The sequence below is a fragment of the Corvus cornix genome, chromosome 4 (assembly GCF_000738735.6).
Source record: "Corvus cornix cornix isolate S_Up_H32 chromosome 4, ASM73873v5, whole genome shotgun sequence".
NCBI classification, from domain to species: Eukaryota; Metazoa; Chordata; class Aves; order Passeriformes; family Corvidae; genus Corvus; species Corvus cornix.
The window spans coordinates 34,095,089-34,383,446 of NC_046334.1; the positions used below are offsets into that span (position 1 = coordinate 34,095,089).

General features: G+C 36.8%; 1 protein-coding gene across 2 annotated transcripts; it reads right to left on the reverse strand.

Moving 5' to 3' along the window:
• Nucleotides 1-29,818: 29,818 nt before the first annotated feature.
• Nucleotides 29,819-201,198, reverse strand: SPOCK3 (SPARC (osteonectin), cwcv and kazal like domains proteoglycan 3). 2 transcript variants are annotated; one of them, XM_039551261.1, is made up of 11 exons: nucleotides 201,083-201,198; nucleotides 138,145-138,153; nucleotides 138,008-138,053; nucleotides 126,017-126,131; nucleotides 102,050-102,176; nucleotides 83,946-84,060; nucleotides 50,846-50,965; nucleotides 40,445-40,666; nucleotides 34,197-34,259; nucleotides 32,899-33,036; nucleotides 29,819-31,891 (listed from the first exon to the last, which is right to left on the reverse strand). In XM_039551261.1, exons 4-11 carry the CDS (start codon nucleotides 126,097-126,099, stop codon nucleotides 31,722-31,724), a joined length of 1,038 nt encoding a protein of 345 aa, XP_039407195.1. In that variant the 5' UTR covers nucleotides 126,100-126,131; nucleotides 138,008-138,053; nucleotides 138,145-138,153; nucleotides 201,083-201,198; the 3' UTR covers nucleotides 29,819-31,721. The 2 variants fall into 2 exon arrangements, with proteins under 2 accessions (XP_039407195.1, XP_039407196.1); XM_039551262.1 differs by lacking the exon at nucleotides 138,145-138,153.
• Between the last annotated feature and the right edge of the window lie 87,160 nt (nucleotides 201,199-288,358).

A 288,358-nucleotide genomic window follows, 5' to 3' on the forward strand; every position in this document is an offset into this window, starting at 1 on the left:
CCTCAGAATATGGTCACTGAACATACAACAAGAACAGAAGGATTTTTAAAAAACCAAGAAAGCATCACAGACACCTTTCTGTTCTAATTACTGAAACTATTGTGGTTGCAATATTTATAATGCATTTTATTTATAAAATGTGTGCAAGGATGCATTATTTTAAAATGCATTCTACACAAGAATATCACTTGTGTGAGATAACCATTTTTTTTTTATTAGTATTAAATCCTTGCTCACGAAAAAAGACCTTTTTATTATATGCTTTGTGTAGGTATTGCACAGAGAAGCTGTAAAGAGACACAGCAAGCACCTTTCTAGCCTCCAAACAATCTCCACATTTCAAAGTATTTGTATCTGAGTATCAGCTCTCCTTTGAGAGAGATTTTCTCCATCACTCTTCTGAAGGCATGTGTTACTTAAATGTTGCAAAAGGGAAACATATGGAGAAGCAAGATGAGGAAGTACTTAGAAAAGCCTCGGTAGTAAAATAGAGGAAATAATAGCACAGTCTTAGCAGTAACACTGTTATTCTTGTTTTCATGAGGTATTTCTTCAAATATATATATGCATGCATTATTTCATGGAGTCTCTACCATCTGTCATTTTGCACACGTAAAACCATGCTCGGTTTTGAAAAAACAGTCACACGTAAATCTGGTTCTGTGGGAAAAAAACCCTGCACCAGTACCTATTTCAAAATAACTCCTGAGTGGAGAAACATGAATCCTCAATAACAATCAAAGCCAATTAATTTCTTGGAGCACCTCAAAGCAATGTCCCAAATTCAAGGTCTTCTTGCTACTACTTGCTGATTTTTGTCCTTAGAACAAAAGGAATTTTTTGCCCTACATCAGCTACAACTGTCTTTTAAATCTCTCCCCTGAGCAACAAGGTTTTCTTGACATTTATTTGTAAAGCTGTTTATTGTGCAAGAGAAAGCACAGAAACTTGAGTAGAGGTCAATGTCATTTCAGCTGATTAATCCATTATTTCAGAGTTCTGGAGCACCCACATGGTGACAAAGCCATGCTGCAGAGAATAATTTAAAATTGAAAAATTTTCACATACAAAAATGAATGAGGTTTGCACCTGAAACCTAATGAATAAGTATAATATTTATATTATAAAATAAAATGTCCTTGGGCTGGACTGCCCTGTGGCAGAGATATAAATATTTAAAGGCACAGAAGTAATCTGGACACTAAGCAGAGACAAAGAGTGTGTACAGATATACATGATGACATGTCTGGCATAAAATCTAGCTGAAGGTCACTTTTTTTATATAGATTCACCTTTTCTTATATCTGTTGAGATACTCAACAGATATAAGAAAATATATAAGGAAATCCTGAAGAGAAGTTCTGAATGGTGCACCTATATAGTTCATGGGAAGCAAGAAAAAGGATGGTCCAAACAACATGACACTTTATAGATTGCTTCCAAAGAGTATCTATGGTAATTCTCACCTCTTAAATCAGAAGGGCAAAAAACTTTTCCCTAACTTTGAAAAGAGCACACTCACCAATGTGAAATCTTCATTTTTACATTTATATATGATTCAGTGAAAATTTCTGCTTTATCCCTTGGTTATGCCTCTGGTTCAGGCAATAGCTCACTCTCACATTATATTATTTAAAGATTTAATTTTGTAAACTTGTTCTCTCTCTCTCTCTCTTCTCTGTCATACAGATGTGTAAGGATTAATGACAACAAGGGCACCATCAATTGCTGTGCCATGCTCCAAACACAGGAGAAAAACAGGCTGGGGGTGATGCTGTGTTTTCTGACCTGAGAACATTATCCTTTTCAACAGGTGGATAGCTAGTGAATTTTATGGGATGAATTGAATCCCAGGAATTGTGTATACATGTATGCATATATAAATATATATATATATATATATATATAGTGCCTGTATATGTCTAAGACAAGCCTTCTACTGTAAGATGGGAATGTAGCACCTCAACAGGAGAAAGGAGCAAATGCAGAGAGGCTGCCTCGCTTTGTCAAGTTGGAAAGGCAAGAGATGAAAGGCGGAGTAAACGAGTATTGACAGAGCTAGGAGAAAGAAAGACACATATAAACGAATAGCTACACAGAAGAGTATGTCAGTGCCTGACTGTACACATACAGATTTAGAAATTATTTAATTCAGTTGTCTGGCAAACAGTTACTGTGCAGAAAAAAAAATGTTCAGAAAAGGAACAGAGAAGAGATAATTCTGGCAATGTCTTGTACAAGGAAAGAATATGTTCAAGGCCTAATTTTGCTGGTTGTCTAAACTAGTAACTACTTTTCCTACATAAGAAAAGCCTTCTTTTAGGAAATTGATAAGGAATTATGTAACATTTTTGAAGGAACATGATATTATTCCTTACTGTCACTGACTTGTCACCGTTGGGCCAGATCACCAAATGCTCTACCTACTGTTAATGGAGATCTTTGATTTCCTTCTAAAATACCTGAAATGGGCATTAGCCTGCTGAGAGCCCTAGAACAGCTTTACAGAAAAGTAATTTTTCTTCAATAAAGACACATGTTATCCAGCATTAGTCACATCAACAGGTTATCAGATACTGTCATTCAGTATGTTCAGCTCCTGAGATTTGAACCTACTTGATCTGAAATTTTGGCAATGTTGGGACAGAAAACAGCTTCCTTTCAGAAAGATTTTATTTTGCTACCTGCAACAGCTTGAGAAGCTTTTAACTCAGCAAACAATCCTGGGGGCAGGACCAATTTTTTTTTTTTTTTTTTTGGTGTTTTGAACCCTGTATGTGATACTTAAACATATCAAATAAGATGTTGTCCCAAGAGCATTTATGTTGGATTTGTCACACTGAGTAATCAGGTCTTGTTGATTTTTGGAAGCTGTCTGTTGTCTCAGGAAACAAATCTGCAGGTTTATCTTACAGTGACAGATGGTTTGGTTAATAAATGTGGCAACAACTCCAATGGTGTCATAGTCCTGGCAGCTGGTACTCCAGGGCACACTACGCAGCAGTGCTGACTGAGTCAATGCACTGTTATACATCCATGTATATCTAATCACCTCTTCTTCCTTCTTTCTGGGCTGATAGAGAACAACTTGCCACAGACCATTTCAAACGTCCATGGTTTGTGAAGACTCCCTTGTCAGAGGAAAGGTTCCCCCTCTTCAGTAACACAGAAGGAGCAGTGACTTACTGAAAAGACTTCTTTTAAAAACTTGGAGGAGGAGCAGAAGGCACAAGCACCTAGCTCTTTCCCTCTCTACCCTAGTACAATTATAATGACTCTTCAGGGTCTCTTTTCCCACTCCTTACAAATGCCTTTGTCAGTCTCAATGCCATGTCATTTCCTCAGATATACAGCTTCCTCCTTGGACATATCCACACAATTAAGGAAGCACAGGAAGTAGATAAAGAGAAGAAAATGGCATGAAGTCGTTCCCAAGCAGACTAGGTTTAGCAGAAAATGTTATGGTAAAAGGCTAAAAAAGACTGAATGTGTCAAAAGATGAGTTTAGGGATAAATAGATGGGTAATTACAATGAATTAATTACCGAACATGGAGTTGAAAGGTACCACATAACAGATTATAGAGTTATCCTTAATAATTTGCAAAAGGTTCCTTTTAAATAGACTTTTCTTAATAGTAGGGAAAAGGTATCTGCAATGAAAAAAAAAAAAGGCCTTCTAGTCTACTTTCTTAAAAATCAAAATTGAAAGAATTTTTTAGAAAAGCTTAATTTCTTCTTCTATCTTTTAAAAGTAGTAATAAAGGGCTCTGTATCTTGAGTGCAGTATTTGGCACAAATTTCACTTTTTGAGACTCATGACTTTATAACCCTGCATTTTTTACACATAAAAAGGGGACACACTGTGCACATGGTTAGATAGCATGAACCAGTTTCCAGGAGACGACATCCATGAACAAATGTAGGCAGTAATTCTAAAGAGAACCTTATAAATACTTTTCCAAATATTCTAGGGACATGGTCTGTTCCTGTCACATTGAAATACGAGAAGATGAGCAAAAAAAGGAATTTCATAGAATAGGAGCTGAGCTGTGTAGCAGTAAAGAAAAGTACCAGAGACTAGCAGGCTTTAAATATTTAAATAGTCTCCCTAAACCAACAGACTGGTTTTAAAATTGAATGGTTGCATTCTCCTTTTCCTTTCCCTTCCCCTTTACCCTTTTTTTTTTAATGCCATCTTTATTTTTTTTTTTTTAAGCTATAACCTCGGTGACCAATAGGCAAAAAGACTGCAAAAGCCCTTGTAAGAATAGAAACTTAGTCACCACTGCATTTCTGTTCATCTTTCCAAAGACTGCCCCATGAGTCTGGATCTCTCACTTGATAACAAGATGGAACAAGATAACAAGACACTTGGATAACACAAAAAAACCCAACCCAAATAAGCAACACTGTCTAAATGCAGCTGTTTCTCTTCTACCCACTACCACCTCTTACTTTCAATTCCATTTTGTAATCCTGTGCATTGATAAAGTGATTGAGGGAAGGAATTTTTATTCCTTTACCTTTGCTTATGGAATATGAATAAAACTACTCTGAGCAACACAATACGCTTCTCCAGGTGTCTTCTGCCTCCATTTCTAATGACAGCTTTCTGCAAAGTGCCCCCTTTGAGGACATGGACAGGATTAGTTAAGAGGTGTTTCCTATCACTTCTAAACCAGGTTTTTCACTACATCTCGAAAAAAGGCCTGTTTTATGGAATGACACATTTCTTAGGTCTTGGACAAACTTCAGCTAAGTTACCTATCAGCACTAATGAACTAATGAAAAGAATAAGTGCCCTCATTAACATTTCAGGTTCTTTTTATATTCATCAACTCCATATTGAGAAACTATTGCCATGGAGGATAAAAAGATAATCACATATGGAATAGGCTGCTGCTTTAAGAACAGTTGCTGTCCTCACCCTATGTGTCTGAAGGAGAAATGGTTACCCAATAACCACTCCTGCAGGTGAAAGACATTACAGTTCAAAATTAGCATATGGCACCACTACAAGGAGAAATAGTTATGTTTAATGTCTTTCATCTTCCCACCAAAATGTAAAAATTTACAAATAGTATAAAGAAAAGTTTGATACACTAAGATTCACTTGAACCATTTGCTAAGGTGGATTTGGAATCCAAATGTACCATTGTTTGTGGGAAAATACAGGGAAATATGTCAGAATCTAAGTCCATACTTCAGATGTTCAAGTGATTTACCATTTCTTACCTTTTCTTTTTCAACAATCTACATTAGCACAGGTTTGTCTCATTTCGGCCAAGAAGAGATCAGCCTCTAAGTGCACTCTAACTCAATGCTACATCTAATTAAATGCCCAACACTTCATATTTCTCCTCTAGCAAATTCACAGGGACCAAATACATAACACATAGGTGCCTGGTCCGCCTCATAAAGATGTTTTCACCTCCACTTTCCAAGACCTGCTGCAAGGTCATCTGCTTTCCCTCCCCACTGCAAACAAGTTTGTCTTCTCCTTTGCCCTTCAGGATACATAAATCTCTAAGCTGAAACCTGAAATACTGTTTTAAATTACAGGAAAGCATTTACAACAGATGAAATGGAGCGAGATAAGAGTTCTATCTGAAATGAGACGTTGGTTAGCCTCATCTATTGCTCACCTCACAGATACTGCATATTTCGGTTAAAGAAATGCTAGTAATGCTGCAATCACTTTCATACAAACATACAAAAGAAACAGGAAATACCCTAACATATTTACAACTCATTTCTCCATGTAGGAGATCACAAGATATGCAGGGAGATGGCCTTTATTACTTGTTCATAAACTGCAACTCAAATCGTATTTGTTAGTTTCATTCCTAAAGCTGGTAGGCCAAACATCAAATGTCTGATGGGATGCTGACTGTCATCTTTGTTTGTTAAATGACATCATAGAATCACAGAATGGCCTGGGTTGGAAGGGACCTTAAAGACCATCTGGTTCCAACCCCCCTGCTGTGGGCAGGGACGCCTTCCACCACACCAGGTTGCAGTCCCAACATGGCCTTGACAACTTCCAGGGATTGCTAACCTGAGTCAGTGCCTCACCATCCTCACAATAAAGCCTTTCTTCCTAATACCCAATCTAAACGTACTGTCTTTCAGTTTGAAGCCATTCCCCCTTGTCCTGTCGCTATATGCTCTTGTATATAAAAACACACTAAATGATGCTTTGAAGGGTTTCATAATATTTTGCTTCCAATTACTGCCACTGCTGTAGGAATTCATTTAGTGGAGAACAACAGAGGGGCTGACACAGCCTTTGTAGTCTGTCTGGATGAAAAGGTCTGCTGTTCCTCACCCCTCCTACTCTCTCCAGCACTGAGCTGTAAGTACCAAGTTGAAGCATGGGGTTGTAAACCCTGAATTTGCAATGGCACCTTCCAAAGCATTCAGATTATAATTCTTGGAGAGAATTATTTAAAAATTACTATAAATACCCCTACCCCAGGTTCTTTAAATGTTATTATTTAATCTAGGAATATTTCCCCCCTCCCAAAGATTGGATAGCTTTAATAAACCATTCATGTTGGAGAGGTTGTCATTTTGTTCTCTTAAAAACAAAATAAATAAGGAACAGATTTCTGCCATTCATATGTCATTTCATGAACTAAGGGTCATGAAGGGGCTCTGAAATTCTGGACTGTTTCTTTCATCAAAAATAAGTGTTTCATGCTCACAGTCTCATAGTTTGGTTTCTGGTTTTTTTTTTCACTCAGAAAAGTGAGGAAAATTCTGCTTCAGAGAAAAGCTACAGTTTAAATGCAAGCACTGGCAGGTGAAATGTGTGGGCTTTTACTTTCCTGTTTGTAGTCTTGGCAAAGAAATGAAATTGCTGTCTGAGAAGGATCACAGCAGTGTATTGCACCTTTCACACTTATCAGAGCCATGAACATAGTGAGAGAAGAGAGCTGCTTTTTCTTCAAAAAACATCTGACTTACTCTGACAAAGATCATGACAGATTAGTGGCTGGAACGAGACTGAAAAAAACAAGCAACTGCTATACATTTTTTTTTTTATTTTGTAACATTCAATTCTAAATAATGCCTTCCTTTTGTTGTATACAGGTGACAGAGTTGCTCAGAGAGGGTTTTTATGACTAAATATCTGAAATAAATAGTAAATAATGTTATACCATTATGCAAAGTCATGCAAGGCAACAACATCACATTTTAAAAACCTCTTAGAGAGTTCACTTTCATCTATACCACACGAAAACAAAATCAATTCTCCTTAAAAATAACATAAGTGATCTAGTAATTGAAGCAATCTTTTCAATACAGCTTGTGCAGCGACAGAAGAAAATGCAAAATATTTTTTATTCTCTAGAAAATGGCTCAAAGGCAAAGTGAGCATAGCCCTTTGAGACCTGCAATAACCTACAATGAGGGCAATAGCCATCAAACAGAAAATATAACAGATGGCAGCATGGTTGCTTTACTCTCACATACAGGTTACTGAACAGATGCCTTTAGGGCTTAATATTAGATATTTTTTTCCCTTTCTTCTAGACCATGGCATAGCTTTGTGCACATGCCATTTATAAAACAAATGCAAAACACCACAGGGAAATGAATAAAGTTTCAAATGGCAAAATGTCAGCAGAAATACAAATTTACAGAGGATAATGTGATTATCAATGTTACTGGTATACACTGAAAGATAACCTTACCCTTTACAGTACACTGTATCTATCACACATTATTTTGAGCTATCTTACACAGTTCAAACGTACACACATAAAATCTGTTATAAACCTTCCATTTCTTTGCCAGAAAGGTCAACCACCCAATAGGCTAAAAGTCAACTCTCCTGCTTACCAGGTTTAAACACTCAAAAGCAGCAAGACTAGAATAGAGAAAAAACTGTCATACACAGTGAGCAGGGAGATTTCTACAAATATCTGAAAAGACAAAGCATACAGAGATATAGATCACACACTGCTAAAACAGATAAAGCAAGAAAGATTACTTCTAACTCCCCAGGCACTACAGAGTTCACAACTTGACCAAGTCAAAGATGTGTCTTCAAAATATGCTACTGTGCTTATGCAGATCAGCCTCCTAACATGGCCTCAGTCATGATAAATTGCTGTGATACATTACAAGCCCCCTACGGACATCCTAGGTTTTCAAGGTCCTGAGACTGCTCTCTATGTGACAAGACAAAATACCTTTTGTCTTCAATAAGACATGAATTTCATCTAACAGATGCACAAAAAAATACACTTGAGTTGTGGGTTTGAGGTTTTTTTTTTTCATTTTAGGACAAATTACTACAGTACCAAGAAAATAAAAGAATCCTCTAGAGATTAGGCCAGTCTCTCTTTCACAATGGGATATTTCAAAAATAGAAATGGTGCATTCTTCAGGGTATTTTAGTAAATATTTCTTAGAACAGTATTTGTTTTACTAAAACTGTACTCCTTAACCAAGGAAGAACAATGTTTAACAAGTAAACTGGGCTTCCTTGTTTTTTTAAAAAAGGGCACATTGTTTGCAGTAAATAAACATTCAGATGGAAAGTATAGTGACAAGTGGGCATCACTGTCACTTCCACCATTTTAGGGAAGGAAAGGAAACTGTATTTTTAATAGTCTGGAGGAAAGTTGGAGGAAATACACAGGGATAGTGAAACACCTGAAAACAGATATTGTGTGATGGAGTATTTGCTGTAGCTTATACTGCTTTGCCAGAAATGTGGGGTCAGAAACACCACAGGGAACTTTTCCCAAGTTTCACAGAAATTTTGACATGATATATTTTCCTAAGGAAAGTAGGATAACCTTAAGCTGAGGATGAATAGACAGGGTTTGGTTTCATTTTGTTATAAACTTGTTGTGACCTTATATATCCTCTTTTCTCTGCCTCAATTTTCCTTTCCAACACTTTATAAAATGGTTGGACAGTGTGGCATTGAAGGTCGGTGGAAATCCAAAAGAAAGGCAAATTTCAAAGGCTACCTCAAAAAACTTTAAGCACCCTCAAGGAAAGAAAGTAATCTAAGGTTAGGGAAATTCTATAGCCCTCCAGTCAGTTTTTCATCATGCTTGAGTCACCAATACATTAGCTACTAATCAGAAAACAATTTATTTTCCTGGATGACATTTATGGACACATTACTGTCCTTGCCATCTTATTTGAATTATAAAAACAAAATATTAAGAAAATTAATTATACAAGGAAACCCATACAACCTACCCTATAGAAAGTAGCTACAGAGTATGCTTTCTTCTTCCTTTTCTCTTTCAACATCTTGAAGTATTCTCTTTCCATAGTAAACACACTGACATTAGCAGACTGACTTGGTAATAAAAGGATTTCACATATAGAAAGTATTTTACCTGATAGATTAATTCACAGGAAAACTTACTCCACGATGGAGACATAGATACTAAATGCAAATGCTGAAAAATAACTGATACTTGTTTTAATTTAAGTTTGAAGATGCAAAAGACCTACTCAAATCAGCCAAAAGAAACAAAGGTGCCTCCGCTCTGAGAGTAGCAGGAACACTGTGCTTCATTTCCAGGCATGTAAATGCAAGACAAATACTGAGTAGGTAGAAGAGCTAAATGATCATTAAGTAAGGGTGAGAATGACAAAACTGGAAAGAAACTGGCACCCAGCTTACCAGGTTTGCACTTGGCAGTGCTCTCAAGGGTGTATAGTATTATATCCCAAGGGGTGGCAGGAGACACAGTGATATGAACAAACCCTTGTAAAAGGAGCTGAATTTATCATACAACTGGATTTACTTTGAATGAGCAAATCCCTAACTAGACTGTTCATACTTCAGACCCTGAAAGCACAGCTTTTTCCTTCCTCCTTTCCAGTACTAAATATTCTAAGAGATGTGAACCTTCCTGAGTCCCCTTTATCTTTATGCCTATATACAAAAGGTTAAAAACGTGAAACTAACATAGGAAACTCCTTGATTTGACATTCAGACACTATCCTGCATTGAGCCAGCAATATAAATAAAATTCAGGGTCTATTCACAAACAAGAAGTTCCATGGCTGGCAATACAACCCATCATCAATTACATGCCTCATCTAGTTGAAGAAAGGTAGGCTGACTTTGGGAGAGAAGTGCAGCAGCTGACTTCAGCCTGCAGGGACACTTGCTTCTACATGTAAAATATGACAGCAGGCATATTATAAACTGCAATGCAAATTTAAGATGTTTACAAATGATTCTTTTCCTTCTCTCCCCATCACTTCTTACTCAAAGCATGTACTACACTGCAGACTGCAAATAATTTTAGGGGTGGGGGTTGGGAACATCTGGGTAAAATGATTGCCCTTTTTGTATTATGTTTACATTCGCTCACTTGTGTGTTACCAGACTGTTGCAGTGCTCTGCTTCTAAGGAAAATAGCCTAGTTGTCTTCTGAATCCATTTCAGCTTTCCTGAGCTAACTGCCTTTCCCTGCTCATTATTCTGTGCTCTGCAAGTTTTAGTTTACTTCATTCCTCTGGATTTAGGTTGTGTTGACTTAGTTTCTTCACTCATACTAGCACAGAGAAGGTAACATCTTTAGTAGTCAGTCCTTTCCATAACCAATGTATTTGCTATATTATTTTGAAGGACATAAGGTGAATAAAAATATTTTAGAAAAGCCGCATATTGGACAGATGTTTTAAAAAGAGTAATAAACCAGAATTCTAAGCATACAAATTTTGTGTTCCTCCCTCCTTTATTGTCTCCCCTTTTTAGTATGAATGCTTTTACACCCCGGTAAGCAAAGACATTTAGTTTTTCTGTTTTAGATGCAGTAAAAACGCCTACTGATATGAAACAATAATCCATACCATCAGAGCATAAACTAGATTAATTTATGCATCCAGAATTCATTTGAGACTACCTTTTTTCAGTAAATCAAATAGCAAGAGATAAAGTATTCCCTTTTGAATTGGTTTCAGTAGAAATGACAATATGATCTCCAAGAAAGGATAGAAATTATTTCTATCCAAAAAAAGCACAATCCCATCATAGTCCCTCAGAGCTGTCAGGACAGAGCACCTGAACACCTCTGTGGTAGACACAAACATATCCGACAGTTTCTGTAGTACCTGGTGGTCCCAGTATTGGATGCTGTGAAGAGCACTGTGCAGAGGTCGTAGCACTCTGCTCATGGGGATTACCACACAGGATATTGCTTGGAGGCTTCATCTCCTTCCTTCTTCTTCTACTTCTCTTCAGTTTTAATTAGGAACAAGAACAACCACATTCTCCAAGAAAGCCAACCCAAGAACCACCTGTCAACCTATAAACTTCAAAAGCAGCAATCCTGGGATTTTTGGCTTATATTTTGTAGGAAAAAACATTAAATATTATAATATAGGCATGTTCATATTTCCCAAGCTTCCCAGATTATTACTATTGTTGTTGTTATTACTACTATTATTAATATATTATCATCATAATCTAAATACACTGTTCCATCTATTTTTTTGTTTGCTTGCTTTATATTTCCCAAGAGAAGGCAACTTGTCTTATATAAAAAAAAAAAAAAGAGCAGAACTCAGGTTAATAGATTTTTAAGTCCGAAGGGGTCTGTATAAACCTGCAGTCTGAGCTGAATAAAACAGAAGTTGAAGCTTCCTTGGATTTCTGCCTTGAGTCCAAATGTAGGTGATGTGACTTGCCCAAGCAGGCATCAGCCTGTCTCGACTGCACCAGCTGTGTGGAGGGACTCGGTGGCCCATGGCAACTGTTTCAGCAGATACCTCTTCTTACTACCAACATTAAGCAAGATAGAGTTTGTCTTGCTTGAGTTTGAGGTCATCAATCCACACAGTTTTATGTAATTATTTACAGAACTTAACACTGATGTTCCCCAGGGGCAAACTCGTGAAGTGTTGTCTTTCTCAAACACTGAGTCTCTGCAAGCTCTAATGGCACGTTATGGGAGAGTCAAGATTCATCATGCTACAGATTACTGTATGCTTGTGCTGACCGTACAGCAAGGTCCCACAATGTCCTAGAGTTTGTGGCTAGACACTAAAGACGTGTTGCCACACTCATCTTAATATTCCACTGTAGGTACAAAATGCTGTTAGTGAGGATCTTCTTGTTATTTTTCTAAGTCCGTGAGAGACTTTTCTCTCTCACAGAAGAGGTAGCAGGGAATGTAAACAACCAAGCCACCTGCAACCTTGGAAAGTCTTGTTTATGGTATAGTAGAAAATATTTTGATAATGGATGTTTTAGGATTTTGGCCAATCACCCCTAAGGGGTGGCTGGTCCTTGGTCCAATTAGACTATGAAGAAAAAAGTCTATGAAAGAGTTCGTAAAATAATTAAATAAATCAATCTTGCTGCACAATTCCTGCCTACTGGGTCTTCTCCTCCTCCTCCTCCCTATGGCTGCGGGACACAGTGATATACCGTAGGAACCAGGCCTGCGGTAATATTCCACTGCCTACAACCTTGTTGTACCTTGTACATCCCTATTTACATCCATGTGGTGTTCGGCCAAAACGTTGCTCTGCAACTGTGATACACTATTCTTCACAAGTCCTTTTCAGAAAAACTTCTGCCTAAGCCAGAAGAGCTCACACTCTACATGACACCCTTATTTGTTCCCCAGATAAATGGCTGAACCTTCACCTATATAAAAATTATTTCAGGGAGTTTGGCTCTAACTAACCAGGGAACTGTGGCCTGTCTTCTTCACTATTTATGACTCTGCCAGTCTTTTGTCACTTGCAGAATTTCAGTGCTCTTGGAAAAAACCCCAACAAATAAAAGAAAAAAACCACAAGCCTTAAATGGTTGATATGGGTCCCTAGTAGCAAAGAATGAATGGAAGGTAAAATAATACACACTCAGCAGTTTGAGTCTCTACCAAATGTACTTCAATAATCCCTACCAAAAAATTTCTAATCTCATCAGAAATTACAAATGCTTTATTAAAAGATTCATACCATTATCAGTCACATGATTCTGACATTCCCCTCCACAGAAATGAATATTTGACTGACCTACCTATAATAATTCTGAAATGCTGGTTCAAAACTTCTTTCTTTTAATGAGATGTTATTGTCTAAAGTTTACAAATCTATTTTCATAAACTTCTGCAAACAATTTATTATTAATTCATATAGACATTACTACAATTCTTTTTGAGCAGTGAATCTTTTTAAAATGTATACTTAGTCTCTCAGGGGTCAAGGAATACAAAATATTTAGTATCTTGTATACAAATGTCTTTCTCTGTGTCTTTGTCTGTTTCCATGTGAATATGTTACTGCTTTGGACTCTTTTTATGCCTGCTACATTATTTAAAAAAAGGATACGATGAGAAGCTGAGTTGTCTGAAGGTTAGTTCAAAAGTGTTATGGCAACTTCAGTGAAAAAAACTATCTGCTGAATAACCTCATGGATGACTTTCACTGATTTTTCTAAAGGTGAAACCATGCTGCTGAGAGAAAAAAAAAAACCAACAAAACAGTGCTACATTCTGTGGTTTTGTAAGTTCCATTACTGAAACACACTTCAGGGCAGCAGGTGTACTAATGTGACAGAGGAGAGTTTTGCTCATTAACTTCAGTGGTTTAAGTTAGAATAAGCTTTGACCCAAGAGCATTATCTTCTAATCTTTAGATGAGAGCAGGAAAAGCTACTTATGATATACCAGGACAGAGAAACAGATGTCAGCTGCTGACCACAAAACAAGTCTTTGATATGCCAAAAAAGGGAGCGCTTTCCAGAAATTCCTATTAACTCTCACTTTTAAGCACATCTCTTACTTTCAAAACATCCACTTACTTGCATGAGCCCAAATATAAGTTTTTTTCATTCTGGGTTAAATGTAAACTCTAACCCCTTTCAATTCAGCCTGCACACAGATAAATGATTTTCTGCAGTGAAGGATTTTTCAAACTGATCCTATTTAACAAGTGTTATTGAACTTCAGAAGAAGAATGTATCTCCAGGATCAATAACATCAACAAACACCCTATTCTGCTGTCACAACTGTCAATTCTTTACAGCTTATGTGTTTGTGCTACCGAATATTAAAAAAAAATTACCGAAGAAAAATCATGTTCCTCGTTCAGACACTCTCTCACATGTAAGCCCTTCTTTTGTGTTTTTCCTTCAGCTGAGATCTCGTTTCAGGAAGACAGATGGGGAATGAATACCACAGTCCAGCAACTATTATAAATATTTCACCTATGTTTACAGAAAAAAACCCCAAACTTACTGTGCACACAGACACTTCAGAAGCTTCTTGAAGGCACTGTGTCAGACAATAGAATAAAGTAAACAGCAGGTGAAGTGGGTCTATGTTCAGACCTGAAGTACTGCACGAGGACATCCTGTTTGTCCTCAGTTACTGACCTGTGTCCAAAGGCAAGGACTGTCCTGAGGCACACAAGCATAACTTCTTTTTTGTGAATGCACATAACAATATGTATTTTAATGTTAGGAAATGTCCAGCTGCCATAGTTACCAAGTTCAGAGAAACAGTCATTCAGCCCAGTATTGTGGTGGCTGGTGTGGGGTCTGTAGCTCAGACCCAGGAAACCATAACCAGTCTGGAGAGATGGTCCTGTGAGGAACCGTCTTCCCGGGGCCCATTTAGTTTTTCCCTTGGCTACTGGAGTGCCCTTGCAGAGGCTGTCAGCTCTTTAGTGATTCTCAGCTCGTGATTTCAGCTCTTGCTTTGCAGGGCAATAATCTCCAGGCCAGACCAGGAGGAGAGAGACAAGAGGCTCATATAGCAATTCCACAGGAGGTTGCTTTATTAGCCAGCACCCTGCGAAGGGAAGGCCAGGGACGAGCTCTGATCCCACAGGGGCAGAGGGCTAGATCTTATAGGGATACAGGGGGTGGGTGTGAGGGTAAAATCCAGTGGGTTACAAAGCATCTGCATAGGTCTCCAAGAAGATCATGGGTCTGTGTCCTCTCTCGCCGTAACTGAAGGTGGCTGCCTTTTCCAGGGGGATTCTGCTGGGAGGTTGTGCAATCTCTCAGCAGGCCTCCCTCCAGGGCAGAGGCTGGGCATACCCCACACAGTATAGGTTTTACTTCTTGACTACACTCAAAGCTACATGCAACAAAACACAGTGTTCTATAAATGTTCTGTACTCACTGGTCTCAAAAACAAAAAAACCACAAAAACACAACAAAAAAAACCAAACACAAACCAAAAAAAAAAAAAAAAAAAGAGGCACTGGGGCTTCCATAAGAACCTGTTTTTTGAATTCCCATATAAAGCCAAAAGCCTTCACCATATTAAAATACTACCAAGCTAGAAACAGCAGATGAAACTCTCTGCTGTGTACAGGCTCAGCATAGGTAGGACTGACTTGGCACAAGAGTGAGAGTCACTATTATCTGATTTTGCCATTAGTGTTGGAGAAGGAGCATGTTTGTCCCCTCCTTGATGGTATGGCATGTTTAAAGGAGGCTCATCAAGACTGTTTAGCATGAGTTTGTTGAGAAGAGCACCTTGTTACATAATCACCAGCCACGGATGAAGATACAGACTGGGCTTGAAGGGTTAATGCATCTTTTATGTTATGGATAGATTTTAATAACGTCTGTTTATTCTGCCTTCCTTTAATATGTCTAGATGAGAAAATAAATAGAAAGGTAATATGGTAGTGACAAAACAAGCACTGTCTCAATGTTTTTCTGTACATAAGTCAATAAGCTGGTGAAAAAATGTTTCTACAGGTTCTGTTTTCATCAATCCCCCCTCAGCTGGCATCCGTGATAGGTCACAATGTTAATGGCAGCCTGGCAACAGCTTGGGTGTTTCATTTCTCTACAACACAATTTTACAGAATTTGTGTCAGCAGTACAGTAACTCATAATGCAGAGACCACAAAACACCAGGGTTCAGTTTGACATACCTGTGTATTCCTCCGTGTTTTCCTTTAGGCCTCCCATGTACTACTCACATATGCACCAGGAAAATATATAGTTTGAGGCAAGGCAAAGCCCTTGAGGATCAGGAGCATCAATAGTAAGTGATTCTTCTAAGTAACAAACCAATGATTTAAGATACGGATTCAGGGGAAACAGCTTTTGAATACCAGGACAGAACTCACTTCACAAAACTCATTTTTATCCCTGTCAGCTCCATTCAGATAGATGCCATCTTCCCTGTTACTAAACGGATCCATACATTCTTGCGACCACTAGCTCTGACAGTTCTTCTGAGAACTACTTTTCCCAGTTCATCATTATAAGTTTGCCTTTAAAATGAGTTATAAGTATCTAAGCCTGAAATATGCTAGACTAGCAGTTAAAGAAGTTCAGAGGAAGAGAAAAAGGTGCTAAGCCTGTCAGGCTGAGATACAGGAATGTTACGAATGCAGTTACCTAGCAAATCTGTCACAGGAGGAAGTTAAGCAAAAAGCAGCACTCTTCTTGAATTCCACAGTAAATCTGAGTGTAGAGTATTTCCACTAGAAAAAAAAGTTTAGAAGCTTTTTATTGAGACCAATTGAGAAACTGAGAAATTATTACATGGTAAGCACAAAAATGTCAAGGTCGGGTAATTATTTTGAAAAAATTTCCAGTAATTTCCATGTTTATAAAGTTGCCAAGATAGCACAAAATTTAAAGCTGAACAGTGACTCCACTTTGAAAACTACCTAAGCAGCTGAGGATTCAGGTTCATGTAAATATTCAGTACCAAAGTTTGAGCCTGAATAACTGAGCAAGAATGCATAAAACATCCAGGACTTTTTGCTTCAGAGGATGTGTATCTGAATAAACAATCTCTTTCAGATAATACACTATCTCTGTCTGGAAACAGAGTAGGTCAGGGTAACTAATGATAATTTTTTATTGTAGGTTTAGTACCTACCTGTCCTGGTTCCAGCAGGACAGGGTTAATTTTTTGCAGTAGCTGGGAGGGAATGTGGCTAGGGACGGGGATACCACCTCATGTCAATGCCAGGGCCAGGGAAATTGACTCTCTTCCAAGGAGAAGAGGTTCCTTCTGCTCAAGAAAATGTGGCGGGGGAAGATATCTGGTACTGTTTATTGTCATGGGCTCTTTGGTGAACATTTTTGCATATGAATCACTCTCTCTTTTGTACACTTTTGCTATTAATATTTTTTCTATTACGGTTTTCCTATCTCATTGCTATTTCCAGTAAATTGTTCTTATCACAACCTTTTGTTCCTCCAGTTGGAGGGGGAGAGGGCGAGCTGGGCATATTTTTCTCAGTGGGAGTACTAAATTGGAGAATCCCGTTCCTAAACCATGACACTGTTAAATGTTTCATGTTAAACTAGTGTAAATAGATGATCACAGAAATCTCATTTCAACCAATCTCTTTGCTAATGACCTCAGTAAACCTTTCAAAATCCTCATAACTATAGAGAATACAAAATCCTTTTCCCCGATGGTGTTTTTTCCAGATAAACACATTTGTACATGACACACATTTGGGGAAAACAAGCCTCAGACAATAGATTTAATCCCTTAGCCTCTCTGGGCTTCAAACTTCATTCACTACAAAACAATTGGAAGCAAGGCCAGTCAGCCTGCTAAGGGGAAATGCCCAGCTCCCCAGCAACTGAAGGACTGGTAGGTAAGAAAGACATGTACGCATCTGGGAAAGAGAGTGGCTAAGATTTTCCTTTCCTAATGGTTTACATCTAGAGCTAAAAGTGCACAAGTGGGAAAGCATGTCTGGCTTATTACGTAACAGCAAGATGCTGGCAGTTCTTGGTGTTTAAGTTCTCATTTCCCACACCCAGACTGTAAAATCCTATGTGGTAATACACTGCTCTCCCATCTTTCTATAGAATTAAATGTGGTAAAATTGAGCATTAGACCCTTTCAAAATTTTCATATCAAAGTGCTTTAAATGAGAGATGAATTAGACCATCTGGCTTAGGGAATTCAAATGACATCCCACTTGCATTTGGTATTTAACTATAATTAGACCAATCTATCTGAAACTTTTCACTAGACAAAAATGCCATTACACCCTTGTCCTGCATTTCTGTCCTTGCACATCATTATGCAGTCCTTAATGTACAGAGCTTTTGTTCCCTTGTCATCCACAGAATATTTTCACTAGCAGAAGCTGGAAATCTGGAACAAAAAATATTTTCTAAACCTGCTATTGGCTCCAAAGAGGAGTAGGATCAAACTTCCCATTCAATGCTACTTCACCACCCTGCAGCAGAGCAGCCTGGAGGATAGAAAACCCACTGAACTCTGTCAGGTGTCGACAGCTGAGGATGACTGTAGAGCTGATCTACAGCTGAAGGGACACACGCTGCCCATGGACTCCAGAAGTGGCATGTGGTAACAAATATGGATCCCACATGTTACTGTCCATTTTTAATTTGATTTTACAGCACAGCCACCTTGTCACAGCAAGAATGAATATAAATCTGCCTGTAACAGGTATTCATTGCTTCTCTGTATATACATTCTAGACACCACATAGAGTAATTTGCCAGTAACTCCATTACAGAGCATTTCCAAATTAACAGAGAAAGAGTGATTTTATTTTAAGTTCTTTTTAGGCCACTTAACTTTTTGTTAAAGCAATTCAGGTGTAAAAATGTGAGAACTTGCTAATTATTATGTGTTTAGGGGATTAGCTAGAACTCTTTTTTTTACATTTGACAGGCAAATCAGTTTTGCAAGGCTGTGAAGTCTTCAGTGATAAAAAGTTCCTCTGCTGTTGTCAATTTTTTTTTTTTTGACTGTAAAGCAAATGAAAGTTTCCTAGACCTGTTAAGAGCTTTTTTTCAGGATGGTAAAAGGATTTAGAAATTTGTTTTCCTGCCAGTCCAATGTTAACTCATCAGGATACTGTGGGGGAGACTGAGGTTCAAGATTAGCATTAAAAAATATCTAAGGTGAAGGAATATGACCTTAGAGGAAACACAACCTGCATTACTTAGGTTACAAGGAATTTATTAAATACATCCTACAATATTTAGACAATAAGGCAAGACAAACTTTTACTCAGGACATTTTTCTGTTCTTTCTCAGACAAAAATACTATTTACCAGACAATGAGGAACTATTTTCAAATTGTGTAAAGACTTCTGTTTTGCTTCTGAATCACAAAAATCTGTGGAGAATAGGCCAAAGAAATATGGCGTCACATCAATCATTCTTTTCCACGGAAATAATACAGAAAGAGTTTCTTTTATCCTTAAGCTGCCACATCACATTGTAACTACTCACTTAATCAGAGATCTCGCAGCATGCTGCCAGTCCCAGTCCCTGCTGTCACTAGCAAATATGTCTTTTTCTGTCATAAGTGTGGAGTTACTCAAATCCTGATTCTCCTAATTGCTTAGCCACAATAACCTTTATTTCCAGACAGCTAACATACAATAAATATTTAAGCTACCTGCTATTGAGAGCCCTTGTGTGAAAGAAATGGGGAGAGGATTGCTCTGTCCTGTCACTGGGCTTCCTAGTGACATTTGCTTCAATATTTCTGGGTGAAATCCAAATTACTTTTACAAGTACTTCAATGAAACTATGGCTATCTGTTCCTGAATGGTGAAACTAAATGAAGCTTTTAATCCCAGATTTATTTTAAGGTTAGACTGGTAGTGAAATAAATCAAGTAGCAGGAGACAGAAGCTAACTACTAAAGCCATTAGCAGACAGGATGCATAGACACAAAATGTAACAACACAGAAAACTTCGCAGTAACTTTCACCAATATGGAAATGATAAAAACTGCAACTTTTTTTTACTAAAAGAAGAAAAAGGCAGTATTAATTGAGTAAAAATCATGAATTAGAATAAAGTTTTTTTGAACAGGAGTGATCCGTGGCCTGCAGTAATCCTTGACAAGTACAACAGTTTGCTTGTATTCTTGAGCTAAAAATAATAAATGGCATGCACTATACAGTACAGTCCTATTTTTGGGAGAGGGAAGTCTTGTGAGTGTTTTCATACCAACTTCTGACCTATCAATTCAAACTTCTTTCCATAAATCTCATCTTCCCCCTGTATCCTGTCTCCACCAAAACACCCTTCTCCCCAGAAAAGTAATAAAAAAATATTCTCTGGAATTCACCAACGGCCAGCAGAAACTCTCATCAAACAGGAACATGTGTCTGCTTGACATATAAAACAGTTGGTTACTCCAATCTCTATCACATCAACACACGGATGACTCAGAAAGATCTTGGCTCCATTTCAGTAAGTGGTACTTAAATAATGAGGGCCCTAAATAATGCACACTGTTTTCCAACACTCTAGCAGGAAACAGCTGAGCAAGAAGGGTTGACATGTACTAAAACCCATCTAAGACCAATAATGAAGAGGGAATAGAAAATGTTTTTCTTATTTCAATTTCACAGAATCACAGAATGGCTGAGGTTGGAAGGGACCTCTGGACATCGCTTTGTCCATCCTTCTGTTCAACTAGGATCACCTTGAACAGGTTGCCCAGGACCATGTCCAGGTGGCTTTTGAATGCCTCCAAGGATGGAGATTCTAACACTCCTCTACATTACTTTCAGAAAAATTATATTCATCCGAAAAATTATGAAGCTGTCTTTAAAATGATACAAAAAGGAAAACAAATTGTGTTTTTTCTTTTTTTTAAATTTCTAATGAAGAGTAAACCTAAAATTTTTGCCAAAAGGTTTTGTTGTATTTTTAAATTGTTTTAAGGTTCAAGATTGCTGATGGTCAAAATTTTAAAAACATTAGTGGTCTACAGGATCAGGAGGAGAACTTAAATACAAATAGAACATTGACAGGTTTTTCCAAGTTATTGCATAGCCCATGTTTAATATTTAATATACATACTCTTGTGCAGTACTTTCAACATTTTAAAAGCAAAATGGGAAATTATATAGCTAAATTTCACCAAAATCTGGAACACATGCTATACAATAAAAACTTTAATTATGGCAGTTATTTCTTTTGATTTAATTCTTTGTTTAGAAACAAGGCCTTCCTGTTTGCTTATTGCAATGGAGGATTTATGATCACTCTTTTCTAAGAGAAGTTAAAATTTATCTTCTGTGTAGCAAGTGCATGTGATATTCCCTTTGTTCTGTCATCTAGTGTTCATGCAAGAGTAGTCACTACCCCAGTTTTTCTGGAATCAACTCTTCACAGAATGAATTCCATTCTGAAGCAGTAACCATAGCAATACCCTTGTCCACTGAAAATTTTCATTAAACACTGCACATTAAAAATACCTAAATCTGCAAAGTGCAGGAAGACACTTAGTGACACTTTTGTAGAATTACACTATCTTTCTAAATATCTACATGCCAAATCACTAATTTCTGGTGGACTACTAAGAAACAACAAATCCTAAGAACAAACTAGTGTAAAACATCACCACTACCATGTGAAACACCTTTGGCCACTACTCTTCAAGCCAACAAGTAAATGCAAAAAGGAAAGACACATGATGGAGAAAAAAACCCAAACAAAACATGTTTAAAGAAAATTGAAAAATCATTTCACAGGTAGAGTCCTGTATCAAAGGAAAGAGCTTCCTAAAAATGCATATAAAAGAGCACATCTGAAGGCAGTACTAATCCTTCTCTTCCATGAATCCTCCTTCTCTTCCATGAATTGACACATTTGGTCTTATAAATAATCCCCCAAAGAAAATAAAGAAGCCTGAAAAGGACTAAAAAAAACCCAATTAACTCAGAAATTTTAGGGAAAGATCTGTCTCCTTTCCCTGCAATGTCCCTCTGGGGACATAAACGGGATTTGACCCTAGCTGAACTTGGCCTTGTCCCTAAATACACGCTGTGCACGCTGAGGAAACGCACTTAATCCGAAATGGGCAAGTGCCAAATGAGAAAATTCTGAGGATTGACTCTGAGATGAAAGAATTTTGGCAGCTCTTAAAAAATTTTAGGTCTGGAAAATGTATGAGAAGGTTTCCAGGTGAGATTTGCCGTGTTTCCTAGTGTTAGCAACGTTAACAATAAATTCAAGTTAGTTACAACACTGCCAGCACAGTCACTATAGCATTATACTACTTCCATTATGGGATTTGGCAGGTGGTGGCAAGTGCAGTTTTAAATTAGATTAAAGTAACTACGAGATACAGGTTTTGTATGTGTACATTTCACCCTCTAGGAAAAAAAAAAAGAGGGAGAAAGAAAAGATTAAAAATCTCTTCAAACTGCCTTAAAAGGCATGAATTACTTTTTACTCAGTAATAAAAAAATAATTGAGTTTCAAATAATTTGAAATTAGCACTTAACCAGGATTGACATGAAAATCTAGGTTCCAACCAGAGTGTAGTATTAAATAATTTCGCATTAAAAAAATAAAATTAGATTTGAATTGCTGTAAAGGTCTTTTTCTTCACAACCATGCTAGAGTAAATTATCAGTGACTCCTTTATGTCAGTCAAATGCTATTAATGTCAAAAGCCTTGGTGAAAGAAAGCTTACCATTTTTACATCTGTTTTTTTAAATACTGCTAGATGAGATCCTTAAGTAGGATAAACCAAGCAATAGGACAAGAGGCAATGGGGCAGAAACTGATGCACAGGAGGTTCCACCTGAACATGAGGAAGAACTTCTTCACTGTGCAGGTGACTGAGCACTGGAACAGATTGTCCAGGGAGGTTTTGGAGACTCCCTCACTGGAGAACCATTTGGACACAACTTGTGCCATGTGCTCTGGGATGACCCTGCTTGAGCAGGGAGGCTGGACCAGATGAGCACTATGGTCCCTTCCAACCTGACCCATTATGGGATTCTATGTAATTCTGTTACACAGAATACCAATTCCAGCCAATAGGTCACGTAATACTTTTTTTCCCTGAGGATCCAGATGTGGGTTTCCCAGTCCTATCTGACAAGTAGAGGGTATTAAGCCCCTCAGGAGCTCTTGCCTACCACTAAGCTTCCCTTTGATGAATTTACAATGAAAGTCAACAATGGCAAGACCTGATTATTTGGACTTTTTATAAAGAATTCGACAAATTTCCACTAGGTAAGCCTCCTTTCAAGGAACATTCCAAAGAAACACGTGTGACAGCACACAAAAGGTAGTATAAGAGGGAAAATAATAGTGTGAACTTTCCTGAGTCAATTGCTAATTCCCAAGGAATATGAAGTAGGCCATCTGCTGCTGCACAAATCATATGAGAAGAGTCTTCTGCTTGAAGAGATCTACTGAGCATATGAAATACTGAGACAAAGAGCAACCTTGGAGCCTCCTGACTGCTGTAGTAATTCCTAGAAGAGTGGAATTATTTAGTGACAAAAAGGATGACATGAAGGTGTAGAACAGATGTAGATGCATGGAGAAGTGGTTTGTGCAGCAGACAGCTATTAGCTGTGATGATTTCCAGCAAATAATAGCTTAAGAGAACAGAAGAACAATGATCAGGCTCTTCACAATGAAAAGAAAGTCTCACCACTAAAATCACATTTAAAAATGGGAATAAGGTATTACAGTTTAGCTAAGTAAGAAGATATACAACTGAAAGTCATACCTGCTCTTTTTGTAGCCAAGGCCAATTCTTCAGAGCACGTGTTGAACACTTTGTGAGCTGGCTCAGAAGATGCTGTTGATATATATTTGTTTACACATGTGGGTAGTCCATGTGTTGACCTTCTGAATCTATTTTAGGGAAGAAATGATAGTACCTTGTCCAGAAACAGTATCTGGTCTGGTAAATTTGAGAGGGAAGGGCTCAGATCACACTACAAATAGACCATACCCTGAAGAACATGTTGTTGTAGGGGGCAAAGAGAAATAGTAACTATTATCAAAACTATTAATCATTTACATTTGTTTCCCTCTTTATTTTTTGACAGGCAGTGTCTGCTAGATAGCACTGCAATGCACCTTTACTAAATCACAGCTGTGCGATGGTCTTGCATGTGGTAAAGGCAAAGCTCAGTGGACATCAGTTCCTGTGGTTCAGTGCATCACATCTTAGATGCTCTGGCATTCTTATACTGAGTTGATGATTATCTTTTGTGGCATGTGAAATTGGGCCTACAGAACTCAAGGGAATGGAAGAAATGATACTGCAGCATATTAATGCACAAATTAAACACATAAAAAAAATAATTCACATGATGAGAGTTATGCATTGCAATCACTGTCTTAAGGGAGAGTGACTTGAACTTCTTCCCATGAGAAAAACTTAGCTTTGGTGATTTGCAGATGTTTGCTCCATGAGCTGGTGTAATCCCAGAAGTGTTTAAATTAAGTGTTGGCTACAGATTGATGCAGACAAAGATCATAAAACTAACAAGAGTCTTTAGTTAAAGTAAAGAGGAGCTCGAGTGGTGTGAGACTTCCCGACCCTCAATATGTTGCTCTTTACCACAATTCTGCGTTGGTCGTTTACTGTTTTTTACACTTCTGCCTTGTTTTCTTCTTTTTTTTACTTTTTTTTTTTTAACAAGAGCTGGACCAAGAACACTTTAGAAAAATTAGAAACAAACCTCACAAGCGCAATATTTATTTCTTTTTGAGACAGATAAAATGGTAGGGAAAAGCAGCTGGCTATTTTGAGCTGGTACAACCAGAAGAAATGGAAAGTTGACACACCTGACAGAGCAAATACCTTTTGTGAAGACAAAGTACAGAGACCAGAGAGGCCACTGTTGTGCGACTATCCAGTCTGTATAACCTCACTATGCCAAAAGAGAAAAATTTTTCCCTTTCCATTACCACACTTGGGCAAGCATGAGCAGCAGCACTACCACAAAGGCCTCAGGCACACACAGCTCCCCTTCAGCACACACTCGGTCTGTGCACAGCTGGATCCTCTGCGGCCAGCTCACAGCACAGCTGAGACATCAGCTGCCCAGGAGCAGGGAGGGCAGCAGAGATGAGCTGGGCCAGGCAGCAGAGGTTTCCAAAACCCTGCCCTGCTCCATTCACTCTGCTGTGTCAAAGGGAGCTGCACAGCAAGGTTCCTGTCTGCATGTAGAAAAAAAAGACCTGTCTCTGTACAGCAGCAAATAATAGGAATTCTGTGCAATTTTATTCCTGCTGTTGAAGATTATCAGGCCTCTTTTTTTCCCATTGTTATGTAATAGTATTCAAGAAGTAGTGGAGTGGGAGACAATTTAAAATAAATTGACCTGTAATTAACAGTACCAGACGCGTTACAGATTTGAAAGGGGAAAAAAGAGAGCTTCTTTCACTCACTTTCTCATTATAATTGAAATATAAGTGTGGCCAGACTACAGCCAACCAGGCAGCTAGTGCTTTTGGTGAAAGTCAGATCTATGAACCATAGGAGTGAAATGTAAATTAGGGGATCTATTCATTAACTCTTTGGCCTTAAGATATCCTGTGTGTCAACACTGATGCTTTTTATTTTTACAAAACTGATACAGGAAATTTACTTAGATGGCAATACTTTTTCTGCTATAATTACTGATTCAAATGAAAGTAACTAGGCAGAAAGATAAAATAGTAACACCATTTCCACTACATGAAAATCAAGCTATCTTAATGGACAAGAGATACACAACTGTCAATGGTATTATTCCACTTTTATGTCAGAATCTGAGTAAATTACCATTTATATAAACAAAAACTCTGGGCAATTCCTTGTAGTGAGTCAAACAAGCATTTGTAAGGGATATACTAAAGTACACCTGGACCAACACCTGCTATAAAACTACAGAGGAACGACTTAATGTGTCAGTAACATCCTCAGCTTCTGGGCTGCTTAATGGTGCAATTCCTACAGATGCCACTGTGGGAACTGAACTCATCTCAGCACTTATGTGTAATTTCTGATGTGAAGATATGTTAGAAGGCTACACAGCCTAATACAAACATATGTGGTGAAATTATGAGGGGAAAAGCAACATGAGCAATGAAATTCAAATTCCCACACTTTTTTATTCAATGACAGGATCAGCCAGCTACTCAGATACACAGATGCTGTCCCAATGCTGTCACATTCTAATTTTTCTCCTGCCTTCCTCTCCTTTGAACGTGCCTTAGTTTCAGCATTACTATGTTGCATTGTTTTTAGTTAGTTTGTTTGTTTGTTTTAACTGGGAATTGTCTTCCCATGAGCAAAGATTATACTCGGGTACATTTTCAAAGCATAAATTAAAACTGTGCGTAGGTTTTCTTTACAAGATTATTAAGAGTAATCAGTCTTATCTAAATCACGCATTTTAAGCTGCTATGCATTCAAAAGAGCCTCCTTCCTATGTTCTGGCAGGATTTCTAGGGACAGATCCTAGAGTTCTTACTCCTGTAGGTAGTAGTCCTGCTCAACATTTGATTTCCTTCTTTCATCGGAAACGAGCCTATGCTTCCGAACACATGGGGGAACTGAGGGAAACAAGTTCATTTGCACATGAAGAAACACAGACTGGTACCATCATCTTGTGCTGCTGCAGCGCCATTTCACACTTTGCATACTCGGAGTCACGCTAACCTATAAACTTGTGACATCCCTTGGGGCATAATTAATCACAATGATGACACAGCACAGAAACACTAGCTTTGCACAAATCTTCATCACACTAAGCACAAACACGTGGAAACTTCCCAACACAAAATAAATACATAAACTTCCCTATAGATACAACTGCATTGTACAGATAGCTGCCACAGATGTTACAGCAATAAGAATTCTTAACCCAGTTTTAATCATTTCCAACTCAATGCTAAAATGTTTGCCTCCTACGAACCCAGCATGGTTTTTACAGTCATTTTTACTTTGTGTGAATTGGCTTGGATTTTACTGGTGGCATCTTTAAAACACCTCTAGGTTTTGTTTTCTTCAATAATTAATGCTTACACTAAAAAAAACAAATAAAACTTCACCAAACAGATTTTGAATTAAAGCATGTTTCAGTTCCTGAACACTAATGCAGCACAATGGAATTAATGTGCATTAATAAAATTTACTACAAAAGTGTAATAAAACTGAACAAATTCTGAAGAATTTTGCATAACACACAAAACCAATCAAATTTGAATTACAGTGTACTTTCAAAGAACTGCATTATTCTTAAGAAATAAGGAAAAAGAATCATGGCATTATGACTGCAAAATTGGATTCTTCCTATACATTGCTATTGCCAGGTGTTTTTTAAAACAAGAGAAAAGCTCAGTAATCTTTGCTAGCTTTCAAACAAAATCAACATATTTTAATAACCAATACTCTCTTCTGACACCCCAGACTCAAGAAATCTTGTGGCCTTCCAGCCCCCCTCAGGCATATGGAAATCAATCAGAAGCATTACATTTACAGTAAAAGAGATCCAATCTCCTCTTTTTCACACAGATCGAAGTCCAGCAGACAATCTCACTGAAACATGTCAGTATCTAAGTCTGTGAAGTAAATAAACTATGAAAAGGGAAAGGAATTTGAGAGTCTTCCCAAAAACATGTATCTGACATCAATGGCAAGACCTATAGAGCAGAACCTCAGTGCCTTGTGCTGGGTACAGTTAGCTCTTTCAAAACTACACTTGCCTGATGAGCAGAATAATGATCTAAGCTGGAAGGATGTGTATTAATCTTTTTTTTTTTTTTTTTTTTTTTTTTTTAATTCAGCAGACTGCTGAATGCTCCAAGAGTTTAAAAAACAGCTGTGAATGCTATGGGCAGAGAGGGTGAACAGGTGACCTCTCTGTCCATCTTGATTATAACTGATAAATTTCAACCATCTTGGTAAAAATGAGCACCAGTTTTGTGCAGGTCCCTGTCTGGAGTTCTAATCAAATTTTTCTACAGAGTTGTGTGGAAAGCTGGTGAAAAGATGAAAAATGTCCTGCATTATTACTAACACAATGGAGATTCTGTTTAAAAATAGGCCCACATGTATCACTTGTAAAACTCACCTTCAAGGGGACACATACTATGCAGAAGTCTCTTCTTCAGGATTTGATTCAATTAGCATCTGAAACACAACAAAACATTCAAGTGGAGGTGTCATCTGTTAGGTTAGGCAACTCTGTTTCCCATTCTTGCTCTGGTTCCTTAACTTCAGAGTAATTCCTACTGCCATTTAACTGAATGAATTAACAAATTAGCAAGCTGCACCCATCCTGCACAAGCACAGAGACACTGAGTTAACCGAAATCCAACTGTGACAAAAGGTTTAATTCAGCATGTCCAGCACTGTATTTGCCTTTAAGAGGTGGCTGAGTTTTAAGAAAACTTTGTGTTTTATTACTCACCCAATAGTACCTGGTTAAGTTAGAGAGTCTTCCAATCCATTGTATCTTCATGTTAATACCAATCTCTCTTCACACAGGAACTTGCTGACAAACTACTTTATAGTCCACTGCACTAGCTGAAATGAAATTGTGAACGATTGCGACTAATATATTTAAATTAGTTGAAAAAACAGTAAAAATAATTACAGTATTTCAAATAAATTCATACTGCCACAGCTTTATTTAAATCTATTTTTTAAAAGCTTCTAGTAATTAGCAATATATTCACTGCTCTCACAAAGAATCTGTAAATACAAATACTTTTTCATTTCCTATGAAGCATAAAATTAATCCACATCCTGACAAACTTTTGTTATTCTACCCAGGCAGTGGAATTTTTAAATAAGAATAAAGGAAATCCAGTTCTTGTCCATGTGAACAAAACAGGCCAAAATTTTCCCACTATCATTATGGTCCATCTTCCTCAGTCTTGCACAATAATCCAATTTTTGTATAAGCAATCTAATGACACTAATTAATTTTCTTCTAAACTAAGCATATCTGAGCCTCGACTCAAAATATTCCTTTCAAAGACTATATAACATTTTATGGCATTGAGCTTGGTATTCCTTACTTGTCAATGAAACTGAGATTTTTAATTCCACACATTCTAAGAGTACAAGGATTAATCACTGTGTCTGAAAATCTCCAAAGTTGTATCACTATCTTTGCATATCTATAAATACATGTGCAGAACTGTAAGATCAAGAAAAAACAACAAATGACAGCAACACTGTAAAAATAGTCAAGGGCTCCCGACTGCTTTCTGCATGACTGTAGTCATGGGGACAGACATCTGTGCAAATGTTTGTGTTTTATGGAAAGAAGGAAGAAGCTTCTGAATGGTTTAGGCATTTAGTACGTTTATATGATCAGCCTTTGCCTTTATTTACTCTTCCTGCTCCTGATTTCCTGCATTTCTTTAATGCAGGAAAGAAGCACACAGTGAAGCAGTTTCCAGTTCATTTGGTATCATGAAAGGTAAGCAACACCACAGTATTAATCCACAGGCAGTTACCTATCTTGTAAAAAAGAAAGGATGGTTTCAAAGGAAGACTTACACTGTATCAACCTTTTCTCTGGCTTCTCCTCAGGAATACGTAACAATTCAATTTTTTGTTGTTGCTGTTTTAGTTTTGGACCACAAAAGTTATCCAAAATTATCCAAATTCTCCATTATCACTGTTCTTTAGTGCATTTAACTATTTTGACTGATTTCTGAATTTATGCTAAGTAGCTTTAATACCCAGGGACTAAAATGCATGCATACTCCCTCCTCTTTCAGTTCAATGGTGAATTTTCAGGGAAAAAGAAGAAAGAATATAAACTTCTTTCATGCTCTTCTGCTCTACTTTTCAGAAAGGTCTTCATACTGTAATCCCTTTAGACAAAACACATTATGAATTCTCTTTAATTCTCTTCATATCACAAGTTTTAATGAAATGAATTTTCAGTTTGTCATCTAATGACTACTCGTCACATCAAAAAACCTCCCCACAACAGTACTTACTGTATCAGCCAATAATGACAACACTTTTTCTTTAGCTTCTTTATTTAAAATCAGTTCATATATCAGTGAATTTCAGTCATAAGAAACTGTTCTCTGACAAAATCCCACTATCAGAATGGTAAACTCTTAACTATCTTTATTTAAGAAAATAACACAACTAGGCCCCACAAATTATGACAAGAGCTTGAAAAGAAGTATCTCTCTCCTTACTATGTAATGAAGACAATGTCATAGAAGTACATAACAAAGCTATAGAAAAATCAGGAAAACTACAGAAAACCAGAAGCTCCCTATGGGTTTTGCCCTATTCAAATATTTTTTAATTGAAATAAAACATTAATGGCTTTATTCAAGTAAATACATATTTTAATAGGTAAAATGCATCTGAAACATGAATTCTTTCTGATTCTAAATTTCAGACTATGTAAGAAGTCAAAAATGATGGGCTATACTGGCCAAAGGTTGGTTACAAGAGTTTTTATTTTGCAAACTATACAGAAACAGTAAAAAAGAAAATGCATTATACTTTTCAATATTACATAAGATAAACATTAGATTTAGTATTCACTGTGTAGAAATTAATTCAAATAAGAAACTGATTTTCCTTTTAATTAATGATGGGAAACCAGTGATTCAGTTTTAAATTATACAACCTGTAGTGATACATTATACAGGTCATGTCAATTTTATTGTGGGCAGAAAGAAACAGATAGGATATGAATGAAGATGGTGGAGTCCCAAAATGTCTACACAATTAATTAACATGCTAACATAAATACAGTGATTAAAGTAATTTTCTCTACAGTCAAATCTTAAGTGCTACTCTACACAATAAGTATAATCTAGACCACATGGTAATTACATAATAATAGGAAAAAATTAAAATAATCCATTTTCTTCATTCCAGCAGCAGTACCTATACTGGTATTAATTTGGTAATTGGGTGTGCTTAGCTATTGCCTAACATCCTATACTGGTATGCATGCTAAAACCTCTCTAGTTCTATTTTGCAAGGCACCTTTACAATACGTTCTCTAAGTTTCTGCACTAGTAACAGAAAACAAAATGAATTAAGATAAAGAGCAAAACTATTATCTGAAATAAGAAAATAAAAAGCATCATTATACATTTATTAAAAACTACCTTGGGGCAAGTGACAATACTCTGAAATACAGTCATATATAAAGGTAATACAATTTTAAGCAAATCTTTTCCCCCATGTAAATATTTTACGCTGGTCTGATTAGTGAGAAATACAGAGAAACCACAAAGGATGAAGCAAAGTTTAAGTAAATAATGATAAATCTTATATGACCTTGACATGAAACCAGAAAAGGGAAATACAAGAAAACTTTAGAATTACAGATCTGGTGCTTGCCCATGTTACTGCTTTTGAAAAATCCTTTCAATAATCTAGCCATTTCCTAATAAAAACGTAACTACAAATGCAAACCCAAAGGAGGACTTTGCTATAGTTTTCCCTCCAGATTTTTCTCCATACTTTTGGTTAATTAAAGGCTGGTTGAGATGTTACTTGTGCACCAATGTTTTTCTACTGCAATACATTTCTGATTCATTAAATGGACAACTGCAGGGCCTAAAACACTGATGGTACTGAAGTTACAGTATGCATTCTGAAGAGGACATGCACAGTTCCAAGTAAGAGCAAGTATCTTTTCAGCAGAATTTTGAAGAGACTGGTTGACTTTAGTCAACCAGTGTGTTTTGCACATACATATATTTTCAGTAGCACATAACATTTTTTTCTTCCAGCTAGAATTCCAATGTGTTTTCTTCAGTGCAACAGCATTTAAAAACTCAAAAGCACATGATATAATTATTCTTATTTAGACAAAAAAAGTCTATGACTCCAGCTGCAATGTTTGAAATAATCATACAAAATATACATATTTGTTAGAACCCTTTTGATCTTGGAGAGAAAAGGGATTTTATGAAATATAATCTTGTGAAATTTAGAAAGGTACAACATATGGACCCCTTAATATCATCAAATATATCCATCATGATCATCATCATCATCATCATCATCTCCTTCATCTTCATCATCATCTTCAATTTCATCTTCATCATTCATTATTTCATCTTCATCATCTTCATCATCTGTCCATTCATGGAAATCACCAGAGGCAAAATCACCTGAAGTCTCTAAATCGATAGCTAAAAAGGTATGATAGTTATAGAAAAGACTCACAAGATACACTACATATTTAAAGTATATTTTACATAATCATACAAAAGGCACACCAGAATATTTACTTTCAGGAGAACTACAGAGTGAGACATTAATATAAAATATAAATAATATGAAGAGTCTTTTGTCATAAAAGATCCACCTCAATACTGAATGATAATTTCTCAATGTTAACAAAAGGAGACAGATTTTATGGATTTGCAGAACTGTAATGAGTGCTAGGAACAATTGAAAAAAATTTAAGTCCAACTTACAGATGACAATACAGACTACTGGTAATATACACTGACTATTGTTCACTTCTTACATATTATCTTGAACTATATTGAACTGTCCATTTATCTAGAAAGGATCCTGGATCAGATGGACAATAGGCCTGAGCTTGTACCTCAAATACTGTATTCAATTTACTCTCTGCTTCAGGCTATGTTCTTTTGTTGGAGAAGAAGTGAAAAGGAGTCATAAATGACTTTTTTTAAAAAAAAAAAGGAAAAATACTTTTTTTTTTCATCTTTTATATCTGGGACATCAAATAAAGATGGGAATTCTTGGAAGAAGCTGCACAGTGCTGTAGGGAAGGGAAAAATAAGGGAAGATTTAGTGTGCTAAAAACTTTTGGCAATTCCCTCAAATATAAACTAAAAAAAATGTCAAATTGAATTCACTAGCATGCTGATTACCCAAAGGAATTTCATGAAACATTCTGGGACTTACCTAATGCTGCTCTAGAAAATTGATTTTTCTTGGGTTTATATACACTATGCCAAGCACATATAAGGGGTCTATTAACAGTTGACACAGTGACAGGAGTTCCAAAAAATAATGAAGCAATAACAATATTATAATTTGTTACTTTTTGTATCAAAATCCATGTAGTTGGGTCCCACATTTCTAACTGAAGAAATTTAACCTGGTTGGCAATCGAAGGGCATAACACCTCTAAACCAAACACCACAAAAGGTTCTTAACTTACCACATTCCGCTGCGCCGTTTGTTCTGGATCCTGATACCTCATTGCCGTATCTGTCAACACACCAGCACTGCCCCAAGCTTCCATGGCACTGACTTGGTTTGTAATACCCATCCTCATCACAGAAGGGGATGTACTGCCCTGAAAAACAGATGTGTGTATATATATAGATATATCTGTGCATGTTGGAAAAGTATATTAAAATCCATGTCTTGGCCAATGTCACAATTATAGCAGAAAGAAACTACCTTTTGCTGTTTCATCATTCCAGACTGCCTTTGTAGTACTAAATTCAGTTGACCCAAAGTGACTGAATGTATCAAATGTAGGAGGGAAAATAACACGTATCAGTCTTGGACTGATTTCAAGAAATAAAGTGAGCGATCTTCCTTTAAATTTTTTGTTGATCCTGTGATATATATTCCTTACTCCCTGAGTATCTCAGTCCAGATTTTCACTGTATTCTGGTGAAAAGGCTCAAATGTAGGACCCACTCCTGAATGGGAAGTTCTATCATCTGTGGAGCACAAACGAGTCTGAATAGTAAGGGCCAGACTTCCTGATTAAAAAACTATCTGCTACAAGGAGTTATTTGTGTTTAATACATATTTTAGAAACCACTTATTTACATACTAATATTTAATTATTCCACCATAGGAGACAAATGCAGCATAACACACCATAAAAAAATGTAAAAAATTAGTACTAAATTTGCATTTATACATACAAGAGAGGCTTATTTTGTGAGGCAGTGACTTGCCTATAGCTGAATAATCCACTGTTTGTCACTTGGACCAAATGGAGTCCACAATGAAGACAACATTCATATGAAAGCATTTGAAGTGTATAGTTCTCGTTAGAAACCATCCTTAGCAGAAACACAGTTTTGACTGCTTCGGGCCAAGCCTCTTACTGCAGCTTTTACACAGTGGCTAGTGGTAAATGAAGACCTTACACTTCAGAAATATTGATGCAGTATAAACTGATTCACAACAAAGATTTCAATTACTTACAGAATATCACAGTTAAAGGATCAGCAGAGATACTACTCCAGGAGTACCTTATGCTGTCCCCTCTGTAACTGTGAAACCCTTCTATCAGGGTAATAAAACAGATGTAAGAGCTTTTGGTAGCTAAGGTAATAAAACTAAGTTTAATAGCTTTCAAAAATTTCATAAATTTTGTTTCTGAGATTTACTGTGGGTCTATCTTCATTGGATTAATGTTGATTTTGTGTTGCTGTTTAACTAGGGTTATTTATGTAAGTAATAAAACCGTCAAAAGAATGATCTATGGCTCACCTAGGAGCTTCTTTCCTCCTTGCTGCTTCTGAATGTTGTTGAGTTCTGTCTGGCAAGGTGGGTCTAAAACGACATAAAAAATGTTAAACAGGTTACATAGTATCTAGGACAGAAAGCACATGACTACGTTTTCGCAGTTTGCTATGCTGTAAGGTCACTCTAACTACTGATCTTATGAAACACACACATCTAAAATAAAAGAATTACCACACCTTGCTACAGCTTCAGAATTATGAACTGCACAGCACCATGGATTTGTGCAGAACTCCACTCCCAGTTATCTCATCTCCAAGTGAGCATCTAGTCACCAGTCTGGAGGATGAGGAATGCTAGACCAAAATAGTAACTATCACACCCTACTTTACTGCTCTATAAAAATCAGAGTGCAACTGTGAAGCTTGCCTCATGTACTGGTTAAAAACAGGATGGCACTTTAAATTTCTTCTCTTTTGTCCTTTTTAGAAGTCATGTTCAAATTTTGTATTTCACATACTACACTAAGAAAATAAGACCTTTTCCTTCACTGAAGTCTGCAAGATTGTGATTCTCTGGCAACAATTTAAGACTGGATCCCATGGGTACAAAGCCTCATGTGCAGCAAACTAACTTAAAAAAGGAGGCCAAACTTTAGATGACTCTAAGAAGAAGAAAATGTATTAAAATTCAGTCTTCTATTCTTCAGTTATAGCTTATTCTTGTTCTGAATAATTTAATTTTCTACTGTCCATAAAAGAAAGCTGCAGTATGCCCCATGAATGGGAAGAAAGATGTGAATGTCCTTACATCACTGTTGAATAAGTGAAAGAATCAAAGACAGAAAAGCACTAATTAATCTCTCTCTGAACACTCGCACTGCGTACCACATTAGACCATTAGCACCAGGGCATTTCTCATTCCGAACCACCAATAGAATTACTGAGTTTATTCACAGGTGTCTTTAGCTTGCACCATTCCCAGGCAAAATCTTACATTCCATGAATATTAAATGCATTTTCCATTTTAGCAGACCTTGATAATTTATTAATACATCTTTGCCATGTAGTTAACTCAAGGATCCCTTTTTCTCCATGCAAATAGGAAAAGGTGTTCTGAGCTGGTTTAAAGATGAGCAAGACTGGCCCAGCACATTGATGCAGAACACATGTAAGACCAGAACCCAGTCACTGCTTAGGGCACCATGGTGACAAATGCCTAGATGAAGTGGGGATCAAAAATACACTTCTGGTGAGCACAAAGCCTCTTGGCTGGCACAGCCTAGTTATTCCAATAGGCCTTTGGTATTATCTAAGAGAGTAAATATGAACTAGCAGACAATAATAACCCCTTACTGACAGCAGGCTTGGTTTTAAATTTTAAATAACATTTACATATCCAATACATTTAAAGAAGCTTATAAATGTTTCCAGAGGCCTCAACTCTGGTGGGCCAGGCTTTTCACACTAAATCTATAATGACTGTTTTTAGACTGAAGGCCTTAAAAGTAGGCTCCACTTTCAAAACACTGTCAATAGGATTCTTAATGCCAGAAGAAATTTTCAGGAGTTGTCTTTCCAGACAACCAACCAATTTTGTCAGTGTGCTCTTGAAAAATCACTGAGATTTGACATCATTGGGTGGGTATTGGGTTTTAAGGATTCAATTTTTAAGTATTTGCTGAGGCTACATAAAGTTTTACTTTTTTTGTTGTAAGAAGTACTTTCATGATGATCATGCTCACTATTTCATTACCTTTTAAAACTAAGGTTTCTGTCTTCCCCAATATTTGAAGATTTAAACTCTTAATGCTACAGCATTCTGAGGACAGATTATTTCTTAAACTAAAGGTATTTTCTACTACCATTAATCTAATAAATGTCAGCCCTTTATCATACAAATATCACAGGTTATAAGGATCTAGGACTGGGGTGGATTTGGCAGGGTTAGGTTAATGGTTGGGTTATGTCACAGAACCTTTCCTACCTATTCTATTCTATTCTATTTCTATTCATCTTCCAAAAGAGATGGGAAATATGCCGATGGAGAAGAACTAGTCAAATAGGAAGAATACATGTATTTTTTTCTATGAAAAATAATCCTAAATTAGAAACACAGATCTGCACACATGAGCACTAACATGTGGAAATGTAAGAATGGTGAATGCTGCCTAAAGAAAAAAATCATCTTTTATAGCTATAAATCTTTGGTGGCTTAATTACGAAAAGGAATACCACCAAGCAGGAGGTAACAAGGCAACATGAGATAGTTACTTACCCAAAACACTCTTCTTCCCAGAAGTTAGGTCTTCAAGATTCACACTTAAGCTTTGTTTCTCAGGATAAAAGCAGCAAAAACTCTTAACAATACTAAATCACTCTAGTGCTTAAAACTGTCAAAGAGAATGGCAGGCTAGAAGTTCAACCAATTCCTTTTGGCTCACAGCACATTCTTTTTCCTCTTTTCCCAAATCATAATGCCTCCCTCTTTACTTGCCGCTAGTTCCTAAGTTTAAAAAGCTTTTTTTTAGATTTCTGAAATTATTTCAATAAAAAAAGCAGTCACTGGACAACTTACGGCAGTCGTGAGGCAAGGAGAAAAAAAATCCTTTACAAAAATCAGTGTGGTAGCTTCTTTTGAAATAGCAATGAATCTGACATCAGTCATGTACCACGTGACAGCAGCCATTCACAGTTCGTCAGTGCTCAAAGTACCAGTGCACACCAGAGTATCCAATGCTATTAACACTGGCCCTTGAGACATCAATATCCAGTCATGTCAAGAAGTGCTTCAAGGCTAGCACAATTAAGCTCTGATTTACCAAAATGGCACATTAACAGATCAACTGGAGTAAATTTGATAGGTTTGACAAAGAATGCCTATGATTTTTAACAGATAGGTCTCGAGCTGTTACCCACACAATGAGCCTCCAACTTTCAGAGATTCTCCTTCTCACTCAGACACAAAACAGTGATTTTCCACCTATCAAGTAGATAATATTTGGCAGAGCCCCTAGTTTCTGGAATATGGTCCACTGCAGATTAGGCTCCCTTTTGATGTCTTGCCTGTGCTTGGGGTTAAGCATTATAATTGTTGGACATCCAAGGTTTGTACTTCAGGGATCTGAAGCACCAACACTACACCTCAAGAAGTCCTCCAGGGGATCTTACTCATGTTAATCATTTATCTTGATAAAGGCATGTTACCGCTTCCTTTATAACCATCTATAAATATATTTGAAGTCCTTGCAATCTTAAGACTGGCAAATACAAATCATGATAATTACCATTCTTCTGTAAGAGGGACTGTTTTTGAAGTCATTAAGATGTCTTCCAGGCATGACAGACAGAAGAGCCTCTAAGAAAATGTATCTAGAAAAGTGCTGGACTAATAGATCCATGCAGAGGCCTTCAGTAAACAAATACTTTGCTGCATTAATACTCCCAGCAAAATTGGCTACTCTCCTGCTCTCACTCAGTGATGCAACAAAACAAGACTGCAGTAATGAATTACTGGCAGAAAGAAGTTCAACCTATAAAAATGCCAACATTGCAAAGGCCTCAGCATTTAGGTAAACACTAAAGTGTCAAGTTAGCATTAAACAATGAAGAAAGTAAGTTCTGAAGATGGGCGCTCAAACACTCACATGGGTTGTTGAAACTAGAGGGCCATAGTGACCAAAGTAACTTGCAAAGAGCACTGTCACAGAGCAGAAGTATTGCAGAAACACATTTTAATGCCTAGAATACACCTCAGAAATACTAAACTACATTTAAAGCAGAGTAAGAGCAAGAAAAAGTGCAGTAAGAATCACTGGACTGTACCGAAGTGTTTAAGCATTTGTCAAGGCGGGACAACCACTACAGAAAGATCATCTTCTCCACAAGAAAGATCTGACTTCATGATTCATAAAAAGTTTCTTATATTGACAAGAAGTTGTTAGCAATGTGCAGTAATAGGTCTAGTGTAGTGTAATGTGACATGATGGATCTCAAGCAAAAAGAAAGAATGAAGAAGAGTTACAAGTACTTGTCTGATCCTGACAGTCTTGCATGGTAAAACTAAGATCAAAGACTATGAGGGCTTCTTAGATAATGACTCAAGCAAATGCCATGTACTTTTAAAAAGCACAATGAAATTGCTATCCCCAGTATGATACATATGGTTGACTAAATTTTGTATTCCCTTTTGAACATCGTTAATCAATAACAGTACTCTAAAATCACTGATCTGCCCAGAAAGCACTAAGGTCAATGAATAGAGAGACCTCTCTACATGGCTTGAAGCATTCTGTTAGTATCAACTTATCTTAATAAACATCAGAAAGAAGCTGCTGAGTTTCTCAGCTTTTCCATCTCTTTGCTATTAATAGCAAAGCCTTAGTTAAAGGCCTTATTTAGATCATTCCATCAAGTAAAACATAACCAAACATGAAAATATTCCAAGGTTCAGCACAGCAATGCAAATTCCAAACAGAGACTTCAATGGGTTACTAATGCACTAGGGAGTTAGGCAGTTAGACATTTGTGCATGAGCTAACAGTATGACATGACAAAAGAAGACTGTAAGATTCTTTTTTCACCTTACACCAAAATCCAGAGAATACAGATTTTGACGACAGTGTTAATTTCAAACGATGAAGTGTATGTTCAATGCACAAGGGTTGCCAAAACATGCAATTTCATTTCATATACAATGTTTAGGAGACATCTTTTTTACTATATACTCAAACACAGTGGTATTAAAGACTATCTAATCTGTTTGAAATCAGCACCTTATCACAACACCATTATGTTAATTATCAAGACAGTGAGGAAATTGGTAAAAAAGGGAAAAAAAGCTTGATAATGTTGGGTTCTGCAATGTGAAGAATCAGTGTCTGAAAGATGGATTTGCTGGGGTACCATTAATAGAATTCTTTAGCGTTTAGATCAGTCTTTACAATACCATCCTCAGGTTCTAGAAGGACACTGAGCAAATACTTTACACAAAATGTGTTTATAGGTAAGAAAATGCAAAACTATTTGAAACTGATCTGTGGAAGTGTTTTCTTAATGTCCTGGTTATGCTGTTATGTCCTTTAAGAGCTACATTACTTCTGGGATGGGTTGTTTTTAATTTGCCAGTTTTGTTAGCAGTACATACACGCTTATAAAAAATAAAGCAAAACTTATTGTTCTACTGTAAAACAAGCAAGGTATTTTAAAAGTTTAAATGTTAACCTTTTAAAGAGAAAGTTATTAAAGAAAAATATGCTATTCAGTATTTATCTACAGGAGTACAGCTTTATTTTATCTAGATTCACAAATGGCAGATGTGGCATCATAAAAACCTTTATTTCCATAGAAATCAGAGTGAAACCATAAATGTGGAATGCTAATGTAAATTTATCATGAGAGTTTTAAGGCTACAAGTGAGATTTAAAAACTGATACTAAAATTTTCAAGAAGGCTGAATTAATTTTGGAAGCTTTCCACCAAATCAGTTTTATCTCCTCTACTGGCAGTATAAATTTGAACCCTGGTTACTGTTTATCCTTTAGAAAAACTCCCTCATGTTAGTAAGAATAATGCAGGGGTTATTCTGCCCAATTTCAGCCAATATTTAATGAGTGAATTTCTTGATACACTACAACTAGCTTGATTACATAATTTACGTGATGTCTAGAATTGTTATATATTCCTCAGGAAAATAATGCTTCTAGGTTGTGTTTTTTTGTCTAACCAAAATCACATCAGAACATTAACAAGACATTCAACTAGGCAATAAAAACCAACTGGCTTTAGGTCTAAATGATTGGAAGTAACTTTATCCATAATGTTTATTCAGCTATTTTATTAGGCTCACTGAACATAAGATACCCTACATTAGCAATACAAAAAGTTTATTTTTTAGTGTAGGCAAAGTAGACTGGGAAGAAATAATTTAAGTATTTGCGTATGTTATTTTAATCTCTTTCATCTCCATACATACTAAATGTTGGTAAGAGGAACAATATAGCTGTAAAAGCATTAGTGGCAGTGTTGCACTTAGAATCCTTGAATTTTAATAGCAAACCTTTCCATTTAGCTTGGGTTGTTTGGCTTTTTTTGTTTGTTTGGGGATTTTTTACTTCATTTAAGGTATTCACCGTATGTCACAAACCTTAACACAAATTCATTGCACAGTATTTAAGAGCTTGTACTTCACTGCAATTTTCTTAATATGTTAAAAAAAAAATAAAGCCCAGCCAAAAGGTCAGTCATATACATAGGCAGGTTGTTCTCATCTTTTACCTTGCTGTCTTTGGAAGCAGTAGCACCACTCGTTGTTAGATATCAAACTGTCTTTGTATGTGTCACAAGAATTGAAGAACGCCCTGGTGCATGGCTCGTTCTTGTCAAGGTAAATGCTTCCAAGTTCTGACTGGTCCAACAACAGGTCATAGTTCATATCGAGCCTATTAAACATCCAGCCGAGGGAGTCTTTGCAAATTGGCAAAATGCTGGTATCAAATCCTAAGAGGCAAACCAAAAATAATAGAAATTATATAGGAGGAAAACTAGACCAGCTGCTGATCCCAGCCACCACAAAAGAATGCTGCATCATGGAAACAGCTCTAGTGGTACATAGATACTATAAATAAACAGTATATGCTATTGAAGGGGACACAGAAATTATGTCAGATTCACTTTAGAAGTCACTAAATTAACCTGCAAAAAAATTTAATCCTACCACCAGTCTCAAAGCATTTAGAAATATGAGTTTTCGTTATGTTATACCTATACCACACACATTATGTACAGTAATAAATGATACACAGTGATTTCCTGGAAAATAATACTGATGAGGAATTTAAGGGATATTATGCATCAGTAGAACGAAACTTAAGTCGTTTGCAAAGTTTACAGAACTAAGAAGAGCATAAATTTCAGGTAACTTGCTGGAGTCTGTGAATGGGATTTTTTTTGTTCTGAACATATATATGAAAAAGGAACACGACAGTCAGTCAGCCTCAGCAACACCTTGAAAATTTTATTTTATCTTTATATGGTGTACTCTCTATCTTGGAGGAGGCCATGGAAAAGATGATTGCTAAGAGCAGGTGGCTGCCAGTATGGTACTTACCTATGCAGCGTGCATCTTCCTAAATCCCTGCTTGAAAAAACGGCCAAATGGAACAGGCTGAGTTAATTATTCCTGCAGCCAGACCTCACACCTCCTGTTTGTCTTTTAAAGTACATGCAGACTTGCCTATGGACATGAAAAGGCAATGCAGAAACCACCAGGCCTATTGCCTCTGTCAAAGATGTGAGCTGCATATGATATACACACACTACTTCTGGTTCATGTGCTGTGGGTCGTGCCACAGGCTGATGTGGCCACGCGGTTGAGTAGACACCCTAATTCAGAACAAGATTTAGTGCTACTAAACACCATTCTTCTCAAAACTTTTAAGTTAAAACTGAGCACTGAAAAAATGAGATTGGTAGATATGGCTATAGAAAAGTTGACATGAGAGCACACAGAAATTCCCAATTTCTACTGCTGTTGAAAATCAAGCCTGCCTGCCTCTGCTGTTGTTCGGACAACAATAAAGAAACCTGAAAAGTGCTTCTATACTGCTAAACAGGTTTAATCCAGTAATTGTATTTAGAAATCATTAAATGTCCTTCTAGATATATATCTTCATATGGAAATGCCTATGCTGCAGTAGAATGACCATTTCAGAAAGGAAAAGAAAGCTGATAGCATCAAAACTCCCTGTGCAAGTCAGACCAACACATAAACTCCCTTTCCCCAGAAATCCTAAATTAGCTATGACTTTTCATCAGGGTGATCTCACTTTTTCTAGCTCCCTGATGAGCTTTTACGTTAATTTTTTTTTTTTTTTTTGATAGAAAGAAGAGGGGAAAAAAGCAAAAAATATAAAGCCAGCCATTTGATACATATGAAGTTTTGATGTGTTTAACACAATTTAAAAACATAGCCAAGCATTCAGCCAAAGGTCTCTATTCCTTCCTCTTCAGCCCCTCATAAAACATCAAGACGAAACTTATTTTCTGTGGATCACAAAGAGCAGTGAGATATAGGAATGAATAAGGACATAGAGTAAATGTGTTACACAACCATATCTGTAAAAGGTATCAGAATTTTTCAACAGGTGTTTTGGATTAGAAAAAATCTGGAAGGTTCCTCCACCTTAAAGTACTTTGTCTAAGGATTAATGTGCAGTATAACATTATCTACCTGTAAGGCTCTGTTCCTGAAGGCCTCTAACACTTTCTCTCTTAATCCTCCTCATGACCTTGGATACTGAAAGAGGTCAACATGAAGCATACTGTTACCTATCCTGCTTTTTGTGCACCTGCATGATGGGAGAAATTAGTCTTGTACTCACAATTTTTTTCTGAATTTCGCACTCTGGCAATCTCACCAAACTCTAATAGAAGGGGCAGTAATAGAGCAACTATGATTTTAATTAATAAGACACCAATAGAAGAGAAAATAAGATAAAAGCCACTTTAAACGTGTATTCAAGGATGGACCATGAGGGCCAAAGTAAGTAATTGCAGATAATACCTCTGCATGTGGAAATTTCAGCCAAAATTTATTGAAGGAGGCATCATTTTCTAGCTTGGGCCAAAATATTTTTAAATGAGCATTTGTGGTTCATGCTGGCAAAGCTCACATCATAAAGTATTTGTATTTTAGGATACTAGAAGACAGTTTTATGTTTTTAATAAACTATACCGAGGAAAAGCAGAACACCCCCCCCCCCAACATCTGCTTGTTTTACAGAATCACAGAATGATCTGAGTTGGAAGGGACCCACAAGGATCACTGAGTCAAACTGCTTAGTCAGTTTCAAATTATACTCTGAGAAGAAATAAATTTATCTGAAGAATAGTGAAAGAACTGGAAATTTCAAAGGTATATGCACCACTAAATTAAGGTTGGAACAATATTATACAACTGCATACGGTTTTATCCCTATTTTTTGCTTGATTTCCTTAACTAGCCATAGCCTGTGATTGAAGTTCATCTTCTGTTCCCATTCCTCAATTTCTTTCTCACTTCCTTCTATATAGCTTTTAGATTTTTTTAAAAAGTGATGTCCCACCAACATCTTTCTCTATTATATTTCACATAATTAAGGACAAAGCTCGAAATTAAAAAAAATTGCATTGGAGTCAGCAATATAATTGTAAGGCAGACCATTTTATTACAGATCACTGATACCAACAGGATAGCACCAGAAAAGTATTATGTTCTAGTATGTCAATAAACCTTGTCAAAGTTCAACATAACCATAGCTGAATATTTAAATATAGAGTCTGAAGTCTGCTATTCATTACATACTCTTCCTAGTAGAGAGGAATATATTATTCTGGTACATCAGAACTAATAAACCTACTTCAAACAATAACATTTTATATAAGAAAAGCTTACATTTATTAAAACTGTCATAACCTATCAATTAAATAGCATCAGATACAGGAGAAAAAGCACTGTGGATCATGGGGTCTAACTTTCTATTAAATAACTTTTTGATTTAATAATTTCTAAAACTGATCATGCTTTACCTTGAAAGTTATTTATGTTTCTTTTTGCAGAGTTCAATTCTGAAATAGTTTATATTTTCATTTACAGCCCAGGTATATTTGTTGTTTTTACTAGTTTTTGTTCTTCCTATTCTTTAGAATATACAATTTTAGTGTAGTTTTTTGAGAAAAATCATATTTGTTCTTAGTTTTCATTTGTCTTCTTTCATTTCATCAGGCCAAACTCTTTCACAACCATCAGTCACTGCAGTATAGAAATGTCTGAAATTTAGGTCAAATATTAGTTTTGCTCAAGTAAGTAAAATGGCTCAAGTATGTCAGAGGTAAACCAGACAGGTGTTAACAGAGATAGAAGCAGCTTTGTTTGATATGAAATGGAACAGTCCACCTTTTTCAAAACTGCTACACCATGAAAAGATCATCACTTCAGGTCTATGTGCACATTATCAACTCTTTTATATTGTGGTAAAATTCTTGGTTCATTTAAAAAGAACCTTTACTGAACTTTCCAAACTTAAAATTATCTGAAGTACTTTCAACAATGACTTTCTTCCTTTATTCTAATATTGATACAATAATGCATCTTGAAGGTGATATACTTGATAAAAAATGTCAGGAAAGTCCTTAAATACATATCTAGAGTTTAACATCTGCTAACATGGTTTTCCACGTGAAGGGGTCACGTGATACAGAACTAAGAATCAAAAAATCACCAGGTGACCTAGACCTAAGAAATTATTGCCTGAATCACTCTGAACACCAACTAGAATGCTGGTTTCAGACATTTTTCACATTTGTAACACAACAAAATAAGCAGAAACTAAGGGGGAATAATTAGTATAACTGAATGATAGTAATTTATTCTTGATGATTAAGTACCAGGACATTATGCTGAGAAGAGGAAAAACTGCTGCTCAGATCATTAAATTATGAACGATTCTCTCTTTCATTCTAATTCCTTACTTAAAATCTATTTCCATACACCATAATGAAGTGAACTTTCATGCAGCTATTTCTGAACTCTGTCTAAAAAATGTGAAGTACCAGCTTATGCTCTTTTCCTGGTCAAAACAATCCCAAGGGAAAAACTACTAAGAAATATATCCATCCTCCACGGCTTACACATTAGGCATTCAAAACATTTGCTCAAAAGGAACCAAACGAAATGCTGTTCTTTCTGGTTATTTCTCAGGAGAGAAGTTCAAGTCTTATCTGCTTTCCAAGGTAAAACTATTGTTTACCTGCTTACTAACCACATAAGTAATATGTACATTGAGGAAGCCAGCTTTGGAAACCATGTGGACATCAAAACAGCATACATACATGGGGCTCACATATTGCATTATATAGAAATTGTTTATCTGAAATGCCAAGAAGTGTACAATTTTTTCCAATACCAGTATGCTGTCTGAAGCTGGCAAATCTTATATGTGAATAAACACGTGTGCACTCTTTGCCAGACTCCTAGCTGACATCTAGACCATGGATTTTATCTGTTCAGTGTGCAAGCTGCATAGCAAGAAGGTTTTCTCTTGCAATGGATTTCTGTAATATTTTGGTTAGCAGAAAACCTTCAGTGAACAGCATCTCACATCTTGAGGCCTACTGTGCACAAACTGGGAAAATGTTTTCCTCCTAATGCAATCAGGACAGAGCAGAGCAGGAAAGACTAATACAAAGAGGACTAAGTAGATGTGAATGCTTTTGTACTTGATCACAAACGTGCTCATCTAGGTGAGCCTCATCTGGCTCCAAGGTGGCCCAAGAAGGAGACAGTTTTAGGCATAACACTCTCTATCCCCTGTCTGAGGCTTTAATACATTCCTGCTCATTGTCATTACCCAGACATGAGCAGAGCCCAGGTTAGGGCAAGACACAGAATCACAGAATATTCTGAGTTGGAAGGGTCCCATAAGAATCACTGAAGACCACATCCTGGCCCTGGAGAACATGGGGAAGGTACCAAAGGTATTTTGATAAACGTAGGAAAACTGACTCTCATGTCACAACAAAAGGTACAAGAGAAAGAAATAAAGCACAACTGCAATGTTCCTTAAACACCTGTGAAAGTTTGCATTCCAAAGTCTCTTCCAGAAAGTGCTTTAAAGAATTTTATATGGAGGTGGAGTAAAAAAAAAAGCAAGATGAATCCTATTCCTAGAAGACTATCAGTTTCCTGATAGATTGACAGATCAGATGAAATTTGTTATTTGGGACACCAGATTTGCCATTTTATTAACAGGAATGACTGTTAGAGAAGAGTAGATAACTGAGGACAAAGAAATAAAATAAAAGAAAGTGCTATAATAAAGACCTGTATGTTTTATTGTGTATAATTCTGTACAGAAGATTGAGTCAAAAGCAACTTCAGTCAACAACACTAATTTAGTTCATTTAGAAACTTAATTTTAAGTAGAGATGGATTAATTAAAATTCCTGTTCAGAATTACTTCTAGGCTGGATTTCTTCTTCCAGACTCTAGCATTAAGCATGCCTTTGCATGAGCCAACCAGACACATGCAGAAATTCACTGGCAGAACCTTTTCTTTCTAGCTAACTAGAGCTATGGTTCAGGTTTTCAGCCTGTTCAACTTTGCAGTATAGCTTTATGAGTCATTTTCTGAAATAATCTCAGGAATTAGACAAATTCTCAAGCCATCGGTGTTTTGAAGACATCAAAAATACTGTTTAAAACCACAATTCTTTCTAGCTTTAGGAGTTGTTTCCTTACTCTAGAAGTAAGGAAAATTTTATTGTTCTTATGACTTCTATCTGTACCTCAGGGTTTTCAAATATGCTTCAGCAATGAAGATCAGGGAAATATAATTTATCATTGTATAGTGTCAGCTTGTCTCTTCATCAATAAGAAACTTAGGATTGCCAGAATGAAATAAAAATCTTCAAGCAAAAATCTGAAGTCGCTTATTTTGTTTACTTTTCTTTAAAAAAATCAGTCTTTTCCTCCTGCAATTTTGTATGGGGATTTGTCAATTTCAGTGTAATAATATCTTATTCTGCTAGTTCCAGACAAGCCAATTATAAGTAATTTTCTCTCAGAATCCTTGTATTTTTATGATGTTTTCAAAATTATTAATGTATTAGTCTCCAAATAATAATATTAGTTCCAAACCATAAGAAGATTCTCTATTACCTTTGGCCTCTGGTCTTTCATCTTCTAATATGACAAGGTGCTCAAGTATTCTTCAGAAATAGACTGCCTGCTAGCAGAAATATTTGTGGGACTATGGTATTCTTTGTGCTTTGCATATGATGTATTAATTTTGTGGTTTATTACACAAAATTAATATAGAAATAGAATGAATATTTTAATAGACTTTAAAACAGGTACATAAAATGTCACTTTATTTTTTACTCTGTATTTTCTGATCCACAAGGGAAAAATAATGGGGGTATTATTGTAGTATGGGGATCAAATACCCTTTTCCCCTTTGTGTCATGTATTTAGACCATAAACGGCCTGAGGAAAAAATTTATCTGCATATGTAGCATCTGTATTATTGATACTTTTAGATATATTATATTTGACCACATCTGGACCCAAAAGGGATTTTGGAAATAAAACCTTATTATTTTTTTGAAATATTCTAGTCTGGATTACTAACATTCTGCTTTGGGGAAAAAGTGTCAGTAAGACAAAACTACCTTACTCTTGTAAAAACACAGCAACGTAGGCACCTCAGACTTGTTATCAGGATACTGACAGCTCTAGCAGAACACCACCAAACACTATTGTTTTGTTTGTTTAGGTAATATTAATGATTTGATGGATCAATGTGGACTATTTAATAGCTGGAACAACTCCAAAAAGCACCACCAAGGCACCATAAACTTGCGCCACATCTGCCTTGGTCAGAAGGACTGCGCTCAAGTCTTTTAACATATCCTGTCCCAAATGCCACCAGAGAGACTGCCATATGAAAAATCTTAAATACAAAGAGACAACCAGAGAGGATGTCACAAATTGCTTCTTTGATGCAGAATGGTTTTTCAGTGAGGAAGGAACTTTACAGTAAGAATACAGGAAAGCCACGGGGAAAGGGTGACAAAACATATTTTTAACACCCCACAGGTAACAAAAAACTCCAGGGATCTGTTAGAATAATTAGGACTCTAAAAGGGGAAGTTGCATTCAGGTGGCTTTTTGATGTAGCTTTTAGTCTGCACAGATCACCAAGTCTCATATGCTAAGTGTAAAGTTACTATACATGGTAAGAAGTTCTTTGCAAGATTTATTTGCAGATGTAGCTTTCTGGCATCTCAAAAATAGGGGCTGGACAGACCTGGTATACTTAGATATCAACATGGCTGGATGCCCTGATACACTCAGATAACAGGCCTGATGTCTTGGACCTCCTATGACTTTGGAAACAGACATTGAGGGATATTACTCAAGAGCTTTGCTCTTCAAGATCAGTTTTAAGAATTTTTTAATGGTATTAGAAAGGACATTACCATGTTGAATGGTTATCATGTTTTTTGTTTCTTTTTGTGTTTACAGGGACACAGTGACATAATATTTTCTTCTAAACAACAGACATGTTCATTTCTCATAAAATGCAGTACAGATTTTGCTGTCTTAAATGAGAAATTTTTAAGTACAGAAATTTACATACCAGGAAAAACATACAGCACTAATGAAACCAGTTTTAAAATAATTTGTGCATCCCCAAATCTACAAATGAAAAAAAAACCCCTTCTGAACGTATATTCGATTGCTTTCTGTCTATAGATGGACTGTCTTCCTGCAGTAGCCTGTCAGATTATCACAAACACATAAATATTGGCTATTTATAAAATCGAGTAAATACTGCTCAAATAGGATGTTTAATACCTAAAACTAGTATTTTTGCACAATTAGCTATTTGCAATTTGAGTAACTGACCACACTACTGAAATATTAGCCACGGAACAGTTATTGTTCAAATGTGAAACACCGTAGGTTTTTGTTGAATACCTCTTTTTTAAAAAGAAAAAGAAGAAAATATAGGATAAACTGAATGTCTCACATCTAAACATTTTGTAAAATTTGCTTTATTTTAGTAAAAAGAAAATAAACATGCCAAAGCCTATCATCAAACTTCGATCAAATTTAGAGCTAGTAATAAATTAATACTTCATACAACATTCCAAATTCTGGTACCATGATAAAAACCTAACTCAAACATTTCTGACAACACGATGTTGACAGGTAATTTGAAGTCAGCAATATACAGGAAACAGAATTTTCCACAGAGACTGTACTTTCTTACCTGTTGATGAGAAAGAGCAAAGACTATTCTTAGACATCCAAATCAACTCAATTCCATCTTTCAAAAAATGGTAGAATAGCATGCAATCTAAATTGTGCCTTAAATTTAAGATACCTCCTAAAACATGTGCAGATTCTTTACACCACCAAAGGTGAGAACTTTATGACCTTGAAGGCTTCCAAAACTGACAATGTCCAAAAATCCACAAGATTCTTGCATATTTAGCCTCACATATAAAAATCTTTGATCTTAAGTCTAAATATAGTCTTTGATTTCTATTATAAAATACAAATTTGAAAACAAACAAGTGACATAATAAATATGACTATACTATATCCACATGCACATCATGGTACAAATGCCTGTCTCAAGTAGAGATTGTAGGTCTTATCAAAACCGTCTGTGTGCTTAAGGAAAAAAGCCAAGAAAGATGTCTGAGGGAAAAATCTCACACTCTTAAGAACTTTGTGTTTGCACTACATCTCACTGTATTCAAATTAATAACTATGAACTTTACTTTCTTGCATTACATAGAATCCAATTTGTTGAAACACTGACTTGTTATTTATGCAGGACATAATATTTAATGGCTATAGTGTTGCTTTCTTTATCATTGCCCAAATTTCAAAGTGATCATTCAGAGAGAAACAGGACCCTACATGATATTTCAGTTTACCTTCAACTGAGCAATGCACTAACCTACATTATTAGACACAATTTTTTTTTTTTACTATACAATAAATTCTTACTTAAGGGCTGCAAACTTTCTATTTCTATTGTTTTAACTACTGCATGAGAAGCAGATCACATGCCAGTTATGGGCACCAACCAGAATGTAAACTGGAAATATATGGGTTTAAATGTGGTTTTTTTCAATATCAATAAAAAGTGACATTACTGTATTACCACCTGACCTCAGAAACAATTTTTCTCAATGTTAAGGAAAGTATTCCCAGATAAGACAGAACCATCTTTAATTCATTGCATTTTACAGAATTATTCACATTCCCTTCGCATGAAAAAAATCACACAACGAAATGGCATTTGCAATTAAGTGAAATCAGTGGATTTCTTGAAGAAAGAAGAAAAAGTGATGATACTAATTGAATCAAACAAAAGTTAAAAACATCTCAAATACTTAAAAAGCTAAAAATAAAATAAGCAAGGTAAAAACCCAATGGTGGCCAAGTTCTGTGAAACATACTCTGGAAGAATTCGTAGCTTGCTCTTCATATTAACGAAAGGTAGAGTTTTATGGCTTTTGAAATTCAATTTGACTCCCTTCACAGTAGAACTTCACTTTTGGAACTATTAATGCACACTTCAACTGCTCTTCTAAATAAGCCCTTTGATGATTACATTCTAAAATGTAATTACTTTCCACAACAAAAAAAATCTCTTCAAATATTTGAGGGGGCTAAAAACAAATTATGCCCCCTGCTGTTTCCACTCCTGTGTCTTTTCCAATTTCAAGTATTACCTTAAAAATTCCTTTTTTCTTACAAGCTTATTTTCCATCTGTTTTTCTGTACCAGTACCTGCAGTGACATCAACTAGGAAAGATGGGTCACACATAATTAACATTCCTTTATTTTATTTCTTTTAATTTGAAAGCGTTCACAAATTAAAGCATTGTGAATGGTAGCTGCCAAATGATACTGAAAGTTTAAAGTGAACATCTTGTATTAGTACTAAGCCATAAATAGGAAACCAACTATTTGAAAGAAAAGCCCAAAATTGTAGTTTTGTATCTATGCCTATTTAAAGCACATGAGAATAAGGCAAGTCTTAGCAATGGAAAAACAAAAGAACAGAAAAGGATCAAAGAAAACATCAAATAAGGCAAGCAGAAATTGCTTACTGGTTCTTTCAGGCCTTTGAACAATCCTAGTCTTCTTATTCTGAATTCCACTTTCATGAAGTGCCTTAAACCAGTCTCTCAATCTGTTTGCAACTTCCCTGAATTCCAGGTCACTGCACACTGAAAAACAAAATGCAGAGCTGTTTAATGTGTTTCTCCAGGCTGCTAAATAGAACTTTTCAAACAATGCTAAAAAAAATCTCCCAAATCCCCCCCAAACCCCAAACCCCATATAATAATACAAACATGTATGTTCTACAGCTTTTTTAATTAATTAAATTCAGTTGCATTGCTTAGGTATGTCTTCAAAACCCAATGAAGGTCCTCAGAAATAAATGCCTGGTGTATAGAGGAATTATAAAATTACAGGTACCTAGAAATTGAAAACTTGCTTTGCGAACTACTATAGACAGTTGTAGCACAGGTATTTCCAACTCTTAACTGCATATGAGACACCCATAACAGTCTTTTGCCTTTTTATTTCCATGTTCATTAAGGCAATACTAACGCAAGCCCTACCAAAACAGGTCAAGAGATGTAATTTAGGCAGATAATCATGAACTCCCAACCTGATTTCCTATGCTGAGGCATGAAAAGAGGAAATAGGATTGACAGCAAAAGTGTTTCAACAGTGTGCTGGAAGTTTGTATCATGGAATGCAGTTTCACAAGCCAAACTCGTGAGCACGTAACAGCAAACAGGCAACTGTACAGCCACTTGGTGAGGGAAAGGATGGATTCTTTGACCAGAAATAGAACAGGCAGAAAAAGCACACCAGACCAAAGAGAGCATCGGTAGCACCAAGAGCAGCAGATTAGTAGCAGACTGGCTGAAGTGCTGTACAGTACTGGCAGTTCATACAGAAGCCAGCAACAGAAGTAGATATTAGAGAGAGATGTGAAGTCGAGAGGCTTATTCACTGAGAAGACAAAGAAAGAGCATGCTTGAAGCAAGTAGATAGCCCTCCCACAACATCTTCCCATGTATTTGGGAAAAGCTAGGAAAAGACAAAAGAAATAACAGTATCTGGAAAAAGACCAGCACAGAAAAGACACTGGATGTACCCCTCCTAAAGTAACAAAATACGTTCTACTGCCATTCTCAATAGCTATCACTTCCAAATCAGGATCACTTTCCAGGTCTACCAGTAATTGAATAAGCTACAACCTGAAGAGCTCACACCTAAGTTGGCAGGTTTCACAGTGACACTCTTGAAAATAAATCTCCAGTTTGCTTACTTTTCCTTTATTGTGTAGCAATCCAACATATTTAGTGAAGCAATCCAACATATTTAGGGACATATCCTTTAGCACTTCATTAAATTGAACAACACTGTGAAACACCTATTTGTATTTTAGATACAAACATGTCATTCATTATGTCAACAACTATCAATGTCTGTACAACTGCACATATCTAAGCATTGGATTATTTATACTTTATTGAAGTCTCTCTTGATACTTTGATTCTATCCATGAAAGACTTAAGCACAATCTATACATACATTTGTATATATTATGGCCTGACATTTTTATAGAACTTGTATTTGTGCTTCTCTCATGTAACAGAACTACTAATTTTCTGATAATTTGATAGGGAACTGGGAAAAAAGTAATGATAAATAGGCATGTGTACTCAAAAATGTATTACAACAACCAGATGAAAACGGTCTCCTGACCCAAGACTACATATCATAATTCAAAGTTGTGGGAATTTTATGTTTGCTACAACACCTTCCTGTACCAACCCCTGCAATCAGCTGACAGGTCAGAACAAGCAAGCAGCTATTCATTTGGGACATCCTGCTCCTCTTTAAATTCCCTTTCCATTACACCTGTATATCGGGTTTGTATGGCCAGGTTTTGGTAGCAGGAGGCTACAGGAGTGGCTTCTGTGAGAAGCTGCCAGAAGCTTCCTCCAAGTCCAGGAGAAAAAATGTCAGCTGGCTCCTGGACAGACCCACCAATAGCCAAGGCCAAGCCAATCAGGAATTGAGAGTAACTCCTCTGTGGTTACATATTTAAGAAGGAAAAAAGTTATTGCACAGATGTAATTGCAGCCAGAGAACCTGTAAGGAACAACTGCAGACACCAAGGTCAGTGGAGAAGGAGGGGCAGGAGGTGCTCCAGGCCCTGGAGCTGAGATTCCTCTGCAGCCTGTGGTGCAGACCATGTTGAGGCAGTTGTGCCCCTGCAGCCCATGGAGGGCCACAGAGATCCAGAGATCCACCTGCAGCCCCTGGAGGAGACCCATGCCAGAGCAGACAGATGCCTGAAAACTGCAAATCCATGGGAAACCCTTGGTGAGGCAAGTTCTGGTAAGAGACCTGCAGATCCATTGAGAGAGGAGGACTTGTGACCCTCTGGGGCATTCACCCTGGAACAGGCTATGTCTGAAGGACTGCACCCCATGGAAGAGTGACCCACACTGGAGCAGTTCATGGAGAACTGTTGCCTGTGGGATGCACTCTTGGAGAAGTTCATGGAGAACTACCTCGCATGGGAGGGACCCCATGGGGGAGCAGGGGAATAACTCCTCCCCCTGACCACTGGGAGAAACATCGTGTGATGAACTGACTGAAACCCCACTCCCTCTCTCCCTACACAGCTGGATGGGAGGAGGGAGGGGTGGAGGGGAAGGTGTTTTTAAGATTTATTTTACTTCTCATTGTCCTGAATTTTTAGTAATAAATTCAATTAGTATCCTCAAATTCACTTGGTTTTGCCTGTGACAGTATTTGGTGAGTGACCTTTCCCAGTCCTTATCTCAGCTGGTGAGATTAGGACCGGGAAAGGTCCTTACCCCTGTCCAACTGCAGAGAGTGACAGAGTGGCTTTGGCGGGCCCCAGGCATCCAGCCTGGGTCAATACAATACAAGGTGAAATAGAGTAATACTGTTCCTTCCCTAACTACCCTCCTTTGGTTTAAGAGAAAGACTTGAATCAAAGGGTATGGAGCACAGCACAACCACTAGGGGTACCTGGACTGCCATCTAACCACTTTGATTTATCGACCCAGCACAATACTGTTTAACACCACCACAGGTCCCAGAATAACACTGCTATGTTAATAACCTGGCTATTTTCTTCTAAACTCTCTATATGCAGTGCTACTCTGATTAACCTCTGGTGCTGAGATGACCTACTCTGAGCCAGCACATAAATTCATCATTTACAGGCACAGACATCCACATAAACATCCATATATACGTGTGTGTGTGTGTATACATGTATGAGGCAGAGCAAGAGGAACTATCAGTTACAGCATGAGGAACTATCAGTTACAAGTAAAAACTTCTGAACAACATTAAGAGAAAGATCCATATGGCATCTGCATGATTGTGCGTGACTTCCTCCTTTCTGTAGAAGTAGCAAAATAAACACACCAAAGCTAATAAACTCATGAAGGTGTAAAAACACTGTATTAAGAAAATGAGACAGTACATCTTTGGCTATTTGGTATAAGAATAAAATTGTTTGTTGTTTCAGCATGGTACTAGCCCCTGCCATGTACAATATAACATAGAACACAGTTACGCTTACATATGGACCCCCATATATATTCTGTTACATTGTATTGTTTGTAGCACTTCTGAAGCATAAAAACAATCAGATAAAAAAATAAATCAGTTTTTATATTGTGATTACTCTGACAAAAAGCCAGTATTATCCTGACAAGAAAATGAGAATATATCAAAAAACCTATAGACTGACAAAGCAGAAAATGCACAAGTAAGTAAGAACTATGGAGTATCAGTAGCGACAAACAGATCATTAAAGTAGAACAGCTTTTTCTATAGTTTGAAATTATCATTTGAGCACTTCTGGGCACAAATTTCCATTTCCTAAGGTACAAGGATACTGGACTACTTAAGCCCTAACAGTGGCAGGAAAGCTGCAGTCTTTGCCCCCTTGGTTTTTAGTTAATAAAACAATTTATGAAAAAATATCTACTTAGAGGATAGTCAGCAATGACTTCATTGTACCCAAGTACCCATGGACAGGGAATTTTTAGACTAAATGCTCAGACATTCAGTCCAACAAAAAAAGAATGCTGTGCATACAGACATAATGCTAAAAAGTGCATTGATTTTTGCCACATATATCCCTGTCTGTGAACATATATGACTATAATTTCTGGAAAATAAGAGAATTTGTTAGGTCATTCAAAAAATAAAAAATGGTGATGCTTAAATATTGGATATTGGTTTTATTTAGAATCAGATCTTTGAGCATTTCTATATCATATTAGCACACAGATTCCATATTACCTCTTTATATAATAAACATAATAACAAGAACAACAGCAACTAATAATAATAATATGGAATTTTTCCTTCCTTTTTGTTTCATAAAAAAGTCACACTTCTATAGAGGCCAAAACTAAAGCAATATTTGCACATTCTGAGTAAACTGAGGGCCTCAGACTAGAGAAAGAATTCCATTTCAAGTTCCATATATACAACAGAAAAACTGAAATCTTACGTGAGTTATTAAACAGGCATAAAACAATTTCTAACATGTTCCACATTAAAGATAGGACTTTGAATGTCAAATAACTTCAACTATATAATTTTTTTTTCTAAAAGCATTTATCACACTTCAGATTTTTGTTCCTGTTTTGGCATGTAAAAAGAAAAGAAGCAGCTAAATAGCCTTTAAATAGTAAAATAAACCATCTAATTTTCTCTCACACAGAAACTTCTCAACAAGTTTTGTTCAACTTTTCAAGAACATTCAGATGAACATGTAACAGATGTAAAAGACTAAAGTCTAAAAAGTAACTTTCAGAAAGTCATGAGAAGCAGAGAGCAATATCCAGACATTACCACAGTTACCAATACAACTTGTTTTCCAGAGAAGCTGGGCTGCAGAACATAACTGTAATACAACACAAAGAAATATCAGATATATTTACTGATAATGTATACATTTGGCTTTGTTTCTAATCTGTATCCTGTGTCAGTACAGTACCTGCCTCATCTCTGCACCTTAATTCACATGGATTTATGTGAATAAACTTCATGTTCTGTAACAGAGATGATCAACCTAACAATCCATTTTCCCTAGAACACTATCTGCCATTGAAAAATGCTTGCTCAGGGTTATGCTGTATGATGAAAAATTATATTAATTAATGGGTTGATACATACCAGAAAATATTTAGGGACTTTTCATCCTGGTGATGAGCTTGTAAAGATACACACTAGTGAAATTATTGTGGGAATTTGTACTGATTTAGAATAGGTCAAGATGAGGTAATTCAGATCTATTCAGACTATTATTTCACCTGATAGACTGGGAGATGAATCTTTAATGGCAAAAGACAGACAGTAAAGGTTGTAGAAAGTTAGACAGTAATCAAAAAATGCATATTAAATCACAGGAATCCACTCAGGAACCTGCCAAGAAGTACTACTGTTTTTGTAAAATGCCAATGCAAGGCAATTCTGCTATTACAATCAATTTTAGTAGCCATTAAGAGAATTAGTACAAGGTAATATGAAGTCACTAGCTCAAAGGTTACTGGAGTCTACTGTCATTTCAAGCAATGAGACCACTCTAAAACTAACAGCTATGGCTATGCAAAAAATGAAGGTATCTGTAAACTTATGGGTACTTAATCCAGATATATCTTTATGATAACTATTATTTAGGTGGAACCAACTGTTCAATCTGTTTTCATGTACAGTAAATGTTATGATTTTTGTTGGTATTTGAATACACTTTACAGATTGAAAGTAAAATATTTGAAAATCTTTTAGTGCCTTTTAACTCAAGCTAATTAATGAAGTAAAAATAGCATTACTGAAAGCTGTAAGGACATGCAGAACCTATTTTAGCACTAGCATAATGGATTGAATTCCCTAACGTATTTAAACCACTCTTAGCTTCCTGACGTAAGAGAAAGTAAGTTATTTTAACAGTGCTTACTTTTTATGTAAACACAGACACATATAAAATTATCTTTAGCTTAGGAAGTATTGAATGGACATGGATATAATGAGCACACTGAAATACTGTTGTATCAAGGAGTAGCTTTCACTAAGTGAAGGGTCAAAAAAGTGATTTAGAAGAAAAAAAGCAGCAATAAACACACTGCACACTACGCAGAGGATGTTCCTCAGCACACACAATCTCATTCAATCAGGCAGAACTACACTCATAAATTCATGTATACAATAAAATAACCAGGAAGTAAATATAAAGAGAGAATATAGAAAACTTGAAGAACAGTTCAGGTTCAGACAGAACAGGTACACATCAATCACGTTTTAGAGTCAACTAGTAATTATTCCATGTGAGATGGGCAACTGATCAGTCAGTGAGTGCTAAAGCAAGACTTCTTACTATTCAAACTTTTTCCACATACTGGAATCACTGCATATGACTTAAAAAAAAATTGCAATTACAAAAAAGTATGGTATTTTTTGATTCACAGAATCAAACAATAATATATGTTGAAAGGGAACTCCAGAAGTAGTTCAGTCTTACTCTCTGCTAAAAGCAGGTCTAATTACATTAGGTTACGCAGGACAGTGTCCAGTGATTCATGTCCTGTGACCATCACGCAATTCACGTGAAGGTTCCTCAATATTTGAGAGACAACCCCTCTTTGAAAGGAGCTACTATCAACTATTTTGTAGCTCTGTACTGTTCTCTCTGAAAAGTGCAAGAGTATTTCCTCATGCTGTAACTTGAGGATTGCAGCCATCTGTCCAGGACTGTTAGACCCCCAGAAACCTGGTTACAGCAGCAATTCTGAATCAACTGTGGGCAGGAGTATTAGGAGCAGTCCACAGCTGATGCTCATGTAGCCCAATCCCCTTTCAATGCACTACCTACCACTCATGTACTGTCCTATGGCTGCACAGTGAATGTTCAGCATCTGTTCCAGCACAGGCATTTAAACATTCTTCTGAAAATACAATAACCCTAAAACTGCCTTTAGAACTCAGTGCTGCCTTTTAAGACAGTATCTATTATAGTAAGGAACATTACAGCACACATACCTACTCAGTGTCAGTACTCTGGCAAGGCTGCCATTCTGCACAGGTTTATTAATTTAGCCCTGAGGAACTGATTGCTTGGACTGAAAATTCCTGGCTCCAGAATAAGGGCTAGTACCCACGTGGCTAACTCTAAATGTCTAAGAATTGTATGCAAGTGACTTACAATTCCTGCAATATAGAGCAGCACTTCCAGCTCTGCATCATCTGTCACAAATGGGAAGAGCAACATATGGCAAAAAGAAATGAGCTAGCAAAACCCAATAAATTTGGCAGAAGGACAAAAATCCCTCCAAACCTGTAACTAAAGGATGGGACAGCCATTTCAGTCATCTTTTTACAGTCCCGTATGTATAGTTAGAACTGTTTATTTTGTTTTAAAAAGGTTGTAAACTGAAAAAAATCATGCATATATTTCTATTTCTATAAGATGATGTTTATCAGCCATCTGTTGCTTCTAGGCCCAGTGATTTTAGGAAGATAATACCTTGAAATTAACAAATAAAAGCATTCTGATTTCCTTACTATTTAACTAAACATAATGAATTTTCTACTTCGGTTAGTCTATGTTATGAGATAATTAATACAAATGCTGCAGATACCGTATCAGGGAACTGCAGCTGCTTATTCTTACTGCCCCAAATTAATGTTCCATACAGACATTCTGCACATGATTAATGCTTCACAAAATGCAAAATGATTTCAATTAAATTACATTTTTATAAAATAAATCTGATCTTTTTGTGTCCTCATGGTTTTTAAAGACTTCACATTTAAGTATAATAATAATTTCTGAGTGCATGGAAAATAGTAGTAACCAACAACATACAGAATTTATGTACCAAGTTACTGTCTTCAACTTAAAATACGTGGACTTACAAAAAGATTGCAATTAAATAAGACAATACTTTCTTTAGTCTCTCAGAAGTATCACACACCTACTGTGGAATTTGCTAATTTATTTTCTGGAGGATAGTCAATGTATATGGCTTCCTTTGCTAATTGCTGCTAACTTTTAATGTCAGCTACCATTTCTCTTCATGCTCTGTTATTCCAAACTATCCATTTCTGAGGATAAAAATGATGTTATTAATCTGTAAATTGTGTAGTTATGAACACAGACAGCAAAATATGATAGCAAAGAGATGTTCCACTGTAACATGCTATATATATTCCAAGATAATTTTCAAGTATTTCTGTATATTCTATTGAATCCAGTATTTCACATAATAGAAGATACAGTAAGTATCAAATAGGGACAGACCAAAAATCCGTCTTAGTGGTGAAAGCTTTTAAGGAAACCCAAAGGTGCAATAGTTTTCCAAATTCAGTTTTAAAGATTCCTGAAAGCACTACATGGCTCTGGGACAAAGTCTGGACATTTTCTTCCCTTCAAGATCATGACTGACAGAGTCCTGCAAAGACTTCTTCCATTTGACATACAACCTCTTGAAACATAGCAGACAAAGTTAAAAATACCACTGAACAATGCTCTTTATAAAGAAAACTTAAAAATACGTATATATTATTTCACCATTTCAAATTAGGTATTTTCTGAAATCAGAAATTTTCTGTGCTGATAAGAGACTTTAGAAGTGTATCACATCAGGTAACCCAGCACAGAACCTAGAAGGGACTAATGGGCCTTTCTATTGTGAGGGAAAATTATCATTGTTCCTCACTACAACTATCTACTGGTTTGCACTTTTTCTCTGGAAGGGTAGGGCAGAAGAACTGAACAGCAGGCTGAACAATCACCCTTTAACAGAAATTAACTACAGTCTGCTCCGCAAGTGTCTGGCATTAAGGAATTTTACATCATATAACAGATCCAAGGCTGCATTGCAACAATTTATTTTTTTCATATTTAGATTGTGATCTGATGCTTTAAACCATTTTGTATTTACACTAACCATTTGCTTGTGTGTTCTTCTTGAATGTTTAATCACTAACATTGCTCTTAATAGTGTGAAATTGTTCATTAAAGAGCACAGTTGCCTGTAGACCTTTCAGTGAGGACCAAGAGGGTAGAATTACTCACATTTAGCTAATTATTTGTATCTTCCCTAAAGGAAGGCCAACAGAGGTAGACAAGCTCTTTCTCTACTATTGAAGAAACCTATGACAGTTAATCCATTATATAGTAATGGAACAGCAGGAGCCAATTCCCCTGGCACAGGAATCACAGGCAGTGAGATACAAACTACACTGCACCACCACCTCAGTGAAATCAGAATGCTGGTTAAGTAAATATAATCTGCAGCTGTGTCTCCACACAAATTCACTAATCAAAAGTGTAAGGAGAAATGCAGAAACTAATGAGTTTAAAAAGATATGATTAGGGCACAAATATCCAAAATGTTTACAAATGCATACATAAAATATGTTAGTAAAGTGCAATTATGTTTTGCTAGTCTATGCGTTCAGCACTAAATGGATTGTTCATGAATGTCTGATGTAGATCAGGGAATTTTTATGAGATGTATATGAATATTCATAGAGATAGGAATTTATTTAGTCTTGGTAATTTCTAATGTGGTTATTCCTATGCATCTTTTAAATCCAAAAACTTTGCATTACCAACAGTGATCCTCATATGTGTTACAGAGAACCTTTAACTCATGGAGTAAACTGTGTGTGACAAAAATCAATATCAGATCCAAACCAAACACCATGAGGGACCAGTCTTGGTATCATGACAGGTTTCAGAAAATGCTTCTTTTCCAGCCATAGTCTTTCTGCTGGCTACCTGCATGCAGGGTGTCTGCACGTCAACTTTGCCAGTACAGAAATTTTCGAAAGGAGCTGCTTACAGAAGGCACAAATCAGCACCATGTGTATGCAGAACAGAACAGAGCTCTCTTAAAATCCTTATCCTATTGAAATAAGTAGTAAAATTCTTGCTGGTATCAGTACAGCCAGAATTTCACCCCTACTTTGATGCTGTCTAGACCAACTACTTGGTTCTTTGAAGAGGAAAGGAATGCTAACACTGATCAACATGGTGATGATTGTTTAAACAATTCTGTTGACATTTTTCACAATGAAAAATTACATTTCATAAACTTTGCAGTCTATTAAAAGAAAAATATAACCTTTTTGTTTAAAGAAATATGATACTGTTTTTTTAAAAAAATCTATACAAAAAAATGTGCTGGATTTCAGACAAAATCTATATAATTAGAATGTACATTATTTTTCCACATGGTGATTAAGAACTTTTCAAGGCAAAAAGAGTATGGGTAATTAGAGATGCCACGTAGTAATCTATTCGGTTTTAACTTTACTTGTTAATTGTAAGCCATGAAAGGCATTTGTACTAACTGGTTGTGCTGATTATCAGCACCGTTGCCTACAGCGGAAAAGAACTGCCAAATATCATCAGCTGTGGGCCTCTTCACCACTGCATCTGAGACTTCCAAACTATTGTCTCTAACAATGGCATCACTGTTTTGCACTGCTTACAAAATCTGTAATAGTGTCTAAACTGTCAATGACATCATCAAGAATCTGAAAATAATGCATCAGTAGCTGACTTAAAAGTGAAAAACAAAATCAGTACTTTAATTGTTTTAAGAAATATTGAAATACCTACTAATAATGGTTTTGAAGATATACTAGTAAGAACAGTAAGAAATGTTTATAGTGTGAAATTATATCTATTTCTCACATAGATTTTTCTGTTCTCTGTCAAAAGACAAAACATCATTTTCTAGCTACTATTCCTTTTGTTACTGAAATTCAATTCCATGCCTGTTTCCCTTCTGCCCCTTTTGGGCTGTGCTCTTAGAAGTATTTTGTATTTCTGAAAACACATCAATAACTACAGAGAAGCATGCAGAAATATATCACAGTGATATCTGAATTTCACTGGTCACACAAAAGTAGGCAAGTTCCTCATTTCTTCAACAATGACCACCATTAAATCAACATGGCACTACAGAGTCCTGCCATTCTATTCTATTCCATAGGGCCAGCTGCATCACTATACCTATACAGGCAGTTTTAAAGATACAGGCCCTGACAGATACATGTGAATTCACTGTGGTCAAATCTCGTGTCTTGTCACCACTGCACTGAGCTCAGAATTTTGTTGCCTTCCTGCCTGCACGGCTCACTGCCTCGCTTTCAAGATGTTGATATTGCTCCTCAATGACTTGCAGACAACAGAAAATTCACGTTTAGCAAGGTGAAGCTGAGGTACAGCACGTGTGCAAAGATTACTGGATTCAACAGCAGGCACCATCACAAAAAAAATTAACTTGCAGTGTAAATGGGTCTAAGTTTAAGAGTTTCTCCATGGTTCTTATTTCATTGAACAAACAGAAATCTTGGTTCTGCTTCATGGGAGTTTTGTCACAGATTTCAGTACCAGTTTTGCACTCAACAAATATGAAAACCCCTTATTGCTACTGCATAAAACCTCAAAACTTCCTCCTGGTTTCACAGTTGTAATTCAAAGGCTATTGCTTGAATATCTGAACTGACTCGGAATTTTATTTAACTGCTGCTGTCTGCATATATTAATTCATTAATTAAAAGGATATCATTAAGACATTTCTACTTTAAGAACTAACACTGCTATTATTTCTTAATATGCAATCAACTTACAGAGAAAAAAAAACGGTTTAGTCTCATTTTATACTGAATTCTGGCCTTAGAAACAAAAGTTTCTAGGTTTCTAGGACTGCTCATGGATTGGTAAGTTGGTAACAATGATGAAAAATAAATAAAACATAATCCTACAACATACTGTACATGGCAGAGAGTATCTTTTTTATAACTTATAGCCACACCTGAAAGTCTAACAGGACTGGATGTACTATGTTATTTTAAAAAGTCATTAAATGTAGAGAATAATTCTACTTTTGGGCTGATACTGTTCAACATCTTTGTTCGTGAAATGAACCGTGGAATCAAGTGCACCTTCAGCAAGTTTGCTGACAACACCAGGCTGTGTGCTGCAGTCAACATGCTGGAGGGAAGGGATGGCATCCAGAGAGACTTTGACACACCTGAAAGGCGGGCCCATGCAAACCAGTGCGAGATCCTATGTCGCGGCAATCCCGGTCACACCTACAAGCTGGGTGGAGAAGCGATTGAGAAGGAATTCAGACTGGTGGTTGATGAAAAACTCAACATGAGCCATCAGTGTGCAGTCACAGCCCAATAACCCAAGGGAATCCTGGGCTGCATTAAAAGGAGCATGGCCAGCAAATTGAAGATTATTCTCCCACTCTACTCTGCTCTTGTGAGATCCCACCTGTGTACTGCATCCAGCTCAAGTGTCCCCAACGCGAGAAGGATACGGAGCTGTTGGAACAAGTCCAGAGGAGGGCCACGAGGTTGAAAAGAGGACTGGAACATCTCTCCTATGAAGACAGCTGAGAGAGTTGGGGCTGTTCAGCGACTGGAGAAGAGAAGGTTGTGTGGAGACCTCAGAGGAACCTTCCAGTATCTCAAGAGAGGCTACAGGGAAGCTGGAGAGGAACTCTACATCAGGAACTGTAGTGATGGGAGAAGGAGTAATGGGTACAAACTGAAAGAGGGTAAATTTAGGTTAGATACTAGGAAGAAATTCTTTCCTGTGAGGATGATGAGGTACTGGAACAGGTTGCCCAGGGAGGTTGTGGATGCTCCAACCCTGAAGGGTTCTAGGCCAGGGTGGATAAGGCCTTGAGCAACCTGCTCTCTTGTAGCCTCCTTTAGATACTGGAAGGCTGCTATAAGCTCTCCCCAGAGCCTTCTCTTCCCCAGGCTGAACAATCGCAGGTCTCTCAGCCATTCTGAGCATTCTTGTGGCCCTCCTCTAGACTCCAGCAGGTCCATGTCCTTCTTATGCTGGGTATCCCAGAGCTGATGGCAGTGACTAAATAAATTTTTGCAGGACATGATGCAGTATGGTCAGCAGTTGACACTATGGTAGTGTGGTTTAACTTTCTGTATAAAAACCTTCAGTACAACTTCATCTAGTATTTTGAAATCAGCCAGTAACTTGAGCTGTGAAACAATTTCTTAAAAAAAAATTACACTGAACCCTAATGTTTCCAAGTTGATAAGGGAAGCTACAATAAGAACAGACTTCCCACCAAACACAAAGGCATTGAATTTGCATTTTAAAATGGTATCAAAACTGTTGCTTAAGCCTCAGAACATAGAAATAGAACAAAAACTCACTAACGCTTAAAACTTTACAAGAAACTGACTTTCTTGTACAGGCTGAGAAGAACAAAATACATAAAAAACCATAGAAAATAATTTGGTTCTATTATCTTCCAGATACTAGAAATTAAATTTGTGAATTTTGCTGTTTATGCCTCAAGGTATGTTATACTGCATTTGCGGTAAATCTATTAAACAAAAAAGTAAGTGGGCAGATTCCTAAACAGAATCATAACTTAGCAATCTAATAAGCCTACTCACTTGGAACAGTATTTCACTTGGAAGGGACCTACAACAGTCCAGCTGCCTGACCAGTTCAGGGCAGACCATAACCCAATATGTGTTATTAAAGGCATTGTCCAAATGCCTCTTTAACACTGACAGGATCAGGGCATTGACCACCTCTCTAGGAAGGTTGCTCCAGTGTTTGACCACCTTCTAAGTAACAGAATGCTTCCAAATGTCCAGTTTAACCCTCCACTGATGCAGCTCTGAAGCATTCCCATGTGTCCTATCACTTGATACCAAGGAGAAGAGGTCAGCACCTCCCTCGCCACCTCTTCAGGGAGCTGTAGAGACCAATGAAGTCACCCTTCAGCCTCCTCCTCTCCAAGCTAGGCAAGCCCAAAATTCTCATCTGCTCCTCACAGTACATTGTTTCTATCCCTGTCACCAGCTTTGCTGGCCTCCTCTGGATGCGTCCAAGGACCTTCACATCCTTCTTGACATGTGGGGCCCAGAACTGCACAGAGCACTGAGGGTGAGGACCCCAAGGCCGAATGCAGCGGGACAGTCACCTCTGTTGGTTGTCTGGTTGTGCTGTGCCTGATGCACCCCAGGATGGGGTATTGCCCTCTGGGTTCCAGGGCACACCCTGCTGACTCACACTGAGCTGCTGCTGACCAGCACCCCCAGATCCCTCTTGGCAGGGCTGCTCTCCAGCCACTCCTCTCCCAGCTTAGTCTTGTGCCCAGCATTACTAATACTGCTCCTTTCAATAGGAGTCAGCACGAGGGAGCTGTGCCCAAATAGTATCAACGTACAACACCAGGTCCATTGAACTCAAAACCACTCCCACTACCACCATGACACTGCTGCATAAAATACCTGACATAAACAAACAGCTGACCAAAATAAATTAAATGAATACTGAATGTCTAGTCACTGCTTAAAGCCAAAAAAATGCCCGAGAGTTAGGTAAGTCTCCTAGAAGAAATTAACAAACAAGGAAACATAAACCATGACATTTTCAACACATTGACATCAATCACCTATGAAGAAGATGTAGGCAACAGCTCCTCTGATTATTCAGTCACTCAACAGTGATAATAATCGGAAGTAACTTCCTGAGGATATAGGCAGTGGTAAAGGCCCACAGGGGAGCAATTCACACAAACTCTCCAAAATCTCCCTGAAAGGTAGTCAACTAGGTACATTATGTAACTAGATATTACTTGTTTCTCATTTACTACACACACACGCACACACACACTAGTTTAGCTCTTCAGCAGAAGATAGGAACATACACAAATATATGGCTGAATCGAGACATAAAAAACCAGTGAGTTTCTCTCCTCTCTTCTATCTAGACAAGACAGCCAAGCACCTGCCTTGTGGGCACAAAACTGCTCCCAAGCCAAAGGTGTAATTAAAGAATCATCACCTCCTTGCTATCCACATTTTCTTTTTTTACCTTTCTAGGCTGTTTCTTTCTTTAGTCCCTCACATTCTGAAATGTCAAGAGCTAATGAATCACACATTATTTATATTTTATTGTACAACACATAATCCAGGTGTCCCATTTTAATCACTTTAGTCTTGAAAAATTTCCTGTGAAATGAAGCATTTGTCACTCAGCAAATACTTCTGTAACAAAATAGCTTTTATGATTATCATACTGTTACCAAGTGATTTTTTTCCTGGCAAAAATAGTAGGCATTCATTTTTTGAAAAATACTACAATGTAGAATTTTTTTTCAGAAAGGTAAGATGCTGAACAGTTTAATCTAAATTAACTGACTGAGATTTATGCAATCGCTACAAAGAAATGCAGATATGTGTAATTTTCTCTTATAGCATTGAAAGAAGCAAGGAAATTGTCTTCAGGAAAATGTCCATTTCTTGTATGGCCTGATATTGCACAGATAAAGTAAATTCAAAGTTATAAAATATTAAATAATGAAGGCTAACACTGAGACACTGATAGCAAGTAAAGATCACAACAGGCAGATGCATTTTGTTTTCACAGTTACTGTTTGGCTTCCATTGCAAAAGGAATTTCTCATCACTCAAAATAACACTAATAATTTATAATGCTTGATAAGGATTTTATATTCGCTTTTGATTTATGCAACGGAATGACTCACTGTCCACGCGATACAATGGAACAAACTGCTCAATCATACAGGAAAAGGGTTCCCGCATTTCAACTTTTTAGAATGCTGTTTTTTATCTACCCCAAAACTCTGGAAACCAAAAGGAAATTCAGATTACAACAGAACAAGAGCAGAAGCTCTGACCAGACCATTTCACGTTCAGCTCTCCCAGAAGAGTGTACCATACAAGTTTCAAGTCATTAAGCTGCAAGCCTCCAGGACACCCCAGATTCACAGCATGTGCAATGCAGGCGATCTGCACATATGGACTGGCTGTCTGCCTAGTGCTTAACAAACACATGCCAACACCATCAATCTCTTTGCAAATGCCTTCTTAATGGATATATGCATTTCTGTTTCCATTATGTACTGGTCCTTAAATAGCACAAGGGGCATTCTTCCAGTCTGAAGAAAGCTTGCTTCAAGGTAGAACAATAGAAAAAAAGGAATAGTAGACTGTGTAATTATTCCATGACCTCTGTGTGGTAATGAAATTCAGTAGAATTTTATCTTTATGCTGTTTATAGTTACCTTCCTTCTATATATAAATATATATATAGCTAGGATTACTTGCAAGGCTTGTTGTGTCCTCGTTAATATACATACATGTACTATAGTTCTCAGACCATTTTTTGAAGCTTTTTCTCTTTCACAGCTCTTCACAGCTAACCAAAATTGTCCCACTAATTGCCACTGAAAGTGACAAAAGCACTCATGAGGTTCTATTATGATAGACAATTATAATGTGAACCTTTTTGTTTTACATTTTGTGCATCAAAAGAATTTCTTAGGATGAAATGTTGAAAGCGCTTGGACCATTTTCTCTGGAGAAGAAAACAATGGGATCTTACAAATGTAAATAAATACCTGGAGGGAGGACATAAAAACAGAACCAGGCTCTTTTAAGTGGTTCCCACTGACAGGACAAGAAGCAATGGGCACAGAGTGAAACAGGAGGTTTCTGCTGGACATGAGGAAACAGTTTGCTGCGAGAGTGACTGAGTTGTCCGGAGAGGTTGTACAGGCTCTATCCTCAGAGACAGTCTAAAGTTGTCTGAGCATGGTCTTGAGCAACCAGTTCTTGGTGGCCCTGCTTGAGCAGGGAGGTGGAGCAAGAACACCTCCAGAGGTCACTTTCAAACTCAACCATTCTTCTAGTCTGTGATTCTGTAATATTGGTGTGTGGCCTGGTAAAATTTGGTAGCAGAAGTATTTTACTGATAATTTCAAACATCTCAACAAAAACCAGTTCAAGTGATGGTATAATTTAATTTGTCATTTACTGGATCTTTATTCAGATTCCCTGTGCTAGTTGCACAGGTTATTTTGGGGAAAAAAGGATATTCCTGTCTTCTTGCTCCTTTTGCACTAAGCAAAGTTTTCCACCTCCACCTTGCCCCCACCCCAAGCTTACTTCCGCACTTGTTTCTGGTTTTGAAAAGAGAAATAGAGCAAACCAAAAGCCTGACCCCTTGGTAATATCAAAGTCTGTTGTTACAAAACACAACTGATTTTAGATCTCTCCCAATACATTGGAGGACTTTAGATATAGATTAAAAAGAAAAAAGGAAAAATCTTTAACACTGGGTATCACTTATTACAAATCTTTATGCAAAAGACTCAATAATTTCAAATAAACTAAAATAGCAAATGAAACAACTTAAGATAAATGAGAAACTTACTGTTTATCATTCACTCTACTCTCCTACTGTAGCCTACAAGGACTAATACCTTAGAATTATCACTTGCAGAGTGAAGTTTTACATGGTTTGTGCAAAAATAATATAAAGTGGCCTACAGAGAGGGCAAAAGATAGAAAGTAGTAATATATAGTTCTTCAACACAAGAAAATTAGGCTGTTCTCCAGAAAGGGAATATACTTCACCTAGAAAGCTGAATTACTGTATTTACTCCATACTGAGCGTTGCATTCCTGCCAATGCTAAGAACCTTTTTCAAGAAGCTCAAGAAATCAGTTCCCTAGCATCATTCACTGACATCAACAAACTTCTAACAACCCCCATGCTATGCAGGAAAAACATCCTGACAGACTGGCATCTCACACGACGAGGTCCATGTTGCCCACAAATGAACACTACAGAGGTGTGGGCCGTAACAGGTGCAGGCTGCTAATCCTTACAGTCAGTGAGAGCTCTCACTAATAACTAAAAGACCATTTGGATGAACTATGTACTTGGTAAATCCATGCCTGCATTACAGAATCTACCTTTAAACCCAGCAAATGAAATTCTAGAGATGTCAAGATATAAACACTTGTACACAACAGCCTTGTAACTGCATTGATCTCTAGCTTTCTTTTTCTAAGAAGCAAACTGTCACAGATGCTCATCTCTGACAACTGTCTGCATCCTTTAGCCTTGACACACTATATCCTGTTGGCTATTTCCAGCTTTTGACTCAGAAAAAATATTTTTATGGATCAATCAGTGGTCTTTAAAGCTGGTGGACAACTCTTCTAAATTATTCCAATCTGTAGTAATTTTCTTTTAAATTTGCTTCCCTAATGTTATGTGTCCTATTTTCTCTGAAGTCTAGTTATGATCCAATGCGCAATTAAACGGTCAGAAACATCTCAACTGAATTGGATATACTTGAACACACTCTGGGTTTTTCTCGCTTTAATAGATTTAAACAGGGCGAAAAACAAAACCAAAGAGAATTACTATTTCCTTTGTTTTTCTGAGCCACAGCAGTATTCTGTTCACTTTGTTAAAACTATACACTCTTTTTGTGTTTATTTTCTGAAGCTAAACCTTTAGAAAGAAGGTAACTACAGAATACCAGCGATTTAATGGCCTCCATCTTTGACATATTTTTAAGCCTCTTAAACTGTACATAAAGAAATACGACAGAGGGTGATCAACTTCAAATACTGACCTTAAAAGGAAACTATACCCAAAAAATCAGAATCCTATGAGACATAGTAAACTGTGTTATAAACTTAAAACCTTCAACAACACCTGAATTCAGATAAGGAGACAATCCTGCTGAAGAGACCAAACAGAACAAAACTGTCTTATTACTTAGTTTCCACTTAAACTGGCTTTACAACTCTCCTTTTACATGTTTCATGCTCTACTACTGCTCTCAGGAATTTATAAAAAACCTCTACTATAAAGAGGATAAATAATGCAAAAAACATTTCACAGAAATTTTTACTGAAGATGAATCAATCCAGAATTTCTTATGACTTGTACTCTTAGAAATGGTAAATAGAATATTTGTTAGTTGGTTTTTTTTCCTACAAAAACATATTTCAGTACTAGTAAATCACAATATAAAGCCATTTAATTTTAGTGAGTAGTTATGTTTTAAAGGTGCCACCAGGCTAATGAGCCAAAGCTTAACAATTTGACACAACTGAACAAGTGCTGATGCCTGCATGTGAGGTGGCTGTAGCACTTGATCTTGCGGTATCAGCAGGAACAGTTAAAACAGATGCCACAGCTAATTTCATGGATCATGGTGCCTTCAGGAAAGAAGTTGGGTTTTTCATTTTCCATGAAGACTTTAATGCTTTATTTAGAGGATTTCTGACATGTAAATTAATCTGCATCTGGGATATAAAATAAAGATATCAAGAAAAAATGAAATTAGTATTGTATTGGTATTGTATTTTGTGATGCAGATAAAAAGCAGCACAGTTGGGTAATTACTATACTTTGAGGCACATAGGATTGATCTAATAATTTTGTTACTGTATGTTTTCATAATGCTGATTCATCAAGAATACAAAAAAAAAAAATCTGTATTACAAATAAAAAACCTGCCTTGTTGGCAGTGAAAACAGTCAAGATATGAAAATGTATCACTTGGAATAGATTTAGGTCATGCTAACATTAGTACATATTCTTACCAAGAGTCTGAGTAAAGTTGTAGTAACCTACATGAAGACTAAAAGCTAGCAGGACTGTTTTGCATGCAAAGTAAGGATGGTGGTTTTTTTGAAAATACATCTTTCTCTTGCTTAAAAACACTGAGAAGCATGTAATAATTGTCCTGGAGAGTTATTGTTAAGTAACTTTTTCTGTTACATTTCTTTCTAACACTGCATCATCATTTGAAACTTTTAGAAATTATCACAACTAGAAATGAGCGACGTGAACACGGCCTAGCTGTCATCATACCTTCAACGCACAGACAGGTATTTTCAGAGCATCACTGAATATGCACTACCACATTAAAATGTTCAGTAGTACTTTAAAACTTTACAACAACCAAGAGGACAATGGTTCTCAACTGTGAAAGTGTGTTCAAACATTTATGCGAAAAAAGCAAAAGTGGAACAGTAAATCAATATTGTTCTTCTGTCTGTATGCTAAGGAGAGGTGATAAAATGTTTTTTAGAGAAAACTTGTACTTTTATATGTAAGAACTGATTACATATTTATTATTGAAAAACTGTATTGTAACCAAGTAAGGATATGCCAAGTAAACTTTTTTCCTTGCATAATAAGTTACTGGAATATTTGCTTAAAATTAGCTCAAGTAGAAACTAGTTACCATGACAGAGGCCAGCTTCAAGGAAGAAATGAGATCCAACATGTATGCTAAAAAAAAAACAAACTGGGCCACCATATCACCAGGATATTAACTGTAATTAACACATTAAATTTCTGTCAATTTCAGTGTAGCAGCTGTAGAAACATCAGCAATAGCTGCCAAAGACGGACTTTTTAATCCCTGTCTTCTGAAGGACTTTGATATTTTAAAGAAAATACTAAAATTCTAGCAGCTATTAGAACAGTCACTTCAGAAAACTGATACTGCAACCATTTAACAAGGAGCACGGATAGCACAGTTGAAGCAGTAAATAGGATATTGAAGTACTAAAGACTCAATTAAATATTACTGAGAACTGGTTGCCAAAAGGGTATCACATGTTCTTTAAACACCACTCAGTTTACAGTCTACTTGAAGAGGACTCCATGAATCTTATTGATCCACTTTCAGAAGAGTACTGAACCATCATCAGTCCATTCCTGAGCTTCCTAAGGCTCTCAAGTAGCTTCACTGTTCAATAAACTGACATACTTACAGAAAAAATAATTCAGAATCAGGTTATGCAATTAGCACCACATGTTTTATCTTCAAAAAATAAGGAGGAGGAGCAAATTAAGTAATTTAAAGTGTAATTACCTGATTTACAAAAAAACCCTGATTTTTCTAGCAGTTATCTCCCACTGGTGAGTAATGAAAGACTTTTAAATATTACTGCATATTGATGGCATAAAGATAGTGTCAGTAAAAAAATATTACCATCACATCAGTAATTGAGACACAAACACAGCAACATCCTGTTAGCTTATTTGAACATTGCATGAACAGAAAGATAATGCTGATCCAGATACTTAGCATATGATCTGCATCTCTTTGCTTATTTATTCTCAATACAACTACTGTGACACACTTCTAAAGCCTTTAATGTACCCTAAGATTGGCAAGGCCCCTTCATTTACATAATTAAGGCAATTACAGCCATTATAATCGAATGCAACACCATTTTAATAGTCTGGACTATATTTAAACTTCCAGCTTTATAAGCCACGGAAGCTGGTTGGCAGAGAGCAAAAGAAAATAATGAATATATCCTAAAAAAGCATGCTCTCATGACTACCTAAAATAGTTTAATGGAGTTTGTTGTGCTACACAGACTAAGCTTTCCAAATAATTTGGGTGTTTTGGGGACTCTAGGACCAAATTTGTTCAAGAATTGTTCCAAGATCTTAGTTAAAGTTACAAAACATACAATGAAAACAGCATTAATTATCTTCTTTCATCATAACAGCTTGCCTCACTCTCTTAAAATTGCAGCAACACACACAAAACCACAGGCTGATACACTGTAGATAACTTTTCTGCCTCTAAAGGCATATTCACTATTTGGGCTTCGCCTCCTACTAAAACACAAGGGGAAAGGAAGTAAAGAAATCAATCAAGCTAATCAAAATTTTCATAATAAATCATTTTGAAGCAACCTCTTACAGAAAAATCTTTTCCTCTGTGTATGCATACTTTGTAGTAGTAAGAAAACAATTCTGAATGACAAATTACTCACCTTGTATATATTGAGTCTTTACCTAAAAAGAAGCAGTGTATAAATGGCCCTGAGTGCTGGAAGAATGCCACAGAAATCAAGGATTACAAAAAAGGCAATGCACTCTAAGCATCCACCCCACGTGAATAAACTCAATCCCACATATTTAGAGTGAACCAGCTAGCTTTGCTCGAGATGCAGTTTGGGAAGTTCACCCTGAATTGCTCCCTACACAGCAGATGGAAAAGGAACCCCATGCTGTGCCTAGCTCCTTGAACATGCACACCTGTTCTCTAAGCCACAACTTGCACAGGACATACACGTCCTCGATGTCCTGTGATAAGAAGTACTCACACAGTGAGCGGAGATGCAACACTGACATTATTTTAGAAATTAAAAACTGTATTACACAAATACTTTTAACACAGGGCCAGATCTGCCAGTTCAACACTCACTTGCTGGTAACAGAAGAAACATCAGAAGCAAATTCTCCAAGTGCAACTCACCACAGTAGGACAGAACTGCTTTTCAGGGCATTATTACCTTAAGAATTTTCCATTTAGAAGCAAATTCGTGGATGTGATGTACATACCTGGATTTGACAAAGCTGTATAGATTTGAGTACCCAAAGCTTCCAAAAGCGGCCATAAAAAGTGGAATGACTTGGAAATAAACAGGCCAAATTAAGAGCAAAGACCAGGTGGTTCTAGAGAAGACTGCTATTGCAAAGGCCCTTGGAACTGTGAGCAAAGAGCTGTTTCCAGTGATGGGTATGCAATATTCCCATCTTCCCTTCAGTGTCATAGCTCTTCGCAAAATTGACAACAAGCATTCAGCTAACAATCCTTTCTCAGTCTTACACTTAATCCTGGCAACAATAAAATGTTCTTCTTCAAAGCATTCTTGAGTATTTTCTGCAGTGTTACGGGGATTATTTTCATAAACACAGCATATACAGTCTAGTCTTTTTTATATAAACAATATTATAGAATGGACAATCTTCCCATAATCCTTCACTTCTTCCTTGTAACAGTCAAGCTCAATGGAATTTTAATTTGTTCTGCAATTATGATTTCATTGCAGAAAATAGCAAAAATAAAGATCACTGCTCAAGCACATTTTACCTTTTCTCTTGTTTTTTTACACTATCAGCTCCACTCTGATATGAATTAGTAGTATTCTTTTTACTAGAATGTCTCTGCCTCATTGCTCCACCTGCATTTGTAATATCACTTCTGCACAACATGTATTTCTAACACTTGTTTCCAAATATCCTAATCCTTGTAAGAACAGAAAGAAAAAGCAAAAATCTTTTAGCCAGAATATCATCTACCAATATACTAACTAATTCTAATTATCCTTTTCAAACTATAAAGGTGTTTAAAACGAAGTGAATACACACTGCTCCATGCAGAATAAATTTGAAATTATAGGAGAAATGGGCATGTGGAGCAAAACAGCAAAACTGACAATGAAGTCACTTGTACAGCCTAATAACAGCTTACACAGCTGCACCTCCATTTCTCCAGTCCTTCAGACACAGCCACAGGCCCTTCATCTCTTCCACATCACACATGCACAATACCTGTAATACCAAGCAGCCTGTAAGACTCCTTTCCAATCTTTCCCAGCTTCCAGAGGAAGGAAGACCAGGTATGTGGGTGTGCTCTGGCCAAGCCCAGGCTAATTGAAAAGGGACCCAGGGATTGTGGGCAGATCAGGCCAGATCACTCTCACTCCAAACACATTCTCTGTCATTCTACACTACATTAGATTGCTGCTAATCACACTACATTACATTACTACTAATGATAGAGAAGTCTCTTTTTAGAAAGTCTTAGCATGGAGTTAGATTAATGAAGATACTGCTAAAAATTTTACTTGGTTCAGTGTCACTTGAGAAAAAAAAGATAGTTGAAAAATTTAAAAAGACTCATGCAAAAAATTTATCTTGGTATTGAAGAAACAACCAATAAAATTAGCTCTACTGAGTTTCTGTTATTACACAAACACAGTAATAAATCCTAAATAAATGCCTTCTACAAATACAATAACACAGGATTTTTATGCTAGCAAATTCCCTTCCTGTCACAGACATGAAAATATTTTACAGATACAAATGAATTGTTGCAAAGATTATTAGTCTGCTATCTCAGAAATAACCTACCATTTAGAAAATATCTCTAAAATCTGGTAAAACAGTAGTATTTCTTATTAATGATCAAGTAAAAAACCGTCTATCATTCACCTTATATACAACAGAGAAAAAAGAGACTTTCTTAATGAATTAGGCTGACTAAGTTTCAAAGCATAAACATCTACAATGCATCCATTTTCACTTTATCTTCAAATAGCTTCAAATCATATATAATATATACTTACAGCTCACCATTACTTTAAATGTATATAGCAAATTTTAAAAGGTGAAAAACAGTATTTTAGCTTGCATGCTTGGTTAAATATAGGTCAAAGATGAATAGCTTTAAGACTGAAAAGTAAAAACTATGCATTCTAGTACAAAAAGCAATAAAAGCAAAATGAACATTAACTTTTAAGTCAATACCCTCTGAAGAACTACAATGGAAATACAATAACACATTTTAGTTTTGTAGCCCCTTTAAAATCAAAAGGTTTCAGAAATAGTAATAAAATAGTGTTCAGAAACATTAGTAGAGTAAGAAGGCTTACCTATGGATAATGTCTTTTCCTCTAACAAGGAAACTGAGTCACAGTGTTAGAGCCGATTTACTTTTAAATCAATAGCAAGATTCACACTGATGCCAGCAGAAAAGGCAAGAGCAGAAATACGAGCCCAGATTCAATTTTTATTGTGAGCCCACAATGACATCAAGCTCAAGCAGTGTATATCAAAACAGGTAAGACAAACTCCTGGATCCGAGTGCTTCCACTGATACCACTGATCATTATGTTCTTGTATTTCAGGCTTCATCTAAACACCATTTTGAGAAAAATCAGCAACATTTTCTAATGAAAATTAAGCAACTAAGAAAGCAAAGATATTTTCTTTTGTTGTTACATTCTATAGAACTGCAGTAGCAATTACATAAAAAATATCTTACTGAATATAAATGTATGGCTAAGAAGAACAGTAAACTATAGAAGGCTGACAATTACATAGTGCAAATTTAACTCACATATATAAAGTGTTGCTACTACCTATACTCCCAGACTACCAAGACCACCTCCTTTCATTTACTGTGCATAATCCTAAGAGAAAGTTAACAACTGAGAGCAGCTTGCCCATGATAAGAACACGTCCCTTTGTGTTTCTTTGCCTAGGCTAGTCACTTTATTTTCTGTAACATGCATGACAGTGTGAAATTAAATATTACAATTAGACCTTTTCAGATATATTTTAAAACATAACAATATATTTGTAAATAAAGCCCAAACAGCATTACTACATACCATCAATTTTCTTTGGTTGGTTTTGCCTTATTTTAAGTTTGAAAGTTACATTTTTATCCTTCACCACACTGCATGAACCTCTTCATCTTACACATGGGAATTTTGCTCTCCGTTTCATACAAATGGCCTCTTCTGGCTACCCCATAACTGGTCACCGATAATATCAGGCCTAATTGGCCTAGCACATGTTGGTTTGAATACAGATTCTTATTCTATTGATGTCGTGTAGTTACTTTTTCAAAAGAGAAAAAGGGAATTACAAAACAATACTGTCATTGAAAGGCAAAAATACAAAGGAGAGATTAGGGAGTTAACAAGTGTTATTTTTGGCCCTCAACCTCTTTATTTGTGAAGTCTGGAAACCAGTCAGTGTTCTCTCTGAATGAAAACAAAATAAAAGCTCTTTTTTGGCATCTATACCTGTAGTATATGAGGAATAGCAGAGGTCATGTATTGAAAAGATGATGCTATGCAAATTAAATCAGAGGATTTCGGAGAGTGCTGCTTGGTTGTTTGTCCCTCTATTTGTTTTTCAAGCACTGAGGCACACAGAATGAAGCAGTACCCACAGTGCCTTTAATCCTACTCTTATTTATCCCCACCTCTACATAGCAATTAACAATTCAGCAATATTCAGTATGGAACAGAATGCAGTTGAGAGAGCAGTCATATTCTGTGATTAAAGTCTTCCAGACATGCTAACTGAAAATACTTTCAGCATGCAATGTTGCCTTCTCACCTCCTTCTGGCAAAAGCTTAGAATCAGAGTATGACACAAGAGCTTCCTTGTTACCTACATAGTCCTCCTCATATGCTGAAGTAAAGAGAAGCCCTTTTTTTCTTCCATGAATATAAGCCTACCTCTCCTATTTTAGTGAAAATACCAAGTGAGCTCTTAGCAAAGGATTTATCAGAGATTAACTCAGAAGTTATTGAGAATGAATTCTTCTATTTCAATAGCTAATAAAAATGCATATTCAGTATTTTCCCAACAATGCTATAGCTTTTGCCATTTAAACTGCAGGACCTTCAGTTGGCCCTGAGCTTTTAGATGTCCCAGTTGAATCTTGACTCTGTGTCAGGGCAGAAACACAGCCTTATTCCTATGATGAAGATATCCAAAGACATAATCCAGGAGGATGCTGTAGTACACCTCAGCCAAATCTTTGAAATAGACTGTTCGGGAGACGAGGATCCTGGGCATGTCATGGCACACATTTGTCACAGTGTTAGTGTAGCTTGACAGGGAAACAAAACAAAGCACTCTGTCCAAAGATATTTAGTTTTAAGAATAATTAAATTGGCCCAATGTATGTACTCTGGAGTGGAGCAAATTTGAGATAACTGACAACGAATGCTTTTCTTAGATACCTTTGAAGGTCTTTGACCACAGCCAAGAGCTGTCAGCCATACACTCACTTGCTGACGAAATTTCTGCAGAAATACCCGTGGTCTTCACTGACCATATTCCTTCAGACTGACATACACAGTGGGAATTTGTCATCTGTGCTGCCAAACATCTCATATTCAGGTGACAATAGAGAGATACACCCCAGGTATTTGGTCCAAGCAAGCACAAAACCAAACAAACCAGTCCAGAAACACGATCATGTACCTTAAAGGTTTTGCATGTAATTAATATTTTATACAATTTTTCATTTACTTATTTAATCAGTAAGCCTCATGCAACCTAAATAACAAGCAAAGGAGACACAGAAGGAAATGCCTGCAATGATGCAGTAAGTGCAGTACCATTTAAGGCAGAGTGAATAATCTCTATCTCAATTTCTGAATGGAAGTGAAACACTTTTATTTCAGAGACTGATGTATTCCTTCCTCTGCATCATTCTGCAGCTTCTGAAAGATATTAAATGCTACAGTTGATCAAGATAGGCTGTTGATACAAGATACAGTTGATACAGAAGGCTGTTATCTGGGACCTCCCTTTTTATTTTCTGGAAGGTGGGATATAAAACATCTCACTCCTCCAACCTCTACTTTCCTAAAAAATAATTACCAATCTAATATAATTAATTTTCTTTATCTTAACTAGTAATCCAATTACAATGATAGTAAAAAAAAAAAATCCAAGGAAATATTAAGACTGAAAATAAGGTAAATTTCTACAGAAAAGAATTATAAGAGAAAACAAATCCTGGCTCATGACAGTCCTACCCTGACTCTTCAAGCAGTATTCAATTTAATCCAGAACTGCTCTTTCTGTCAGGTAGAAAATGTAAGGTATTATACTATAAAAACACAAATATAGGAAGGCCTTATATTTACCACATGAAATGACATAAAATTTTAACTCTGTTTACTTCTTATGTCCTTTTTTCTAAGATGCATATTTCACAGACTGCCTTATTTCTTTATGTAGAAAAAAACCCCACAGGTTTTGATCAATACCAATAATGAACAGTATTACTATACATTATATTAATTATGAATTAGATATCAATTAACTAACAGTACAAAATTACTTTCAGCTGTTCATATTTTTTCTATTGCAATGTCTTGAACTAAAACAATGTCATGTTCAGCAAATGTATTCTGAACAATTGTTTCAGAATATGAGTACACTGCTGTAAAGATACATTTTACATTTTGTGAAAAATTCCAACAAGCAAGAAAACTTGGCATGATTCCAGAAGCATTATCACTGAGTTTGTTGGGGAATTGCAACAGTCATTAATGATATTCATTAGCATCAAAAGAAGCTGATGTACCTGAGATAAGTATTTTGAATATATTAACTTGCAAAATAAAACACTGTGAAGCAGGGAGTTCACTTGTGACTACACATCATTCAACTTTTTGCTTTTTGCTTTTTTCCACCCAGTATTAAGATGACAAAAATAATAATTTCTTTTTTTCCAAGAGGATGGTAAAATTCCCACTCAAAAGCCTTGAAATCAGTTAAGAACTTGAAAGAACTCTCCCATAATCTCACTCTTTCAATCAGATTTGGAAATTTACAGTTTTATTTTCTTGGAGAAATGTTGGCAATACACACTTATGTTACACAAATTTGACCATTTCAGTGTCTATTCATGGGTTTAAAAGGAATACACTATATATCAAACATGAACCAGAAATAAAATTAAACTAGAATAAAATTGTTGTCTGGATAAAGCACAGCTGAAAAAAAGAATAAATTAAAACTTAATTAAATAATTAGCAAGAAGTACCAAACATGCAGAACTAATTTTGTTCGAAGCTCCACGTTTTTTTAAGGAAATAAATCGCACAAATTAAAATGAGAATCTGTTAATGAGACAATACAGAAAATTCTTATTTCTTTCACCCTGTTTCTTCCCTGTTTTAGGTCATCTAATTTTCCCTGAAGAAATCTTACTAATATTTTAATCTCAAGTTGGCTGAAAGGAAGCATGTTTTAAATAAAGTCAAAATAGCCAACAGCTAAAAGCTTTTTAAATCATTGAAAGAGGTGATGCAGGTCGGTGAATTGTACATTACTAAATAAATGTAACAAAGCTTCAAGTAAATGTGCTACTGCAGTAGGTGAAAAAAATAGTTTAAAATGTGAACTCTAACAGGTAGCAGCTAAGTTTGTGGGTGTATGTGAATTTCAAAATTGGAACTTTTGGGCCCTCCTTGCTGGCTGCAACTGGTATGGACTGGTATAAATTTTGATAAAACAAAAGGGGCACATTAAATAAAGAGACGTGGAACAGAATTAACAAATATGAGGCTGTTAGTGCATTGCACCTCTACACACAGCCTATTTTGATTGGGAAAATTGGGGCAGGGACTGAAAGGATGGATCCTGGAAGAATAGCTTCCAGGATGGATCCTGGAAGAAGGAGCCTTCCCTGAAAGAAGACATTTAAGATCCTGGCCGCTGGAAAGATGCTGGAAGTGAGGAGAGATTGTGGAAATCAGCAAGATGCACTGAGATGAACACTGAGGGAGTCACAGGGACTGTGACCCGATACACCTTGGTATCTCTGTGCAGCTTCAGAGCAGAAACCAACACAATTTTCTGCCTGACTTTCCCAGGTCACCAGTAATCCCCCTGCTTGGAACAAGAGTGAGAGAGGCAACTCAAGTTGTGAAATCAAGCTGAGTAAAAGCAGTATCTCATCAGTTCTTGAACAAATCGCAGCACCCAGCTGCACTACTGGCTCTTGCTTACTCTGCTGTGCATGCACAGAACAGGCTAAACTTCATTGCAAGGGGAGGTCTACCAGTTCCTATGCATTCTAGACAGCTGAATATGAAAGCTAAGCACACTTACTACCCAAAGGGGAAGCAGAAAAAGGATTGATGTGTACTTGTTTTCTGGGCAGTTGGGAACAGAGGGGGAGATGGGTGATCTGAACTGTCAAAAGGTAAAGCAGATGAGGTGTCATATGCAGAGCTAAGTGTTGAAGGTTAACAGGACTTGTACATCCTTAAAAATGAGTGCAACATTTGCATTCACCCCATGGACTGGTCTCACACTTCCTTCTCCCAGTGACCCCGTCGGCAAGACCACACTTTGCATCAGGTGCATTTGTTCTTACCCATCACACGGAGGAGCAGGACAAGCAAAGGACAGGGCTTGCTGTATCTGAGAGCAAAAGGACCATGACCATTATTTGGAAAAAAAAAAAAAAGTGCCCACACACTGCCAAGGGGGCAAAAGACTCCTTGGTTTTGTAAAAATGTGCAGTGCACAGAATCCTTCCTAGTTTCTGGTGCCACATAACCACTGGGAAAAGCCTCAGAAGCGCTTAGAAAAATGAAGATCTGCAGATTCCAGCTCAATGAAATCCCTTCACTCACAGCTGTGCAAGTCAGTACGACCTGGATACCCCAGATCCTGGCACATGCTTGAAAAGGAGACTGGGGCAAAAGGGGGACATGAGGTGATGGCTATGCCCGGAAAACAAGATGCCTCCTCATGTGTCTCTTATTTAACACCTCTCTCACAAGTGGTAGTGCTTCCCATTCATTCTCCTTTACCTTTTTTTCTTTCTGCTTCTGCACAACTTCCAAAGCCCTCCCTCTCTTCTCTACTGCCCATATTCATTTATTTCTAACTTTGTTCCCCTAATACTGCCTCTAATGCTCTGCAGATGTCCCCCTCTCATTTATAACCCTAAGTTTATTTGTCTTTTTTGTCTCTTTTTAAAAATTACTGGCGTACCTATTGTAGTTTATACTTTACATAATACCCATTGCTTTCTCTAAATTATATTCAAAACAAAGATGACAAAGAAAGATTTTTATTTTATTGTGGGGTTTGGGCTTTTTTTTGCTTGTAACTTTTGTTTTTCTTAACAACTTATACATCTAGACACAGATCAAGTTCTTAGCACTCTCATTTATGGATTTAACCTAAGAGCCCCTGCACATCAATTAAGTTCAATGTTTCTAAATGTATCATTAAAATGAGACAGCCTTCACAAAAGCCCAGATGCCCTCACCTGCCTCCTGCATTCATCAGAGATATGGATTAGAAAAACTTGATAGTTCACTTCCAAGTTAGAGGACCCTATGATTTCATTATTAGGTTTACATACATTTTAAGAAGAAAATCTGGTTTTCTGAATACTGGTTTAATTTTACTTCCCAAAGGAGTATGGGGATCCACACCAAGACTATTTTGGGAAAGTTCATAGACATAGCTTGCTCTCCAGATACACCAAAAAAAAAAAAATTCAGTAAATTTTCAATCTGAAAAGATGAACAATTGTCCTAAATAGCCTAGGCAGGGAATGTATTTTAGGAAGCCCTTACTTAAGTCATCCTTGAAACAGGAACAGTAACCTTACTTTGCCTGTTCGGCTTTGTCAAATTTGTAAGCAATTGACATATATCTGCAGCGTAGAATCATGGAGCCACATACACGTTTAGTTTGGAAAAGATCTCCAAGATCACCGAGTCCAAATGCTACAACACTTTACAGAGCTCCACTTACAGACAAAAATTGCATTCTTACAACTTTTGTTATAAGAACTTCTGTTGTAAGAAATTTTGTATTCTGTAACAAAAAAAGATGAAATTTCACTGAGGATACTCAGCTCACTTTCATGTTTCTCAAGTTTCCTGGCTTTTGGCCTTGTAAAGAAAACAGATTAACAAATTTCAGCATTGCAATAAAATGCAGCATTTGGAAAAGCCCTGTATTTTTCTTGCTCTGACAATCTGTCAGGACAGGATTAGTGTTAATTCCCAAACCCAGGAGACCTTTTTTTTTCTCTTTTACATAACTAGGCACAAGTAATCTTGACCCCTTGGCAGCTTAAATCATCAAGAGTTCATTCTTAATTTTAAAAAATTCCAATTTTTGAACCAAAAAAAATTTGTCTATACATTTTTTCAGTATTTTAGTACAGAAGTACGAAAAATAGAATATGCTTGAAAGAACATACAAAAGGAAAAAGATAAGTGCATCAGGTGAAACAACTTCCAGCAGAGAAAATGCTAACCTTATTTTGACAAAAACTAAGGGCAATGATAGCATATTAAAAGACTAACACTGGAGAATGGTAAGCCTACTACTCACAGAGAGATGCTTTTCACCTCACCATCTTAATTTCACTTCATGCCCGCTGTTACGCAAATATTCCCATATCCCTCCTGGAGACACAGAAATTATTGCTAGTGGATACTGCAACCACATTCAGGTTACACTGTATATCTTATCAAAGGGGCCACATTAGCCACACCATGCTGGGTCTTCCAGTGCTTTTCATTCCCTTCAACAATGCAAGCAGATGATATATTTATCTATTTATTTTCAAGATACTACATGAAGTTGTAAATTAATGCTTTAAAAAACATCAAGACTATAATTTTACAGAGGAGTTACAGCACAGGGAGCATTTAATTACATATATTCAATTAATATTTAATTACACAATCAATTATATTGCCAAAGATGAAAAAAGGAACCTAAAGAAGTGTTTCAGAGCAGTTTTTTAATTCACTTGTATGCCTGCACACAGTTTAATCTTTATCGTGGTCATCTTCATTGTTAGAAGAACATTAATTTGTTTTTTAAACTAAGAAAAAAATATAGTTTTGACAGTAGCTACAGATTATAATGGAAACAGTAAGACTATCCTGCCCAATAAATCTGGAATAGTGCTTCAAACTAAAATGAAATATCAACATTAATGCAATATTTGTTCCTTTTATTGCTACAAGGCTGCTACAGGAAAAAGCCCATCATCTTTAAAAACTAATTTTGCTGTATTTTCAATGGTATTTGTGCATAAAGGTTCTAGCTTACTCATCAAAAGTGTTACTATACAGAAAGAACAAAAAAATGCATCTAACAGAGATCAGTCTAAAGAAATTTTTAAAATGCAGACCTCCAATCACACTTTTCTTGGCAAATTCAGGTCCATGGTAGCCTAAATCCTCGTAACAGCTCTCTATTCAGAAGCACCGAAGACAGTATCATGTTTTATTAACAACAACATTCCATAATCACTTGGAGCCACTGAAATACAAATATGCTTAACCACCATTTCTTTTTTCTCCAGTTTGTTCCAGTTGCACCAACGGCTAAGAAGCAATGCAAAGCAACTTCATTCTAGCAGCCTAATCTCATGCATGGTCCAAAAGGAAGGTGATTTATTCCTATCAAGCAATTTTCAAATGAACTCACATAATACAGCATTTACTAACAGTTCTACAGCGCAACTGCTTGCTCCTATGACCAGCAACAAGGACTTCTAAGTTTCCTTCCTTTCTACCACACTTTGTTTTCTTGACTATTCAATTGAAAACACTGAGGAGCAAGGAATTAATTTCTTCTTTGTCTTAAATCCACCTAATAAGCATCTCACGGAGTATTAAATAGCAAATGAAAAAAGAACAGCAGTAACTCATACTACAATAGCTCATGTGAAAAATACCATGGTATTTTACTATAGCTACAATTTCAAAACCCTTGGCAAAGGAACAACCTTGAACAAAATAAAGCAGGTTTTATTCAAGAATAATCAGTGTTTCTGTAATATCTGATAACTGTAATATTCTGTGAACAAAATCTTCCTTCCTGCTGGAAATGCACATTAAAAATATTACACGAATTACCATCACTCACCTCTCCTGTCATTTCTGCCTGCATTTGTGGATTTGTCAGAAGGGCAAGGGCAACGTCCTTCACATTTCACTGAAATTTGTTTTCCTGAGACACAGGCTTGATAGTCTAATTTGCACTGTAAAGAGAGAGAATGACTATCATTAGTATAAACATATTTTATAACAAAAAAATTATAGATCTAAGAAATTTGAAGCAATCTTTCATGAAATGCTTAAATCTTTGCAGACACAGGAGCTAAGAAAAGTCTCCTGCTACTTTCAGAATAAAAAGTAGATTAAATAAAGATACAAAGATTTTAGTCCCTAACCTGGCTACAGTTTCAGACTCAATTCAAGCATGAAGGCACTTGTGGTGTGAGACTGACTTGAATATCCCTGCTAGACAGAAGTAGACTGCATTGGTTTTATCTGTATTCTATGAGCAAATAAACACAGCAACAACATTCATTATTGATAGGAAGCAATAAACAGTCAATTTCTATGGAATTTATCACTTAGTTTCTATCTTTAAGATGACAGTGTCCTGGTAAAAAGCATTAATGAATAAAATGAAAAGCTGTGCCAAATGTAATTCTGCAGAGTGACTATCTTTCCTGATACCTAACCTGAAACAGATTCATTTGTGAGGTTGTCATCTGTGTACTTACAGCTCCAATCCAGAAACCATATAAAAACTATCTATATCTGAGGAACAGAATTGTTTCAAGCATGTAAAAATAATGTAGTTTAAAAACACATACAGAGAAAATAGTTTCGTTGTAAACATTGTTCTTCTTTACTGAAAAGCTGAACTCTTCTTCTAATAAACCAGTTCTTTAAATAGAGATCTTTCTCTGGGATGTTTTGCCAAAGTATCATCAGGAAAAACATAAAAACAAAGGGTGAGCAGAGCATTTACAAGAGCTTTTGCAAAAAGCAAAAGAAGGAAGATTGTTTTGGAGAACACTTCATCCTTGAACAAAATATGGAAGATGTCTCATTTAATAGGAAAGGACACAGAAGCATGAGTGAGAAAACAATTCAAGTAACAAATAAAATTATGAAGTGTTTTCTATGTATCAACACTTCAGAACAATCTCACCAGAATGTGTCTTTTATTCCCTGACTCCTCTTTTGTTAGGGTAGCAAACTTCACTGTAATGCAGTTCCATTATATGATTATCAGGATTTCCAGGAAACCCTAAAGTCAAAGTTTGTCTCTCTCCTCAAAACACGTAAGGTGTGGGAGCACTATAGCTATATAAGAATCAAGGAGCCTCCTGAAAGACTGCAGTTGAGGTTTCCAGAGGTTTCCACAGCACTGTGAATTTACAGAACTTCATCAACTTTTCAAGCAGTCAGACTTCTAGTTCTGTCCCACTCTCAGGCAGTTCTGTATCTTGCAGAACCTGAACTGCATCACTGTATCAAAATAATACATTTTTGCATCATTGCCAGTACCAAAAAGACAGAAATTAATACCTCAATTTTTTTTTATTTAAATAAATCATTATTGTACTTCAGTTTTGAATGTGTTACCTTTCGCCAAAAAGGCATGGGTAAAGGAAAATGACACTAAAAGAACCTTTTAATTCTCCCAAAAAAACTCCAACAGAACTGCTCCAATTGAAAGCTACATAGCAGTAATATCTCATAAAGGACTAGAAAATGGAAGTAAAGCAAACACCTGCCTATGCTGATTTTGAAACAACTGAATGCTTTCTCTACCTCAATTATCCTGGCTGTACAGAAGAATACTTGCATTGGCTATGATACCCACCAGCCCTCTCTCCACACAGTACATGACCTAATTCATCTCTTAATACTCAAAAGAATCTTTGGCGTTTGTGGAATGGATTATAGCTCAAATTTATTATTTTTTTCTGTTAAAAAGAGAGGCCCTTCTGTTTTTAAGATATGAGAGGTTTTATTATTCAAACTTAGTAGTTTAAGGATTCAAATCTACAGATAGCTGTGCTTTAGGCTTTGATTACTCCACTTCGTCAGATCACCACTTAAAATTTGAGATATAAACCCATTCCAGGTTTGTTTCACTGAGAACCACAGTATGAAGAGTGAGAAAAAAAAATAAGGTTTTTTTTTTTAACTTCTGAAGATTTCTTTAATCCTTTCTCTGAGAGGTTATTTTTTACAGATTCTGATGCTCGTAACTTTGATTTACTTGAATGTTGCTGAAGAGACTAGTAAATACTTCATAAGTGCTTCAGCTAACATCATGAGTTTCGAGTTTAGTCCTTTTGATTTATTTTTCTTTGAAGATGTCTACTCAGTCCTATTTGCAAATAACACTGTCCTTTTAAATGCTAAAAAAACTAAATGCTCAACACCTGGCACAGGTAGAGATACATGAGATACTGAGTGCACGGTCAGCACACAACACTTCCAAATCACTACTCCCATTCACAGGTATGATCAAATTTTACCCTCACTGAACTCATTTTAAGGACAGGCAGGCAGCAGAGATATATTCATTGTTTTCAGAAACAAAGCAACATCATGGTGCTTGCCTAAGTTGGAAATGAATCAAGGCTGTTCTGACAATTTCATATTAGCAGCTAACAACACCAGGAACAAAACTCTGGTTCAAACCTCTTGTCATCATTCCCCAAATTAACAGTGCACTGGGATACTGTAAAGATAGCTCAGTTAAATAAAGGTGGGCCAAACTTCCTTCTGTGTTACTCTCAAACTGGTAGAAGAGCAAGTAATACACCTGAAAAATTCCACAGAAAAAGAAATCACTGACATACAGGCTATGAGGAAACAACGAGAAATAGTGGTCAAAAAGGAGACATAGTGTGAGGGTATTCATGCCAGTGTACTCAAAGAGATGGCTGATTTCATAACAAGATCTCTCTCCATGACTTTTCAACCGTCTTGGGAATCTGGAGAATCAACAGGAAGCTGGCAAATGCTGACCCTGGTAACTACAAGTCTACCAGTCCAACCTTCATGCCTGGTAAAATTATGGAGAAGATTACTCTGGGAGTTACTGAAAGACATATGAAGGACAATGTAATCACTGGTCAGTGATTCAGTAAGAAGCTTCAGTAAGAAGCCAGGACAGCTTCTTGAGGATGAAGTCCAACTTAACAATTTCCTTTTACAACAGAGTTATCCACCGAGCTGACCAAGGGAAGCCAGTTGATATAATCTTTTTGGATTCCAGTAATGCTTTCAATACCGTCTCTCACAGTGTCCTTCTGGACAAAATATCCAGCACACAGATGGACAAACCTATCATGCGATGGGTGAGCATGTGGCTCATGGGTTGGACACAAAGCGCTATGGGGTAAATGGGATAACATTAGGGATTACATCAGGCTGGTGACCAGTTACTACTGGGGTTCCACACAGCTCCACTGTACGGCCAGTGCTCTTCAAGGTCTTCATAAACAACTTGAATGCAGGACTCAGAAGTATATGAAATAAGTTTGCCAATGATATTCAGTTGGGAGGAACTGTTGACTCCCTCCAAGGCAGAAAGGCCCTGCAGAGAGACCTGGATAAATTATAGGGGTGGGCAATCACCAATTGCATGAAGCTCAACCAAGAAAAGTACCGGATTCTGCGCCTAGAATGGGGCAAATCTGGATGTACAGATGGACTGGGGAATGAGATGCTGGAAAGCCGTGCCATGGAAAGGAAACTCAGGGTCTTGGCTGATGGCAAGTTGAATTTGAATCATTGTGCCCTGGCAGCCAGGAGGGCCAGCCGTGTCCTGGGGACCATCAGGCACAGCATCGCCAGCAGGGCAAGGGAGGGGATTGTCCTGCTCTGCTCTGCACTGGAGCGGCCTCACCTCGAGTGCTCGGAGCAGTTTTGGAATGGCTGAGGTCTTTTTAGCCTGGAGAAGACTGAGGGGAGACCTCACTGCAGTCTGCAGTTTCCTCATGAGGGGAAGAGGAGGGGCAGGCACTGATCTCTCCTGTGTGGTGCCCAGTGACAGGATCCAAAGGAATGGCCTGAAGTTCTGTCAGGGCAGGTTTAGGTTGGATATTAGAAAAACGTTCTTCACCCAGAGGATGGCTGGGCACTGGAACAGGCTCCCCAGGGAAGTGGTCACAGCACCAGCCTGGCAGAGTTCAAGGAGTGTTCGGACAAGGCTCTCAGGCACATGGTGTGACACTCGGGGTATCCTGTGCAGGGCCAGGAGGTGGACACGAGGATTCTTGTGGGTCCCTTCCAACTCAGGTTATTCTATGATTCTAGTGGGTTGGAAGATGATCTAAAGGATATCCTATTAGACATGGAAGAGTTTTAGAAGATAGAAATATAATAAAAATAGTCATAGTATTAAATTAGGCTAAAATATAACGCAATTCAATACAGAAAACTGCTATATTCTACTGTTAGGTAGACAAAATAATTGAGATATTAACAACAAGCTGGAGCAACTGGCTAGACATCCATTCTAAAGGAAAAATAGAAGTCTGGTCATCATTAGAACAACTGAGTGGTATTTAAAAGCATTATACCAGGATATATAAATGCTAGTGCAACCTACAAAACATGTAAGATAATTTCACATAGCTCTGGCACCACTGTATAGCTTGTGACAAGGTTTCAAACAAAAGGAATTAATTGAAAAAGGAGTAACAGGAATGATGAGAAACCTAGAAAATAGTCACTGAAAAGAGGCTGAAGGACTGGATCTTAAGAAAAGAGGATTCACATAACAGCTGTCAAATAGGCAAAAGACACCTGAAAGGTACCTGAAAAGAATACCACAATGAATGTTACAAGAAATAATTGTCTTAAATTGCTGCATAAAGGTATCAGATTAGATACTAGGCAGACTTTTTAAGAAGGATAGTGACATCTTAAATCGTTGGAGAAGCTCTTTGAATCTTAATAATCGTCTTTAGAACTGGGCTTAGATAAATCTGTCAGGAATTACACCTGTGTAGCTTATCTTGCTTTGAGAAATCAGGTGGATCAGATGGCATCAAGCTTATTCAGTTGGGAAGTACAGTACAGACCCGCTTCAGGAATGAAGCAGTGTCAAGAGATTATTGCTTGTATAAATCTTGTTCATTTACTGAAGAGTTTGAAAGATGTGTAATGAATGAACTCGGGAGATGGCACAAAAGAAAAGTAATGCTTATACTGGTCTGTTGATCCTAGATAATTTCAGCATAATTCTGTTTGCTACTGAGTGTATTTGTGCTCTCCTGAGCTCTTGAAAACCTGACATATGATTTGGGAACATGACAAATATTTTTAGATAAACTAAAAAATTAGTTGAATACGTAAACACTTTGCAATGTGAAATATGAACCAAAAAAATCCTTAAATTGGATAGCCACATCTCACATATAACTTATTTGCTTTCATCTGCAGAACCATCTTCTATCTGTAAAACGACATATCACACAGAGGGACAGTGTGTGAGACAGCTGTAAATTAGTTGCTATTTGTAGACTTCTCAAAATGTACAGGGAATAAACACATACTAAAGTAGATGAGGAACTTTGTTTAACTGTCTGGCTACCATATAATAAAAGGCATAAGAGTGTACTGACAACAATTTCCTGATTAGATAAAAGGGAGGTATGTCCATCCTGCGTGTTATGTGAGAGAAGAGCCCTGTTGGAAGAAAGCAACAGAATTAGGATTGCATTTTAAGTCTACACAAAAAGAAAGATAAAGTCCTTGTCCAACACTGACTTTGGCATTTCCTATCATTTTATCAATTTGCTTTTTCTCACAGACATAATTCTGTTCCTTTTTGAGAATGCTACAACCTCAGTGCAAGATAACATTTTTCCACAATAGTACTGTCTTGCCAGGAATATCTAGTGGCTTTTAAACAAAACTAACACCAACTAAGTAATGAGGATACCTGTGACTTCTCTGGCAAGTAAAGAACAGATGCTCATGAACTAGTGCCTTGAGGTACAATCTGCAGACACACCCCTCCAATCCCTCTTTTCCATCTGTATACATCCTGGGCAGCTGGAAGCAGATCTGGTACACCCTACAGCATGTAAGTCTGCAGAAATAAGCTGCCAGGATACTCATCTAGATGTCCAGTGAATACTGTGTCCATTATGTGCTTCAAGCCCTTCACGCTGAAAGACTGAAGTTTGGCCAGATACATCCATACACCCTTTTCTAAACAGAAGCATAACTTGTCTTGGACAAAGTGTGAATTCAGTGTTAAGAGTCTTTTAGATATTTTCGCCTGCTGAGGTGCTGATACTTACAGAAATGCTTTCTAGAACATCATCACATTTAATGCCAAATGTTCAGTAAATTATTTTTTAGATATCCAGTAAGTAATATTTATACAACTGTAAAGTGTCTCATCTTTGAAAGGTAACCATCACCTTTAAGTGCACCTTATCTCAGTGACAACTCTGTAGAAGCCCCTTTTGCACATTTAAAAAGCAAATAGGGTATGCTATCCATATCTAAGAAAAAATACACAAATGAATAATTAAACTCAGATTCCCCTGATAATTATTAGTGCATACACTACAAATAGAATCACTGGGCTAATTTGGAATATCCTTTCAAATCTACATGCTCCTACCAAAAAATGCCCACAGTTCTTCCTTTCCTGTATATTTTCTAGATATCATGGTCAGAAGATTTCTGTATGATGCAATCAACAGGATCTTTATGTACTCTAGTACTTTGCTGGAGTACCACAAAGGTATATTTGTTCCAGTATCATTTTATGTTTCACGGGTAGAAATCTTTCCTGTAGAGCTCCACACTCAGGCATCAATACAGATCTGTTTCCCATCTCTTGCTAGAAGCTGGCATCCCTGACAGCTGAACCAATAATCTCTGATTACTCAGTACTATGTGCTTTCAACTTATCTTCATGTTATGCTTCTTCTATTTTTTTATCCACATGCCCCATTTTCAAACTTTATTCCTATTTCACAAAGCTTACATACATTCCTCACCTCAAAATTTGTCTTCATTGTATTTGGTGCACATTGTTATGTGAAATTATGCTCTCAGATTTGAGTCTAAGTAAAATATGTAAAAAAACTATCTTTTTAAACTCAGTTGGTGGTTCCTGTCACCAAACATAGGGGCAGGGTGGGCAGGGTGAGTGTTGATCAGGTGTGTTCCAGGTCCAGTTCAACACAGACCACTACCTGAGACAGAACATGGAGGAGAGGTGAAGGACTGCTTCATGCAAGGGGCCAATTCCAGGCAAATAAATCATGTGCAGTGCCATCACTTTAGGTTGGCTTAAAATGAAGGTGAAAATGTGGCTAAACTTAGTGATGTGGTAAACCTAATTTTCAAATCATTTTTTATGCAGTTTTGCATTTCTTTACAAAAGCAGCCAAGCAGGTATAGAACTTCAAGTTAAATGCAGCTAGACATAATGTCAAGAGACCAAAATTTCAACTAATTCAAGCTCTAGAAATGAAAAATTATTGAGCAAATTTATTCCTGAAGTATCAGGTCTACAGATGACTTTTTGTCTCATCAGTAACCTGCCAAGCATGTGTATTATTCACCTAAAAAACAGGAGTTTGGATAAAAAGCTTTTCAGCAAACCAGTACTACTATTTAAAATGAAAATAACTGTTGAAAATATTAACCATAAAGAAATGAAACTGCCATTTTGATCAGAGAAAACCAGGAAATATGTCCATTGAACTAAGACCCTGAGCAAAGAAAATCTTTTGTGGTTGAAAGACAACTGATGATAAATTGTTTATGAAGCTATGAATTAGTGAATGCTATTTTCATGACAAAATGAAAACCTGTATGCACAGTTTTCCTCCTATTCACCTCTTGTTTGTCTTCTTCAGCGCTCTGCAGTGCAATGGCATAAAATTAAAAGCTTGAAATCACTGAAATCAGGTCAACTAGATATTCAATCTTTTTCAGACACCCTAGAACACATATTAAGTCACAGAAACATGCCAGTAGATGCCTACTGGGATTATTTAAATTAGGCACCTACTTTTTTCTGCTTTCCTACTTAGGAGGCTCTTAGAGACACATGATGCTTAGGAGCTTCTGCAAATCCTTCTAAGAATTTATCTGCTTTTAAAATCAGCTGTCTGAATTTTTAGACACCTACTCAGTTTGGAAAATACATACCTCACCGTGTTATCCTATACATATTGCAAACAGACCAACTAATATTTTATACCATCAAATGAGAACACAAAGATCAATTAATGGTAAATCCCTACTTGAAATACACTATTTCCAGTAAATTAAGAATAATTCATAATAATGCTTTTCATATTTATGTAAACAATGTAATATATTTTTTCACATCCGAATTAATATTTCAATATTCCTTGAAGACAAAAAATTCTGGAAAAAGGTATTTCAAATACCAAAAAAATTTAAAATTATGGTGCTTTAAAAACTTAATTCACAAAAGGGGTAAAAATATATAACCATGTTACTCATGCTCTTGACTTACTCCAAAAATATAAACATTGATGCAGTCTCAAAATTAACTAAAAGCTTCTTGTAAGCATGCTTAACACAAAAAAAAAATAAATCTCCTTCTGACATATACAAGCATATGCTTAATCCATAAATTCTGGCTCTTACTCAGAGCTCTTGCCTGTATAGTCCAAACCTCAGCACTTCATCACGCTCCTTGTTTCAAACTTCTCCATCGTATTTATCACACCCAAGCTAGAGATGCACAGAATGTGACTCAACACTGTATGTATGTGAGATCCTTCATGTACCCCATTGCTGCCATTCAGTACTTTGCAATTCGGAGAAAACTTCTTGAGAGACAGAAAAGTAAATATTGCTCAGACAAAACTAACTTTACATTTTCAAGTAACCACTACAAATTTGAAAATTAACATTCAAAGAAAAATTTTAAAGGTGAACAAAAACATTTCATTCTCCTACACAACCATCTTAAATATAGCTGACTATATTGGTTCAAAAATCAGCTAATAAAGGTCTTCACTGATTTTCAGCTGGCATGCAAATTTCTGAGTAATGGCAACAGTAAACAGAAGTAATGGCAAAGCTGTAAAACCTTATAATAAGACACAAATGGCTTCTAAAAGTGTGGAATTTTTCATTAAAACAATTTGCTTATTCCTTATTAGCATGCATTATCACTGTATTTTTAATGTGATATGACTTCCTAAGCCATGCTGGCTGATTGCACTGCTAATTAAACAAGTTCAATTTATCCAATTATATCAAAGTTGAAATATTTATAAAGTTGTATCCGAGCTAAAATAGCATCTAAAGGGCATGCTCATTAGTCTTCAATTACAGGAAAAATAATAAAAGTACTAAAAGCAACGTGCATAGACCTAGACAGTCCATACTGGGTTATCCCATCAACGTTTCAAAGACATTTAAACTATTCTTTGTCAAATGTGGTGAAAAAGAAAAAAGAAAATTAAAAAGAAAAAAAAAAGGAAAAATAAATTCTGTATAGTTAGTTACATGTAGGGGAAACACCTAGGCACTCTCAGTTTTCTTCCAGCATATCACCTGTACAGCTCTCTGCTCTTCTGCCCACCTAAAAATGTATGCTAATATTTATATGAACTCCAAGTATTAGACTGAATTTATTGAACAGTCCAAAATACAAGGGTCCATGTGCTATCAGTGACAAAAATATTTGTGCAATTCCACATTCATACTAGTTTTCACTCTGTCAGGAAAGAAACACAGTGTTGTACAAGTGGGAGTTAATATTCCAAAGCATGACTGTTTTTCACTATATTACGTATCTCTTCCTGAGCTTAAAGAGATATATCTTGCGTAGAGGCACACAGAACTGTGCCTAAATCTTTCCCCTTTGCGCTGTTAGTACTTGATTTCTAAAACATGCAAAAATTTTCCTTGTTCTGTGACAAACACATATGGATTAAACCCAGGACAACACAAAGCCAAGTTTTCATATGTTATGTTTTGAATGAAGAGCCGGAGTGACAAATTTTGCTACATAAACACTGACTTTTCTCTTCCAGTATGTCCATGGTGCCCTAAGATGTTACCTTTTTTTTTGCTGTTGTTGTCACATTGCTATGATGTGGAGCACCTACCTCTGACACTTAGTCATATTATGCTTGAATTTGTTTTCAATGAAGTATCTACACAGCAATTAGCTCACATTTATAATATTTCACTGTGAGCTTGCTGGAATAACAAATATAAAAAAAAAAAAACAAAAAAAAAAACAAAAAAAAAAACCAAACACCAGAATGTGAAACTTGGAAGATGATTCTTTAACATTACAGACATTTTACCTCGCTGGAATCTGACAAATTACTAGCACTGAAGCTTCTCTTTTTCTCCAGGCCAGCAGGACTAGTTTATAGCACTATAGCACTGCTGGTCTGAATTTCTGTTATGGTGTCTGAAACCTAAATTTCACAGTATTTCAGCTTCTTTCTAGGTGCAAATGTGACCTGCATGAACACTGTGTAAGAATATATTTTTAGAAGCTAAGCACTTTTTTCTATTTGATTACTAAATTTAATTATATGTTTTAAAAATTTTAATTAGAATAATTACTTTCTTTCTAGTAATTTTCACTTCATTTGCAGTTCTGTAGCTAATTGCTACAGAATGCTTTCACTGGGCCAAGATCTGAGCCAGTTCTCATTCGCCATTTTCTTGTTTCCATCTCAGCTTCTTTAACCCCACTCTTATCATAGATTGTTACGATAAACTCTTAAAATCTGTCACCTAGGTTGACGTTATTTTGCTTCATGTCATCTTTAACCATTCTCTCTCCCTACTAAAAGCTGCTTTTCCATTATTTTAGAAATAAATGCCTAAACAGTAGCCTCCCAACATCATAAAAATCCTTTACTCCCACCTATCTCTAGAATTATTACCATCCTTACCTTCTACTCCACTGAAACCACATTCTCTAATGAGTTTCCACTTGGTAGATCTGAGGCAATTGGGTCTCTTGATCTCCTTCTTGCAACCGACACAACTCATCACTAATCTCTACACTATCTTCTCAAGTGCCCTAATGTTCAAACAACTACAAAACCTAAGAACATTATTAATTGTCTCAACACTCCAGACCCTTCTCTCTCTTGGTTTCTTTACAGAACTGGCTTCTGCCCCACAAGGCTAACTATGCCAGCTCCTGTGTGCAGCTCCTATGCATTTCTGCCTGCATATAATGTGGATACATTTTTCTGGAAAAGAATTGCTATGTGCAAAATTATTTGGATTATTTTAGTTGTAATTCTAGTTACAACATTTTTAATACTATCTGCAGAAGATTAACTTCTAATGGTTAAACCTCTCAGAGAAAGACTTCACGTAAATATGTATGTCTCTAATGCAAACTAAAGTTTAAGAAACCTGAATTTTTAACTATAATCTCCGCTTCACTTTCAGAAGTGTGACTTTTCTAGTTTTCCTTGGCTGTCCTGTTTGATGGTTAACACACAAATTTATATTCGGAATTTTTTATCCATACACTGCTGCTGTGACATGAGAGTTCTTCAACAGACACTGACACTTCTTTCACTTACCTGTTTGTCCTATTCTTTTATTGATTTGTCCTTACAGTCTAGATGCTTTCTATTCTAGAAAAAACATAAAACCATTTAAAAAAAACACACATAGAATCACAGTATGAGTCTATGTTTGAGGGTTGGAAGGAGATCATCTAGTTCAGACCGTCCTGCCATGGGAAAATAAATCTACTTTTCTCAAAGCCCTTTCTAAGCTGGCCTGAACAATCCAGGGATGGGGTATCCACAACATCTCTGAGCAACCCGTGCTAGCAAATCATCACCTATATAGTAAAGAATTTCTTCCTGATATATAACTACATCTATTCATGGTCTGTTTAAAACCATTCTCCTTTATCCTATCACCATATGCACCTGCAGAAAGGCTCTGTCCAGCTGTCTTGTGGGTCCCCTTTCTCCTCTATCACTTGGAAAATGAAGTTTTCCAGGAAAATGAACACATTCGAGGAACCCTCTGGAATGCTTATGCCCTGCTGTGTTGTCCCTCCAACAGGTACCAGGGGACAGCTGAAGTCCCCCATGAAAACCAGGGCTTGTCAAAATGAGGCTGCTCCTATCTATCTCCAGAAGGCCTCATCCCCTTGTTTCTCCTGGGGGAGTGGCCTGCAGCAGACGCCACTTTAATGTCACCTGTCCCCATCTCCCTTTAATCCTGACCTTTAAGCTCTTGGTCAGCGTCTCATCCATTCTGAGGTGGACCTCCATTTTAAGGAATTACATAGATGAAACCTTTGGAAAATAATTTCCAGTCCATAAAGTTGCATTTTTTTGTTTGTATTGAAGTATTAAAGTTTATGTATCTTTCCATGCAAATTCAATACATAATTTTATATTAAATGGACACAGTGTTCTGGAAGTGAAAAATGGAATCAAATTCAATTCTTGCTAGTATAAACGTATCATCTTAGTCTAAGAAACACTGAATTGCTCAGGATTTCAAAATATTAAAGTTTCTGTGAAGCATTTTGTTAGTTTAGCTATTGCCTTCTTTCTCTACAGCTTTAGCAGCTATTTATTTTGAATGCAGTAGATAAAGAGGAGATCAGTTATGTATAATTTGATATAATTTGGAATTTTCAGTACATCAGCCTATTTGAAAATCTGGATTAAATAAAGTTAGTCACCCTTATGATATTTCTCTGCCTCTTTTTTTTGAATACCACATCCTATCAATATAAAGGTTCCTGATAAAATTTCAGGCCTTACTGGCAAAACCCATCCATGTCTGATTTTCCAGCTTCTGCCAATCTCATTTCTTTGTTTTATTATTGTTTGCCTTTTTTAAGCATTTAAACAATAAACAACAAGTTTCTACTATTTCTGTAAAGACCCAAAGTATACTCCAGGATCAATCAAGTAAGATAAATTTTATCTTTATCACTGTCTATTGGTCAGTTTCATTGAAAAAAAAATTTCATTACAGGGTTTTTGTTGTTTGTGGGGTTTTTTTAAAGGGGAGAGAATGGGGCAGAAGAAGGGCTGGCCACGGTTTGTAGGTCCCCTTTTTTTTTTTTTCATTTACCAACAACTTTGTTTTATTTGCCAGTGCACCTCAGCCAGAAGTTCACTGTAACAGTACAACTCAGATTTGGTCTGTAGAAGGTTTTAAATTTTTCCACTTTGAACAGGGTGATTTTGGCTGGGTCTTGTTTGGGCAAGAGACACAAATCTTAATTTTGAGATGTCCCTTTTGACAAAATCTACTTGTATTAGAAAAACAAATCAGTTCTGGTGGAGCACCTAGAAGAAGCTCCTTCTTCCAGCTGCAAAAGTAAAGACCTGCACACTGTAAAACAACTTATTTCAGAGAGATTACATTACTTTATTACTAAAGGTGGCAGGCAATGATTTAACCTTATTATTTTTGTCTACATTTCAACTGACAGTTAAGTCTTACAGCAGATTGCTTAGTAACAAGGCAGATAAAAATGGAAGGGCATAGTGGATTAGCCCAATTTAAGAAGTAAGACTGACATACTTTGAATCAGGCTTGTGAACAATACTTTCATTTACTATTACAAAATAGATATTTTGTAATAGCAGTTCTGTTTCTAGCAGTATCTTCTGAAGTAGGAAAGAACATTCAACAGCTGAGGCATGTGAACTGAAAGCTGACAATACACTAATTAATAAATTTAAATCAATTTAGCTTATATAAAATCACAATCCTTAAAATAACAACAAAGATTAAAATAAAAATGCCAATACTTATTTTTTTTGTTTCTTCCCAACAAGCCGTCTTACACCAAACACACTGCTAAGAGATACAGATTGTTAAGTTAAAGTTTTAAAAATACCTGAAATAAAAAAAGATAGCAATGATTTTTAAAAGAAAAATGTTGAATATGGGATGCCCAGAGAATAAAAATCTATTTCAGATTCATGCAAAAGGATAAACAAAACTTGAATAGAGTATTAAACTCACCCCTTCACACAGTGCAATTTTATCCCACAACTCTCTTTCAAGCCTCCTCACAGAAAGGAACTGTAATTTGGGAGACTGAAGAAAGTATTTGAATATTAAAGATCTAAGTCCACATACCTGTCTATCTGCATACCCTGTCAAGAACCTGTGTCCTCTTTTCTATATACTTTTCTATACAGTTTGCATCTTAGTCTGAGAAGCTAGTTTCGACCCATTACTTTTGCAAAATGTAATTTCTATTGCTGTTTATACATACAGGGTTGTCATCAATAACATGAAGCTTTCATAGGTAGGAGAAGATAAATTTCATAAAAAATTCACTATCAATATGAAGCCATCTTGAGTAAATTGTTGCTAACAATAGAACTTTCGAAGTGATGCTGGAACAAAATCATGGAGCAATGGGCATAATACAAAGATTAATTTTTTTCTGTGGTGCTTTTAAAATACTGTTCATGGATGTTATTGAAGGTTGCATTTTGTTTAAGTGGGACTGTCTACCACATTCAACTTAAAGAGAGAAAACTTCAGCCTATTACACCAAATACCAGAGCTGTAATAAAAATATGCAAAATCAACTAAAAAAAAAAAATTCACCTCCCTATGACCGTATTTTTTTTTTTTTTTGCTCTTGGCCATTTTTCTGAAATTCCAGTTACAATATAGTGCAATACTGGAAAATTGTTCCAACAGAAGCATCCAAGCCTGAGCATCACCATCTCATCCCCAGTTACAGCAGCTTTACAGCATGTGCTGCACAGGAGTGAGCTGCTTCCCCAGGTGAAAGAATGGCAGCAGCTGGCTTGCTGGCCCAAAACACCCCATCTGAGCTGCACTTCATGTCCTTTTATTTCCCTATTAATCCCAGGAAAGATGAAGCTACAAACAGCCTGTGTTTTTCATGGAGAATGTCAAGTATATAGGGATACCAAAGCCTTATGCTACTCAAGCACTGCTGGAAAATTCCTAGTGCAAAAATAGATACTGCACTGTCAAGTGCCAAAGTTAAGAGAAATGCAGAAGGTAAAAACAGACCAACTGTACAACACATACAGTATTATTTAAAGGCTATTAAGTAAAAGTTGTACCACCACCCTGCCAAGGAAATGGCAGGATCTTTTTATACTGAGTATCTTCTCACACAGTGATTAATGTTCACTTTGATTACTCAATATTTCAGCATGTAATATTTTTGTTTAAACATTCTTGTAATGCTAGTAACAAATATCTTACACCTGCTACTGTTCTTTTACACTGACTTCATGAGATTAATTGTGAGTTGAGAAAACAGTAAACCTGACCTGGACCGCAAAAATGAGCGGAAAACAAAATATCCTTACCTGACTCTGGAAAAGCTCAATTTAGGGGATAACCTTTTTTTCTAGATAGTCCACCTACTACATAATCTTTTTTTGTTTGTTTGCTTTCCAAAGCAAAACACGTGTATGACATAGCTACAGTTACATAACTTAATACAAGCATTTCATGGGCTTGTCCTGAAAAGCAAGGATACACTCCCAATACAGCGTCCATCTGACAAATGTCAACTGCCTGGCTGTGTTCTACAACACTACTGCTATTTAATGACTTATTTTCAGAAAACGTATTATACAATTTTCCAGAATCATTGATGAATGCTTTCTAAATAAAAGAAAATTGCTGTATAAACTCCTACTGGAGCTTGATGACAAAGGAAACAAACTTTTCCTGGAATACAGGAACACAAATATTTTTCTTTTGTCAATTTTTAAAAACACTGCTCTTGAAATAACCTGGCAAGGACCTCTGTTTTGATGCAACTGGTACCACAGAATATGAAATCCTCCAATCATTGAAAACAAAGAAAGATAAATATTTATAGGCTAATATAGATATTCTGTGGCAATAAAATTTTTTAGAATTTTTCTTCCGTAAGCTGAGATTTGAAATCTGCCATTACAAGGTAGTGGAAGACAAAAGTACAACACTGCAAAATATGTCTGATGATGTGTTACTTCTGCACTGTTTGCATGCAAGGGGTAGTGAGGCTGGATAATGTATTGCCGCACTGACTGCAGCACTGACCATGCACTGGAATGGAAGCACAGTGTGTCTATTTAATCCACTCATTTCTCATCGCTCCCTCTGAGAAGCACAGCTGCACCTTTAACACATGACACATTTAAAAATATCTGCATCTAATCAGTATTTATAGACTTTTGTACACCTACTCCAGACCAGACCATGAGAGGCCAGAAAGGTCACCTCTACCTATAGAATTATTCAGATTACAGCCATCCTATATGGTAAAATAGGAAATAAGCAGTGAGGTTAAACTGAGGTGATTTTTGTATTACATTAGGAAGAACACAGGGAGAGATTGTAATGAATGAAATATACAGTATTTAAAAAATAAAAAGGATGCTCATCCAGTATTAACTATATTAACTTATCTACCCCATCTATTTAAATTGCAAAGTTGTAGAGACTACCATCTGTATTGCATCTATGTGCTGCCTGGACTTGACTTAAAGACTGCCTGAACCTTTGAATGGCAAGGCAAAGTAAATACTAAGTGACAGCATCACCTAATGTCTCGTAAGATGTCAGCACACTTCTAGCTCAGAAAAAAACATAGGCAGGAGATTACAGTTAATGAAAATACGAATACTTTTCAAATTCTTAAATTAAAGTCATAGTGTTAATGAAAAGAAGTATTTTTTAGCTACGCCAAAGAGTTCAGAATTCATTTGTAGGGCCTCAGATGCTACACACACCTCATATAAGCATTAGAAACTTTTTAATTGCTTTCTTTAAAGGAAGACTAGGATTCTAGACCAAATCCCTATAACTAAATATTCAAGTTTGTAGGAAAAACATTTTCTAATGTAAGAATTAGGATAAACACCTAACAATTGTCAGGGTTTAGGAAGAGCTAGTTATATCTGTTGGTTTTATTTTCTCAAGAATTACATATCCTTGGAGAGGACACTTGGGTGTTCAATCCAACACAGTCCCTCCTGGAAACTAATTATTTTTTATAAACTTCATATGTGACTACAGATACATAAACTTCAGATGTGATTAGTTTGTGATTACAGTAGAAAACAAACAAAAAATTCAACAAATGGAAACTCTAAAAATCTTTAAGTATTAGGAAATATCCTAAACGTATTTTGTTTAAAATATGATATGGCATTTTTTCTTCATAAGTAACAAACACAGAGCTTTTTCATCTCCATCAATTTAATCTATTATTATACTTCTCTTGAAGCACTGGATATTATCCACTAATGAAACAATTTGTTAGTGTAAGGACACAGTGTCAGTAAGACAGAATACAGCAGCTCCTTTCACACTACTGAATTGCATGTTGTTTCTGAGAAAGATGGGTTCATCAAGAGCCCACAATTTTTTCTATTAGAGAGGACTCAGTTGTTAATATTGGCTGAGCATTATTCTGCTGAAATTTTTAAGGAAGGATGCTAAACAAATTATTTTGTTTTCAGCATTAGGAAGTCCCTCCATCTCACAATTTCACCTCTGCACTGTACTAATGAAGTCCCAGGATTTTTAGGCTTCAGCAGGAGCAGCACAAAACATTTCATCCAAACACTGACTGAACTGACAGTAGCATTTTAAAATTACTATTTTATCTCCAAATAAGTATGAAAGAAAAGACAGGAGGGTAAAGGGCTAGAGAAGGAAGATTTGATTATGATCTTAAAACTCATAATAAGATGTTGCAAGGAAAGATATGCAGAATTACTTACACTATTACATTTTTTTTCTGGGTATGTTACGTGTATATCTAAGCGCCTGGAATTTGAAGCCCACCTTCAATGTTCAACTAGAAAATCTGACTTAATATGCCTATTCTACCCCCAGCTGGAGACACCCAACACTTTTTTGCTTCCTCAAAACCCTGCCATGGTGTCTGTCACATTGTGGAGCACTTAGTGTGTTCCATTACATTGTGGAGCACTCTTACACTCTGCTGCTCCAGGTATTACTGGTTTATGTTGCTTAGGATTTGCTACCATTTCACCTTTACATCATACAATATACTAGAATCGTTGTAGGTTGCATTCCGTAATACATTATTTTAGCCAAAACAAGTAAGTATTAGTTTGTGTTATAATACAGTATTTTATTTTCCAAAAGCTGGAATTGACTGGAACAATGAAAGATTAATTTAGTTCTTTATTCAATTCTTACCTGAGAAGAATATGTGTGACCATCTGATCCACAAACAGGATTGGTATAAACTACTGGACACTGCTTGCAGTTTGATGAAATGGGACCACCCCTCCACTGCTTATGGCCTAAACCAGCCTCTTTCATACTGTAAGTAAACAAAAAGTATGTAATTCTGATAAGCAGTAGTAAAAATAGAACATATTCAGGGTATTTTAATGAGCCTTTACAAACAGTAAGCCATACATAATTTGAACCATAAAGTTTTCTCCTACGTAAAGAACTGCCAATGTCTTTGGTATAAACTTCTTCACCTTTGTACTTTACTCACTGTAGTGATACTTGATGCCTGCATATTATTTCACTTTCTAAGACATATGAGTAGAAAGAGATAATTAAGATGATGCTTTGGTGACTGTTACACTTATCAGTGAAAGACGCTGGAATTATGTGGCAGTTACTCTTCTTTTTGTTATTAAACAGTATGAATAGAACTGTTGTATCAACACTGGTATCTAACGAGGCAACCTTTAAGTTTTAGAGAACTATATAATAAAGACTTCTCTAGAAACAGGTGTCCTTCAGAGTATTGTTTGCCCCACTTTGAACACTGCCTTTCACTGTTTACATTGCAAAATTCAGTCAACACTCAATATAAAGTTCAAAGGGAAAAAAAAGGTAATCCACTGGAGCACAGATTCAATCTACACAAGCATACATGTGTATCCTCATATAAACAGTTATATGGAGCTAGATGGATCATTTCAACTTAGGAGAAAGTTATGCTGGGTCAGACAAAAAGTCTAAAATAAGTTACTGATGCTTCTTCCCATTACTTTTGTAGCTTGTAGTTTGAGGCATATGGACATCTTCAGACAGACATGCTTTTTCTCTGTAGCTTTGAATTAATTTGTATTCATTCATTTTTCCTTTTTTTTCTTTTTTACTATGAAAGGATTTAGCAACCACTGTATCCTGAAACAGCTCCTTTATGACCTAAAAATATATGAAGAAGTAACTTCTTGCCTATAAATAAAAAAAAATAAACAATAATGCGTGATTTTTATACTGTGTTTTCTTCTTGGGATTTTAATGAGTAACCTAAAATTGATTACACTTAGAATACAGCAGTGACTTACGAGGACACACGCAAATGTTCAAACTTATAAAACCTCAAATCAAAGATTCTTTAATGGAGCAGAACTCTTTCATATTGGTTCACCTACAGATAATCAAGAACTATTTTGCTAGTAATGAATCACTGTTTGAGAAGAACTTGTCTGAAGTAATAAAAAGAAACACAAGAAAATAAACTCCTCATCCTCTGGTTTTATAATGAGTGGAGTAAAAGGCTAAAAAGCACACACCTAACAGTAAAATGGTGATGACAAAAATGAAAGCCCATTTCCAAGCTGGGAATGTTTATATGCTGTGAATAATTTTGGCTGTAAATGTGGTCTTTTAGAAGAAGAAGAAAAAAAAAATCACAGGAATCATAGAAGTTTACATTCAGGTTATGCTGTGTGATGAAATTTTGAACTGCACAGATTTTTTTACAATGTAAACAGGAACCTGAGATGCTGTACACAGACACTGTCAGTTACTATTGAAAAAGCCAGAAATAGCTTCAGTTACATGTAGCATAATGAGTATTAGAATATCAATACAGGAAGTTTTTATGTCCACCAGGAAGTATTAAAAAGGAAACAATTCAAACATACCACCTTAATTAACAATAAATAACAATCCTTTTTGATGAGTTGCATAACTTGAAGACTAAGTAGAAATCATCTCATTTCTATTATAGTAAAAAAAACCCCTGAACTGTATCTTTGCTCATGTACAATATATAGTAATAATCAGACTACTGCTGCTCCTTTCACTTGACTGAGAGTTTTCCAATCATTCACATGAGTTCCAGCATCATTAGATTATATAGATGGATGCATCTTTCTCTAACTTCTTGTTACTTTTATAGCTCACAATTATCCCAAACTGCCTCAGTAGCCTGAGGCTACTGACAGGACCAGCATCCCACATACCAACATAATTCAATTTCTGTTTATCAGAGATACAGTAACTTTAAAATGCTGTACAGATCAATTGCAAAAGTTCCAGACATCAACAGAGAGAAGCTCACTGACATCAGCAAAAACCAGAAACTGGAAGCAGAATTTGTGAGACACACAGGGAGAGCTGGTGTAGATGCCTAAAATATATCAAAGAAAGGACTAGGGGTGCTTAGTGTTTTAGTATATGTGCACCCTTGTGCATGCCCTTGATGAAGACAAGAGAAGAAAAAGGAAATAAAAAAACATTTTAGATAAAGAGAAGTAAAATCACCTGAAGGAAAAGAAAATGAGGTGTCTCAGAAAGGATCGCAAGGACAGAAACTAGAACAAGCTCAGAACATAGAAATTGCAGTTCTGTGATAAGTAGAGAGGTATGAAGAAAACAGAAAATATTTGATGTAGTCATATAAATTACCTTCCTCAACTAACCTCTGCTTTGTTAGGCTTTTAAATCCAAACTGTCCCAGGGTACTCATTTAAGGTGAACTGCGTCAAATTTCCTCTTTTACACACAACTCCTCTGAGGCCTTCAGCAGATCACTGTTACCGAAACTGGCTTCTACGTAACTAAAAATACTTTTGCAAAAAACAGATAGATTTGTATTTTTCCAAAATTGTAATGAAAGGTACAATGATAAAGAAATTATTAAAAAATGATACTTGGAAGGTATCAATCCAGAGTTACCTGGTCATGGATATGGTTTGTATGGATATCTATTCAGAAGCTTTAGCACAATGATGCTGAAAGTGGACTGTATTATCAAAGCTGCTGAACAGCTACTTTTGACTGTCAGTCACTGACAGGCAAATATGAACAGTCAATTAAAAATATTTTTAATCCTAGTTACGGTAGATACGTGCATTTCATTAAATACCTGAATAATGCATTTTACTTATATACTCAAGTATTTCCTTTCACCATTATTTAACTGCATCAGATTTGTTTTTGTTGACTGTTTCTTTGCAACCAGGTGTGGGAGTTATGTTTTCTACAGCTAGGCAATGATCACATATGAAAACTATTGACATGGAAATAACTGAGAAACTACTGTGATGATAAAAATTATCTTGAGTTATGATCATTGATGTCTGCCAACAATATCCTGAAATATGCACAAAACTTAACGGTAACATGTTACAGTTATTTATATATATATATTACATATATATAATATATAGTTATTACGTAAGTTATTACTTATGTGAGCTGTGCAGATAAAACAATATATATTTACATTTTTAAATGTTTAAACAAGAAAAAACAGCAAACAAGGCAGTTATTTAGCTTTAATAAATCATTTATTTCTTCCTTGTATTTATTATAATTCAATATGAAAGAAGAAAACCCAGACCACTGCAACTTGCAGCGAAAAAAATTCTGCGATTCTACTGCAATCACTCTAAGTGTTCTTGTACTGGTTAATATGTTGTCACATTAAATATATGATGTCATGTGAAAGTCAACCTCTTCCACCAAAAATTTCCTGAAAAGGCTTTGGTACCTGTCTTGTAATAAAATAACTATTACTGAATGCAAGCTCCGCCTTACCTGACATCGTTGACACCTAAAAGGTAAAATTAAATATATGGCCTTAATTTACCAGCAATACTTCTGATTGCATTAATTTGCATACCCCAAACTGTGCATGCCTGCCTAGAAACATAATTAGCCAATCTGCCCAATTACTCTAGCCTATGTACCTGTTTGCATACATAAACTTACCTTCCTGTATACACGGTGATTGTGCCTGCAAATACTTTGAGAATACTTAATGTAACCCATTTAGAATTTAGCTTTGAGCAACTCTTTGGCAACATGACTTATTTAATGGTAGCTATAAAATGCATGAGTACCCAATTCAATTGAAAAATGGTATTTTATAGCTAGATTTGATAACCTTCAAACGCATTTTTTCAAATACAAACTGGTAGAAAAAAGTCTGAGTTACTAAAAAATAATCTTTGAAAGAAATCTTGTAACTCTTCTCTGATAACTACATTAGCATCTTTAGGAGATTTTAGAGTTATTCCAATTTAGAGAGTCTGCCTGATATGTTTTGCCATGGCCTTTGGGGGACACAATCAGGCTGTGTCAGATTAACATAATCAGAAAAACCTCTTGTATCATAAAATCTAAATTTCTTTCATTAGAGTTGCCTGAATTTCCTTCAAAGCTGCCTTTCCATGCAGAAGCCTCTTGGAAGAAAACTATAGCTGTCAATACACTAATAAAATGTTTCTTTCAAATGTCAAAAACCTCCCAATTCATTTCTGCCAGTCTTTTTGAGTATGTCTATACTATTTTCACTTGTTTCATTACTTTCCACTATGCCTAACAAATGGAATAAAAATCCACGTGAAGAAACTAATAATAACAACTGAATAAAAATAAGATAAATAAAAAAAAATTAGTAAAATTACTGTGGGAATAAAAATAAAATACATTTTAGCAACTTTAACATTGTTGGTAAGACATTTGTACTTATTGACAACCAATCTCAGTGTTTAGCAAGTGTGAGATTACAAAAATTCAGCTATTTTTTTTCCAACAACATCTGTGCCTGAGACATTAGATTAGAAAATTATATATGATCTACTGTTTTTGTAAGGATCACTAAGCATATACATACTCAGAATGGCTCCAGAATTTAGAAGAATATTTATTTCTGAGCACGTTAAAAGAATGCTATTTACTTGTCTGCACCAGTGAACAGAAATAAGTAGATAGCATAGAGATATAAATTCTTGCTTACTCCTTCCACCTACCTGTACTATTAAATAGAAAAGTTTACACTTTAAGATAGTTTCTTTATTCTGTATGTCTATATATTAAACTACAATCTTAACCTTATGAATGAAAAAAGTTTTAAGTAATGCTGTCAAAATTTCCTGGAATAGTATCTGGTATATTTAGATTGAGTGAGTTAGCAAGTGTACCATTTTAATATGACAAAAAAACAAAGACTGCACCACAACACAGAAGTCATAGGATCATAGAACATTTTAGGTTTGAAGGAACCTTAAAGATCATTTCATTCCATTACCCCTGCCACGGGCAGAGACACCTTCCTCTAGACCAGGCCCTCCTCTGAATTCGCTCCATCCTGTCCACATCCTTATTATGTTGGAGGCCCCGCAGCTGGATGCAGCACTCCATGTGGGATCTAAGGAGAATGGAGTGCAGGGGGAGAATCACCTCCCTTGGCTGCTGGCCACGCTGCTTTGGATGCAGCCCAGGATACTTCTGAGGAAACTACTAAATTGTGAGGAAGAACTATCAGAAATTATGTAGTGTGAAGCCACGCAATGCAAGAAAGCTAAAACTGCAGACAGAACAAAGCTTGTTGAACAAGGTCAGTCAGAGCGGAGGGAAAACAAGCCACAAGTATGAAAAGTTATAAAATCATAGAACCAAAAACAGAGACAGAAGTTTAAACAACACTGAGGATCAGTTCATTTCAACGAGCCATGGAAGTCAACACATGTTATACTTGGAACTGTCTGGCCAGCAAAGACCCACTGAGTACCTGGCAAGATGCAGATCAACTGCAAGGTGGAGAGCATTGTCAGTATAGTCTAACAGCAAATTAGTTCTAGCTAAATATTGTGTTCACTTAGCAATAAGTATTTTTTACTTTTAGATAGCATGTATTCTGCTTACAGAGCCTTTATGCCCTGTAAAAACTGCTTGAATGAAGTGGTCCAGAGAGCAAAGATTACAATGATAGTTTCACAAGTTAACCATACACTGGAAGGAAACCTTGGATGAAGCAGGTGTTTACACATAGCAGAATGATCCACCTATTACATGATGTCTAACTTGGCTCTTCAGCATAGCTATTTTGGTCTCCAACATAGGAGTTGGAGAACAGTAAAGTTACAGAAAAAGGTCTTTCAATTACTTTGAAACTATATGAAAATGCATTGTAATTTAAATTATAAAGATGCTTCCCCTTTACTAAATATTGTTTTCACATATTAGAGATCATAAAAAAATTATCATTGAATCTGTAATTTTTAAGCTTATCAACTCCCCTACTGCTTTTCCTAATTCAAGTTGTTAGAGGACTTCTTCCACTTCATGTAAGAACTAACCTAAACATGACTTCTTTCCTTTCAGTGGATATATGCATTTTTACTCACTGACCAGACGGTAAGAAACGAAGAATCTCCTAACTTACAGTTACTTAAGTGTTACTAAAATTAGAAAAAAAAGGCTCTATTATTTTAATCTATAAAATCTTAAACGTTCCATGAAATATCTCACTAATAATCAAGAGTTAAATTTTTCACAACAGAAACTAATAGTAATAAAGTTGTGAAGATTTGAATAGCTTCAGTGACTACATGGGATGCTCAAAATTTTAAGTCATTCCAGGACTGAAGCCTCAAAGAATTTAGTACACATTTACTTGATATAGCATATATGCAGTATTACAAAAGAAACTGAGATTCATACACAAACATACCACACTTTGGTAAAGCAATTATGTATTTTAGGAAGATTTTTAAGAGTGCATATTAACTTATGAACTTAGACTTTACCTTTTGATCACTTGCCAAGATACGCAAATGTCTTTCGTGTTTTTTATGCTAATCTAAGTGCTTGACCCTGTCATAATGCAATGTTTTAATAATTTCTTGGGGATATTACCTTTTCTCAGAACTGTTTTCATTTTATAATGCCGAAAGAATTTCTAAACACTTCACAAACCTATCACTTTCTACTTTGCAAAGATAGAACATTATATAGATTTTGTGTGTGTACTCAGCCTTGAAGAGTTTACCTCTTTGAATATAAATATATTCACTATGTATTAGTTCTGTTGGAAAAAGACATCAATTTGTGTTCCAAAGAAAAGCAGAGATTTTTCAATGTTTTCCAAAACAGATAACACAGAAGCAAAAGTAACCTCTTTTTTCTTTAACACATTATTTAATAAAGCAGAAACCCTTTTTTTTGAGACAGAAAATAGTTCTCTTCAGTCAATAGAGACAATTTTAAAAACTACAGCTAATAACCAGAGCATTGTGTCACATCTTAAATTCTTAGTAGTCTGCTGAACAGGAATCCAAAATTCCCTAATAGTGAGCAGAGTGCAATAATTTCATTTGTTAGCATCAGCATGTTGCGAAACTGCAAGTGAGGGTATTGGTTTAATTTTTCAATGGTGATATGTCTATTATTCATAGAGAATTCAAAGTTATTAATTCAGAATCTGTTTTGCATAATATGATGCCTTTTGTTACCTGCATTTGATAATCCAATTAAGACACAGTTCTCATTAGAGAGCATCTTAATGCTTCTGATTCATAAAAAATGAGCGAATAAAAATAACTTAAACATGAAAAAAATTAAAATAAATGAAACAATCAAATAACTAATAATCACCTCTACAACCCAAAGCAGACAAATAGTAACAATAGTTTGACTAATATTACTATGAGGATGTTTACTCTTCCAACACTCACTACTTTATGTTGAACATAATTACAGATTAATTTTCACTAGAAAATTGCTACTTTTTCTATTGGCTCAAAACACTGGGTGCCACAAAAACGTTCTTTCACCATTATAAGAATAGATTGATATTCCACTCATCAGATTCAGAACTCTGCAGAGCGATTCTCATGCAATCTATCTTTCTCATTGCCTGGCAAGTGCAAGTTGCACCCCTGCTGCCCATGCTCCCACCTCCTTCTTCCCTCATGCAGGATCAGTCACAGTGTCTGCTTAAAAATACAGACAGAAAAGAAGGCAGAAAAACCCATTTACAAGCATCACAGTAATCAATATCGGAAAGAAGGATTTCCATTTACTTCCTTTAATATTATCAACATATGTGTGCTGTGTTAATGACTTAAATTTATGTTTTCTATACTCCATTCTTTAGGTAGGCTTACAGGTAGAAAATATCTGTTATTGATCAATTTCAAAAGAACATGTTTGGGTTTTTTTCTTTCTGAATAGTAAGTACAGAAGGTAACTAAAGAAATATACTTTGAGTCAAAATTGAAAAACTTAAGGAGAGACATAAGGAATCTGTCTCTCCAGATTGTATTTAACTATTCTGAGCTCCTCGTTACACCTGTGAGGAATAATAAGCCACTTTTACAAAGAAAACATTCAAAGCATTCATGTTCAGGGATCTGAGTATCCCTTAATTGCACAAGTTACCCCGGGTTGCTTCAGAGTCCCTTTATGGCACAAAACCTTGTAGCCACCCATTTTAACAAATGTTCTTTGCTCTTTAGCATAGCTGTGGAGGGAGTGATACTTCCCTCCTCCACAACCCCTGCTTTAGCTTTTATTGTATAGTACTTAACTCCATTCATCAGCGTGTCCATCTGGGTGGTTGATGCTGCACCCACCACCTACACCCATTTACATTAAACAACTCTGAACTGTACTCATCTAAATCAATAATTCTGCTAAACAAGAAAACCACATAATAGACATAATAGACCTCTTTATGTATTATCTACTGCCTGGTGCTGAGGAGCAATACAGGGGCACATAGGACAAGGGGTGATGTCTTTACACTGAAAGAAGGTAGGTTTAGATCAGATATAGAAAGAAATTCCTCACTATGAGGGTGGTGAGGCACTGGAACAGGTTGCCCAGAGAAGTTGTGGACACCCCATCCCTGGAAGTTTTCAGGCCCGGGCTGGATGGGGCTTTGAGCAACCTGGTCTAGTGAAAGGTGTTCCTGACCATTACAGGGGTGTTGTATTAGATGACTTTAACGTTCCTTCCAACCCAAACCATATTATGAATAAGGCTTGAAATAGGCCAGCTGTCTTGATAATTTTAGAGCTAGAATTACTTGCCCTTAATTCTACAGCCAAAACAATTTCAAAAGCATAGAGACAACAACATGTCTGCAGTTAAAGATTCTAAGGCATAGCACGCACATGGACAGAAAATTGTGTTATGCATTGGTGCTCAGGATTACAAGTAAAATCTCTATAGTATTTAAATTAAAACTAAAGAAGTATTATCTCAAACTAGTTTTGCTGTTGTGGTTACTCTAGGTCACCTTTGACAAACGCTGTGATGTTTTTAGATGATGTTGTTAATCAGGTGTTAAAAGAGCACTTGCAAGCTACAAACAACACTGCTTTACAGTTCATGAGTTTTTAAGAGAATTATCTATATCCGTGAATCAGTACCTCAGGAAACTCCTGTATTCTGGCACTGGTTCATAGCTATGGCATGTCTGTGAAAGAGAGAATTCCTTTAGATCATGTAGACAACTGTCAGCTTACTGTACTGTAATCTTTCAAGTGCTCTTTAGACAGACGGAAGAGCACCTATCAGCACCAATTTTCTCACTCCTGAAGAGGGAGAGCAAGAGGAGAAAAAAAACAAACAAACAAGAGACAGAAAGGCTTTTCAGCTTGGTATTATCTTTTCTGCCAGTATCATATCTTCTGAGTTTATGAATGATGCCTGATAACATCAGAAAGTGGGAAAATAGAGCTGACAAGCTTTTATCATGTAGAGGTCTGCTCAGACAAAACATAGAGCAGCAAGTGTATGGTAAGACGATAAATGAGAGAAAACAGGTTCTCAAACTATAAACCATAGAGGATCATCTGCTGGAATATACTAACTTATTCTATTGATATTCTTTTATATTAAAAGAACATAAATATTAATTATTAATATATTAAATATATTATTAAACCCACACAGATAGACACAGTTATTGCTGTGTTGGAAATAAACCGGACAGTTTAAAACAAAACCCTGCTACTTTCATTGGCATCTATAAATGAAGGTATTTTTAAAACATAAAAGATTATTTGTGCTATTGCTTGAGGCAAGAAAATCAAAGAGATTTAAAGCGTGAGTTATTCTAGTCTGACAATTCACACATATAAATAGATCATGTTACAAATGAAAATTTAATACAAACCAGACATATCCATGATGAAGTATGTGTGCCAGAATATCAATGAAAAACAAATTGTCAATAATACTGCCAAAAGTAGTTTTACTAACTACTGTAATGCTATTTCAAATTATTTAGCCTAGCATGACAGAAGTTCTCTTTTATTATTTATGTTGGCATTATATTTCCCTTTATGTCTGCAAGAAAAAACAAACTCAACTTGATTCCATAAAATAATCCGATAGGCAAAAAAACTGGAAATAACTTCTTCTTCTGCCATTAAAAAGTCGGCAATGTTCCAATTTTAATTCCTTTCCCTTTTATTTTAATGTTCATCAAAATCAACAGTATAGGGTCTTCCTTACTTTTTCTTTCTTCCTTCCTCAGTTACTCTGATGTGGGTCTCATAAAATGGTACCTACAGGATAATACATGATCTGTTCTTTTTCCATTCAAGCCGCCATAAAGCATATCTTACTGGACATGACTGCATAAACATTAAGCCATGCTTAGTGAAATCACGAAGTACTGTGATGAAGAAAAGTAATATAGAAAAAGTGAGAAGAATTATTTGAAGAGACAGAAAAAGAGTAAACAAAACCACAACAAAAACGCTAAGAGAGCAAATCTTAGATAAACAAAAACACATTATAAAAGCTAAAACACCAATAATCAATATTTCTGGGATGGTAACACAAAGGGAATTGCAGTTCAGCTTTCAAGGCTCTGTTTGTACTTTGACGTCTTCATTCTGCAGCACACAAAATTTGGAAAATTCTCTGAGTATTTCAAAAATTATTTCCAACTGCTCAGAAAAAGCTGAAAAATCAGACACCTAAGGCTTCACCTTTTCCTCAGTTTAATTACTCCTAGAGGGTCTACATTTTCATATAACTGGGGTCCTTGCTGGTGCCTCAGCTGGCACTGAGTACTGACACTCCCTACTCTGCATACCGTAACACAGTATTGTTCCTGGTTTAGCTGCCTTATTTCATCTTCAAAGTCATGACTGCAAACCAAAAAATTCACCACTCAGCCTCATGGCTGAACACGTTTCCAAGTATTTTGCTTTAGAAGACCAACCACAAATTCAGCTTTGAAGTCCCAAAATCGCAATGCAGTAAGAGTGATAAAAATGCTGTGGTTACATGGAAGAAGGAAAAAATAATATATTGAGAAATGACAAGTGGAAATAGGTATTGTCTGTCCCCACTGAGGGGCACAAAAAAGCATTTCATAATTTGCTTTGGAAAGCATCTGTTTGCACAAAAGAAGGATTGTTTTAAAAATCTTGAGAGGGGACAGTGCTGTTTTTTCCAGTGGCATTTTAACTCTCTACTTCATAATTTTGCTCAACCTTTATTTTTACTGCAGTCTTTATAGGTTCAGGCATATCTAAATAACTGTTATCTTTTGGTGTCTAAATTACTTTGTCAAGACAGCAAACTGTGGTATCTCACTGGACTAGTGTCCAGTCTGCTGATCAAGTATAGAATCTCCTTTTAAGACAGCAGCTGGAAAGCTGGAAAGGAACAGCTGAAAACAACAGCTAGAAGGAACTTAAGAGTAAGGTGACCAGAGGCAAAACTTACAACTCTGTTGTGAAGAACAGGATTGCCACATGCCAGAAAGTTAGCTGTCTTACCTGCATGCTAGCTTAGAGGATTCCTCTAGTTCTTCACACACACATTTCTCAACCTTCCTTTTAACCACAATGTGGACCAAGAGCTCTGTGGCAGGAGTGTCTTTCAGAATTAAACAGGTTCTTAAAATTTCTTTGGAATCTACTGCCTCATGTATTCTTCCCTTTCCTCCATTATGAGAGTAAATTAAACTAACTGAGCCATGATTACAGAAATAAAATCCTGTCATAGTCATTCTTAGTAAGTTAGCTTTAAGTTAAGCACCCATTTTCCAGTGTCTTCCTCCAAATGTCTCTTTAGGTCTTTGATCATATTTTCAATGCTCAGAAGTGTTTCTGTTTCTGGTATGTGTCATTTATTAAGGTGGTCATAGATAACACAGCTATTAAATACATTGTGGGACCTCCCTCAAAACGATTTCTTATCATTTACGGACTATTCTCTTTACCATTCTTTATGAATTTCCATGTTTTGTTTGTTTTTATATCTACTGCACCTGCATAAGTTTTCCAAGTTTTTCATAATGACCCTTTGTGTTTGCTTCTCAGTTGAAGAATAAGCAATTACTGATCCTATCAGAAATTATCTTGTTTTACCATTTGAAGATAGGAGAGGTGAATTAGGGCATGACAGAAGTACTGCAGTGTAGGTAAAAAACCTCCTGCATTTGTGCTTTGAAGTAAATAGTTGTATGATGTCATAAAACTTCTGGATGTCAGTACACTTCTAGAATTTGAAAGAAATTCAGTTTTCTAGACCTCTCAAATCAGTTAAAAAAAAAAAAAAAGCTGAAGCTACCCTAGAAGTGTTGGTTCTCTGTGAAAGAACTGTATGGGTAGAAAAGTCAAAAGTACAAAGGTCTCCAGTGTTAACTATAATAATGAATAAGGGAACAGCAAGCCCTCACCTCCTACTTCCTGACATATAAGTTTGTTTTATGATATCTAAGATGATCCAGAGGATCTTGGCTCCATACCAGAGGATCTTACCTCCATACCTTTTAGAGACTTTAGTAGCATGCCCAATGGTGCAAAATCAAACACTGACAACCTCAGGATATTACTTTCCTGTAGTCTTACATTTATCACTCTACTCCCCAGCTTAAATCTCCTCTCAGGCAATCTTTTCTCTTACTTGCTTCTATCTTGCACCAATGAGTTTGGGGTTGAAGAAGAGATGATGTCTGGGGTTATCTTTAAAAAGAAGGCCCAACAGAAAAAGCTTGGAACATACCTTGTGTTCAATTTAGGGATCAAAACTTCAAATCAGCTTTCATAAGTATGCAAATCTTTGTACTACAAACATTCATTGGCAATTAATGTGCAAACGGTAAAGGCAAAGGCAAGGGGAATGAATTCTTCAAGATATGCAAATATTTGCAGAAACATTTAGGTGCCCAGATCTTCAGCTGATCAAGAAATGAAGTAATCTCTAAATTACAATAATTATCTGAAATGTTGACACACATGAAACTCTTTGACAAGAAAAAGTCCACGTAGGTGTATTCCTCTATGAAACATCTTTCCCAGAGGCATTATTTCTAAGATTCAAAAGGTCGTATTTTACAACAGTTGTTATTTTAGACTCTGAACTAAAATAATATACACCTAAGGGAGAAAGAATAATAATTAGAAAGTAGAACAGAAAAATGATGTCCACACACAGAGTTATGCTTGAAAACACAAAGAATTAAATAATTTTAAATCAGAGTGAAAAAATTAAGGATTGATGACTACATATCCTTCATGATGATAATTTTGGATGGCTTGATCCATAGGTGCTATGAACCAGTTCAGTGGTCTGTTAATCTTTTTACTCCTTTAGTTAGTGGAGAAAAGTTGTCCTGAACACAGGAGAGAATTGACACTTCTTTTTCTATGTAATTTGTTAGTTTGTTTGGGGGTGGTTTTGTTTGTCTGCTTTTTATTGCTTTATGGAACAGTCTAGGAATTACAAGTCTGTGTTTATTAGAAAAGTGTTATACTTTAAGCATTGTTGCTATTGCATCTGGAACTTCAGGCAACACTCAATCTATAAAATTATGATGCATCCTGAATTCTGTGCACTTTTGCAATCTTATAAAAAACCACATCTACTATTATAAAATGCTTATATAAATTTTACCCCCAAAGTGTACCTGCCCGTGAATGTTCAAATGTATCATTGAAGGTCTATATTTTAAAGAAGTATCCCTCAAAGGAATTGAACCAGAACACGCTGGAGTCACAGCTGCTCTGAGTTCAGGTTTCCTCAGGTGTAACCTCTTCTTTTCCTCACTCAGAAGTTTTGTTTAGACAGAATTTGAGTATTTCTTTGAGATTTCCAGACACAGAATCTATAGTGCCACACACCATGTGTGGATAGTCTGTGCATGTACAATAAACCCAAAACAACCCTGAAACCACCAGACAGACAGTGCTTGAATTAAGGCAAGCTTTAAAACCAGCCCTAACTGTACTGTGATTATAAGAATTTATTATTATTACTACTACTACTACTAATAGAGAAGATGCGTAGGGGTTTTAGGAAAAGTATTTGTGTGGTGCAAGCATTCCAGTATGTAGATTTTGACATAAAATAAAATAAAAATAAAAAATGAGAAGGTAATTTTTTTTAGGCCATAAGGATCTAATATAGAATATATAGTAGTCTGTGGGAAAAGCGACACACCCAAGTAAAATATTTCTGTTCTCTTGTAGCAGACTACAGCATTTTTTTAAAGCAAACCTACTTTAGACAATCTGGACACATGAAAAGGGTTTTGGCATTTGATTTTACACAAAAGATAAAAATACTACCAGACATAAAACCCCCTTATATAATTGACCATGTAACAAAGACAAACATTTAGAGACTCCTGACATGCCTTTAGCATCCTGAGTACACTATTTGATTTCCAAAAGCAGTAATACATTTTACTGCAAAGTCGCAATATATGCACATACTTCACTCAATGATGACAAAGACCTCCAGCTGCTACAATTATTATTATAGTATTATATACTATAATTATTACAATACAATGTTTTTCTCAATATTGGAAACCTTAAATGTATTGTTTTACATAAATGGAAATTAGTACAATGCTTTCTATTCCCTGAACACTACTCAGCTTCACACACTATCCTTTTCCCACCTCTGGTACATAGCAGAACAACAGATGTATTCAAAGCCTATAAACACAACCTATGAACCAAAACTTCCACATAAAATGAAATGCATAAGAACTGATGCTAGGTAGTAATAAAACCACCTCATTATAACCAAAATCAAGTTTTAAAACCTGTAGAAGAACCCTTCATATATAAGCATCCTGAAATTCTACTGTGTTCCATTACCCAATGTTACAGTATTTCAGTAATACTGAAAGAAAAAAAAAAAACAAATCCCTGAACACACAACCCACAAAGAAACTCCAAATTAAGAATTAAGTGATTACAAATGTTTGCACCAGCTACTTTAGAATTGATAATATATCCTAATAAAGGACACTGAAAACACATTCTGACAGCTAATTTTTAAAGCACCGTAAAAACCTATCACAAGCTCAATAGGTATTTTTAGGAAGGGGCATTGAATTGTTCCTGAATTCACTTTGCTTAATTTTTCTAATAAAGGAATATTCAAATATTTTATTCTTTTTATTTTGTATTATTTCAGTGTTTACAGTCCTACACAGTCTTACTGCTGTGGACTGCAATCACGACTTCACAGTTATGGGCAGAGAAATAATTTATAAGCACTGTCTTCACCATTCTTCCTAATTTTTTTTACAAAAAAGCAATCTTTTAAAGTAGATTCTCAGGAATACTGGAAGGGAAAAGACCATTTTAAAACAACACAACAAAAACTCACACACCATGTTTTACAAACAGGACGGTACAGGAACATCCCCCAGGACTAGTCAAAATTGCACAATCTACCAGCAAAGCTTTCCTAGATAGTCACATTCTTTCCTGTGATCTAGTTTATGAACACAAGTGTCCTAACTCACTGCTTCTTAGGAGGTGGTACAACTGAGTGTGCCTTCAGCCACCATAAGCAAGACAGAGAGAAATACAGCAAGCTGAAATCCGTTTCTCTGAAAAGAATTCCAATCCTAATTTATAATCTCATTGCAGAATTTCTAAGTAGAACTCTCATGATCACAAAAAAATTCATCATGCACACTGATATCCAGTGCACCCTCTCACTCCTACAGGCAACTGAGAATCTGAACAAGCTTCTTACTGGAGCAGGTAGAATATTAATAGGCCCAGGACTTACTAAATTAACTTAAGTCCATATGATTTAGTCTAGCATAGGACTCCACATTTTCCTTAAAAAAAGGCATACCATGGATTTTTGAATGGGGACATTATAGGGGAAAACACCTGCTCTGCTAACAGATAGAATACAAAGGCTCTGTTTAGGTCTCCTTTATTTAAGGTCTGCTTGACATACTAAAAAAAAACCAAAACCAAACCCAAACAGTAAAAAATTAATAATTTTGATTTCTACAGACACAGTTTGGGGAGGGCAGGGGTCAGATAAATTTTTTCCATAAGGACAGCAACTTTTGAGTTTTGAAGCTGGGCAGCAAGAAGTATAAATATTGTATAGCTTATTTACAACCTTAATAAATAGTAAGGCTGATACGGACAACACTGATACTGCAATATACAAAGTAGTCAACATAGGTGGCTTCCACTAGTGTTAGCAAAGTTCCATACAGAGGGAGAATGAATTCCATGAGAGGATCCTGTTTTCCTCTAGCTGTGTACCCAGAATTCCTACTAAAATGCATGGAGGAAACACAAGCTCACCAAGGAATTAACAGGCTTCACAACAAACGCAGAATGTATGATGCACAGTGTTACTCGCCTTTTTTCCTCCCCAATGCATTGAAATGGAGAGTAAAAAAAGAAGCTTCATTTTCTTACTTTAATAAATTAAATTGCATAGCACATAAAAATCTCCAACATATTCAAATTTTCACCTCTCGTAAGCACATAAAAGTCCAAATTATCTTCTCCACAAGTTCAATTAAGCTACGGCTAAGCAAATTTCCTTTTCAGTACTTTGTAGAGTGCAAGTATGATCACAATGGCATAGTTACACAATAATTGGTCTAATCAAAGCTATATAATGTTTGTATTGTGAATGAAGCAGTGTTGCTCATTAGCCTATTACAAAGAATTACTGTAAATTCAGCCTACGTGCAGCATCACTTCCTGTGCAAACCAACACAGATAATGCAACAAGCTTGAAACACTGCCAAGCTTGCAGACTGGCAGCACAAATTATGCAAAGAAACAGAAAGCCTTCAGTAGATTCAATAGAGCTTAGAGGATAAGAATGATTAAGTGTTTCTGTGTACAACTACAAATCACAGTAATGAATCAGACTAAAATTTCCAATAAGGGACTTAACTGCACCAGCTGGCCTTCTTCAGCAGCATTATAATGTGAAATGATGACATCCTAAATAGCAGTGTTTGCAACTTTCAGAAAATCTACCCAAAGCAAGTCCTTTGTTTTGCTTCAGTTTTTTGAAAGCTTGTTTGTTTTGTTGGGGTTTTTTTTTAAATAATAAAACACTGCAGCACCTAAAATTAAAGGAAAGCTACAAAGCCATACTGTTCCTTCTTCTCTGCTTCTTTTCCTTTTTTTCTAACCAAATGAGAAAATCTTCCATATCAGCTCTAATAGATTTGGTTTCAAAACTGCTCAGACTACTGAATACAACTACAGATTTGCAATTACATCCTTTTTCTTTTTTTAATCAGAAATTTAGTGGTAACAAGTCTAAGTTAAAACCCCTGTTCTCCTTCATTGCAAAGGATGGGAAATAGCAAAATACCTCAGGTTCAAAAGTATGATGGAAAATCTGGGATACATGTATCCATACAATATGAACAAGAAGAATACATATGCATGCGTACATATTCATTCATATGTATGCATTATATATGTGTGTGCATTTTTCTCACATACAGGAAAAATAAGCCTCTCACATATTTGGACTTCTTCACTTTTTATGCTTGGGGGCATAATCTCAGCCACGCAGTACCCGCATGAATAGAAACAGAGTGGAATTAGTGTTACTCCGAGCTTCTGTCGCATGACCCAGGCTAATCCACTTCATGCTCCAGGGCCCAACACTCATCACTTCCAAGGTGAGATGGAACATTTTCCTCAAGTTAAAATACTAAGGTGACCATACTCAGGGAAGAACTTCCGATAATCTACCTCATATAAAATGTTAGACTGGTTTTCCACATTCTTCAGAAAACTGGAAGAAGGAAGAGTCCAAGGCACGATAATGGTCTGGATAACTAATAACTTGAACCAAATGAGCACTCCAAAATGTCACTTAAACCAAAACCCTGAAAGAAGTTGTAACAAGATTAAATGCTACCAGAAAATCTATGAAACTATCCAACTCCTCCACCTTAATAAACCGGATTAGGTGATGCAATATCTTTACCACTATCAGCTTCCATGAGTCTGTAATAAAGTGACACTCTTTAACATGCTTTAACAGTGAAAGTGTCGTAACTTGAAGACTGCACCCACAGGCAGAAATACTACAGCATTTTTATTAATCCCTAAATTCAGATCCTACTCCACACAGGCTTGGGGCATGGAACCATTGTCACTAAACCTAACTTCATTTAACAAAACTCTTAAGAGTGACTAATTCTTAGAGAGTGAACTCTGTACCATTAGGCCTTCTACACTACTCACCTCTACCCAGCTGTGCACCTTACAGATGTCCAGAGTCTGCACATTTCTCCGCAACCTGCCTTGTGGAGCGTTAATAGAAAAAGAGCCACTATCATTTTTTATTTCTTACTTTTAACTTGGTGAAATGCTTTCTTATTATTACTCTCCATTCATAACTAGTGAATTCTCATCATTTTCCAGGTGATAAACATCTGTAACTGAAATGTTTTTACCATGAAAAAGTTGCCTCTCCCACCTTAACCTTTAATAAAATGGGGTAAGGCTTTTTTCAGACTTGCTAGTATTACCAGAATCTGTGGCCTAGTTAATATTTATTGGAAACCCGTTACTACTGTTTCTTACTCTGAAACCTAAGAATAAATGATTGGAGAAGGTAAAAAATCCAACAAAGAAATAGTTTGATATCATTACACAAGTAAGTGCTGTCAGGTCTTTAAACATTGTTATTCCATCGTAACGTGCAATGGCAGAGACAAATGCAATCTATTTCTGCCATAGCAGGGAACCATTGTGTTGATCTGCACAATTCACCTAAACGAACTGGCAAGAGCATAGCAGGACCTTCACAGTGGGGGAAGGAGGCATTATGTCTGGTGAGGAATTCATAAATGAGAGAGATCTACATCTGCCCAGAAAAACTGCACACACCTCCAATGCACCGAATAATTCAATGCCTCCAAGCATTGATTGATTAAATGCATCCAATCAATTTCACACAATACTTTTCTTCTACTTATGGAAGAAGAAAAAGAGACTGGTTTTTATCAGATTCCACTAGGCTCAATGAGTAAGTACAAGATTAGTCACTAGGTTCTAGTGTTCAAAGAAACCGGGATTTACTTGAAACATGATTTTTGGCCCAAAACTGTTTTGCAATTTCCTAATTTTCAGAACTTTTAGACAAATCATATGGAGAGAGTCTTCACCGGTTTCCAGCTGTAAGCAGTAGAATCTTGCAATGGTCTGTACAATAACTAGGTCTCAACTGAATTAATCTCCTTTGTAAACTGTCTCCTGCAGCTGGTTTGAGATAAAAGCAAAGAGAAATATTTGAAGAAGACAGAGCCTGCACCTCTTCTTCTTTCTTTCACCTTTACCTGTTAGGCTTAAATAGTTTTGACAAACACGGAACACAAAAAGGATTCCTATAACAGTAATTCACCTGAAACCACAAGCACTGTCCCATGTTTACAGTTATGCTTACATTAAAATTCTCTGCTGGGTAGCAACCCTTGCCCATTTTTTCAAGTTTTCCTGCTCTTCATCTGCAGCTGATCTACCAGCTTAGAACTTCACCTATATATAGCTCAGCTTAGTACCACAGCCTATTATTCACAGAATACCAACCTTAGTGAAAATTACAGTATGTGTCAATATCATAACTGTCTGTTTCAAATCTAAGAGAAAGTTAACACATTTTTCAGCAGGACCTGTAAATCTAGGATAGCTCAGCGCTGGACTAACCTTTACACTTTTCTGAGCCTGGTTAGTTACAAGCTTGCACAGCCTTAATGAGCTCCTATATGTTGTGGTGTCTGCACGTATCCTTTCTTTCCTTGCTCAAAGTGCCAACAAGAAGTACATGAAGATTTAAGTATTTATCCCTACCAACTGCTGCCCTGCATATACAAAAAGCACACATTCCATCACGGGCATTATGAAATGTCCATTACCACCTACAGCCCTCTCCTCTGACTCATCCCTTTTTATTTCCTGTCCAACTGTCTTTTGGGGAACACTCACTTAACTTCTTTCCTCCTCCCCAAGCTTACAGGGGTGAACTCATAGTTGCCAGAGATTCCTAGTACCACACACGCAAATAACTAAATCTCCTGAGAGTAAAGAGATTGGAAACTAAAATGAGTAGACGATTTCTCTTGGTGTGATGAATATCGTGCCTGTCACTGTAACACTCACATCAACACATCCCAGTATTAGCAATATTGTATTTCATATTCTGCAAGTTGTGTCTGTAACTGAATAAAGTGTACTCCAAAGCATTTCACTATTTCATGTAAAGACCCTTTACAGGCTTTCTTCCCCATAAGGCCCTTTCACTTAACCAATAAACTGGAAAGCACAATGGGATGGCAAAACACCATTCAGCCCAAAGGAAAAGTTAATGACAATTCCCAGATTACAAAGAATCAATGAAAAGTCTATTTTACACCACAGTTTGAATTACCTGTTTATGATGCATTCTAGTGCAGGCAGATACTCCCTTTACCCCAGCAATCCACAAGAGAATAACATGAACAACATTTATATATATACATCTATCTATCTATCTATCTATATATCTCCTGCATGCTTTCCCCTCAGCCGCTCAAGTACATTATCTTTCTTTCACAGCTAAGTGTGTAGCACACAGAACACAGCTCCCAACACAGTTAGAGCCAGCAGAGATGCAAATGCTGTTACCTGCTACCAACAAAAACCTTGCTCCTTTAAGCATTTTCAAAATTCTGGTACTTCCAGCTATTCTCATGACCTATGATCTATAACACTTATTTCACCTTTTTGTCAAATGCTATTCAGTCTTTCCAGGACAGTACATAAAGGAAGCTCTTGTCTCTGGGTGCTGTGGCCCCGCAGGAACGTGCTAGAAGAGGACTTGCCATCTTGGCAGTCTGCCAGAGAAGGAAATGAGCCTTGAGAGGAGACTATGATCTCAGCTGCCATGGAAACTGAGGAAATAGCAAAACCATAGGCTTGCCTGACCCACAACTCCATGAAAAGGACAGTGAGATGCAGTAGCTGGTTTTGAAACCATTCAAAGGCAAGCATATTGCAGCAAGATCACAGTGCTGAGATCTCCAAGCTAACAGAAATTTTAATACTTCCGAAAGCACAGGTAGAATCATCACTAAAGTGTGCTGTCATGTTAATTAATCCTGTTGGGATCTTGTCATATCATGTCACTACCAGCCTTGCAGGTGGCTGGGATATCCATCTATGCTTCACTGTGTGGTACTGAAGGGCCCTCAGTAACCCAAGCAATCTCCAAACAGTTTGGATATTCTACTGTACGGAGAACACCTGGAACAGCACAGACTGAATAACAATGTCTATGCCTATGTCTTTTTTTCGGCAAGTTAATTTCTTACAAACCACAAAAGAAATTATTAAATTGATTCCTCCATTTGATGCAATTATCAGCCTTCACTGGTTAGCAACCTCTCTGTTTATGTTATTACCTAAAAATTATAACATAATTTATAAACAGAAATTTATGAGCTAGGTAAAAGGGCTGCTTGGGAATGCTGCTTCTAATAATAGAGAATTCAACCATAAATCAGAGCATTTCAACTTGATGACACTACTGAAAAAAATGTTCAGCTGTAACTGTATTTCATGCCTCTTTCCCTTGGTAGCCCAAAGGTACCCTTAAACTTTTTATTTATCTTGGAAGTATGCAAAGTCTCCCCCTGACAGTCTCTTGAGGATTGTCTTTGCCACTGTATCAATTCACATACTTAAAACTACTTTTCCTGTGCAAGAGTCTTGGGAAAATCTGTGGAAAATCTATGGATCTATACAGCAAATATATCCAAATTAAAATCTGTGGGCAAGTTCTTTATGAAGAGCTCCCAGTAATTCATGAAAAAGATCGCAACTATTTTTTCAGAAAACATCCCCAACTGCCTTGCCTAATTATTCATTATTATTCAATCCTGGAAGAACACCACATGTGCACACACACAAACTAAGCAAAAAGGAAAGATTATGTGGATGAAATTTTGTATATATTTATTCTCAACAGATTACACACAAATGATACATTAGAAATGGATACTGGTAGATAGGTTATATTATCAACCGTTAAATTATGCTTTCCCATCTAATTTTTACCAAGACTCATACAGAGTGGACTAGTCCTTTGGGAACTCTGAGAAACAGATGGCCCTATTGATAATAAGTATGCAAATTGTAGGTACAAGTGAAGGAACAACATGCTGGGCGAAGAAAATCAATGGTAGTAAAGAGACCCAGCAGACACGACTGCTTGTGTTCATGATACTCATACTTTTATCCCACCATGTTACAGAAAGGTCAGAAACTGCATGAAGAAAAACCTTTTCAGAAAGAAAGCAGAAAGCAAATGATTTCTCCTTGTATGTGGTAATCTGGGGGAACAGGGAGGTCTAAGCTTGGGAAAACCCTGTCCTGGCTCAGCACAGGTAGGTAGAAAATTGCTTCATCTACTTTAGAAGACTAGATTTACAGTGCTTTTAACAATCACAAAGTTGCTGCCATTCCAAAGTTTCCAATTATCAATTGCACTATAATCAGCTAAGTTTTGCCTTTTAAAATATTATCTTTGTAAAACAGTACCAAGGACTGTGGGAGGAATAGTACACAGATGAAGGCTGATGTCAAAAAGTTTCTTAATTCAACAAGAGCATGCATACTCATCTAATCTAAAAGAATTTTCAGTCATCACCTACTGCAAGTATTCTTAACTTGGAGATACCATTTTTTCCACTGTTTTCCATGACATGTAATACCTCTTAGAAATTTTAAATTATTATGTTGTCTCTTCACAGTTAACACTCATACATTCCTGACACTTCACGTGCAATTGAAATTAGACTACCTAGCTTTGCCTGATAATTCTTGCACCTTATATAGTACCTTATCAAACTAAAATGTCGAGTTCTACACTGAGATTGTTTAATATAAACAGAGTAACTCTACAAATACTGTGGAGTTTTTTTGTTAATTAAGTGCAGCTGCAGATCAAGAACAGTTTAAACTTTTCCTTTCACTATGTACTATCTTGCTTGTTTGAAAAGCTCCAGATGGATGTATTTAACATAACTAGAAGAACATTCCTTATGTCATTCATAAAATTGTACTTGAAATGATCCTCTTCCAACACACAAGGAAGTCTTACTTTCCTCAGCTCTTTTCATCCCCTACTGAGCAAAGCACTTTAACAGACACTTATTTAAATCAATTTATTGAAATTTAGCCATTCTACTGTGACCTGTTTCCCACAGTGAAGTGCAAAATAAAGAACAATCTCAAGTCAAAAATGCAATTTGACTCCATCTTCTTGCCACGCAACAGTCATGATCCAACCACGTGTATAGTTCAGGTCCTACATACTCATATTTCTGCCTCAGAAAAAGCCACAAAAATACATGAATTTATCATATATTTTCTCCTTACATTTAACCAGTCCAGAACACAAAGAAAATCAGAATGAACAGAAGAAGAGAAAAAGAAAGGGGAAAAACCCCACCAATCTCAAACAACTTACACTGTATCAGGCTTTATCTACACTTTAACAAGCAGTTTTGAGTTCTCCAGCTTCATATAAGAAGTGATGATGTCAAAGTAATGTACAGCAGTAGGATACTATCACAATAATTTTATTCATTTGGTACTGGCACAGTGAGTATTTCCCTCAATGTATTTGCACCAGCAGCTTGCGACATTTAAATATGTATACCTTCTAGTTCAAAAAAAAGAAATAGTACACATTATAATCAAATTATGCATATATAACGACTTCTAAAATCCACTTCTACTCTGCTCATATGTTGTTAAGTAACTAAACAAATTATAATGGATTTATGGTCTACAAGTCAGTCATGAACACTACAGAAATGTCTATAGGATTAACTTTTGAAGTATTTACCTGTGCGTAAGCCTTCGGTGGCTAATGCAAACAGCAGTTTGTTGATCCTGTGCAACACAGACTTTATGGCGACTACATTTCATCTTCAAACATGGATCCTTAGCCGGATCTAAAGCTGAAAATAGTTTTAGAAAGTTGTTAACAGTTATCTAGAATACGAAATTAAGGCAAGAAACACCACACATAAAAGCCACCCAGCATGTGGAGGGGGTCGGCCTGCTGCTTTTGGTCCAGTGCTGGACTGAAAGGAACCAGGAAAAAATACAGCTCTTGTGTAGGTAAGAAAGTACTCCCTGCTACACTCTTTACAATTGCCACCCTCTGGCTGTAATCCCCAAATAATGGCATTTCCACCTTGAAAGCAGTTTCCTTAAGTGTTTACCAAGACACAAACAGGTTCTTCCTACTCAATATTAAGTGGTGACCAGTGACACTGAATTTACTGAGCAATTATTACTCAGATGAGATTTTAGTAAAAGTAAACTAAAACATGCAGGTGAATGATTTGTCTGACTCCATCTTTAAACATAAATTCTACCTCCTCCTAGGCTTCTGTTTCTGCTCTGTGGTTTGTTTCTTGTTTTGGTTTGGTTTTTAGCTGGTCCTTTAGTCATTATCCATACTTATTTCTGAAGTACAATTCCAACTACAAAGAGTGATTTCTGGCTATAATACTGGAAGAGCCAAACAATGCACTTTGTTGCTTACTACGAAATTTGCATTTTTCTGGAGTAGTTATGCATACATGGCTATAATATAACAAAGCATCTGCCAATTTAATCTCTCACAACAATCAGCTTCTCCCTTCTCTGATCTCCATGGTGTCCTTTCAGGTAGTCTTAAGCATTCTAAAACTGATTTTTTTACCCCTATTGGTATCCTTTTTTTAATCAAGAAAGCAATGAACAACTGGAATTCAGTTTTCCTGTGTACTTGTTCACATTAGCATATTACTGTCCAGTATTCAGTTGTATTTCAGAAATGCTCTTTTCCCATTTCTTGCATGTGCTTATAAAATATCACAGAATCAAAGAATATTCTGAGTTGGAAGGGACCCACAAGGATCATCAAGTCCAAGTCTTGGCCCTGCACAGGACATTCCCAACAATGACACCATGTGCCTGAGAGCATACACTTCTATATATATTTTCTGAAAGAAAATTTATGTTTCTTCTGTTCTTCACAATCAAAAGTAATCTTTTAACTATATCTCTGTTTGACCTGACAGATGATATTAACCAAAGCCTGCTAACCATACATGTACCCAGAAAACAAGAACCAAGGTGATCATTAGCTGCAATTGTGATGTATGATGTTGTAGTGCTAAGTGTGATTAAATATAGTCTGAGCAGTGACTTTGTCAGTCACTTTTTCTTAATATATTCAGCTGTGCAAAACAAATACGTCATATTATCATCAAAGTAGAAAAGTGATGGAATCATTACTATAATAATAATTCCATACAGACAGAAAAGAAGTACTTTGTTAATTGCAGCAAAGACATATGAAAAGATGTATTCTTCTTCCACACATTTTTAATTCTACAGCAAACTAGCCATTAAACTACCACAAGTAATCCAGAATAAATCCGATCAGAACAACTCTATGGAAATGGGAAGCAAATGCTGCAAAAAAAAAAAAAAAAAAAAAAAGACTGAACTAAGTTAAGAGAGTTGGAGTCAAAATTAAGGAGAGTACACCCTTCTCCAATTTCCTTTAGATTTCAGATTCCATTTCAAATACTTTCTCTGCTTAAAGTCAAGCAGAATGCAATGCCAGTCCCTAGTAAGCATGAAAAAATAATCATTTAAGGTACTGGTCCAAGTACCACTTCCCAGAATGTTCCCTGATGGAGACACTGCAGTAGCAATACTGGAACACGGCCTATTTTCAGATAATTCTTTTTTAAAATGGAATATGTTAATGGAATAAATAAACATAAGTAAGAGAAATCTGGAATCATAATAAGGATGCTGAGTTCAGTATCAAGTAGAAAACAGGTTTCAGGAAAAGGATGAATAGGGGAGATCATGTAACCATTCCCACTGAAATGGTTACTTCATTTCTAAACTTCTTGGGACTCCGAAGGTGTATTTTGACACTTCCATCAAATTTAGCTAGCCATAAAATATGCTTTTGGCAAAATGTTACATTTTGGCAAAATGTTACAGGCAGAACTCTGCTTTACAAGCAAGAGATAGTAATTTCCCATTTTGTCTTGATGACAACATGAAGATGGGTATCAAACGGAAACCAGGACACACCATCAGTTCTTACAGATCCAAAGTAATCTTTTGGTATTTGCTGACTCAGTGGTTAAAACACCCTGTATGTAACCTTTGATCACCTCAGGTGAGGTATATACTCAGTATAAAGCAAGGATGGCTATGGGACTGTGTATGGGCTACAATCTATGCAAGGTCAGCAGAGCCATGGGTGCCAAAACCACAAGACAATTTTTATATTTAAAAGCGTGTTCAACACTCACGGTCTTGCCATTCCCACTAACTCACATTATCACTCCATCACCTGCTGAACTTTTTCTCTGTCAGCTATGAGCTCCCTTTTTCCTCACCTTACATGTGACACATGGACTCTTTTCCCAGTGTTTTTTTGTGAAATTTTCTTAGTTACTGAACCAGTTTTACTTATGTAGAAGTCAGAGAAGAATGTATATCCTGGGAAACATTTTTTTTTTAAACAGCAAGGGACAGACAAGATAATAACTGAAACAAAAATGCACGGTTTTGGACTGTGAAAAAGTTAGCTAACCTGAAGGGTCAATGTCTGCCTGGACTAACAACATGACAGAGGAACAAGAAAGAACACAAAAAGAAATGTTGCTAGAAACTGTGAAAACCATTCTAAGTCTTCCTCTTCTTTTTCTTTGAATATCAGATGCTCTAGTCAACCCTGTACTATAAAGTACATAGCATCCACATCAGACCGCATTAGTGATTTTGCCAGCTTTGAAAGGACTAAAAAAATTAGATATTTACAAAAGTATGGAAATGCCTTTTTAAAAAAGCCTGGTTTATTTGATACTTGGAACTGACAAATGGACAATTTTCATGAGAAATAAAAGCTAAACCACAAGAAAAACATTTTTCAAAAATGGGGTCTGAAGTTCGTTGTGCTGGGGAAGAACTGAACTCCCCTTACAATGCACAGACATAACTGATTACATGTCTGGTCTACAAGGAGTCATCCTAAATATCTTAAACTTAGTTATTATGAAAATGCATACATTTATTCCAGGAAAAGTACCATAGATTTCCTCTAAGCATGTAACTCATTTCAAGAAATACATGGCACTAAGTCTTTACTTCCTCACTGCATCTTCTAGCCATCCCTAACAAAACATTCCTGGCATTCTCTCATCTCACTCAGAGTATACAGAGTTGCACAGACAACACCACGTGTCTTTCCATTTCTGCTAAAATAAGTAGCTTTCAAACAGTACAATGTTCACGCCAAAAATCATCCCAAGAGTCAAAATCCCCCAGTGGGACCGAGGTATTCCTCACAGCTATTGTCTTCAACATGAAACAGGTATCAATCCAAGTTTTTATCCAATTAACATTTACTAAAATATCATCATATTTATGAAAAGTAGAGGCCTTTTTCCCCCCATAATTGAAGTGAAAACATTAATTGTACAGCACAATTACACTGCTATTGAAAACAAGTGAAGGTTTGCACTGTGGTGAGGAGACTCTAGATGTAAGAGATATATTTATGTAAGTCTTATCAGAAATCATCTCTTCATTATGGTAACAGCTGACTTCCTAGACTGTCACATACAGCCAGTTTCTAAAGACGCAGGTCTGATCTTAGCTTTAACAACTTGATAATGTTCAGCTTTACACAGCTCCTAATATTCAGGAAAGTGCACTTGCTATAGGTTATTTGTCTACATGCCTACTATACATTTGTCCATATACTGGGCTACAATACCATGAAATGTCAAATTTCAACAAGCAGAAAAATATCACTGTCACAAAAAGCATTTCAAAAGTACAAAATACTTTTTAACATCTACTATTTCTCTAAGAACTTACATTGTAAAAGAAAAGTTGCTCTCCTGAAAAATTACAAAACACAATTAGGAGCTTCTGGTGACTTTTATAGATTACTATGGATTTGTTCTTCTCACATACTAAGGAAGCAATTAATATTCAAAAACTTTATTCACTTATTACTAATGGATCTCTTTATTTATAGTTCAAATTTGGAAAAGCAATTAAGAAAAGCTTCCCATCATCCCTTCTGTAAGTTAATTTACAGCTAGTGCTCCCAAAAACTGACATTAGTCAGAACATCATTTTTATAGAGAATGTAATAGGAAATAAAGACTGGCAAGCCGTAACATAGGAATACTCTGAACAGGAACACTGTGACAGAAACCATAGTAAATTATCATTATTCCACAATCTTTTGAGTGTATTCTAACATGTTCCTTACTTTCCACTCCCAGTAAAATGAAAGGTGAAAAAAGGTTAAGGACGGCTTTCAGACATATAGTCTATTTTGTTCCTCCAGAGTTCTGACTCATTTCTCATGGGCAAAAGAAGCAACTAAGTATTTTATTTCCACTTACCAAAACTTCAGCTACACTTTGTGCATCCCATGAGTCATTTAGTTCCTCTACTTTAAAAGGCAACACTTGACTTCTCTGCCTACAAAGTTTTCATATTTGACAATGGAGGGAGGAAAAAACCCTTAAATTATCTGAAAGTTTTAACCAAAATATTAATAACCAGGTCAAATGACTGGGTTATAACCCAAGGCAGACAGAGCTGTAGAAGGGAATGACTCATAATGCCCCCTTTGATTAACCACACAATTCCTGAAGGCATCTAAAGACCATCAGTATATTTTCTCCATTTTAAAAGATGACAATTTCTCACCTACTGTAGCAGGATTTCTCACTAAAAAGTGTTGTGGGTCTAGACAATTGCAGAACCCCAGCATCACAGCTTCCAGTAACAGTAGGGAGGAGAGCAAGGCAGAGCACATAAACACTCAGTTGCTCTTGTCAGCTAACACAGAACCCAGATAAATGTTTAATTAAAATTAATAGTGGTAATGGTTATCTTTTGCCTAAACTGTACAGTGATCAGCATTCAAAATTTGCATGTGCACATCCAGACCCTCCTCAGTCACAGATGGCTTGAATCCACACTGCTGTGGACTCATAACAAGAAAACCCCATCTTACTATGCAACATATCTACTGAGAATAAACACCTTTTAACTTCAACAGGAAAATGAATCACTGTGCAGCTAACAATCTGAAATTTATAAATAAAAATGAGAGAATAAACAAGAAATAACCTACCTCAGTAACTTGATGGGGATGTTCTGAAAAAGAAGAATCTCATATTTTTGTTTCTTTTCCCAGGGACTGTATTTGCCATGTAAGATTTACTATATAGCATAAAAAGTAGAATGGGTAACTACAGCTGGATGTTCACAAGAGGAATCTTCCTGAACACTAGTTCCATCTGGACACATGAATTTACAACTTCAGTAAGAAGACTAGAGTGCAGGTTTTTCTGTAGGTGGCCAAAAAAGTAATTAAAAGTTGAGATTCAAATCCCTGAACATCATTGGTTGTCTAGTCTGATTTCTAACTTGTGAGCAAGTGCTTCAATAATTAAGGTGGCTGTGTGTACAGAGGTAGCTTCTACCCAAGAAATTCTACTCTCACAAGTGCTCAGAAGTCTCCATACAGATGACTCAGGGACAATTGTGTAAAGTCTCTTTATCAGGCTTCTGTAAAAAAGCACCACTGTTCCTAATGTTCTGTATTACCTCACTCTGGCACATTAGCACCAAATCTCTAGCTGCCCTGCAATGGTTGTAGTTACACTACACAAAAGTTCTGATAAACCAACAAGCATCTAATACCAAGTTATAACCATCTGACACAAAGTACTGCATATTTCCTTTTTGCTCACTGCTGCAATTAAAGTTTTTCTAAAAAGGACATAAAAATGCTGTTATACTGATTCATAACATGGTACCTGGTATTCTAAGTACTGATAATGTAAGTTAAAATAAATGCTAATAAAATCAAATTACATCTGCCAATCTCTGTTCTTCCTCTGGAACAAACCCACTAAAGCTTGATCTCTTTTTCAAGATTTCAAATACTTCACTCATTCTTTCTCCACTCCCTTTAAAACAATCATCTTCATTGAGCCACACTTTTTGTGCAGTGACTAAATTGTAAGAAATTCTCCCCCTCACAAATATCTGTGATCCCTGCTTCAAAAACATGCCTGTTATTTTGTGCTTTCTCTTTCAGCTATTCCTTGAAAGTTTACAAGAGAACAAGTTACCCACAGCTCAGAAAGAGATGTAAATGAGAAACTCCACATAATCAGAGTGAAATGCCCCCCCTTATCAGGATCTGTGACAATTCAGAAATTATCCTATTTATTTAAATTGCCAAAGAACATAGTTATTTTGAGCTCAGACTTGTGTAGGCAGCAACAAAATTAAGACAATTACATTGAGTTTCTTCTATATATAGTAAGAAACTCTCAAATATTCTGCAAAGATATCCAAACCTACTAAGGCAAGTAGAAATTCAAGTGCATACTTCACTGGCATCCTTTTTATGTTTTCAGCAGTTTTTATGGTTTCAGCTTTAGTGAAGCACTTTTGTCTTTTATTTTTAAATCAAAATGTTCACTTTCTTGATTTGGCAGAAAAGAAGTAACACCTTAAGACTACTTCAACATTCACAATAGTGATATATCACTAGCAAACTGTTAAGCATTATATTAACCTTTCCGAAATACACTAAATTGTAATTTAGAGATATGCTGGCTGTGTCAGAACTGACTTCTAGGCTCTTCAAACTGGGCAAGGAGGCCAAAGAAACATTTCCAGACATGTAAGAGCAGAAATGCATATTCCTGAAAATTCTCCCACCTATTATCTCACATGCCAAGATGATTATTCTTGGAAAACAGCATGCTATAAGATACCAGCGCTGGTGAAGCTGCACCCCAAATCCCATATTCAGTTTTGAGCCCCTCTCTACAAGAAAGACATTGAGGCACTGGAGCATGTCCAGAGAAGGGCAACAGAGCTGGGGAAGGGTCTGGAGCACAAATCTGATGAGGAATATCTGAGGGAGCTGGGGTTGTTTAGCCTGGAGAAAAGGAGCTTAGGGGAGACCTTATAACCCTCTACAACTCCCTGAAAGGAGACTGTACTGAGGTGGGAGCTAGTCTTTTCTCCCAGCTAACAAGTGATAGGACAAAAAGGAAATGGCCTCAAGTTGTACCAGGGAAGTTTTATACTGGACAGTAGAAAAATTTTTTTTCCCTGAATGGGTTGCCAAGCATTGGAAAAGGCTTCCCAGGGAAGCAGTTGAGCTACTGTCCCTGGAGGTTAGTTAAAAGATCTGTAGGTGTAGCACTCAGCAACATGGTTTAGTGGTGGGCTTGGAAGTGCTGGGTTAAGGTTGGAATCAATCATTTTAGAGGTCTTATCCAACCTTAAGGATTCTATTTTTGTCTCTTTGAGAACTCTAATTTCTGTATTTCATTATGTATTCTTCAGTTACAGAGGGAATTTAAATCATAATTTCATTTTACTGTAATCAACTTCAGGTTTTAAATTTTGTAAACCAACTAAACCAGAATCCAGTAGACTATTTGTATGAAGTATCTAATACATCAGAAATATAAATATATTTTGAAGAAGTCTGGAATAACAAAAAGGACCAGGAAATGTACTTTTGGTAAAACTGAATGATAACCTCCACATAAAATACATTCTGTAAACAGTACGCCTTAACATTCTTTATATTTGTAATTTTACTGATTAACAGGGTTTTATAAACAAGTTAAACAGGTCAAAAAGACAACTTTTAATATTTCAAGTTTCATTCTGTTATTCAAGTAAAACTATGTACAGCCTTTTTTTTTTCTTCTTTACTGTCTTTGCTTATTGTTTGGTTCTTTTAAAGGGATTTATTAAACTATTTCCCTCACCATTAAAAAGTAATGTAATTTCTAATTTCATATTCTTAATACCTACCTCTATTAGCTGTTTTACATGCCTTCTTATTTAATTTCTTTGGCAAACATAAGGAAATTAGGCCTTTAAGTGAGCCTGTAAAGAAAAAGCAGTCCTAGTACACATTAAAATATTTTCAAGTATGCAGCCCTCAGGGACTTGACCATTACCTGGGATATCCCAGCACAGTACAGAAAAGCTGGACTTCTAAAGCAAGAGATTTGCAGGACTAAATTTTAGCAGGTTTGTAACTGCAGAGAAACAGTTCCACACACCATTTGCTCAGCACACTGCCAGCTCTGGAAGCTCTGGTGCTGTACCTCCGGCCAGTCATCGTCACCCTGCACCGCATTTCCACTTTTCTGTCATAATTATTTGTGGGACTGAGCAGCCACCTGAATCCAGGATTCAGCCATGTTAAAAACACACAAAAAGCCCACTTTTTACTTTATCTTATAATAATCCACAATATGGTGAGACTCTAGACCTAACATCAGGACATAAAGCAAAGGCGTCAGAGAGCAAGAATAAGGGCTTAGACTGCAACTGAAGGCAAGCAGAACCCCTTATTATGGGCTAAGTGTAGCCTCAAAAATCCTTTCTACAGCCTCTTTTAAAAATAGCTATCAAATTTAGAATCCATTTGATGATCCCACAGAAATAAATACTGAAACAATTTTTAAGCCATAACTAGAGAAGCAGATGTGCATTATCCAGTGAACCTGAGTCAGGAGCCAAGTCTGTGAATTGTATAGGGCCAGGCACTTTTGTGGTGTTACCACAGTAGATGAATTTATAAAAGAGAAATCATAAAAAAATCATTTAAACACAGCATCAGATAATTAAGAAAAAGCACCAATTAAGAGTTCCTCAGACATCTACAAGAGATCTTCCCAGGCAAGGGCTAGCTGAAAGTATCAAAAAGCAGTGGGAATCTCTTTACCATAGGATTTAGTGTACTTCAATAGTGAGCAGGATTCCTAAACATATCTAAATACCTGAAAGGGGAAATTGTTCACCAGATTAAACAGTTTAGTCTTAATAGTAAATAAGCACAAAATATTTTTAAAAGCTTTTCAGTTCTGCTCTTTTTGAAATTTATAGTGTTCTCCTATAAAGACAGTTTTATTTCTTTATCTGAGACATTTTAAAGTGCTATGTGATACATTTTAACTGCAAAGCACTGCAACTTATCTTGGAAATGATGGATATATATTTCTAGTTTAAAAACATCAGTAGTTCTGCTACAAAAACTAGATCATGAGAGAACATATCAAATGCAGCGAAGTTAAATGTACACGGCTCTTTTCAATCTTCAACTAATGGATCTTCATTTAACTCCCTTATGACTTCCCAGGGCTTGCAAATGAGTGAATCAAATTATTTTATTGAATATGACTGTAAATTATTTCAGTTCACAGTACAGAAATGTATTTGCAAATTACAGAGATGTGTTTGCATATATTTGGATATCCTTAGTTACCCAAATTATTACAGAACTAGGTAGCTGAAATACAAAGAGCTAAAAGGCAAACATTAATATGAGTGAAACAGTTTCAAAGTCTGATTTTGTTGTACAGCAGTATCTACAGTATTCCTGCTGTAAACAGACATCTAATACAACCTGATACTACAAAAGCCAAAAATAATTCAATGGAATGGTCTACAAGTATAAATACATCTACAAACCAACTATACCTTCAGGGCGTTCAACCTCCACAGAAATGTCATTCTGCATTTTTGCAATTGCATTAATATACTCCACTTTTCCTCCAAGGTATTTCTACTGAGCAAAGGAAAACATCCTTTCCACTTTAAAAAATTATACCAGTGTCCTTGTGTATGCGATTTCATTCAATAGTGACACCCTTCAAGCTCTCCTACCATCTGTAGTCTAAAAATAAAATGTATCAGAAGTATCCTGTATATTTTCTTCTGATGTAAAAGTGGTGTATAGAGAAAATGTGTCACAAAATATTGTGCGTGTATGGGGAGGTTAATCTGAGTAAGAATTGATAAAACATAAATTAAAGCTACTAAGGTAGTCAACTTGGAATAGTCCTAAACACAAAACATCCTACTTGCTTATTTCTAAAACCACTGAAAGAGCAAAACCTGCCTTTTAGCAGTAATTACATATGATAGTAGAACACTCAGATTTATTCCAACAATAATACCTGCCCCACATAATTGTTTATTAACAAATTACATTGCGATATTTATAGAAATACATAAACATTTAGGGGTGTATACACATATACACACACATATAAAACATAGTCAAAACATCTAAATATGTTTTTCTATCTTATAAGGATACAAGCAAATGAGGTCAGTGGGAACAAGTTCTTTTTTTTGGACAAATGTCAGATGTTACTTTAAGAAATGGTGCTGGTGGAATGCAATGCAAATCATAGTATTTTTCCATCTTTTAAAATAGATTTTGCAGCCCAGGAATAAATACCATTATACATTTTCATGTAAGGGCTACCCTCCTAGAATGGTGGGACATATATTTCCATATAGCCACTCTTATTAATACAATTAGAATTACACAGATCTGTCTACATGGGAAATTCTGACATACTTAAATACATTAACATAAGAAGGCCTTTCAAAATACACTGAAGTATGGTAAAATGAATTAAAACACTATTCATAGAATCATAAAATAGTTAAGTTTGGAAGAGAACTTAAAAATCATCATTCCAATGCCCCTGTTCACTGCTGGCAGTGAACTTTTCACTAGACCATGTTACTCAGAGCCCCATCCAGTCTTGAACACCTCCAGGGATGGGAAGTTCACAATCTCTCTGGGCAACTTGTTCCAGTGCCTCACCCCATCTCACCCCATCTTATAGTAAGGAATGTCTTCCTAATATCTAATTTAAACCTAGCTTCCTCCTGCTTAAGGCTATTGCCTCTTGTCATATCACATGTCCTTGTAAAAAGTCCCTTCTCACCAGCTTTCATGCAGGCCCCTTTAGGGACTGGAAGGCTTAAATTTAAGACACTAATGTTTTTTATAATATGCACAACTACCAATTCCTTGAGCCGCAGATTTTTCAAATATTACAACAAAATAATATCCCTTACAAGTCATTATCCATTGAGGAGAAAGTTCTTTAAATTGAATAAACACTACTTTTGCAACATATTTTTATCTTGGTCTCTTGTTTACAAGCCCCTGCACTGTTTGTTCATTGCATTTGTGCCACTGGTATAATCAGAAAAGACAAAGTCCCTGAAGTATTTCTCATAGCAATTAAAAAAAGTCTCAAGATTCTCAGCAGTTCTAAAACGGCAGCGATACACTTTGAAACAACATTCATGGATGGGATTATATTCACAGTAAATATTAAGTTCCAGTGCCTGGGGAGGGAATGTGTAATGGGAATAATTGCTGCATTTGCCCATATTATTCTCAGCCTAAAACTGTTGTGCTGCAGCATTCCCAAAGCTCCAGCTGCATTTTGCCTCAAGACAGATCACTTGAACATGACAGACTCCCAAAATTAGTTTCTAGATCATCTTTTATCCGATGGATATAAAGAGACATTCAAAATCTTAATGATTTTTTCTTGACTGCAAAAGACAAATATTAGATTCCGTGCCTGTTTTTTGTCAGATGTCCTACTGAAAACACATCACTTCTTAACTTAAATATGTAAATAAAACAAAATCTTTCAAACCTCATGTTTATCCAAGGGAAACTTTAAGCTACTTCAGAGGCTTCTAATGCTCCCACCTCTTTCTCTAATCAGTAAATGTTTGAAAAAACCACAGATGTAAAATGATGATTAGGCTGACTTTCTGGTCCTCTTTAAATTAATTATTTGAAGACACAGAAAATTACACAAATTAACAGAATTCCGTAAGTATTCTAGAACAGAAGCACAAATATAATTACTTCAATTTTGTCCCATACAAATAACTAGGAGTGGAATCTTACCTTGATCAAATGGTTTACCCGGACTCCATGTACGAAAATAATCATCCTGGAGAGGGAGAAACAACAGAAATTTAGTAAAACATAAGGAGTACACGAAAAGCTCACAGTATCATAAAAAAGAGAAGAAGCATACCAACCTCTACTTCCTAGAAAACGCAAGCAGCAAAATAAAATAAAAAAGGAGAGAAAAAGATTACAGTTATCATAATGGGACAAATTACTTACACAGAATAAAACAGTGTAATTCAGAGGCCAATCGCATCACTTCATAAAGTAAAAATGCTTTTCAAAAATGTTACATACTAGCATTTAAAATAGAAAATGTCTTACAGTACTCACAAAGGTAATGTTTCTAACACTGTTTTTAAAATGTTACAATAGTTCTCCTGTACTTTAATTTCTAAGGTATTGAAAAACTTAATTACATTTTCAATGCATAATTTTTCAAAAGTAAAACTTCAAAGTCATCATGAATAAAATACAGCTATTTTAAAGAATATGTGAATTTTAGGAAAGTAATTTGCTCTGCAGTTTTAAGTGCATTAGCAAGATCTTTCATTAAGTCAGTCTAATTAGCTCTATTTTCTACAAATCATCTTCATAAACATAAAATATCTTCCTAATTATGTCATCAGCTGTATTAGGCTTCAATTCCATGAAGGAAAAACTTGAATTAAATAAATTGCTTTCAAGATTATGAGAAATTTGGTAATAAATTATGAATTCATAGCCAAGACAACAGATTGATCTGCACATCTCAGATAACAGGTGGCACAAAAAATGCCTGGAATTATTTATTATTATGTCTTAATCTAACTAACTGTTCTCTAGAAAAAAATATTTAAAAGATTGTAGCAAACATTTTAAAGTCTGCATAAATTAAACTTAACAAAATGCAGTGGGTGCACTGTCAAATCCAGCAGTTCATCCCTCTTGCTAAAAGATCACTTTAAAGAAACCTCACTTTATAAAAAATTTAACTATGGAGAAAATGTGAATCTCATATAGTTGTGAAAGCCACACAGTCAGAAGTTAAAAATGATCAAGCCCCATATACGGCTCTGCAGGTACAGAACACTCATTGGGTTTTTACCCCAAAAGAAAAGAGGAAAAAAAAGTGGTTGCAGCCTAAACCGTATTTGACTGATTATGTTTTACTAGTAAAAATGTTATGAAAATGTGTGCTTCGAAAGAGAAAGAAAGAAGTGAGCAGAATCTGGAAGTGCAAAATAGAACCATATTTCTATACCAATACTTACCAATTCCTTTACTCTGGTGCTGCATAGATTAACAATCTATTAACAAGTGTATGTTATTTACCTTTTTAATTACTGTATTTTTAAAGTAATAAAATACACACAGGCATATAATTTTTTCTTAATCACATGAGAAATAAGCAGAAATTACAATTATGACAGCATTTTTCAAATATTCTTCCTAATAGTCACTATGATGTTATTTCTACAGTCTTGTTCTGAACAGGTTTGAACCAGCTGTAATGCAATGCTGTTCCATGAATCACGCCAGAGTGGCAAAACTTAAAATTATTGAAAAAACATCAAGTGGTAGATCCTCTTTCCATTTCTACTACATCAACAATGTTCATCCACAATGAACCTGTGCAGAAAACAGGGTTGTTATTATTAAAATGATGAAAAATTAAAATATCTAGAACATAAAGCTACTAGAACAAAAAAGAAGTCATCCTGAGTGTGACAAAAATCCTTCCCAAGGCAAAGCATCCTGCATTTTGCTTAAAGAAGACTATACAAGTGGGGCTTGTATAAATTACATGTTCTCAAGTTGGCCTCAAGCCATTCAGAAGATAAATCAATTCTTGTTCATCTCTATACAGCAGACAACTTCACAGATCCCAAATATATCATCCCTCAGGCATTGTTAGAAGTCTTGCTGACTTACTTCTGTCTACAAAGCAACTCCATACCTTTCTTGTTACCCTTCTCTGAATCTCTTCCAAGTCAGTTTTCCTGGTAACTGGAATTGTGCAGAGCATTCAAGATGAAGCAGCATTATGGATCTATACACAACACAACACTATTTTGTTCTGTATTCTTCTCCCCAATATGCCTACCTCTCTATTGTCTTTGTAGGTTATGTCCGTGGTTTTGTTTTTATTAATTGTACTATGATTTGAATGGATTACAGTTGGCATAGAATTTTCTATCTTAAATCCAAAATATAAATACCCATAAACCATATATACTTATATTGATTTTCCTAAAGAATTATTTTTTCCAATCAGCTGTTATTTAAATAAAATCTACTGTTGGATATATTAAACAAAATGCCTATGTGCCTCTACAAACAATTTAAATTGTTAATTGTCAGATTAAGTAAAGAAATTGCTTCAATAAATTATAGCATCACAATTCTACAAATATTCCTAAAGCTGTTTAACCTTCTGCAGAAGAACCTGGCTTCCTGTTACATTCAGACCTTTCCTGATTTTCAGTCAGTAAGTTTGACTATAATAATGTTCAATATCCTCTGCAGAATGTAATCAAGATCATTATATAATTTTCATTTTAGTATAAAAACAGAATGAAGGAATACAGAGTTTACAGTGAAGGCTGGGTAGCATCACAGCATCTCTAGGTAAAGCATCCTTTAACAATCTATAAAAGCAAAAGGCAATGGCTCAGGATCTCAGGACAGTCTTCCAAATTTCTTCAGGGGCTTCCCTGCCTTTGTCCTGAGCATGCCAAAGGGAAAGTTGTAAATGTACACAGAATAAAGCCACAGATTTGAAACAGTAATCATACCACTTTTTCAACACTTTCCAGCCAAAAGTATTCATACATTTTAAACAGAAAATTCATTCTTACTGCTTTACTTGGAACTGTGAAATGTCAGTATTTCTTTCAAGTGTCTCTTTGAAAGACACGAAGCACTTCTAATAGCCATGGATGATGGATTTCAACGAGTTTAATATCCATGCCTTAAAATTATGCATGTTTAAGCATTACACTCATTCAGGGTCATAGTGATGAAGTGTTTCTAAGAACTTAAGCTCATGCTACAATTATTTATGCACTTTGAGACTGATTTTTTTTTTCCTGGAAAGGTCTTACCATAAAAAGAAATCATCAATGTCATCTGAAAATCTGACAACCCATCCAAAGGAATCAAAACAGCAGCTTAATCAGAAAAGACACTAAAAAATAGAAAAAAAAATACTCTGCCTTGAACACTTTTATTGCTTTTTTTTGGACTTCAATATTCTTCTATATGTATTCTCTCATTCTTAAAAAGGAGTTATGTAATAAGTTTTAGAAAATACACATTTAAGTATGGTAAAAGAGAAAACAGCTCAACGGAAAATAAAACCAAACAACAAAAATCCTAACCTACACATGACAATGTAGTTATGCAGTGGAAGTTTTCATTTTTCAATAGACATAGAACCTATGATCCTATTACTTTTCTTTCCTCTGTAGCATACTTGTTGCATTATTTAAGTGATCTCTCCTCTAAAATTTTTTCTGTAGATGCTGGCATCACTTGAACAGAAATCTGTATTCTAAAGAACATAGTAATACATGGTAGATAGGATGACTGACTCAGAGAAGAGCAGGTGTCCAAGGGCAAGGAAGGAACAAGTACCTTCAGACCAAGGCTGACCTGAAAAACTGGATAAAGAAAACTCAGCCCTTGTTTTGTATGCAACATTTTAGCTCTATTACGGCCTATACAATAAAAACTAATATATTAAAATCAAAGCTGATTTTTAACAGAGAATCCACTAAAATTGAAGCAGTTTTCTGAACTTATATTTTATTGAAATAGAATTTCACTGCTGCAACACAGGGATATTGTTATTTATGTTGATGTTGATATATTTATATTGATGATGAGTTACAAACTATCAGTTTTAGAAGTCTAATAGGCAACTGCTCAATGTCAGGCTTCATTTATAGTAATTTTTCAAGAAGCAATACTTCTAACATTTACCAAAGCAGGAAAGACAAGATTTCCTGAACATTATTGAACAGCAAACTTAATTTTGCCCAAACAAAATTCCACTCAGATTTTATATGACTTATCATAATGCAAAAAATACATTTTACTGCTGGCCTCCCTATTCCTACAGAGGGGTTGGCTTGTTTTCAACAAAGAAGAGGTACATACTTTAATATGTAGACTGACATGGAATTGCATCTGACAATTTCAGAAGCAGAAGCTTTTCTGGCTGCACATGCTCCCTAAAAACTTAAAACCTACAGTATTAAATTTAGATTTTTTTCCTCACTGATATTAGCTGCTTTCCTATTGAGTATTTCACTCTTTTTAATTTCAAGGAGTTCCTAATGGGCTTACTATTCCAATTCTTCTATCCGCATCTCAAGTACACACATCTGCTTCTCATCCAACACGAAAGCTCTTTACCTCTTTTAGGCTAGGTCTTTGCAATTTGGTAGCTGTGCTATTTTCAGACTCCAACAAGCCAACTCAGTTGAGCCTGCTGTCCCACATCGCAGCTCTCCCCTTGCCTAAGCTCACTTCTGCAGCAAACTTGAGCTCATCAAGTATCTTCCCTTTACGTCTTAGCACCAGACCAATACCAGAGCATTCGACTCATCTGCCCCAAATCTCCCCAGTGACTCTGTAACATATATTTGTATCCTAACTCTCGGTGAAAGAGCTGGGGTACGGTTGTCATCTGATAACTCTGCACCAACCTCTTTCCAGTGCAGGAAAAAGCAAGCATGGAATGTGTGCAGAAATTTTTTTTCCACTTGTATTTTGCCCCAGGACCTTCAGTCTAATGTCAGGGAGACTGTCATTATCCTACGAAGCCTTAAATTGCTGGTCATGTGGAGAACTGTACATGAATAAAAGGATGAGACAACAACAAAGCTGCCATCATACAGGAGATCTTCCAGTACTAAATACTGTAGTTTCCTCAAATAAATGAGGGCCACAGACAGCACACACAGAATAACTAAGATACACACATCTACCCCAAAACATAAACCATAACTGAGGAAGCATAAGTTGCACCAGGAACATAAATTATGCTTATGTACTGGAAAATTCCTCAACCTGAAACCTGAGCCAATCTGGAATTCTCATCCAGGATGCAGACACGCTGCTCAGCAGCATGTGGATACTCACTTGCCTATCAGATGCTGGTTTTCATCTCTGCTGACCTGCACAGACGTTTGATCTATCATAAGCCATGTGAGCACTCTGCTGTACAAATGTAGAGTGCTAGTTTCACCCATTAAATGCAGGATAGTGCACACATGAGAATAAGGCAGATATCACACCCCCCAGCACCATATTCACTAGCACAGCATCTTGCATCTCTCAGAACATCTGTGAAGGCAGGAAGCCAGGATGGACCATGTGCTTCTTAGCACATTTTTTACTAATTGTCCCAGATGCATTCAATAGGTTGCTTGATCTGTCAGGCCTTATGTGATGTCATATAGCTACAGGTCTGCAGTAGAACTAGGAACAGAACTAGTTCCAGGAGGGCAGGGACTGTTGTAGCTAGCACATTTTTTGGCTCGATACTTTCTTCTCAACAGGATCTCCCTCTTCTCACCAGCTGAAATACCTGTTATGCGTCCCATGAAGCCATATTTAAGAACTGCACAGAGCAAGACCCCTCCTTTAGTGAATCAAGGTTTCAAAAAAATTTTTTTTTTTAAATTCACATTTATTACACTTACGAAATTAGAAGAAAACAAGTCCAGAAGATATTTACAGGATAGCAAAACAGTGACTTCTGCCAGCTTTGACTCCAGATTAAGTCTCCCATGAGAAACATAACTAGTTTAGCAAAAACCACCACAAGGAGTTCAGTGCACAAAGTACTCAGATACAGGTAAAGGTAGTGGCCCTTCACATCAATACTTCTGAGAATCAAGAAGTCAAGATAACATTCAGTTTAGTAACTCAAAGAACCAACATGAGAAAAACTCCAAAATAAGGACTGTTCCTCTGGCAAAGACCTAAACACCTGCGAGCAAGATAGAGCCTTGCTGCAAAACTCTTTTTCTACTTGTCTGGCACCCAGCCTCCATGAGCAGGGTGCAGGACTGAGAGGTGAAAGGACACTGGTTTGCTGTTCAGTGCCAGCTCCAGGGAGGCTGATGTCAGCTTCCTCCGCGGCTCCAGCTCCTGGGCCATGCCACCCCTGAGGCCTGCATTCATGGGGCTGGCAAAGCACTATTAGAATCAATAGCTGCTTCCAGTGACTCTGGCACTCAGCTCCCCACATCTAATGTTTACCCTGCTCCCTTCCGTTGCCTCATGCTTCTAGTACGACTGATGAAGCTGGGCTAGGAGCCACCACTTCTCTGTCTCTGTTGCACAGCTCCCATTCAGTAAGATTTCTGTGGATGCTGTCTATTTGGTACTAGCAGCGTTACTAACAGCAAGTTTGAATAGCACAGTATTGCCAAGAAATACCAAATGCTCACTAAAGCACATATTCAGAAATACAGAGAAAATACTGAAAAACATTTTGAAAAGGAAGGAATTAATACCAAAGCACAAATACTATAAGCTTCTAAATCCCAGTAAAATTTGAAAAAATGTTTCTTTAGAAGTTCATCTCATATTTCTCATCATCAATAAAAGAAATAATGAACCATCTTTTCACTACAAGTACAAAAAGTTCTGGTCATGCTCTTCCTATTATGCTTTCAAAATTCAACTTGTGAGGAAGCCCTTAAAATACATTTGCTAGACAATAGGAGAAAAAAAAAAAGAAAATAGATGACATATGTAAGGTAAAAGACTATCATGGGACTTTCATATGCCTGTTCAGGTATTTCATACACCAATTGCTGTTCCACTTCCTCAGGTACCACTTCACTAATGCACCAGCCCAAGGCAAAAAGGGCAAAAATTACTCCCTGATTTCTGCATACAATGCTACAGCACAGCCAAGTGTGGCAGAACAGTAACAGACTATGCAGGGAGCTCATATTGCATCTGTGGGGCTTGAAAGAGAGTAACAACATGATTGAGAGGTTATGGTTTGTGTCTACAAAAAAAATGGTGAACTGTATAAAGGGGATCTCTGGAAACTGGCATAAACAGCTAACATCTTAAAAAATAAAAGCTAAGAAAGAAATACTCCATGCAGAGACCCACCAAGGGTACTTGAACAGCCTGAGAGCCTTGTACAATGAAGTAACAGTTTTGTGCACAAGGGGAGAATGGTGGGTGTAATGCACCTTCTGTGTCAAATGCTGCACTACTCCACAAATGACAGGAGCTCATGGAACTTGTCTTTTCAAACTCTTCTCTCCCCCTCTCTCCACCCGCCTTCTTTTGTATAATGCAGCTATAAAAACTGTTGCATCATACTCAGCACAGAAATCCTGTAAGATGTGAAGGACACACAGAGGGCACAAGGACAGTAACAAGTCTAGGTTTTAAAGGTCAACCAAATGCCTAAGAAAGGATTTGAAAAGGCATTGGCAATTATGCAGCTTTTGGAAAACACTTTTTTAAACATACCTGACCACAGCGAGAGGAGAAAAAAAAGCACTACTCATCAATTTTCATTCAGGAAGGTGAAAATTTTTGTCTTTTTAGCATGTCAGGGATAAAAACCTGGAACAGTTACAAAACAGATGCTATACTTTTGTTGACACTGTTTTTGTTTGCTTGTTTGTTTTTCAGCCTGGAGAAAATTAATTACAAAGATAATCATGAGATCCACCATATCATGCCAGTTGCATGGACAGAATTTTGGTATGCTTCTCCCACCAGAGGAGAAAAAAAAAGTCTCTCACACTAAGGCTCGGAACACTGTTCTAGTCTACCTCTCTCTGCCATGGAGACAAAGAACACCCTAGTGTGAAAACAGTCCAAAATGGAAGAAATTAAGGAATACAAAATATTATGAGAGAGGAATTACAGTGTTATTGTCATTACAAAGCAAATAAAAACAGAAAATGGGATGGAAGGAAAACCATACGTTTAAAACAAGTTTGCAACTTAACAGAGGGAAACAGTTAAAAGTACTGGGCTCAGTTCAAGACAGCTACACAGATACTAAGAAGATAATTAGGATCTACAATTAAGGAATTTAAATAAGATGTCACGCAGTTTAATGTCAATAATAGAACAAGTATACAGACAAGAGAAAATAAGGTTGGTAAGAAAAAAGAACTATGTTCTAAGTAACTCAGTCATCCCTTTTGATTTGTAAGATACAAAGAAATTCCCACACTTCTTGCCAACATTAGAAAAGTACAAATTTAGCAAACTTAAGAACAAGACAGAAAAAGCACATACAGATTTCAGGGTGATAGGTGATTTAGTACAGTAATATTAGCATATCATATGATTTGGGAAAATACGTATTTCAGCAAGCAATATATAGCTGAATTGGGTTTCATCACTAGATACATTTGGAAAAGATCAGCTATCTCAGTGAAAAGAAATAGTTACTCTACAGATGAAAGGAATTTCACTGGCATATCTTAGTCAGTTTGTTTAAACAAAAGCAAGTCAGGGTTCGTTTCTTAGAAAAATATTTGTAAGCCAAATGTCCCATGTGCTTAAGAAGAAATTTAGGCTTTCATTTATCTCCTTAAGATATGTACTTCACACCTACAACTTCTTTTCAAAAACATGCCAGCTTTTGTAACAAAAATCCAGTAAGGTTTGTGCTCATTCAACCTATATTTAAAGTGAAATTTAGGTCTAAAATTCACAATATCATTATATTACTTACCTATTCTGAACTTTGCCTAATCAGATGTTTTCTTTCCAAGAAAAGTTCTTTTTATAATAGTGGAGATTAATATAACACTACAATATTTCTCAGACAAATCAACAGAGGCTGCTGTCTCAAAAAGCTTTCTAATGTTCCGATTTTTCTAACGCTAGTTCTAGCATGTCCGCAATTTCCTCATCCCTAAAGAAACACCTGTCTTGTGACATTTTTCATTATTGTAACTGCAAATATTAAATAGTAAAAATATTGACAACACTGCACATTCCAATTATTTCCTCCCTTACCAAAACCTATGCTAAGTTAAGGCAAGAGAGTTGCAACAGTTTCAAATAAAATGTATGATGGTGATACTAGGCAGATAAACAAGACAAGAAGTTTAGGCTGAATCCTACTGACAGTGAAGTTTAAGAATCCCAAATAAAAGTAAACTAATTTTAAAGAAATCACACATATTTTGTTTCCTAACTCCACCCATAATGCCTGTGTTAGGAGAGTTAAGGTTGTTTCGATATACTAACCATGTGTGGTGAAAAAACAATTTAAGAAATTCCCACATGAAGTAAATACTACCTAAGATACTTTGTATCGCAACTCATTAACATGTATTAAAACTATTTCATTAACTATTAACTTTCATAAAATACCAAGAAAATCAGGATATGTTACAGAGAAACATGAAAGAGTCTGCGTCTACAGAAACCCTAAAATAGCTGAGAAAGAGTGGCCACCCTCTGTCTTTCAAACTGCATCTGTAGGTTTACTAACAGCAGGGGTAGCAGCAGCAAAAAGGCTCAGACCAGTTCAGCTTCCCCTATTAATACTCCCAGATATAGCAAGAAATCTGTGTGTGTGAAACATTTGCTGTGCCCTCCAGATCCTTCACTTTTCAGAGCAGATGATCTAGCCCTAGTTTTAGTCCAAACGTTTGGGAATGGTCCTAAAGAAGTTTCTCTAAGTCAGCTCCTACAGTGCTCTTCTCTTAGGCATGCAAATGTACCAGACATCATCTGCTTATTTACAGACATCTTAGCTCAGCAAGCGCGGAAAAGAAAATGGGGGTCTCTTTTTTTCCTGAATATATATAGAGATACTACCCTTAACATCATCCTTAACATCTTTATGGAGCAGACGTGACAATATGTACAGAACCACATGTTGGTACCATGTGGTTTTTATGACTGTTTTTAATCACTAAATGTTATCTGTCAAATCTGCTGCATCAGAATAGTCTTCCTCAGGGAATATACTGAAGAATGGTTCTCCTCCAAAATGGCTATCTTCTACGGTTTCTAAAGAAAATAAAGCCATTAGTCATTCTTGTTAAGAGCAAAGACTGGCTTCATTCTCATTGTGAATAACAGCAGCTATTCAGACAAGAACAATTCTATATGCAGACCCTAAAGCAGTAACTTTTCCTAATTAATCTTAAAGAATAAATAGAAGTGTTCAAAGGATCAGTAAGGGAATCTACAGAATTTTAAGCACAAATGGAAGTTTAGAAATACCAGCATTGTTCTTTTAATAAATTCACACAGAATAATGAACAAGTATATCACCAAGTGTTGAATTTCTTGAAGGAATTATTCTTACATGCAACCTAAATTTAACTCAAAGTAATTGACCCATTTCTTGTAGATCTTAGTGACTGCATTATTCTGAAATATGTTTTCATATGCACTACACTATGAAGTTCCTGCTTTACAGGAAAAACTCCAATCAACTTCGGCATGTGGTGCTGTAAGATGCTCCACAATGCATCCCTTATAGAAGAGCAAAACGAGGATCAAGAAGCAGCCCATTCCTAAATGGTTTCCAGAACATTGGTATAGATCCTCTGGTAACAGACATCCTGAACATGAAACAGGACAGGACAGGACAAAGTTCTACAGTAAGAAATGTCAGCAAAGAGCAAGCAGAAGAAAATTAAGTCTCATTACATGTGTTGAGAACTGATGAAGGAAAAACAACCCTAAATTTAAGACAAGAAACTTTTGAAAGAAAAAAGTCTATTGGCTGGCAACCCTGCTGCAGTCTTTAGCATCTTACAATGTGCACTAAAGGACTCTATCATAGTCTCCAAATTTCATTTACTAATCACCTACTTTACCTTTAGTCATTATCTTTTAAATTTTTCCTTGAAATTTTTCACTGTCTTTTCTTTAAAAATTACATTTTACTTATTTCAGCCTTTAGGGCTTCTCCAGATCTCAAAGACATCAGCACAAATATTTTCAGACCAGGTACATGTTTGCATATTAACTCCCTTTCACCGATTCTACTAGGGGACTCAGTTTACACACACGAAAATTAAAAAGCTATGCTTATCACAATGCTTGGTTCTTAACTGCAAACTTCCAATGCCAAATTTCTGTGAACTACTACAATAAAATTCCACAACCAAGACAAACGATTATTTAACAGTCAAAGAAATTAGATCACACTGCTTTCACAACCTTACTGCACCCCTAGCATCATCCTCCTTTCCCATCTACAAGAGCGTTCTGTTATCCCAGTCCCTCAGGTCTTATGTCAGGTTATTATGGCCTTTAATCTCAAACCTAGCAGATTTGGACCTTGCCAGGATGACTGACAGAGGATAATCCCACTGGCTGCAGGAAACCCTGCTGATGCTTCAGTACATGACACACCAAGTCCACGCTGAACTGAGAGCAGCGGTGTATCAGAAAGGACTATGCTGTTAGAAGCATTTTTACTTCAGAGGGACTAAACACTGAAGACTTGACTATTTTCCTTTGGCTAAATTCGTGGCAGCTATAATTACAACTGACACAACTCCACACGCGTGCACGCACACGCACACATACCCGCTGAAAAGGAAGATTAGCCTTTTTAGTATCCAATTAGGAAATTGCATTCTGCATTCTTGAGATTTCCCTGTGCTTCAGGAACAGTGAGAGTCTTCAATTTGCCTTAAAATAGAATTATATTGCTGAGCACTAAAAATCTGCTGTATCCTGCCCCAGAATGAGATTAATTCCAGTGTTGCCAAATGCTAATCATTTGTACAGCATACAGTGCAATTTATTTTGGGATCTTTCCAAATAGAAGGCAATTTGTGAACTTTAGCCTCTTCCTAATCTTTTTTTCCCTCTTAGTTTCTGAGTTAAGCCCTGATGCAGTGCTCTATACTATGGATGAGAAAACACAGAACTCTCTACTCCTTCTCACAAAAAACCATTGTCTTTTCTGTTCAGAAATTTTCTGTAGTACTTTAATGAGACTTATCTTTGTTAAAAGCCTAAACTGAGCAAAAATGATGAAAGATCAAATTAAATGTTCTTTTTATAGTACCTCTAAACCCCAGTCTATATTCCTGTAAGAATCTCCATAGCGTTATGTTGTCAAAAAAAAATTCTGTTGAAAATCACCTCACCTCATTTTTCATTTTACTACATCAAGTTTCTAAACCTAGATTTCACGAACATTTCCCCACAGACTTGACCCAAAATCCACATAGGCCCATTAAGGCTTTTCCAAATATTTTTCTCACCTTGGGATCAGGCTTCACCATTATTTTAACCACTATAAGGGAAAAAAAAAAAAGAAAAGTCATACTTAAAGTATGCAGGAAAGGAGACTTTGACATAGAACTAATTATAACAATTTGCTGAACATATCCAGCCTACCTGTACTTGCATTTTTCATACTATCATAAACTCTAACACAAAAAATAATTATTGATCTTTTAATAGCTGGAAGAGGGTGCAATTACTTGCCACTACTTTTTGTTTAACACAGAGGATCTGTATTCAAAGCTTACTTCATGAGGAAATACCAAGTAGCATAACCTGTCTTATTGAAAGACTGACATTAAATAATACTTCTATCACTAATTAAACACATTCTCTTATTTCCATATTACAGTGATGTCACCAGAGAAATGAAGTATTTTTCTAAACTAGGTTGATTAAATATGTCAAATAAAATTCAGAAAGGTACTCTACGTCTCTGCCAGTAGATACCCTGCCCAAGTCAAGCTTGGCACAGAGACGACCGATCTAGTAGAGAACAGCTGAGACTTCCCATTTCCAAATAGGGAAATGAAATTACAAAGAAAACATCATGGATAACTATTCTGTTAATTTAATTCCATATTGATTCTGAAAGAAGTACACTACATAAGTGGAAGGAGAATCAGACTTTCTGTCTGCATGTCCTCTTTGCCTGACATTTCCTTGAAATGTTGGCATTAATATTTGATTCCAATTTGTCATGTAAAAAGCAAAGGTTTTGCAGCTATCAAGTACACTGAAAGAACACAACAAGTAAAACCAGAAAGACTTTGGTAGTAAAAGCAGCTATAGTTGTAGAGAATGATGGCTGAATGCAGCAGATACAGTGCTAATGACCATTCAGAAAATCATGACCTACCACAAAACTAATCTCTAAAATACTGCACGTATCATTGCCTTTCTCTGTCATGTAAGTTTTGCAATAAAAAAGTTACACACCAAGACCAGGGATCAAATCCTCAGTGCCTTTACTGTGTGTTTACCTACAAACTCTATATGTCAAGTTGTCTTAGCTACAAGCAGCAGCAGAATGTCATGGCTGTCAATGCGCTAGTTACAAAAGGAAAATAAAGCAACATACCAAATCTTTGCAGTGAATTCAGCACTAACAAGAACTACAGCTAACATCTAAGACTAGATGCCAACTCCCTTCTTCAGTCTATGGAAATGTTCAGTAATAACACACTTTATATATGAATTGCAACTATAGCTGAAGACTCTCCTTTATTATTTCTAATGGCCTATATGTGCCACCTTCCTTCCGCTGAAAAGAAAAACGGCCTGAAAGGGCACTTGAGTACAGTCACATTTCAGTTTGTTTCCTCTCAGTGATACTTTAGAGACAGATTGAGTTCCCATCCTCAACTAGTCGCATTTTGTCAGGATCAGCTGTAGTTTGCTTTGGTGATAGAAGCAAAAAAAGGAAAATGTTTTCCAGGTCAACAGCTATGACCTACTGCATTGTAACAACAATCTTCCCTATTAAATAATTGAGAGAACCTGTCTGCTTTGGACTGTGAGGTCAGTTGGGATCTGAATCCTTATGCCAAGCCTCTGCATTCAGAGTCCAGTTTTCTCTGTGGACCTTGAAATACTGTAGGAAAATCATGGTGCCTTTGAACAAATTTAGTTTTGTCCTAAATCCTCTACTAGAGCATCTCTCTTAGATTTTAGGAGAGATGCTCCAACAACACTGGTAGGTCCAAAAGTGGGTAACACTGCACCAGCCTCACTGGCCTGAGACTGTGTTTTCCTCCAGCACTCCCCCTCTTGTCACTATGAAGTGAAATTTAAACCAATTTAAAAAATAAAAATAGTTGCCTCAGCAGCATCAGTACTAAAACATTTAAAAGGCTCAGAGGAGAAATATGTCTCAGAATTTCTCAGCAGAGCAGCTTAAATAAAACCCAACTGATAAAAGAAAGGTGGTAGAATTAGTCTACTCTTTGCTGTTATGATGAACACAGAAACAGATGTATTTACTCTCATGAGACGGGGAAACTACTACCCCAAAACCACTGTGCACACAGATAAAGGGAGACAGTAAGACAACCACAACAGAAAAGGAAACTACTTCTGTAAGATATAAAAATTTGTCTATCCTCTATTCTATATTCTTTTTAACTAGACTAGAAAGCAACTTTCCCAGTCTGGTAGCAGCACTTAGCAACAATTCAGAAATTTATAAACCAGTGCATATATCTATGTGTTTGTGGTAAGGTACACATAAATACACATAATTTTTCTAAATCATATTCCACAATTTAACTTCAGTAATTATGTATCATTTGTGTTACAGCTAAAAAGAAAATTACTTATTTATTGTATCCTTCTCCCTCAAGTATTTCCTGTACCCTGCTGATTAAATAAGCTAGGAAATAATGAATAGTTGCACATTCTGAGTAAGGAAAGAAGCGAACATCTTGTAAACTTCCTCAACAGAACACTACCAGATCTAATACTTAAAGCTTGCAATTTACACCCACAAATTACACAAAATATTATCACAAACTGTTTAGGGAACAAGGTTTCTTTGTATTTCTTAAGTACAGTAAAGTCTCTTATTTAATATTAATTTTCCATATAATCATAAAATAAATCTAGGTTGTAAACAACCTCTAGAGATCATCTCTTCTTACCCACTGCTTAAAGCATGTCCAATTACAAAAGGCTGCACCGAGTCACGCCCAATCAAACTTTGAGTATCTCTAGGAATAGAGATTCCAACTCCAGGTCTAGGCAACCTATTCCACTGTTTGTCTACTCTCACAAGAAATTGATTTTATTTCACTTAATTAGGGTTTCCATGTTGTAATATGTCCTTTACCTCTAATCCCATCCCTGCCTATCAATAAGGAGAAAAGCCTGGCTCTACCTTCTCTAAACTACCACAAAGGACAGTTGAAAATAGCAACAAAATCTGTCTTAGTCTGCACTGTTTAAGATTATTTTCTCATCATCCTCTCATGCAAACACTTTTCAAGGACACTCTAAACATTTTTTGAGAGACAATAGGCAAAATCAAGTAAGTCCATGCTTTCTTATTCTAATGCACTGGACATTCAGTATTACAACTGATTTCCAAGTTTGGGATTAAAACAAATACAAAAAAAAAACCCAAAAAACAAAACAAACAAACAAACAAAAAAAACCCAACCACAGATCTATTTTCTGCCTGTCAAGCCCTAGAATATAGTCAAGTCAGCTCTTCTTCCACAGCATAGATTGAATACTGGAGCTGAGCCTATGAATATCCTGCCAATTTCCGAGTTGTTACAGTGTATTAGCATCGACAAGCCTTATATTCAGCCACACGAAACATTTTCAAAGAAGTTTACACCACAACAGTTCTAATACAGTATTTAATGTTTGATGATTTGTATGACAGCTGACATGCTTAGATAATAACAAAATGACCTATAAAAGTACAGAGGCACAACAAATATGTCTGTAGTGACAGGACAAGGGTTAATGGTTTTAAACTGGTAAGAACACAAATACAGACTAGATATAAGGAAAGATTTTTTTTCAATGAGGGTAGTGAGACACTGGAACAGGATGCCCAGAGAGGTGGCAGATGCCCTGTCTCTGAAAACATTCAAAGCCAGGTTAGATGGGACTCTGAGCAACCTGGTCTAGTTGCCCTACTTATGGCAGGGAGGTTAGACTGAAGACCTCTAAAAGGTCTCTTTCAACCCAAACCATTCTGCAAGTCTATGAAATACACTGAAACCTTTCTTTAGCGTAAGAACTACATACTACTATATAATATACCATACTTAAGTATGATAATACTTAATCGAAAGAGCAAACCTAAGAGGAGAACTGTTCTACGCTGCTAACCATATCTTTATTTCAAATCTCTATACAATACATGGCAAGGTCTTGATTGCCTTTTATAATGAAATCTATTCAGTAAAGAAAAGCATGTATTTCCATGTTCTTTCTGGCTTGACAGCACTGCTTGCAGCTATGTCAGGATCAATGGCTGCACCCATTTGCAAACTTCGACTCTCTTGTCACCTTCCAGATCCCAATTCTGTGCATCCCCTAAAAGTGGCAAGGAACATATTTGAACTTAACTGTAATATCCTGTTGAAGCGACTCCCATATTGCTAAAACTCCTTTGGCTTTTTACCCCAAGTCCCATTATACTAAGTCACCTTTAAGTTTTCAGATGACAACACAGAGAATGAGAGACTGGACCCTGCTTTCTTTGCTTTACAGTGAACGAGGAGGAAGAAACAATATTGCCCTTTCAATTCAGATGCGTTCTGCATGCAGATTTACAGTCTGAATAGCTTTGGCTGATATTAAGGAATTTATTATCTCAAAGCTAAAGTTCAGTTCCAGATTTTAAAGTAGGTACTGGGGCAAAGTGCTTTTAATACCTGTCCTCCCACTACACGTATCATTAGCCTCACTGCAGCTTTCTTACTTATACAGAAATATTAAGACTACTCCTGGAATATTTACAGACATCTGAATGTGGACAAGCACTTTTCACAGAGTTCTCACACATAGAAGTCAAATACAGAAGAATTCTACTGTGTATTATTGCTATAATACAAGAAACTAATCTTCACTAAAGCACTGAAGTACTTACACATAAAAATGTGTTGCTGTTTACATTACATGAAAAGCAACACATTTTTGGAATAAAATATCAGTTTTATAATGGTATGCTTTGTTTTGGTTTTCACTAGGAAGTAGAGACTGTGTCTAAAGTGGCCAGTGAAAACTACTGATTTGCTAAACATTTTGATGGCCTTACCACGTACATGGACACAAATGTAAGAAATTGCTCTTATCTACCTGCTTATAAGATATCAAGCCAGTTACCTTCCAGAAGTCTACCGAAAACACATAAATCCTGTTTCAGAATTATGTACCAAAGTCTGTACACATATTCATTACACTTACACAAATAAGCTTTTCTTTCAAACTGTTTACTTAATTCACAGTAAAATATGACAGATTAGACAGTTTTGTTATGAGGTACACAGATACACACACGTATGAGCAACACTCGTAACAGGAACACATGCCTCTACGTAGATCATGTTATGCTTTATTTTTTAAAGAACCTGCATTTTAGCTTGTAAACATTATATTTAACTACAAAATACCTTTTCCTGAAAAATTGAGGAATATGAAAATGAAGCAGAATAAACAAGTTAAGGCGCCCACTTAAGCAACTGCTCACATTAAAGTACTAACACAGAAACAGAATTGTCGCAAGAAGTACACAGACCGTGAAGAAACAGAATATTCAAGTCTACAAGAAGGAAACACTGGACAGAATCCAAATGCCTATTTTCTTACTCTTTACAAACAAAAACAATTTAGGAAAATACATAACAACTTTTAAGAGTTGGGTCATTTATTTTTTAATATGTGTGTGTATACATGTAGCACATGCACTGCTGTCACTTGAGTTGCAAAAGAATTCTACCAAAAAAGCTATGCTCGTAACTGGGACTAATCAAAATGCCTTAAAAAGCATAACAGAACAGAAAAACCCCAACCAACCAAAAAAAAAGAAAAAAGACACACTCAAAAACTACCAAACCCCCAAACACAGAAGACATTAAAGAGTTTATCAACAGCCTACTTTAAGACGTAAACTTGAAAACAATGATTAACAGCTTCATCTGTTAATTCACAGAACTATCAGCATCCGCATTTTACAGGATGAGCAAAAGAGAAGTTCAAGTTGGCGTGAACAGCTGAACACTTTTAATTTCACCCATGCTTCAAAGCAGGGTCAACCAGAGCAGGTTGCTAAGGGCCACGTTCAGTTGGGATTTTAATTCTTTAACTCACTATGACAGCTTGCATGAAAGAAATTTTATTGAAACTTTATATGTAGTCTCCGCAGTTTATTCTGCAGCAAAACATAAGAGATTAAGCAGTTGATTGATATTTTAAAGTAGAATCAGATTTAAAAACTTAAACTGATTAATGGTATGCTCACTCTGAGGGATATGCAACCTTTCTCTGAGTTTCACACACAGAAACCCCATGTGGGACCTCCCTTGAAAAAGTCTTTGAATAAGAGTAGTCAGGCTTCTAAGTGCAACATTCTCTTCAGGTATTCTCTTCAGTGTATGCTCCATTAGACATGACAATGCTACAGTATTGATCCATCACTTCTATTTCATTAAATATTTAATAGCTGCTTTTGTGCAGAAAATTTATGTTTAATAACTTTTTTTTTATGTTACACTCACAATATTATTACTTTCTTCAAGTTAGAAAGCTTGAATATTAAAAAATAAACACAGAAACAAGAGATTACATTTCAGTACACATGATTTGAAATACAAACTAACTTCACCTTCCGTTTTTTCCTGTAGTTCTGTGCCCTCACTACCAATTCTGGCCTTTGAAACATGATTGAAACACAAGTATAATGACTCGTAAGTCCTTTGCCCTTGAAGTCAAGCACAGTTCACAGAAAATCCCTTCCACTTAATGGATGCAAGATATGAGCATGCAGGTACAAGGCTGTATCATAATGTGCATCAACAACAGCACCACTAAAGCCATCAGGCTGAAAGTTTAAGTATAATTTCTGAAAGCTTGATTTCATAACTTTCATATTCTAAGGATCAGCCTTATATCTGTAAATCAGACTGGCAGTATTAAGGAACCTGGGTTTTTTCCAGAGCTTGGTAATGAAATTACTTGGCCTATGCAACACAGAACATTAGGGTAACTAAATACTGCTTTTTTTTCTGGCCTTAAATTTATCAATCAAGAGTCTTTGCTTCCTTGAACATTCTCTGTGGGTCTACTTACCATATTTCAGGAACAGTATATGGAAAATTGGAGACCATCAAGTTAAAAAAAAAGTTGACATTATTAGAAATACCTGACAAAGCAAAATACGGACAGATGTTCCAAAGTCAACAGTTGCCTATATTCACTGCAAAGAACTGAGGCCAAAAGTACTAGCAGAGTTAGGCATATCTCTGGGTGAAAATACTCAGTTACATTAAACAGGATTTTAAAAATTCAGCAGTATCAATCCTTGTATTCCAAGTAGTCAAACTTACATTGCTAAGGGTGCTACTAATGCAGAGCTCACTGTAAAACCCCTTTACCTATCATGCCCAGTTCCTGCCGTATTAGCCAGCCATATCCTCGCTTAATATATAGACTTTTTTGTTCAGTTTCAATAGAAAAGGATGATTTGCTGTATTTCTTTTATGTCAATATACCATTTATTACATGGAAGAAGACATCCTGTTTTGACACCTAAAAGCTCCTTACTTCTGATAGCTTTTTTATTCATCAGCTTTTTCCTAACCCTAGACACTTCAATGGTACTTTCAACATGTTACTGCTACCTACATCTTCCTAATTTTCAGTACTCATTTTTGTTTATTTTTTTTTTTTCGAACCTAAGGCACTTTATAAACAACATGGATGGCACTACGCAATTTCAGAAAAAAATACGACTTTATAAACATGATGCTGCTTATTCACACAGTGCTGTAGGGGCATTATCTTTGCTTGTACCATAAAAACGCATACTTAAAACTGCACTGATGTGACTCAGACCTGCTTTGTTCCTGCTTTACCAGAGAAGGATCAGAATAAATCAACAGTAATACTTCTACAGTTAGACTTGATGATCTTAAGGATCTTTTCCAACCTTTTCCTATCCCTGATTCTAAAAAAGCCATTGAACAGTCTTAAATACTCCATACCTACACCATCTCCAATATAAAGAGGTAACTTTAAGCAACAGCTCTTACATACACCATGACACAGATATGAATCAACATAACAAAATAATACAAGATTTGCAGCCTATTATTTCCACAAAATCCTCCAAGAGCATTTGAGAAAGAAAGGAGAAATTATGGCCACATATGGCCCAAGCTCATTCTAACTATAGGGAACAAAGCAAATGAAAAGGAAAAAAAAAAAGTAATTTTAAAAATGGTATCACTGAAATGATTCCAGAACAAAGCAGTTTTACACTTCACGTGCTCAGTTCCTTTTGCCAGCACCTTCTCTTCTGTCAGTTCAGCTTACTGTCAATCTGAAAGTTTCAAGCATCTTAGGGCTTAGGTGAAATTTTCTTTATTTTGTACAGAATGTGAATGCTTTGACTGACAAAGCCAATTACTCATTCTGTTACTGCATGTATTTCAAACAAGTATACCACAAAGAAATTAATTTTTTAGGCAACTTACATAATTTATGCCAAGTACCAGTCCTTCCATCCCTCTGCAATGAGCTTCAAAGCTCATTGTTCAGGCTGAGTTTTTGACAGTGCACAACATAACCTAGAAGACTGTTTCTCCAGGTTATTTCTGTTTTGGTCTTTCTTTAATATCTTGTAAAATAAGCAACAGCAATAGAATTTTAAAGGCACCACTGCTTGCCTTTCCAAAATGCAGTATCCACTCTGTGCCCATATCTTACCAGAAAAGAAAAAGATAATGATTAACAGAAACTAGGAAAAATAAATACCACAAAAACAAAGTTTAAAAACTCACTTAGTGAAGTCAAAAAATAATCACATGTCAAGCCCTACTTGTGCCGTATTATGAAATTCTTGAAAGCTACTGAGATCTCAACGATAAGGACAAAGCAATGTGCAATCACAGAACAAGTCCTCCTTATCTATACCAGTCACCAGCTGGCAGTTTTGTCAGCAGTTCCTCAAAGAAAAGTGTTGCAGCAGTGATATTCCATACTTATGACTCCAGCCTATCTCCATTAATAAAACCTACCACAACAGTTCTATTCACAGAATGTACAGTGATAAATATGGGAGACAGGAACTACTCAGAACAGGGCTGATAAATCCCAGTTCATTAATGGAAGTGCTAGTTGTGCTTACTGATCTGCGGGTCTTTTTTTAAAGAAAAATAGGAGAACCAGAATAAGTGGAAGTGGAGACAATAAAAGGTAAAGGAAAAATCATGAGAGGTCTGGCTTTTTCTTAGTTTTGTTTCTATTTTTTTGTTGACGTGGCTTTTGATTTTCAATTGCCATCTTGATTTTCAGCCAGTAGCAAGGAAAATTACATAATTAACTAGACAAAATTTGCACTGGAAACAAATCATGTTTCCACAGACCATGACTGTTATCATAACATAACAGTTTTAGCAATACACTTTAAAAATGTGTCTTGATACCACCACCTGTTTTTCAGAGTTCTTTTGGATCACTAGTATTGGCTTTGGATGTAGATTAAATAAAAAAATTCGCTCAGCATGTATGTTCACTAGGACTAGCATAAGCTACGGAAAATAAATTTTTCGGTTTCCTTGTGACCCTAGGTGTTCCTCCTGTGAAACTGGGCACAAATTCAATGAAAAGTACCTCTTTTCTTCTCTCAAAATGCATGGTCACCCACAAGACTGAGAAGCCACCAATGTCTCCATTACTTATGGTACACAGACCTTTCCATTTTCTTTGTCAAAACTATTCTACTGTCTTTGGTTTTAGACTTCAAGTGAATCCATCCTGTATTCATTCCACTAGAGTTCCTGTGCATTTGAACATTGCCATTTACATAAATGTTTCTGACTGAAAAATGTATGCCAGTGTATGTAGGCAACTAGCCCTGCCACACAGAACCATCTACCCCAGTGTCCATCTCCAACTGCAGCCAAGAACAGACAGCTGCAGTCTCTTGCTGAAGAGATACAGACTGATAGATAAACAAAGACAGAAGTCTTCACAGAAAGAAAGCAAAGCAACATCCTCTCACTACCATTCCTTCTCCCTATCATCAGTCCTCAAATATTAAGTAATTTTTAAATGAAAATCTACTTCTACATAGGGTTTATCACTTATTTTGCACTTTTTAATATTTATTCTAATTCTATACTATACCTTGAGGGGTGAGCAGAGGGGGAGTGACCACGTGCCCCACAGAATTATACAGGAACTTAACCACATCTTCTGATTTGTTTTCTATTATTTTTCTAACAGTTGCTAACATATGCTTTGACTTTCTCTTTTGTCAGCTGGCTCATATTAGTAATGATAATGTCCTGTAACTCATCACCTGAATTTTAAATGTATACTAACTGGACTACTTACAGAAGAGACACTACTCAAAATTAATTAGAAATTTTATTTATAGGAGTAAGTGTTTCCACTGTTTTGTGCTCTCTCCTTTATTCCACGGAATTATCCCACAAGGTTACAACCAAGTGAAAGCAGAGAGAAAATGCAAAAGAATGCTTACTTATGATTTCAACAGCATTGTAGTGTAATGAATGTTATAAACAAAAGTCTTAGGTCTCCAGTGTTTTCAGTTCACTGACAAACAGCAACTAAAAACCAAATTAATCAATAGTGACACAAGAAACACAGCTAACAATGAAAAAGCATAAACCCTTCAATATTGCAATTTTAACAGGATCCTTGGGAAACAACTAGGGTACACAGCACCCTTAATACATAAATACCTGGAAAAGATCAATTCTTGAAGCTGTTCAGGCACGCGACTGCAACATGTTATTCATTACAGAAGTTTCATAGTACAATTTCTGTAACAACAAAGTTTATGTGAAGCAAGAATCTGCCAACTGCACCAAAAAACAAAAGTTTCCTCCAATACCTTTACCCAACATCATAATATTAAAACCCCATGAAGAGTTGAGCCAACCGTTCTCAAGTCAACAATTTCAAGTATTCAGCACACTTCCATTACGAAATACCATATCTCATAGTGTTTCTTTGATGCTTGGTCTCATTAAGACTCTAAAATGTCTGAGTCATCCTTTTTTTGGTCTGTTTGCCAAATCAAGTACTTATTTTGAATCAGGGAAAAGACAATAGTAATTTTAAAAGATTGAACTAAAATTAAGTTCATCAAAAAGCAAGTTTTACACACATATTTAAGTACATACAGAATTAGTAAGTTATCTGCCTTGACTGCAGCTGTTGTGGTTAAAAAGACAGAGAAAGAACACACTAAAAGACAAAAAAAGAAAAAAAAAGTACTGCAAACTGAGTGGGACAGAAGACTAAGTACTCAACTCACTCCACACTGATGAAGTGTGTAATTGTCCTGAAGAGAGGAATACATGTGGGCGAGTACTTCAGCACTAATTCATCATCTAATGCTTCTAAATTAGAAGCAAAATGGGAGTCTGGGAGAAGCAGCTACCTCTGACTTCCACAATTTATGAACAATGTATGATTACAGTGGCAAATCAAAGTTTGAAAAGTGCTCTTATAGATAGAATGAAGACTAATTTTGTGAAGGTCTTGTCTCTCACAAGAGACAGACTTCATAGCATGGTAGCAGTGAAAGCAAACATGGGAGAAGAAAGGAGGAGGCAGAATTCCAGCAAGACAGAATGAAAGCCCTCAAAGACAGAAGCCATGCAAGTAAGAACTGGAAGCAGGCTGTACCAAGTCTGGCTGGGATGGAGTTCATTCTCATATAGCAGCACAATGTTTAGATTTGCAACTGAAACACTGTTGGCAACACAGCAATGTTTTAGTTACCCCTGTTTGCTTTTTTTCTGGCATTATCTAACTTGACCCTAAAGGAAAACAGCATTATTAGCAAGTACTGCTCCATTCTCCAAGTCCATGTTTGGAAGCTGCAAGTCTAAAGTATCCATGTACTACTATCAGTGCACATCATCAGCCTGCCCATTTAAAACACAGGTAATTACTGCATGGGTAGGTACAATAGGCATTTTCTTCCAAACAGTATTTATGAAGATGATTTATTTTGTTCAAACCTAAACCATATGTTTCTTTACAGTATAGACTGCATCTAAATTAAAATATCTGTAATCCCAAATCTAGCATACATCTTAAATAAAAAATGGATTGTATCACAAACTAACTTCTTCCTGTTTTAAGTCTTTTTTTGATGTTATGGTGATACCACACATAGGTTATGATCTACACAGTCTGTATGGTACACAAGCTCAGTGAGATGGGATGAAGAAGAAGATGATTCACATATGAAAAAGCCTTTTTCCTACAATGATTAGAGATAAAGTAGGGAGGGGAAAAATTAAAAAAAAAGACATCCCAATCAAACAGGTTTTTTGAAGGTAAAGAGTAACAACACTTATAATTAAGAGTAAACCCAATGATCTCCAGTCTATAACCACACAGAAACTCTGAAATTGAAAGACTCAAATTGCAACTGGCTATTTGCAACATTCAAACAGGAAGACAGAAACTGGTTTGGCTCTTCCTGAACTTTTAGCAGTGTACAGTTCAAGTAAAGAATACCTGATACTTCCTTTTAAGATTTCACGCTGGCAAGAGACCCACATAAGCTCAGAAGACCTCAAAGAAATTTCATAATGTTAAAGGTGACACATTTGCCCCACTCTGCTATCGAAGTAAACAAGTAGCAGTTTACTTCAATGACTGAACTTTGAGATCACCTCACTCCTTTCTGTAAATGCAGCATTCTGGATTTAAATATAGATGTAAAATGCAAACATTTTTTCACTAGATGATAGAAATGTATCACAGTATGACTAACCTGAAAACATCCATATGCTCACCGAAGAGTGGCAAAGCTCTGGCATATGCCTACACATTCCATTTTGCCATCACCAATTGCCAAATGGTATCGACATTTTAGATCATTATCTATAAGACAGTTCCATAACATCAGCTTCAGTTATGTCCACATTAAACCTAAACAGGATAAAAATTCAAAATTCTTGGATCATGTTTCAAAAATATACTTCACATGCTCATCCTCTAAATTACAGGGGAGTTACTGAAAACTGTCAAAGTTCTGTTTCATTTATATAAATTCTCTTCATAAGAAAAACCAAAGAGTAAAATTGTAGAACATTAATTTTGCAAGATCTCCACGATCTTAAAATTGCTTTTTGTCTCCTATTTGAAGCCTGTGTACTCCAAAACAGAAGGCACCATTAAGACTTCTACTCACAATTTTTTCCCATTTCACAAACTGACTATTGTACTATATGATCACTGAGGGCCCGTAATATCTACTAAGGTTTTTTCAGTGGCCTCAGTATTTTAGATTCCTCTAAAATGAATTTAATAGGTCATTTAACTATCACTTTTGTAGCTTATTTTTTCTCATTCCCCTCTATATTGACTGCTGCCTACATTTTCAGAAAATTTCATCTTCATTGATGTTAATTTTTTGAAGATCAGTGATCTGTGAAGACAATAAGCAATACTTAGCTGCTTAAAAATGTGGCTCACTGTGTGAAACTATTCAACCTCAAATACTTGTGACGAAAGTGTACAATCTGCCTTCAAATAAAATGGACCAACCCATGTCAGAAAGTGTTTCTGGAGATACTCACTTGTCTTTCTAACATGAATTGCTCAGTGTCTCTCCTGTTCTTTGTAGCAGCAATACATCAGTTCATTCTAGTTAAATTTGATGCCCAGAGAAAGTACAGAAGAGCCTACATTATAAAAAAAATGCCTAAATATAGCTCACAAACTGTAAATTTAGTCATGATTACCACAACTCAGTTTTTTGCTTGGCAATTGAAGTACCACGATAGTACCTAATGAGAGCTAAGTTCAATGTGACTATCAAGTTCACTCTGAAAATATGTATCATAACATTATTCTTTAGTGAAGGCCGAAGATTAGAGGACAGACTACATGAGAATGACAGGAAAGTAGGATATGAAGAGCTAAGCATTCAGTTAACAAATTCCCTGGTAAATTGCTGTTTTATCCTTTTTCTTCTCTCATAATCTGTTGAAGAAACAACATTGATAAAATCCCAACACCTTCAGAGTTTTTAAGTACTACAGTACTTCCTAACTTGTAAGCACTGCATCTAACATGTTAGCCTGAGGTAAAGAAAATAAAAAAATAACTGCAGAATTGATAGAATTGATTGTAGCTTGATCAGAAATGTTAGAATTGTTTTATAGGTACACAACAAAACCCAAACAAGCAATGTAAGTGACAAGTGCGATTTCTTAAGAACATCACTGTTTTCAAAATAGCAGTGATCCCACAGCCACTCGTAATAGTTAAAAAACCCTTCAGTGTAAGGGGAAAAGAAGACTAATCCTTTCTTAAGTTTTCAAAAGTAGGAAGAGGGATCACTGACAGACACAGGTACAAATCAAGCACTAGGATATCCAAGATCATTTTTGTTTCTTGTTTAAGTAGAAGCCAAATGATGATAGCTGGTGAAATCCTTTTGACTGAGAAGTAAATCTATTTTAACCAGAAGGCCAAGTCAGCTCCTGGTTAAATTCTATGGAACTACAGATTATATATGGTTCATGTAACTCAGTTACATGGAATACTGTTCTTAATTTTTAAATATCCATACAGAACAAGGTCTGGAATACAAAATAAAACTATTATCCCACCAGAAGGATACTAATTTGCATTCAAAGCTGCAACTACAGCCATGAATGGCGAAACAGAACACAAAAAAGGGGAGCAGCTATAGCACACTACAGAAATACATAAAGATAGCGTAGCAGTACAGATTTTCAGATTTTTTTTTTTAAGGGGAAGCCTCTTTAACTATTTTGATGCTTTTATCTGCTGTTTTAGTTGTTTATTATTGGCAACTATTACATATAAGCTGCTGGACCAGAGACATTGAGCTCAAATTTTCCTTAATTTTTTTAAAAATTTTATTTTCCCTCACGTATTTCATATAAAGAAGTCATCATTATGTATGCATAAGATTTCTTTTTTTTTTTAGGATCATTAGCTTCCTGACCATGTACAGTTTTTAATCTTCTCCATATTTTTATACTAAAAAAAGGAGAAGACTATAGAGAAAGAAGAGCAAGAAAGAACATAAAAGGCAAGCCTATGGCTAGCTTAACATCTCAGCAGCTGTGCATCACTGGTGTGCCTTCTGCAAGCAAACAGTGCTTCAAACACATTTCATACAAAGCTATAAATATATGAACAAGACATACAGTTCAAGTCCAATAGGACAGCAATCTGCAAATCAGTATCATGTATGTCATACACTTTACCTACTCCTTAAAGCTTATTTGATTATGAGAGAAATACTAAAGGAGAGGACTAAAACATAGAAATTTGCATGCAATCTAATCAGAATCTAAATGTTACATATGTATCTAATGTTTGATACATGGATTGGTTCCAAACCGCCTTATTCTTGTATAACTAAAGAAAAAATTGATCTTATTTCTTCTGTCAATTCTGCTACACTTGCAGAAAATATTCCAGAGACGTTGATACAGTTACCTCAGACACCATTTTTCAAAAAGGTGAAGTCCAAGTAAGCTTTATTAAGAAGCCAGGATCATAACTGACTCCTGAACAACTCCAGATTTAGTTTAAATATGGAAGAACTACAAAGCAAACTGCTAATAGCCAGCATCACAAAAAGCAACAGGTATCTGTGGATTTGTCTATCAGTGAAGGCACTGGGCTTTTTCCTCTAAAAGATCTTAAGCTTTAAATCCCTACAGTATTTACAATATCAAATAGACCAACTGTTTTATTTTTAGAACAATGCACTTAAAAGACTCTAGAGAAGAGACACAAAAAGCTGAGTGTAACTACAAATTTGATTGCATTAACCAGCAAAAGACAATTATACAGTGGATACAGACTGTTCTTCCCTCAATAATTACTTCATTAAGGTGCAGTCTATAATTCACTAAGTGCACATTACTGAAACAATAATAATAAAAGAACCTTGAAAGCAAGACAGTTTGTTAAACAAACAAGCAAAATTGCCTTCAAAAATGCAGGATCACGGTTAAATATACAGCATATGTTCATAATGACAGACAAGTAAGATCAGTTGAAAATACCAGGTTTTAAAAGAACTCTATACAGAAAGCAACCACGCATCCCATGTCACTAAAATTCAAGTTGTCAACAGCTTATCTGAGCTGCTGAAGTTTTGAAGCAGTCATAAGGAATACAATTATTGAAAAGACATTTATTCTTTCCTATGTTCTATCCTTGAACTGTTACCTATCTCATGCAGAGGCAGCAAGAACTTCTATTTGGAACAGAAAAGGCAAAGAAAGGAAAGTCATCTATGTCAGTTTTTCTGACGCATCTGGAAAGCCCTCTGTTACTGTGTAAACAGAACATTTCTGGGGAATTCATTTGTCTCAATAATTCAGTTGATTAGTTATAAATCACCTCCCTTAGAGCTGTTCACTATATCCTGTTCGAGAAACATAAGTAATACACTAATAAATACATCAAGTTCCTATTTTTACAATCACTTCTAAAAAAACTTTTCCTCTCTAGGACCCATTTAGAGTAGATATCCCTACATCTATTCAAGAAGAGCATGACCAGGTAGGTCAAGTCTGAGGGAGAAGATAGAGGAAAAAGAAATGTTTATTATTAATACAGACAGGAGTTCAAACAGGACAGGAGTTGGTGGCAATGCCATGAAAACAATTTCTAAATTAGTTTGAAAACATGCTTCCATATTCAGTTAGGAAAGAATCTCATGTAACACCACAGGTATGCCTCCTTTAATTGTGTATGCCAGAAACACCATTTTAGTTTTAAATACGAAATTGTACTACAATAGGATTTGATTTTTTGCTTGTTTGTTTTCTTTTTGCTTAAATTAACCAAATTTGTATTAAGGTATTACAAAATTATCCCCCACATTATTATTAAGATGTTATGAAAATCAATGCAGACTATTGTTCCAATTGTAATGTCATCAATTCTTTTCTATAATGAAAGGTTGCCTGCTACAGGGGAACTTCAAAGCCCTTTCTTAGATATTCTGAAAGAACACTCCCAAAAATTATTTATTTTAAACTTTAAACATTTTATTTTAATAAAAATTATGTATTAAATAGACAGTATTTTCACGTGCTCATCCACTTTGAAAAAAAAGGAACAAAATATACATCATTACACATATAGATTTACCAAAATAACAGATGGGATTTTTACTCTTATCATGCTAACTGTGTTTTAATTGAAAAGAAAAGCATTACATGTATCAAATGACTCTTTAAACTGTTTGAGCCACCACAGAGATAAGGCACAGGCAAGTATTTGAAGTTTGCTACTTTCCTGCTTTAAGAGATTTTCTAATCTTTTTTGTGGGTTTTTTTGATTTTTTAATGACTCAGGGATATACCTCCACACAATGACATGTTCCTCTTACCCACTCAATCTTTCAAACGAAAACCTTTGTGAAATATAATGGATGTGGCCAAGATATTGTGGAAAATATATCAAAGTGCCCCTAATGAGAATGGTCCTTTACCATAACTCATGTTAGTAGGTAGCTCTGTACAGATGTAGAGGTTCAAATTCTCCCTCTATCAGACATTACAGAAATATTACATCGCAAATGTAATATATTTTATATAATATATTTTAAATTATATTACAACATATCATCTACAAAGCAGACCCACTGAAAACTTGTCAAATACTTAATTTACTCTGTCAGGATCATTTTCCAGCTGTTAAGTCCTTTAAATACAAAATTACCAATTCTACAGGAATCTAATCCAAAATTTCTGCAAGGTCACATGAATCCCAAAGAACAAACTCAACAAATCTATTATAAATGTTTACAAATAATGACAGAAAAAGTTTACGATAAACACACAGTCCATGTTAATTATTGTTTTGCACAAGGGCTAATAAATCCACAATTTCTATAAATCAAAGTTACTCAATACAGAACCTGTCAAAGCCTTTCTTTCTATCCTGTAATATCTCATTTAGCTTCACAGTGGCTTGACCCAGGCCATACTGAAATTTTGACAAAATAAAACTAATCATGGCCAAGAAGCCCAAATTTAAACAGAAACATATCACATCACATTGGTATTGATAAATACCAGGAAGGAAATGCACTCACCTACATTCTACAATCAGCATGAAAACTGACACCAAATTAAGTCATTGTAACATTCCCCTCCAACAAGATCCGCATTTCATTACATATACTATTTCATCTGACAGCCAGAATTTTATGTCAAATAGGAAAGATATTCTTCCACAGAAAGACAAATTATAATTAAGATTATCTATCAGTACACAATGACAGCAGATAATATCAATTTAAGCTACTAAATTTGCTGACTATAATCAATTCCCTGCTTATTAAGCAGTTGAAAGGTTTAGAATAGATGTTTTTATTTATTCTTACTATACTTTAATTTTGTATATAACTCTTCAAAGAAATCTACCCTGTCTCTACTGACCTAAAAATATATAAACATTGAGATGTGTCATCTTTTATACCTAAATTGAGAACAAGTTCAGTACCTGTGTCAGGCAAAACTTTCATTACATTTCATCCACAAGCAATTGTGGGAAACGCTTTTCCTTTACTCACACAAAGGTGAGAATTGTATATCAAATATCTGAGTTTTTCCACCAGCAGGTCTTTGCTATTTCAGGGCTCTCTGGCCCACCAGCTGGCTCAGCTGTTGGCTTAGTGACCCCAACACTAAGATGTAAAAGTAGCTTGGTGATCAGTCCTATGCAACAGTCACATCCTGTTTCAAAGTTGGGCTTTCAGGTTATTGTTGCCACACAATGAGCCAAGACAAATAGACCACTTCAGTGAAGGAGAGTATTTTCTTAAAAAAATATTTACCATTAATTTAGAAGGGAAAAAAAATCCTGTTATATTGACATGAAGAATTGCAGCTGACTTTCAAGAACATATAGAAGTGGGGAGCATGCACATTTAGTTTGCCCTCTGGTGGCCAATTCCAACGCTGGCTACGTTTAGATGAGGAAGCACTTTGGGATCAGTGAATTAGAAGGCTAGAAGGCAGCAGGTATGTTATAATTACTTTTACAGTTCTTCATCTAACCCCTCATAAATTTTTAGCACATAACTGCAGCTTTTAACTTGGTATTCCTTCTGCAGTTTCCAGCTAAGTACCTTGAATGTCTACCAAACCACTTGTACAGATCCAGTCATTGGCCAGGTATAAGATACTTTAAAAACAAACCATGAAGCTTTTCAATATCCTGGAAAGACAAACGGAGGGCAGACAGTTTTGAAGGAAAGAATAACAGACAGATTTATGCCACTAGAATTCAGTGAATCAGAGGATAAAACAGAACTCCAGACAAAATTACTGGAGTTTCTCAAAAGCACTTGTGAATTTGTTACCACCATGTACTTTTAAGTGTAGAGAATTTGATTCAGTAGAATCTTTGAGAACATTTCTTGGAAGAGACTGAAGAAAAAACTCACAGCAGAACAGAACAAACCTGAAATAATCTGTAGCTAGTAGTTGTCAAATGAGATATGAAGCAGTTTCAGATTCTGCAGAAGATCAGGTCTGACTGCTGAATAGAAATACCACATAAAAAGTTTCACAGTTTTCAGTTCTAGACAGACACTTAGTCTGATAAGCATTTTTTGAGAATATGTAATTGTTATATGTAATAATTATATGTAATTATTAATTATATGTAATAATTCTTCGTGATTCTGAGCAGCAACACATCAAGTTGACCAGTATGCAACCAAGCTACTTAAAGAAAAACTCTTTTCCATTTTCTTCTTGCAAAACTGCAATGGTCTGAAGCAACCATATGCCTCAACCACACACTTCTCATCAAATCCAGGAGTAAAGTCATCCTTCTTTGCAAGAAATTAGCCTAGTAGATTCTCAAAGAGGTTTTCTTTTGCACAGAGTTTCAAGTATATGAAAATTTAAAAGGACTCATGAATTCAAGAGTCTGTTGAAAATACAGGTTTTATTTGCCAACAACATTGACATTAACAGTTTATGCCAATGAAGATTTCAGGCAATCCTGCAGCCCCATTGTTGGAACACCGAACAAAAGTATTCTGATTGCAAACATTCACAAAGCTGCCAGCTCTGCCTCACACACTAAATAAATGCACAGAGACAGCTGCCTGAGGATTTGGAAAGACCAAAAGCGAGATGAGAATTTATTACCCCCTAGTGACTGCCTACCAGCTAAAGCAAAAATTTTAAGTATTTGCTTGTGTATTCTGCGTAATACAGCCAAGTAAAGGAGGAACTTCTATGTGCAACTAAGTAGGTGAAAAAAAAACCCCAACTCAAAAAAATTCCAATGACTTGGGTAATAAGACAGTATTATTTCACCTGAGCCAACTACTTAGTTTAAAACAGCCTACAATGAGCATGGCCTCAAAATTGAAGTCTTTCCAATGGTTGGTTTTCTAGATGAATCAGGGAACTGTGGATGGAATAATGAAAAAATTACCTGCCTCAGCTGCAGTCATTTTAACTGTACTGGAGATTTGTAACATCTTTTCCCTTACATCACTTTTGTCAAATATCTATTTGATTTGTATAGTGAAAGATTTATGAAGGAAAAAACTGATGCAATGCTGATAAAGCCTGTAATATTATTGGCCGCTCTGAAGTGCCTTTGTACCATTTTGAAACTACAGCATTATGCCTTTGCAGCTTTTGCTTTGTTATCTTAAGTAGTTCTGATACCTGAGTACACAGTGGAATAAATGGACAGTCTTTTTGATATAAAAGAACAGATTTGGGGATGTGCACAAGATACACAAAGCCTTCCCTCTCCAGGTGTATCTTTCATACATGCAAAAAGGATTACAAGCTAGACACTTGCCAGCAACATAAGCTACTGCAAAAAACTGATGGGGGGTAGAGTGGGGAATGCCCCAGAATATCTGCCTGGCTTTTATTCACACAGTTCTGCAATATGAAGATCTAACCAGTTATCAGTGGAAGAGTCATTTTAATAATCCTGATCCAAGGTTTCTTCACCAGTCACATTCACTGTAGCACCAAAGTATTTTTTTTAATAAGCAACCTTTCAAAACTGTCCATTTCTCTCCTTTCAGCAGAAATTTGGCATTGTTTTCCATCCATTCTATAGGACTTTGTGATGTTTTTCAAAATATTAAGCAGAAAAAAATACCATTTTCTTTTTGAACGTATAAACACTTTACAAGAAAAACATACCCACACACACAGTCAAAAGGAATCCTTTGTTTAGAACTCAGATTCATCTAGATCTATAATAACCTAGAATAAGAAACTGGCCGCTGACACAAGATACAAAAATAAAACTGGAGAACTGGAGTTCATCTTCACAATACTGATTAAGTAAGCTTTCTTCCCAGTATAGTGTTAAACAATAGGAGCATTCTATCCAAATAAAAAGTATTGCCAGGGCTCTTCAGAACAGAGTTATTTACTTTCAAGGGGATTAGAGAATATTTAGGTTCACTGGGGAAAAGTACACTTCCAGAAGGAAAAATAAGACATCTACCACCAGATGGTAACAGCTCTGTATGACAAAAACTCTGAAAAAAGAGCTTAGGACTTGCCAAGAACTAGAGAGCTCATCTTCAGGCTACCCTAATATTGGAGAAGTCACAAATCTAAAGCCTGAGGGTACATTCAATTTGAATAAAAAAGGAGTCAGATTTCAGAATAAAAGACTACTTTGCTGTAAAACTACTTTGCCATGTGACATTAGTGGATAACCATTTTCTGTAAGGACAACTGTAATCTATTAATTTTAAATTACTGCTATGAAACAGCACTGGAAGTTTTAAACAAAATACAATTTCTGACTCCATACAAATACCACATTTTTTCTAGTTTCACTGGAGAAAATAGGAAGATGGGACTAAATCTACTTATAACCTCCTCTACACTTTTTCTAAAAAGTGAAGTTTCAAGAGCATCAAAAAGCAAATTGGCAAGAGTATCAAAGTTAAATATAGACTGAGGCATCAGGATCTGTAACACTAGTTAACACTTCCTATCCCAGCCAGATTTTTGAAAAGGTTGCTGAAACATTCAAAAAATAGAAGGTAGCATGGAAGCATAGAACGTTTTGGGATGCAAGAGACCTTAAAGACACATCTGGTTCTAAATCTCCTGCCATGGACGGGGAACCTTTCTGTAGACCAGGTTACTCAAAGCCCTGTCCAGCATGGCATTCAACACTTCCAGGGATGAGGCATCCACAACTGCTCTGGGCAGCATTTTCCAGTGTCTCACCACCCTCATAGTAAAGGATTTTTTCTTAACATCTTATCTAAACCTCCCCTCTTTCACTTTGAAGCCATTCCCCCTTCTCCTATCACTACATGCCCTTGTAATAACTCCCTATCCAGCTCTCTTGCATCTCCCTTTAGGTACTGGAAGGTTCCTCTAAGGTTTCTCCAGAGCCTTCCATTCTCCAAGCTAAACAACCCCAACTCTCTGTCTTCACAGGAGAGGCACTCCAGGCCCCTGACCATTTTTACAGCTCTTCTCTGGACTTTTTCCCTCTTGTCCTTCTTATTCTGGGGGCCCCAGAGCTGGATGCAGCACTCCAGGTGGGGTATCATGAGAGTAAAGTAGAGTAGAGAGGGAGAATCACCTCCCTCAATCTGCTGGCCATGCTTCTTGTGATGCAGCCCAGGATGTGGTTGGGTTTCTGGGCAGAAAGTGTGCACTGATGGGTCATGGTGAGCTTCTAATCCACCAGCACACCAAGTCCTCCCCACGGTGCTCTCAGTCCTTTCTCCACCCACCTTATACTTGTGCTTGGGGCTGCCTGAACCCAGGTGCAGGAGCTTGCACTTCGCCTTGCTGAATTTCACAGTGTTCACACAAGTCTATCTCTCAAGCCGGTCCAGGTCCCACTGAATGCCATCCCTTCCCTCCTGCATGATGACCACACCACACAGCTCAGTGTTGTCAGCAAACTTACTGAGCGTGCCCTCAATCCCACTATCCATGTCAACAACAATATCAGACAGCACCAGTGCCGACACCAACCCCTGAGGAATAATGATCATCTCCATTTGGACATCAAGATGTTGACCACAACTCTTTCAGGGCAGCCATCCAGCTAATTCCTGATCTGATGAGTGATCCACCCACCAAACGCATGTCTCTCCAGTTTAGAGATTACAGTGTCATTCAGGACAGTGTCATATGCTCTTCACAATTCCCAGAAGATGGTATCAGTTGTTCTTACTGCATCCACCAATACTGTAATCCCATCAAAGAAGGCCATGCTGGCTGTCACAAATCACTTGGAGTTTCCAGAAGGAACTTCTCCATGATCTTGCTGGACACTGAGGTAAGACCGACTGACCTGTGGCTTCCCAGGTCATCCTTATCTCCCTTTTCTAAAGTGAGGGTTATGTTTACCCTTTCCCAGAAGGAATTTCACCAGACTGCCACAACTTCTCAAACATGATGGGTACTTCCTTGGACAGTTCCCTCAGGACTCACAGTTGTATCTGATCAGGTCCCATGGACTTGTGCACCCTCAGTTTCCTTACATGGTGTCAGAGTTGATCTTCTCCAGTGTGTGGTTCTTAATTCTTCCAGTCTCTGCCTTTGCATCCTGCAACTCAAGCCAGTGTGACCGGTACAATTGCCAGTGAAGACTGAGGCAAGAAAGTTGTGGAGGACATCAGCCTGTACTTACCACTACAGGTCCACATCCTGTGGTTTCCTGCTTCCTTCCTGAGAGAACCTACATGTTCCCTAGTCTTTCCTTTATCAGTGATAGATTTTCCTGTTGCCCTTGATGTCCCTACCCAAATTTTAATTTGTCAGGACTTCAGCTTTCCTAACCTGATCTCTGACTCTTCAGACAATTTCTGTTTTCCTCCAAGGCTACTTGTCCCTGTGTCCACCCTCAACAGGCTTCCGTTTTGTGTTTGAGTTTACCAAGGAACAATTTGTTCATCCATGCAGGCCTCTCAGTCATTTTGCCCAGCCTTTTCTTTGCTGGGATGCACTGTTCCTGAGCCTGGAGGATGCAATCCTTGAATATTAACCAGCTTTCCTGGGCTCCTCTTCCCTCCAGGGCTTTATCCCAAGGTGCTCTGCCAGTCACATCCCTGAAGAGGGCCAAGTCTGCTCTCCCAAAGTCCAGTATAGCAAGCTTGCTGCTAAGCTCATTGCCCTAAGGATCTTGGAACTCCACCACTTCATGGTCACTGCAGCCAACGCTGCCCTTCAGATTCACATTCCCCATCAGATCCTCCTTGGAGTTGAGAACAAGGTTCAGCAGAGCACCACCTCTCCTTGTTGGCTCCTCTATCACTTGGAGAAGAAAGCCATCATCAACACATTTCAGGAGCCTCCTGGAATGCTTATGCCCTGCTGCGTTGTCCCTCCAACAGATATCGGATTGATTGAAGTCCTGAGTGGGAACCAGGGTTTTTTAACATGAGGCCACTCTTATTTGTCCATTGAGGGCCTCATCCCCTTGGTCTTCCTGGTCAGGAGGCCTGTAGCAGTCCCCCCACTACAATCTCACCTGTCCCTGCCCTCCCTTTAATCCTGACCCATAAATTATCAATCAACTCCTCATCTGTCCCCAAGTGGAACTCCATGCACTCCAGATGGTCATGAACACAGGAAGTGACACACCCTCTTCATCTCCCCTGCCTATCTTCCTAAAGTGCCTGTATCTTTCCATTCCAACACTCCAGTCACAGGAGCCAACACAAAACACCTCTGTGATGCCAAGATCACAGCCCTGCAGGTATGCACACATCTAACTCTTTTTTAAATTCTATGTTACGTGTATTAGCATAGAGGCATTTAAGTAGGGCCCCTATGAAGGTGACTTACTGACTGGAATTCCTTTGTGCTGTTCCTGAGGTCCTCTCCTGTGGCTCTGCATACCCTCTCCAGCCTCTGGCTTCTCCGCTAGGTCTGGTATCAAAGTGTTAAGAGGGGGATGGACTGCAGTTCCCCTTCCCCAGCAACTTTAGCTCAAAACTTTCTTCACCAGCTTAGCAAGCCTGTGACCAAAGGTACCCTTCCATATCTAAGTTCATCTGAAAGAAACACTAAAAAAAATAAAAAGTAAACTCTTAAATTTTCTTGCAGTGTGCAGGACCAATTATCGTTTGCTTTTAAACACAAAATCATTGACTGATGAACATACTAACATCTTAATTCCTCTGCACAATACAGAGCACCAATTTTAATTCACATGAATGTTTAAAAGCATTACTCTGTATTTAAAACAGCACTTACTCCCAGCTGCTCAAAATTTCTTTGCTCACTTTACTCCATTAAGTAAAGCTTCCATTAATGCACTCAAATGACTTTTTAAAATTATTTTATAATGCCCATTCATATAACACAGTTTGCTTTGGATTCTTCTTCCCAGAATATCTTCCTGAGCTTATCCTGTTGCCCAAAAGCACTTTAATTTCATGAGCTAAAGACAAGCGTTCTTACAGTCCATAATAAAAGACTTTTTGACTAGCTAGAAAAATAAATTCAAATCATCAAATGTTTGCTAAAAGAACTACTCACACACTCCTCTTCTTTTTTGGCTGAAGGAGAAAGAATGTTTTTTAGTTGGGATCTTTCAGGTGTTAATAAGCCACCAAAATCCATCCTTAGCCTGATGCCTCTGCCTTCACTCCCATCCTCCTTTCTAAAACAAAGTCCACTACTTAACATTCTACATTCAGAAAACTCATACTTTAAACTCTCACTGCCTCTCAGACTAAGGCTATGTAGGAGAAGCAAAAAATATTTGCAGTGAAAGTTGCTTCATAAAAGAAAACATGGTGAAAAGTCACCACATCTATTTTTATCAATGTTTGGGGCATTTTGGGCTAAAATCTCAAGCTTTTATCTTTGCATAGGTAGTTTAATACACTGCAATTCTCTTCTTTTTCTTTTTTTACAAAAACAAACAGTTGTAGTGCAAAGCCTACAGGTTTCACAATATTATTTTTGTATGTAAAGTAGGAACTTCATAAATACTGTATAATGCATCCCTAGATAACCAGAGTATGGCAGCTAGTATACACAAAGCTCTTTTGTTTACTTCATTTCTTGTTTTCAGATTTTTCTCCTTTTCTCCTTTCTGGCCTTCCTATGCATGGATATATCTGTATATTTTACCTCATATTCATGTTTTTTCACATAATTTGTGAAGTTAGGGTTTTTTTAAACCCTGGCTTTATCTGTTTTCATTTCCTCTTCAGAATTTACTACTGATCCTTCAATTTGTTACTCTGACCAGCAGCTTTTGCTTTCAACTTTCCTCCCTGAAACCATGGAAAATAAATGGATGTGGTTAGTTGAGTGACAGAAGAGCAATTCACAGCTACAAAGCTACACTTCCTTAAAAAACTACAGCACACCTAAGAATGTTCTTGCTGCACCTCCCTAGAGAAACCAACACCCACCGTGCAGACTGCAGCACTACTGCAAAAAAAGAATTCTTGACAAAATATATATGCCTGCAACTCCTTCAGAGAAAGTACTGTAACACAGAGCACATAGGGCAGGGCAAAGTGTGCTCCGAGACATTCATATCCAGAGTGCATTTATCAGCACTGTCTTCAAGGACCGACCCACAGCACACTCAAGTACTCTAAATATTTCCAAGAATTTCAGGTCATGCTCTTTATCAGTCCTCCACCATACATAAAACACACTGTAATATTTCACATTTATACAAGCTTTTCTGAAGAGCAGACACTTCTGTGGAAAAAAAGGAGAAATAATTAATTTAAAGTATATAATGTATCTTCCCTAACATAGCTGTGGTCATAAAAAGGTACTAACTGTTCATAAAAGGGTATCAATTCATCAACAATTTTATTGTCATTAAAGGACAGAAAAATAAAAATCCAGGAAAGTTCTTGTAGGTAGTAACTCTATTTTATTCTTCAGGAGTAACCTTAAACATGATTGGAAGTAAAAGAATGTTGAAACAAAATAATTAAATTTTTAGTAACTACATAATAGCTATGCATGTCAGGGTTAAAGGTTTTAAGCTTCTTTGAGCAGTATAATGCTGCACTGTAAAAATAAAATAATCTACACATAAAACACTTCTTTTATGTGCAGGTTCAATACTTTATTCTTCACATGCTGAATTTACAGAATAACAAAGAATTGTTGTTCCATCGACTTGTATGAAACACCTATAACTTGAGACTAGTCGCACCTAATTTTAGCACTTAAAAACCAGCTGTTCCATCTGTACAAAGCATCTAGGACAACTAGGCTTCCTGACAGAAAAAGGTGATCACTCTGAGAGGATGGTATGTCACACACAAAATCACAACAAAAAAACTGTTTAAAGCAGACATCTGTCTCCACTTACTATGGATTAAATCTGCAGAGATCATGCTTATGCTAAGCTTCTACACTGCTACAGTTAGGGCAAGATGAGTCCCAGCTTCACCTTCTGAATAACCATTTCACTTCCCAGTAGTTATATGGCCAAGCAAGGAAACCCTGACTATCACCTGACACACAAACCCAGCAGTGCTTTACCTGGGTAATGCACAAGTTCTTTGTTTTGTAGAATTTACCCAAAGATAACTCTACTTTTCTAAACGTGGCTATTTCAGAAGGAATGGGAAAGGGAAAATGCTTTTTGTTGGCACCGTTTTTTTCTCTTCCAGATGCAGTACCGTGGCATTTTAAACCTCCGTAGCAGTTTTAGGCTGTAACATTAAGCAACTCCACACAACAAGAAACAATACATTACTATCACAGTCAATTCAACCTTCATCAGAATTGGCCTTCTGCAAGCTAGCAAAAATAGTTCATTTACACCTGGAGATTTTTCTCTGAAAAAAATGTTGAAAAATCTTTATTGTTGATATTTTTCCAGGCAAAACAATTCATTATCTCCACTTACAACACAGTAATATCTAATTTACGTTCTATTCCTAAGGAAAGACAAATTAATGTCTAGCCTCAGGTGCTGGTGAAAATAATACTCATAATTTAGAAGACTTGAAAAAGAGTAATAGCTGAAATGTAAGAATAGAAATCAGGCAAGGAAAATAAGGGGAAATAAATTCCTGGTTGTTTAAGGAACCAAGGTAAGTGTCTTGGCACTGAATAGACCTCTTAGTTCAATACAAGCCATGAAAGTCATATCCTAATTTTATTTCTTGCCTAGTAATAATTTTAACAGAAAAATGAATACATAAAGATACTAAATTATACAAAGAAGATTTCTCAAAATTTTTCCACTGTTAGGATGATATATGTTATCTATCCACGAGCAACTGCACAATATCCTGACATCCTTGAGAAGTAGCATTCTTGTTATCAAAACTTTTCTTGACCTGGTTCTTTCTATTTTCTCAGGTTCTAAGGATTTGTATCCCAATGGCAAAGATACAATTTACGACAGAAGTAGATTTTGTGGACTTAAAAAAAGGAACAATGGATTGCAGAAGAGAATAGCTTTTCTTCTTCTCTTCTATTTCTTCTACCAAAACTTTTCTGAAATAAAAATTAAAATCTCCTCTTGCCTTATCACAAGACTCTTTCTTCCACCCTGGCACAAAGAAATGCATGAAGCTTTGAGGTTAATTGACATTCAGATTAAAGCAAAACTCCTCCATGAAGACTACATTCATAACTATGAAGAAAGGTAACAAATTATTGTAGAGCAATAATTATCTACAGTGGAAATTATCTAAAGCAATTCTACCAAGAATTATTCAAGCACTAGAAAATTTGACATATGACACATTTCTGCCAACTGACTGTTGCCATATGTGAGCAAGTAAATGAGGAAAAAAAAAAACCAGCATGCAAGATATGGGGAGGGAAACACGACAAAAATCCAAGAGCAGGGAAGACAGAAATATTGGTCAAATCTTCATATGTTGGTATAGCAAAAGTAAGCTAGGTATCCACTACTTGCAGCTGTACTGTACATTTATCAGACCAAGATACTGGGGTTCGAAATGTGCAGGTACAGAGCACAGACCTTGCACACACCATAGGATCTGTCTGATTTAAGGCAGAGATGCTAACAGCCAGTCAGCAAAAACAACATGGTCATTTAGAGCTTGAAGTCTTACCATTCCTCTGATGATAACGTTAGCAATTTACTCCTGCCTGGACTGTATTCTTAACAGATCGGATGGAGGGAGAAAGCAATCTAGGTATAGTTTTAAAAGGCTTATACAAGGAGGAAAAGTGAAGAAACACCTCCTGAGAAAGAAACTGAGGCATCTGGGAAGCACGATTTTTACTTGTAGCAGATTTGCCCTTTCAAACAAGTGTAGTATCCATTAAGCTCATTCCCCTTTTAAACAACTCTTCCTTTTAATTACAGCTCAAATTATGCGGAAAAGGGATGACCTTTCAGGAGATAAAAACTTCAGCAAAATTTCTCCCTCTCCAACTGTCACACTAATCAATGCTGAAAGGCTTAAAAGCCTTAGAAATGTCTTACTAATTCCTTCATTTCCAGTTAGTTCACAATGAAAAACAGAAAACAGAGTCTAATGTATAGGAACACAGTTAGCAACATAGAAAGGCTACTGTAATATTAACTAATACCTCCTATTTTAACATAAATTATATCAAGACTATCATACACATACTTGAGGAGTCTTAAGCTTGTCTTAAATACTTTTATAGTCATAAAGTGTAATGGAACAGGGAAAATGATATCCAATCTCAATCATGTGCTTTTCCATGACTGTGATCTTATATTTTGGTACTTTGGGGTCAAGCTCCTACTCTAACCTTACAGGAAAAGGGGAGATGCAATAGCCTTAAGCAAATTAAATGACACCTCTGAAGTATTTGAACACATCTGTTTTCCCTTAGGCGGCTTTATCTTTGAGAACCTTGAAAAAACACATTAACAGGAAGAGTCTGCTCTCATTCTGCTGCTCAACAGGTAGATTACCTAAATATTATGTGCTTACATAGCAGAGGACATGAACATCTCCAACAATGCTCTCTCTCTCTCCAATCACTGTCAGAAACAGACAAGGAAAACCCCATCTCTCCCTTCTAAAGTCTTCAGTGTGTACTCTTGTTTTCCTCATTTTAATTCTCCTCTTTCTTCTTCATTCTTTACCGCAGAATTGAGGTTAACCATGGCTGAAAAAAATACCTGAATAAATTTCCCCCACAGATTAAGGAACCTTTCCTCCTCTCATACCTACTTCAGTTGCTAGAACAAAAAGAGTCAAAGAAAATATGTACTCTGAAAATCAAGAAGTCATCACTTCTAACCTTTGGGGGTCCTGAATTAAGTCCCAGCTGAAATACCAAAATTTCTGTAGCAGTATAGCTGATTTATGAATACCATTCGTAAACAGAGCCCCTGACCTCCATGGGATCTTCCTCTGATACTCATAAGCATTTGGAGAGCTCTGAAGCATTATTGAAAGAAAAAACAAAATTTCTGAAATGTGTCAAATATGTTCTTTAAAAAAACACCTTTTCTTTTTCATTTGAATTAAAATTTAGTTACCAGTCAGAAAAATTAGGACATCAACAACTGAAATATTTTTTCAAATTTCAGGTTTAACAACAAATAAGTTAAATATATTTGGAACCTTTTTCATAATAGCAGTGATTTTCAGTTGCCTTCAAATAATTGCACACCAACAACCTACCTTCACATTGCCACTGAATGTTTTCTGGTTTCAGAAAGCAGCAGTAATACATTTCCTGCTAGCCACAATACATAAATTTGTTTAGTGACTGTTCTTCAAAAATAAGCTCAATGGACTAACTGCTGCCTACAAGCAAGTTGGCTAACTGTTCTGCATTAACTTTTCACTTGGAGGTAGTAAAAATGAGGTTTATATTAAGCTACTTCATACAAACGCACTTAAGTAGTTTGCTGTAAAACTACACGTTTTGTTCAAAGTACCACATAGATCCATTCAAATCACCTCTGCACACCAAATTCAAACACCAAAATCATTGAAAGTGTGAGCATATATTGCTTTTTTTAGGCATTACTCAGAAACAGGATAAACTAGCTTGCTTAATGCCCTGCATTACTAGAGCCATGCTATTTCTATATTTTTATTATTATTACTTCTATACCCTCACTCATTACCTGTATCTCTTGAGAGCATTTTGCCATGTAGATGCACCTTTAGTGTCTCCACAGGGAGATACCAGAAGGAACAGCTAAAGCATTTGCTCTCTATACCTACTTATTTTACATTAATCATCATATACATGTATCTGTTGATAGTAATTTTGTAATCAGGACTCAATTCACAAGATTACTCATACTTCATTTCTGTAACTCTTCAACATAAACCTCAAAGATGTATCTCCATCCCTGATAGCAAAAGTGCTCAGTAGAAATTAATAGCCATAGGAGTGACAGAAACCCTGATGACAAATACCTTTTTAAGCAAATAATAGAGTTTTAGTAATATCTTCCATTTTCATTTGGAGAGAAAAGTTATTCCAAGGTCCTCTCTATACTCACTGTAATTGATACAGCAAGGATAATATGCTGTCCATTTATCACAAACTGATTTAAGCCTTCCTAACATCCCCACCTTAAATAAAATATTTCTATATGAGACAGAATTATACACATGACAAACTTAACAAGTCAGTATTTTTGCATGAGTCCTTTTAAAGCAAAATAATGAAAGCTTATAATTTTTGACTGCAAAAGAAAGAAAAAAACCAAAAAGCCCCCAAAAAATAAAAAAGCTTTTATTTTTCCTACAAATTTAATTTATGCCACACCATATATAGCAAGGTATCTAATAAAAAGAACCTACAAGACCCTTTCCTCAAGCTTAGCTCTGTCATTACAATTAAAGAAGACATAAAATGAGCATCTGGCCTCATCTGTTTTTTCTTGCAGTCTAAAAAAAGAGAAGAATATTAACATCTCAGACCTACAGTTAACAGCCAAAGGACATTTTTGACAAAAAAGTCCAGCATGTGCATATATACGCACACACTAAAAAAAACCCCTGCTCCTCCTGCAAACAGCCACATATTTGCCCTGCTGTTTTGCACCTAAATAAATCTAAAACACATAACATTGCCTTTAAAAATCCAGCTACTAAGAAATTACCATCCTGTTGCTATAATTTTTTACATCAGTGAGAATACCCTTCTAGTGCTTGTTGTATATATATCAACATTTTATTTTCCTGTTTCCCCTAGAGAAGCACTTAAATTCCTTTGTTCCATTAGTTATCTAATAAAGCAACAAAAAAGTAAACACAATACTCAAAGATATGAAAAACATTGTAGTAGACCAATAAAAATGAACAGGAAAATATATGAAGATGTAAAGTATATGAAATTACTCCTTAAAAACCAGAAAGCAAATATTAAGCATATTTACTTTGTCCCTTTAAATAGACTACATATGCTAAAGAATTATTCACCAAGCAACCAAATCCAAATGCTAACTTGATAACAAGAAAATTTAATTATGTGCAGCAAGTTGCTGCTTCTTTGGTTGCTTAGTCATTTGGGTTTGTTTGGGCTTTTTTAAAGTATAATCTAAGAATCACATATATCTCTACATATAATCAATCACCAAAATCCATCAAGAAATACGACGTCTATTGTGAAACCACACTGCAGCATCACGCTTCCATTCCAAATCAGTGATATGGGGCAGCAAGGTACTGACAGAAACTACCAAGAACTGGTATTAGTATTTGTGGCACTGACCACAAATAGATTTTAGTATTGTGAAACAACTGTAACAATTGGAAGTGTCTAATAGCACTCATACATAGCAGTACACCACACAGGTTTCATTTAAATTTTTATCAGGTGTTTTACAGGTTTTTTTTCGATAGTTTGAGAGAGTACATCGTTTTTGTTCCTAGGTCAGTTCTACCTTGAATTCACTACAACCATAAGAACTTTTCACATATAACAGTAGAACCTTTCACAATCACCAGTACTTCTGGTGATTTTTTTTTCCCCAGGCAGTGCTGTATAATAGTTAATACTACAAGTACATGAGCATGCAACTGACTTTCCATACCAAGTTTCTCAAATAAATGTATCTTCACTTTCTACAAAAAAAGTCTTAACGAAGACAAATTGACTGTTTACCGTTTCAAACATTTCAGTGGAAATCATCAGATCTGCTGAAAATAATTAATTTTACATCAAAAACTCCACATTTTATAAGAAAACTATACAGAAATCCCACTGGATAAGGCTATTTTCTACCTAGAAACTGATCGTTTTCTACACGTGTTCAATTTAAAAGCTACTTTCATCTTCTGCTGTATTCATCAATAGCCCTACAGAACCTGAAACAACTTATCAACACAAAACTTTCCCTAGATACTCAAAAAACATACAAATCTAGTTCAGAATAGTGTCTTCAGAATAGCGTCTTCAGAATAGCAGCTCTAGCCGAATACAAGCACATAAACTATGGGAGTTGGCTGCTGAAAGACACCTGGCCCATAGTTCATGATATTCAAGTTACATTTCATACAGTAAGTGCTCCCCTAGGATATAAAAAAATTGAGGTCATGCTCTTGATTTCTGCTGTTCCTGATTAGTTATTGCTTATTCTTCAGCAAGTTATTGTGCAAGATCTACAACAAAAACACATCTGCAGAAGAACAAGTAAGTTTACAAATAAGGCAAGTTTCTACAATTCATGTCCTGTAAGGCAGGGTTCAAAATAAACTGTTGATTCGGGTGTTACAGGAATGTTTAACTTTAAAAGAGCCAAGTCACAGGAAGGAGTGAGTGGCTTGTGTCCAGACATAAAGGAAATACAGAATTTTCAGGCACAGAAGAGTACATGACAAAGATGGGATACACAGCTGAAGCTGCAGAAACTGAGTGCCATCTTGAATTTGAACACCATCTTACTTTTAGCTTTACTGTTTAACATAAAATTTTGAAACATGTCCAAATAAGATAAACTACATTAACTACCGAAAAGATTTTGGGTTTCTTGATGTATATTCCTCTTGAATAAACTTTAAAATATTGAAAAGAATAGTGTTTGCTCAGGATAGTTATACCTGAAATAACAATCTAGAAATTAATCTACATGTTCTTACAAACCTGATCTGAAATTTACTGGCACCAACATTATTTTCTCCTGCACAGCAGATCCCTCCACAAATTCTATGATCTGGATACTTTTACTGCATTAGTAATGAGAAACTTCATTTAAAAGAAGGTCTCAGGTTTCAGTGGTCAAAAAACCCTGTGGTTTTAACATTTTCTTAAAAAAAGAACCAAATAAATTCAGACACTACAGCAGCTTGACAGTTTATTATATCTCCTTTCTTTTGTGTATGAAAGGTGAATTACACTGTCAAAGTAACTGGTGCTACAATTAATCTTTCCAAAGTAGCAGAGCTTAACTTTCTGAAACATCAAAGTAATACTGTCATATCAAACCCACGAGTAAGGCATTACGTATGCCAAAAGCAAACAATTCAACCATTTCATCTATTAAAAAACAACCCCACACTATTGGGATGAACACTGAAAAAAGAAACTTGCCAGATAGTAACAATCTTAACACAAATTAATAACCTCACTTAATGGAATCACAGCAAGTGATTTCACAGGAAGCCTGCTCACAGGCTTACATCAGCCACAAGCCTAAACTCTTTGCTGGACAGAACACAGAGCACTGAGCACTCAAGATGTGAGAAATTCAAATTCAGTATGCAGAAATCAGTCCCAGTAGTGATTAACTAGGATAACTACACTGTCAGTTTGGTTCAACTCAGAAATCCAGTGTCAGAACCCGTCTAAAACTGATACCAACCTATCAAAGAATTGGTCAGTAGTGCTGGACTAAAATTGAACCTTTATAGTTAAATGCTATATTAACAAATCAGTACACCTGACCCTTCATCATTGGTATTTCAGGATGCACTAAACATGTTCAAACATTAACAATTATAGTGAAAATTAAGACTTAGCACTCAGTCTTATTTTCATCACCTTACTAAATGATTTAGGAAACAAGCAAGCTGTTTTTAGTATAGTAAAATACAGACTGCTGGAAATTAAGAAGGAATCTGATCTAGTAAAAGAATCAGATAAATTCCAGTTCTCCAAATAAACACATGCAGTAGGCCATCTATACAGGGTAACTAGACATCCATGAGGTAAAAACTGGGTACTCAAATGCCTTTGGATTAATATTTTCTCACAAATTGTGTTGTTCCATTCTCAGAAGAAATCATGGAACAATACTCATGTGATCATAAACCAGCAATTTTTCTTTAGAAACCCTCTAAATTGTTCTTAAGCTTTCTTCCCAGAATGCTGCTTTAATTGCTGTGTGCAAGAAACTAAATAGAGAGAAAACAACGTAAATTGAGCAATGACAATAAACTAGGTGAGAAACAGTAAATCAAAGGACAATATGGAATAATTATTTCATATGTGTTATTTTTTTAACTTTAAAGCAAAAGTTATTGGGGTGATGCAATACTACTTCATATTTAGCAAAATGCTTAAGTATTCTGCTGTTTCATAAGACTTCACATAGTTTCCTCAAACTTTTCTCAGAAAGCTAATACATAGAGTTTGAAGAAGATTTCAGGATTCTTCCCTGTTCTTACAAATCATCTTGGCAGCAGAGATACCAGACAGTCATTACAAAGACCTGTTCCTAACACCTCAAGCCAAAAATCACTCAGAACAGCAATACACAGCTAAATAAAATTATCAAGTCCTTAACTAATTTTACACTGTTGGAGTGAAGCCCTTAACCTCCTTTTAATCCCCTATAACTCAATTATTTCTTAAACCCTTTTCCCAGTGAACAACCTACACTTTTTACAAGGCATTTCCCCTGACAAACTGTCCTGATTTATAATAGAAATCAGGTACATAACTCCTTCTAAATAAAAAAAAAAAAACAAAAAAAAACCCAAACCAAAAAACAAAAAAAAATCCCACCAAACGACAAAAACACAAAAGTACCTGTATTTTGAAAAGCAGAAGGCATTATCTAGGAGTCACAGTCAAATTTCACAGAATACACACAAATAAAACAGATTCTTGTTATCAATATTTAACTTAAGCAAGCCCACCATTCACTCAAATCCATCTTTAAGAAACTTAAAACTTGCAGGAAGAAAGCAGGAAGACTTCCAGATTCATACAGTCTACTTGTCAGAAAGGACAAAAACAGAACGAGAAAAATTCTTCCAAATTCATGACCTAAGTGGCAAGATCTGGAATTCTGATCTGAAACTCAAGTTTTTCAGATAAGCAGCTCTATTTCTGATACAATGCAACTGTACTGCCCAGCTTTCCACTAATCCACATTCAGGGAGGGCAGGCAGTTTACATGCCCACTAGCTCTACCCCCCAGGGATGGATGGTGCTGTTGACCTTCAGTTTCAGAGTTTAGAGTCTCATGCATTTAACTGTTTAAAACAGGGGTGATATTGATTATTTAGATCCAGGTTGAAAAAGGAAGAAGTTCTTCCTTCACCCATTTTTCTAGTTCTCTCATGGCAAACACATAAAAATGAACTGGCGTAGAAAAGGCATAAAATTATTGGTTCTTGCCTGGAGACTACAAGCAACACTAACAACTGAGATGTTTATGGGATTGACCAGGGACTTGAACCTGGTGTAAAGGCTGAATAAACAGGGACATTTTTCACTGTGACCAGTGTCAAAGAAATCTAGAAAGTACATGCTGCAAATCCCTACAGCTGATGTAACAGCAATAAAATTTTGACTTTCATTTCCTCCTACTCTCATTTCTAATTTTCTGGTGCATGTCATAAAAGGGAAGTGATGTAAAATATTTTGATTTTAGTGAAAATACTTAAACATGAACAACCTATTGTGTTGCCTATCAAGGAGGGAAATAGCAAACAGCTTAGCAGATTTCTGAATAAAGATGAGGAAAAAATGCAAATGTTAGGAACATCAAATTTTCCAGTGACTTTTTAAGAAAACAAATCTGAGACAGGTATAACAGAACTTCACTTAAGACGAGTGAAGTTAAGTAGGATATACCATAATATGAACAGAGATTAAATAGAGACTTCAAAAAAATTTAGTTATAATTACATGATGGTATATCTTACCTAAACTAGGTTTTGACTTGTTCTGCCTACAGATTTGTACCATACTTAGGACATCTAAGAATTAACAACACCAGATGATGAATCTACTCTAGCACCAGATGAAAAAAGCAGCTACTGTGTAAATCCATTCCAGTACTTTGCCATCAACCCTGTGATTTCCCACAGAATTAAGCCATGCAACAGATGCTTTAATACCTCAGCTTTAGTTTATCACAGTATTATTATCTATATAAATGGCCTGATACAGGATGAAAATCTTGCCTCAGAAATATTGTCTTGCTATACACTGCAGCTTTCTTAATGCTTGTCTGATTTTATTTATTTCTACTTCATAATTGTCACCCTCCAATTTACTTGACTTTCTGCACTGTTTTGCACAGTGCAACATGTGATTCAGCTAAAGGGGAAAGCAGAGTGATCATACAATATGCAATTCACTGTAGGAGTCAGGAATGTAAAGGCAGCAGGGAGGCACCTACCCACCATTCCATGAAGCAATGCAGCAAATGAATCAGACACAGACTTTAAATACACAAACAGAAATCCTTGAAGATGAATGAGGCAAAATGAAATACTTTGATTCATATCAGTGAAACTGAAAGATTGTTTTCTACCTGCACCTCGCAAATGGGTGAAGAGCGGAAGCAAGGGGGAAGAGCCGCAGAATATAAAACAAGTAACAATTTATTCAGGAAAATAATTCATTGAAAAGGAAAATGAAATCCCCATTCAAATACACTAACTTAACAAAATAAAGACCCGTGTTTTCATTGTACTCCATAAGTAGCAACGAACTTTGAATTCTCTTATACCTAATAAAGCAAAAAGGAAAAAAATAATGCAAAAAAAACCCCTCCACACAACAGTCTTGGTACTTATACTAATTTACTGGACGACTTAATTTGTTCTCCATTTCAAGTATGCTTTGTTTCCATTTTTCGAAGATGCAAAATATATCCAGAAGTCTGTTTTATAAACTAAATGGCAAAATAATGATTCAAAATAAGCAGACTGGCATAATTCCATCTCTCACAAACATCAGTGAACATATCCTCTGTGACCTCGATTAGACAAGACTACCAGCAAACCAGGTTGAGATCCAGTCTAATACAACATGATCCCAGAGAAATCCACAGTGAAGATTTGATAAAATGGGGAAAAGAAAGCAATCCTAAATCTTCAAGCAGAAACATTTCACTTCCTGCAAAACTCTTTAAAAATACACTATTTGAACAATTTCCTTTAACATTTCAGACCACATAGGGTTAGCTGACTACACATCACTGATGCTTTTCAAATTTGAAATTATAATTAATTCAGCATTATGAAGATTATTTTCTTTTTTTCCTTCATTTTCCTTCAATCAACCACTTCTCTTGATAAACGCGAGATGTAAAATAATACATCACAATGTCTTTTGTTTCATCCTTATGCTTGATTACTCCTGGCAGGTTTTTTGGTCTAATGAGCAAGCTGTTTGGCTACAGCTACCTAAATTAAAACAACTGAAAAATTCATTTGTCAAATCTGAAAATGCATCTACTTCATTTTCAAGCTTAAATTTGTTTTATTGCAGTATGAATGAATGATGCACATGGACATATTTTAGCTCAGTTGTATAAATACTGTAAGAACTTTTACAGCTGTAGAAATTTTAGCTTCAACTAGTACTTTTTGTCAGTGATAAAAATATCTTTCTGATATAACCAAGCAAGAGTAGGATCTGTGTATGTGGGAATTAAGCATGTGCAAATTACTAACCTTTATCTGCAGTAGAACAAAAAGCACAGATATCTGTAGAAAAAGCAGCACTATACAGATACTACTAACCAGATGAACTTTTTAGTATTAATAATGTTTGACAGCAACTTACAATATTTTAGGAAAAAGATTTCCTAACATTCATGCTGTTGAATAGTCCAACTACACTCAAACTGGGCTGGAAAGCCACAGCCCAACTGTAAAAAAAATTCAATTATTTTCCAGCTAAAGGAATATCTGTTTGACAAGAAAGATCTTTTTAAAACCTAAACTATGTAAGATGTTATCACATTTTACAACCAGATAAGCACTGTTGGAATCAAACATCAGCTTTGCTTCACAGAATAATTTCTCACATTTTCTTTAAGTATTATTTTTATAACTTCTCCCACCTTTCTTGGAGAAGCTGGAGTTCAAACAAACATTTTCTTGACAATCACTACATGTTTGTAGCAATACTTGCCTTGTTCTTATGTGATATTTATAGGCATGTAGAAAAAGAGGTAGTTCTTCCAGTCAGTGAACTGAAACTATTGCAGATAATAACTGCCTCACAAATCTGAGATATGAATTTAGAATTATTATTTTATTCTGCACACTACAAACATTGTTAAACCCATGTCACTTTCCGTATATATCCAAAAACGATCTGCAATCAATGGGATATCAAACGGTAAGATAAAACTGCAGACATGGTGAGGTTGGACCTATAAAATACCTCTAATACTCTATGAGGTACTTTGCTCCTCAGAATGAGGGATAGACAGCGCAAAATCACTTTACATTTTTATTGATCTGAGGTACCAGTTAGCATAAGCGTGTGTGTGGGTGCCCTCACACACACAAGGCATGGTTCATTTATTATTTTAAAAAGAAACAAAAAAACCCAACAAAAACCAAACCAAAACACATACATCATCTCAACTTTTCCATGTGCTGGACATCAAATACTCTATAACATTAGTACTTCAGAACCTTCTGGGGGAAAAATGTTATTGTCTTCCAGTGAGTTATGTTACTCAAAAATGTTCTCTGTGATGCAGTACAGCACCTTAATTGTGCCTCCCCTGATGGGGAAGGCTTTTTAGAGTCTTTGTGAGGAGTCCGAGAGACGAACGGGACTTCTGTATTTTCTTCAGGTTCTTCAGGTTGTTTATGATATCTTACCAGTAATTCACATGCTGACAGCATAGCATGAAGCAAAGCAACATACAAAAGGCAAAATGCAGGAAAGCTCAAGGCTTTTTAAAGGTAAACTAAACAATGGTCACTTAAAACAAAAGGTATTTTCACTTTTCTACCAATTATCTTGTCACATAGACAGCAACTGAGGAACTCTTTATCCAATCATCCCAAACTACTTCTACTGCAGAATATGGAGTAGTAGAAGAAGAAGAAAAAGGTCTGGAGAACAACAACAATCCTCCATTTTGATGTTTTTTGCTTTTATCTATTTACTATATTCATAAACCCAAGACCTCTAAGTTTTTCACCCTGTGACAATCTTACATAATATTCTATCACCTAATTCACACCAGTGTGGATTCTAATTCTTCCCAAAGGGTAGGCAATTTTCTCCATGGATGAAGGTCAAAAACAGTGTTGTCCAGGGGGGTAGAACCCTTCAAAACAGGCAGAGAAATATTCTCTGCACTCTGGGTTCCCACATCCTGTTTACAGAAGCTGTGCTACAATCCAAATCTAGAAAACTTGGAGGAAAAAAGTGATAGTTTCATGTGCCCTAAGAAACTATCATTTTACATAGGAATGAAAAAAGAGAGGAATTGTAAACATTCAGCCTATGTAAAAAGTATGCAAACACAGAAAGGTACAGTAGCTTTTGTCCAAACCACAGTTCGACTACTGTGTAGAACCCAGTTTATAAATACGCATTCAGTCCTAATGAAGAACATTGAATGTTTGAGGTTTTATATTTCTAAATTCTTCAATCTGCAGTAAAAATCTACACAGTGAATTCTACTTCTGCATATGCCTCCCTCTCCATCTTTACGAGACTACACCCGCAGATCTCAGAGAGAAATCTCATGATTCATAATCATGTTACACTTAACTTGGCTAAGATGCTACTTACAGTAACTACAAGGCAGTCTTGGGCATCTTTCCCTGCATGCTTTTAGAGGATATTTTCTTTTGAGGAATTGATGAATCTCAGAGGATATCACAGATGGAACCAACCCTTTTTTCTAACATATTTGAGTCTTTTTCTTAATAGTGTAAAGAAATTCTGTCTGCTCATGCCCCAAGTACCAGATTTCATCAAAACAGGACCTTGTAACTTCCTACCAAGAATTCCTGAGTAAAGTTTGATATATAAAAAATAAGCACCTGCATGAAAAATTGAACAGTTTAACAGTTTAGGAGAGAAATGCTAGATTTAATAAGATTTAAAAAATAGTTACGCACTTAGTGCGCTTTAATCCAGTTCACATATGAAATATTGTGCACTATTTGCAATACAGTAATCAATCTGACAGCCCTTTGCTGGCTTTGGAAACTAAGAGCTCTTCACATTCACGTTCTTTGCTCCTGGATGTTGGAAACAAGACTGCCTACCTAATTCTCAGTATGCTTAAAGACTCAAACACCAGATCAAGACAGCGAATATGTATCTTGGTGATTATCTTAATGAAAATTCTGAGGCCATTTCTCTATCTTCCTTAAGATTTGAATTGGCTTGCATTCCAACATCATCTGTGATTTTTCACATAAAAGCAATTGGCTTTTATTGACAATGCACACAAGAAAATTCTGCGAACATGGTAGAATAGAAATCCTTTTAAACAGCAAATTAGCATAAGAAAAATCAAGCACTCGTTCCAGTCATTTCGTATTTGGGCCGAAGAAGGGAATGCTTCCAGATCAGAGCAATACGAATTTAAATGGTATTCTTCCTTATTCTTCTGCAAAACAGCATAAATCTGTTGCCTAGATCATCTGGGAATACTGCAGCTAATTAATTCCCTCACAGTGCAGGCCTTAAGAGTGCAAGCCTTAATCTATGCCAGTAGCACACAAAGATTCCCAAAACCTGAAATGCTTTTGCCAAAGTAGAATTTTTGAGTGTAATATAATCTGTCAGGATAAAAGTAAATAAGCCACTATATACAGGCAAACTTGTTGTCAAATCCAACGGTCTACTCGGGCCCTAAACTTTACAAATACAGAGCTCTCAGAGCTTGACGTGGACTTCTTAAATCTGACCAAAGTGGCTAACTTACTCTTTCACAAAAGGCTGGAAGGGCACTTTCTACAATGGATTCTTGTCACTGCTGCTTTACCTACCAATCAATTGATTTCCCTTCTAAAAAATCACTGTTTGGGTTTTCTCCTGAAGTGATGTTCCAGTCACCAATACAAGCCCTGCCAAAACCTCAAACATATATGCATCATTAAATATAGATCCCCACACTCTTCATATTAATAACTTCCCTCTGTTTTAATGAGTAGCTGGTAAAACACAGATCATTTTTCACATGCAGTAGCATATAACAAGGAGTAAGTTCTGTACTTCTCACTGCTATGCTACAAAGATTTAACAACTGGAATTAATTTCATCATCAAGAGCAAGCTCAAAAATGTCACAGGAGTTTGTTTTCAGCTGCATGTAGGCCCCAGTATAAGCGCACTACATAAAACTTTGATGACTTGCAGACTTTTTTAGAGAGATACTGAACAAGCTGTAAACTGACAGTCTCTTCTAAGTCAATGATTATGTATCACATGAGAAAATAAAAAATTAGTTCATAAGAATTTTCTGCAGCAAAATGTCAAGCACTGGATAGTCTGTAATAACAATATATTAAGATAATACTTTCTGGAAGTGGTAAAATACCAGAAAGTTTGAATGATTTAAATCTTTTGAACCCATTCGCTTATTGTGTTCTGTTAAAGCAGCCACTTGCAAAGATAATAACAGAGCAGTGAAATCACATCCTCATTGTAATGTGAAAGCTTTGTCATGGGTTATAATTTCATTTTAGCTCTCCTTGTGTCCTGTCCAAGGTTGCTACCTTACACTGCAGCACCTTTTTTAGGTACGCCATTAATTCCTACAGAATCTTCCCTCTGTAATCTATCAATATGAAATGGGACAGTAAAAGTGAAAAACCATTAAAAAAAAAATATAACAAATAGCTAAGGATTGTTCAAATTAGGTAAAAATGAGCAGTGAAGCTCCAAACACTGATATTACTATCCACTAACTTTTCTCTTTCAGAAATCAAATTTCAAGAAATATTAAAATTACAAAAACTTTTAATACAATCCACTACGGCAGCACTTACTAGAATTGCCTCCACAGTATTTGTTTCTAAAGCAAACAGGCAAGATTTTTAGCACTAAGCACAGTGGGACATACAGATGCAGAAAAAGAAATTCTCTACGTCTATTAACTCTCTATGTCTCTAAGACATTAAAATATGTCAAGACAAATAGGATAATAGAAAAACAACAAACAACACCATTGCAAAATCAATACAAAAATTGTAAAAAAGTCTAAATTAGAAAAATTAACACAAAACAGAACTACAGATATTTTACTAAAGTACTATTTCTATACTGATAAAAATATGATAGAAATACCTTCGTTAGAATAAAAGTTGCCTTATGCTTGAATACATGGGAGTTGGTCTAAAGCTAGGTTCCAAAAAAGTAACCAGATGCTGAAAGATTTTTTTATTTCCTTCAGCATATATTGCAGGGAAGGGAGGGGATGCAGGGACAACACGGACACACCAGGAGTCATGACAACATGGACATGACACAGACTGCTTCAACTCAGTCGAAGGAGTTACACTCAGAAACTGGCCAACACTTGCAAACACACTAATCCAAGCTATTATTTCTCTTTTCTGCAGATAATTACATCAAATGCTTTAATATTATGAATTAATAGAAACAGAGGAGATAGGAAAAAAAGATTTAATGGTGTCAGTCTAAAAATATTCTAATTCTGCTCAATCTACTGTTCTCTACATTCTGCCACCCCTCGCAAAACCTCTTAGACATCTTCCCTTTCTGACTGTAAAGCCAAGATAGCCTGTGCAGTTTCTGTTACTGTTTCCATCTATTTGTGTATTACAAAGCTATTTATACTACACTATAATAAGCACAGATGGCTAGAGTCAATCCCAATAAGATTTAATGGAAAGACAAGAAAAGACTGGGTATCCATAGCCTCTAAATAACCTACAGCATATAAAATAAAGATTATTCTTCAGAGAAAGGAGATAAAGATAAGATGAAACAATGTTATCAGCTTTACTTTAGATTATGAGGGCAATCTAAGGAAAAGCACATTACCATTTACTTAACTTCTAAACGTTAGCTATATAAAGAGCTTCCAAGTTAATGCCTTCCAAGAGACATGTAAGAGTCCAATGTTAACAACAGTTTGAGATAGTAGACTCATCGTTTTCAGACAAAAAAATATTTGTCACTAGAAACAGGCAGCAAAAACAGGCCATAGGAAAAGTAATGTGAAAGAAAAAAGGAATCTGTACTTGAGAATGACTTAAAAGCACACATAAAAATTAGAACCTCTGTCAATAATATAGAAGAAAGGAAAAATTAAGATTTACAGTACTCTTTCCCATTATAATTTGTCACGTTCCACTTAGAAGTTATGAACAATTAAATAGCCTCTTAAATTTCCTTAATTAGTTAAAATTAATACAAATTCCTAACACTTTCCCATATTTTACAGTTTAAAAAAGAGCAGTCAAGTCCTTATTAGTTTCATTTCAAAGGCAGTTATTACAGGTGAAGGTACAAAACACTTATTCTTTCTGTCAGACCTCCTAGGCTTCAAAATTTTTCCTCTTTCACCATATTAATAAAACTCAGATCATACGAAGTAAGTCATGAAAAAAAAGTGTCTGATACTAATTTAGAAGTGCCAGTTAGTTTCGGCTAACAGGCTGGCACGTGGAAAAGATTCAACACCCTATTTGCAAAAGTAACTTCATGTTAACTACAAGTTCTGTTTAATTTAGGCTTAAGGTAACATAAAGAAGAAGCTAATCTTTCATGTTTTGCAATTCCGTTTTCTCCTGATGTCATGATCATGACATATGTATGTCATAAAAGAGCTGCCATACCCAGTAATAAGCATAAAAAGTACCGGAGAAATAAGACCCCCAAATCTTTTTTCACAACTGTTAACAATGAGTTAACATGAGTTATAAAAAAGACAGTGAGTGCCACACTATTCAATCCTAAATACTGATTTCCTCTAAAGTGCATTTAGCATCTTCCAAAAACTAGGAGGGCTTCCTGTCCAATGCAAAAAACTTGCAGAACAGAAGTCCTCCTCCTCTTCAAGTAAAGTTACTGGTACTCCACTCTGGAAGCATGAAAACCTTCCAAGTATTTACACGGTACTCCCACAACGAAGTGCAAAGAACTTGTGATAAATCCTTTTTAAAAGAGCCTTTGGCTTGCTCAGTTGTATAAAGCTGTAATTGTGATCCACAGTTGGAAAGGGATGTTCTGCTCACAACAGTAACGCAGAGTATCATGGAGCTTAGTTGAGGGGCAGTGTTTGTTTCTGAGAAGCCTTAAACCTCCAAAACAGACAAGGGAATAATGAATGCTGGCCATTAGTGAATTGGTATGGAGACCTAGTATTTGATTTATCTCCTTTCCAAACACAGAGGTTTAGCTTTCACTGATGTTGAAAAAACATACTCTTTAAATACTTCCAAAAGACTCCTCTGGGAAGACCACATGAGCTGCCCAAATTTGCCACATCTTGTAGAAGGCAGTATTTTTGATCGTCAGTGTGAGAACAGCCCACAGCAAAGCAGAGTAAAAAGGAGTTATTACCAGTGCAAACTTCCTCTGCATAGCTGATTGGTTTTAAGGTCTGTTCAATTTTCTTCTACCTCCTTTACCTTAGATAACTATATTAACATGGTGGGATGATAGTTAACACTGTAGTAGGATGTAGCTGGTTACTGCATCATAATAATAGGATCCTATTATTTCATGGCAATACTATGACAGTTGAGCTGTGGAGTTAATTTATCAACTTAAATTTGAAAATAATCACCTAAATTATGACCTCTGAAAAGGAAAAGTATAAATCACTAATACGCAAGTTAGAACCTACAAATCTCTCTTCCAGCACCAAGTAAAATGTACCATACCAAATACCTTTTTAATGAACACAAATGCACAGGACACTGTTTACAAACATCAAATACTAAAATGAGTTACTCTGTAGAATGTTGTTTCATTGAATTTTAAAGAAATTAAAATTTCTAAAAAGAAAGTCTGAAAGATTTTTAGATAGTGATACAATAGACAACTATGCAATTTTGTCCAATGGACTGTAAAGACGATATAAAAAGACAAAGTGATTTTAAATTACAAAGCTATTGTGTTTTGCTCTAGGATTAGAAATACCACCATCATTTGGAAAGCAATCAGAAAGAGAAAAATAATTCCTTTATTCCTATATTCTGTTTTTCGCCATAGATTTACAGCATTATGAGTAATGAACCTTTGCCAGATAAGATTTAGGATGTTCAAAGCAGGAGAGTATAAATGTAATGCCATTTCTCGATCACATTTTTCAAAAAGAAGAATCTTTATTTCAGAAAAACTGCAGTATATATATGTGTTTATCAAATGTCTAGTGCAATCATCATAGATAAAACCACTACCACAAAGCATTATCAATATAACAAAATATGAATGAAGATGATACCCCTTACAGCATCTACTGAAAAGCCTCAATTCCCAAGCTTGAAATAAACAGATTCCCATGGGCTAGGACCACCCAGCATCCTGACACCACTGGCTGCTGAAGCAGCCTAACAAGGCAGCTTGGAAAACCTTAATAAACACATCAACCCTGAGACTTATTTTAGTGACAGACATGAACAGTTGCAGCTACTCAGCAACTGGACTGCAGCAGCACTAAGACTGGGTTAAAAACTCCTCCTCCCCAGCTACTTCAGGCTGGTAAATGTACCCTTGTATAGAACCCAAAACGTTTGACTTGCACACACAACTCAAGGGAGTTGATTTTTGACATATCCCATCTCCCCCCATCTTTAAGACACAAAGTCTCCTATTTAAAAACAAGACCATTCTCAATTTTTGCACAAGAAAAAGATGTGGGAATGTAGGTAGCCTCTAATACACATCTAGTTCCCACTGTTGCACTTTAAGGCACAGTTCCTGCCTAGACCTATTTCATTATTTTCAACAGATTTGTCAGAATGATCAAGACCGTTCAAAAGAATTGAAGAGTTGGTTACAGTTCTGCCTATAAAAACTACTGAAAAGATCTTAGCTAATAATCCTACATTCATAACACTTACTGACAAAACTGACATTTTAGAGGATGTTAAGAAAGCTAGGTTTGTGTGTTGGCTTGGTTTTTGGTTTTTTATGAATAAAGTATCATATCCTGTTTATCAGGTTCTGTAAGGGTTGCCTTTCTGAATGACTGTGTTCTTTCTCACTGTGATCCAAAACTCTTAAGAAACTGAGCCAATGAGCCAGAATTCAGGGTCATTATCTTTCACATTAATCAGTCCTGTCAGTTAAGTCTTAAGTTAAGCTTTTAAATACTTCTTTTCACACCAGAATTCCATCTCACCCTTACATCTGTAGGGTACTTAAAGCCTGCAAAAAATATCCTACTCTGACCAGAGAATTAAATTACAAACACAGGCCTTGCATACCTTGATTTTAACTCTGCAAGACAGTTACCCCACGTTTCAAATGCTGTTGTCCTGCTCCTTAACAGGAGGCCACATCTGAATCGCTAATGACATTGCTAACCTCAATTCCAAAACCAACGAATTATAGTCACACAAATAAATTTACAAATTATATCAAAACGTAGGATGTTAAAACTTCTCCACCATGCTATATTTAACTATGATAACTGATAAGTGATCATACAAGATATTTTTTCTCATGCATTCTTGTACAGGTAGATTAACAAAATTTTGGGTGTTTTTACAGTTATATGTTATGAATTACTGAAAACTATCCATGCTTTAAAGGGAGAGCCTTGTGAAGTATTAGGACCATCCATAAATATTCCAGACTGGGTACCAATCAATAGGACAAAAGCATTCTGCATAAGAAATAATAGCATACTCTTCACTGAAGCCCCAGCCTTATAAAACTTAACACAGTGTAAAAATAAGCCAGCATACTTGCAAATTGCCTCAGAAGAATCAGTATGCAGTACTTCCTCAAAGCAGTCACTCTTAAAACCCTTGGGGACACCTACTTGTCACAGAATAAATTATCTGGCTAATATCCAATATTACAGTACATGTCAGCGGGCACCCAGGAGATAGGCATTAGAGAGCACTTGGCTTCCTCAGCCTTGCAGGTTAGTCCTTACATAAATGACTTTGCCCAATTACAAAACATAACTGATATACTTATTTCGGAGTTTTCTAGCAGCAGCCTTCAATCCTAGAACATTTCTATAGCATCAGATTTTGGCTATTTTTCTTTTTTTCCAAAATCACAGGTCCCAAAGCACGTCACACTGAACAGGTATTTTTCACATGAACCTAAGGGGTTTTTTTAAGATATTCAAGGAAAAAAAAATATATCTGACTACTGATTGGAAGTGCTGTCAAACACCAGAGTTATGCTGTTTAATAAAAACTTTTGGGAAAATAAGTTCTCACACAACTTTAGTAGTTCTTTCCTAGTTGCTTAAGATAAATAGCCAAGTTTGCATCCCACATACAACACAGACATAAAGGCAGAAAATACATGCATCACAAGTCACTCCAGGTCTGTCATAGGTTAGCAAGCATAGTCCCGGAAGGGACGTCCTTGCTAAGGGGTGCTTACAGTTTCCTCTGGGAACTGAAAGAACCTATCAGCTGGCCAGTTTGGATATGGACAATTCTCTAAGCCACTTAAAGTTGTGATCACCTCTGTGATCCACATTTAAGAATAGGCAAACTCCCCCTCCAAGCTCTCTCTCGTTTCCGGCGCTGGGACAGGTGGCTGCAGGGCCCGAGCAGGGCCCAGCGGGCCCGGCCAGGCCCTGCTTGGGCCAGGCCGGGCCGGGCCACGGCCATCCTGGAGCCATGGACCTGTTCCAGCCATGGAACCCCCCCCCACTGCCTTGCCGTGGGCAGCCGGAGCGGCTCGGCTCTCCCCCCTCTCCACTGCGATAAGAAAAATTCAACATTCCAGCTGCAAAGCTGCAAGGCCGAGGTGAGATTAACCCTTTTTATTGCTGTGAAGAGCTGAAAACCTGAGGGAAGAGAGAGAAGAGATGCTTAAAGCTGAAACTCTCTTGTGAAGCTATGATATATCAGAGTATCCTGTTGTCATTTCATGAAGATATGGGGGGTGGAGTGTTCAACTCGTGAGCAAAAGCACCTGCGCTGAGATAGGCAGATGCTGACGCAGCTGTAATTTCATGAGAAGTTTGGACAGGGAGAGATGAACCAGATGAGGACTTTTGCTCCAAATGGGAAAGGAGAAAACCTCAGTCCGTAGAGATGAACCAGATGAGGACTTTTGCTCCAAATGGGAAAGGAGAAAACCTCAGTTCCTAGAGATGCTCCCAGAGATAGTCCTAACGATGAAGATGATGAAGACCCTTTGCTCCCAGGGAAGGAGAAGGGCCTCTGTTTTTGTTTCTGAACGGCTCAACCTTAAAATTGTACCCCAAAAAACTTCAAGAGTGGACCCTCGAAAGCAGTTGCGGGAAAAGCTGCAAGTCGGGGGAAAGGACTCACACGCAGGCAGAGAGACTCCTCTTCCTAAATGGACTGAACAATATTTGGAAGTGGGTGGCTGTCTCGTTGTGATAATGTTTTCATAGCATGAGCAAGAAGAGACTTCTCTTTCTAAATGGACTGAACAAGGTTATTATGGAAGTGGTAAACAGACTGAACATCTTAAGGGTTGTCTTTTCACATTGTCAGTGGGAGAAGGGAGGAAGGTGGGGGGAGGAGGAGAGTTCTGAAGGTGGTATAATTTTTTTTTTTTCTCCCTCTTTTAGGTCTGTTAATAAACTTCTTTATATTCTTTCAAGTTTGGTGCCTGCTTTGCACTTCTCCTAATTCTTATCTCACAGCAGATAAACAGTAATGAGTATTTTGGACCAAACCACTACACTAAATTGGTGTTTCTGCCTGGTTACAAACCGAACCCGCGACAAGGTCTCAGAAAAATAAGAGACTTTTTAGAGACATTTACTTCAGTTTGCTACAGCAAACCACAGTCACCAGCAAGCTGTAGAACAAGAAGAAACCTGTTGCCTCTGAAGTTGCAAACCTAATCAATGCTTTACACTAAATCAAAGAAATCCAGTAGGCTAAATAGTAAAACAGAAAATTATTTTGCACGGCTGGAATTCGGATTTCTGAAAGTGACACCAAGGGACGCAGGATACTGGATGATTAAAGAAAATCTTTTCCACTGACAGAAATGTGAACGGCTTTTGAACTGGTTGTGTTTCACTAAACTTGGCAGCAAACACAGCCCAAACTAGGCGCACAGGCGAAGCCCGCTGAGGACAGAGCCACCTTACAGCGGCAGGTTTCGTAACTGATGAGATTCGGGTCAGGCTGGGGCTGCTGCTCCTGGGCTCCGAGCACGGCGCTCCGGACACCGCGTACCCGCCGCGCTGAAGCCCCGCACCCCTGACACGGCAGCCCCCGGCCATGAGCGCTGCCCCTTCTCCCCCGCCCGCCCTGCCGGCACTTCTGACAGGGCACAGCGAGACACGGTGCTCCCGCCCGGCGCGGCTGCCAGGTGCCCGGGGAGGCAGGGGCTCTGCCCCGGGCGGCACTGGCGGAACGGCGGCGGGGCGACCCCCTGCCCCTGCCCGGCCCGGCGCCCCCACCGCATCCCTTCCCGCAGCGGGGCGGGAAACCGGAGGAGGGAGGACAAACGCGGCTCCCCCCCTCCACCGCCTGGAGACCCGCAGGGCGGGAAGCGGCTCCCGCGGCCCGGCCGCTGGGCCCCGAAGGTGCGGGCCGGGCGCCCGCACGGCCCGGGGCACGCCGGGCGGTCTTGGCCGCTCCGCGGCGGCAGCGCACCGGGAACTGCCCGGCGGGACTCCCATCCTCCTCGCCGAGGCGCCGCAGGCAATTAAAATAAGAATTAAAATTCGGGGAGAAGGGGTGAAGTTGAGGCTGAACCCCAGTCCCCGCTCCTCAAGGGATGCCCTCCACGAACGGAACCAGCGGGAGCGGGTCGGGCGCGGCTGCCGGCTGGCAGGGTCGAAGGGCTGAACTTACGTCTCGGAATTTGTTCCACTGCCCGACCTCCTTGTCGTACTGGGAGATAGTCGTGAGCCATTGCTTATCGTCCAGAAAATTGCCGCTGTCCGGTCTGCCCCGGCCGCCGCCGCCGCCGGGCTGCACCAGGCTGCTGCACACACGCACACCAAGGCTGCCGCTGCCGTGAGCATCTGGGCGAGAGGAGACATGGGCAGGGAGGTTACCCACAGCGGAGCCGAACCCCGGCCGGGGGCTGCCGGCGGGGCACGGGACAGCCGCCCTCGGCGGGCCCCCTCGCCCACCTGAAAGCGGCGAGGGGGAAGGGGAAGGGGAGGCTGCCCAGCCCGTCACCTTGCTGCGAGCCCCGCACCCGCGCTCCTCGCCGCGGCCGGAAAGGCGGCCCCGCGCCCGCTCCGTCTCCGCACGCGCCGCCGTCTGCGGCCGCCCGTCCGTCCGCCCCGCTCCCGCGCCGCGCGCGCCGCCCGCCCCTCGCCCCGCCCCGCCCCCGCCCCGCGCGCCGCACGGGAGAGGCGCGCGCCCGCCGCTCCCGCCCGGAGCCGGGCACCCCGCGCCGCCGGGAGCCGCGCGAGGCCGGGAGCACGGGCACATCCCCGGGCAGGGGCGCACCCGCGCCGCGCCCCGCCCGGCCCCGCAGCAGCCGCGCTGTGCCGCCGCCTCCTCCAGGTGGGGGGGGTGCCGCTGGAACTTCGCTACAGCTGCGCTGGCGCCTCGCACCCCGCGTTAAATGGGCGAAAACCCCTAGGCGGACACGATCCTTCAAAACTCACAGTCATGTCATGATAGAACTTCCCGCGCCTTCGGGGCAAGGAGAGACACAAGCTCGCGAATCGCCTGAGTGCTGATGGAGGCACATTGTGATGCTGTCTCCCGTGTTATCCCCTTTTCTAAGGATCGTGCACTCTTCCCTCTCTTTCTGGCTTTTGTCTTTTAAACAGCAACGGTATGTTAACTCAAAGCCTTCAATGACATTTGGTTGCTTTCCCGAATTAGTTAAATTTAATTCAGAACTGAGCAAGGTGCATAAATAGTTCAATTACCTTTCCAGCATAGCTGCCTCCATATTTAATTTTAAGTTCCATCTGCCATCCTGTTGACCTAATTAATCTAATTTTTAATGTTAGCTTTATTCCCTAGACTTGAGGAACACTCTGCTTTTTAGATTTGTATTAGCTGCGTGTTGCAAGGTTTCGGCAGAGGGAGTAGGGCAGAGACTGCGGGGTGGCCTCTGTGGGAAGAGGTGTGCGGCTCTCCCGTTTTGGGAACAGCTGGCTCCTGCCAGCCCCGCAGTGGAGACATTGCGGCCACAGCTAAGCCCTTCGGCAAAGCCAGCGGTGCCTCTGTGAAAGCATAGCCAAGAGAGAGCGGAAAATGCGGTGCGGAGAGAAGAAGTGGGAACAGAAACGGTGAGAAACAACAGGGAGCACCAAGGTCAGAGAGAGAGATGAGATGATGCTGTTCGTGGCAGAGAACTGCAGACCCTGGGAGACCCATGCCAGAGCAAAGGGATATACCCAAAGAAACTGTGGCAAGCCCAGACCAGAGCACATTTTCCTGAAGAACTGCAGCCCATGGAAAAGCCATGCCAGAGCAGAGGAAAAGTGTGAGAAGGAAGGAGCAGCGAAGAGAAACTGTTACATACTGACAGTACGTGCCCTCAATTCTCTCTGTGCGCGCCGGGAAGAGAGGAGTCTGGAATGAAGCTGAGCCTGGGAAAAGAAGGGAGAAAAGCTGTTGTTTTAACGTGTGTCTTCTTCTTCACCACTACCCATACCAGCTTTTACACTTTTATTTTAATTGGCAATAAAGCTTCTCCCAGTCAAGTTTGTCTTGTCTGCAACAGTAATCGGTAAACAGTATTCCTGTTTTTATGTCAACCCATGAGCTCTCTCACTCCAGTTCTTCCTCTACTTGTCCTGCTGGGGAGAGGGGCTGTGAGCAGCTGGGTGAACATTTGGCTATTAGCCAAGAGTAACTCACCATGAGGTTGCCAAGTAAGTTAAGAACACAACACTCCCAGTGTGGTTGCTGAAAGTATTTTCTGTGCTCTGGGCTTTGTGGTTTTCAGACTTGGAACTAGGGTCAAGTCCATCAAGAGATTCACTGATGGCAGAAAAATGCCACTTCATGCAAAAAGAGAAGTGATTATGAGATTGCCACTGAGTTTAGCAAGTTTTGATTTTGGTCATAAACTGTAACTACAGACAGATAGTAAAATATTAATTAAATCCAATAACCTACGTCATACACTACATAATACATGCCATTTTGTTCTCAAACTTGTATCACTAAAATCAATGAAAATCCTGTCACCCATATGACAGATAGAGAGGATGATTGCCAGATTAGGATTTATGTGCCTGACTCTAAAAATGCTACCTATCCAGAATGACATTATATTCTGTAATAAATGAATCATAAAATTCAAACCAAAGGGATAGAGGGACTGCACAGAGGCTAAATAAGAATCAATAAAACAGTCATGTTATTCTCAGGGTGGGTTATAGAGTCAGCCCTTTATAGAATCATTCTCTGACAACCCAGTTTGTATTTGTCAGTCTTAATGTTAATTTCCTACAAATTGCTTTGCCCTTTGGCAAAGAAGAAATTTCTCTATAAAGCTAATGATTTTTATTTTTTTTAAAGAATTACTTATTTTAACTTTTTTAACAGCGTTCCAATTCCTGAATTTGTGTTTTCACTTACCCAGCAATCAAGGTAATCTGTTTTGGTTTTTGGTTTGCTTCATCTGTGTTTGACAATTTCATCCAGATAATATTAGTTAGTACTTTTAAGTTGTTGCTCATTTTTCCATATTTGGAGAAGAGGAATAAAAGTGGCTAGGATTTGCATTCAGCAAAAATTCTTAGAAAAGGCAAATCTCTTCTGGTTTGAGTTTTACAAAAGTTTCACTGCAATTTCTCTAAAAAGTGATCTTCAACACCTATGACTGCAGTTTCTACTGACAACACATACTAATGATCAATTATATGTAATTTTGTCTGAACCAGGCTATTTGAAGCCTTTAATAATTCTAAATGTATTCCTTATAATTTTAAGCACTCTGATCTCCACATAATTGGTTTAAGAGCCTCATTCTGATCAAGGGCTTTACACAAGTTGGTAATTCCATTTATTTGAGCATACAATGATACTTGATTGAAATGGCATTTTGAAGATACAAAACTAAGAAGTTTTCTTTTTTTTCCTCAATAATTTCACTTCTCTTCAAAGATTAAACTTACATATCTTGAGAAATATTCTTTATTTTAAATGTACATACATTTCTTACAGAAAATGTAACTATTTTTACCTAGTGATGTGTTTAACAATAGCATCTTTAAGATGTGACAGGGAATCTGTTACTGCAGCAGTTGTAAGAGAATAATACTAATGGTAACACAGACATAATTTTAAACTGAGAGTTTAGAAACTGCCTCATGGCTCTTCATCATTGTCCAGTCAAGAAGCATTGTTGTTATTAACAAATATTCATCTCTATTTCAAATATGATCTATTTTGCAAATTTTTAGTAACATAAATATTTTAAGACTTACTAATTTAGAATCATAACTGTTCAGGTACCTTTACCTCTGACTAGCTGATGGAGCCTACAGGGAGGTAGTGATGAAGATGATATAGCTGGTAATATACTTGTAAGTTACACTACTGGTGTGAGCAATATGGTTGTTGCACAAGGAAAAGGACAGAATGAGAAAAAAAGAGGGAGTATACATTTAAATATGTACTTTGTGTATACATCTCAACGTTATACGAAAGAGTGTTGGAATTTTGTAATCTATGCACCAAGATATATAGGAAGAAAAGCTTGTATGCATAGGTTACTGACGGAACAGGAGGGACATGCTGAGAAATCATTAGGAAATGCAAGGAAATTTATGCCCTGAACACTGTGTCCCAAAAGTGCTTTACTCACTTCCTGCAAATGAAGAATGTGTTCACTTAAGGCAATAAAGTATGGAGATAAAATAGTTTTAAGAAATTAACTGCAAGGGCTGTGTTACTATATTTGAATAAACTTATGTTGAAGGGAATCCCAAAGGAACATCTAGGTATCCCACTGCCCACAAGCAAAGCCAGATATATGTTGTCACTGCTGGCAGATGTCGATCCAAATCTACTTCTGGAATCACCATTGGTAGAGTCTGTCAGTGATAGAAACTCCACACTGATCTGTGTCAGTGAGTTTTACTGTCTAACTTTAGAAGGGGTTTCCAAAATCTGAAACAAGTTCATCTTGCTGCAATTTAAATTTATAGCTTCTGGTGAATCCTATTCTCCAAAAGCATGAAGAACAAATTACTCTTTTCCTCTGATCAACAGTCTTTCCCATATTGGAAACCCTACTCTGTATTTCATCCCTGTGATATGTTTACTACCATATTTTAACCCTGTTCTTTTAATCACATACCACGGTTTTGAGATCTCTGATCACTTTATTATCCCACTGAATCTTTCAAATTGGACTAAGACGTTTTTTATTGTCAATGTCTGGAACACTAGAAAACCATTGAACAGAGCAGATTTACTTAATAAATGTAAATTATTTTGGCTTGATAGGATTTGCCTTTTCTTTGGTATCTTCCAGACATTTAGACATAGTGTGCTAAATTACCTGTCCCTGTGTTTTCCAGAAATTGAGAGTAGAATGACAAGAGTTTCATTTTCTGACCCTTTTCAATGCACTGGTTTGAAGGTCCCTCTTTTAAAGCAACCCTTTAATTTGCTTTGGTTTTTTACAGTCAGTCATCTGGTACCTGCTTGTTCTCTACAGTTTCTCAAAAGCAATGGCTAACAGTTCTGAGACCCTTTCAAACAATTCTGCAAATATTCAGGGGCAGAGTTCATGAGATGATTACAACAATCACATTTTTACAAAAATTACAAAATGGATTCATTACAGACAAAGTCTTACCTAAGCCCTTTTTTTCCTTCTCATTGCTGTGATGGCGGACCTAACCAACTGCATGCCATTAATGACTGGTACATAGGTTTTAAATTATTGTTTCTTCCATTTCTCTCCTTACTACATTCTTTCTCCACAATGGGACACTTCCTTTCCTTTTATCTTCTTTATACTAATACTTATTATGTTTGCAATGATTTCTTACTAACCTTGATGTCTTTTGCTAGTTGCATCTCAATTTCTCCTTGACTTTTGCTACTTGTGTCTTGAACTGCTTTGAAGTATTCATCTCTTGCTCTTCTTTGACTTTCATCTTCTACTTCAGGCCATTGCAGACTTCAAGATTTAATGTATTTGTCTTCTCTGGCTTTCCCTATTCTTCTGATATTACTGCAATTTAATCTTTAATATTTTTCCTGTAGGGTAAATGCTCCAAAGTGCTGATATTTCTCATTCTTCATGAATTTGATCAGATTGATAAATACCTGGAGATGTCTGCTAACACAAGTACTCTCAAAAAGACACATATAACAAAGATCCAGAGAGCATGTTCGCTCAAATGGTCAGCATTAAGGACACATGGGTTTTTATGGACAGCTTACACATGTTTCAGAATAAGGCATTGTTATGTGCACCTGTCCAAGATCAGAGGCAGACCACCATCTCAAGCAAAGAGCTCTAAGCAAAGCCCTCCCAAGCTTACAACTGAAACAGAAAACATCTTAATGGTGTGACATCTCTGCCTGACACCGCATCTAATCTTTCTGACATTCTATATAGCCCCAACAACCACAGCAGATGCAACAGGAATTCACAAAGATATATCCTGGAACACAGACTTTCACGAATAGGAGAATTTCTTCTTCATCCAAAGTTGTTCAACACAGAAGGATCTGGCTTTTTATTTAATGCAAACTGCAGAACTTCCCCAGCCAACCTCAGCGACTCAGGTTTGACAAAGCCTATTCAAGAAAAATACCTTGTCTAGAGATAAAAATCTTAATTTTTCACTTTGACTACTGAATTTTTAAGTTGTCATTGTCAAAGTTAAGTTTATGTTTCTAGAAAAGCATGCAATTAATTTTTGTACTTGCTGATGTTCAAAAATTCAAAACTCTTTTCTTGTCCAGTGAACAATTTAAACTGTACATTAAAATTTACAACACAATAATAAGCAGCGTCTTGAGGCTAAGGACAATCTTCTATCTTTACATATCAATTCTTTTAGATGCAGTTTATTCATTATAAATTGGGAACTCTTCTCATCTGACTGTTCTCAGTAGATCCATGAAAAATCTGAAGCTTTTCCTGTCCTGGAGTTTTATCTGGCACACATCACAGCTTCCAGAAAAAGGCAAATGTCCCCCTGTGTCCTAGTCCCAGACACACCCTTTCAAAGCAAACACTGTATGCAGTAGATTTTCTGTGAGCAAAACAGTCATAACATCATAAGATTGATGGAGCTTTTAAACCAATGCCTATTAAGACCTTCCTGTGTTATTGATGATCTCCTTGAGAAAATGTTTTCCTAGTTTAAGCATCTCTAGCTATTTTATATGTTCCTTATACAGAAGTACTCAGAGTCAAGAGCTGTGGCTAAATTTTCAGATTTGGCTTCATTTAAGCACCAAAAAATGTTGGGCATCTAGCTGAAGTTTGTGTGTTGGATGGTGACGTGTTTTAACCATTTCACAGCATAAAATCTCAATAGAAGTAATTCAGAAGTTGGGTAGGACATAGGTACCCTTTGTCAGCTTTGACTTCTCTAAATTTCTTTCTCGCCTTTCTTGCCATTTTGTGTGATTAAGTATCCTAGAAGTTTAAGGAGTAGGTCAGCAGTTTTCTAATCCATACCTGCTGTAGTTTATATGTTTTCCAAAGTATGTGACTGAAGAAGGTCTTCCACATGTTTTTTGTTCTCAGGCAAAAATGAGAAATAAGGATAGGCAAAGAGGGTGTGTTACTTCTCCTATTTTTACCCACTGAAATTTTCCTGTTTGCTCAAATATGTTGTCCAGAAACACAGATGTACAATTTGAGTTATGCTCAACAAAAGGTACTGTGGGTGATAGTATGATGTCAAAGGTATATTTGGTTTGGGTGACCTTATTTCACTATGGATTTTCATGCCTGAAGTAAGTTATAAGAAAAATTTTGCAAATTCACTTGTATAACTTACCTGGGCAAGTAATTCTAGTGCAGAAAAAACTAGAAGATGAAGTATATAATGAAACTTTTAGCTCTTCATTCTTTTATATAAGAATGAAAATAACATGAAAAAATGTGTATTATATAGCAGAAGAGTTTGGGGTTTTTAAATTTTCTCTCTGAAACACACTCTCCTGTTTTTCTTTACTATGTAGATCACCAGCATCTTTTAAGAAATGTCTCTGTAACACAGTTTGAAAAAACATTAATTATTCTAATCATTGCGGTTGATTAAACAGGTAGAGGACCCTTTTTGATTCTTCATTTACCACTTTTCCTCCTTCCTGAGAGTTCTGCACAGCTGGAGATTTTCAGCCCCATTGTAGCCTCCTCATCTTAGTAAAGTTCTTTTGGCATGCTAATTAATCTCCTTCCTAATATTTATTTTCCCTGACCACAAGCCATTGTCTGCTTTTACATCTTATTTTGAAGAGACAGGGTTCTTGAAATTCTTGAATGTCTCTCTTAACAATAGCTCTACCCTATACATAATGTAGCAAGCAAGAAAATTATTTAATGAAAAATTTCTAACCTTGAGACTTTTTTTAATGGGGTTTTTTTAACATTATACATGACCTTGCTTTTCTTTGAGGTTTTTTGTGCAAAACTGGGGTTATTTTTTTTCTGTTTTGCCAAAACACTAATCCAAATGGCAAGGTTTACTCAAATACTTAAACCAATTTTTAATCCAATTTATCCAATATAGAAATGTTCTGCTTTATATTAGTTCTTATTTCAGGCTTTTTTGAATCTTATTTACTGAAAAACAAATGTTCTCCTGTAAAATGTTTTATGCATGATATCCAAAGCATTGGATACGATAGAACATACCTTGTTATTATATACTGGACATATATTGGATATATATTGGTTATTACATATCAAACATCCCATCAAGCTTTATCTTCTTAATAGAGCACGTATTATTAAACACTTCTAATATATTCATTGACATTTAGACTGTTACAGAGGATTTTAATAAAATCTAAATAATTCTAATAATGTCTAAAAATGTTCATAATAAGGTGTCATTTATGAAGAAAGCTATCCTTTATCAAAATGTTTTACATGAGAAGTAAAAGAAACAAGGCTCATGTTTTTAGACACCAAAGATGGGTAGCTACAAATTCAGCCTAATGTCACACCTCTGAAAGATGTAAGTCTTTACAACTTAAAAGGGAAGCACAAAAGCAAAAGTTAAACTGATCAAAACAGAACCATCTTGCCCCTTTCTTCTGTCAGTAACTGAGCAAAGGCCTTCCCCTATAAGTGTCCTGTATTTTATAGTGAAGACAGGTTTACAAGCAGTACTTTATTGACTAACTGCAGGCTGATAAATTAACCTATGGAACTAGCTAGAGACTGTCATGTAATTTAGAGTTTAGTTGAACCCACCATGCCTCCTTCACCTAAAACACCTCTTTACTATAGAATCATAGAATCATTTAGGATAGAAAAGACACTTAAGATCATCAAGTCCAACCATTAACCCAGCACTGCCAAGCCTATCCCAAACCATGGCCGTAAGTGCCACATCTACAGGTATCTTAAATACCTCCAGGGATGGTGACTCAACCACTTCCCTGGGCAGCCTGTCCCAGTGCTTGAAAACCATTTCCATCAAGAAATTTTTCCTAATATTCAGTCTAAACCTCCTCTGGTGCAGCTTGAAGCTGTTTCTTCTTGTCACCTGGCAGAAGCAAGCAACTCCCACCTGGCTAAGCTTCCTTTCAGGCAGCTGTAGAGAGCAATAAAGTCTCCCCTGAGCCTCCTCTTCTCCAGACTGAACAACCCCAGCTCCCTCAGCTGCTCCTCATAAGATTTGTGCTCCTGACCCTTCACCAGCTCCATTGCCCTTCTCTGGACCTGCTCCAGCACCTCAATGTCCTTCCTGTGTGAGTGGCCCAGAACTGAACAGAGGATTTGAGGTGTGGCATCACTGAGTACAGGGGCATAATCACTGCTGTGGTCCTGCTGATACAATCTGTTGCCATTTTTTCTGATGCCAGCCAGGATCCCACTGGCCTTCTTGGCCACCTGGGACACACTGCTGGTTGACCAGCACCCCCAGTCTTTTTCCAACAGGCATCTTTCCAGCTGCTCTTCCCCAAGCCTGCAGTGCTGCACGGGGTTGTGGCTGAGGTGCAGAACCCAGTACTTGGCCTTGTTGAGCCTCAGACAACTGGCCTCAGGTCATTGCTCTAGCCTGTCCAGATCCCTCTGTAGAGCCTTGCAACCCTCCAGCAGATCAACTCCCACTCAACTTGATGTTAACCTGGAGGACTGCACATATTCAAAAGAATGTTGTGACAAAAGTCAAGCTTTGCTTAGTTAACATGTTAGATTTTGGAGCAAAGTGTAAGCATTAAAGGAATCTGTATTACAACAGAAGAGGATCCTTAGTCAGTTTTACAGTTCAATCACAAACCCTATCTATTCTTTGGCTCCGTTTCTAGACCTGTGTAAAATGTCTTAGAATTTCATGGGTTAACTGGCTTATTTTTCTTCTGCAAAACCACATTTACAGTAGAAGCCAAGTCCATTCCTAATCAAATACATAATTTGACAGGAGTACACATTTGTGCCCATTACGTTAATTTGTTTTGGGCCTGTAGGCACTATTACACATGCTGTATGTCTTACCTTGTTACCAATTCATTCAGAAGTGAGAGGAGGCTATGCAATTAAGTACAATTTCTTTACAAATAACCTGCATATAAAGTCTAGGTCTCTGAAATGACATTTCTTTTTTTCTTATGAATGTGCTGTAATCATTAAACTTTCTGTATAATTTAAAAGTAAGTTAAATTGATCATAAATCTTGCAAAAAAATAAGATAGGAGTTTTAGGATATAACTCAGAAGACCCTCTGCACATTCCTACCCAATTTTTAAATATGAAAATATCAAATTTATTGCAGGAAAAAAACCTTTCAATTACACATTTCTTCACAGAAATTTCATTTATTAAAACCACCAACACCTTTCTCATCTTTCTGTCACTTCCTGTCTTTCAAAATCACTTCTTTCCAGTTCATTTCCTTTTCTGTGGTTTTCAGAATACAAATACGTAGTTTCCTTCTACCTTTTCCTTTTCATCTTTTTTCATCTCTCTCTTCTTCTCTCACTTTCTTCAGTTAACTGCTTTGGCTGTATTTTATCTTAATAATCACATATATGGTCTATTCCAGAAATGGAAAATTGATGTGGAACAACAACAACACTGCTGTAGAGTTGGCCCTCCAGATTACCAGAATTGATGAAGCTGTTAGGAGTAGATTGGTACTAATTTATAGATTATTGCAGTTTCCAGCCTAATCTCTCTATATTGAACTGGACATTTTGAATTGGCAGCAGTGTTTCAGAATTGGCAGCTTGTCTTAATCAGGACATCTAGGAACTAAGTATTTTTCCATATGATCATTCTTGTAATTATTTTGATTTTTTCATCATCTTTAATACATTAAAAATCAGGGGAAAAAAGTTCTAAAACAAAAAATAAAAACCCCACAACCAAACAAAATAAACTCCAAGCCACCAGGAAATAACCCAAGGAACACTGGAAAGGAACTCCAGTTCCATGGCACTCCAATTAGCAAATAATCCAGCTAAACAGTTAAAATGTGTTACTGCAAAATAATTTCTTCCTGTAGGATGCTAACTCTGCTTATACAGTAGGCATTTTCACATAGCAAAATTTACCAGTTTATCCAACCAAATGGAAAGATTTCATTTTGTCAAAATTCAGCTGACCTATTAAAAAGTAGTTTCCATCATAATTAATTGGCTGCAATTGGTAGTTTCTGTATTTCAAAGACTAAGTTTCTCAGAGTCCTAGGCTGTGTAGGCCAGATATGTCTAAACCCCAAAGCACACCATAATGAGTTGTAGACAATGTAGTTTTGTCAGAGAGCCTGGTCAAAGACTTGGAAATTTCGAACCATCTGGCTTCTTAGGCAGCCCATAGGAGAGAGTAGGAACGTTAAGTGTTCAGACAATAAAGAAGTAATTTAGAGATACCAGTACGTGCAATTTGACATTCAATTAAAATTAATGTTTCAATTCAAGGCAATTAAAACACTGAAATTAAAAAAAAAAAAAAAAACTTTTTAAAGTTAGGATTCTACAAATAGTTTTAGGACATTGACTTTTCATCTCAATCAAAGAATAACCTACTTCTAATAACAGGGTCTCTCTCAGATTCAGAGTTACAGAACAGGAACAGTTTTAGCCACATGATAGAAGACTTTCTTTTAATCAATGTGGAGGAATGACACTCTTCATCACTCTGTAACTTTTTGTGTTGGTGACCACATATCAGAGTCATAATACCAGGGGGTGTTGCAGTGGGGATCCTGCAACACGCATATATCAAACCAGGAGTCCCGTGGAAAGGAAATATATATGGACAGACAGATTCTTGCTAGATGTTTCAGAGATGTTTATTTCTCCAGCCGCATGGCCGGAGCTCTGCCGAGGAACTATTCCAGTCACGGGACCAAGGGTCCTTCTGCCCGCGCAGGGAACACAAACCAACCAATGGGAACGAGGCTGAGCAGGGGCAGGGAAGCCCCGTGTCTGTGCCCTCAGGGCCCCTCTCCCAGGGCTACACGGCGGGGGAGGGACCCCAACACCAGGGTTACTCAGACCTTTGGTTTTGAGAGAGATTCACAATAAACAATTACATTTTTGCTGGAAAAGGGAGGGAATCATGCACCAAGAGAAGTTTAAAAACCAGCAATGAGTGAATGACATAGAGCTTTCTGATTTTTGACATGTACCTGTAATTATCTTGGTAGTATGAAAATTAGCTCCAAGATAGACCATAATTCTCAGACCAAAACAGAAGCTGTGCGATGGGTAATATTTTGAGATATGGTACAGACATTTTTAGACAGTGTCATAAAACTTGTACAAGGAAATCATCTTGATACCTCCTCTCAGAGATTGTTCTGAAAATGGGGCATAGAATTAGAACAACAGAAGCAAATTATATCTTTCACATTAAATGAATAGGCTGCATTGATCAATATATACAAAATCACATTATGAATGCCAGAAGTCTGTACTAATCACTAAAGACTTGAAGTTGTATTTGAATCTGATTATTCCTGATCCTAGGCCATGTACACAGATAATATAAAGACAGAGAGTTATAAAGCAAGCAATGAATGCTTTTCTCTTAATAATAAACTTGGTATTTAAAATAAAATTTTCCTTTCCATAACTCATTCAAAGTGTTTTTCCCAATCTGAAAAAATGTGTGTACATATTGATTAAAATTCCCATTGTTCTAATCCCTTATCAGATTTTTGGAGTGAGGTTTTTAAGAGGTTACAGTAAACAAAATTGACAGGTAAATGGTGAAATCTTTGGGGTTTTGATTTATAACAGATTCATGTTTTATGGTGACACTACTCCCTTTTAATTTACTTTTTATTTATATTTATATATTTATATTTTTATTTATATTTATTTATATTTTTATTCTTTTACTTTTTGAATAGCAGGTATTTCCCTTTTTTTTTCATTTCTCCATTTCTTTGATCCTATTTGGATATACTCACTGGCCAACTGCTTTATGCAGCTGGAAATGAGGTTGTTTTGTCCTTTATACAATGCACTCGCAGGGAATGAAACACGTTTGGGTTAAAGCTCTGAAGAACAGTAGTGGTTAACAATGTATATACTCTGGACATTTGGAAAGCTTTTGTCTTTTTTTCCTTTAAGTCAAAGCGTATTAAATTATAAATTTCTTCAAAAGTATATGGATAATAAATAGGGAAGTATTAACTAATGTTAGGTTAATGGTTACAAACTGACAATGAAGATTAAGAACATAACGGTCTTGTGAGAGTATCTGTGAGCTCTAAGCAGGAATAAGATATTTAATAATAATCTTCATTAACTGAAATCAAGGAGAATACATTAAACATTCCAGTTCCTTAAGACACAGTCATTTCTAAATTATTTTTTAAATTGAATTTAAAATAGTCAAATATTCAAGAATTCAAGGAATGTGGCTCAAAGTTAGCTACCAAAATATTCGTACCTTTCAGAAGTTACTTCTAGAGACCTCTTTGAGCAGAGCCGCGCTCATGCCGACATCTCACCAGGACAGCTCCGGGAAGCGCAGTTGGCGCCTTTTCCCGAAGTACCTGGGAGAGGAGCGCCCCCCGGTGGCGGCGGGGAACCGCAGCGGTTCCGTTGCACCCGGGTCCAGGTGGGAATGAAAGCTGAGTAATTACGATCCTGCTACTTGCTCGCCGTCCTAGCAATCTTTCCATTCCTCGTTTTAAAAACAGTACTATTTCATTTTCTTCCTAATTATTTATTTAGAGAAACTGGATATTATTTGTGTTTCTGGATGTGTTTCTGTTTGTCCCTTACACTGTTGCTAGTTATACCTACAAAAATTCTTGATCCCAGAAGCCTTGCTTGCAGGTACTAGAACTCGTGCCTTTACAATTATCCTAAGGTATTCTGGCAACCCCGTGTGATTGCAGGCGTGTTTCAGGACTGCTGTTCTTTGAAAAGCTAATGCAAGAGTATCAGTAAGAGCCATGAGGAAGATTCTTGTAGTGACCAGCATTTTAATGTGCGTAGAAGCCTGTTGTGTAGATCTGTCTTTAGAATCAGTTGTGTTTCCTCTCAGCATGTCATTTTCCTGCGACAGCACTGCAGCAAGCAGGCAAGTAGTGCTATCCCCCTGCAGTAACACGATGCCAGACCCAAGTCCCAAAGTCTTCCCTGCAAATCTGCCTTAGAAGACAATAGAAGCTGGAATTAAACCACTGTGACAACACCTTATCTTCTTAAGGTGCTTGAAAAGCATCTGCAATTGTTCCATGGATACCAAGAAAATATAACATTTTTTCAAAGTGTAAGCCTGTCACAAATTAATAGATCTATGTACGTGTGTGTAGTAAACCAGATTATATAGCAAGAGGAAGGCTGCCTCTTGTTTATGAGGAAAATATGTGGGTCACATAATCAAATGCTATATTAATATTGTTGGCAATTTCATGGCAAATGACTGAAAAATTTTTATTACTCTTTCCTACGGATAATATTTTGTGATAAAGATTTAAGAAAGGCAAATTCATTGTTAATAATAAATCCACTTTCAGGAATACAAAAGGAAAATTTATGTACAGGTCATAATTCTGACATAGCAAAGGAGGCAAGATCAAAAGAAATGCTTCCTGGAGAAAGTAGCCCAGCCCAGAGATGTAATGAGAAGTGCAACAGGATAGTTTGTCACTTTCAGGCAGCAAAGACAAATTCTGCAAAGACACCCACAAAACCGCCACATCTGTGGAAATGTTTACGCTTGAGGTGCCTAGGAAATATATTTCAAAGCAGCCACACCATCCACCCAAAGTGAGACAACAGTCAGATCACTATCTCTGCCACTTAGTGCTGAGTTCAAATATGATACAAGGTTGAGCAAAAAGCTCACAGTCAAAATTTTAAAATATGACATTTAAGTAAGTCTACTTTTCATAAGCTTTGACTGTTATTGTTAATGTCTCTGGGTATTGTTAGTGTGTTGTTGCTTGTGTCTAATGATACACTACATCAGAACACAAATTTAAAATGGGCTTTTGCAAATCATTTACTATGTGTGCTTGAGCCAAGTACAGCAAACAATTACAATGATTACCCATTTTTGACTCTGCTAGAGCTGAACCGCAATATATGATGGATGCCTGTCACTCTAAGGCATTCTTTAAAGTCACCCTGAGGCAGGCACACTAAATGAAAGGCTTGTGTAACTTCTGTCTAGCTATTGCAGCTTGCTTTCAGCTTTATATTTATTCTTTCCACTTAACATTTTAATCTTTTTTCTTTATAACAATGTCATATTCCACATTTGTGGATTAGCAGATAAGGTCCATAAAAACAGTATTACTATCAGCCAGATCTCCCAGTGATTCTCTTGTACTCACAAAAATACTTTATACACACGAACAGCATTAGGGGTTGACAGGTTGAATGCATCCATCAACACAGTTCTGGTATCTTGGGATGTGCTAGCTCTTGTTTTCTGCAGTTTAGAAACACCTTTCTGTAGGACTCAGTCTCTCCATCTGCACAACTACCACCCATGTTGAAACCACTTGGGCACAGACACATATCAGTGTGCCTGTTCCCCTTCAAAGCTCTGCTATTTTAGTGTTTCCATCCTTAAGAGTCTCACATGAGGCAAGCTCCATACTTGAAAGGTTTGCACATACACAAATATATTATTACTACTTCCTAATACTGCCAAGATGTTTTCAAAAAATTTAGAAGCCCCAGTTCACAGGGTGCAGAACTAGGGGTCAAGTGTCTGATATAACCTGAAACAGTTGCATACTTTCATCAACTTCAAGTTTCTCATTTCCAAGCTAATACATAGTGGTTTAGTAACTGAAATGCTGTAGAAACCATGCACCTTGTTTCTGAAATGGAAATGAGAACACTTTGAGCTGCACAGGATCTACCTTTGAGAGAAGAGTGAGGCGAAAGGGCAGTCATAGGGGACCATGGGAGGAAAGGCCTAGGTGATATGTCGTAAGATTGTAACGTGAAAAGGAACTATGACTCCTTGGATTAGAGCACCCTGAATTCTTCAGGTGAAGTGTTTCTACCTGACAGTGAACTAGTGAAGGTATGGGAAGCACAGAAATCTGCTGACAGAATTTCTCTTGAGGAGGAAAGGTTTAACTAGAAGAGAAATCAAATATAATATCTAGATAGCACATGCTGTTGTTACCTGTTTACTGGCAGAATTTCCCAGTATAGGTATGACTATAACTGTAGGAGACTTTTTAGAACCTTGGGGACCTTTCCAGATTCCTGTTTGTCTTTCCCTGGCTGAAGGGCATAGGTTTTGACAGAGATAATAGCAAGTGTTATGTACCACGTTCTCTTGTACTGCACACATGTTTTTTTGGGTTTTTTTTAAAAACTGTGGACTTCTATCACAAAAGCAGCTAGTATAACAAATTTTGCTTAAATGTAAAATGACAGTCGAAAGCACTTTCTTTCCTTTCTCCTTGTATTAGCACTTTAGTCTGTCCTCCAGGCTGCCAGAAGAGTATGCAACTTTTGAAAGTGTATCTTAATGGCAGAAAGGATCTACCTGTCCATCAGTTTCCTTACATTAAAGTCATACCTCTTCCAACTATTCAGTGACTTTATTATCAGGGCACACTTTTCCCAAGTGCCATTGGACACTAACATGGTGTCAAAAGAGGCAATGTGCCTTCCTCCCTCACTCCATTCTTTGGGTCAAGAATAGCATGCTTCAGAGTCTCTAAGATTTTAATAGGACATCTAAAGAGTTTGAATAGTCCTCAGAGAACAGATGTTCCTTCAAAGCAATCACAAAATGCAAAACACTACAAGTGTGCAATTTATTTTTGCTGCATAAAATATTCTAAATTTTGTCTTTGGAGATGAATATAACATTTTCAGAAATTCCATTAAATTGTTTATAGAAGAGACTCTGATTCTACAAATGCAATACTATTTTAAGGTACACATTTTTACCCCTGTATGTTTTTCTTTCTGGCCAGTAAAAAAAATCCAAACAAGCCAAACGCAAGAGTTCAAATTGGCATTGCTAAATTTAGCTTCTGCATATTCTGGATGTAGTATTAAGCACTTAAATAACAAGCTCCATCCTCCCAGAACACAATACAGGAAACAGTGCATAGCAGACTCAGCTTACCTTGTAGAAAGCCACTTGTAATGCAATCAGGTTGAGTGGACCTGGGTTTTTCCACTGAGGTACAGCAAAATGTTGGCCTCTTGTTGAACTTCTGTCCACAGCTATTGGTCTCAAACAACTTCTGGAGAGTGGAAAAAGTACATCAGCACTACTAAGCTGCTTTTTGCCTCCCAGATAAGCTGTGCTATACATACTTCCCTCTGTTCCCCTAATCCCTTCAGTGTCTCACCTAATGCAGTCTTCCTTGATTGAGCTTTATGAACATGCCTTGCAAATGATCACTAACAAAATCTGAAAGGCATTATCGTTTGTGAACAATAAGACCTTCTCTTAGACAGTTACATTGAAGTAAAGTCAGTGAATTAAGGACTTTTGAAGAAATATTAAACCTTATTTGTGCCATGGTACAAGATCATCAAAACTTTCCATTAATCAAGACTTATGGTTTAACTGATGGTTCCAAATCTGACCTAACAGAACTGAAAAACAGTAAATCTCCAGAAGTACTCATCCACCACAGGACTGTTTAGCCTTCTTTCCACTAGCTCCCCAGTAAGGTCATTTTCAGCACCCAAAGACTTGGCCTCCAGGTGTTTCTTGCTCTTGACTGTCAACTGTGATGTGCCATATCAAGATTTCAAAAAAGGGAAAATAGATACCTTGCAATCTTAGAGGAAGTTACACTGTTTCATTTTTAAAGATTACTTGTAATTTCATCTCTTGTCATTCTCTCTATGTCTTCCTTTCCACTGGTTTGATGACTTTTTCTTTCCTCTGAAAAACTCTCATTTTAAGATGAAGGTGTTCTAATTCCACCATCCAATTAAAGAGGAGTGGTCTCTCCTTCCACAGATAGTCTCATGCACATCATTGCTTGAGATAACAAAATCATCTGTAAGGCAAGGTCTTTGCAAGTCTTCTTCTTTAAGAGACTGTGTGACAGAGATGGAAGAGGGGAAGCCTGAAAGCTGTCAGTGGAAATAAGACATTGATTCTTTTATCTACTGTAATTGGAAAAATTAACTCTTAGCCAGTAAGAGAGAGTTAAACAGCATTACACTCCACAATGACTATAATTTTAATTTAATGACAATGTTCAATTTTTCCTTACACCATTTGGAAATGGCTTAAACTAGCACAAACATCGTTAACCAGTTCTATTTCCTAACTCAGACACATTTCCTCCTTCAATGTCAGCGTTTCATGTTTCAAAACTTACTGTAACATCTATATTAACAATATAAACTTATCCCATAGTCAGAGTCCCAAACAGTTTTAGATGTTTCAAATTTTTAACTCACTCTGAAGTCAATAATGTACATACCAAACATGCATATCATTGAAAAGATGCTCAGGTTTTCCAGATAATATTACTGAAATCCATGCTGCATGCTTTTCCCTGTTAAAATAGACTTTAAAAAAATACAATAATTTTCAGCATAAAATCAGTGGGATCTCACAATATAAAAATTATTCTTTCTCTTATTTTTCATAATACCATAACACTTCTTAATATTTTTAAATTTAGTATTTGCATATCTGTTTCACAGAGAAGTTTATCACATCAGATAGAACTAAAAAAAGAAGTATAATTTACAGTTGAGAACTATGTAAACGTTTTCTTAGTCACAATTTGGTAAACACAACATCTGGTAACAGCCAGAAAATGTAATTATATGGTCTTGCCATTCCTCCAGCCTGTTGTATGCTAAAGAAGACTTCACATACACTGCTAGGTCAGTTACATTCTTTGGGGTTTTCTTGTTGTTCCATGTCTAGTGGGTTGTTTATGTGAGTAGTTACTTTTAGAAGAATAGCAACTGGAAAACTGGAGTTCATCTCAGTGGTAACAACCACATTTTTGCTGGAAGTTTCTTTGAAGATTTTCCATGTGCATGTAATTAAGATGGAGGTAGAAAGCATAAAGTATTGTTTTATTATAATGTAAAGTGATATTAAAGTGCTGTGGAACATATAATGGTATTTTGAAAGACAACTGGTAGGCAAGAGTAGAAGTAATTTAAATCTAAGTCCTAGTACTAAGGCTATCTAATTTCTGACTAAGATAATTATTACAAAAGGAGGTTTTCATGGCAATAGTCTGATTATTTCTTCTAAAAAGACTACACTATTTAATACTGGAAAAATCAATCAAATATTTCTCCAGTTTGTGGACATAATGGTGGAAAATCGATACAGAAACTACCAGAACAGTGTATTTTATGTGCTCTTTTATTTGTTTCTTTAGAACCTAGATTTCAAAATTTAAAATCCCTTATAAAATACTTCTGAAGACTATGTTAATCTCCAAATATGTATTAACCCTGGTACAAGGCTCCTATTTCTAGCAGAATGTTCTATTTTTTTTTTCTTTAATACCGTATTTTCAAATGAACCCCAGTCTTCCACTTCCTTGTCTTTCCTTTTATTTGAAGTTTTACACAGGCAGGAGCTGTTATTGGGCAACACAATGTCCCTTTCTGGACAGACTGACTGACCAAGTGAAACTAAGCCATCAATTTCATTTCTATATCCACTATTTGTACATCTTCTCTCCTATTTAAGACTTTTCATTGTGACTTTAGTGGGCATCATTTGTAAACTGATTCACTGACAGTTTAAGGATGTTCTTCCAAGGCACATGATTCGTTCAGCTGATTCTTTAAATCCCATTCAATACTTTTATTTTGTATGCTGCTATTTATGTCTCACAGTTTTTCATTAATATTACAACGGATTAGTTGTCAATAACCTCCTGCACTTTATATACTTTGTAGATCCTATAATTTTTAGAAGTACACTTGTGAAAAGCAAAATTTAATTTTCAATATGTCTTTCAGACTATAGTTTGGTAAAAGCAGTTTAAGGTTTAAAAAATAATTTTTCCTTTAAAACATTGTAGAAAAAAATACTAGTCCCTAAATGACAGTGTTTTCTACTGACTTCAGTCATCTCTGGCTGTAACCTTGTGTTCCTACAAAAGATACTTTTAAGACTACCTAGGCTCAGTTTCAAAATGAAATACATATTTAGCATTAATTTCACCTGTACTTTTTCATATGCTATATGTCTTATATGCTCTATATATTCATATACTCCATGTGTATACATAACAAAAGGGACCTATGAAAGCTTGTGAAATCCAAGATACAAATTATTCTAGGAACCTGTATCAATTCAGAAGAGATGATGAAGGAGAAAAGCAGGACATAATTCATAGTTAAATCTTATTTCAGTAGTTAAAATTAAAGCAACCAAATCAGAATGATAAAAACCCAGCCAAAAGCACAAGACCCACTGAATGGGCTCCAAGCATTCACAAGATCTATGAAGAGAAAGTGAGTACTTTGTCAGTCTTAAAATATGATTTGCTAGCAAAAGTGAATCTGTAAAACAACACTGCAAGAAAATCACAAAGTAAGCAGAAAACACATTTTTCAGAATTCAAAAGGAAATAAATAGAAGTTTAATCAGTATTTTTTTCTTCTGCACTATGCTCCTCGAAAAAGTTTATCACAGACTGAGTATTTGAAGTACCTAATGAAACATTCAGAATGTGCACAACGTCATAGGAAGAAGCCTTCCCTGCAGCTAAAACAAATCAGGGAGAGAAGTGAAAATATTTCTGCGTAAATGAATGCTTAAAATGAAAAATGGGACATCTGAGTAGAGAAATAGCACCACTTTGGAAAGAATCAAAATATTCTGAGAAAGTGATTTAAAAAAAGTTTCAGTGTATTGTCTCATAGTGAGAATGTACGGTCCCAGATTTTTTCCCCCAAGTTGTGATGAATATAGGTCAGATTTTAAGTCATGCTGCTTGTTGAGCATTTTGGTTTATTGTTATGCAGGTTGTGATGCTATCCCATGGTCCAATCAATTCTAGCATTGCTCTATACTGTATTTCTTTTCACAGCTGAATAGCCATTAGCTCAATTCAAAATGGATTTTTCAGAGAAGAGGCTGTGAATGGCAAACAACAAATACTGTTATCTGATGCACAACTGGGAAATTCATTTTGAGATAGTTCTTGGAATTCCTGGCGAGCAGGTTATAGTCTCTGAAAGTCTGAAGGAGAAAGCATGTGGATTTTTTCACCAAAGCAAGCAAATATTATGTTTAGCCAAAGAGAACAAACTAGCAGATAGATCAGGAAACCACTCTGAATTGGCCCACTCAAGACACAGAGGCAGGCTAGATCCAAAGCAATTTACTTTCCATCCAGGAACTAGGAGGCAGCTAGGGAAATAACTATGATTTGCAGAGTAAATACTCCCATCTTTCTTCATTCATAATAGAATTTAAGCTAACAATTTGATCCTAAAGGTTTTGTTTAATAAATAGCTGTGGAATGACATTCTGTACAGTGATGTTAATCACAAAGTTTGGAAATACAATAACTGAAAAGACATATTGTGCAGCACTTTCCAATGTTGACAGTTATGTGCCTACATGCACCAGCTCTTTATAAGCCACAATATTCTGACTTTATTTTTCTTTATCCTTTTTAACAGCTTAGTTTTCTTTGCTTTAGTTACTTTCTTACAACAGAGCAATAAGAAGGTAATAGTGTATACTGTTTAATAAGATTTTATATTTAATTTATGCCTTCTCTTTTTACTTAGTCTTGCTCTACTTGTGACTTCTTTTACTTCCTTCTCTTAAAAAATGAGAAACCGTCCCAGGAGTCTAAGACATTTGATTCCTGATTCTAGTTCCATACACTACTGTACATCTAAGTGGAACTGTCTGAGTCAGTGAATCTACATGCACTTTAAATGGATCTATTTGCAAAATAAATGACATCTCTTATTCCACCTCATTCTGGTCCTACCTCTCCACTTAAGTGTCTGAAATTAGCAAATCCCTCTTTCAACCCATGATCTAACAGCATCTAACAGAGCATGGATGATGATGGTCAATCATAATTTACTCATACACAGTTAATATCAATTTTTAAGCCATCGTTTTCTTAAAAGTCTTCAATGGAAGGCTACACAGAGGTGGGGGAGAAGGGGAGAAGGGGAGGTTGCTTTAAGAAAGAAAAAAAAAGAAAAGAAATCTATATTCAAGATTGTGAAATTAAGCTTCTAAATAAGTATTCATAAGTTCTAACATAGCGAAGTAAATAAACCTGGAAATTTAATGCATTTTATATTTTTAAAAGTTAAGACATTGATATTTATAAAATTAAATTCATGTGGATTTTATCTAAAGTCTCTAAATCCCTTTTCTAACTTTAGTAGACAGCTGTATACAGGTGAAATTGTTTTGAACACAAGGAGCTGTTCCTGTGAAGTGCTGATATTTCACTGATATGGTGTCTGATCTAATTCCTTGGTGGGCTGGTTTCTACCTCCTCTTTTCATGGTAAAATTGACTTCTCCCTTCTCTGCTGTTTCTGTGGCTAACTGGTGTTAACTGAGCCTTTGCACAGAAGAGAGTGTGCCTAAGACACCAACAATCCTATTTAGTCTTCCACTCCAAGTGAATAATTTCTTGTTATTGTGCATGTTAGGAGGAGATAAGGGACTCTTGGATGATACAGAGACAAGATACAGAAGGTTTTACTGTTAGAAGCTTCTGGAGGTAGCAAGGGAATCTGAGAAAATAGGAAGAGGTTTAAAGTTACCAAGTACATCTGAATGTTTCCTGAGTAAATGCCATAAATTTAATTAAAAGGTATTTTAAAGGAAAAAAGTGTTTTACCCATTAGACTATAGCATGATTAAGAAAAATATCCAATTTGAAATCTGAAGTCTGTGACTTAACTAGAATCACTGATAACATGGAAGGAAGTCTTTTCCTTTATTCTATGAATCTATAATAAACTGAAAAGAACAAGAAGGATGCATGCGAAGCTACACAAAAAACCTGCTAGCTCACAGATGTTACAATGATGTCACCTGGGGCACTGGTCCTTAGCACTGATCACCATCACAGTAATGTCAAAATTATAGTCCTGACTGTTATGAAACCCTATGTTGGAAAGAAAAACATAAGGAGTTTTTGTGCAGCCAATAATAATTGGTAGCTTTTAAAATAAAAGAGCTTATCCATTCCCATCCAAATTACTGGAGCGTGGTGCTGGGGATGGTGTATATGTATGCACTCAGTGCTACAGGCACCAACCAGAGCAGTGGTGCCATTTCAGAGACACATCTAATTCCCCATAAATACCAATCAACTGCTGAAAAGGCAAGTTGTTAGAGCAGGAAAAGCATGAACAGAAAGTTCACTCTGAAAATACGATTCTAAATTTTAATTTTAGACTATCATGCTGGGGAGAGTAAAGCTAAAAATGGTTACTACTCGATGGCAACAAAAGCTTTAAAGCAGCACAGTTAGAGCACAGAAATACACTTTGCAGAGCAAAGCATACTTTACAGAATAGTGTGAGAAGTTTCAGAGATATTAAATCAGATCAAGAGATTTTCTGAAAAGTGTCTTCCAAGTGGAAATCATTCACAATGCTTCCTTGTATTTGAGGAATTTCATCTGTTGTATTTCCTTTAGCAAGACTGTTGTGCAGCAAAGTGATTGCAGATGAGGGAGAGAATGCCATGCAATTGCACCGGGTTTTGACTGTGTAAAAACAGATTAATCCATAATCCTACAAGTTTTCTATCCATTTTAGAGGATTTCTTAGAAAGGACACCATGGCTTTGGTAATGAATGGAAAGTGAAAAAACGAACATGTTCGAAGTTCAGAATGAACAGGTAACATGTTGTTTTTCAAGTTCTTTGAAAATGTATCTATTAATATAGATAAGGGAAACTAAGAAAAATAGCTCTCTGAAATAATCAGATAGCCTTTCACCACTTCCTTCTACATCAGAAGGAAAAATAGTTGAAGTAGAGAGTCACCGTGAATAATGTGTAAGAGTCATTGGAAAGAAAGATGAGCCAAAGTTACAAAACTGAATTTCTGATAGCTCCACAATTGAAGTTGAACCCCAAAATATTTCTATACTTATCCAAGCACCAAACAAACTCCTTTTTTTCTTTAAACATACACATAAGTTAGAATCAAAATATAACATGAAGCTTTTAAAGCAAAAAATTTTGTTTTCTCAAAATAGCTGAACTGGAAGACAATGATCTTGGTTCCCTGTGTCATGAAGAGATGAGTATGTCATTAGATTATATCCCATTAGGAAATGGCCCATGAGAATGGAACAATCCACCTTATTTGCCACCTGGACCTTGCTTGTCCTGAGTCAGCACAGGCCTAAGAGCTCTGCTTTGCTTTTCAGATACAATTAACATTTCACATGGTTCTGATACCAAAACTTTGCACAGCTCTACTCAGAAGATCCTGTTCAGAGTCAGTATCAGATACCATCAACCTCTTATCATCATAGCATGTTAGCATTGTAATGTTGTGCACTGCTTCTGTCACTCTATTGAGGTAGGTGGCTCATCCCACCATTTAACACTTAGAAGGCACTGATGCATTTGTTTAATTAAAATTGCATATGACTCTTCTCCATCTGGGTTTATCTGATTTGCAAAGAATTTATCCCAGAAGTTGCTATAAAATTTTATCTTCCTTGCAGCTTTCCATCACTAAAAGGACATGTTCTGAACCACAATCCTGAAAAATTAGTTTTCCCTCATTTCCTAGGGGATTTTGTTATTTAATTCTCCAACTATTTTGAATTTTATTTTAAGGTTCTTTAATAATTTACCCAAAAGATGGTTATTCTACCAAAATGATTTTTACTTCTTTGATTAATTTTTGAAAGTGATTCGGTCTTTACTACTTGAATTAATTACATCGATTAAGAGATTCTTCTCTTTTATCAGGCTGATCAGACAATCAAGGGCAGGTGAAAGTCTTAATACTAGATTGGATTAGATTCAGTTCTGAATTTCTGAATAGAACAAGGATATTTGGACCTCTGGTTTATTCTAACCACTTGTAATTTAAAGACATCAAAGGTTATCCATGCAATAGGCAGGCTACAAAGTTTCTTTATGAGATATCCACCATCTCCCAAATGCTGAAGGGAAAACTGAGTGCACAGCCCTTACCTGCCTGCATACACACAGCTGACGGCTGACCTTACGTACACATCTCTCACTTGCTTAAAACGCCCACCTTGCGTTTTTCCCCATTTTCTCTGAAGGATCTTTATTTCATGGAGGGGAAAACATAATGCACCTTTATTTGTCAAGTAAGTTAAATAAACTCCATTGACCCTCATACACAAAACCAACCAGCTTCAAGCCTCCTTCTTCACTTCTCCAGGTTCCATATGGCAATTGCTCCTGTCAGGTGCTACACTCCTTTTACCTACTTCAATTCCCTGGGAAGAAGTTCATACTCCCATGCAGCAGTATGTTATTCTCCAGAGGAAGACCCCTTTTCACTTATTCCAGTCCACCTACAAAAGAGGCTGGAAAACACTGTGTAACCCCTGTGAAGGTTATACAGTGGAAGGACCTACTGTTTAATGCAATACAGCATCCTGAAGTACTAAAGCAACTAAGAGTTAATAGGAGGAAGGAATACAAATGGATGGAAAACACACGAATCTCTCCCTTATCTACTTCCAACAGGCCTTAGAAATGGAAAAAAGGTGGTCTTTCACTTTTTATTGCTGAATTTGGAATATGTGGGTCTAAATTAGATGCTCTTGCTCCCTGTTGCTTTATGTAATAGATAGAGAAATTTTAATGGACTTACTGATGTCCCAAATTCATTTAATTTCCTAGTGATCCAGTTAAATGTATTTTCAAACTGTCAAGATAGCTTAAAAATCAATTTTGATATCTCCCTAAGCTCTAGCAGTTCCTATTTGCTCTCCCAAACCAGCTGGGAAACAGGTGGGACAGCAAGCTTTCTCTCATCTCGGTATGGAAGGAGAAATTTCTAATAAAAATTCTTTCATTCATGAATTTCTTCTTTATATTCTGTGGCAGCTGGCTAGAAATAAGTGTCACTATTTAAAACACACAGGGCATGGTTCAGGGCACAAATGATGCATTTAAAAATCACATATGCACACTTCTCAACTTCTTTTCTCTCATAAAGCGTTATTACACCCTTGGTGTCTACACCCTACACGATGGAAGATGAACACTGCCAACGGTGTGATAATATCAGAGGCAACACTTGCTACTGTTTCAGGAGTCACCAACAAAGGCAAAAATGACAAAAGAAGAAGTAATAACCATGTGACTTAAAGCAAAATTTACTGGTATCTCAAATGCTGAATATAATTATGAAAGATAGATCACAGAGCACTGTGGACATCTCTCTGAAAAATGAGGTCATAGCAATAAAACTTATGAACCCAAAGCATGATAAAATGGCAAAAGCTTAAATTTTATACCCTCTTTCTATGTGCTTTTACATGACTGAAGGAGGTTTTGCTTTGCCTTCACTTAAGACTACTTTGTAATATAACATCTGCAACAATGTGAAATTTGTTGGTGACAAATCCGATTGCCTGTATTTTACAGGGGATACTGTTCTCTAGGTATATGCTCCTCAAATTCAATCGTAAATACAGCTACATATAAATACAGAGGAAAATGATTAAAATATTTTCTCTTAGCTCACATATTTATAATCCTATATCCTTCTGACTTGTTTTATGAATCACCTTACTAATGTGCCGTGGGAACCCACAGAGAGAAAAATTACAGAACTGTCAAGCTCTTCTGATGATTATTACTTGTACAGAGCTCAAAACTCTTAGATAACATCTCCAGAGGTCTTGCCACATGAAATTGCAGTATAAATAGCTGGTTTCTTCAGAATTATTTGCTGGATTCTTTAGGGATATATCAGCATATCAACTCTAAGTCACTGTATACTGCTCGTGACCTTCTTTCTGAAGCAGGAAACTTTGTTCTTAGAAAAGTTCCCTTGAAATATAAACTATGCTAGGTTACTGTGGCCATACCAACATTTAATTCATCAGTTTCTAGAACAGTTTTCATGTACAACTGCTCACTTTCTATATCTAACAATAAAAAGGAAAGTATAAAAAAATCTCATTCTGAACTTCTGTGGTTTTCTAGTGTTCAACAAAACCAAGGATTTATAGCAGACTACGACGAGACTTAGCCTACAAGCCTTTTTTTTTTTTTCTTTACACAGCAGCAAGTATTGAGTACAAAGAATCTCCTGACATGATTGTTGCATTGCCATTGATAATTTTCCCAGCTGGGCAAAGAAATCTCTATCAGTCTTGATGAAAAGTATATAATAATTATTCTGAACTGCATTTATCATCATCTTCATTTTTAACTTCTTGCTTTTCTTTGCCATGGCCTGTTTTCATTAAACCCTCCTGTTGCTGCTCATTTCCTCACTCTGCTCCAGAACTCCATTTCTAGGCAGGGAACACTGTTACAGTGCAGATACTGCAACATGCATATCAAAGGACCCCGACAGAACACCACAACTATAAAAACTTCAAGAGACTGTTGAATTGCTAAGTTTCCCTCTTTGCAGGACAAATCAGTATGTATAAAGCAAAGTAGGCAGAATCTCAGTTCCAAGCCACATGGACTACCCCTATTACTCATTGACCAAATTCAAGGAAATCATTCCAGGGCAAAAAAAATGTTAATTTTCTTTGTATTTCTGAGAGGAACACTATGATAAACAACTTACTGACTCTTCACATATATTTCATTTGGACTGTACAATGAGAATATCACTTTGCATAACACTGACAAAAGCCAAACCAAACATACACACACATGAGTGCAAACAAGTACAAACCCCCATCCTGACTGTATTCTTGGAAAGACTGGATACATATCTGAGTAATGAATGCACTTTTACCCGTTCTTTCCAAAGTTTTTAGACATACCTCAAGTGAATCATCCACTCCCTCTCACTAACCAAGATGCCTCCAGCAAACAGGGATACCACAAGTTATCAGAATACCGCCAGAAGATGACGGATGACAAAGATGTTCACTGGGAGGAGCTGGCATGCAAATCAAGGCTCAGAGCTAAGCTGTTGTGCCTGGTCCCAGCTGGAACTCTAGCTTTCTGTAGGGTAACCAAGCACAGCAGCTCTCTGGGCTTCCCTCCAGCCAGGCCCACACATCTAAAATCTGTCTCTAAAAGTCTGCCTTCATTCTGGTTATGAGGTTCTCCAAGCAACATAGTAAGAACCCGTCTTGGTTGGTATGAAAACGCTAATTAGAAATGTGAAAATGAAAAAATCTTGTGTTAATAACTTTTTGATTGATTAGCTGGGTTTTACTGGTTGATTAGTTTTGTTGAGATTTTGGTCTGGGGTTTTTTGTTCTTCGCTTTTAGAGCAATGGGCTGATACTGTTAAAAAGTAATTTGGTTGTTATTGTAAAGCAGAATTTAAAATTGTGGTGGATTTTAGTATACAAGATCTGGCCCAGATTCAAACTTCACTTATATGGCTATCAATATGGAACAAATCTGATGTAACAAATTAGCCCAGAGTTACACTAATGACAGAACTGAATCTCATACTATACAGCTGAAATGTTATTTTATATGCTACATTATATTTGCTCCCAGGAGCACTGCCAAAATTTTAAAAGAAAATCTTAAAATTCAAAATGAATTCAAAGTATATTAGATGACAATTAAATATAATTACTTTTTTTTCCAACTTCTCGTATGGTGTTTTTATTGTTGTAGTCTCAGGTATGTTTCTGTTGGCAGGAAACACCAATACATTTGAAAAGCTTTGCATTAAATTGCCTTTGTAGGCCATTCTGCATGCTTGGCCTAAATAGGATAATTTTTTTTCCCTTAACTATTCTAAACCACATGGAAAGAAAGAAATTGTAAAACATGATTTCCCATATGAATTATCGCATTTCTTGTGATTAAATTTCAGGCAGTTATAATGTTATCTGTTTCTTTTGACAAGTACAATTATTGTTGGCATGTGCACGCAAATTGCATTTCACTTTCTGAAGAAAGAGCTCATTACAATTGGGAAAGTCTCTAGTAAAAGGAAGACATAGGAAAAAGTACTTTATAAATATTGACTTACCCTTAGTACCTGTCAGCAAAAATGCAAATGGTCACAAATCACAACTGTAAAGGAAATACAATAAAACCCAGAACCAGATAGTATTGTACACTGGCAACAGTAAAGTGATTTCCAGATTCCCATTTGTCCAAACTGAATACAGCCTAAACAAAACAAAGATGCCCTAGATGGATGTTTTGTTTCATAATTAACATCATATATATATATATATATATATATATATATTTGTATTCTGTATCATTATAGGGTAGAATATTTTATATCGATGTTGGTTTTGCAAGATAGTTCAAAACCAACATATGCTTCATAGTTGTCCTATTCTGTTCCTTGCCTGGTATATTTGACCATATATATCAGGCTTTTAAATCACCCCTGACCTAATGTTGCAGCCTGATTTTTGATCTGAACCCTTCTGCTGTTGCTCATTGTCAAGAAGCAAACCTTTACAGGGATAGCACTCAGCAGTTAGTTAACAAGTGGATTCTTCCCTCTTGGAGAAATAGTGTTCCTGGACCTTCAGAGAACCTCCATACCAAATATCATGTTTCCTGATGCCTTAGAAATGAACTTACTCTTCCAGCAATAAGATTGGTAACAAGGAATAACATTTCTGAGGCCACTGGGGAAACAGTTCTTTCTAAAATCAGAATTCAAGTTTATAAATAAAGTATAGTACCCCTGTGCTCACTACAAAAGACAGTCTCTCTCTGGGGAGAGAGAGAGGCGTGCAGTGCAAGGGAGAGAAAGAGTGAGCATGCATTCACTGCTGCATTCCCTTCCCACACAGTAAACTGATTCCTTGAAAGTTTATTGCCATCACTGCGTGTCGTTAACTGCAGTGTCTTGGTACAGTTCATGTCAATTCTCCCCTCTCTCAGCTCCAAGCATGCACTCAGGACAACCAGGAATGTCTCCTGGCTCCTCAGGTGAAACCCTGTCTCTGTTGAAATTAGTTAAAGTTTAGCACTTCACTAGGATCACAACTCTGCTGTCCCCGTTGAGCCTCTACTTGAAACATTTTGCACTTGTGTAGCTGATTAGTCAAAGCAAGCTAGAGGAAGATACATCCTGCACAATGGCTTTTTCAAGTATATTCAGTGGTAATTTCTGTAGAAATCCCTGAATTAATTTATGATTCATGTCTCAGCTTGGCTCATTTTTTTGTTTCTGTTATATGGGTCTTTATTTTTTAAATCCCACACAGATACAGAATTAAGTGGCTCATAGACATGTCATGTGGAAAAACAATTAAAATACTACTTTATTCTTTTGCCTTCTGCTTTCTAGTCTTTTTTTCTCCTCCTGAACTCAGAAGCCAACTTCATACACATTGCTGACACAAAACAATTTCAAGTTTCTTTTTCCCAGAAATAGCTTTTTGTTACAGGACAGAAAAAGAAATGATTCCATTTTATATCTGTTTTATTCACAGCAGTTCCAGACTTTTACTGAAACTGTCATTGCAGAAGCATAGCCATTTAAAACAGACTTCAGAGATTTTATTTAGTGAACTTATCTGTGCTTTAGCTACAGGTATAAGCCTTGATATTCAACTGTTATACTGATAGCAAAGGCTGGCTTCCTTTTTACCTCCATGAAGACATTTAGAAAACACTGATTACTTTAAAAAAAAAAAAAAAAGGCAAAAAACCCACACATGCCCTTTTCCCACATATCCTATTCACTGTAATGTATCAAAGGTTGACTGAAGAACAAACATCATATGGAACAAAAAATGCAAGAATGCACATTTTATCAAATGTACCGAGTAAAGCAGTGCAGGAAGGAGGTCATTGGCAAAGGTAAAGAATGGTAGATGGTAAGAAATACAGGGAAGTTACCCTGCTCATTTTGCCTGTTAGATCCATGATGTATACTGCTGTATGTTTGTAGAAAGGTTCCATGAGACCTGTGAAAAATGCAGGGGTATTGTTTGGGAGAAGAACACTTCTGAAACCTGGGATACATTTCTAGGGATATTTACAAGAAGCCCCAATCTTCCTCTTAGATAAATCAGAAAGATTTCTGCCAGTGGCTTTAAAAGGGAGTGAGATGGATCATTTTAGTTTCTTTACAAGGCAATGGGGAAAAAGGCTGCCCATGAACTCATATGCCAATTGAGACTATGTAAAGCAGGTGAATTTAGTATTAGAGAATACTTCAATAAAGCACTGTCATTCAACGTAAACATCCAAGAATGAAAGCACTACAAGAAAAATAAAGCTATTTTTTTAATATAAGTATCTTTGAAAAAATGTAAAATACTCTAAGAAAACATGATTAAAATTTGCAAGGAGAGCAAGAATACTGAAATTCACCCAAGGAGAAATTAAAAGAAAATAGGGCAACAAAAATCAATTTTATCAAGTATAATTGAATAATCAAGAACAATAGAAGCAATGAGAATAGCTTTAAATATAGAATATTCTGAAAAATTGAAAGGAATTTAAAATTCCTAGGTGAATCAGAAGCAGACTGAAGAATAAGAAGAAGGTTGTCTCTCCATTATAGGAGAGAAGAGATATTCACACACACACAGCAATCTCACTGCAGTAAGGTCTTTGATTATAGTATGCATATCTAGTTCTCTAAAAGTCAGAAAATTAACTGGATGTGGATGTCCCACCTTTAAGCAGGAATTCTATCATGAGTGTGGATTAAGTGTTCTTGTAACTACTTTTTAAGATCTACAGTGTTAGAATCTGTCTCTGCTCCATATAAAACAGTTCTGTCTCTTGCTGTGCTCATTTGTCAGCATTAAAATATTGTCTTTTAATATTTGAGATAATCTCCCACTTATATGCAGCTTGTGTAGGACCACATGCCACACAAAGCCTTATTTATGTCCCATACTTACTATTTTGTCCATTCTACGTCTGAAAAAAATTACACTAGAAGAGTCCATGAAGAAATATTTGTTCAGCTTAACTAGAAAAGCTTTTCTCTTTTTATTTTTCCCGTTATTTTGAAAATGTAAACATTAAAGCAGTAATTCTTCCACTGTGTACTCCCTGATGTACCTCTACTCCCCCAGAAATAAAACTTCCTTGGTTCTCTGAAGCATAAGACTGGAGCTGTGTGTCATATTATTGTACTTACTTAGTGCAAAATTGCTTATTCCTCTTGCTTTGGCACTCTATTCAAAATAAATGAGGGATTTTATATCACTTCTGAAGTTTGATGTAATAGTAGCAAGCAGCAGTGCATTTTGGCAGTTCTATGGAAACTCTCCAAAGGTTGCTTTTAATACTTCCTTGGTATTTATTTAATAACTAAATATCTAATATTTATATTTAATGACTAAATATAAATAACTAAATATCAGCCATGTGTTTTCATTCATTAACAGTCCCTCAGGAGCACAGGCAATCAACGTCTTGATTTAGTGACTTTCCTGATTTGCTCTTAAAAGCGTTTGGTTTGGGTATTTTTTCTTCATTTCTGTCTATTGCTATGTATTTGTTCTAGCAAGGGCATAGTTTAAAGAGAGGAGACACGAGACTTGCATTTGTCAAAATTCCCCATTCAGTCCATAGTCTCAAGCAGAGCCTTAAGGAATTTCACTGTCATCAGAAAAGAGATTTAATCCTAAGTAGGACGGTGCATCATGCCAGTTTTCCAAAACAAGTTTTATGCTGTAGTTTCTAAAGTTCTTTTAGATATCTGAAGACTTATCTTATGGAGTTCTCTCAAGATGATCTTGAACTTGCTTTGACTTTCTGGCCTAAGCCTGAAGAATAGGAGGGATGGGATGGATCAAATATGTTCACAAAAAGCTTTTTTGCTGATGAGATATGCTTTATGAGTGTGCAGAGGTTCATGCTTCCTAAATGCTGAAAATTTTCACTATCAAATCAAAAGGTTTGCTCAACAAAAGCTCCTGTTCAGAAATGGCAAGAAGGACATATATAAGCAAGACCAGTAATAAATGCCTCCTTGCACATCCTCCGTATCACACTGCTTAAAGTTCAGAAGGCAAACAGTTAATAGAAAACTAAACATCAGTTAGGGAATGGAGTGTTCTTAAGCTTCAATGCAGCACAGAATGAGGTGTAAATCACAAGTGTTGTTAATATGCAAACTGAAAGCCTTTGTGCTTTTCCTTCCTTTTTCTTAGGTAGAACTTTTAGATTTCTTCATGGCAAACAATACTTGTCAATTCATAAATAACTATATACATAAAAAAGTGAAATCATTAATAATATCAACTACCATGATATCTCTGATACTATAGCAGAAAAATAAGATCACACCTGGTGAACCTGTCACTGCTCAGCAAGAAACAAAAAAGAATTCCTTGTAACAATAATGTGCCACTATTGTCATTAAAAATATGGTAATCCTCTTGAAAAGAATAGTTGCTAAGGATACAGGGAAAGCTGACCTTGCTGGAATTCAGCCCTGAATTTGTTGTCAAGTTATTTGTGCCAAAAATGCAGGAAACTTCTTTGGGTTATAAGCCTGAGGTAAATGAAGAGAGTATTATCCATCCCAGGTACCCAGGTTCTGCAGGGGTTGGAGCTATGCATGACATTAACTATTCCATCAAGATTTAGTGTTTGTTATTAATAAAAAAAATATTAAGTCACCATAGGATCCTGTTGCTTTCTGTACTATAAAAGTTACCTATCGTCCTGTCTTGGTTAAATGACCAGCCAGCCCAAAAGATAAAAGTACTAAAAATGCAAATGGGGAATTGGAGACCGAGATAAAGGAATGGCAGATTTATTAAGCAATTACTATATATTTTCTGCCTTTAGATGAAGAAAGAGGATTGATGGACTGCTGCATACCATATTGAATGGTATAATACAGTTAGCAATTGTAGTGCACAGATAGCAATGGAAATGGGTCTGAAAAGATTAGTCATGTATTAAAATAGACAAAGTACTCTGTCTAGCGATACATTGCTAAGAGACTGGAAGGAAATGAAGATGGAAATGGAGAAAGTTTTTTTGTCACACTAATCAAAAGCCTGAAAAATATTAGAACATTATGACTACTCAGAAAATAGGCATAGAAGAGACTCTGGTCACTTTACCCAGTCTGAAACAAAACTATCATGACACCCTCTCAATACACTGCCAGGAAAAAGAAAAACTTTTCGGGGAATGAGCCTCCTAGCACTACCTGAAATACCACAATAGATATGCATTTGTAATTTCCCTGACAGCAGAGAGCAAAAACCAGAAGTCTCCTGTGCTGTCATGACATAAATGTACTTACCCTGGTATTCCAGCAGGTTTTGGTGCATCCACTGATCTGTAGATATGGCAACAAAACTTCTGACTTCTGGAAGTCCTATGGCTGCAGAGCAGATACATACAAACCATAGTCTGGCTTGAAGAAAAAGCAGAAGGAGAAAAGCTTGGTAGCTAGATTTTCTTGCCTTGAAGCTTCGGTATTGATATCTCCACTCTATTACTTTTTCAGAGAAGTAAATGGAGGTTTGAGGCGTTTAATGGAACTAGCTCACATCCCATATGTTAAGATTTTCTTTGTACAAAACATAATGCCACCCTCCCATAAGTGACAGATGATACAGTTTTAAGAGAGTGTTCTTAGAAGGATAAGGTCATATTTGCCATAAGAAAACAGGTTCTGTGTATTTTTTAATTAGATGAACGCTACTGAAGGAGGATGAACAGAGTTATGGACATGTTAATTTAATATCAGCTTAAGTATAAAGGATCTATTCCACAGTGAGCAGGGGTCATGAAAAGCATGCTCTGACAGAGACCAAATGTGAACTTAAGAGATAAATGTCATGAGTGACTTGCGGGAAATTTTTTAAGATCTTACCATTAGAGCAGGCATGTGGAAATACTGTATACTTCAGTTTTTCAGAAGCATCTGATAAGGGCATATCCTGAATATCACCTAACAAAAAAAGGAAGCATAACAAAAGATCCCAGCACCACCTGCAGGGTAAGAACAGAGCTGAAGCAAACAGAAGCTGGTGACTGGGTTGCAGGCCAGGCCACATGCCCTCATGAGGAAGCAAAGAAGGTGTTCTGCTGATCTCCTGAACTCCTCTGTGTGGGAATGCCAGCCACATTGTATGTGAAGCAAAGGACTCCTGCAACATATAGAGTATCATTTTTGCTCCCAGACAGGGAGGTGAAGCTGAGACAAATTAAGGAGAAGAGAAATGCAAGATACCCCATGAGTAAGAATGAGAGAATTTACTTCCCCTCTGATGCTAAGCAATAAGTGAGTTGTGATTCAGTTCTCATCTGATCCCTGCCGTTTGCCAGGGCTGCGCACTGTCTTCCTAGTGTTTGATGAGTCATCAGAGTCCTCAACAGAGCTGCACCAGAATTGCCAAAGGTGGGTTTATAGGATCAAATAAATTTATTGGAATGAAAACAAAAGCAAACAAACAATAAAAAATTAACCCAACCACCAAACACAAACTAAAACACAGCTTGCTGCTTTTGCTGTAATTATTTTAAGAGTGTGGTACTTTTAATTAAAATTATTGTCAAAGTAGGGAAATTGTATTTTAAAATGCATTGGACAGGTCTACCATTTTGAATCCACTTAGAGAAATGGATTTTTTTAGCCTGTTAGGAAGTGGGTAACTGCTGGGCATGAGACAGGATCGCATAAGATGGATACAGAGAGAAAACAAAGTGAGCAAGATGGTATCACCACAGTAAGCAACAGACTAAATACATTTTGGTAAGAAAAGGATGGAATAGGGAATAAATCAGGCAAGTGGTATCAGAATTCCCTGGGACTGCTTTTTCCTATAGAAACTCCACTGCATAAAGACAAGCTTTTCAAACCAAGAACCTTGCAAAAATGCATGCAAGTAAAATCTTCCAAGACCTAATTTTGGACTAGTTTTCTCCACATGGCATTAAATAAACAGGTGGACCTGTTTTCCACCAGATATTACATGGTTTCAGGGATTTAGAACACGTGTAGTGAATAAAGACAAGGGCTTTCCCAGAGGCAGAAGCTGCTCCTGTGAACAAAGACACAAATAGCACAGTGCTGAGCTGGATGCTACTGCTGCATCTGACAGGATCTATGTCCGTAGCACAACACGGTGCTGTGCTGCCTCCACTGAGGCGAAACAAAGCAGACCAAGTAGGAACGCTGTACTGATGCAGACCTGCTGAACTCTGCATGTAAGCAAAGAGATGTAACTGTTCAGCAGCACACTAATGTGAACTGTGATAGAATCACAGAATCATAGGATTGTTTAGGTTGAAAAATACCTCTAAGATCATCAAGTCCAGCCACTAACCCAGTATTCCCAAGGCCACCACCATGCCCCTAAGTGCCGTATCTACATATGTTTTAAATACCTCCAGGGAGGGTGACTCTACCATTTGGCAGCCTGTTCCAATGCTCAACCATCCTTTCAGTGAAGAAATATTTCCTAATATCCAATCTAAACCTCCTCTCGCCCTTTCCTCTTATCCTGTCACTTGTTAGCTGTGAGAAGAGACCGACCCCTCTACAATACCCCTCCTTTCAGGCAGTTGTAGAGACTGATAAGATCTCCCCTAAACCTGTTTTCCAGGCTAAACAACCCCAGCTCCTTCAGTTGCTCCTCATAGGACTTGTGCTCCAGACCCTCCACCAACTCCATTGCCCTCCTCTGGATACCCTCCATCACCTCAATGTCTTTCATGTACTGAGGGGCTCAGAACTGGACACTGCACTCAAGGCATGGCCTCAGCAGTGCTGAGTCCAGGGGGATGATCACTGACCTGGTCCTGCTGGCCACACTATCACTGATTCAAGCTGACTTGATTGAATAGTCATTGATATTAAGCTTCACAGTTGGATACCAATATATTTTCTACTTACAAACACACATATCCTGAGAGACTGTGGAGTTTGAGTTGCTGAATAGTCACAACTGTGTCTAAAGCTGATCAGAACTGTGCTTTCAAGGCATGAAGTTTGCAATGCAAGCTCTTCCAAAGAAGAAAGCCAGAAGCTGTTCCAATATTGATGCTACTTGATGTCCCAGATCTTCTATCTGGGAAATGGAACTAATGGAATAATATCCCTTTTCTCAGTATCATGAAAATGAGTTTATTCATTTGGATAGGATAATGAAGATTTACAGAAAAGCATATGGGTAAAATAATTTTATACCTCTAGGAGGGTTAGAATAATGAACAGTAGATAAATTTCAGTGCCATATACTGAGAAATAACATTAAAAGGTTAACTAATGGTTCCTACTTTTTAATTGCAAAGCACATTCTGCACATTGAGTAAGTCCAGGGACCTGGAGGGGTTAAGAGAGCAGTATGTGACCACATTAAGGTCATTGCCACTCATATGCTCAAAATGACAATGTTGAAATGATCTTGGCAGTAACCCCTTTGAAGTATTTGACTTTGCAATTCTAGAAATAATGTTAAATTCTTTTAAAAGGCTCCAAGTTAGGCCATAACTAATGCAGAGAAGCCAGTCTGCCTCCTAATACATTTTTAGGATGCTCTTCTCCTCATCCTCTACCCTTGCATTTTCCCAAAGGGCAGAGATTTCCCCTTGAATTCAAAATATGTAAATAACCCAAATGCAACACTATTACCTTTCAGACACACAAAGGCCTAAAAAAATGTGTCACACAGGCAGTGCAGTAGCAGATCTGTGGCTGACAGGAAAGAAAAATGAAGCTTATATCAGGATAAAATAGATGTCCAGATGATCTTATTTTAGGGTTTCTTTTTTTGCCTTGTCCTCATCCAACCTCAACGCAAAAATAAATAAATCTACTACTGTTCATGGTGATAACAACACATCATTAGTACCCTGCTCCCTGCCCCTCACACCACTGCTATTGGGCTCCCACTTGTAATCAAAACCATGAAGAAAAAGGTCCTGCTGCTATGTCAGACCTAGCTCCCACGTGGACTAGCCCTGAGGTGGTTTTACCACAATCACTTGGAAATGTAGTCATGTTAGTACAACCAGTATTAGTATCTGCCTGGCAGCACATTAAAAAGAAAAATCAATTGCTATCGAACTTTAAGTCCAACAGGTTCTTACTATGAACAGATAACAACACAACTATACCATGACAATAAGTTTATGGCCATCACTCAATTACAATGTCAGGCTACCTTTACCCACTAACAGTTGACATTACTTTTACAATCAGTTTAGTCACAAGAAAATTATAAACTCATCACCCATCAGTACCAATTGTGCATGGTGTCAGATGAGTTTGAAGAAATAATTAGTTTCTGTGCTGGAATTCCCCAGGTAGAGAATGTTCCCACACACATACATAGCTTTCATTTGAACATAAGCTGTGTAAAACAATAAACACATGGGTGCAGAACTACAGTGTACAAAACCTAGAAATAATTGAGCAGCTTTATATACCCAGATCTTTTCATTACCCTCCTGGCAGCCTATCACAGAAAACACACATTTTATCTTCATTATTTCACAGAAAGTTTACCAAAGAGAAAAACACAAGCATTATTTTCTCTTTTTTTTTTTGCAGGGGAAGTGTCTATATTACCTACTAAACATTATTTCAGGACATGAAGTCTTTGTAGATTTGTGTGTGCACTCTGAGAAAAGCTGCAAGTTAGGCTCCTAAGCATGAGCTGCAGGTATGCAGGGAAGCCATCTTTTAATGCTGCAGGATGTTGATAGTCTTTCTAGTCCTCTATTTAAAAGCTCAAAATGATGCTTTAGCAAATAAAAAGCTTTTCAGGATCCCAATAAACTGGTTTGAGTCCTTACATGTTGGATTAAATGTGCTGTTAGTGAGCCTATATGTATCCCCTAAATACTTTATATCTCACTGTAATGTTAAAGAGATGAGACATTTAAAACCACTCAAAAATCTATGTTCAGGATCAAGTCCATAGAGCAGTGAGATTGAGGCAAATAAACTATTTTTCAGGTTTTTGTTTGTTTTTTTTTTTCTGCAGGAATAGTTCTATACTGTGAACTGACACCAAATAATAGGCTGAATTTACTACGTTTCCTTTTTTTGGATTCTTTTTTTAAAAAGAGTTCAGGGAGACCAGGAGGACTCAGATTGCAGATTGGAAGCCACTGTTCTGGCACCCCCTCATTGTTTCTTCACCATTAGAAACCAGAGAAGGCACAAGGCATCTGAAGATTCTACCCTGAGGTGCTGTCCCCCAAAGGCAGCTAGGCTATATGAGAGGGGGGAAAAAAAAAAACTGTATAACCACCTACATAAAATATTACTGAACAAAAAAAAAAAATAGCAAGATTGTCATGCCTAGCCAGTGTTTGAGGCCTAGTTATGGGGCACCCCTAGAGCAGAAGTGCCAGAAAATTCCTCTGAAGAACTAAAGCATCACTTGCCCTAATTTCTAGACCTTTGCAAAACTTAAGTAAGAGTCAGATGGTCACACTGGGGCAGCTGTATGGCTACATCAAGGAAGAGCCTATGTAAATGCCAGATCACATAAGGAGGAGGTACTCAGTTTTAGGGGAAGGTGACTCTAAATAGGACTTTTTAACAGAAGTGTGGGCTTGAAGTCTGTTTAAATTACATTTTAATGTTCAATGTCTTTCTGTATGACTCAGTAAGACTTGTAGACGCCTGTGTATTATTGAAAGTCAATGACAAGGAAGTCCTGAGTCACCAAAGTACTTTTTTCTTTATTGTTATTTCCATTAGACAGTGTGATGTAATTATTTATGTCAAATACTACAGCAAGATTTTTACGGCAGAGGGATACAAGACTTTCATACTGACATTAGGTGAGTAAAAACACAATGTTACATGAGTTTTATAATCCAAATAGAAAGAAGAGTTAAGTAGTCTTCTGGACTATTGCAGCTATCTAAGCTAAATGGAAGTATTACATTCAATTATTAGCCTGCAATGTCTCTTATTTTTTCTCTGTGTACATAATTACTTTTTGAAAGCAACACAACTGATTTTTTAATTATTTTTTCCTTCACATCTTTTGTTCAATATTATTTGGCTGTACTTAGGAAAAAAAGGATTTGTAAACCACAATTGTTCTTTGAAGTACATCCAAGCAAATTACACAAACAACAATATAAACCCAACCTAATTCAAGCAATTTTTAGCACACACACATACTCCTTTTTTGTTTATAGAACTTCCCAATTTGTACTCTGAGACCATAAAAGCAGTCCTTTTCTCCTACAGACTTAATCTGAAAAGGTTTGGTAGTACACACTTTGGAATGCAAACCAAGATATGCACTTAGCAAATGACAGCTCACAGAGCGACTCCTGTTCTCTGTGATCTCCTCCACTGACCAGAGATTCCATTGGAGTGCTATAAGCCTGGTACTGCTAACTGTGGGAGTGCAGGCCATTAAGCATAGAAATACTACATTTCAATGGATTTTTTTCCTTTCTTACTGCAATTTGCTACTGGAGAAGGACTTCAGGTTTGAATTGTGAACTGTGAAACAAAAGGGAAAAGTAAAACACACCTTGTGAGAAGTATCAAAGATTTTCTAGTTTTGTACACTACAACTTTTGGAATAAAAGAAGAACTTTCAGACCCTCTTCCAGAAATTGAGTCTACAACAGAAAGCAAATTTTTCTCTGCAATCATCTGAGAGTCAGCAAGCAAGAGGTTCAGCTGCAGAATCAGGAAGCACAAGGGATGCAGCAGAGTGAGTTTTTTAGCATGGTAGAGAAACAGAATTTCGTCTGCTCAGGGAAACTTAGTAAATATGAAAGAATGTATGGGCAAGGACAATAGGAAAGGGAGAAAGACAAGGAGGCCAAGTGACTTGCCCAGTGCAAATATCTCAATCTGTCTCTCTCTGATACCAGCCAGTACATGTAGGATTTACCACTTATTTTCCATTCTGCATAGAAATCAAATAGTCTGCTTTTTTACTACAAGTGCTTCACAACCCATAAACTTGGTTGCATCAGAATACAATTCCCTCTTGGAGCAATGCCCCCACCCTAACTTACAGAACACCCCAATGGAAGCAGCTTCCTTGGAAGTGCTTTTCCCCAAGAGCAACCTTCTACTGAAAACACACAAGCTTGCAGAGGCTCATCAAGCACACCAGTCCAAAACATCTGCTACCTTGTTCTCTGGTCTTGAAATCTAGCCTGACATCAAAGCCTCCCACATCAGTGTTAAAGTAAGCGTGGCAAGGGTGCACATCTCCTTTATAGAGCACTGTATCAGCTCTCCAATGTGCAGCAAACAGCTCAGTCTGACAACAGCAAAGCAAATAGATGAGTAGTGTGCTCTCATTTGCAGCGTGATTAGTGCTGCCTTAGTCACTAACATGTTCTTTGCCAACTTTGTTGTAGCTTGTATTACTTGTACCAGTATCTCCCTTTGCCCTATTCCCAATGAACATAAGAACTAACCAGAAATTACTATACTTTCAGGTAGAGGTAACAATTTAGAACATATTTCTGCCACCAGAAAGGAGGTTATACAACATCTAACACTGGCAAAGAACTCTGCCGAGATGCAGGTCTTTATAGGAATCAAGATGGCTTGGGCATACAGAACGGTTTGGCAGACCCTTCACATAGTTAAGCAAATCGCAGTGCTGAGCTGCAGAAATGAAGCTACTGCTACTCCACTGCAGCAGCAGGCAGTGAAGACACCACCACCTCTGCCACCTTTCTGTGAGCTCTGCTTGTTGCACAGCATAAGCTTCCCTACCAGCACAGAGGCAGCTCAACAGCAAAATAGACACACTGTGCTGAGAGATGAAGAGCAGTAAATCCTTGACTAACTTGATCTCCTTTATGACAAAGTGACTCATTTGGTGGATAAAGAAAAGGCTGTGGAGGTTTTATACCTGGAGTTTTATAAATCTTTTGGCACTATCTCCACCAGTATTCTCCTGGACAAACTACCTACTCGTGGCATGGACTGTTTGCTGGGTGAAAAACTGTCTGGATGGGTGAGCCCCAAGAGTGGTGGTACTGAAAAGAGTTAAATCCAGATGGTGGCCAGTCACAAGTGGCATTCCCCAGAGCCTAGTTCTGTTTAATACCTTTGTCAATGACCTGGACAAGGGGATCAAGTGCACCCTCAATCAGTTTGCAGAAGACACCCAGCTGAGTAGAATCTGTGTTGATCTGCCAGAGGGTAGGAAGTCTCTACAGAGGGATCTGGACAGACTGGATAAATGAGCCAAGGCCACTGTTTGAGGTTCACCAAGGCCAAGTGCCAGGTCATGCCTTTGGGTCACAACAACCCCATGCAGCACTACAGGCTGGGGACAGTGGCTGGGAGGCTGCCCAGAGGAAAAGGACCTGGAAAGTGCTGGTTGGCAGCAGCTGAATGCGAGCCAGCTGTGCCCAGGTGGCCAAGAAGGCCAATGGCATCCTGGCTGTGTCAGCAATAGTGTGGCCAGCAGAACCAGGGCAGGGATTGTCCCCCTGTACTCAGCACTGGTGAGGCCACACCTTGAGTGCTGTGCCCACTTGTGGGCCCCTCACTACAGGAAAGACATTGAGCTGCTGGAGTGACAACAGAGCTGGTGAAGATTCTGGAACACAAGTCCCATGAGGAGCAGCTGAGGGAGGTGGGGTTGTTTAGCCTGGAAAAAAGGAGGCTCAGGGGAGACCTAATTGCTCTCTACAACTGCCTGAAAGGAAGGTGTAGCCCGGGGGGGGGGGGGGGGTTGGTCTCTTCTCCCAGATAAGAAGTGACAGGACAAGAGGAAAGAGTCTCAACCTGTGCCAGAGGTTTTCCCCGAAAGGGCAGTCAAGTATTGGAACCGGCTGCCAAGTGGTAGAGTCACCATCCCTGTCAGTATTTAAAAGACACAGATGTGGCACTTACAGCCATAGTTTGGGGTAGGTGTGACAGTGCTGGGTTAATGGTTGGACTTGATATTCTTTCAACCAAAGTGATTCTATAATTCTATCCTCCACTCACACATGAAATGCATCCTAAGGCTTAATGCAACTCAAATTAGAGACTCCAGACAGGTGATCAAAGAAATTATCTGGCAGTTCTTCCACCCCAAATGTGCTAGATGTCAAGAGGGAAAGCTTCCATTTCCTTCAGGTTCTATCATTTCTTCCAGCAAAGTCCACTTAAACTTGGAAATAAGGATGCAATTTCGCATTCCAATTGCAGGACATATTTTAAATGCATGTCTATCATTGAGAATAAATTATCTTAAGAAGTGCCAGGAGGTCATTATGTTTATTATTGCTTAGTTCTCCTTCTAATTTTTCAGCTTTTTTTAATTTATTGTGTTGAATAGATTCTTGTTTGTGTCTGGTTTTTTGCCCGTATTGTTCTTGTTACATAATCTACATTCTTCAGTAATATAAGTAGCCTAAAACCAGAAAAAAAAGCACTTTGAAACAGGACACCTTCAGTACTTACTTTTCAATACTGTGTATCATAATTACACATTCAAGTTCATAGACTAGCATGTCCAGTTAAGCATCTAATTATGCTGATCAATGCCCTTGTCCATTTAAATACCCGAAGGAGGCCAGCTTCTTTCTGCAGTCTCTTATTTAGGTACAAAACTACTGATTTTTAAAAAAACCTTTGATAAGCATGAGCTCTATGAGATATTTTTTCCACTTTCCTATTTTCTTAAGCATCTCTGTTATTATTACTGCTTTCCCAAGTATCAGGTATTGATATACTTTAAATTCAGAGAGTAATTGAGTGCTCAGTTAAGCGCACAATAACCCAAGCAAATATGCAGTTCCAGACATGCTCTAAAATTTGTATTTCTGAGTAGCATGCAGTATCTTTATAAATTATTGACCTGATAAAAATTACTTTGCTGATATACATTTAGCTCTGTTTTCAGTCATTTCTAGCAGGCTCTTGGGAAGAAACAGATGACTAACGCATAACAAATTCCAACATGCATAGATGTATATAAATCAAGAAGAAAGCAAAACCACCAATGTTGCATCTTAATTTTGCAGAAGGATAGAAAATTATGGCAAGGAACTTTTACTCTGATGAGATTTCAACAGCCTGTATTTATGCTGAAGGCTTTGGGATTTTTTTAAAATCTGAATCTGTAGACACTTCTTCACGAAGTGTTATTTGTTGAATATAAACCTCAAAACAGTATTCTATTTTATTCATTTTAAAGTATAGAAGTCTGCTAATCATCATTATTTCTAAATATTTAGATGTCCTGAAGTGAGTTATCTTACATACAGGGGATAACACTGTTATATGAATTTGCACACACCCCAATTACTTCCCTTACTGCAACTTCGACACTTTCAGAAGGCATCCATTCTGTTTTACATGTAAAAATTAATCTTGAGGAAAAATCTTTGCATTAAATTCCTACACGAAACATGTATACTTATACTAAATGGAAACCACATATGCATGTTAGATCCTAACCCTATGGAACACCATCTATCTACACTAGTTGGATGACATGCAACAGGGCAATGGATGAGAAACAAAGCTAGTCATTCACTTAAAAAGAAATAGTTCAACACAGCCTTCTCTTGTGACACATTAAATATGATAGCCAGAAGTGGCAGGGTGCTAATTACTCTAGTGATGTGATCCATTTTCTAAATAGTGAGAACATCAATAATTCATCAGAAGTGGCTGTTAAAAAATTTAATGTCTGACAATCCGAGTCTGGCAAACAGAAAGATAATCTTATGTGTCTACTAGTTGGCATTCAGAGGCTTTCTTTTCATTATAAAATATAAATGGATTGTTCCTGCTTGAGGCAGTCCAGATTATGAAAGATGACAGATGTATAATGTGTCTAGTTTTGATTGTTTCAGGTAGGAAGGCAGAACCCAGCAGACAAAAATGCAGTTGTCGCATATTTAATGAAAAGGAGGGTTACAAATATGTTTAATAAAGTCTGAATGGTTTCCACTAATAGTAGAGGCCCAATTACATGCAAGTGAGTATAGCTACATAAACATAAAAATATGAAGTTATCAGGTGGCTCTGCTGGCTGAATATTGCACTTCCAGTTAAGAAAAATCCCCTGCTTATTCACAAGAGCTTCATCTAGCTGCTGGCACCAACATTTCAGAGAGAGAGCATTAACAATTACAAAGTCAAAGCATATTGCAGAAATGGACAGGCAAGGCATTCTCTTTGCTTACATAAATTTCTAGCTTTTCTATTTCTGCAGCAATGTAGACAAAAATAAGCAATAAAAGCCTTCCTGTTAAACCATGTCAGAGGGTAATTTGCAGGTACATGTCGTTTGAATGGAAAAGGTTAGAAAGGTGTTGCCTAGTTTGACAAAGAATTAGAACATAAGTACCCGCATAAGCTACAACTCTGAAGAGAATGGATCAGCTTTACTGGTCAGCTATTCAAAGGTATTTAGGCACTTAACTCCCATTTGGGCAAGTCCCATCTCTCAAAAATCAGTGACAGTTAGGTGGTCAAATAAGAATTAGGTTCTCAAATAGCTTTGTGGATATAGGCCTATGTCCCAGACCTAAACAGGTTAAATGCTTCAATTAGAATTTAGGTGGATCATAATGTAATAGTCCTACTACAAGAAAATGGGTTTAGCAATGCTATTTCTCTCCTTTAGCTGCTCAAACAAAATTTTAATGAAGGTCTTATAAAACAATCTCAGCATAGACAAACTGCTTAAACACCCAAATCCTTGAATCATCAATATTTCAGCCCTCATGATTTTTCTCACCATAGACCAACAGACTGAGCTTTATATTGTTTTCAAAGTCCCAAATGTAATCCTTCATTAAAATTTAGATTGATCCCTAAGGAAGATACTTCACACATTCTTGCTTCTGATAACTGATAATTGAATTTTATTAGTTTTATGATTAAGGTAGAAGCTGAGAGCATGCTTCAATTATTTGCCACATATTGTGATGCACTTGAAATTTTTTCTTTCTAAAATTCCTGTGACATTAGCTGCAATTCTTCATTTCTGGCATCTCCAAGTAACACATTTCATCTTAATCTCAGACAAAATCCTCTCACAAGCACAAGCTACCCATAAGCAAAGAGTGGCTCTAGTCCACAATTAACAAGTACTTACGGATACCTGTGATCTTAAATTAATCCACCTTAGGCTCTTGAAAGGGAGCTTTTCTCATGTTTACCTACCCAGACCACTTCCAACCTGAAATCCAGACATCATACAAATAGGCATTTCTCAAAACTTTGGAAGAAGGGGAAGTTATTTCTTTTCTGAGAATGGGTCCATGAAAATCCAGAAATAATCTCTCAAAATTTAGAACAGCTTATGTTAGAAGATGGGTGATCTTGTAGCATGTATTTCCTGTAGAGCCAAGATCTAAATGGGCTTCATGCATCAGAAAAAAATGTATCCGTGAACTCAGCTGAAAGAATAGTTCTCAAGGAACTGTAAACTGGTAAAAAAATCATGCCAGGAAAACTGTAGAAAAATTATTCCAAACTCAGCTTGTATGATGAGATAGGAGGAAAAAATCTCACCAAAAATACCTTTTAAAAACTCCACTAACATTAATCTGCCTACAATGAGTCTAAGCAAACCATCCTCAAAATCTTACAGCATACCTGATATACTAAAAGAAATGGATCTACACCATTTGTACAGAGATGATATTTTGCATGAACTCCTACCAGGAATGCCCAGCCTCTGTAATTAAAGGCTGACTTTAATGCTTTATCTTCTGTCTGGATCATTTAAGGTTTATTAAATCCTGCAGTTAACAGTTAACCAACTTTGATAATTGCTTTTCTCTGGAAAAAAATAAGAATCAAATTTGTCTCTTTTCCAGTCACTAAATCAATCTCTGGGAAAAATAAAGATATATTTTCCTCCCTTTAGATTTATTATGTATTTTTATTCTTGATAATTACAGGCATTCTCCCCACATACTATTGTGTCGAGAACATAGTCCCTTAAGTATTAAAGATTACTTTGTGAAAGTCAAATCTATATGCTAATAGGAAAAAAACTAAGCAAACAAGAAAACATCACAGATAGTTTAGAGATTGTTACATCTCTTCTCTAGGAATCAGTCCCATCTGAACAGGAAATAAAGAGAAGGGAAACCAAACACACAACACAAAAAAGAACCCCAAACAAACAAAAAACAAGAAGCAAAGATATCCATTGAGCCATGGTCTGTGGCTCAGTCACTTCTGACAACATAAGCAAGGACATGAAGGGAGAGATTTCCCAAAAATGCTAGTAGCTCAGGGTGTTGTAACTCTTGAGGCTTTACTTATGGCTGATCTTGTTTTCAAGGCAATATTAATCAATGTCCCCAACTAATGTTGGAAGAAATGTGTTTCTGGGGGTACAAACTTTTTCACTGCACGAAAAATTACTGGCTGCAGCTGGGTGGAGTGCTGGATTTTTAGGAAGTCCAGTATTTCAGAAGTTAAAGATGAAAAACAATTATAATTTAGTGGAAAATTAGAACTAAATCTCACAATAAAGTGAATAATTTATGGGGGGTTTTTTTCCTGCATTTTGTGTAAGTGTGTTTTTCAAGGCCAGGTTGGATAAGGCCTTGAGGAACCTGGTGCAGTAGGAGGTGTCCCTGCCCATGGGAGAGGGAGTTGAGACTAAGTGATCTTTAAGGTCCCTTCCAACCCCTTAGCATTCTGTGAATATTTTGTGGAATTATGTAGATATGTCTGCATAATGTTGCCTATGTGCAAATATAACTGGATTTTAGTAAAAATATTTAACAAACTTAAAATTAATTTTTTTTTATTTCCCCTTGAAAAATGATACTGCCATAGACTCAAAGCTTACTGATCCACTGTCCTGAATATCAGAAATGTCAAACTCCAGTCTGCTCCATATTTTATGGAAGTCTTCTGTAAACTCTGCTTCCCATTGCAGCTTAACCTAGGAAATTTTTCAGAAGACATTTGCTAGTTTGCATCAGCCCGTATCACCATCACTTAGTGTCCTTCCAGCTGCTACACTAGAGCTACTCTAGCACAGGTTCCTTTAGTCTGCACTGCAGCCATTACTTTGCACAGCTTACCAAAGTCTTAGTAACTTTTTATTCCATATTTAATATTTGTTTAAATATCGCTCTCTCTCAATTTGCAGAAGAAATACTGTGTGTGCCTATTCAAAATCCTACATATTTGGCACTTTTTGAGTTATTCTTCGTGTTGCTATTACCTACTGAACATAAAATCGAACAATTTAACGTTGGAGAAATTCCTAATGCCTAATTTCCAACTATTATATCATTTGATGACTTACCTAAATAATTTTTTGGATATTTTCCCCTGCAGTAGTTAAAATACTTACCATGTAAATATCTGCCTTTTATTGCTCTGCAGGTGGTTAAAGCATTGCTTTTGTGATAACTCTAAAGGTCATCTTCATCAGGCAGCATTAAAGGAAATCATCTTTCACAGATGTTTGTTTCCAAAGCAGACTACAGAGAAGCCATCAGAATGCTACTGTGATTTTGTTACCTTTGGGGAGCGTTTATTATTTAGCTGTCATCATTAAAAATTCAAAGCAGTGGGTTGGCACAGCAAGCTTAAATGAGATTCTCCCACCACCCACACTTATGGCTAAACAACTAGGGAAAGATGGATCTAAAAAAATAAAGTAAAGAGAGAATAGGTTGCCCTTAGAAACAGTAACTTTAGGCACTCTAAAAGCTGTAAACTTTTACTTAAAACCCCACAGATTTGCAGTGATTTTGTTTTCAGAAACTTTACCTAACACAAACCTAGGTAATTGTAAGAAATAGCGGAGGGGCAGTGATTTGAACAGCATATTAATTTGAAGAGGATCACTCAAGAGTTGGACATAACTAAGCCCTTCTGGGGTTTTTTTTTACCTTAAAATCAAGGTTTAAAGGGTTTTTTTTACCTCTGTATGTGGACCATTAAGCCAGCAACCAACTCTTTGCACTGGTATTTCTCTTTGGTGTGGTATCACATAATATATTTGGCATGACCAAACCCTTTACTTTGGCTATGTAAGTCCTGTAGGAAGGGAATAAGAACCTCAGATACTTCACTGGTTTGAAAAGAGACCATGTTCTGAAGATACACAGGATAGGACCTGCCATATTGGTCCTTTTGCCAATATCCACAGTTGCTCAAAGAAGCTGAGAGGTGAGAGAGTAAGGCAGCTCAGAACTGCTCTTCCATCATTGCCACATTTCCAAAAGGGACTCTACAACCCTGGGCAAGAGCTCTGTGTAATTTTAATTTTTTTTTTCCTTATTTTTTATTCAAAACTGAATTTACAGTTGATTTCCTATATGCTACAAAATTTTGCTAGGAAGCTGTCTGAAGAGGCCAGTAAAGGAAGCTAGAAAGAGGAATGTAGCTGAAATGTTATTGTTTCCCAGGTTTAGACATTGATTTATAGGATGTAGAAAGAGCCCCTCTGTGTAAACAGGCTTACCACACACACCTTTTGAATTAGAGAAACAATTCAAGAAAACAAGACAAAATAGAAAACAAGCAGTTCTATTCACCTACCTCACCATTTTATCTTCAGTAGTTAAAGAATTCACAGAAAAAAAACCAAACAACCCACAAACAAACAAAAAACAACAACAAAAGCAAGAAATGTGAATTAAGCCAGGAGGGCTGAAAGCTGCTGCCAGTGTCCTCAGCCCAAACTATCACTTATTCTTATTCAAGGACACTCCTCCTACTGAAACCATAACATGACACAGGAAGGAGTTAAAGGCCTGTAAATTTAAATTAGTCATCCCTATCAATCAATTAGCATTTAGCTAATAATTTCCAACCCACATCTAATTAGGTGCCTTGAGCTGAGTGTGGCTACCCAAACTCTCTGTCATGAAAGGAGCACAAACATCACCTGCCTCTACAGGAGTCACTCCCTGAGGGCCTCTTGCTGCATCACCAAAGTATACAGAGGGAGCAGAGGACAAGTTTTTTCTCAGTTTAAACATCTTGGTTAGATACTTAAAGTTCATAGCTTTAAGAAACTGAGCTATAGAATCAGTAGGCATAGAGAAAGATAAAGGTTTTACTGGGTTGGCTAAGCCAAAACCACAACTTGTCTCATATTACAGAGAAACATACCTGTATAGAAGACTGAGTTACGTCCCTTCCTGAGGAATGTGGTCTAAGTGGATTTCCATGACAGAAAATTCATTTATTCAGCCATCTCATGAAAACTAGTGAATGACCTAATATTTATGTCTCTGACATAAATCTTTTGTTGACTTATTTTTGTAGTGCACTTGCCAGTCACATACTGTATATTATAAAACCCAGACATCTCAAAACCAAATATCTGTTCATCATGTGAACAGGAAAGGACACCACCACAATCCATGTCTGCCTCAGAGTTTTTCAAGAAACACTAAATCTATAAAAACTCGTTGCCTGAATTTGAGGTTAGAATTAATTCCCCAGTTATTGATAAAGAAGTTAAAGTATTCTACTTTATTTCAAGGAGAAGTGTGATATTTGAAGTCTTGAGGTTATATTGGCTCCACCTAGTACATACTGTTAAAATCTTGGAGCTGCTAATTAATAAATTCTAATGCAGAGACAGTAAATAGCCCCTCCTAAACTGCGACAGAATAGGAGAGACTGAATGACAATTTTTTTTGTACTTCAAATGGATAGCCAGTGGCCAGCTCAGTAGGTAGAAAATAAAGCTTCTTTTACAGATTCTCTCATGTGTTCTAGTTCTTTAAAGTTGTTCCATTTTTCACACCTTTATGGAATATGGTCTTTCTCAATTCAGCATCCCTGAGAGAAGCATGTTATTCTGGGGGGCCCTAACTGATGCTGCTTTCCACCTGCAAAGTCTGAGTCCCTTCCCTAATTCTGCAGTCAGCTCTGCTGCAGGCTCATGCAGAGATGCTCTGAGGTCACTCAGGTTTCACATAAGCACCCCAAAACACAGCAGTAATGCCTTACTGAACAAGTGAGGATCTTTATGGGCACGAGGCAGTGGTGTGTGGCAATGGTGTGGCTGAAGCCACGTGTTAAACATGTTTAACATTTATGTCTCTCATTTGAACAGAGGCTATATTTTGTCATTCCTGCTTCTAGGCTTTTGAGAACTTCACCTCAATGTGGAGACTATTCAGGGCTCTTATCATCTGCTGAAAGAAAGGCTGCAAAGGAAGCAATACAGTTTGCTTAGGATCAAAAATACCTTCTGAAGACACTTATTTTTCTCTTTTCTCTCTGGACACAAAGGCTAGAGTGACTCCTAATTTAGGCAGCCCAGACAAGTGCTTAACATTACCTCTGCAACAATCAACCATATTAATTTTCCTCTTTGCTTTTCAAGTTGTTATGTACTATAACCGTACACATTTGCTGAGAGAACAGTGGTCATGCCTGACAGATTGCCCCCAAACTAAAATATGTCCAAAGTAATTGCTCTACACAGCACAGCTATTTGAGATAATTGTATTGTTTAATTTTGGTAATGATATTTTAAAATAAATACTGAGGCACTAATTGGAAAGTATCTGTATTTTTCTGTTTCTGCTTCTTGCCCATAATGTTGTAGCTATTGTCTCGTAATATCTTCAGCAAACTACAGAACACTGCAAAAATTAACTATTTTTGTCTGCCCCTTTTGATACAAGAAAAGTCACCCTTTAACAGAAACCTACTTTCTGACTTTGTGACTTTATATGAAAATAACACAGATAAAATCTGTCTTGTTAACTCCTCTTTTATGGCTAAAAATACTCCTGGAAAGTATTTCCAAACACATGAAGCTCAAGAAACTGATTGGGAATAGTCAGCTTGGATTCAGGAAGAGGAAATCACACTTGACCAACCTGATAGCCTTCTACTATGGGGGAGGCTACACTGGTGGATGAGAGGAGAGCTGTGGATGTTGCTTACCTCAGTTTTATGGAGGCATTGGTCTAACTGAAGGCAAGTCCTGAATGCTGCATCTCAGGGCTCACTAATGGGCCCAAGGCTGTTCAACATCATCACTGATGACCTGGACAATGGGACAGAGAGCAGCCTCAGCAAGTTCACAGAGGGTACAAAACAGGGAGGAGTAGTTGATACACAGATAGTTGTGCTGTCTTTCAGAGGGACCCGGACAAGCTAGAAAATGGCTGATGGGAACACCATGCAATTCAACAAGAAATGCAGGGTCCTGCACACAGGGAGGAATATGCCCAAGCATCTCTATATCCTGGGGGCTCACCAGCTGGAAAGCAGCATTCCTAAGAAGGGTCTCAGTGTCCCAGGGAACAATAGAAGCCAGCACTACACCCTTGGAGCAAAAATAGGCCAACAGTATCCCCAGCTCCATAAGTATCCTTCCTGTCAGGTGATCTTTCCTCTCTTCTCAACAAAGATGAGTCCACATCTGAAGTGCTGAGTCCAGTTCTCGGCTTCTCAGAAGATGCAAGACATGGACTTGTTTGTGTGAGTCCAACATAGGACTGCAAAGACAATTAAGAGACTGGAGTACCTCTCATATGGGCCAATAGGGCTGGGACCATTCAGCCTGGAAAAGAGAAGGCTCATGGGAGACTTCCTATGCAGGGAGATTAGAAGACATGTAGTGGTCCCTTCCAAACTTACCATTTTGTGATTCTGGGATTCTATGAAGTAGGTATTAATATTGTAGTTTTTTTTACCTGAAGGTCTTAAGTAATATATCTCCAGACAAAATTCAAGAGTAAAACCCTTAAAAACTCCCCAGTCAGACAGGTGAGGTAGAGCAGGGAGAGGGAATTAGCAGGGAGAAAATAATTCCGATTAGCTAAGGGTCTCCTGCCTTACCTGAAACTACTTAAAGTCTGCTTTTGTGGATATGTAAAAAAGAGATAATACAATTCTTGTAGGTAAAGAGAAAAAGGGTAAGGTAAAAATTTAAGCCAAATTATACCATTAAATGGCAAAAAAACATTACATGGAGCACCAAAACCTCTTGGAGCAAGTAAATGCAGGGTCACTACTGGGGCTTATCCTAGTGTAGCTCAAAAGGGCAAAGATGAAAATAGGAGGAATATACAGTTGATAAAGGGGACATATTCCCATAAGTCAGAATGCATTTTTAAGACACCTAGCAAAGTAATTTCTTTCTCAAAATCTTGCATTGAAAATATATAAGCCCTGTTGCTTCCAGACACTCTCTAAAAGAAATATTCCTCTACCTTGTATTTTCCTCTGTGTAAGAGTATACTTAACACATTCTGAACCAGCTTCAGTGTCATACCTGTAACTGACAACATTTTTGTCCTTCTGTAGGGCTCTCCCTTACTCTGCTTCAGTTTCTCATTTGTTACATGGCAAAATGACATTTTCAAACTTGACAGGAATGTTAGTACTACAGTATATTAAAGGCTGAGGAGTTTAGATACTGATACAGACTGTAGAGATAAGTAGTTCTATCATCTGTATTTATAAACTCAGTAATGGAAATAATCATAGAATCATCTTTGAATTCCACTTTTATAAAACCATGGTGCTGTTTATAATTTACTTTATTCCCATAGAAAAAATGGCATCTGTAGAACAAACTACCAAAAAATAGACTAAAATACTTTCATTTCTCTCCTGTCTGTTCATATGATGTATTTTCAAATTCCAGTCATCCTATTTGCACTTTTTCAAAATCATCCTGTCAGGTTGTCCAGTTCCATTCTTTTATGTTTAAATAAAAAAGGGAAAATTAAGTAGTTTGGGGTTGGGGTATTGAGGGGTTCTGCCTGCTGGCCGACGTCATTGTTCTGTACTAGCATACATTCTCAAAAATGTGGAGGCATATCCGAAGAACCCAAAAGAGAACTCCTAAAAAATGCTACAAACCTAAAGCTGCAGCCATCTGGAGCAAGAGCAATGCCTGCCATGAACTTACATACCTCAAACTCTGAAGGATTTTCAAGCTGCATGAATTTGCATCTGTCAGAGAAACAGGCAGACTTTTATGCAATGGAATGCAACATGGCATCCAGATGCAATTCAAATTGTAATTAGAGAGCCTTATCTAGTGTGCTCACAGTAATCTGGGGTCATTTTTCTTCTGGTAGAGACAGAAAGGAAGGCCCAGTCTAGAACCGAGATTGATCTAATGGCTGCTGGCATGTTGTCCCTTCCCCAGGAATGGCTCCTCTTGCTTGGAACGACCCCAGGCACAGCCAGCTGCTGCTGTTCCTATAAAGCTATTTGTATTTTTGAAGCCCAAGAGCAACTGTTGCAGGTTCTTGGCTATATATCTTTACCAAATAAGGTTACCTGATTTCCTGATTTCCAGCCTAAATTGCCTCTTAATGCAGGTTATATAAGAAGCAAAATGCATGCTGTTTATTAATGCTGATACCCACCAGAAATCCAAGCCAGCCATATACTCCCTGCCCATTTTACTTGATTCAGAGAACCAAAACTTCAGTCTATGGGTCTGAGACCTCACATGAACAGGGCAAAGTTGCCCACTCCAATCATACTCAGCATATGGACAGATTTGTCATGGGAGAGTTGTAGGGTGAAGGGGATTCTGGTTCCCCCCCAGCTGAACACTCAGCAATAAGATGGGGCACTGCGTGGCCACCCCTGTTACAGGGGCTGCCTATACACTGGCTCCATGCCCAAACATCCTCGATGAAGAATTACATTCTTTTTAGTATACTTTATCACCTATGATAGTCTCTTCATCAGAATTTTGATTTGCTGTGTTAAATCCCTAGATTCAACATAAATATGAAAATGAATTTGGTATAAAACTCCAAGACTAAAAAGCAGCTAAAAGGGCATATTTTACCTGTTGTCATTTCACAGTATGGATAATTGAGATTTACTTACTATGCCATTCTAAAAGAAATTAACAAGTAACATTAAACTGTTTTCTTTAGGAGCTCTTAGAAATTACAACAATTGTGTTATAAGAGTTTACATATTTAATTAAGGAGTGATTTTAACAATTTCAAAGAACCTGATCAAATCATCTCTACCTGCAAGAGACTTATCTTTGTGAAATCTTTGGCTTTAAAAATATGAATGCCATTATAGAAGGGCAGAGCACAGCCATACTCATCTTGACAAGTTCGAGGCAATGATGAATGATTTCCAAGAGAAAAATCTGTCATTATGGTTTGTAGTGCTCAAAAGAAGGGACAGTAAATAAGCCACTGAGTAAGTGTTCAGAAACCCAGTGGTATTTTTTGCAGGTGTTATATAAAATAATTTTTAATAACTGTCATCAAATTTCATCAGCTGTCATAATGAAATGACAATGTATTTTAGCCTTACAAGTTTAAAACTGAGTCTTCAGTATGAGGAAAAACTGGAAATGAAAAGCAAACATCTCTTCTGAATTCCCTATTTGTCCCCAGTATTTTGTATCTGCGTGAGATAATTGCATGATAATACAACCAGGATGCTACAGAACACCTATAACAACTTAGCAAGAAACCAAGTCACTACAATATGTTTAGGTTTTTTAACTGCAACAGGCAAATTTCTGTGATCTAATGCTTTAGTTGTTTGACGAGGAAGACTGGGGTTCTCCTGTCGAGGAACGTGAGGAAGCAGAGTTGGAACAAAAAGAGTATTTCCTGACAATGTTTTTCTGTGTGAACAGCAGACTGCCAGAAAGGTCCACTACCATGAGAAACAAAGAGTGCCCCCAAACTGAGTGGTAGGTCTATGTCCCCTGAGCTTCTCCCCTAGCCCTCAAACTGCAAAGCTGAGACTTAACCTGAATTTCAGATAGCTTGCTTTTCTCTGCAGCTGAGACAGGCTAAAAAGATTCATGCTGCCCTGTTCCTGTAGCCCAAACCAGACAAACAAGATCTTGTCAGGGAGCAGCAGCACAGCCAAGATTTACAATGGGTTTGAACCCTGCATCATGCACAGGTTTGCTTTTAGCTCATGTGTCCTGTCACCTACAGTCAAGATCTCTAAACTTCACCTGTGGCAAGTGAAGTGTAAATTAGCAGGTGACAATTGTGTCCTTTGGCTGGGGTCACGGACAGTTACAGCTCACTTTAAAACTCTTAATTTTTCATTCAAGGATGTCTAGTACAATATAAAGGAGTTTATTCTTTTTTAATGAACACATGGCAAATTAAACAGTTCAGAGCGATTATTTTTTAATGACAAATAAGCTTGAGTGCATTACTGTTATACAACTGACATCATGAAGAAGAGCAGGACTTTCAGAAACATCTTTGGAAGTGACTCCGTTAAGAACACGATGCTTTTAATCCATTAGCTCCTGACTTCTGATGTGAATTCCTGACTGCCTGAAGCTAGTGATAGAAACACTAGGCATTACAGAGAGGCCACAGTTTCATTCCTGATGTAAGTTTTTCCAGTTACAATAAAAATACAAACATTTAGTATTTACATGCCTTATTTTTCAGCATTTCTCTTGTGTCATCACTAAGCTTAAAGAAATTACTACTCTGTTGATGTGGATTTTACATCTCTCTCTATTTTAAGAATATCATTCAGCTTAGCATGTTGCCCACAGCAAAGAACATACTATCAATATGAATTACATACCTTCAAGTGTAAAGAGAATGATCTCAGAAGTGAAAAAGATATTGAGAAGCTCAAAATGTATTGAAAAATACACTGACTTAGTGATAAATATAATTCACCATAAATAATGCTTTTTCAGAAGTCAAAAATATCAGTGCCATGTTGTTTCACTAAATTATGTAAGGGGAGTGGCTGAGGCACAGCAATTTCAGAACTTTGGAAGACAAATTTGGGGATACACCTTCTGTACTGCTTTATTGAAAATCACTGTATGCTCTTCCAATCCATGTTAATGGCTATGATATCTCCCACAAACATGATAGGAAAAAAAAGAACTATTATGCTGCTATTAGGAAAAAATCACTAAGAAGCGTTTATGGGTTTTCATATCTAGTTCATACAAATTTAAACACCAAAGTTTGTCTTCAGTGTAAGCAAGGGGATAATTTGGCCAAAAGCTATAAAACCTCATGTACAAACAATAAAAGTGTGACTATCAATATGAAGTATTTGTTATGTTTCTGGAACATGGGGAACATTCCATCAGCTAAACAGAAAATAATAATCAGAGAGAGATCAGAAAATTGTATGGGAAAATAATATTATGGAAAAGGAACCTACGTCTAACAGACTTTTTGAAAATATTCTACTGATTTACTTTAAATGTATAATCTTATATAATGATCATTTTCAAAATACAAGCATAATAACTGGTGTATACATACTAAAATCAGATCAATAGCGTCTCTGGCTTTCATTGAAGCCCTATCTCAGTAAACACTTACCCTTGCTTCTACCAATGAGTTTATGTGTTCAGAGAAGCCACCAGGAGATCCTTGCCTTCTTAATTCCAAAGTGGCCTGTGTGGCAAATCAGAAATGCAAGCTGAGTGCCTTAAGATCAACAAGCCTTCCAAAACACAGAGTTTGAAGGTTGCAACAATCAGTGAGAGGAAGTGCTTTAAAGACAAGTTTATCTTACTCTGCTAGAATCATTGTACATCATTGTTGATGTACAAGATTCTAAGACAAAATATTTCTGTATATTTTGAGTTTCATAAATATAAAGTTACAAAGACTTACAGAAGCAGGTGTTTGACAGGAAAGAAGACCAGACTACATTTTTCAGCTTCTGATCCACAGATCTTCTCTCCCCAGCTGACAAACTTCAGGCATTCAGATATATAGGACAAGAGTTGGTTCCATAGCATAACCAGCATTCCATGTGTGCATTTTACGGAGAATGTTAGGACCATGAGGTCCTTGAAGTCAGCTCTTCCCATTTTTTTGCCCCTTCTCAGTCCAAACATCATCAGGATAGAACTCTGGAGGAACTGAGCAGTGCTTTTTTGGCAAGCCACTGAGCAGATTCTTAGCCCATTTTGATGATGAGTAGAATTTCTCATCTGCACAATCTAGTACTCTGGTGCTTGCTTTAGTACTGGGTCCAGACACAATGTTAATCAGAAAATTTGAGGTGATTATGAGCTTGGAGATAATAATCCAAGACTTTATCTTTGAAAGGTAGAATGACAGACATGTTTAAGCATAACTGTTGTTTTCAGTTGTTGTAAAGATGATGTTTCCCTAGGGAAGTGCACAGACTGCAAAGTGAAAAAAAACCTGAGTTTGATTTTACTTAATTAAAATATAAGAAAAAATATTATTTGGAGTGGAAGTTATATTGTAATTATTTGGAGGATTTCAATTTAAAAAAGGGCACTCACTTCTTGGATTCTAATTCTTGTGTTCTTGTGTGTTCAATAAAGATGTCATATATTAAGCTAGAAATCCAGTAGGCAATTTACATTTTAATAGCTCAGAAGCAGATTTCTATGGAGTGCTGTAGAGGAACACATCTCTCTTTTGGATTATCCAGGCATTTATTACGTGTACTAGTCATCCAAAATTTTTCAGGGTGTAACTTTTTCTAGCAGAGTTTAAGCTTCAACAGATCCACAAAAGACATCCATTCAAATAATTATAAAAAGAGAACATATGACTAATTAGATAAGACCATGTCTTGAAATACTCCTTGGTTATCCATCTAAACCAATTTCCACAAACCTTTTCCCTTCAAGAGAACTGTGTTATTACCATTCCCCAGCAATTCTATTGCAATAGATTAAGTTGACTTTCAGGAAGAAAAATATGTTTGAGAAATTACAAAAAATGCACCTTTTTTTTAGCAACTAAATTTGCAATAGTTTCAGTACACCCCTTAATGTTTTCTGTATCACCTGGAAAGAGGAAAAATATTGACTCACTTCACAAAACCCTGTGGCTCAAGACACCTCCAGAAAAGAGGTCCATGACCCATTCCCAAAGTTACCCACATATTGCAGTGAGCTGAGTGTGAACAGTCAGTAAAACCTGGACATTCAGAAGCTGTGCTTTAACCACAGCTCTGTTGTTTGCTCTGCCAGCATTGCCAGTTATTATGCCATGATGGAAAGGGAAATGCAGACAGTGACTACCCCTGTACCCATTTAAGCTCTCCTTGTTAACGGGCACCACTCTTGGGACACCAAACGCTCTAATCAGCTGCTTGTTCCTTTTCTAACGAAGTCGTCCACAAGTGTCTGAAAAGTGGTGTCCCTGAGACTACAGCTTCAGTGGACATAAGTAAATCACACTGATTCTTCAACTGTCCTTGGGTTTGTCTTTCAAGGAACAGTATAGAATTACTACATAATCTTTGCCAGTGCTTTATATATGTTCAGCTATATATTTCCCATTTCCTCAAACACTGGAAGCAGTATTTTCTTTATGTTTTGTAATGCGTGTGCTTATCACTAGATATGGGCTATTTTAGGTGTTCAACAGCATTATGAACATTTTTAATAGGCTTTCAATAACCTTCTCAATGTACCATCAAGGAAATTAAAAAGACTACTTTATTGTATTTTTTTGAAAAAAACCCAAAAACCAACAGAATAAAGTTCAAGTCCTCAAGAAAGCAGGGGATGCTTTTAATTCAATGATACTTTTATACAATAAAAATATTGTACAAGAGTATTTCAATGCTTATTTTACTTCCCATGTTCCTAAGTTACAATTCCTTTTTATTACAAAGTTGTTGTTGCCAGAAATCAATTGAATCAACTCATTCACTACAGGGAATTCATTGCCTTTTAAGTTGTGAGGGAGACACTAATAGCTCCTGAAGCAAATAATAAATAATATTTGTATTATTGTAGATTATTGCTGGTGTTTCTCAGTGGCTAGATAGGTCTTACAATGTCAACTGTTTTAGAAGCAAAACAAACAAGTAGGAAGTAGTTGCTTCAGTGGAAAGTTTATTCAAAATAGACGGGGGTTTTGAAGAGAAAAATTGATTCTTATAATATCCTACATATATGAAGCATATTGTTGGTTAGCATCAAAATTAAATGCGGCTAAAAGGTAATAAAGAGAGTATAACTAAAAAAAGGTAAAAAAATAATATCAGTATAAATAGAATGTGATATATGCACTAAGCAAGCTGAAGAGCTACCTCATAGCTTGTGTCAGCACCATGAAATATTGCTGGACCAGCCGTTTTCTTTTTACAGATGTTTTACTTTGACCTTATTAGTTTGGCTTTTGCAAAGACATAGCTGTCAAATTCATAGCAAAAATGGAAAAAGTGTTGATTCTACTATTCAGTAGTGCAGAGACATCCTTACATATTTTTCCCCATCAGCACTATTTTATATCAAATTAATGATTTGGTATGATTTTCAGAGCAACAAAAGAATTACCACAAGGCGTAAAATTGGTACATTAATGTAACTTAGTATGAACACTTTTACTGGAAAAAGTCTTGATTTTAATTCAATATTGAGCTAAATAATACTATTTTCCTCATTCCAGTTGTCCTACAAGATTTCCTATAAGATACAGATTAATTTCACATATTTTAAATTTTATTTAGGTTTTAACACTATTATCGATAGTCATGGCACTTCCTCAGATACTGTCTTTACCTGAACTCATCCAAACGAATGCTAACACTTGTTATTAGTAGTAATTATAAAGAGAATTATAATCTGATCCCTGGATGAATAACAGAAACCTCTAAATTTTGCACTTGAAAGGAGACTCAAAATTGACCCATAAGAATTGGGGAGTGGGGGGAAGGGAAGAGGAGGGGGAGCAGGGGGGCAGGGCATAGTTACTCTGCACTCCCACATTCAATGCTTTTTCCTTTTCCCTAGCCAATTTGACATCTCTGTATTAGCATACTTACTGAGTCTTTACTGGTTATCATCAGCTATTGCTCTAAATGGATACTTTTGAATCATTGTCCTTAACGCTATTTCAGGAGGAAATTTTGAATGTGTTGCTTGATGGTTTAAATTCACTTGCCCATGCCTAGTGTAGACATTTTGAGTATGATTTAGCTATCTAATCTTCTCTGTTACATCTTTGGGGGACAATGACCCATACAGAGTAGGTGAATAGGGCAGAGGAGACCCACACTACTTTGCAGTGTTGACTGGAGGGCAGGCAGGATGCTTTAATATATATAAACTGTCACTAGATGCCAATGTTTATGGGAAACCAAATTTCACCCTTAGAAATGAAAGAAAAGATGAAGGAATAAAGGAACTTGACCTGCTCACTCACCTTTTAAAATTATCTTTTCCAAATGAGATTAAGGAAGACAGAGTACTGAATCCCTACTATGGCAAATAGAACCCTTGGCTATGAATCTCTGGCAAGAGCTGATGATTAGTAGGAAAGAGCCTGTGAGTATCTAGAGGAGGATGTGCACCAAGGGCATGTATAACACAGTATGAAAAAAATTTCATATGACCCACCAAATACTATTAAGAGAGGAGATTGAAACCCTATTAAAAAACTTTCCCGACACATATAAAAATCAAGTTGCCAAATAGCCTTTCAAATGCTATTTCTCTCTGATTCCTACTGCTTGAGACTCCTGACCAGACAAAACAAGCATGTATTTTTAAGAAATATGTTATGAAGAACAAACCTGAACTAGAAGAACAGAGACCTCAAGACCCAAAAGATCTTTTCCAATCCCTATTCACGGTGTTATATACAAGAATATCCACAGTCAGATTTTTTTCAACACCATATGCCAATAAAAACATGAATCATTTTCACTGTTAAAACTGAGTTTTGTTCAGTTATTAAGATTCATGGGGTGTACATACGGAGATGCTACTTTTCAGGGGGTAAGAGCCAGGGGAGGAAAGCAACCAAAACACAGTCCATACTGTTCAATTGTTAACATGCTCCGTCAGACAGTTTGGCTTCTTCAGTGTAAAACTCATTTGAGCAATGCTCAGGCAAGGTAACAAGGGCTCCCTCCTGGCAGAGCAGACAAAGGCTCCAGACTTTGGAGGAAAGGCAGGTTACTCACAAAGGTGCAGGCCATGCTGTCCTACTTCCCCCCACGCCAGCTACCCCTGTTACCTGACACTTGTAGCCAACAGGATAAAGAGGAGCTGAAGAGACACTGAAGTCATGCATCAATCTTCTGGAGCTCAGTTGTGACATTTTGGTGCCTTCCACTTGAAATACTCCTAGAGGATGTTCTGTCACTGCAAGTGATTCACAGGCTTAAAGCACGAAGAGCCCATCCTCAGTAACAGTAAACCTTGGCTAGCAAGGTTAAGACATTCAATTAGGGGAGTCTGTGATTTAGATATGCAAAAAGACTAAAACTGAAAAGCAGAAGCTTATCTCTAACCCTGGTAATTTAGCTATAATTTCTTCCGCTGTGACCTTCCTGTGAAGTGCTTCCAACAGAACCTCCACTAAGAGCATGACAATCACCTGATAGAAACGATCTTCTCCAGCGGAATTGAAACAGGAACTAATTAGCATAAAAATCAATACACGGGTTCTGCTTAATTATCATAAATAACTCCAATGAGTCATTAATGGCAAAGGACCCTTATTTTTTGGGCACAGTTGACTTTTTCTTGGTTTAAAGTATGTAAAAATTACTTTGGGTATTTGTTTTTGTATTTGTATAACATTCTATTTGGCATAAACACAGAAACGTCACTGTAATAGTAAAAAAAAGCAACTTTTCAAAAACATTACTGTGGAAAAGAAAATTTCAGTGTAAAAAATTCCAAAAAAAGAGAGCAGAATGGGCAAAAGAAAACTACAGGAATAAATAACAGAATTTTATGAGTGAGAATAGATTAATGTAAATTCATGTAAATTGACAGTTTAACATGAATCTCATGGCTATTCACTCAGCTCCTACTCAGTTTTGGTCTAACACAATGTTCATGGTAAGGCCTCATGTTTGCTGAGAACAGCACCAGACCTTTGATTGAATGACTGTGTTGTCCTGTAAATTTAAGAGATCCAGTTGAATAAATATTTGGTCAAAGTGAGCAAGAAATGCATGTGAGCATGGTAGATAAGAATACATAGACAAATGTGAATAAATATTCCCAAGATGCAGTTATATCAGGTTTTGATAATCCTCTAAAGCAGATGTTAACTGGGATAGTGTATTACAACTGAATGCTTTTTATGCTTCTGGAAATTATATATTATATTTGAGATTTAAAATATACTCTGTGTGTGCTACCTACAAAAAAGGCAATTTACCTCTGCCTGCAAGAACAAGAAAAACTGTGAAAAATTACAAAAAGTCTGCTTTAAAAAATATATCTACATGTTTAATCTTATACATTTATTTCACCATATATAAGTAAGAATTAAGTTGTGAATTAGAGTCTTCTCTTAATTTTCAGAATGCAACGAATTTACTGACTAGATATTATTTTCTTTTCATGTAAACTGTCATCATAATCAAAAGAAATATTTGTACTGCGGAAGAAATTCCAGATCTTTCAAACATATATTAAGAATGTCAGCAACATAAATAATGACAGCCCATTAGACAAATTATTGAATGTATATAAATATGCACGAGTCCCAGAAAAACATTTATTTTCTTAGTCTGGAAATCACTATTTTTGTTTAGGAATACACTTCAGTCTGCTGGCATGAAGGAAGAATAACATATTCAGCACTCCTTATAGAAAGTTGATAGGAGTTGCTGAGTTATTAGAAGTACTTCTCATCCAGTACTGCATATTCTATTTTATCAGGCATTTGTATTAAAAAGTTTCATACCATAGTAATAATCTCCTCCACTAGGAAAAAAAATGGCTGTATGAATAGGTTACAGATAGATAAACATTCCTAGGAAAGCTCTGAATCATATAATGTAAACAAATGCACTTAATTTTTGTAAGTAATAGTAAAAGCAATAGTAGTAGTAGTAGTAGTAGTAGTAGTAGTAGTAGTAGTAGTAGTAGTAGTAGTGGTGGTGGTGGGGGGGGTGGTGGGGGTGGTTGTGGTGGTATCACCAGTTTCTTTCTCCTACTAACACTAGTTTAGGGTGAAACATCTCAGAATCTCAGCCTTGGGGCCCAAACAAATGGGACTGCCATTTTCAGAAGTTTGAGTGAACATTTGCAGACAGCTTTAAACATGGGAATAATACAGTTTTCATAAACAAATTTTTTAAGTTTCAGGTTTGTATCTGAGGTTTGAACTTGATCCTATATAAGTGTACATAAGCAATTGAAGCAGAGTGCAACTGAAAGCAAAAACTGGCCTTCCACCATCTGAATATTGTAACTTAATGGCTTCACAGTAATTTTTACAGGACATTACAGCATTGCCAAGATTATTGCTGAACTTTGCAGAGCAGTACTGAATCTACTGCTTTGGGACTTACATTGTTATAAACCAAATATGGAAGAATAATTGGCTTTATTCTTTCCAGTTTAGGTATTTACTTTTCCAAAAGTACATTTTCCAAATTAAAGCTCTTGATACAGTTTCAACTGGTGTCCACTGTGCAGTTTAACCATGATTTAAAACTGGGTTTAATCCGAGTACATGATATGTCACTTGTGTAGCAGACAACCTTCAAATGACTTAATATAATAAGAAAAACAGTTGCTGTATGGCCAGGTAATTAACTATATTAATAACTAAGCAATTTTTCTGCTATAGTTTGATTTCTCAAAAAAATGTAAATCACCTATAAGTTGGTAGCCTTTATGCAAATACTGTTTGTGTACTGTAAATTTTCAATTTTCCTATCTTAATTTGCATCCTGCTTATTTGTCTCATCAAAACGCACATTTTTTTCATTAAAATCGCCTGAGTAATGATATAGGGATGATGTTCTTCAGGGCCTTTTTATTTTCAATTCTAGTCACCTGTGAATTATATATTCTTTAATACTTGAGTGAAGACCTGCCATTAGTAAGATCATAATAAATATGACTTGTTATCAGAATACAAATGGAAAATAAAACTATACTCTAAAAGTTACGAGCCCCCTGGGATGAGTTAGCCCTTGATTTATACTAGGCCGCTGAAGACTATACAGCTATGACAAACCATTCTCATTACCTGTGCTCTGTCTGCATTTATCTATTGCACACTTCAGGGCAGACAATTACACATTTACAATATGCTCAGATAGAAAGGCAGATAGAATTCCAATAAATTTTTACACAGAATCATCCGTACTCAAATAAGAATTGGAATGGTCAGACTTCTTATAAAAAATATCGTAAGTTAACCTACAAAACTGCTGACAATGTTTTGGCTGGACAAGTAAAAATACCATTGCAGCTATCACTCATGTCAAACAGGCTCTCTCCTAAACACCTCTGATTTGGGATGAAGATGAGCTAAATGACTGGGTCTAAGAATTTTCCCTGTGTGGAAGGAACTTCAGAGCAGATCATCATTCACCCCAAAAGCTCACCCTTTTCTGAGACACTTTCCCAGTCTGTGAGGAAGCAGAGTGGTTTGCAAAGGCTTGAAAGTACTATGCTGTTTTAGGCAGACAGTGTTTTTCTCTCTATGTAAAAAGAGATTGTATCTTAGGGGAATTTTCCTGTGCTGTATAATAAACTCTCCTCATGTGGCACTTTTTTCTTTAATTCTCTGCTATGTTTTCTAGTATTTTACTATCCAATATAGAATAAGAACAACAGAAAGGTAGAATTTAAGGGAAATTCTGCCAATTCTCACCCAATGAGTTGCCTAACAAAGTTAGCAACTCTGAGCATGTGACTTGAAAGCTGCTCTTTAATTCAACTCAAGGTGCCAGTTGCTAATCTAAAGTATCTCACAAAAAGAAATATTTAAAGTCTGAGCAACATGAGTCATGAGAATTTTCATCAGATCTATGTGCAGATTATACAGAATATATTTACACAGAAAGAGCAAGAAATTAGGAGTTGGGGGGCTTTTTGTATAAACAAGTGATGTGAATTTTTCCTTCTAAAAAATAAAAACTGTAAGCAAGCATTTTGTATCACTCTCCCTTCCATCTTTATCAGAATTCTGCATCAAAGCCTGTCCAGAAAACACTTCCTAGCCTCAAATCAGGTTTTCCCACTTGCTTTTTCAAGAGAGGTTTGTTCTCATGGGACCATTTTACTCTCACTGAGCTACATCTCAATCAGCAGACAATTCACTGAGTAGACTCAGTTTGAATTCTTATTTCGTCTAGTCACACTCAACTGAGCATAGATGCTGTGATCATTAAAGGCCATGGCCTTCTTCTGGCAGTTTTGTGGAAAACATTCAAAATCCACCCAGTGACCGAATTTTATATTCCCCTGAAATGAGAGGTGTGCACTGTGTAATGAGATGACCTTCTGTTGCTCTCGCCCCAGGCCACTCACACATAGTCATTCTCATACTTACAGCAGAAACAGTCAGGAAAACTGAGAGCTACAGACTTTAGGCTGAGTAGTCCTACTAGGTGTATCTGTTATCTCAGCTTCCGGGGAGCATAAGAGACACAGTTGAAATGCATGGACCCACTAGGTCACAGGCTGCAATCTCCAAAGTGGATGTAGGTAAATTTCATGTTTTCCCCTCAGTGAGTCTTCACCAGGAGTTTTAAAGATGATCCAATCCAGGATGAAAGGTATGTATGCTTGTATGCCTGGGACTTATTAATATAAATGTCTGCTTTGTTTCTTGGTATATTCTCAAAAGGGTTCAACCATTTCTCTCATCCATAATTTTAATCCATAAATATATGCATCAATGAATATTTGCCTCAATGCAAAGAAAAGTATTGTCTTGAATATATCAATGTCACTATATAAATCTCCAAGATATTTCACAATCTCATCTTTAAAATGGATATTAAAAAAGGCGGGGGGCTCAAAACTCATTTACATGCAAAAAAATATTCAGATACTGCCTTCTGATATCTCTCAGTTCAGCAAAAATGGTATTGATTAAATCACAGTAGAACAGAAAAAAAGTCCAAATATAATGGAAATTAAGTAAAACAGTTTCTATAAGAGAATGACAAAAAAATATTGGATTTTGGTTGGTTTTATGTTGACCTCAAAGAAGAGGTCAAGCTTTAACCAAAATATAGAAGCAACGTAACAAAGCAGTAAGTTCTGTTCTTCCTAATGATTCCAACAAAAGTAGTTCATAGTCATTAAGAATAGAGAATATGCACTGGGTCATGGATTCCATCTCTTTACCAGGCCAAGACATTTTGGCTAATGTGCAAGTCATTTGGAAAAAAATCACATTTTTTGTGGAAAATAGTATAACTTGTTTAAATAGCTTTGCAGTAAGAGCAATATTGAAACATAAGGTAATTAAGCTCATACTTCCATTATTCTACTGTTTGGCTCACAAAGATTTTCAGCAAAGGCAATTTATTGAGAAAGTGGTACATCAGGTCACATTATGAATGCTGGTTTTGCAATGTAGGAAGCCTGTTTATTTATTTATAAGAGACAGCTTAGATACTATCAGCTGCAGTACTGTCAGGCAGCAACAACCAGCTGACTCACAGATGCTGAGGCCAGACCATGTCCTGGCAGAAAATCCTGCCTGCACAACCAATGGCCAAGACAGAAATGAGGTTAAATCCAACCCTTATGGTGTCACAGGAGGTTGTAAAATGCACCTTTTTGGTAAAGACTTCTCCCAGAATCACTGGTCTTAAAACACTTCTCTAGACAGTCACAGTTTTCTTCCTTTCAGCATTACAAGGAAAGAAAGAGTTCCAGATTTTTCTAATCTCTAAAGCTTTTACTGAGGATTTTACCCTCAGGCAATGGTTACCAATGTTTAACATAAACAGCCAAGCCCAATAATAGGGCTTATCCTAGTGTACAGTGGGATAATAAGGCGCCAGTTCACAGCGCATTGCACAGGAAAAGAGCATGTCTCCATTCTGTGCTGCTCCCTGCTCACTGCTGGCTTTTAAGGGCAGTAAAATCTCACATCACTAACAAGTCATACACGAAACTGAAGTCATTAGATAAAGTGTTCTGTGTACTTTCAGACTGCAGACACAACCATTAGAGCAGACAGTGTATTTTCATACTTGTGGATATTGGGCAGATATTTAAATTCACCAGAAATAGAACTAATAAGCAGGAACTTCAGGAAGTAAACAAGTGGGTTATTAAATCTGCTTACAACAGTAGCTAATAATCCCCATATAGGTAAGGCATCCTAATATCGTCACTGCAACTAAATACCATTTGCTCTCCCATTTTTTCTATGTGCACTTAATAACATTTACTAGGCAAAATAAAAAAATGCATGAAGCCCTAAAACCACAGAATGAATGCTAATATGTCAGGTTTGTTGCAGGATTATAGGACGCGTGAATAATATTTATAATCCTTCCTGTAATGTTCAAATGGGGTAATCTGCATAGACTCAGACTGGAATTGTACAGAATATGCCACCTCTAGCTATTCTATTCACAGAACAGTGTAATTTTTCCACAGATTATTTATACAGTACACAGAGAAGAAATTGAAGTGATTGAAGAGGCTGCCAAACACCATTCTCTGCCTTCAGGATATAGATGATACCTTTAAAATGGGTGAAAGGCTAATTAATCTTGAACTGTTCATGGATGACATATAAGGTAATATGCCTTAGCTTGACAGCATTTTGGGAAGGCAGACAACTAAAAACGGAGCCATGATTTTCTTCGCAAGACAGCACACACACAAAAATCAGACAAGAGAGTTTAACATACAGATGCATGAGAATTTGAATGCCACTTGAAATACAACTTGAAGCTCAATCTTCAATGGGAATATTATAGATAGCTACAGGGCAGACTGGTTGAGTTTGACAGAATCCACAGCTTCAGGCCTTGAACAGGTATTTTACTGGGGGAAAAGGCTGCTGTATGTGTTTTACTGTACCATCACTTTCTAGAGATAAATCTAGTGCTTTGTAACAGACGCAGCTGTCATGGCAAATTACAACTACATTCTTCAATTTTCTCAAAGATAAACATCAAGATATATGCATCCCAGAATGAGGCAACAGTCTTCTTTACTGTTTCATTTATACCTCTTCAACATATGTACACACCTATCATTATTGTTCTTATTCCTTATCGTGTAAAATGAGGTGCCAAGCTTCCTAAACAATGACTTTATCAACACAGAAGTCATGACTTTATCCTGAGTGAAAGAGAATTTAAAGATTTCATGTCAAATAAGTCCAAACTTAGAAAAAACAGAGCAGTAAAAAATAAATTGCCATGCTTCCTAGATGAACTTTGCAGCTTGCACTGTACTTAATGGCTAGATTTCTTCCTGTACCTGACCTAAGAGGTTGCAAGTGATTGACAATAATCAAGCTCTTTTGTTCTACAGAAGTACCTGGCAACTTTTGGAATCATATGAGTAATAGATAGAACATAATAGTAATAGTAATAGATAGAATAGAAGATCTTTTTATGCTTTGTGCTAGGCTATCCTCTTTAGGTACTGAACTGTAAGAAATATATGGGACACAACAAATTAATGATACAAGCATCTGACTTTTTCCCATTGTCTTGATGGAAAGACATAATATCTGAGTATACCAAAACTTATCTGCATGAAATTTTACTATAACATCCTTCCTGGATGGTGGGAGAGGGCAAGGCAGAGATGACATGGTTTTATCACCCAAGAGAACAGGCTTGTTTAAACTATAAATAAAAAAATTCACCTCTTTCACATATTTTTTACCACATTCCCCTGGCTTGCACTATTTCATGCTGCACATGAAGCTTTAGTGCAATCAAAAGCAAGACTGTATTTGCATTGACATTTGAAAGAAATATTTTCACTTTTGCAAATGATATCAAGAATGGTGCCTACCTCCTACTGGAAGTCTGATTGCTTGCAACTCTCCAGATGGGTCATTGCAGGCAGCAGATGCCCCCTGCGGCTCACACATTTTTAGAGTAAGTCTGTAATGTAACTCTTCACCCTTGCTTATATTTCCCAAAGTGCCTTTCTCAATGGTTTGTTTAATTATGGCTTCATTTGAAATAGACTACCATAACACTTACTTGCACACTAGAAAAAGACCTACTTTCATAAGTCATGGTTTTGGTCTCAGATTTCTGTGGTTTTTTGGGCTTGTTTTGGTTTTGGTTTTTTTTCAATCCAAGCTTATATCACTATGACATCATGTCCCCACTATCTCATTTTCAGCTACTCAGCATGACAGCACATAGTAAGGGCACATGCCACTATAAATAAATAATTTATTTATCATTTACAAATCTCCAGAGTTCCAGTACCACTCAGGTTAACATAATTCTCATACAAATTATTTAAGACTTCACTGTTCGAAGGATTGACAATGAAAGCAGACTGCACATACTTCTCTAGGCAATCCACCACTTGTACCATTTTTTGTACTTATTTGTCAAGATACTGGAATGTATGAAAGATGTTTTTACCACCAATATTTCTGGGACATAAACCAGAATTAAGCAAGTGTTTAGTTCTGGAAACGTCAGCTTAGGAAAAATTAACGAGGCTGTGTCAACACTCAATGATGCAAAGAGACAGATGATGCAACATTGCTTCTTCATTACTGTCAGCCTTCAAAAAGCCTCTATTTTTGTTTTATAACTTCTTTTCCAGCCAAGTAGCATATTCTAGGGATAAACAATAACTCTAAAATTGAGATAAAGATATCAAGAGTGAACTTTTTTACAAATTAAGCCTGTGTAAACCTCTCATTCTTGCATCATGAGATAGTATTTCTCCAATATTATGAAGTAAAACCGTATTTCTATTTCCTTCAGAGAACCTCACTGTATACAATATTATAAAATACAGTACAAAACAGTAAAAATATGCCTATGTTGTTACCTTCTAGTGAGTGGAAACAGATTTACTAAGTTGTAGAATTAGAGAAAGATTCTTTTTGGAGCTCTGTCATTGACTTGATAGCTATCTTTGCACGAGGTCAATAGGTCACTGAACTGTTCTGAATTTAATTACTCCTGGTAAAATACTTAGCAGTTTCTGAACAGAAAAAGACTACATAACATTCTAAATGCTCAGGTTAACTCGCCTGGGACTGACATACAAATAGCACATAACCCCCAATTTAATCAAGTAGTTTTTGCTCTAATATAAATAACTGTTCCTTTATTAACTCAGAAGAAAGTCTGTGTCAGTGTTAAGAAAACTGAATGTGCCTTTCTGAATTGAAATTTGGAAAAGGTAAGTAAAAATTTAAAAGTTGGTGTCTGGCAAAGAAAAAAATGGATTTTTTTATCAGAAAAAAAAAAAATAAAGACTAAAAACTGGAAGCTCCCTCAAGGGCCATGAAGCCCAGTCTCCTGCTATGACAAACAATGCACATAACTAATCTCTTTTTTAAACTAATCAAAGAAGAGCAATTAGTTTTCAGGGCTTCCTTCTCCACTGCTCCTGTTTCAAGGCTATTCCAGAATATAACTCCTACAGTATTTATACTTTTTTTTTCTTAGAATAGAAAATAGATTTACTCAGGCCCATTACTATTATTGTTATTTAAAGTTTTCTTTAACTTTTATATTAAATAGTAACTTTCTGTGTCAAACTTCTTACCTGACTGAAGGTATCAATGGGACTTGGAGGGAAAGCAATCCTACCCTCCTGTGTGAATGCCAGAGGGTCTCATGAATGGTCAGACTGGAAAATTTCCTTAACATAAGCTAAGCAGGGATCTTTCAGTCTTGCTCCAAAGGTATGTCCTCTGTTGTCCCAATCATCCCACATGCTCTTTTGTGAAACTTACAGTTTAAAAGTTCACTATTTTAAAATCCATAACTATATTCAAGTACAAGCACATTTAAAATAGCAAATGACTTGAATGAGATGGGACTGGATCAGGAGCAGTAGTCTGAAAAAGGGCTGTGGCTATAAAAATGTTAGGGGAGAGAGGCACCTGCCATAAAAAAAGAAGACTCTGAAGTCATCAGCCTGTCATTTAATGTTGTCTTACAAGAACAAACATATAACATGTCATGCTTGTGAACTAGGAAGCAGGGATTTATTCTCGCTGGGTTTTGTGTTTTTTCTTTGACTAGATAATTCTTGAATTATATGCATGAAAGAACACTAGTAGTTTTGGAATATGACCATCATTTCACCAAGACCCTTTACAAAAGCACAAATACATTCTGTATCTCTGAACTTACACATTCTAGGAAGGCTTTTGTCTTTTTCAAAACTCTATTACATAGAGATTCTATTATTAACGCATCTCTGTATCAATCATTTTTAATTTACAGTAGACTTTTTATTAGCAGTTCTTAAGCACCTGACCTTGTACTAGAACATTTCATTCCATTTCTAGTAATGCTGTTTTAAGGTCACCCTGATCTTCCTATGTATTATTCTCATCTTCCTGTGAATTTTCAGTGTCTCTCAACTTTGAGTGATTACCAGATTTTTCTATGTGGCCCCTGACATTTCAGGAGAACTTTATTGTTTCTCATTGTTTAGGATTATATGGACAGCTGAGAACCAGTGGCAAAGAACAGGTGGGTGCAATATATGAAGCTGGTGAGAAACACTGACTTCACCGACCACCATGAAATTAGGCAAAAAGAAAAACAGCTGGAATGCCACTGCTCCATAGGGGCTCCAGATTCACATCACTACATTTTCACCATTTAAATGAAATCTACTATTATTTCTTATACTATCAATGATTTTCAAGTAAAATCACTTTCAAACATTATTCATCCCACTGAATATCCAACCTACCATTAGAACACAACTTTCTAATTTAGAATCCTAATTTAAGTATGACAGCCAAGTGCTCACACTTACGTGGAATTATCCTGAACTTTTGTGATTACTTTATAAGTAATAGAAATCAACTTAATCAAAACTTTTCTCCACACAATGGCACTTTAAAAGATGACAATGAAAAAACAATTTAAATTTATCCATCAATGTGTTGGAATTTTTCCTATGGATTATTCTATGGACTTCTTTCTTGCAGATTTGGTACTCTTAATTTGAAAGTGAACATCCATAAAACCAGTATTAAAATAGTAAGGCACCGTGTATGTGAGCAAGTGTGTGTATGATGTATATCAAACAATACATAGAAATCCCCCATGTGCCTTTTGTATTCACAATACAATGGCATTTATTTTGTTACTTTATGTATTTTGGTACTTTAAAATGATAAAAATAATTTTATTTATTTTGGCCTTTATCAAGGTTCTTTACACACAAATGACATCCCAGTCACAGATTAGGACCCTTCTCTCTTGGATTCAGTTAAGAATCTAATTAGATTCTGATTTTCTAAATCAGTCTTAATTGGGCCAATTTTATCTACAACAGCATATTTTCTCTCTTAAAAGGATAATTTATGTATTGTTTGTTCTGTCAAGGACATTTTTCATTAAAAATCTGGTAGAATGTTTTGGGTCCAAATGCACGTGTGATATTTTTATAAACAGATGTGAGTGGGTGAACAGAATGATCTTCCTAGCTCTTTTTAAATGAATTACCTTAAAAACCAAACCAAACAAACAACCCCCCCTCAGCAAGTTGCATCAGTCAATACAAGGCCTTATAAGCAATACAAATCCAAATATGCTGGACAGAAAAGTGCTGTGGCTCTGCTCCCGTGCACCTGCACAGACATCCCTGACTGCTGCTCTCAGTTCTTCAGTGGCAGAAAGGATAATTTTGTCTCAGGATCACAAATCTTTCTGTTTCCCGAGAAGATGCTGGAGTGAAGCATCAGTCCTGTCCCTATGTCACAATTTTCTGCTACCACCCTGCTGCAAAATTCTGGTTCTAAAGTTGTAGAGGGGATATTTGGACTGCAGTAAAGAATAAAATAGGCATAAAATGGTTCCTTTTGTTAAATCTCCCAAACAGGTACCAACAGGTACAACATGGGATATTGCAACCCAAATTCTATTTCTCTTCTACATTCTACTTTAGGATCACAAATGCTTCTATAAGGTTTCTGAGATTGAGTAGTTACTAAAGAAGGGAAAGTGATGTTAGGCTTAAGCACCTGAACAGGAACTCAGAGGAAATTTACTCTTAAAATTTGTGGGAATATGAGAAGGATCCACAGCCCCTCACAGTGATGGGACACTGGGAGAGAACAGACACATGTTGCAACTCAGCCAGGGAAAAGAGCAGTGAGAGCTGGATATTCTTTGTATCAAGGGAGTCAAAGACAGACCTTCAGAATGAGAAATACAGCATGGCAGCCTTTACAGGCAACCACAGAAAGAAGAGATTTGCCTTTCTGAAAACCCTTCTCCTCCTCCTTCAAACAGTTATGTAGCCTGGAAGGTTGTAGGCACTTCCTATTGTGCCAGGCACTCTGTTTCTCCATCTGCATTTTTCATACACTGTTTCTGCAGTGCATCTGTTTTTTCAAGGCAAATCCAGCATAGTTCAATACACATATATTTCTGTGTTGTGCATCTCTCTGTGTAAAGGAGATGAAGAACATCCTTCAAGAAAAATCTTAAAGCAGAATCTCAAAGGCAATAGATTTGAATAAGAAATATAGCATTTTCTTTTCATGAGAAAATGAAAGCAACCACTCTTCCACAGAACACCCGCAGAATCAGCTGAAACATTAATGAGCAAAAGGGAACATATACCAGTTCTTTTGCCTGCTTTATTGGCTCTGCTTTTCCATGAATGGCAGAAGATATAAATATTATTGTTAGCCTTGGGGCTTTCTTCAAAAATGCTTGTCTGTATCAACTCATATTGTGAAAAAGTGTCAGTAGCTGTGTTAAACCACTGCAAGCTGAAACTGAAAAATGGCACAATAATTTTTTCAGCCAGTGCATGCAAGATCAAAGCTGTTAAGAGGGGATGACAGGTGGCATAAACGTCCCAAGGCCCTGACTCACTAGATGCGTAACAGCATCCACTGTACTCTAATAAAAACAGTCCCAGTAAAAACATCATTAAAAGCAGCAAGTAGTCCATTATATCTTTGACCTTGGGGTCATTCCACCAAGAGATCATCTGGTAGCCCAGTGAGAAATATGTAATGGTATTTTATTCTCACACACTAGGCTAAAAGTGTCAGATATTAAAATATCAGAAAGACATATTTATATTGATTGCAACAATAAAATCAATGCCAAAGTATGATCTCTTTATGGAAACCCATTTCCAAGGAAATTGTATAGTATTACATGACTCTGGTTTTGTTCTGCAATTTTGTTAATGTTCTGGTTTCAGACTTGTAGCTCTTACTTCAGTTAAAATAATTTTTTAGTTATAGTTAGTAGCTAATGAAAACTAATGCATAATTTATGTGATGACTAATAATATTTTGTAGCAGGTACTACAATGTGTCAAAGCTAGACTTCTAGCAAACCATATTTATACCTCTAATTTAAAAATTTAAAAAAAAAATACTTAGTCTTTGAAGAAAGTTATGAAAATAAAATACTGGTTTTTTCCTCTGTATTCTGTAATGTGTTTTTTCACTTTCTCCTTATTTTTATACAACTATAATAATATTGGAAAGAAACCTGTCTAACCTAACAGTTTTTATTTGGACTACTTGGACCATCTTGAAATACATATCAAAGCAGATAGATGAGTGGCAGTTAGGTGTCTACTTTGGAAACAAATAGAATCATGATAGGAATTAATAGAAGAAAGGATTTCAAGTATCAGTACTACACAGACTAGATTTAGGTGCTAGTTCTTTAGGTTGAAGGAAAACAACATGTCTTTTCCAACACGGTACATAAAATATAGTGATATTCACTGTGATAATAACCCAAAGGCCTTAGGAGACACACAAAAAATGCAAAGTTCACACAGGAAAAAATAAGGCTAAAGCATTATTTATAGGGATGTGCTTGGGCCCTTAACCTGTAAATAAATCATACTGAGATTTTTTCATGTGAATGAAGCCTCAGATTTATTCCTCCAGAGAAAGACATGAAAGCCTGCACTGCTTTGTGAAGCAGACCTGGTACAACAGTAGCTTAGAGGCGGAGTGGAGTTCATTTGAATGTTATTTAAGCACCAGCTCTGCAGTGTTTAAAGTGATCTTACATCAGCCTGCAGAGAGCTCCAAACCGCAGCCCAGCTGACCTTCAAGGAACAGAGACAAGCAGAGCTGCAGGGGAAGGGGCTTTGCTCTGCAGGGATTAAGGGCACATGCTCCCAAACCAAGCTGATAAATCCTACTTGTTCATAAGAGGAAGGTAAACTGGCCACTGATTAATGGTTGTTTTCAGACATACACAGTACATAGTAAATGTTTACCTGTTGTTTTTAGAAGTAGCACAGGCCTTAATTAAGCATCTCACTGACACTTCACAACTTCAGGTACTACTTATTGAGCATGACCAGCTGGGCACTCTGATTTTGATGAAGTTCTTTTGCACCACGCTACAGCTCAGGTTTACTATGATACTTTGCCAATCAAGGAGACCCACTTCCAAGTCCTGGCAAAGAGCTTGTGCTGGGGTTGCTGTGTCACATGCACAGACCTGTGAGGGTAGAGGCACAGCCAGAGCCCCTTGCTGGTGTCACCCAGCTGGCACACAGTGCCCTGCTCTATTACAGCTCCACATCTGCTCCCAGCTGAAAAGGTGAGTCTTGCCCAGAGCTGCTGGGAGACAGACACCTCACTGCTATGCAGACAAACCAGCGACTCCCAGTCTGCAGGTGCAGTCTGGGCATGCAGATTACCCAGGCACCTTTCTTGCATCAATTTCAATGTCAGTGTGCTCAGTGTAAAGAATAATTTTTTTCATATGCTCTTTACACCATGGTTAAATAGGAAAAATTGGTTCTATTACTTAAAAACACAAGTGTTTTATAGACTCAAACACTCCAACTCTTCCACAAGATTATTTCAGATGGACACATATATTTTTCTGATTCCTAAGTGAGAAAGGTAAAGATAATATTTTTAAGAGAGGGGGAAAAAAAAACCAAACCAACAACCCCCCCAAAAAACCCCACCAAAGCAGTTCCCAGACATTTCCCAACCCAACCATATTTTGAGAATCCTAATGTTGATTGAATAAAGCAGTGAGCCTCAACTACTGCACGCACACTAAACCATTTCTAAGCCTCAGCATCAGGCAGTTACTGCACTCAAGCTGAATTGACAAACGCTTCCAGTGCCTTAAAATGGATGTCTCTATCTTCAGTTAGTGACTGCTTCATAATCCCAAACAGCAAATGAAAGGACAAGAGACTGAAAATCAAAGCCCAAAAGGGAGATCTTACCCTGTCAATTTCAGTTTACAATCTTTGTTTAATTGCTAGGTATACACACTGGTTTTCCATCAAACAAGCAAACAAATGTGAGTGTTTCTATGGAAGAGACATCGCTCTTCTTTCTCCTTTCCTCTTACAGTTAAGCAATTATGAAGTTAAAAGAACAGACAAGGAGAGGCAACAAATCTTCCTTAAGTGAACAATTGTTCGGGACTGTCAACCCAATGGTTCACGTAAGGCAAGTAGTACTTGCTCCTAAAATTTGCTGGTAGAGACTGTATGTTACTTCAGAAGCATATAGTGCCTAACATTTTAAGAGAAGCAAATTGTAAGTTTAAAAATAAATCAGGCATACCATGTGTTTTACAGGTGTAAGGATTGCTGTTGTAATTTCGCTAAGTGCTGTGAGAACATGCTCTACCTGCTGAGTACAATATCTGCTGATCAGGTTTCCCAAGAACAGATGTAACTTCAGTAGCTGATTTCTAAGAATTATCTGTTTATTACACAGACTACTATAATTTTCTCTCTTTTGAGAGATGTGAATATTTTTTTGCTTTCTACCCTTTTATGTAATACTGCTACTTGTCCTGTATCAAATGAGTGCTTGGAAAGGTAAATGCTAATGCCAAATAATTTACATAAAGGAAAAACAAAGCAATTGTTTTCTAATTGTTGGTATAAAGCAATTTGCCTTTTGAAGCAGTAAAAATAATTGGTGACAATATTGTTACAACATATTTAAATGACTAAAGCATTAATGCTACAGGGGAGAATAATTAGCACAGAAGAAGTCATGCAGGGAGGGAGTTAAAAAAATTGTTGGAAAGTGACTTGAATTTTAAGTAATTTGTATTGCTATTTTTACTACACATATATTATGCACAGAGTTGCCCAGATACCAAGACAGTGAGTCTTGATGAAATAAAGAAGAGCATGAGCTACAATGATTTCTTTCCTTACTAAATACTTTGCTTAATAGGTATTTTCATTATTACCTTTCCTGGAGAGACTTTAAAGGCAATGATGTGAGGTGTAGCCTTGCATGTTGGTTACAAGCAGTGTGGCTCAGGCATCCCCCCTGCTATGTGGCACTGAGTCTCCAGGTGGCCAAACCTGAAGGTGGTAAAAGAGAGGTCAGGACAGCCCAGGAACTGCAGCCCAAGGGGTGAAAGAGCAGGGAAGCGGGACCAAGCAGGGAGCACCAGCCATGATGGTGGCAGAGGGAGGAGGAGCAGGCTCATGACAAAGGAGACTGAGAGTGGAGTTGCACTATCCTGAGCTGCTGCCTGTGCTACCAGCATGTCAGAGTGAGGAAGGGAGGGTAACACCTCAGGCCCATGGGGAGCATGTTCAAGGAGAAGGAAGAAAAGAGGAATGCAAGATCTAATTTTTCATTTAAAAACCTAGACTTAAGCCAGATGATGCAGTGCTTCTGTTATACTAATTACAGCTTAAATCAAAGAAGGCAAAAAGCGGATGGGCTATTGCTATGATATAAAGTAAACTTGGAGGCCCTGCAGACCAGTCTCTGTGGGTTTGGAAAAGCCTCCTACCAAGGCAGCAGGGAAGGGCTCCCAAAGTGCCCCGCACAGCCATGTGCTAACAGAGCACAGCTGCTGTGGTCCACAGGCAGAGCGGGGAGCGGGGCAGCCCGGCAAACTGGAAGAGCACCCGGAGATGTGCACAGGGAGGGGCTGGCAGAGCTTAGAAGCATCAGGGATGGCCCCACACACTACAGAAAGGGGATGTGATGGGACACTAGCGTTCCAGGGGTGCTGGAACCCTGGGTTCTGAGAATTTCAGCCTTTCAGTGCTGACAAGCAGTGATCCTCAGAAGCATGCTGTATTCGACCTGAAACCTTGGGAAGGGCTTCTTAAATTGTGTGATAACACTGAGGTTGTTGCTGTGTAATTAAAAGTTACATCACTGGGTGGAATATGTAGAGATGTAGAAAATTAGGTTTGGGGGATATAGGTAACAATATGGAGGATTTGGGGTGTGGATTTTGTTCTTCTTCCTTTCTTCTTCTTCTTCACAAATCTAGGGATTCTGCTATTGGGTCAAAAAACCCACACTGCGGGTCATGAAAAGTTAGTAATTGGATTATAAGTAAAAACATATTACTTGGTATTTCATAATTGGTTAATTTAGACCTTAAAAAGCCTTGGAAGTTAGAACTCATGGCCGTTTTCCACCTTGTTAACTTAGAGGCACACTGTGCAGCTGTGTTATAGATAAGATATAACAAACAACTAAGTCCAAAGATGAACTCTCAGTCTCCTGCATTTTAATTCAAACTCTGAGTAAAAGAACTCATGAAACAGAAACAAAGAAGAAAAGAAATGGAAAAAAGAAAAAATTAAACCCATGGGACATTAATACAGGGGCTACCAGGAGGTAACCAGAAGCTGCTACATCACCTTGAATGTTTATGAGTTTACCATTTGTGAGTGGGGAATTATAGCAAGCTGTTTTGACTCCAAGTCTTTAAAGAAAAGAAATGCTAGTACAGGTGTGTTAACTCTTTGATATTAATGATGTTGCCAATGCAGGACTTACATAAATGTGAGTGACCTATGCAGGTTTGGACATTTCAGTATGAAAGGCAGCACTCATCCTCTGACTTTCACATTAAAGGAATGTTTCCTCATGTCTGAGTTTCTGCTGAAGTAAAACTGTGGCTCTTTCAATGACAAGTAACCATGAGCAAACCAACATAATGGATGTTGGATAGTTTCTGACCAATTTCATTCTACTCTGACAACTGACACAGCCTTCCTGTGACGTAATCATGATTATTAATTTATAAATATCTCATAATAATTGTTCACTTTTTTCTTAATTTTTAGCAATCACTGTGACAAAACTGTCTAATTGAAATCAGCAACAGAATAAGACTCAAGATTCCTTGGCAGAAAGTTTAGATTAATACGAAAAACATATTCTGAGTTGCTATACTTGATCATTAGGGAAAGCTGGTTAATTACTATAAAGTCATTAGGACACAGACTGAAGTATAAACTGGATTGAATCCTGTGATCATTGATGTGCTCAGGAAGTCTGGTAACTAGGCTTGTCATCTCTATAAATTATACTAACCAAAGCTGGCAGCACATCAGAGACGACATGTAAGACTGAAAGTAAAAAAAAGACAAAAAGAGTAGAAATATCTCGTAGCTGTCATCTCTGTTTCTCCAGACAGCCATTTTTATCCAAAAATCTAGCTAAAAATCCTGGGAAGGAGAGAGCATCACAATCACCACCATCTAACTGAAGTCAGTGAGCTAGGACCCTCCAGCTCACACAGGTGTTTATTTTGCTACTACAAACATTGGGACTGCAGTAAGTGTAACTATTTTTGTTCTCAATTATTCATCTGCCAAGCTTCAAAACTTAGCCTTGTGCTACATAAAAAATAGAGAAGTTGTAATCTATCAGGCCAATTTACAATGATGATAGTGAAAAATAGCCCAAGATAACAAAAGAAAGCAAGTTCAAGTAAAGGATTTTTTTCTCTTCACTCACTGTTTGCATAAGAGCACTCATACCAGTGAAGTGGTAGGGAAAGTGGATGGAGACACTTTCAAGAAGAAATCTCAGGACAAAGTGGTTGATCACTGTTCTCAAGTGGATTAAATGACTGTGAGGTATATAAAGCATTATGGGAAGAAAGGGAAAATAGTACGAAGACTTTAGATAAAAATTCAGAGAGTACTCCTACAGTTCCATTGCTCACTGAATGGGCTTGGAGGCTAGGAAAAAATTACTTTTACATTTGTGAACTAAAAAAGCTATTTGGAATGAACCAAGACTACCTTCCTTTTTCTTACCTTTATTATTTTAGTGTTTAGCAAGTGGTTCTTGTTCAGTTTCTGCAGACATTGCTGAACAAAACTCATGCATGGGAGTTGCCCTAAGGCCAATGAAACTAATCACAATTCACATGCTTACAGCGAAATGCAAGTTTAAACTTAGCTGTTTACTGTACCACTTCGATGGATTTTATTTTGTACAAGGTGGCTGAGCTTACACAAAGACAACATTTTCTTGCAGCACCTATTTACAAAAAGCTTCTATTGAAATTTACATGACAAGTCCAATTTAAAAGAGGAGCAGAGTATCTCTAGGTCTGCAAATTTTTAATTATCCTCTTTAAAAAATAATCCTAAAGACATATTACAATACATTATTAAATGAGCACACACTGCACCAATGAGAGCAATTTCTGTTCACACAAAGCATTCCACTTTCATTCATTAACTTATTACATACTACACATCAAACTTTAAAGCTATCACAAGTCTCAGGCCAAAGAGGTGCTTTCCCAGAATAATTTGTTGGTTATCCATTCTTTATTAAGCGTCTGGATAGCCAATTCCTTCCTTCGGGCCTAATGCTACTCCTAACGGCTCACAGTCACTATTGCTAACGTTACCACAGTATCATTGGGAGATAAGGGAAAGTACTTTTAGACATCTTGAGCAATTTTCCTTCCTGCAACCATTCAAATTTCATGTCAGAGCACAGCAGCACCCTTTCCTTCCCGTCTTTCCCTCTCAAGTTAGGTCAAGTAGCTAGGACCAAATATGAGACTCCCCTGTATCTCATTGCTGGAGAAGTGGCCTCTCAGTCTGCTGTATGTGGGACCCTCCCTCCCTCATCCACCTGCTTAAGGTTTCATTGAGATTGATGTACTTCTCCAAGTCATACTTTTTTGGCAAAAAAAAACCCAAAACCAAACCACATTCACTGGAAAAATCCACAGGTTTGCTCTGTGGGAATTTAAGATGCAGACAAACCAGCTTGCCTGAAGTGAGAGGCTTTTACAGTTACCCACCAGCTACCAGTGGGAAAACACAGCATTGCTGGCACATTTATTGAGTGGTTTAAACTTACTTCCGTCTTTAAATTAAAGCTGCAGATAAGCATAATGTTTCACAAGTTGCTTGAGAGAGTAGTATGGGAATTAGAGGCTTAATGTCATTACTGCAGTGAGTGCCTTTCTCTGCCCCACTTGCAAATGCAGATATATAGAAGCTTTTTTCAGTTTATGAGGAGACTGTGCAAAACAGATTCACAGGGAAGAACTTCATCATATACTGAATTCTGTTGCCTCTAGAGCCTTTTTAATGTTAGCATCAGATGCTTTTTAAAACTTAATAGATTAAATATTCCCTTCCCTGACCAATTTGCATGTTTGAAATTTTACACAATTAAATTTCACCTAACTTCTTGCTCTTCCATGATGATGAGTTATGAACTGCAGAATTTAGAGGCATGGAATAAAAAAAAAAAGCCTTCAGAGCAACATCAATATGTGAATGAGTATACATCTTAGTTCCATTACTCTTTTCCTGGTGGCAAGCAGAATTTTCAGCGAAAAATTGCTAGTGGATAATAAATGTGATGCCTGGTGGTCCTACAACAACACTACATTATATTACCAAGCTCAATTAAGGTCACCTTGATATAAAATTGATATGGGAAGGGATGAAGAAAAGAAAGTAAAAGGAACACTGAATGATGCATAAATCTGGGGAATAGAGTTATACAATGAAACTAGGCTTCCTTTTTAAAATGGAGAGACAAGAAAAGTAAGATATGGAAAACTGCGACGACAACAGGAAATATAAGCATGATTTCAAGTACCTAGCTCATACAGTATAACCAAGATGTTCATTTAATGAATCCCTCTCCTGAAGTAACTTAGTAATAAGATGCACAAACCGAAGTCGTAACAAAAAGATACCTCTATACTTTTAAAGATAAACTGTAGTTTAATAACGTGAATTTGCACTCTAAATCTTGCTTTGAGAATGTCACTAAGAAAGAGCAAAACAAAAACCAAATCCAGTAAGAATTTCCTTGACAACTGTGAAAAGCTCTCTGCTAACCACGCAGCTGATGAGTAATAAGGAAGCTAATCAGAAAATATATTTGTGAAAAAAGATACTGTTGTAGAAGTTGATAACTATAAATGAATACAAAGAACCAAAATTAAATAACTGCAGTCATTTAATTTAATTTAATCTAATCTAATCACTAGGTTCTTATTAAGACACAGCCCAGCTCGGCAAATGACAGTAGGACAGTATGAAACCCAAAACATGCTCTTAGCCCATCCCAAACTCTCAGCCTCACTAACAAAGCTGGTGCTGGGGTCACCTGGAGGACAAGGGGATCTAAGGTGTGGAGAGACACTCTCTGACACCATGGCTGCCCATGTGTCAGCACTGCCTAAGCAGCACAGGCAGCTTCAACAAAGTGAAACAAGGCAGGGCTAAGCTGCCTAGAAAAGGCAACACTGCTGGAAAAGCTGACATTGCAGTGAGCTCCCTGGAAAACCTCTGCCTTGCTTTCCTCCTCTGCAAAATGAGTCTCGCATCCATTTTGCACCCTTCTGTGTCATTCCTTGTGCTAACCCAGAGTTATTTATCACCTAGAGGAATAGAAAAAAGAGTAAATTGGAATTTCTTCTTTATGTTCACCCTTTATTAAGTAATGACTGTAAAGTTACAAAAAGGCAGAACTGAAATGTATATACATAAAAGCTTCACATCCTGGAATTTTCTGTCTCCCTTAAAAGTTATGATTATGTTGTATTTCCAGCATTTACTTGATCATGATGGTATGGGATGAGAGCAGCTGCAATTTCATAGTGTAATAATGTGAATGAATGAAAAATTGACATATTAAAAAAATACACCTCCATCTGAACTCCTAATCTATAAAATCTGGCAAAAATTTTAATTTAGAAATAACATGGTGCTTACTGCTTACATTTGTCCATAGAACCTTAGAACTTCAAGAAGATGTCTTTCTTCACCCCAAGGATGGGATGGCATGATATGCTTTCTTGGTGATGTCAAGTTTATTTAAGATTTCTAAAATTCTTTGTGAATAGGTTAAACAGGTTAAATTTTATATTCAGGGAAGGCATTCCAGAGTGTTTATTTTCTGAGTCGGAAGAGTGGCTAACTCTTCCTATGCTGAGATTATTTTTGTGGACCATGTAAGCGGAAATAAAAAAACCACAGGATGTAAAAGAAAACAGAAAAAGGCTTATGCTTTGTTACATCAAATGGCTAACAGAGTACTGTTAATCTGGAAGAGAGTTGATGAGCATTTTATATCAGGATGTTTTCTTTGAGATAATAGTCCTCTCTGGAGGTTCAGTCTTCAGTGTTTAGAAACCATCACCTTATTATAAATAAGAAAATGGAATTAAGAGTTGTCTAATGTGTGTGTCTAAAACTGATTATATATAGCAGCAGATGATGAACAGGGCAGAGTAGATTATATTCTGCAATGCTGGCAACTTGGTTCAGCCAATTTTCATTTTAGAAATTCCAGCATAATGACTAAAAAAACTGAGGTTGACAGTTTTTGAAGTTTTGTTATGAGTTCTCAAAGCAAGGATCTAACACAATGTCATCTTTTAAAATTTAATCTAAAAATCCTAAATTTAATCCTTAGGAAGGATTTTTCCTTGCTGCAGCCCAGGCCAGCCTGGGTGTGGTGTTTCTTCCTTACCTCTGTCTCAGCAGACTGGTGAGTGAGCAGCTGAGTATGGTTGCAGGAGATGCCAAGTGTTCAGCCCACAAAAATATCTATGTGGTGTGTACTCTGGTGGATTTAGGCAATTCCAAATTTAAATACCTGTATAAGGGCTTCTCTGCAATCCACTCCTGCCAGCAACTAATAGCTCGTGAATGAGTGTGAGGCACACTTGAGAAAAGAATGTATTTTAAGTGTTTTACTACATGTTAATATAATTTTGTCAAAGCTGCTGTTAGGTAACCTCTCACAGCCTTAATGGTTTGTCTTTTTAGAACCTGTGTCAGATTTTTCACCTCTTGAGTTCCCCAAAAGGAAAGAAGAAAGAGGCGCTTCACTTCTACTTGCAAAGTACCTCCGGAATGTCACACGTCTGGCTGGAATACATCACTTCCCGGTGGCTGGCAGAGCTGCCCCGGAGCCGCAGGCAGCCGAGAAAGAGCCATGGGCCGCGGTGCGGCCGGCGGGCACCAGGCGGGCTCTGCGGTCAGCGCGGCCCGGCGGGGCCCTTGCTCTCAGAAAGGCACAGGAACCATGGCCGGGCACGGAGCGCCGATAGGGGATACACATCATAACGTCACCCCAAGACAATAGCACAACATCTTACTGAGGAGTTGCACTGTGCTCTCACATGCAAATTTTACTTATTTTTTCCTTTTGTTTCCTCCTAAAATGCAAAGTAAGAGCTGTTTCTATGAGAAGGTCATTGTTCCTATTTTTGTAGGGCAGACAGCAGTAATAACACTAACATCTTATGCGTCTACTTTTCCGCCATTTGAAAAGTTCAAGCTGTTCTCCATTTATTCTTCTCAGTGTGGTTTACAGACCTTCAGAATCTCATAGTGATTTAGTATACCTAGCCATGCAACCCCGTGTGAGATAAGAAAGCATTGCAATTATGTTATAAATGTGAAGTTGCATCAGAGAGAGATTACAGGCTAAAACTATGCAAGTGCCTAGGTATCTTCCACTGTGCATTGAAAAAGACAGGCTTTTCAAGTGGGATACACACAAGAAAACCCCAAGCCATAATATTACATTTTCAGCTTTTAATCAGGAGAAAATGTTAGGGACACTAACCCCCACAGATTGATTCACTAATACACACAATCCAAAACCCCTTCTAGAAAACTTGTGCTTTCAAAGCTTCTTATTAAAAAAAGGAAAAAATATCAAGGTTGTATTATATAGTGAAATATACCTTCATTTGTTATTTCCTCCCATCTAAAACCAGTGGAAAAAAAGAGTTGAAACTTCACTTCCAACGTAAGACACCCAAAAGAATGCTATTGTATACGAAACTGGTGGCAGGCTGGGAGTAAAAAATGTCATGGCCTTGATGCTACAATGCAAGTCTGTCTTCCTAGACATTAAAATAATGCTATTGCATGGAGCCTTCCAGGGAAATCAGGTGTAAGATGTTCTATTTCTAGACCCTAGCTGAAATCAAAGCTACAATAATCCAGATCTGACTTTCAAAAAGGAAACACACAAAACAGTCACTTTATCTTGTACCTCTCTGTCCTAAACCTTAAAGGAGACATACAAAACATCTTCAAAATGCAACTCTTTATCAATGCACTTTATAACTCTACCAAGTATCAGGAATCCAATATAGGTGCTGCATTTGTGACAAATAATAATCTCTCTCCACAATAACTTCATGATGTTTCAAATCCTGGAAATAAAATTACCTACCCTGCAATGAAAAGATCATCATCCTAAAACAGTTTGTCCCTGGTCATGTCCAATCTATCCCATAGGCACTATACCTGTGTGGATACAATATTGCCATTAGCAAGAACTTTTCCTGCTATTTTCTAAGTCCGTGAGAAACTTTTCTCTCTCACAGAAGAGGTAGCAGAGTTCTGTAAACAATGAAATACCTGCAACCTTGCAAAGTCTTGTTTATGGTATAGTAGAAAAATATTTTGACAATGGATGTTTTAGGATTTTAGCCAATCACCCCCAAGGGGTGGCTGATCCTTGTCCAATTAGACTATGAAGAAAAAGTCTATAAAAGAGTTTGTAAAATAATTAAATAAATCAATCTTGCTGCACAATTCCTGCCTGCTGGATCTTCTCTCCTCCTCTCTATGGCTGCAGGATACAGTGATATTTACTGCATTAATATACCTGTTCTCTCAGTCAGGCCAATCCATGAGTGTCTAGTGATTTGTATCTATCTCAGTCTGTCCATAGCTTTCACGTTTGCTGCTTCTATTTCATACTGGAAGAAAGGCACGTGTGCACAGAAGCTTTTTGGTATTTCAAAATTCTAGCAAGGCTGCAACAACACTTCTGCAGAGACCTTTGTATCTAGCTCTGTCAAATACACGCCATATTAAACTAACATCTAACAAGAACAGAGTTGGAAAAACAACCACCAACATAACCTTTACCTTTTATAGACAGAGTTTTGTATCAGTTTTGGGATGAGTTTGAGGTTTGCAGTGAGTGGGAGCACATAAAAGAGTATTCTAGGAATCCTTACTACATGAGATATCTGCCATATGGCTCTTCTCATTGTGTGAAGCATGAGCGAATGATTTAGGCTTTCTCTGCCAGTTCTCTGTTAGCAGGTCTATGTCAAGTCACAAAAAAATCCCAACAGAGTTAAGAACTTGATTTAAGTCTCCTCAATTAGTACTTCAACAACCACACCTTACCTTCTCTTTAATGATATTGTCATGGTTTGAAACTGGTCATTCAGTCAGTAAATCACTCAGTCACTTTAAAATTACAGGAAAAGGAGTTACCCCAACCAAAAGGTAAAGTGAGTTGTAGTTAAATACAAAATATCAAAACTCAGAGAATGATGAGTTCTTCATCACAGAACTAAATAAGATGAACAGATAGCTGGTGATACATATTTACAAAATATTTGTTCTTTTTGTCCT

Coding starts and splice junctions, on each gene's coding strand:
- SPOCK3 (XM_039551262.1), bottom strand. CDS start 126,099: ATGAAATGTAGTCGCCATAAAGTCTGTGTTGCACAGGATCAACAAACT. Junction 40,667..50,845: donor TCAAAGGCCTGAAAGAACCA/GTAAGCAATTTC, acceptor TTTGCCTCTTAG/GATTTGATACCAGCATTTTG. Junction 33,037..34,196: donor AGGAGGAAAGAAGCTCCTAG/GTGAGCCATAGA, acceptor TCTGTTTTTCAG/GGCAGTACATCCCCTTCTGT.